At 38.5% G+C, this 220,951-nt stretch overlaps 3 protein-coding genes and 1 non-coding gene across 6 annotated transcripts; 1 reads left to right on the top strand and 3 right to left on the bottom strand.

Annotated features, from left to right (window-relative positions):
* Positions 1-4,999: 4,999 nt before the first annotated feature.
* Positions 5,000-24,906, bottom strand: BPNT1 (3'(2'), 5'-bisphosphate nucleotidase 1). Of its 3 annotated transcripts, none has more exons than XM_059998184.1 (9): positions 24,768-24,906; positions 20,453-20,580; positions 17,197-17,301; positions 16,397-16,504; positions 14,937-14,985; positions 13,615-13,706; positions 9,389-9,586; positions 6,900-7,005; positions 5,000-5,634 (listed from the first exon to the last, which is right to left on the bottom strand). In XM_059998184.1, the coding sequence occupies exons 2-9, from the start codon at positions 20,570-20,572 to the stop codon at positions 5,486-5,488; spliced, it is 927 nt and encodes a 308-aa protein (XP_059854167.1). In that variant the 5' UTR covers positions 20,573-20,580; positions 24,768-24,906; the 3' UTR covers positions 5,000-5,485. The 3 variants fall into 3 exon arrangements, with proteins under 3 accessions (XP_059854167.1, XP_059854178.1, XP_059854188.1); XM_059998195.1 differs by lacking the exon at positions 24,768-24,906 and adding an exon at positions 21,404-21,412; XM_059998205.1 differs by lacking the exons at positions 13,615-13,706; positions 14,937-14,985.
* A 3,438-nt stretch (positions 24,907-28,344) lies between these two features.
* IARS2 (isoleucyl-tRNA synthetase 2, mitochondrial) lies at positions 28,345-97,574 on the top strand. The gene is made up of 23 exons (XM_059998173.1): positions 28,345-28,684; positions 30,072-30,194; positions 55,765-55,924; positions 57,538-57,686; positions 57,770-57,819; positions 57,900-58,009; positions 58,097-58,187; positions 58,793-58,908; positions 61,976-62,145; positions 62,879-62,969; positions 64,269-64,420; positions 66,731-66,891; positions 76,814-76,916; positions 77,545-77,638; positions 86,763-86,871; positions 87,810-87,912; positions 88,971-89,096; positions 89,701-89,832; positions 90,873-90,979; positions 92,214-92,359; positions 93,052-93,242; positions 95,010-95,154; positions 96,360-97,574. Exons 1-23 carry the CDS (start codon positions 28,418-28,420, stop codon positions 96,500-96,502), a joined length of 3,039 nt encoding a protein of 1,012 aa, XP_059854156.1. The 5' UTR covers positions 28,345-28,417; the 3' UTR covers positions 96,503-97,574.
* A 997-nt stretch (positions 97,575-98,571) lies between these two features.
* Positions 98,572-186,954, bottom strand: RAB3GAP2 (RAB3 GTPase activating non-catalytic protein subunit 2). Its single transcript, XM_059998159.1, has 35 exons — positions 186,741-186,954; positions 168,043-168,104; positions 155,047-155,170; positions 154,093-154,174; positions 152,195-152,242; positions 152,043-152,118; positions 151,629-151,730; positions 147,445-147,544; positions 145,053-145,151; positions 137,116-137,264; positions 135,851-135,930; positions 135,638-135,727; positions 133,705-133,844; positions 131,376-131,592; positions 130,660-130,803; positions 130,340-130,422; positions 129,921-129,985; positions 126,567-126,657; positions 124,437-124,564; positions 121,854-122,067; positions 121,371-121,468; positions 119,065-119,170; positions 118,274-118,434; positions 116,954-117,182; positions 114,532-114,705; positions 114,325-114,431; positions 111,868-111,934; positions 109,435-109,505; positions 106,926-106,961; positions 105,602-105,676; positions 105,064-105,282; positions 101,766-101,855; positions 101,343-101,564; positions 100,355-100,513; positions 98,572-100,149 (listed from the first exon to the last, which is right to left on the bottom strand). Exons 1-35 carry the CDS (start codon positions 186,853-186,855, stop codon positions 99,994-99,996), a joined length of 4,179 nt encoding a protein of 1,392 aa, XP_059854142.1. The 5' UTR covers positions 186,856-186,954; the 3' UTR covers positions 98,572-99,993.
* Positions 142,443-142,574, bottom strand: LOC132416508 (small nucleolar RNA SNORA36 family). Its single transcript, XR_009517619.1, has one exon. It is a non-coding gene; the product is annotated as a small nucleolar RNA SNORA36 family (small nucleolar RNA).
* Positions 186,955-220,951: the final 33,997 nt, after the last annotated feature.

Here is a 220,951-nt window from a genome sequence, read left to right as displayed (position 1 = left end):
ATCTGGGGCCCTTAAATGCCTATTTTTTATTTTATAAAGTAAATTATCAGTGAAACAATGACTGACTCAAATCAAAACAAAAAAGAGAAAATACTAGCACAACTTATACCTTTTATTATCATTGCATTGTTAACATTTTATATTTATCACTGTTTCAGACATCATTTTACAGTGTAATTGCCTATTTTGTCTTCTGTATTATAAGCTTCCTGCAGACTGTACCCTCATTTCACACCTTTTATCTGTTCGCACATTCCCTTTGCCTGAAATAATTTTCACCCAGGTTTTCATGACCAACTTCTTATTCAAATCTGAGATCTGAATATACCTTCACCTTCTTCTGATGTCTTTAGCTTTTTTTTTTTTTTTTTTTGCTAATCTTGGATTTTCTTATCTATCATCTTTCAAACATCATCTTTACAGATTGTCTTTTAAACATATATACAAACACAAAAAGCCTTGTAAAGTTGGTCCCATAACCTGTTCAGCCCCATATTCTCTATTGATGTTATATCTCAGTCAGTAAATTAGACAAAATGTTCTACTTGAAATCAGGGTAGTCTTAAATCATCTTTTGCTAGATACTTCTGTTTATTTGCTGAGAACTCCTTGGATCTCTTTTCAAGTTTCTTTTCATACTGATTGGTCATGCTGACCATTATATGGTCTTCTACCATATAATGCACTAGGGATAAAGAGGATCCTGGTATCATTTATTCAACAAATGAATAACCAAATAATCTGGTTTTGAACACCTTCAGTGATGAGGAACTTAATACTGCCCAAGACAGCTCCCTCTGTTTCTAAACACCTACTACTATTAGATGCACCTAAACCTGCTTTTTTGTACCTCTATCCACTCTCCTCTGAGGCTTACAGGCTTAGAATCCTCCACATGACAATCTCTCATATATTGAAGGCTGTCATTATGTCTCCCATTCCTTTGCTCTCCAGGATAGATGTCTCCTTCAAGTGATAGTTTTAAACTATCCCGGCTGTCCTCCTCCAAACATACTCCTGCTACTCAGTATGCCTTTTAAAGTGGGATACTCAGGGCTTCCCTGGTGCCGCAGTGGTTAAGAATCCGCCTGCCAATGCAGGGGACACAGGTTCGAGCTCTGGTCTGGGAAGATTCCACATGCCGCCGAGCAACTAAGCCCGTGCACCACAGCTACTGAGCCTGCGCTCTAGAGCCCGTGCTCCACAACCACAACAAGAGAAGCCACAGCAATGAGAAGCCTGTGCACCGCAATGAAGAGTGGCCCCTGCTCGCCGCAACTAGAGAAAGCCCACGTGCAGCAACGAAGACACAATGCAGCCAAAAATAAATAAATAAAATAAATAAATTTATTAAAACAAAGATAAAATAAAATGAAATAGTCAGAACTGAACAAAACATTCTGGGTGTGGTGTGATCAGGGCAGAGCAAAGGCAGAAGCATTGCCTCTCTTAGTTTGCCCATTACAGTGGTATTAACATACACCATACTAGCTTTTTACAGCCACATTAAATTGTTGACTCATAGTAAGATTATAAACAATGAAAATCCCCAGAGTTCTCCATCCTCCAGTTATCTAATATAAGACCTTGCATGTATCAGTTTACCCTTATATTGACGCACAGGGGATTCGACGGAGCCAATATTCTCTTTTAAAATATTGCTAAATTTTAACTTTTGAGATCATTTTAGTCCCATCTCTGTCATTCAGTACATCTACTACTGTCAAACGGAACAGAAGGTTCTAAAAAGACTGCAATACAAAGCAGAACATTCCAGGGGCCCAATGACTGGTTGAGTCCAGAGATGCTTTAAGAGTTCAGAAGAGGGCTTCCCTGGTGGTGCAGTGGTTGAGAATCTGCCTGCTAATGCAGGGGACACGGGTTCGAGCCCTGGTCTGGGAGGATCCCACATGCCGCGGAGCAACTGGGCCCGTGAGCCACAACTACTGAGCCTGCACGTCTGGAGCCCGTGCTCTGCAACAAGAGAGGCCGTGATAGTGAGAGGCCTGCGCACCGTGAATGAAGAGTGGCCCCCGCTTGCCACAACTAGAGAAAGCCCTCGCACAGAAACGAAGACCCAACACAGCAAAAATAAATTAATTAATTAATAAACTCCGACCCCCAACATCTTAAAAAAAAAAAAAAAGGAAAGAGTTCAGAAGAGAGTGGGACTGTTTACTGGTGAGGTTAGTGCTAGGGAGTAATGATACCTATTCCAGTTGTTTAGAGTTTTCCAGTTTTATTATTCTTCCCATTCCCAGATTATAGTCACCATGCTGAGCATTACATCCCAGATCACTGATTTTGAGAAGCATGGAATCATCAAGAAAGGGATATCATCAATAAAAACAATAAAAACAGTGTAGAGCTGTGGTACACAAAAAGAAACCTGTATTCAGGAAAGCGAGACACAGCAGTAAGTGTCTTAGATCTTAATGTCACTATCTGTTAAATGCTTTTATTTGTTCCAAGAGTTTTTTTTTAGTTATGCTGAGTTTTCTAGATAGATATTTTTTTTCTTTCTATGCAACATTTGTATCTCTGAAGGCTTATCTCTTTCATTGTTTAGGACTTCCAGAACAACACTGAATAGGAGCAGTGGTAATATTGAACAAAAGCATATTGGTCTGGTTGCTGACTTTAGTGAGAATGTCACTATTTCACTATCAAGAATAGTGTTTGCGGGCTTCCCTGGTGGCGCAGTGGTTGAGAGTCTGCCTGCCGATGGAGGGGACACAGGTTCGTGCCCCGGTCTGGGAAGATCCCACATGCCACGGAGCGGCTGGGCCCGTGAGCCATGGCTGCTGAGCCTGCGCGCCTGGAGCCTGTGCTCCGCAATGGGAGAGGCCACAACAGTGAGAGGCCCGCGTACCATGAAAAAAAAAAAAATATATATATATATAAAATTCACATACCATACAATTCACCCATTTACAGAGTACAATTCAATGCCTTTTAGTATATTCAGAATCATCCAATCCTTACCACAATCAATTTTAGAACATTTCATCACCTCCCCCAAAAAAGCTCTGTACCTTTCAATAGGCACTCTCATTTTCCCTCAACCCTTAAAATTAAAAAAAAAAAAATGGTTTTGATGATGCGGCACCTGCCTGCCTCCCCGACCTCACTTTATAACACTCCTCTCTTTGTTCACCTTACTTCCGCCTACTCTGGCTTCCTCTGTGTTTGTTATTTTCCTTTCTCTTCTCAGAGACAACGTGCTTATTATTCCTACTAATAATCCCAGCTCTCGATATGGCTGACCTCTTTACAGCCAGTTTTCAGCTCAGACATCACCTCTTCAGAGAAGACATCCCCACTTTATCTACCGGATATCTTCTTCCCCCCCACCCCTTCCTGCCTCCACCGCTTCCCAGCTCATCTTCCTGCTTGATTTCTTCTACAGCATTTTCCACAATCTAAAATAATTTCATTTACTTATTATCTGTATTGCTTCACAAGAACATGAGCTCAACAATGGAACAGACTTATGTCCACTGTTGAATGTTCAGTACCTAGAGCCATGCCTAATATACAGCAGGTGCTCAATAAATATTTGTTGAGTAAATGAATGATGGAATAAATGGAGGCCAAGGTGAGAGAAAACATGGTATTTTGGGGGAACTTTAAATGGTTGAGCATGGCTGGAGTACAGGTTAGTGAACAGAGGTGATCCTGGAGAAGGAAGAAGCTATAACATCAAGAGGTTCACATGTCATTGTAATGAACTTGCATTTTATCCTAAAGGCAATAGGAAGCCATAAAAGATTTTTGAGGAAGTGAGTGGCATTACTAGATTTGGCTTTTTAAAAAACCTGGAGCCAATGAGAGATGGATTGGAGAGGAGTAACAGTGCAGGAAGGAAGATTAGACAGGAAGACACTGCAGTGATTCAAGGAAGAAATAAAGGGGTGTGAGTGTGTAAATTAATGTAGAAGAAATGGGAGTGGAGAGAGAATGCAGACTTCCAAATATGTCACTTGGATAAAGTTTTTATATAAGAGCCTATAGAAAATAACTTCAAAGTTATTCTCACATTGTACTTAGATTTTTTAAAAAATTAGGTCTAGTCCACTGTTTTCATATAGACAGAGAACTCTTTTCTTAGAAGAAAGTACTTTCCAAACATGGCCAATTATCAGGATCACCTTGGGGATTTGTAAAATAATTTAGGGAGGGGTAGGCAAGAATGAAGAGTTTTTTAGACATAATTCAGAGATACCTGTGAGACATCAAAGTAGGCTTTTGGGTATAGAAATCTAGAGTTTGAGAGTTCTAAGCTAGATACAGATTTTGGAATTCTGGGTAAAAGGCCCTTAAGTGAAGCCATATTTGTGGATTAGATCATCTAGAGAGAACTTAGGACAGAATCATGGTGAACACTGACATTCAAGGAAAGGGAGACAAAGAGAAACCAAGAAAGGAGACTGAGTAGGAGTGGCTATTAGGGGGAAGAAGAAAAACAGGACAGTGAGAAGAGAGTTGCAAGAGGGAGAGGGGCCAATGGTGTCAAAGCCACAAAGACCTCTTCCTGTAGGTGCCTTGTGAAAACAGTACTCCAACACCGTCTCTAGTGAGTGTTACACTTAAATGACTACCGAATCCCTGGAGTAGCTGTCTTAAAATACACGGAATTTTAAGACAAAACCGCTTGGCTGGAGCCTGTGAATTCGTATTTTCTGAAAAGCTTCCCAGGTGATTCTGACATGCAGTGGGTTTGGGAATGATTAATTTAAACCACTTGCTTAATACAATGAGAGAAATTTATTTAAAAGCAGAGGACAGAGTCCTAAACAATAAAAACCTAGGCAGAATGTCAGAATAATTTTGATAGCATACATTATAATCTTCCTTTGGAAGGAATAGGAGCAATTACCTAACTTTCCACAGTTAAACTGCATAACGATGTCATAAGGATAAAGTAATACCCACAGCAGAGAATACATAGTTTCCAACTACTTAAAAACAAAAAAAGCTGGTGAATAACAGAGAGAGCTAGAATTAAATAATTTATTATAAAGAAATGTTTCTTCAAAATCTGTTTCATCAACATATAGAATGATATTTTAATGTATTCAGAATGGGGGTAGGAAAACGTTTTACATTACTGTGAAAGACAAGAATGAGATTTAGGTAATAACTTGTGGTTCTGTGCCCTAAAGAAATCTGGTTTACAAAACAGGAATGCTGATTCAACAGTGCACCAGGATGGCCAGTTGGAACTAAGCTTTACTTTCACTGCTCCAAATAAAAGGAGGAAAAATGAAATGTGAAATATACTGACTTTACAAGTTTTCCAGATGTCAAAATTGGTCTGGTTGATTCATTAATCAAGACGTTTAAAAATTCAATTTTCTACTCCTAAGTAACCAAATGTAAATCGGTGATCAACAATGAATGAAGTAAAGGTAGAGCTCAAATTCCCTCCAATTAGTTTTTGAGGAGCAAGTCCTTCTCCTGGCTGAGTCGACGAGATTTCCCTTCAAGGAACAAGTACATTTTTAACAGATTCGGGAACTCGACTTGCATAGTAGTCATAATTCCTCAGTGTGGCCAGGACGCCAGCTGAGTTCATGTGCTTCACTTCCTTGTTATACTGAAGGGCATTTCCATGGATATCGGTTAACTTGCCTATGGAAAAAACATCAATACAATGTCAATGGCTGATCGGATCATTATGTTTCTAGTTATTTCTAACAGCTTCTTGCTTCCCTATATAATAATATCCATTGAATTCTGGATAAAATAAGGAAGATAATGCATGACCACAAAGGTTAAGTATTAATTCACTTACAATTTAAGACTACAGAGGAACTTGACTAACTAAAGGCTAAATCATTATTTTTTCTGCCTGATTAAAATAATTTCACTTAGTATTTTCAATTTATACTTCTCAGTATCAATTAATTTCTCTTTTCCTGGAGTGATTATGTTTCCTATTGGTTATACTCCATCACCCACGATTCCCGGTTTCAAAAGTGTTTTCTTCATTCTACCATTTATTAGTAACATTTTATTTGGTAAGAGTTTAAGTGAAGTATGTTCATAAAACATAACTGTGTTATATTACAGTCTTATTTAACATTCTAATGAGAATGGATCGTGATGAATTTAACTTCCTTGTCATGTAATATGCTGAGATATCGACACAATAATGTACCAGGAGAAATGATAAAATAAAAGTCAAGTGTTTAAGAGTAAATGTGAGGGCTTCCCTGGTGGCGCAGTGGTTGAGAGTCCGCCTGCCGATGCAGGGGACACGGGTTCGTGCCCCGGTCCAGGAAGATCCCACATGCCGCGGAGTGGCTGGGCCCGTGAGCCAGGGCCATTGAGCCTGCATGTCCGGAGCCTGTGCTCCGCAACGGGAGAGGCCACAACAGTGAGAGGCCCGCATACCGAAAAAAAAAAAAAAAAGAGTAGATGTGATCTGATGTCTATTTGAATTAGAAAAATCATCTTGCTGTGTATATATCTGTAGTATTTTTGCAGGTAGATTAAAAAAATTCCAACTCTATGATCTTTAAGCGCTAGCACTGAGACATTTACCAATACAATATTGGTTCAAAAGAAACTAATGAGGATGATGATGAATATTTTACTTTTCAAGAAGAAAAACCCCTAAAAGCATTAAAGCCATAAATTAATAAGGGTTTAATTAAATGAACTGTGTGTAGATCAAGGTCCAAAAGAGAAACTGTAACTAAAGGAAAATGAATTCACTGAAAATCTACTTTCTCACCTATGAAATGCAAGGCTTAGATTGGATAACCTCTAACTTTCCTTCTATCTTTTATACCCTAAGAGTCTAGGTAAAGTAACATTACTGAAATATCATGTCCTAGCATAGTACGAAAACTGTATAAAAACTGTAATTCCCCCAAATAAAATGGACTAACCTCCCACAGCATGTAAAATGACTTCTGGAGCACAGGTGTCCCACTTCTTACATCCAGGACTTGCAAATACATAAGCAGAGGCTTTGCCTTCAATCAGCTGGATAATCTGTAACGTTAAGAGAATAATTATCCCTCAACCATGAAATAAGTGAGGTACAAATAAAGAGAAACTGCTTGTTTCTATCAGTATATTTCAATTCCTCTGTCAGACTTGGGTTAAAGCCTTTAGCAGGTGTAAATGAGTATTATGAAGAAACATATAGAATACATGCATAATAATGTAGTATGTGATGGGAAAAAAGAAGTCAAATAAGCTACAAGGAGGATATCTGAACGGTCTCTATATTCTAAGTTAGTTAAAATAAGGTTTTCTTTTTTATGCTGTCTTTTCTTCTTACAGTAAAAGCAATATATATTTGTTGTAGAAAAAATAAAGCTTTTTAATCTTGTAAAAATTTGACCATTATTATGTAAAGGATACAGAAATATTGACCAGTACAATAGTGTATAGGTTGTAATAAATCCTAACAGATATGTGATGCTGACTAGTCTAAAAGCAGTTTCGTAAGTCTTTGTTTTGGTATCATATCTGTTGCTATTTCTGCTACCAAAGTATGAATTTTAAAAGAGTCATCTTGGACTTCCCTGGCGGTCCAGTGGTTAAGACTCCGTGCTTCCCCTATAGGGGGTGCGGGTTTGATCCCTGGTTGGGGAACCGAGATCCCGCAAGCTTCACAGTGTGCCAATAAATAAATAAATAAATAAATAAAAATCAAATCAAACAGTCATCTTACTAATGCCCTGTAATATTCATACAAAACTGAGATCACTGAGGGACTTCCCTGGTGGTCCAATGGTTAAGACTCCATGCTTCTACCGCAGGGGATGCGGGTTTGATCACTGGTCAGGGAACTAAGATCCCGCATGCCGCGTGGTGTAGCCAAAAAAAAAAAATCTGAGGTCACCGATAGAAACCGCATGACTCTCAGCAGTAACTTGCTATCAGCCTTTCATTAGTTGCTTGACTTATTTTTTGGTTATACTATAAAGTAATTAGTGCTGTAAAATTCAGACTTCAAATATTGAGATGAAGAGGCCAGCCTGGGAGAATAAGGAGGGCCTCAGTGAACACAAGGTAACCAGCTATTCTTTTTAGGATTACTGTATTCAATGACACGTTCAAACCATTAACCCTTGCTGCAGACTTCTGAGTAAAAGCTTTCTCTTTCTTTTAAGAAATCTGTGTCAAGTCTTATTATGTGCCAAGAACTATGCCAGGTATATTTTTTGAGGGAAGAGGGACTGTGGCTTTCGTCCGATTCTCAAAGAGGTCCTTGATGCAGAAAAGTTAAGAACTGCCGAACAAGGTCTTTGCAAGGAGAAAAGGTGGGAGCTGTGTAGGGTGGGGACTTTGCTCCTATGGGGAATGGTACCTCTTTGGGAATAAAAGAGGTAATGGCATTTTGTAGTTACAAAAGTAGGGGCAAAGAGAAATCATATTTCAGTGACTATCAGGAATATATTTTTACTTTGAAATGTTTTACATTTTTTTCAAAATACTGCTATTTTTAAACTTCCATTTTTCATCCTCTTATAAGTAAATGCTTTTAGAGGGAGATCATTTTGGAAGCTGCTGTAAAGGCTGGTTGAGGGATGATGACAGGTTTCACCTAAGGCACTGGCAGTTGAGATGGATGAGACATTAGGAAAGAATTAAGAAGATCTATAGGTAGGATCAGATTGATAGGATGTGAGGCAGGAAGGAGGCTAGGATGGCTTTCAGATGTCTGGCTAGAGCAGTTAGAAAAATGGCGGTGCCATTAAGCAGATAGGAAGTAGGGAGAGGAACACATCTGGGGGCAGGTAGAAAGAGGATGCGTTCCAACTGGGGATGCCGAATTTGAGATACCTGATGGATGTCATCATGACAACCAAGGGGCAATCAGATGAGAAGAGATCAGGGATGGAGATCAAATTGTGTTCCAATTCACAATGTTCTCAGGAGGATGGGAGCCTAGGTGAATGAATGGGGTAAGTATCCAGAAAGGGGCAGGCAGGCCTATCCTGGAGTCTGTAGAAGAAAGGTCTGGGAAGTAATCCAAGAGGATCCTTGAGAAAATGAGGACTGGCAAGAGGCCCGGGGTCTTATCCAAATGGCTTATCACTGAATTCTCTTAGATAAAAAAGACTTGAACCACAACATTTAAAAAAAATTCAGGGAATTCCCTGGTGGTCCAGTAGTTAGGACTCCGCGCTTCCACTGCAGGGGGCACAGGTTTGATCCCTGGTTGGGGAACTAAGATCCCACATGCCGCGTGGTACGGCCAAAAAAAAAAAAAAATTGAAATGTTGCTGAAATGTGTCTTTAATGGCAAATTACAATCTTTAATCTCTTCTCCCAAACTCTTATTTCACATTTTGTAACAGTGCAGTATTTCTTTTAATAATTCAGTTGCATTTCAGGGTAGATGATGGATGGATTTTGGTACCTTATTTCCTGCTCCTCCCACCCGCAGCACATCATCAGGATTCATAGCTGCAACGCAGTCCGTAACCAACTGGCTGTTATGGGACCGGGTAGTTGTGATAATGTGTTTCCCGGCAGGCACTTCTTTCAGCTGAAACCCGAAGGCACCTAAACCTAAAACTCCCCAGATTGTTCTCCCCAACACAGCAGCTGGTCCTGCCTATGTAAATGGGTGAAACAATGGCAAAGCTTGTCATCATTTGGAGAGAAAGGTTCACCATAAATAGAACATTTAGTTATATTAGCAACATGATTTTTTAAAAATAAAAACATGATAATGTTATAAAGTACAAAAGCAGTATCATCGACAAAGAAATTTTCCTGAGAACATCAACTGATCGTTCTCATTGTTGTTTTGGTTAATAATTGGGTTTCAGGGAGTTCCCGGGTGGCTTAGTGGTTAGGATTCTGGGCTTTCACTGCCGTGGCCTGGGTTCTATCCCTGGTCGTGGAACTGAGATCCCACAAGCCACACAGCACGGCCAAAAAAAATAATAATAATTGGGTTCCAAAGGTACGGAAAGGAACTTCTGGTTATTCCCTGGAGTCTTCAGGAAAGGCAACATCACATACTGATTCCTGTTCCTTTCAGAATTATCCAACAATCTCATTACTGTATTTGAAAATAGCTGTTTGCAAAAGGTACATAAAGCCCCCAGGAAATGAAACACTGTGTATTGATTACTTTTCATTGTCCAAGGAACAATAAGGATCACATTACTATGGGAATAGGTAATGGTGATAATATAATAATGCTGCTATAGAGACAAAGCGAGTGCATATGCCGATACTGAAGAGTGGCCATGTATAATGGGGTCAGGGTTAAAAGATTTTACTGACAATTGGGGTGGTAAGATGACAATGACAGTGCAATCCCAGAATCTGTATTTTCCTTTGCAGCACTCAAAGAACTTTCAGCCACATTGTTATAACTATACACTTCATATAGAAAAACATAACTGGTATTTCATGGAAAGTAAACCTGATGCATAAAAGATTAACACAAAGTCGTCAAAATACCACTATATCAATAGAGTAGACATACAGACATATATTTTTACTTAATACTAAACATGTACCACGCACCATACTAAGTGCTTTACATATATTATCTCATTTAATCCCCAGAACAATCCCATGAAATAGTATTATCATCCTTATTTTACAGATGAGAAAAATGAGTTTTGGAATCATTCCGTAACCTGACCAAGGACTCTAAGAAGATCATAATCAAACTCAGGCTCATCTGTGTTCAAAGCCAGTATTTTTCGGGACCTCCCTGGTGGTCCAGTGGTTGAGACTCTGCACTTTTACTGCAGGGGGCGTGAGTTCGATCCCTGGTTGGGGAACTGAGATCCCATATGCCACAGGACATGGCCAAAAATAAATAAATAAAAATTTTTTAAAAAGCCAATGTTTGTCGTCACTAAACTAGTAGACTACCTCGGTTTACTTCTCAAAATGCTTTCACACACATCATCTTATTTACCCTACAGCAGTACTCTGGGTGCTGTTATAGTGAAATATGCTTGGGCTGCAGGGTTGGATTCCCTGGGAAGCGGAGATCAACACCTGTGGAAGGGAGGGGAGTTGGGCAGAGGGAGAAACCGAGCTGTGATGCAGACATGACCACAGCTTCAGCCAACCCCATGGGAAGCTCTGGAGCCAGAATGGCTCTTCAGAGTTGTACCAAACTGGGGAGAACACATCCCAAACTGGGATGAAATGCCAGGCCTTTACACCCCTCCAATCATCAGTCACTAGAAATGGACTACCTTGGGAATGGGCGTGTCACTGGCAAGGCGGTTCTTCACAGGTGAGGCGATCCCCAAAGAGGCTGAGAGCTGAAGGCTTTGTGCGGACGGCACTCCCAGCAAATGGGCAACAGAGGAACCAAAAAACAAGCACTGGGGGCTCAGTATATGTTCAAGTGCTTCCCCTCTTCCCTCTTGAGTTTACACTATAGGAGAGGCTGGAATCGGAAAAGTACAGAGAGGCTCTGTGTGCTCGTTATGCTTCAGCTCAATTGCTGAGACTAATTTCATGTGCCCAAGAAACCTATTTATTAATTCAGCTCTCCAGTTATTCTGAAAAAGAAAGGAAAGCATACTAAATAGAGGACATGAGCACTCTGGTCCCTAAAAACTCATATGACCTCTGTGAATGAATATGTCAGCAAAGAGGATGGGACTGTGGAATCTGGCGCCCTGATGAGGTAAATGCAATCCCATGAGGCAGCCAACTAGCCTTCCTCTGTGCTCCTGATCTCTCAGCCTCTCTTGCTGACTCTCTCCTTCAGAGTTCCCACACCAACTGTCTGGGGGTAAAAAAGGCTAACATTTTCACCTTACTGATGAGTTCAGTAAGATTCCTAATGGTTAAGGAGCTACCTCCGATATACAGACAGACTGGGTTTCTTTGCACTATTCCATGCTCTTTCCTTTGAGTGCTTCCCAGCTTCAGGATCTGTTAGAAGCAGTAATAAAGTCTGAACTGTAAAAAGTCTTCTATCTGGCTCAAGAGAGCAATGTAGAGCAGTGGCTAAGAGCTTGGACTGCAGTTTAGGTACCAGACCTGCCATTGACCAACTAGGGCAAGGTACTTGTCTCAGTTTCCTCTTCTTTAAAACAGGGATAAAGGCTTCCTTAAAGGACTTTGGTGAGTATCAAAATGAGATAATGCATGTGAATCCCTCGAGTCTGTCAGTACACAGTAAGCTCTTGATAAATGTTAGCTATGATGATAATGACTTTAAATTGGACATTCAGCCTTGAAAACTACCAACAAAGCTAAGCAACTTTTCTCCTTGTTGCAACAAATTTTACGGCATAAGCAAGAGAGAAGGAAGAGAGGAGGGAAAGAAAGTGTACAGAAGGGAACGTGGTGAAGGGACAGGTAACAAAGGAGAGAAGCAGAGCAGGAGAAAATGAGCTGGTACGTGGGACAGACAGTGTCTACCGGGGTACCACAAGTTGCCTACCTCTTTTCTGCCTACCAGTGCAGCCAAAAGCCTAGCTATTTTTCTCACCTTTGCTTCACTCCTGGCTTCCCTTAACTTTTGATTTTCATTGTTCTGTGGAAAATGAATACAATTTTTCTAATCTCAGAAAGAAGTGATGGAAATGGTCAACAATTCCTAAGCGCTTAGATCCTTTTTTGATAGAAGGTGCCACGCACTGCAATATTATCTATGAATTAAATGCCCCTATTTCACTTGCTTTAAAGTTTACACGATAACGGCAAACTTGTGTCTGCGTATCATACTGTATAAACATTAGTCGTATTAAAAGAATGAATGGACTCTTAAGCAGTTCAATGTGAGACTTTCCCGGTAATGAATGCATAAATAGTTTTGCTGAATAATCATAAGATGCACACGATTATAAATAAAAAGTTATAATCACATAAATGATATTAAAAACAACAAACTTATCTTAGAACTAGAGATTAATCCTGCTCTCAACTCAAATTAGAGATTCAGAAGTAATAGTCCCCACTCTGGTTACTTTGTTTCTCCAAAGTTCTATCAAGGTCACACTAACGTAAATACCTTAAGTATTTTATTGCAACAATTTCCTTTAACATTTAAGGTGATCTAACAGTATATTCCTGATTTGGAATTACATTAGCCTCTTACTTCTAAGGAAGACAATTTCTTGGGAGTATAGTAGAAAGTCAAAGCAGATTAGAGAGACAAAATGAGAGAAAAGAGTACAAGAACATGTTTAGTTAATGCTGACTATAATTTAGGCACTATGTAGTATTACCTGCAAAACCACATGGCTAGCCTCTTTTCTTGGTTGAAATGGTTCATTTCTTCAACGTGCTTCAAGCACCACCTGTAAATCAGGTGTCTCAATGACCAAGCTAACCAAGAGCCATATCAGTAATTCCCACACTTTTGCTTATGATTTGAATCATAAGGCATACATAACAAATATGTGCAAATCATACAGTGTGTCTGTGTACAGTCACATACATACATACACATTCCTGGTATCAACACCCCCCAGAGGACCTGATTCCATACATCTGGGGTATAACCTGGGAATCCTTACTTTGGAAAGCTCCCCCAGATGATTGCATGTGCAACCAAGCTAGAAATCATTGGATCAGATAACATTAAGAATCATATAATACCATAATTATTTATCTAATAAAATATTTTGGTATCATTTATAGTAATACCTGGTAGTTGTAATATGGCTGGTTAATAACTCCTGCTATGGCTTTTCCTTCATAAGCAATTCCAATAAGAACTGTTACATTGTCAAGAAGACCTAAAAAGAAGAAATTTGTATCAATTACATAACCTTCTCAGGTTATGACTCATCATCAGCACATCAATGGCTCCAAGTTATTTTTGCAATAAAGATAAGGAATCTGCAATGATTCATCCATGATTAAACCTACTCTGGCAAAATACACAAATTATGAGAGATGGCCAGGGACAGAAGTAGGGACTACAGCCACTTAATTGAATTGATACACATCGTCTCATGGTCCCATTAGTAATCATCTGTAAACCAATCAAGTAAATCAGCCATAACTCTGCAGCCATCATCATCAGATTCCTCTGTGCCCCCCTCTACCACCATCCGACTCACCTCTGCCTGCTAGATCACTCTCGATTGCAGGATTACTCTCTAGATTTGCATTTCAAGCCCCTAAATTAAGATTTCTCACAGTGGGGCCAATGGACTAACAAGCAGCATTAGAATTAACTGGCTCAATTTTTTCAGTACAGATTCTCAGGCTCCTTTGCAGAGCTAGTGAATCAAAACCTCTGGAGGTCGGGGTTGAGAGCTGAATGAGCTGTTTAGGTGTTCTTACACGCACTGAAGCTGCCTAGAGCGTCCCTATTTCTCAATGGATTACAGAGACATTTTCACACGTACTACAGGATTCACTCCTCGTAGATATGTCTCATCCAAGGGCAGAGAGAGTTTTTTCTAGGAATTACGAGACAGTTTTCTTTTTTCAGCTGAGAACCAATATAAGAAAAGCTACGTTGATCTTCCTCTCAAAAATAAGAATCTAAGCTTATGCTACGCTCCTAAAACCTACCACTCTGGCTCTGAGCCTGGCACTTCTCACTTCAGCGTTGCCAACTTTATTTTAATTTGCTGCCTTCTAATTTTGCTCATCTTAGACAATTTCAGGAAGGAGAAATATTGCACTGTGTTTCAAAACCCATCTTTAGAGGTGAGGCTGTGAAGTGAGACAGCAGTTCGCAGAGGAAGCGAGCGAGGGATGGGCATGGGATGGTGGCAGAGCAAGGCGATACAGTGACACTTTTCATCATTTTTCTACCCAATAAAGCTGGGGGTTCAGTATAGTCCCTTCGGTTACATTGGTTTAATGTTAGTTATTTTCATCTAGGGGACATTAGGATTGTGGGACTGGTGGAGTATGGGGGGGATGGTATTTGAAGGAGATTAAATGTTTACAACTAAACATCATATATTAGTCCTACTGCTGTCAAATACAAATATAAAAGAGATACCAACCTTCAGTATATTCCTTGGTACCATCCAGAGGATCAACCCAGACCACAAGCTAAAAAAGAGGAAATGTCCAAATTGAGCATATAAAATTTAAAAAATTGATTTAAATGGATAAACTAAAACTATTTTTTTTTTTTAATTTTTGAAATTATATTATGGGTGGCTTAAGCCAATGTCATCATTGTAATAATTTTTTGTAATAATTTTGTAATAATTTTTTGTAATAATTTTGTAATAATTAAAAAATAATTAAAATAATAATTAAAATAATTAAAAATTAAAAATAATAATTAGAATAAAAATAATTAAAAATAATTAAAAATAAATTAAAAATAATTAAAAAATAATTAAAAATAATTAAAAAATAATAGTAAAAAAGTAAAATATTAAGTAAAATATTAACACAACATTGTAAATCAACTATACTTCAATAAAAAAATTTTGATATAAAATGGTTAACTGGTAAAAGTTTATTGTTACCTGAACACTAAACATGTGGCCATGAACATCCTGGGCTCTAGATGGTGATATAAGGAAAACTTTAAAGTGGCACCAAAAATGTTTTGTGTGGATGCTACTCATTTTTATATATAAATGTTGATTTCAGATAAATAATGACAGTCTGATTATCGTAAGGACACACGTATATGCGGCCAAGAAAAATGAATGGTTTATAAAACTGGCAGTAGCATAAAAAAGAAGTCCCCTCTTCTTAGGACTTTTAATATGATTCAGGATACGCAGCCATTAACCACTAGATGCTTGATGTAAATTTGTGAGGGCATATTTCTGACGGGAGACACCACATCTTTTTTTCTATACTGCGTATCACAGAACAAAGTGCCTTACTCATAGTAAGTGCTCAACGAATGAGTGTTACATAAATTAAAACTCAAAAATTAAAGAAGTGTGATAGTTATCTGAAGGCATAGATTTAATTTAAGCAACAATCAAAAGCAAGGGGGGTAATTTTTATGGCCTTCCAAAAATATAAGGTAGCAATCCATTTCATCTCCTTCCAGCTCCAACTACCAATGAAATGTTTTACTACCAAATTTACTAAATAACAAATTAGATTTTCTCCCTAAAAGTATTTTGTTTTTTGGCCATGCCACGTGGCTTCAGGGATCTTAGTTCCCTGACCAGGGACTGAACCTAGGTCCCAGCAGTGAAAGCACCCAGTCCTAACCACTGGACTGCCAGGGAATTCCCCCAAAAGTATTTTTAATAACAGTTTTAGAGTGAAGAGGAAATCAATAGAATGAGAAAATGAACTCGAAGTGAATAGGTCAGACATCCCATATGGTTGCCAGGCACTTATATGTTGGCTCTGAAAGATTTCAAGTTCCTGGTTTCCCTTGTTTTATAACTACCAAGTTTTCATCATGATGGCAAATTTTATTTCCTTTACTACGACAAAAACTGAAGATAAATAGAAAGTTAAGTAATAACATGGATCATACGTCTTCCTCTTTGATAGCACTGTACTGTGATGGGCATGGTTGCTTCAGTATCTCCTCCCACTGACCATCTTCAATCAACTCTTGATCCACGTCTTCAGGAGGCAGATCCTAAAGCAGAGAACACAGATGATGACCGAAGCGGTTTCCTGTTTACAGAATACCGTCTGTCTCAGCAACAAGAAGAAATGCAGTATCACAGGTTTCACTAGTCCTTCCTGTTTACCATTTCTATTTAGAGCTTTTAAAGCACACTGAATAAAATTGCAAAAACAACCACATATGGCTCATCAAAGTTGATTACAAAGGATCCCAACTTCATTATCCTGAACAAGGATTAAAAAGAAAAGAATTTTTAAGTAGTATACACCTATTTACACAAGTGACTCTGCTATCAGCTATGTCTAACTCTCAAATACATGAGATGTCAATTCCTTCACCTTCACAGTGTTAGTCTTTGAATAAGTATGCAAATAAGCCTTAATTAAAAAAAAAAAACAGGAACCATAAAACCCATTTTATTCCAAAGTTCTAGAACTCCACCCATCTTATACTTTGTATGTTGAATGTCACAACAGTAACCATATCATCTATGGTCAAGAACTGACATATGTGGCCTAGAAATAAACCAAAATATTAAAAGCAGATATTTTCTGAAAGTCCAAGAAAAATGATAGTTATTTTTGTGTTAAAACACAAAAATATAATGCTTGAAATCATAAAAGTAGTGTATAAATCACTAAAGGGGCAATTACAAATCCATACAGTAAACAGGGATTTAAAAAAATATATGATAGTCTTACCTCTTCCCCTATAATTGTTAGTTTGGGGAATTTCCGTGCCAAAGAAGAGCATATGCTCATTTGAACTAATCGGTCCGCCTTGGTCTGCAGGTCTGTTGCACAGGTCTGCAACAAAGAACGCACATTTTAGCAGAACTAAGTATGAAATAAGTTGTTCTTTGATGCCTCATGCGTGATTATCTATATCCATTTAAATTACACTGTCTGTTTTAAGATTGATCAAGCTTAAATTAACATCATATGAGTCAGTTTCTTGGCTGGGTTTTTCTCATGGGATTTATAGTGGCTAAAGTTTGGAAAGGAGCTTTTAAATTACTTAGAATATTTTTTCCCCCAGTTCACAAATTCCTTTTATAAGATCTCTACGTTAATCTTTTGCTTAAGCAGGTTGACAGACAAGAAATTCACAATTTTCAAGGCAGTTAATAATAATAAATAACTCTTTAGTTATTTAAAAGGTATTTCTTATATGGATCTTTCTATAAACTCCACTCAATCCTAATTTTAATAATTCAAGAGGTCCTCAGAATGATTCGTTATTTCTTATTTCAAAATTTTTATTTCTAAACTATAAAAAAATAAAAGTGAATGGCAGTAGTATTTACTACATAACTCACCTATGGCACTCAACTCAATCCATAACTCATATAGTCACACTTGTGAAAGACAGTGACCACTTCCTTGGTTAGCTTGCTTTCAGAGAATTAAGACATGTTGCAATTTATACATGCCTGTTTAGGTGGATTTACACATTATTTTATCTTAAATAGCAGATCTTTCGCAATACTTCGTAGTGAGATAAGGAATGACTATGAAAATCAAATTCTTTTCTGCCACAGGGAAGTTTGCTGGTTATCTCAATGTAAAGAACAATTTTGCTAGAATGTAGTGCCACAAAGGCAGAGACCTTTGTTTTATTTTCTAAAGAACTGTACCTGGCACACAGTAGGTGCTCTGTAAATATCTGTGGAATGAAACTACTTAAAATAATTGTTGAAATTGAAGATTACTTACCTATCAATCAAGTTTAGAGACCACTGCTCCAGAGAAAAAAAGACACATTGATAGCCATTCAACTCTATGAGGAAAGCTCTCCCAACTCTTCTCTAGGATAAGATATTCCCTGCTCTTTCTACCGACATAGTGCCAGATCTCACCATTCTAGATACTTTGTGTGACAAATCTGTTTTTGCCCTGTCTCTTTTAAAATGAGGTGTCAACAAGTGGATATAAAGTACTAGAAGTGTCTGACCAGTAGAGAGGACAGTGAGGTTATTATCTTTCTTTCTAACTTGAACACTATATTTCTATTACTCTTTAGCTATCGGCTACAAAGTGGTCCATCTAATATAATCACAAGAGAAAATCAATTTAAACAAAATAAATAATGCTAAGAGAAAAATATGCAAAGATATGATCCAAAATATTGGCGGTGGTGGCCTAATAGATGATTTTGTACTTTTTGCTGTTTTTCTCCACTTCCAATGTTTCATAATAGAGAAAACAATAAAAAAGGAAAGACAGTAAGATTAGTAGCCTTCTGAAAGTAGCTGTTTTACATTGTTGGCTTGTCATTGAGCATGTATGTGATCAACTAAAACCTCTTTTTCACACAAATTTGAATCAGACTCCCCCCTTATTACTTGAACATTAATATAGGACTTTATTCCTATTGTAATATCTTGTTGAATTTGGCCCACCTTTCTCAGAGTTTGCAACTATTTTGAATACTTATTCTGCAATCCAATACAACTACTAGCCCTTCCAGCTTCATTTTATTGACATATTTGATAAGTATCCTTTCTACATCCTCCTCTTCCACAGCACTTTTGAAAAGATGCATTCAACAAATTTTTTAAACTGTATTTAAGTTAATGGCTAAAGAGAAAAAGACAGTCAGGAGCAGAGTCCTACGATCTGTCAACCAGTGACCATTTTCCAGCTTGAAAGTGAATCATGAATAAAATTATGGGGTAACATTGTTCACCTAGTTATGAGTACACCTAACAGTGGCTCAGGATGGGGGATGAGAGATATCATCTATATATTATAAATAGCTTGAATGCTTTTTAAAAATGGAAAATGAGGGACCATAACAAATTTTTTAAAAAGTTGATTCAAATCAATTTTGATTTCAAAATCAAGATACCCTATATCTATTTCCTATACTATTAAGCCCATAAATCTATCAAAAAAGGAAATGAGATTTATTTCACTAGTTCTTGTGATTTTTATTCTTAATTTTAAAAGTAGTTATGTTGAATATCCTATAATTAGTTCACAGGAACTTACTTCTAAGTTGTTTTTTACTTATATATATAAGGTCCTTATTTTTTTATACAAATAGCCTTAAATAGATGCTTGACTAATCATAAAGGAGCATCTTAACTACATCTCTATTTCAAATCATTAAAATGTTTATCATATCCTAAAATTTTCCCACTTGGGAAAAATTACAATACAATTTTCCTTAAAGATTATGACAGGGCTTCCCTGGTGGCGCAGTGGTTGAGAGTCCGCCTGCTGATGCAGGGGACGTGGGTTTGTGCCCCGGTCCGGGAAGATCCCACAAGCCGCTGAAAGGCTGGGCCCGTGAGCCATGGCCACTGAGCCTGCGCATCCGGAGCCTGTGCTCCGCAATGGGAGAGGCCACAACAGTGAGAGGCCCGCGTACCGCAAAAATAAAACAAAAAAATTTGTAATGTGAAATAATCATAAAATCTTGTGGAAGAAATTATATTTTAAACTAGAACACATGCACGGTGGGATTTCTTTTAAGAATCAACTAACACTATAAACTATCTTTCTGTTAATTTACCTAAGTTTTTAATTATCATACTGGAAAGAAAACCTTTGCTTTAGGTTTCTTTTCCATGCAGAAAAAACATTTTAAAGCTTTGAATATAGGGGATACTTATTTAAATGCCAGATGTTACCAAACATGTCAAGTTCACCAAGGACTGCACGGCTTTGCATGAAGTAGATTACTTCAGGATATGAAGCTTGGTTCCAGTGCTCTGGAGCTAGACAGCGGTTAGAAGGCCCAGTCATATAAGTAAAGGTTTTGGAGGTAGGAAGTCTAGAGTCCTCTGCAGAGCAGAAATGGAGCCCATTTGAACTAAGGGTCTTGCAATCGCCATAAGGGAGCCATTGAGTATTTCAACTATTAAAGTCTGTCCAGATTATTATATCCTTTTAGCTAAACCTCAAGGGACAAAAACAGAGTTGGTATGAAATGAAACGAGACTTTCAGTACCTTCTCCACGATACCCAGGTCTCCTTCAGCAATAACACGCCTGACTATCGTTCCTGCCTTTTGAGCAATAGAATATGCTGAAGCCACCAACCGCATCAACACAGTGTGACTGGAAGCCATGACGTGCCCTAAAGGAAAATCGAGAGAAATGTTATATTACTTTCAAAGCCAACTGCTGGTTTCATTTACTTGAATTCAATTCAACATATTGGTATTGAGTGTTTACTTGAGACTGCTTCAATTAACTGTATAGATTCTCTAATAAACATTTACTAAGAGAGACTTGGAAAAAGACTCCATTTCAGCATTAGCTCTCCCAATAAATTCTATAGTATTCTTTTTCTCTGCAGATGGGACATTTTGAGGCATGGGGGTAACTGGCCCAGGACTATAAACATGTGAATAAGTTTTATGTATGACAAATGTAATGTACAAAAGCTGTGGACGTGCTGCAGGGGCTAAAAAATAAGGTATAATACCTGCCCTTAAGGAGCTAATATTTTGGTGGGCTGAGGGTAAAATACTGTAAGCTAATGTCTATAACATAAAACTGGTAAGTGCTGACAGAGGTATGAAGAGCATAAGGGATGTGTGTGTATGTGGGAAGTAATTAAAAAGGGGAGGGACTGCATGTGATTACATTTAGTTTCTGAAACTCAATGAATATTCCTTTAGAGATTGAATAAAATTTAATCTGCTGGTTATTGGCTACCATCCTCATCAGTAGCAAAATAAAGAGAACAAGCAGGATAACCACTGGACTGAAGACCAAGCATTTGGAAAAGTAATGAGTGTCAAGCAGCCCCTGGCCCAATAAAAACTATGAAAAAAACAGTCTTTAGGATCAAGTACTTTCCTTTTTGAAAATACAGATTCAAATCCTGCAATTTTATTGACTGCTTTGATGCTGGGATACATCACCCAGATTCCCTCTGGGGTTGAAGGACTTACTTCCCCAGCTGTTGAGAGGGCTGCCAACAGATGGTCTTTGGCTGCCACGTCTTTAGGAATTTGTCTGCTGAGAAGAGTCATTTCACCTGAAACTGGTCAACAGGGGGGTGTAAAGGCCATTCCTCACTCCAGCTGGGCTGCCACCCCAATTCTGCTGGGCCTTCCTAGCTTCCAAATTCCCAGTGGGGTGGGCTGAGCCTTAGCTGGGACTGAATCATGGTCCAACTGCCCTCATCCCCCATTCTGAGCCACTGTTAGGTGTACTCATAACTAGGTGAACAATATTACCCCATAATTTTATTCATGATTCACTTTCAAGCTGGAAAAGGGTCACTGGTTGACAGATTGCAGGACTCTGGCCCTGACTGTCTTTTTCTCTTTAGCCATTAACTTAAATACAGTTTAAAAAATTTGTTGAATGCATCTTTTCAAAAGTGCTGTGGAAGAGGAGGATGTATAAAGGATACTTATCAAATATGTCAATAAAATGAAGCTGCAAGTCCTTAACTTCCTTATAGCAGTTCAGATTACATCCAGTTTACAGATTAAATCCAGATTACATCCAGCAGTTCAGATTACATCCACTGTACTTCCTTCTCTACTAGTTTTACACCTTCTGGCTTGTAAAACACTAACTTTTGTAAGCATGTCTCTCTGAAAGCTCATCAAAAACAGGGATTAAAGGCACAGGCACTGAAGCCTACTTCCTGTGTTCAATTCCTAGCTCTGGCACACATTAGTTGTGTGACCTTGGGAAAGCCACTTAAATTCTTTGTGCCTCGATTGGTAAAATGGAGCTAGCAATAGTATTATAACACAGAGTTATGGTAATTATTAAATCAGTCTCTGGCACAAGGTAAGCACTAAATAATGCTGGCTAACCATTATTATAATGATTATTCTCATTGCTGGCTATCCTGCAGGGACATTAGGGCAGCGTTAATGGCAAAAAAAAAAAAAAAAAAAAAAAAAAATCCTATAGCTTCCGCAACATTATTTTGACTCTGAGGATATAATATTACCAATATGACCCAGAATCACAGCACAGGTTCTTTTTCATAATGTTCTGGGCTTGAGGCTTGGAGTATGAAAAAAGGTTGTACAACATTTAAGGCAATCAACCTAATATCCTATCATTTAAGGAATCTCTACAGCTGTCAACATGGCTAGTTCAGAAGGACAAAAACAATAGGAATCAATGATCCATTTCTTCTCAGAGCCTGGGAGAGGTATCTTGAATTCAATAGAAAGGTGGTGAGCATATGAGGATTAGGTTCTTAAAATAAATGATGAAATCGGAACCCAGGGGGAGTGCAGTAGTATCCAAGTTGAGGAGATGGAGCTGGGTGTCTGCGGAGGCCAACATGATAGGAGTGTGCAGGGCAGAGTACCAGAGAGACCTCTGGAGACCTGCTAATCAGTGCAGGCAGGTGAGGAAACTACCTGAAGGAACAGTAGGTGTGATCTTCAGAGCTCACACGGCTTGAGAGTTCATGCACCCACTAGCCAGTGGGAGACCTCATCATTCACAACACACTGGTTAGAGTAACACACATTGCGGGTGGGAATGTAAGAGGGTGCAATTACTTTGGGAAACAGTTCGGCTGACCCAGCATTCCACTCCTAGCTATTTGCCAAGAGAAAAAGAAGTGTAAGTGCTCACAAAGACTTTTTATGAATTTTGTTTGTTTGTTTGTTTGTTTTTTTGTTTTTAATTTTTTGGCCACACAGCATGGCACGTGGGATCTTGGTTCCCCAGCCAGGGATCGAGCCCATGCCCTCTGCATTGGAGGTGCAGATTCTTGACCACTGGGCCGCCAGGGAAGTCCCAAGACTTCTTCATGAATGTTTATAGCAGATTTATTTGTGACAGACAAATCTGAAAACAACCCAAATGTCCCTCAACAGGTGAGTGGATAAACAAATAATATCAAATTATACACTTTAAATATTTACATTGATTGTGTGATAATTATACCTCAATAAAGCTGCCACAACCATAAAAAAAAAAAAAGAAAAATAAATAAATAAATAAATGGTGAGTTCCCACTCAAAATACAAAGATAATTTATCTTTTGGAACTTGACTATAACAGAGCAAATTCTGAAAAAAAGAGAAATGAGCATATATCAAAATATGATATAAAACTATAGTAATTAAAATTTTAGTCCTGGGCAGAATTTGAGAGACAAATCAATGCAATCAAATAAATTTCAGAGATAGATCCAAATACACTAAAGGTGATAATTCAAATCATGAAGGAAAGTTAATTGTGCAAAAAACGGTGGGGACAATTGCTAATCTTTTAAAAAAGTGTTGGAATCTTTTTGCCTTCTTTATATCAATGTGTATTCCAGATCAATGCATGATTTTAAAAGTAAAGAATGAAACTATAAAAGTATGGGGATAAAACATGAGTGAAATGTTTCATAAATTTGGAAAAGCACTTTTAAACATGACTAAAACCAAGAATCCATTATATATTCATAAATCTGAAGGCATAAAAATTAAAATGTTTATATAGCCAAAATACCATAAACAAAGCAAACAGATGAGTGCCAAAATGATAACAAAAATTTGTATCACATACTAGACAAATGTGCTAATTTTGTTACATAAGGGGCTTACATATATCAATATGTAAAAGATGAATGATTCAACAGAAGAATGTGCAAGTGACGCCAATAGGCAATACTTAGAAAAATAAAAGCAAAGGCCATTAAATCGTGAAATGCTCAATTTCACTAATTATGAAAGAAATGCAATCTAAAACAATGAGAAATGATTGTTCATATGTAAGACTGACATAGATAAGAAAGTTTGCCCAGTGTTGGCTGGAGTGTGAGGGAAGATCCTCCTGAGCATTATTAGCGAGGATGTAAAGTGGTGAAACCGCTTTTTTGAAAATCTTATTAACAGTAAAATGTACACATCTTTTAAACTAGCAATCACATTTTCAGGGAATCTAAATAAATAAAGCAAGTCTACAACCAGAAAAGGCAGTAGGAAGAATGTCTGCTATTTTAACGAAATTTAATTTTAGGCGTAAGACAGCCTCTAAATTTGGATGCACTAAAGAACTCACCGTCTAAGTCTGCCTTGTTATTTCAACAACATATGGCCATAAAAAGACCCCGGGGCACGAAAATAGTAGTACAGGTAAACAATCAAAATGCTGACACTGAAGAACCTAGGTCCGATATCGGAATATCTGGAGAAGTACTCTGATTTGCGTAATTTTTTTTTAGCATAAATCCTTTGAATCTCTTCATATCTGTGCAGAGGGGTGGAGTTAGGGGACCAATAAACTACTCAGATCTGCCTAAGGCCCTTGCGCTGCCCCGCAGGAGAGAAAATTACTTACAGTGACAAGACTGGCACCAAGTCAGACGAAAGAGACTTCAGGGGTAACCAAAAAAGCGTTACCAAGCAAGAGGTCCCCCGCAGCGTCCAGTACAGCGATTACCCTCCGCGGATAGGTCATCAGTGGATGCAGACTAAACCTACCTCAGCTACTGAGCATGCGGGAAGTTCGGCGCAAGCGCAGAACAGCTACTTTGCCACCGCCCGGTCTGATTTCAGACCCGCCGCAAAGTTCCACTTGTCCGTGTTTTCTAGAAGCTTTCCAAGCTTTCCATAGGCTCCAGTCCCCTGAAGTCAAACCGAAAGGTGTATTAAGTAATCATTCTGGTTTCAGGTGTCTTCCAATCCACTTTGTGCGCACAGTTTACTCTTAAGATATTTGTCCGGTTAGTGATACCGCCCCGTGGCGGCAGGCGGCTACTTAACCTCGAAACCCTACGAGTCCGTGGACTGGCTTCAGATGGTCCGCGACGCCCCTACCTCTGTTCCCCCTAAGAAAACTTTATGCAGAAGTGTGTTACTAGCGTTTATTTTTTATTTTATTTTTTTAAGCATTTATCAGATTCCTGAAAGGGTCTGTGACCCTTTCATTCGGCTACTGATTAGTCCTGGGAGATTTTTTCTCTTCCTGGTCGATGTACCATATTAATTATTTTTGTTTTTCTGAAGCACAGAAAAAAAAAAAAAACCTAATTACGACTTTTAGTGCACTGCCAAAAGTAAAAACAAACAAGCAAAACCAAAAATTGCCTGTTTATTCATTTTGGCTTTCACCATACATTTAAGGAGCACACTTCTTGTGTCTGCCTGTATTTCTGTGTCCATGTGGGAGCCGACCTGCGGTGAGAACAGCAGAGCGAAGAGGCAATGATCTTTTTTTTCAGTATTGAAAAGTAGGGCACTGTGATTAAAATATAACAACATAAAATAAGATGACAGAGTTAATCGCAAACATATCAGTTATAACAACAAATGTAAATTGTTTAAACTCATCCATTTAAAGACAGAAATTCTCGATTAATTAGAAAGCCAAACCCACTGTTTCATCAGAGTAGAATTCAGGGTAAGAAAAATTATCAAAGGGAACAGTCTTTTTTTTGGTTAAAGGTATCCTTTATATTAATAAAACTGCTTTATTTTTAAACATTTTAAATTAAATAAATAACCCATCACTGCATTCTCGTTGCTAAAAAAGAAAAACAATCAAAAAACCCCACAACAATCTGTCCAAGCCTTTTTTTTTCTTATTTTCCTAGTTTCATATGCTTTATTTTATTTTCACTTAAAAAAAATAAATTTATTTATTTTTATTTTTGGCTGCATTGGGTCTTCGTTGCTGTGCACAGGCTTTCTCTAGTTGCGGAGAGTGGGCTTCTCATTGTGGTGGCTTCTCTCATTGCCGAGCATGGGCTCTAGGCATGCAAGCTTCAGTAGTTGTGGCTTGTGGGCTCAGTAGTTGTGACACGCAGGCTCAGTAGTTGTGGCACGCAGGCTCAGTAGTTGTGGTGTACGGGTTTAGTTGCTTTGAGGCATGTGGGATCTTCCCGGACCAGGGCTCGAACCCATGTCCCCTGCATTGGCAGGCGAATTCTCAACCACTGTGCCACCAGGGAAGCCCCATTTTTTTTTATTGGGTAAAAGATTCATTAAATTCTATAGTGCTATACAATTTTCAAAAATTTTGCACATGATTTCGTATAATCCCATAATAACCTTTTCCCCCTACTCCTATATTGCCCCTTCCCTTTCCGCTCTCTCTGCTGGTAAGCACTAGTTTGCTGTCTATATCTGTGTCTGCTTCTTTTCTGTTTTATTCACTAGTTCATTGTATATTTTAGATTCCACGTATAAGTGATATCATGACGGTATTTGTCTTTCTCTCTCTGACTTATTTCACTTAGCATAATGGCCTCCAAGTCCATTCATGTTGCTGCAAATGCAAAATTTCATTATTTTTTATGGCCGAGAAGTATTCCATTGTTTATAGACATAACACATTTTATCTATTCATCTGTTGATGGACAGTTACGTTGCTTACATACCTTGACAATTTTGTAAATAATGCAGCTATGAACATTGGGGTGCATGTACCTTTTTCAGTTAGTGTTTTTGTTTTTTTCGGATACATACCCAACTGTGGAATTGCTGGATCATATGGTTGTTTTGTTTTTAATTTTTTGAGAAACCTCCATATTGTTTTCCACAGTGGCTGCACCAATTTACATTCCCATCAACAGTGTAGGAGTGTCCAGACCTTCTTAGAGCTTCTGTCCCCAGATTGGAATTTTGCTTTATCTTTCCTGATAATGCAGAGCCATACTGCACCATCTGGTTTTGTAGGTTAGACAATTAGGAAAATTCTAAGAGCAGAATACTTACAAAATTTTTACAATGTTTTCCCCACTACTTTACAATTGTTTTAGCTTCATCTAATTCAACAGCAGTTTGTTCTTGTTTTTTAGAGACATGCCTTTACTAGATTCTTAAGAACATCAGCTTAGTTTTCATTAAAAAAAAAAAAATTGCTTTGGGAATTCCCTGGTGGCCCAGTGGTTAGGATTTTGTGCTTCCAATGCAGGGGGCATGGGTTTGGTCCCTGGTCAGGGAATTAAGATCCTGCATGTGGCAGGGCCCAAAATTAAAAAAAAAAAATTGGTTTCGGGGAGAGGGTGGTTAGTGAACAATTTACACCTGTGTGCTCTTCTGTAACTCCCAAAGTTTTGTAATTAGAAAGAAACAATAATTTCTATTAAAAAAAAAAAAAACTCACCAGAGAGCAGTATCAACAAATGGCTACCATTACATGGAGTTCTAGTTTGAGAAGACTTTTACTTACACAATCTCATTTGATTTTCATAATAACTGAGTTAAGTCAGACCATTTATTTTATGTTACAAATAAGTATAACAAAATTTACCATCCATTGGTTTTTATAATTAAATTGTATAATTACACAGCGAGCACAACTGGCATGAATAAGTTCAAGGATAAACACAACCGACTGTGAGCCCAACAGGTGGGAAGAGAAGTGTGCGGGTGTCTTAGAGAGTTGCCTTATGCTCTGATAGCTCAGTGTACCCTCAGTGCAGGTTTTAGGAGTAAACAGAGAGCACTGTTGCATTCAACAACATGTTATGTGGAGGTAGGCTGTACTTGCTAAAGCGGTGCTTCCCAGTAAGGTAGCCATTAGCCCCATGTAGTTGTTGAGCACTTGGCAAGCTGCTAGTCCAAATGGAGATGTGCTGTATGTGTAAAATACATAGCACATTTCGAAGACTTAGCATGAAGAGAAAGAATGTGAAATATCATACTTGTAATTTTTGTTAATTACCTGTTGAAGTGATAATATCTGGGTTATACTGGATTAAAGAAAATATACTTTCTAAAAAGGCAGGCCGCTGTGATTGAAATACGAGCCGGCCGCATCTGCCTCATCTCCTTCGGCCCCTGGGTATCAGCCCGGATTCGGGATGGTTGCCGCGAGGACCCGGATGTGGCCCCGCCCCCTGCGTATCCCCGCCCCTTCCCCGCCCCGCGCTTGCGCACTCCTGCTAAGGCTCGCGCAGGTGCTCTGGCCTCCGTCTTCCCCAGAGCCGGGCGGGAAGTTAGGCCCCGGCGCCTCTCCGGAGCCTGGGGTTGGCCTGGCTCGCCATGCGTTGCGGGCTGCGCCCTCGCGGGCCGGGAGCAGCGGCCCTGGCCGTGGCCCGGAATTTGTGGGTGCCGCCCCGCCTTCCTCGTCGGCCTGGCTGGCGAGGGGCGACGAGGAGGCTTTTGGTGCGGTCAGTCACCGGGGCCAGTAACCAGCTGCAGAATTCGAGTAATGGCAGCTATCGGGACACGGTGTTGCTGCCGCAGACCAGCTTCCCCATGAAGCTGCTGGGCCGCCAGCAGCCCGACACGGAGCTGGAGGTCCAACAGGTACGGGCCGGCCTGTGCGCGGCGCGGGCCGGGAGGGGGACCTCGGGAGGGGGGACACGGGCCCTTCCCGGAGCCACGCCTGGGCCACTCACACCCCGGGTGGGGCGGGACCCAGCCGCAGGCTCCAGGCCCTTTTGGGCCGGGGGTATTGCGACCAGGTCAGTGGAAATCATGCGCTTCCCACAGGTTGTATTGGGTGAAAACAAGTGCACAAACCTCTAAGCAAGTACCATAGAGGTGGCCGGTTCCAGAGCGGAATGCTACGGGGGAACCAGCGATGCTCAGCACGGATGGAATAGAAGTCACAGTTTTAGTTTAGACAGAACCAGTCGAATTTGAACGCTTTTCCAGTGGCTTTTAAAAAGTAAATTAACATGTACACATATAAATAAAAACTCGATTATGAGAAGTTGAAGCTCACTCTTGTGGTATCAGTAGGTCCCTAGTTGGAATTACGGCTTGTTTGAAAGGTCAGGTAGCTGTGGTTACTTCCTCAGAGTCCGCTTCCTAAACTGTGCCTCTGTCTCCTGTATTAGACTGAATTTTCTAAAGGCAGAGATTCACTTGTTAGTTTGTGTAATTATAGAGTCTTTAAAATCCCTGATATTTTGGATGTATTGTATAAGTAAATATGCTTAGATTAAATATTCTTATGACAGCTCTCAGAGTTCTAGACTCACAAACCTGTTTTGGCCATCTAATTTTTTAAAGTGTTTTATCCAGTACCTTCTGTATTTCTGGAACTGTGACAGTTGCAGAGATTTTCTCATATAATCTTCACACCAGCTCGGTGAGTTGGATATTATTAACATTTTTTTCAGATGAGGGAATAGGCCTACAAAGGCAAAATGACTTGGTCAAGGTTACACAGCAAGTGGGGGAAGGAGAGTGGGATTACAATCAGTGTTATTCCAAATTAAGAGAGTAGCAAGTGTTGAGGCCAAAGGATAGCAGAAATAAGATGTGAGTACGTGTGTGTGTGTGTGTGTGTGTGAGAGAGAGAGAGAGAGAAAGAGAGAGAGAGAGAGAGAGAGAGAGAGAGAGAGAGGGAGAGAGAGAGATGGGGGATCTTCAGGTCCTTCACCATGGAGTGGAGGGTGGGGAGTGCTGAGAGACTGCCCAAGAACTTAGTGGTACTAAACCTTTGTAGGGTCCTGTATACGTTTATAAAGCACTTAGACTTTAAACTGAAGTCTACGGAGAAGCTATTCAAAAGTATTAAAAGATGAATACTCAGATGTGGATTTTAGAAACCTCACCATTTGTGTTTTAGAGTTGAATACATTAGAATGGGATAGGAAATAAGCAAGTGTTGGTTGTTATTTATGGTAAGATTCAGGAATATGTGTTTACATGATGTTCAGACATTATTGTTCTTTTTAAACAGAAATGTGGATTTTTGGAACTTTATTCATGGCAAAGAGAAAGAAAAGTGAAGACAGAGTTTTGTCTTCACGATGGACCTCCTTATGCAAATGGTGACCCTCATGTTGGACATGCTTTAAATAAGGTAATTATAATTTAGGTTACAAGACTTGAGGGAACACCTTTATTTAAATACACTTTGCAAAAGAGTATATTCTAGTTTTATGACAGTTATGTAAATTTGCATTGGCATACTTAAACTAAAATGTCTTAATAGAAAGTAGCAATAAACAGTTTCAGTACTGTGTGAAAAATAACATCACTCGTATTTGCTTTGAGCTTATTTTATGTTAGTAAGTATCATTTTATTCAGTAAATCATTATTGAGCGCCTATTATGTGCCAGGTATTGTCTAGACTCTGGGAATAGCAGTGAACAAAATAAGGATAAGTCCTGGCTTTATGGAGCTTGTGCTCTAAACAGGAAGGCATAATAAGATAAATAAGTAAAATATTTAATATGTTAGATAATATAGCAACTGCTATAGACTGAATATTTGTCTGTGTGTCGTCCTGGCTCCCGCCCCCTGCAAATAATACGTTGAAACCTAATCCCTAATGTGGTAGTATTTGGAGGTGGGGCCTTTGAGAGGTGATTAGGTCATTCTTGGCTGCTGTGTGAGCAATAGACTGTAGAGGTAGAGGGACTTTGGAAATAGGGAGACTAAGAAGGGGACTAGTGCATGATTCAGGAGAGAGATGATGGCCATTTTGACCAGGGTTGAAGCCATAAAAGTGGTGTGAGAAATAGTCAGGTTCTGGGTATAGTTTGGAGGTAGAGCTGACAGGATTTGCTGGTGGATTAGATGTGTGGGGTGAGAAAATGAGAAGAGTCAAGGATGCCTCCAAGAAGCATCTCGAGCACTTAGAAAGTCAGAAGAGCTCCTACCTGAGATGGAGAAGACTGGGAAGATCAGTTTGGGGGAAGAAGTCAGGAGTTCAGACCTGGGCATGTTTCCCTTGAGACAAGATGAGACGTGCAGGTGGAGATATTAAATAGGCAGTTGGAGGCGAGAGGTCCATACTGGATATGTAAAGTGATAGGTCATCACCCTATACAGTTCAGGGTTGCGTTTTGTTTTGTTTTTGAGGGGTGGCTGCTAGGTGCATTTTAAATAGTAAATGAATTGAGTGAGAAATTTAGGTTTTCCTCTAAGAGAACTCACTTGACTTCCCTGAATGTCACGTAGGCTTTCTCTGCTTTCTACCATGAAGAGTAAGAATGGTTATAGCTTGCTTCATGGTTATGCTGAGGTAATAGTAGTTAGGTGGTCTGCTTTCCAGGAAACAGTTGTTTTTACTACAGGCTATTTATCAGCTGACCTTTCTTTACTGATTCTTATTTCTCACCTACATTAGGTTAAATCATTTTATATTAGTACTCTCCTTGAGTTTTTAAATTCATTTGGCATTCTCTCCCACCCCCTACAGAACCCCAAGAGACTTTTTTGCCAAGTAGAGCAGTAATTACACATGCATGCCTTTTGCAAAGCAATGATTTTGTTGCTTGACATCAGTGTTCCTTTTGAGTCTAGAAGAGTATCTAAATCTTAATTTCTAGCATCCAGTCAGAATTTTTTTTCCCTTTTATTCAACTTACTCAGGTACTTGGATGAGCCTTGTAAGACTCCTTGAAATGCCCCCTTTATTTTTTTTATTTTTTTTTTTGCGGTACACGGGCCTCTCACTGTTGTGGCCTCTCCTGTTGTGGAGCACAGGCTCCAGACGCACAGGCTCAGCGGCCATGGCTCACAGGCCCAGCCAATCCGCGGCATGTGGGATCTTCCCGGACCGGGGCATGAACCCGTGTCCCATGCATCGGCAGGCGGATTCTCAACCACTGCGCCACCAGGGAAGCCCAAAATGCCCCCATTTGTAGACAAAATGGCGTGTAATTTTTTCCTTCTGTTCTTGCATTATGGGTATCATCCAATATTTACAATGGATATGTTTGAGCACTTTTATAAATTAAACCTTGTTTTTCTATTTAAAATAAGAGGCATGGGAATTCCCTAGTGGTCCAGTGGTTAGGACTCGGGGCTCTCACTGCCGGGGTCCTGAGTTCAGTCCCTGGTAGGGGATCTAAGATCCTGCAAGCCGCATCACAAGGCCAGAAATAAATAAATAGAATAGCATAGAATAAAATAAAGAAAACTAAAGAAAAATTAAATTAAAAAATAAAATAAGATAAAATAAAATAAAATAGGCAGGTATGTGATTGATCCATTTAAGGTATTATGATACTCCAGTCTTGGGTGGTATTTTTAAAACTAGGGTAAGTGTGGTATATCTTCCCATAATATCAGTTTTATTTGTAGTTTGGAAGAAAAAAGATATTTAACCAGTTATTCAAAACCATTTTATGTTAAGATACATATTAATCTGCTTGGGCTGCTATAACAAAATACCTTAGACTGAGTGGCTTAACAAACATACATTTATTTCTTACAGTTCTGGAGGCTGGGAAGTCCAAGATTAAGGTGCCAGCTGTTCTTGGCTCTCTTTCTTGCTTACAGAAAGCTACCTTCTCACTGTGTCCTCACATGGGGGTAGGGGGTGGTGGAGGGAAGAAGGGGAGAGGGGAAGAACGCTTTTCTTATAAGGGCACTGTTTCCATCATTAGAGCCCCACTCTTATGACATCATCTAACCCTAATTACCCCCAAAATTTCATTTCCCAACACATTGAGGGTTATGGCTCTAACATATGAAAGGAGGGGTTTTGGGGACACACAGACATTCAAACTGTAACACATGATATGAAATGGAATACAAAATTCCTTTGAATTTGAGAGGAATGGAAGGGATTTTCAAGTTTAAGCTTGCTCTAAGCCCCATTTCTTCTTTCATCCTTCTCCCACAGGCTGCTAGCCCAGCTGAGTGGCTGTTGATATCCAATTGTATGTTACAGGCCTGCCTGTGTTGAAATAGAGAGCTTCAACCAGAATGTAAATCAACTTGGTTACTAAGCACACAGTTTAGTGACTATTTTTGTAGCAAGACTTTCTTGATGAAGGAAGCAGTGAGTTGACTTATATTATGATGTAAAGCTCTTTCTCTTGAAATAGACTGGCACCTTTGCATAGTACTAGACGAATGTATAATTTCATTGTTCTCAAAATTTTTTTTCCAGAATAACCTGTGGTAACATGCACCAATCTTAAATTATTCAGTTTGATGAGTTATGACAGCTGTATACATCTGTTAATCTCCCAGTGCAAGATATAGAAGATATGTATATATGTGTATATATATACATACATTTATTGAAGTATAATTGATTTACAATATTAATTAGTTTTAGGTGTGCAACATAGTGATTCAATATTTTTATACAGTACAAAATGATCACCATAGTAGGTCTGGTTGCTGTCACGATACAATTTATTACAATATTAATATATTCCCTATACTGTACATAACATCCCTGTGACTTATTTATTTTATAAGTGTAAATTGGACTTCTGAATCCCTTTCACCTTTCCTTTCACCTTTTTGAACATCGCCCTACCCCCTTTCCCTCTGGCAACCACCAGTTTGTTCTCTGTATGAGTCTGTTTTTCTTTTTTTTATATTTGTTTGTTTTGTTTTGTTTGATTCCACATATAAGTGAAATCATACGATATTTATCTTTCTCTGTCTACCTTATTTCACTTATTTCTAGGTCCATTCATGTTGTCCCAAGTGGCAAGATTTTATTGTTTTTTTTATGGCTGAGTAATATTCCATTTTATATATATGCCACATACCCTTTATCTATGCATCTATTGATAGACACTTAGGTTGCTTCCATATCTTAGGTTGCTATTGTAAATAATGCTGCTGTGAACATGGAAATGTGTGTATCTTTTCAAATTACTGTCTTTGTCTTCTTCAGATAAATGCCCAGAAGTGGAATTGCTAAATAGTATGGTATTGATAGTTCTGATTTTAATTTTTGAGGAATTTTCATACTGTCTTCCATAATGGTTGTATCAATTTACATTCCTACCAATAGTAGACAAGGGTTCCCTTTTCTCTGTGTCCTTATTATTTGTTGTCTCTTTGGTAATAGACATTCTTACAGGTATGAGGTGATATCTGAGTGTGCTTTTGACTTGCATTTCCCTGATGATTAGTGATATTGAGTATCTTTTCATGTGCCTGTTGGCCATCTGTATATCTTCTTTGGAAAAACCTCTGTTCAGGTCCTCTGCCTATTCTTTAGTTGAGTTTTGTGTGTGTGTGTGTTTTCTTTTCTTTCTTTTTTTGCTGTTGAGTTGTATGAGTTCTTTATAGATTTTGTATATTAACTCCTTATTGGACATATCACTTGAAAATCTTCTCCCATTCCCTAGATTGCCTTTTAGTTTTCTAGATTATTCCCTTCACTGTGCAAAGAACTTTTTAGTTTGATGTAGTCCTATTTATTTTTGCTTTTGTTGCCCTTGCCTGAAGAGAAAGATCCAAAAAAACATTGCTAAGACCCATGTCCGAGAGCTTACTGCCTTTGTTTTTGTCTAGGAGTCTTAAATTCAAGTCTTTAATCCATTTTGAGTTTATCTCTGTATATGGTATATGAAAGTGGTCTAGTGTCATTCTTTTCCATGTAGCTATGCAGTTTTCCCAACATGATTTATTGAAGAGACTGTCTTTTTCCCATTGTACATTTTTGCCTCCTTTGTCATAGATTCATTGGCCATATAAATGTGGGGTTTATTTCTGGGCTTTCTATTCTGTTACATTGATTAATGTGTCTGTTTTTTGTTCCAGTATCATACTGTTTTGATGACTGTGGCTTTGTAGTGTAGTTTGAAATCAGAGCGCATGATACCTCCAGCTTTGTTCTTCCTTATCAAGATTGTTTTGGCTGTTCAGGGTCTTTTGTGTTTCTATATAAATTTTAGAATTATTTGTTCTAGTTCTGTGAAAAATGTTGTTGGTATCTTGATAGGGATTGCATTGAATCTGTAGATTGTCTTGGGTAGTATGGTCATTTTAACAATATTCTTCCAATCAATGAGCAGAATATATCTTTCCATTTGTTTGCATTTGTTTGTGTCATCTTCAGTTTCTTTCATCAGTGCCATAGCTTTTGGAGCACAGATCTTTTACCTTAGATTTATTCCTAGGTATTTTATTCTTTTTAATGCAGTTGTAAATGAGATTGTTTTCTTAATTTCTATTTCTGATAGTTTGTTGTTTGTGTAAAGAAATGCAAAAGATTTCTGTATATTATTTTTGTATCCTGCAACTGTACTGAACTTGATGAATTCTAATAGTTTTTTGTGACATCTTTAGGATTTTCTATATATAATATTATGTCATCTGCAAACAGTGACAGTTTTATTTCTTCCTTTCCGATTTAGATTCCTTTTATTTCTTTTTCTTGTCTGATTGCTGTGGCTAGGACTTCTAATACTATGTTGAAATAAAAGTGGTAAGAGTGGACACCCTTGTCTTGTTCCTGATCTCAGAAGAAAAGCTTTTAGCTTTTCACCACTGAGTATGATGTTAGCTGTGGGTTTGTCAAATATGGCCTTTATTATTTCAGGTTATGTTCCCTCTATACCCAGTTTGTTGAGAGTTTTATCATAAATGGATTTTGGCAAACACTTTTTCTGCACCTTGTGAAATGATCATATGATTTTTATTCTTTGTTCTGTTAATGTGATGTATCACATTGATTGATTTGCAGAAACTGAATCATCCTTGCATCCCTGGAATAAATCCTACTTGATCATGGTGTATGATCCTTTTAATGAATTATTGAATTCACTTTGCTAACATTTTGTTGAGGATTTTTGCTTCTGTGTTCATAAGTAATATTGGCCTGTAATTTTCTTTTTTTAGTAGTGTCCTTGTATGGTTTTGGTATCAGGGTAATGTTGGCCTCATAGAATGAGGAGTTCCTGCCCTCATCACTGTTTTGGTTTCTATTGCTTTAATTTTTTTTCCCATTGTAAAATTTCAGGTGGGTTGAATCATAACATATATTCTTTTGTGTCTGGCTTCTTTAACTCATGTAGTATTTTTTGATACTCGTAGGTGCTGTTATAGATGTCAATAATTGATTCCTTTTTAATTGTCTTTAATTGGTTAGTAGCATTCCACTGAGAGAATGTACCAACATTTATTCACTATTTTTTTCAGTCCTTTATTTTTATGTATACTTTAATGGAAAATTTGGAGAGGGCATGACCTTTGACATCTGTCTGTATTTTCAAAACCAGAAATCTGGTCACTAAACAAGTCAGTATTGCTATTAAAACAGAATTATAATACGTATTGTACAATATATTAGAACAGTTAATTGTATTGAAAACTTCTGAAACATTTGAGATGTGTTACACATATTGCACATTCCTCAGTATTAAGTTTGTTTGCTTCCACAGAGGCCAAATTATGCTGCTTGATAGCTCACTTTCAAATTATTAGACATATTACATCAGATGGTAAAAAGGGCATTTATTTCTTTTCATGGACAAAACTGAAGTGCTTGGTTTTTTTTAATTGTTTTTTAAGTACATGCTATTCGAAAGCAATATCATTCAAATTTTGTCTTAATTAAAGTTTATATTTGAAGTAATTGTAGATTCAAGTGCATTTGTAAGAAAAAATAGAGAGGACTCCTTGTACATTTTACCCAGTTTCCCCCAATGGTAACATCCTGCAAAACTACCATATCACAACCAGGATGTTGACATCGATACAATCAAGATACCAAACATTTCCATCAAGAATGCCTCATGATGCCCTTTTATAGCTATATTCATTTCCCTCTTTTCCCACCACCTCCTTTAGCTGTTCTAACTACTAATCTGTTCTCTACTTCTATATTTTTGTCATTTCAAGAATGCTGTGTAAATGTAATCATACAGTTTTGGGGATTGACTTTTTTCACTCAGCATAATTTCCCTGAGACTCATCCAGGTTACTGAGCATGTCAATAATAGTCTGTTTTATTGCTGAGTGGTATCCCTTGGTGTGATGTACCACAGGTTGTTTCACCATTCACCTGTTAACACCTGGCTTGTTGCCAGTTTTTTATATTATTAGGAATAAAGCTACTATAAACGTTCACGTATAGGTTTTTGTCTGAATGTAAGTTTTCATTTCTGTGGGATAAATGCCCAGGACTGCACTTGCTGGGTCATATGGTAGTTGCATGTTTAGTTTTTTAAGAAAATACCAAACTGGTTTAAGTGGTGGCTTTTAGCATTTTACATTCCTACCAGTAACGTACGAATGATCTTGTTTCTCTGCATGTCAGCAGCATTTGGTGTTGTCACTGTTTCTTATTCTAGCCATTCTGATGGCTGTGTATCCCATTTTGGTTTTAAATTTGCATTTCCTTAATGGCTAATGATGTTAAACACTTCTCTATCTATTTATTTGCCATCTGTTGAGCCTCTTTGGTGAAATGTCTCTTTATGTCTTTTGGCCATTTTCTAATTAGATTGTTTAATTTTTTACTATTTTATTTTGAGAGTTTTTAATATATTCTAGGTACTAAATCTTTGCCAGGATACGTGGTTTGCAACTATTTCTCCCAGTCCGTAGCTTGTGTTTTCATCCTCTTAACAGGGTATGTTGCAAATTGAAAGTTTTAAATTTTGATGAAGTCTAATTTATCAGTTTTTCCTTTCATGAATCATGCCTTTAGTGTCATGTCTAAGAACTCTTTGCCTAACCTGAGGTCCTGAAGATTTTTTTTTTTTCTAAAAGTTTTACACTTTACATTTAAACCCCATGATCTGTCTTGGGTTTATATAAGGTGTGAGGCTTAGATTGAGGTTTATTTTTTCCCATATGGTTGTTTACTTGCTCCAGCACCATTATTATCTTTTCCCTAATGAATTGCTTTTGTACCAATGTCAAAAATCAGTTGGGCAAACTTGTGTGGGCCTATTTCTGGATATTCTGTTTGGTTTTTTTGTTCTGTATGTCTGTCTTTCCACAAATACCACAGTTTTGTCTACTATGGCTGTAGAGTAAGTTTTGAAATTTGGTAGTCTGATTTTTCCCATTTTTTTTTTTTTCAAAATTGCTTTAGCTATTTTGGTTTCTTTGCCTTTACATTAAAATTTAGAATAATTTTTTTGACTTTGAATTTTGGGAGTATTAGCAGGTACCAGGTCAGTTGTGTGGGTAGGTAGTAAACAGCAAGCAGTATGCAAATTTTTTGTGAGAACTAATTTTTTAAAATTACCCCCAGTTTTATTTATATATATTTATTATATATGTATTATATATAATATAATACTATATATATATGTATAGTGAAATGATTACCACAGTAAGTTTAGTTAATATCCATTGTGTCACATAGTTCTAAATTTTTATTTTCTTATGGTGAAAACTTTTAAGATCTACCCTCTTAGCAACTTTAAAATATATAATACAGTGTTGTTACTATAGTCAGCATGCTGTACCTTACATCCCCAGAGCTGGTAAGTATTATAATTTGGAGTTTGTACCTTCTGACCATTGTCACCCATATCTCCAACCCCCCCCAGCCCCCACCTATGGCAACCACCAATCTGTTCTCTGTTTTATTTTTTAAAAAATCCATGATATATGAGGAAAAACGGATAAATTTGATTTCATCAAACTTAGAATCTTTCTAGGAGTTTGATTTTTTTTATATTCCACATATAAGTTAGATCATAGGGTATCTGCTTTTCTTTGTCTGACTTACTTTATTTAGCATAACACTCTCAAGTTCCATCTATGTTGTTGCAAATAGCAGGATTTTCTTCTTTTTTATGGCTGAATAATATTCCATTGTATATATAGACCACATTTTCCATATTCATTCATCCATCAGTGGGTACTTAGGTTGTTTCCCTGCCTTGACTGTTGTAAATAATGGGGCAGTGAACATGGGGGTGCACATATATTTCCAAGTGTTTTCATTTCCTTCAGATAAATACCCAGAAATGGAATTGATGGATCATATCATAGTTCTATTTTAATTTTTTGAGGAAACTCCATGCTATTTTCCATAGTGGCAGCACCAAATTACATTCCCATCTGTAGTCATTTTCTTAGCCCAACGCAGCCTTTCTCATATATACCTCCTTTGTGCTGTTATCTGCAAATATATTATATTTCTGTATGTTTTACACTGGACAACACATTACATACATATTTTTGAACATTTGCCTTTTACATCAGTTAGGAGAAGAGAGTATTCAGTTGGCCAAAAACTTCGTTCAGGGTTTTTCTGTAACATCTTATGGAATGTTTTTTTCCTGTGGATTTGAATTACCATCTGTGGGCACTTGCTTTTAGCCTGAAAAACGTCCTCTCATGTCCTTTCCTATGAGATGGGTCTGCTGGCAACAAATTCATTCCCTCTCTCTCTCTTTCTCTTTTTTTCTTTCTTTCTTTTTTTTTTTTAAATAAAAGAGTGGCTTTATCTTGCTTCCAGTTTTTCAATTTAGCTCTGCTGGATGTAGGATTCTTGGTTGAGAATGTTTTCTTTGAGCACTTTCAATACGTGATCCCACTGCTCTCTGCCCTATGTTGTTTCTGCTGACAACTCAGCTGTTAGTGTTATTGGGGTTCTCTTGTAGATAGTCTTTTTTTCTCTTGCTGCTTTCAAGGTTTTCTCCTTATTTCTCACTTTTAATGTATCTTTGTTTGGATTCGCCTGTGTTTATTCTTCTTGGACATCATTTGCCTTTCTGGTTGAGTAGGTTAGTGTTTTTCAGTAAATTTCAGAAATTGTCAATTATTATTTTTTTGTATATATTTAAAAAAATTTTTTTAACATCGTAATTGGAGTATAATTGCTTTACAATGGTGGGGTAGTTTCTGCTTTATAACAAAGTGAATCAGTTATACATATACATATGTTCCCATATCTCCTCCCTCTTGCGTCTCCCTCCCACCCCCACATCACATCCCTCTAGGTGGTCACAAAGCACTGAGCTGATCTCCCTGTGCTATGTGGCTGCTTCCCACTAGCTATCTGTTTTACATTTGGTAGTGTATATATGTCCATGCCACTCTCTCACTTTGTCCCAGCTTACCCTTCCCCCTCCCCATGTCCTCAGGTCCATTCTCTACATCTGCATCTTTATTCCTGTCCTGCCCCTAGGTTCTTAGAACCATTTTTTTTTCTTTAGATTCCATATATGTGTGTTAGCATTCAGTATTTATTTTTCTCTTTCTGACTTACTTGACTCTGTATGACAGACTCTAGGTCCATCCACCTCACTACAGATAACTCAATTTCGTTTCTTTTTATGGCTGAGTAATATTCCATTGCATATATGTGCCACGTCGTCTTTATCCATTCATCTGTCGATGGACACTTAGGTTGCGGCCATATCCTGGCTATTGTACATAGAGCTGCAATGAACATTGTGGTACATGACTCTTTTTGAATTATGGTTTGCTCAGGGTATATGCCCAGTAGTGGGATTGCTGGGTCATATGGTAGTTCTATTTTTAGTTTTCTAAGGAACCTCCATACTGTTCTCCATAGTGGCTGTATCAATTTACATTCCCACCAACAGTGCAAGAGGGTTCCCTTTTCTCCACACCCTCTCCAGCATTTATTGTTTGTGGATTTTTTGATGATGGCTATTCTGACTGGTGTGAGGTGATACCTCATGGTAGTTTTGATTTGCATTTCTCTAATAATTAGTCATGTTGAGCATCATTTCATGTGTGTGTTGGCAATCTGTATATCTTCTTTGGAGAAATGTCTGGTTAGGTCTTCTGCCCATTTCTGGATTGGGTTATTTGTTTTTTTGATGCTGATATTGAGCTGCATGAGCTGCTTGCATATTTTAGAGATTAATCCTCTGTCAGTTGCTTCTTTTGCAAATATTTTCTCCCATTCTGAGGGTTGTCTTTTCATCTTTTCTATGGTTTCTTTTGCTGTGCAAAAGCTTTTAAGTTTCATTAGGTCCCATTTGTTTATTTTTGTTCTTATTTCCATTTCTCTAGGAGGTGGGTCAAAAAGGATCTTGCTGTGATTTATGTCACAGAGTGTTATGCCTATGTTTTCCTCTAAGAGTTTTATAGTGTCTGGCCTTACATTTAGGTCCCTAATACATTTTGCGTTTTTTTTCTGTATGGTGTTAGAGAGTGTTCTAATTTCATTCTTTCACTTGTAGCTGTCTACTTCTCCCAGCACCACTTATTGAAGAGGCTGTCTTTTCTCTATTGTATACTCTTGCCTCCTTTATCAAAGGTAAGGTGACCATATGTGCGTGGGTTTATCTCTGGGCTTTCTCTCCTGTTCCATTGATCTATATTTCTATTTTTGTGCCAGTACCATACTGTCTTGATTACTGTAGCTTTGCAGTACAGTCTGAATTCAGGGAGCCTGATTCTTCCAGCTCTGTTTTCCTTTCTTAACATTGCTATGGCTGTTTGGAGTCTTGTGTTTCCATACAAATTATGAAATTTTTTGTTCTAGTTCTGTGAAAAATGCCATTGGTAGTTTGATAGGGATTGCATTGAATGTGTAGATTGCTTTGGGTAGTACAGTCATTTTCACAGTCTTCATTCTTCCAATTCAAGAACATGGTATATCTCTCCCATCTGTTTATATCATCTTTAATTTCTTTCATCAGTGTCTTATAGTTTTCTGCATACAGGGCTTTTGTCTCCTTAGGTAGGTTTATTCCTAGGTATTTGATTCTTTTTGTTGCAGTGGTAAATGGGAGTGGTTCCTTAATTTCTCTTTCAGGTTTTTTATCATTAGTGTATAGGAATGCAAGAGATTTCTGTGCATTAATTTTGTATCCTGCTACTCTACCAAATTCATTGATTAGGTCTAGTAGTTTTCTTGTAGCATCTTCAGGATTCTCTGTGTATAGTATCATGTCATCTGGAAACAGTGACAGCTTTACTTCTTTTCCGATTTGAATTCCATTTATTTCTTTTTCTTCTCTAACTGCTGCTGCTAAAACTTCCAAAACTATGTTGAGTACTAGTGGTGAGAGTGGGCAACCTTTTCTTGTTCCTGATCTTAGAGGAAATGGTTTCATTTTTTCACCACTGAGGACGATGTTGGCTTTGGGTTTGTCATATATGGCCTTTATTATGTTGAGGTAAGTTCCCTCTATGCCTACTTTCCGGAGGTTTTTTATAATAAATGGGTGTTGAAGTTTGTCAAAAGCTTTTTCTGCATCTATTGAGATGATCATATGGTTTTTCCCCTTCAATTTGTTAATATGGCTTATCACATTGATTGATTTGTGTATATTGAAGAATCCTTGCATTCCTGGGAGAAACCCCACTTGATCATGGTGTATAATCCTTTTAATGTATTTTTGGATTCTGTTTGCTAGTATTTTGTTGAGGAATTTTGCATCTACGTTCATCAGTGATATTGGCCTGTAGTTTTCTTTTTTTGTGACATCTTTGGTTTTGGTATCAGGGTGATGGTGGCCTCGTAGAATGAGTTTGGGAGTGTTTCTCCCTCTGCTGTAATTTAGAAGAGTTTGAGAAGGATAGGTGTTAGCTCTTCTCTAAATGTTTGATAGAATTTGCCAGTGAAGCCACCTGGTCCTGGGATTTTGTTTGTTGGAAGATTTTTCATCACAGTTTCAATTTCAGTGCTTGTGATTGATCTGTTTATATTTTCTATTTTTCCTGGTTCAGTCTTGGAAGGTTGTCTTTTTGTAAGAATTTATCCATTTCTTCCAGGTTGTCCATTTTATTGGCATATAGTTGCTAGTAGTAATCTCTCATGATCCTTTGGATTTCTGCAGTGTCAGTTGTTACTGCTCTTTTTTCATTTATAATTCTGTTGATTTGAGCCTTCTCTCTTTTTTTCTTGGTGAGTCTGGCTAATGGTTTATCAATTATGTTTATATTCTCAAAGAATCAGCTTTTAGTTTTATTTATATTTGCTATTGTTTCCTTCATTTCTTTTATAATTTATTTCTGATCTGAACTTTATGGTTTCTTTCCTTCTGCTAACTTTGGGGGTTTTTTTGTTCTTCTTTCTCTGCTTGCTTTAGGTGTAAGGTTAGGTGGTTTATTTGAGATTTTTCTTGTTTCTTGAGGTAGGATTGTATTGCTATAAACTTCCCTCTTAGAACTGCTTTTGCTGCATCCCATAGGTTTTGGGTCATCATGTTTTCACTGTCATTTGTTTCTGGGTATTTTTTGATTTTCTCTTTGATTTCTTCAGTGTTCTCCTGGTTATTTAGTAGTGTATTGTTTAACCTCCGTGTGTTTGTTGTGTTTTACAGACTTTTTCCTGTAATTGATATCTAGTCTCATAGCGTTGTGGCTGGAAAAGATACTTGATATGATTTCAATTTTCTTAAATTTACCAAGACTTGATTTGTGACCGAAAATATGATCTATCCTGGAGAATGTTCCATGAGCACTTGAGAAGAAAGTGTATTCTGTTGTTTTTGGATGCAATGTCTTTTAAATACCAATTAAGTCCATCTTGTTTAATGTATCATTTAAAGCTTGTGTTTTTTTATTTTCATTTCGGTTGGTCTGTCCATTGGTGAAAGTGGGGTGTTAAAGTTCCCTACTATTGTTGTGTTACTGTCAATTTCCCCTTTTGTGGCTGTTAGCATTTGCCTTATGTACTGAGGTGCTCCTGTGTTAAGTGAATAAATATTTAAAATTGTTATATCTTCTTGTTGGATTGATCCCTTGATCATTACGTATTGTCCTTCTTTGTCTCTTGTAATAGTCTTTATTTTAAAGTTTGTTTTGTCTGAATTGAGAATTGCTACTCCAGCTTTCTTTTGATTTCCATTTGCATAGAATATCTTTTTCCATCCCCTCACTTTCAGTCTGTAGGTTTGTGTCCCTAGGTTTGAAGTGGCTCTCTTGTAGACAGCAATTATATAGCTCTTGTTTTTGTATCCATTCAGCCAGAGTATGTCTTTGGTTGGAGCATTTAATCCGCTTACCTTTAAGGTAGTTAACGATATGTATTTTCCTATTACCATTTTCTTAATTGTTTTGGGTTTGTTATTGTAGGTCTTTTCCTTCTCTTGTGTTTCCTGCCTAGAGAAGTTCCTTTAGCATTTGTTGTAAAGCTAGGTGGTGCTGAATTCTCTTAGCTTTTGCTTGTCTGTAAAGCTTTTAATTTCTCCATAGAATCTGAATGAGATCCTTGCTGGGTAGAGTAATCTTGCTTGTAGGATGTCTGCTTTCATCACTTTAAATATGTCCTGCCACTCCCTTCTGGCTCGTAGAGTTTCTGCTGAAATATCAGCTGTTAACCTTATTGGGATTCCCTTGTATATTATTTGTTGCTTTTCCCTTGCTGCTTTTAATATTTTTTCTTTGTATTTAATTTTTGATAGTTTGAGTAATATGTGTCCTGGCATGTTTCTCCCTGGATTTATCCTGTATGGGACTCTCTGCACTTCCTGGACTTGATTGACTATTTCCTTTCCCGTGTTAGGGAAGTTTTCAACTATAATCTCTTCAAATATTTTCTCAGTCCCTTTCTTTTTCTCTTCTTCTTCTGGGACCCCTATAATTTGAATGCTGTTGCGTTTAATGTTGTCCCAGAGGTCTCTGAGACTGTCCTCAACTCTTTTCATTCTTTTTTCTTTATTCTGCTCTGTGCTCGTTATTTCCACTATTTTATCTTGCAGGTCACTTATCCTTTCTTCTGCCTGAGTTATTCTGCTATTGATTCGTTCTAGAGAATTTATAATTTCATTTATTGTTTTTCATCAATGTTTCTTTGCTCTTTAGTTCGTCTAGGTCCTTGTTAAACGTTTCTTGTATTTTCTCCATTCTATTTCCGGGATTTTGGATCATCTTTACTGTCATTACTCTGAATTCTTTTTCAGGTAGGCTGCCTATTTCCCCTTCATTTGTTTGGTCTGGTGGGTTTTTATCTTGCTCCTTCATCTGCTGTGTATTTGTCTTCTCATTTTACTTAACTTACTGTGTTTGGGGTCTCCTTTTTGCAGGCTGCAGGTTCATAATTCCTGTTATTTTTGGTGTCTGCCCCCAGTGGGTAAGGTTGGGTCAGTGGGTTAGGTAGGCTTCCTGGTGGAGGGGACTAGTGCCTGTGTTCTGGTGGATGAGGCTGAATCTTGTCTTTCTGGTTGGCAGGACCACTTCCGGTGGTGTGTTTTCAGGTGTCTGTCACCTTATTGTGATTTTAGTCAGCCTCTCTGCTAATGGGTGGGGTTGTGTTTTTGTCTTGCTAGTTGCTTGGCATAGGGTGTCCAGCACTGTAGCTTGCTGGTCGTTGAGTGGAGCTGGGTCTTAGCGTTGAGATGGAGGTCTCTGGGAGAGCTTTCACTGCTTGATATTACGTGGGGCTTGGAGATCTCTGGTGGACCAATGTCCTGAACTCAGCTCTCCCACCTCAGATGTTCAGGCCTGACACCTGGCCGGAGCACCAAGACCTTGTCAGCCACACAGCTCAGAAGAAAAGGGAGTAAAGAAAGAAAGAGAGAGGGAGAGACAGACAGACAGAGGGAGAGAGGGGGAAGAGGGGAAGGAGGGAGCGAGAAAGAAAGAAAAGAAAAAGTTACTAAAATAAAAAGTAAAAAAATATATATTATTAAAAATAAAAATAGGGCTTCCCTGGTGGCGCAGTGGTTGAGAGTCCGCCTGCCGATGCAGGGGACGTGGGTTCGTGCCCCGGTCTGGGAGGATCCCACATGCCGCAGAGTGGCTGGGCGCGTGAGCCATGGCCACTGAGCCTGCGCGTCCGGAGCCTGTGCTCCGCAACGGGAGAGGCCACAGCAATGAGAGGCCCGCGTACCGCCAAAAAAAATAAAATAAAATAAAATAAAAATATATAGGAAAGTAATAATAATAAAACAGAAAGTAAGAAAGAAGAGAGCAACCAAACCAAAAAAAAAAAAAAAAATCCACGAATGATAAGTGCTGAAAACTATACTAAAAAAAACCAAAAAATGATGGACAGGTAGAACCCTGGGACAGATGGTAAAAGCAGAGCTATACAGCAAATCACACAAAGAAGCATACACATACACACTCAGAAAAAGAGAAAAGGGAAAAAAATATGTATGTATATGTGTGTGTGTGTGTGTGTGTGTGTGTAAAAAGGAAGAGAGCAGCCAAATTAGTAAACAAATCTACCAATGTTAATAATCTCTAAATACTAAACTAAGATAAACATAAAACCAGAAACAAATTAAATGCAGAAAGCAAACCCCAGGTCTACAGTTGCTCCCAAAGTCCACCGCCTCAATTTTGGGATGATTCGTTGTCTATTCAGGTATTCCAGAGATGCAGGGTAGGTATATCAAGTTGACTGTGGAGCTTTAATCCGCTGCTCCTGAGGCTGCTGGGAGAGATTTCCCTTTCTCTTCTTTGTTTGCACAGCTCCTGAGGTTCAGCTTTGGACCGGCCCCGCCTCTGCGTGTAGGTCTCCTGAGGGCGTCTGTTCTTCGCTCATACAGGACAGGGTTAAAGGAGCCGCTGATTCGGGGGCTCTGGCTCACTCAGGTCGGGGGGAGGGAGGGGTATGGAATTACGGGCGAGCCTGCGCAGCAGAGGCCGACGTGACGTTGCACCAGCCTGCGGCGCGCTGTGCGTTCTCCCGGGGACGTTGTCCCAGGATCACGGGACCCTGGCAGTGGCGGGCTGCACAGGCTCCCGGGAGGGGCGGTGTGGATAGTGACCTGTGCTTGCAGACAGTCTTCTTGGTGGCGGCGGCAGCAGCCTTAGCGTCTCATGCCCGCCTCTGGGGTCCGCGCTGATAGCCGCGGCTTGCGCCCGTCTCTGGAACTCCTTTAAGCAGGGCTCTTAATCCCCTCTCCTAGCGCACCAGGAAGCAAAGAGGCAAGAAAAAGTCTCTTCGGCAGCTCCAGACTTTTCTCGGACTCCCTCCCGGCTAGCCGTGGTGCACTAACCCCCTGCAGGCTGTGTTCACGCCGCCAACCCCAGTCCTCTCCCTGCGCTCGGACAGAAGCCCGAGCCTCAGCTCCCAGCCCCGCTGGCCCCGGCGGGTGAGCAGACAAGCCTCTCGGGCTGGTGAGTGCTGGTCGGCACCGATCCTCTGTGCGGGAATCTCTCCGCTTTGTCCTCCGCGCCCCTGATGCTGCGCTCTCCTCCGCGGCTCCGAAGCTTCCCCCCTCCCCGCCCCCGTCACCCCCAACCCCAGTCTCCGCCAGTGAAGGGGCTTCCTAGTGTGTGGAAACTTTCGTCCGTCTCAGCTCCCTCCCGGAGGTGCAGGTCCCGTCCCTATTCTTTTGTCTCTGTTTATTCTTTTTTCTTTTTCCCTACCCAGGTACGAGGGGAGTTTCTTGCCTTTTGGGAAGTCTGAGGTCTTCTGCCAGCATTCAGTAGCTGTTCTGTAGGAGTTGTTCCACGTGTAGATGTATTTGTGATGTATTTGTGGGGAAGAAGGTGATCTCCACGTCTTACTCCTCCGCCATCTTGAAGGTCCCCCTTTTTTTTGTATATTTTTAAGCTCCTTTCCTTTCTTCTGAAACTCCCATTCCTTCCATTATGTTCGTATACTGAATATGCATGTTCCACATTTCTGTGAGGCTCTGATCTTTTTTTTCTATTCTTTTTTCTGTTTTTTCTTTGTTTTATGTAATCTCTGTTGCTCTGTATTCACATTCACTAGTTATTTCTTTTGCCAGTTCATATATACTGTTGAGCCCCTCTAGGGAATTCTTTGTTTCAGCTATTATTTTCAACTCCGGAATTCCCCTTTTGGTCTTTTTAACAAAAATAGCAATTTCTGTCTCTTTATTGATATTTTCTATTGATATGACATTATTATCATTATCATTCCTCCCTTTATCTCTTTAATCCTAGTTTCCTTTTAAGTTCTTTACGCATTGTTTTTTTTTTTTTTGGCCATGCCAAGTGGCTTGTGAGATCTTAATTCCCCAACCAGGGATCGAAGCCAGGCCCACAGCAGTGAAAGTGCCGAGTCCTAACCACTGAACTGCCAGGGAATTCCCCTTTATACATGTTTATAATGGCAGTCTTGAATTCTTTTTCTGTTAACCTGACATTTGGTTGCCCTCATAGGTAGTTGACGTTGCCTGCTTTTTTTTTCAGTTTATATGCCATACTTTTGTGTTTCTTTGTATGTCTTGTAATTTTTTTTGTTCTTGGAAATTAGGCATTCTAGTAATATAATAATCTGTATATTGGTCTTTCTGCCACTGCCTGCTTCCTGCCCTGGCTTTTCATTGTAATTTGCTTGTTTATATGTTTGGTGACTGGCAGGGTTATTTTCATGAGATCTGGTCCCACCCCGTCCCGTGTTTCTCTAGTGTTAAGCCTCTGATGTTGTTTCCCAGGGAGGAGCAGCTTTGGGTATGCTCAGTCACCCTCAGAGGATAGTGGTTTGGGCAGAGCTCCCATCCTCTTTCCCTGCCAACACCCATCTGTTTTGTTCTGAAATTTTCCAGCTCTTCGCTCTGTTGTTTTCAACAGTGCCCTTGGGCATAAACTGTTTTGTAGACTAATTCAATCAAATTTGGGGTCCTTTGAAGTATTGGTTCCTGAGGTCAGTCTTTGATTCTTGTTCTGATCTCAGGAGGACTCCTCCCAGCCATCTTCTCTCCTGCAAATGAGCTGGCCTAGAGTATAGCTCTGTCATCTTGAATCTATGAACCTTTTCCCAATTACCTTTCACCACAGCCTCTACTCTTGTTCAGAGCCCTCTTAGGCCTGAACCTCTCCTTGCTCTGTTGCTGGGAGGAGAGTAAGAGCTATTTGTTTTACTGCCCGCTTCTCCTTCCCCCGGGCAGAACCTGCCAGGCAGGGCTCTGGAACTGGGAGTGGGGGAAACTACACTTCTGTGTGAGAGACACCCCGACTTTTGGAGCTGAGCACCCATGGGGAGGGTCAGTAGCCTGAGATCTTCTTGAACTGCCTTTCCGGGTGTGGAACCACCATTTCATGAGCCCAAACAAGGGTGATTAGAGCTCCAGTATTCCCAGCAGACTCTCACACACGGTACAGTTTCTGTTCCATGAGTGGGGTCTTAGAAGTAGAGAATCTCGACCTTGTAGCCTCAGCAACAGGTAGGTGGACAGGATCATAAATGCCGACCCCCTGCTCTCCCCAGGATCCCTGTGTCCTTGGCTGCATGGTCTGGAGTGGAGTCGGCCTCACAGAGCTGGCAGGCTGGAGGGAGGGAGTGGTCTTGGTTCTCATTTTTCTTGCCAAACTTTCATGGCATTTTTCTTGTTTAGATATTTCTTCCTTTGCTATATTCCCTTAGGACCATTTCCAGAAGCTTTATTTATTTTTAAATATAAATTTATTTATTTACTTACTTACTTATGGCTGGGTGTTGGGTCTTGGTTGCAGCGAGTGGGGGCTACTCTTTGTTGGGGTGCACGGACTTCTCGTTGCTGTGGCTTTTCTTGTTGCAGAGCATGGGCTGCAGGTGCGTGGGCTTCAGTAGTTGTGGCTCACGGGCTGTACAGTGCAGGCTCAGTAGTTGTGGTGCATGGACTTAGTTGCTCCGTGACATGTGGGATCTTCCCGGACCAGGGCCTGAACCTGTGTCCCCTGCATTGGCAGGGGGATTCTTAACCACTGCGCCACCAGGGAAGTCCCTCCAGAAGCTTTAAATGATTAGGGTTTTAAATTATTTTCACCAGTTTTCCTGGCAATCCCGTCCATGTAGCTTTTTTACACTGTCATGCCTGAAGTCAAATTCTGTTGCATTGATTTTTCTTTTATTTTTCTGTTCTTAATTTCATCAATTTCTGGTTTTTTTTTATTGTTTCCTTGCTTCTGCCTGCATTGGGCTCATTTGTTTTTCTAGTTTTTGAGATAAGACTTTATATTATTGATCAGACTTTTATTCTTTTCTAATGTATGTATTTTATTGCTATAAATTTTTGTGTCATCACTCCTGTAGCTTGTGTCCCACAAATTTTGTCATGTTGAATTTCCATTTTTATTCATCTCATCGTTTTTTTTTTTTTTTTTGTGATACGCAGGCCTTTCACTGTTGTGGCCTCTCCTGTTGTGGAGCACAGGCTCCAGACGCGCAGGCTCAGCAGCCATGCATGGCTCACGGGCCTAGCTGCTCCGCGTCATGGGGGATCTTCCCGGACTGGGGCATGAACCCATGTCCTCTGCATCGGCAGGCAGACTCTCAACCACTGCACCACCAGAGAAGCCCCATCTTATCGTATTTTTAAAATTTCCTTTCAGAGTTCTTTGATCCATGGATTATTTAGAAGCATGTTGTCCCTTTATATCTTTTTTCCTTCCCTTGCTTTTAGCTTGGTTTACATATTTCCTCTGCATGTATTTTGGTCCATATAAGACAGTGTTTGACAGTTACCTTTTCAACTGTGAAACATAATTTAGATGACTTGAGGAAATGGAACGTTTATTATATTTACCCATAGTTTTGTTTACCATACTTTTTCTTCCTTCTTGATGTTTCAGCATCTCTGCTTTATTGTTTTTTTTTTCTGTTTAGACAGTTTTTTTTAGCCATTCCTTAGGGTAGGTCTGCTGGTCACATATCCTTTTAGTTTTCCTTCATCTGATAGTGTCTTGATTTCTTTCCATTCTTGAAGTATACTTTCAGTGTATATAGCATTCTGGATTGATAGTTTTTTCTTAGCACTTGAAAAATATTGTTCCACTTCTTTCTGGCCTCCATGTTTTTTAATGAAAACTTTGCTGTCTTTTAAATTATTTTTCCCCTAATAACATGTCATTTTTCTCCAGCTGCTTTCAAGACATTTTTATTTTCAAAAATTTAATGATTATGTGTCTTGACATGGATTTCTTTGGATTTTTCCTCTGGATTTTGTTAAGCTTCTTGAATTTATAGGTTTATGTCTCATGGCAGTTTGGGGAGATTTCAGCCATTATTTTTTTGTGTACCTTTTTCAGCTCTGAAAAAGTCTCCTTTCAGGGCAGCAGTGGCACCAAAGTTAAATCTTTGTTATAGTCCCACAGCTCCATGATATTTTTTTTCTGTCCTTTTTCTCTCTTCTTTTTAGATTGGGTCGTTTATTGTTCTGACTTCAAGGTTAGTGGTTCTTCCCTTTTTCCCCTCCATTCCGTAGTTGAGCCCAACTACAGAACTTTTTTTTTCTTTCTTTCTGCGATACGCGGGCCTCTCACTGTTGTGGCCTCTCCTGTTGCGGAGCACAGGCTCCGGACGTGCAGGCTCAGCGGCCATTGCTCACGGCCTCAGCCGCTTCGCGGCATGTGGGATCCCCCCGGACCGGGGCATGAACCCTTGTCCCCTGCATCGGCAGGCGGACTCTCAACCACTGCGCCACCAGGAAAGCCCTACAGAACTTTTTATTTCACTTATTTTCTCTTTTAAAATTTGCATTTGATAGCTCAGTAAAATTGAGCTATCAAATATAAGAAAAAACGTTTTCCATTTACTTTTTCTTGGATATCTACTGACTCTTTGTTGAGGCTTTCTCTTTTTTCATGTTTTTCAAGTATGTTCACAGTTGGTCATTTAAGCATTTTTATCATGGTTACTTTAAAGTCATTTTCAGGTTATTCTTGTCTCAGTCTTGGTTATCTAGTGACTGTCTTTTTTAATTCAGTTTCAGATCTTCCTGGTTTTGGGTATGAGTGAATTTTTGTTGAAACCTTGGCATTTTCTGTATTGTGAGATTTGGCATCTTATTTAGAACTTTCTGTTTTAGCTAGTTTTCACTGATACCTCTCTGGCAAAGGAAGGCCGTCACTTACAGAAAAAATTTTTAAATGTTCTTAATGGATAAAAAGTAAATCTGGAAAGTTAATGAGTTTAAATAGTCAAGAAAATTTAGAGGAAGACTGAGGACTGAATTGCTGTATCCATTAGGAGTATCCTGCAGTATTATCTGGTTGTGGTTCAGATCAATAAGACAAAACAGGTGTCTGGACTAATCTTTAGTCTAATATATTGTTATTTACCCCACAGAAGCTTGAATAGGTATTATCTTTGCTTTAAAGTTGTTGCTTTTAAGTCATTTCTTCTATTTTAAATTATTTAAGGCTGACTTTTCCATTCTTCTTCTGGAACTCTCTGCTGCATATGTTAAGTGAAGACACTTTAAATTAATTTGAGAAAGATAGCCTAGTCTCTTGTTTTTAATACACTCAATGAGACTGTATGTTATAATAAAAGTCCAAAACAAAACTCTACTGTTCCAGATTCTTTTGGTTCCTAGGAATAGAAAAGCCAACTCTATGTGGATTAATCAAAAAAGGGAATTTATTGACTGTTTTAATGGTAGTTTTAGCTCCGTGCATGGCTGCACCCAGGGACTCAGATAATATTAGGGGTTGCTTTCTCTCACTTTCACTCTTAGGCAGCCTTTCCCCCTTTTGATGTCTGTACCCTCACCTGTACCTCCACCCCTCATTTCCCAACATTTTCAGGCTTACATTCATCCATCCTTTCTTTTCTAACAGTTCTTACACAAGTACTTGGCCTGTTTGGGGTCACAAGTCTATCCCCGAAGTAATCAATTTGGACTTGGGGATAAAATATGTTGATGGCTGCAGTGGATCATGTGTTCACCCTTAGAGCTGGAATGGAGGGCAGTAGGCTCCACATGGCTTAAGGATCGAGGAGTAATTCTCTGAAAAACTGAGGCACCCCACAAAACGGTCTCTTCTGTGCCTAGTTGGAGGCTCTGTCCAAGACCATGGGCACTTTGGAACTAGAGGAGGAACAGTTCTTGTTCTTCCTCAGACAGTGCCATGTATAGTTTTGCTTGTTTTTCTCTGCTTGGGATACATCCCGGATGTTCAGATGGCTGCCTTCCTCATTTCCTTCATATCTCTGTTCAGATGTCATCTCTTCAGGCTTACTGATGTCCCTGTAAAATAGTGCCACCACCACCAGCCACATGCCTCTTTCAAACCCTTTGCCATGCTTTTAACTTCATAGTGAGTGAATATGTTTATCTTCTGTCTTCCTCCATCTGAAGAAGGACCTTGTTTCTCCAGTTTACTGCCATACTCTAGTTTCCTAGGACAGTGCTTGGCACATTGCAGGCATTCAAATACTTGTCTGTTAAACAAAGGAATACACGAGTATTGTGATAGGAAAATGAAAAACAAAAGGAGAAATGAGGGCAGAGAGGACTGTCATGACCAAAAGAGACAACTGGCTTTTAAAGTATGGAGGAACTTGTTTGGAGAGGAGGAGGGTAATGTTTGATACTGAGCAATTAGGAACATATTCCTGTTGCATCCCTGCTGTTTCTTTTACTAGAGGCTTCTAATAAAGGCTTCTGTCTTTCCTTATTAAGGACATTGTTAATTACTAGCTCATGATTAAATTAAAATTTTCGTTAATTAAAAGTAGCTTAAATGATGCCTTTCTGTTAACATGATGGATAGCAGCACTGTAAAGTAGAAATGTTGCAAGCTACAAATGTGAGCCACATAGGTAAGTTAAATTTTTTAGTAGCCACATAAAAATATTTCAGAAGAAATAGATGAAATTAATCTTAATATTATGTTTAGCTCAACGTATTTGAGCCATCATTTTAACATATAGCCATTGTAAATTTTGTTGGAAATATTTCACATTCTTTTTTGGGGTATTAAGTATTGGAAATCTGGTATATGTTTTATATTTACAGTACATCTCAATTTAGACTAGTCAGTTTTGATGCTCATTAGCTGCTGGTGGCTAGTGACTACTGTATAAGACATCACAGTCTAGAACATATATGCATGCATTCCTTTATTCAGTAAGCACTTTAGAATAGTTCCACATACCATTCTAAATGCTTGGAGTTTGTGGATGAAGAAGACAGATGGAATCTCTGGTTTCAGGAGTTTATATTTTCTCACAAAGGGACAGATAATTAAATAAATAAAATAACTTTGAATAGGGATAAGTGGGAAGGATGTTATTTATATTGATTGATTTAAGTAATATACATAACATAAAGTGTACAGATCTTAAGTATATATCAGTAGATGAATGTTTATGCAGTATGACTACCACCCAGATCACAAGGCCCCCCTGCCCTTTGGTAAGAAGTTTGAAAGACTTTTACGTGGAAGAAGGGGTGAGTGGGAAGAATGTGTATTATCTTTTCTACTTTTGAGAGACATGGAAAGGAAGAAATATTTTTCTGGACTACTGCACTGTTCAGTTTTGGGAAGAAGGAGTTAAGCTTGGAGCCAAATCTGTCCTTTGTCTTTGAGCCCCCATTTTTTATTTTTATTTTTTTAAGATTTTTATTTTTTGATGTGGACCAATTTTAAAGTCTTTATTGAATTTGTTACAATATTGCTTCTGTTTTATGTTTTGGTTTTTTGGCCAAGAGGCATGTGGAATCTTAGCTCCCAGACCAGGGATCAAACCTGTACACCCTGCAATTGATGGCAAAGTCCTAACCACTGGACCATCAGGGAAGTCCCTGAGCCCCCATTTTTAATTTTTATTTATTTATTTATTTGTTTGTTTGTTTGCTTATTTATTTATTTATTTATTTTTGTGGTATGTGGGCCTCTCACTGCTGTGGCCTCTCCGGTTGCGGAGCACAGGCTCCAGACGCGCAGGCTCAGCGGCCATGGCTCACAGGCCCAGCCACTCTGCGGCACATGGGATCTTCCTGGACCGGGGCACGAACCCATGTCCCCTGCGTCGGCAGGCGGACTCTCAACCACTGCGCCACCGGGGAAGCCCGCCCCCATTTCTTAGTGGTAACATATTTTTTAAAAGACTCTGCTGCCCCCTACTATCTAAAATGAGCTGAGAAACAGTTCTAGAACTATACTAAGTGAAGAGGTCTATTGTTTTATTTAGGGTTTTAGTAATAACAGAGTTAACCATGGACTTCCCTGGTGGTCCAGTGGTTAAGATTCCGTGCATGCTTCCACTGCAGTGGGTTCAGGTTTGATCCCTGATCAGGGAAGTTCCACATGCTGCGTGAAGTGTGGCCAAAAAAAAAAAAAAACAAAAGTTAACCGTGATATTTCATACTCTGAGTGCATTATAAATTCTGCATTGATTCTATGATATTTATTAACTAAATATACATAATATTGGATTATTCACATTAATAATTTTTTTCAAAAGAGTAAAGCAAATTTGTACTCTGATATTTAGAAAGTTCGAATTATTTCTTTTTTAAAATAATTAATTAAGTAATTAATTTATGGCTGTGTTGGGTCTTCGTTGCTGTGCGTGGGCTTTCTCTAGTTGTGGCGAGTGGGGTCTACTCTGCGTTGCAGTGTGCAGGCTTCTCATTGCAGTGGCTTCTCTTGTAGTAGAGCACGGGCTCTAGACGCGTGGGCTTCAGTAGTTGTGGCACACAGGCTTAGTTGCTCCGCGGCATGTGGGATCTTCCCAGACCAGGGCTCGAACCCGTGTCCCCTGCATTGGCAGGTGGATTCTTAACCACTGCGCCACCAGGGAAGCCCTCAAATCATTTCTTAAAAAGGTAGTATGGTTTGCATATTTGCATACTCCAGCTTTACAAACAGATTAGTAAATGTGGATGTAATGTTTTTCACTTTAGAATCTTTTATAATTCAACTTCCTTCTGGGGGAGTTAATGGCATTTTAAAAATCAGGTATTTGTTACTCTTGTGTTTATGTAGAACTTGAGGGAGTTGGTAGGTTTAATAGATAATTCTATATAAATCTTATTAAAATTAGGTTTTCTTAGTGTTTTAAAATGATATTAAGAAGAGAATATAAATTGTAGGCCACATGCTTTATGTGTGAATGATGATTATCATTTTATCTTTGCAGATTTTGAAAGATATAGCCAACCGATACCATATGATGAGAGGTTCCAAAATACATTTTGTGCCAGGCTGGGATTGTCATGGCTTACCCATTGAAATAAAAGTATTATCAGAACTTGGTGGAAAAGCTCAGAATCTTTCAGCTATGGAAATTAGAGAGAAAGGTAAATAATCTCTATTTCTGTTTTAAAATGGTATTTGTAAACACTGCTTCCTTGGAAAAGTCAGGGCTTTATCAAAGACACCTGTTGTGTTTTGGTTTTTGCTATTGTTTTTCGCTTATAATGACATCTGTTGGAAACCACTTTGTGTCAAAGAAAATTAAGATTTTGTGTAATTGACTTTTATGAGAACTTATGTTCAGAAATGAAGGAAAGATTTGTGAACACATCCAAGTACATTTTTCAGTTCTTTAGTCTTCACATTTTGTTGAAATTATGGTTTTGGTCAATGTTTTTATTTACTTTCTTGGCTAGGACTTGACCTATTTTAGGTGCTAAACCAAAAGTAAATTTTAAATTAAAAATTGTTTTGAAAGATCTCTTTTTTTGATCCTTTCCTTCCATAGAATGTGTCAGGGAGGACTCTTCTATCCTTTTTCTTTTTTTTTTAATTAATTAATTTTTTTGGCTGCATTGGGTCTTCGTTGCTACACACAGGCTTTCGCTAGTTGCGACGAGCCAGGCCTTCTCTTCGTTGTGCGCGGTTTTCTCATTGCGGTGGCTTCTCTTGTTGTGGAGCACGGGCTCTAGGTGCACAGGCTTCAGTAGTTGTGACACAGGGGTCAGTAGTTGTGGCTCATGGGCTCTAGAGCGCAGGCTCAGTGGTTGTGGCGCACGGGCTTAGTTGCTCTGCGGCATGTGGGGTCTTCCTGGACCAGGGATCGAACCCGTGTCCCCTGCATTGGCAGACGGATTCTTAACCACTATGCCACGAGGGAAGTCCCCCTTCTGTTCTTATATGTTAAACTGTTTTTGTTTTTTTTTTTAAGGGCTCCTCAGTGTTTATTTATTTATTTACTTTTGGCTGCTTTGGGTCTTTACTGCTGTGTGCGGGCTTTCTCTAGTTGCGATGAGCGGGGGCTACTCTTCGTTGTGGTGCATGGGTTTCTTATTGTGGCAGCTTCTCTTGTTGCAGGCCACGGGCTCTAGGCACATGGGCTTCAGTAGTTGTGGCTCTCGGGCTCAGTAGTTGTGTCTTATGGGCTAGAGCACAGGCTCAGTAGTTGTGGCACACAGGCTTAGTTGCTCCATGGCATGTAGGATCTTCCTGGAACAGGGCTCGAACCTGTGTCCCCTGCATTGGCAGGGGGATTCTTAACCACTGTGCCACCAGGGAAGTCCCTAAACTATTTTATAATTGGATATGATTGTGAAGATTTCATACTTCCTTATGAAAGAGTATTATTGGTTGTACTGGTTAATTTTGTTTGTGTGTATATATAATGAAATAAGAATTGTTCTCTGACCTTTTCTTAAACTGAGAAATATGAAGAATAACTTTTCCAGTTTATTTTTTCTAAAAGTAAGGCCATTTTATGATCTCTCAATAATAGAGGAGATGGTAACAAAATTTTAACTTTTGAAATTTTAGTTAATTTTAGAATTTGTTATAGGTATCTTCTGAACACTTTAACTTTCAGATAATTTTCCTATTAAAAATTTTTATAGTCTAAATTGTGTACAGTACGTGCATTTAGAGAGATACATGCTAAACCACGTTTAAGAATTTGAATTAATTTGTTTTCAAAAGCTTTTTGTTTCTTTATTGTTTTTAGCTAGATCATTCGCTAAGGCAGCAATTGAGAAACAGAAATCGGCATTTATTCGTTGGGGAATAATGGCAGATTGGAATAATTGCTACTATACATTTGATGGAAGATATGAAGCCAGACAGTTGAGAATTTTCTATGAAATGTATGATAAGGTAATAAAAGTTTTTTTTTTCTTTGAGTATGTTAAAATGTGTGTTACAGAATTCCAGCTTTCATTTTTCTTTGTCTTTTATAGGGCTTGATTTATCGATCTTATAAACCTGTGTTTTGGTCTCCCTCATCAAGGTATTTATGTCTTTTTGGTGTTCAAGGGGAGAATTTTGTGAGGGTTCCAAATATTTATGTTTAATATTTTTAAACCTTAGGACTGCATTGGCTGAAGCAGAACTTGAATATAATCCAGAGCATGTCAGTTGCTCAGTATATGTAAAATTTCCTCTCTTGAAACCTTCTCCTAAGTTGGCATCTCTTATAGGTAAGATTTATCTGTTGCTTGAGTTTATTAAAGTTATGGAATTATAACATTTGATTTGCTAGCATATTTGAAATTTTATTTTCACAGATGGTTCATCTCCTGTTAGTTTCTTAGTCTGGACCACCCAGCCTTGGACAATTCCAGCCAATCAGGCTGTTTGTTATATGCCAGAATCAAAGTAGGTATATTATTGCAATTTTTGTTTTATTCACAAATAGGATCAATTCCATTTTTAGCATTATTTTGATCTTATTTAATCCTTTTAAAATTAGTGAATTATAACTTAGTTCATATAGATTTTATTAAGCTTTAGTTCATATAGATTAAAGATTATAGGGCTTCCCTGGTGGCGCAGTGATTGAGAGTCCGCCTGCCGTTGCAGGCGACACGGGTTCGTGCCCTGGTCCAGGAAGATCCCACATGCCGCGGAGTGGCTAGGCCCGTGAGCCATGGCTGCTGAGCCTGTGCGTCCAGAGCCTGTGCTCCGCAATGGGAGAGGCCACAACAATGAGAGGCCGACGTTCCACCAAAAAAAAAAAAAAAAAAAAATATTATAAGTTTCAGTTCATATAGATTTTATTAAGCTTTAGAGGATTCTACTTAAGACCTTATTTCTACCTTTTTTGGAAAAGAAAACAGAAATGTAAGGAATGAAGTCCCTTGAAAATAGTACTTTTTTGATCTTAAAGTTAGTTTTTCTAAAATAATGTAAAACATTTAAAATGTTATCTGTGGTTTTTCTTTTTTCATTATTAGTAATTTACTCCTAAAATTTTATTTTAGGTATGCTGTCGTGAAGTGTTCCAAATCTGGAGACTTCTACGTTTTAGCTGCAGATAAAGTAACATCTGTTGCTTCTACTTTGGAAACAACATTTGAGGTTATTTCAACATTTTCTGGTAAGGATTTACAGGTATTCTGACCATCAAAGTCATCAAAATATTGGGTTGATCTTATTTTATTACCTTGCTGAAGATTTCTTATTGTGAATCAAAATAGATATGGCCTCTACTTTTCTAGAATATATTTTACATTAATTAAACTGAAGGAGAATATGCATTGAACATGATAGGAGTATAGAAAATGTGAACATTGACAAAGGCACAATAGATTGAAAAAACATTTTTGGCAAATATCCAGTGGAAAATTAGACAGATGCCCTTTGTACAACATATAATGTACAAATTTCCCTCTAAAATTTTATTCAAAATTAAATTATTGAAAATTACTTTTATCTGATTTGATGAAAGGAGCAAGGAAGGAAATAAATACATTTATTTTGGGGTATATGATTTTAATAAGGAAATTGAATAAATTCTGAAAGTTATTCCCAAGATAGCATTTCTATCAAAAGGATCCTTAGTAAGCTATAATTTGGGACTTCTGAAATAGTGGCTGATTTTGAAATATAACTATGGATGAAAGAATGCTCAACATCATTAATCATTAGAGAAATGCAAATCAAAACTACAATGAGATATCATCTCATACCAGTCAGAATGGCCATCATCAAAAAAAATCTACAAACAATAAATGTTGGAGAGGGTGTGGAGAAAAGGGAACCCTCTTGCACTGTTGGTGGGGATGTAAATTGATACAGCCACTATGGAGAACAGTATGGAGGTTCCTTAAAAATCTACAAAATAGAACTACCATATGACCCAGCAATCTCACTACTGGGCATATACCCTGAGAAAACCATAATTCAAAAAGAGTCATGTACCAAAATGTTCATTGCAGCTCTATGTACAGTAGCCAGGACATGGAAGCAACCTAAGTGTACATCAGCAGATGAATGGATAAAGAAGATGTGGCACCTATATACAATGGAATATTACTCAGCCATAAAAAGAAACGAAATTGAGCTATTTGTAATGAGATGGATGGACCTAGAGTCTGTCATACAGAGTGAAGCAAGTCAGAGAAAAACAAATACCATATGCTAACACATATATATGGAGTCTCAGGGGAAAAAAAAAGGTCCTGAAGAACCTAGGGGCAAGACGGGAATAAAGACACAGACCTACTAGAGAATGGACTTGAGGATATGGGGAGGGGGAAGGGTAAGCTGTGACAAAGTGAGAGAGTGGCATGGACATATATACACTACCAAACGTAAAATAGATAGCTAGTGGGAAGCAGCCGCATAGCACAGGGAGATCAGCTCGGTGCTTTGTGATCACCTAGAGGGGTGGGGTAGGGAGGGTGGGAGGGAGGGAGACGCAAGAGGGAGGAGATATGGGAACATATGTATATGTATAACTGATTCACTTTGTTATAAAGCAGAAACTAACACACCATTGTAAAGCAATTATACTCCAATAAAGATGTTAAAAAAAAAGAAATATAACTGGAAATCTAGGGAAGTTTAAAATTACCTTTGATCCTTAGGGATGGTATATCTTTGAGTTTCTTACAAAAGAAAAAAAAATCACAAGAATAGATACTCAAAAATGGAAAGATTGTCTAGCAAAGTAAGGAAGGCCTCAAAATGCACTGCTTTAGGTATAAGCCAGTTAGAGGTTTAAACAAACTTAACAAAAATCAAAAGGTTTTTAATGCCAAAGGCATGAAAGAAGCTCCAGAATGTTTAATATTTAATACCCTTTGGACCTTGTTGGTGCATTAGGTAACTTAGAGGCTCCAGTATATTCTTTACTCCATACACCTCTCTCACTTCTTTTTTAAAAAAATTGATATGTAATTGATATATAACATTATATTAGTTTCAGGCATTCAAAATAATGATTCAATATTTGTATATATTGTGAAATGATCACCATAAGTCTAGTTAACATCCATCATCACACATAGTTGCAAATTTTTTTTGTTGTGATGAGCACTTTTAAGATCTAATCCCTTAGTAACTTTCAAATATACAGCACAGTATTATTAACCACAGCCCACCTCTTTTTTAAGTGCAAAAGGTATTAATAGACTTCCTTGACATGTTAGATGTGGTTACAGAAGTTGAGTGGCTTCTCAAAGGGTTTTTGAAAGTATTAAGGTTAAATTTAAAGGTCATTTTTCTAGACTGCATTATTGTTTCAAATTATTACTTTGTGAAAAATTAATTATTGCCATTTTTAGCCACCATGTTTCAGAGGAATATATATACTTCTCATTCGTGGCCTATATTTTCTTGTTTTCTGATTTGTAAATTGGGGATAAGGTTAGCTGCTTTGTAGTATTATGAAGATGAGGTAAGAATTTATGTTGAGTCTAGTACATGTGGGTGCCCAGTAACTGTCGGGTATTATTTATCATCTCTTACCTTTTTAGGGTAACATTATGAAAAGCTACGAGTTCCCGCAGAGATAGTATTAGAACGTACTAGTCATTGACCTGTTGATCTAGAATTTTTTGTCCTCTATTCTAAAAGGTACATAACTGCACATAAATTAGAGAAGTTTTTTTGGATTCATTTGATTATTTTTTATAATAATTGCTAATATTTTAAAGCATTTACAGTGTGGCAAGTATTGTGATAAGTACCCAAAATGCTTAACGTGCATTAACCCAGTTTATGTTCACAGCAGACCTCTGAGGTAGGAACCGTAATTGTTCACATTTTATAGATTCCTGAAGGTCACAGAACAAATAAAAGGGAAAGCCAGAATTTGAGCCCAGTCTTATCCCAGATTCTGCTCTTTTCAGCTGATGTCTATTGCTAATCTTAAAGAGGTAGAAGAATTGCTATAGAAAATAATTCTTTTTTTTTTTTTTTTTTTTTTTTTGCTGTATGGGGGCCTGTCACTGTTGTGGCCTCTCCCGCTGTGGAGCACAGGCTCCGGACGCGCAGGCTTAGCGGCCATGGCTCACGGGCCCAGCCGCTCCGCGGCATGTGGGATCTTCCCGGACCAGGGCACGAATCCGTGTCCCCTGCATCGGCAGGCAGACTCTCAACCACTGCGCCACCAGGGAAGCCCTAAAATAATTCTTAATTGTGGCTTTCTTTCCGCACAGGTGTTGACTTGGAAAATGGTACTTGTGCTCATCCTTTCATTTCTGAGAGGGTGTCTCCTCTTTTACCTGCCAGTCATGTGACCATGACAAAAGGAACAGGGTTGGTTCACACAGCCCCAGCTCATGGTATGGAAGATTACAGTGTAGCTTCTCAACACAACTTGTCCATGGTACTGCTCCTCTTTTTTCCTTTTAAATTATTGCTTTTGAAGAATTAAAGCGATAAACCCTAACTAATGTCTTTACTTTTGATAATAAACAATAATTTTTGTCATCGTAGTTAAGTTGTGAAATGCTTCTGTGCAATAAGCCTCCAAAGCCTCATTAACTCATACTAATTGAAAACGATTTCTCAGAATTAGCACAAAATTGTCCCAGAGTTAGAATTGAAGAATGCATAGGAAATGGAGGCATTTTTTTTTCCAAGTATTAAGTCACATAGACAAATTACTTTCAATCCCTGAAAAATGGCAAGTGGGTTTTACTAAATAGTTGAAAAGAGCCGGTTTTTAAATTTTTTTCAGACTAAACAGTCTTCTCTAAATTTATTTTACACACGTCAGTTACTTAGCAAGTTTTTCCATTTAGCTAAAGGCAAGTCTCAAAGTCGTCACAATGTATGTACACTGTCATAGATCTGTAAATTGAGGTTTTTAGTATATTTTGTTACTTTTTGTAATTAAACTTTAGGTGTATGTTTTAATAATACATTTTGCCTTTGGTGATTTAAATGTGTAAATTCACAAATTCTGATTGACTGAATAAGAAGTATCCAAATTTTCAGTGTAGTGAAAGACTAGACTATAATGAGATGTTTTATATAGTATACTGCTTTGCTAGATATTGTCATAAGATGAAACGTCTTGATACTTTATTTTAATTGTTCAAAATGACTCTTTTTAGGATTGTTTAGTGAATGAAGATGGAGTCTTCACAGATGCTGCGGGTCCTGAACTGCAAAACAAAGCTGTTCTTGAAGAGGGAACAGATGCGGGTGAGTACTGTTTATGTTGGTATCATAAATATGTATTTTCTGAAAAGCAGCCAGAAGTAACCTTTGCTGACAATTCTCTCATTTTGTACTTTCAACAAACAAAAAGCTAAAATTATATTTTATTTATATTTTATTTTGCCACATGGTTTAAAATGGAGTTTGGCACTTTTTCATCTTTTGCTTTGAAGTTGCTCTACTTGTTTAAGGAAATCAAGGCAGTCAACAGAGAGTGATGTTATTTTAGGGCTATAAAGATAGTCATCAGCAGTGTTAGTTTTGTGGAAGGATGAAATCAACCTTGGGACTAGATGCTGACTGTGAATCAGACACTCGCACTCCGTTTGTAACCCTTATATCACTGATACATATAGGATAGTTGATGTATCAACAATTTTAGGGGTCCTCCAGTCTTGAGTTTTCTTTCTGCCTTTCTATAAATATGGATCCAAGGACCAGGTACTATGAAAACCTTTCTTTGCCCACACTAAGACTAAGGCTAATTAGATCTGGTATATTAATTTTCTAGGGCTCCTGTCACAAGTTACCATAAATTTGGTGGCTTAAAACAACAGAAACTTATTCTCTCACAGTTCTGGAGGCAAGAAGTCTGAAATCAAAGGTGTTGGCCAGGCTCTGCTCCCTCTGAAAGCTCTATGGAAAAATTCATGTTTGCCTCTTCCTGGCTTCTGGTGGCTCCTGGTAATCCTTGGCATTCTTTGGTTTATAGCTGTATCACTCCAGTCTGCCTCTATTATAACATGTTCTTCTTTGCTCTGTGTGTCCTTTCTTCTTAGAAGGACACCAGGCATTGGAATTAGGGCCCACTCTAATCCAGTGTGACCTCATCTTAATTGCAGATTACATCTACAAAGACCCTATTTCCAAATAAGGTCACATTCACAAGTACTAGGGGCCAGGACTTGAACCTATCTTTTGGGGGGACAGAATTCAACTCAGTATACCTGGTTTCTTCTGGATTACCTGGAGACCATTTTAAGATTCATAGTATGAAAGATTGTGACTCTGAATTTGAGATGTAGAATTCTAGATGTATTCTGTCATCTTTGAAAAGAAGAGCCATGGGAATGGCATAATTTGGAGTCTGATTAAGGTTTTACAGTTTCTGCTTTTATTGCCCGGAGATTCCCAGATTATGCCTTTGCTACCTGGTAGATGGCTACTCTTACTGTCACCTGTTGGCCCAGATTTAGTACTCCCTGGGAGTTTAGAGAGTTATTAGGATTTTCATAGTGCTTTTTAATTGTGTCTAATGTAAATTGTTATTAATTGTTTTTTAAGTTATAAAGATGCTTCAGGCTGCAAAGAATTTGTTGAAAGAGGAAAAATTGGTACACAGCTATCCCTATGACTGGAGGACTAAGAAACCAGTAGTTATTCGTGCCAGCAAGCAGTGGTTTGTAAATATCACGGATATTAAGACTACAGCCAAGGTATAAAAGGCATCCTACTGTAAGGGCTGGGTTTATCATTCCCTCAGTATGAAAGGTTTACATGTGAGGTTGGGGTAGGGTTTTGGGAGTAGAAGGGATTAATGCTATTATTATTTGGTTTCATAAACTTGTAGAATTTTAGATCTGGAAGGACCTTGGGTTTCCATCCCTTCATTATACATGCTTAAAGAGTTTAACTTGCTCTAATTTCCTGCCCAGTGTAGTGAAAATAGCATAGAATTAGGACTTCAGCAAATTGTTTAACCTCTCAGAACCTCAGCTTCCTCATCTGTATAAAAGTGATAATAATGCCTACCTCACAAGATAAGTGAATAAAAGTTCCCAGAACAGTGTCTGGCACGTAGTGGGCATTCAGCAAAACTCTTTTAAAACTCTTTGCTTCCTTAAAATTGAAATTGCAGTTCATTTGAAAAGCTATTTCTTTTGAGTTAACAAATATTTTATAACTGGCATTTTAAATATTAATATATATTTGAGCTCTTTCATTCAATACGTTTATGTATCTGTGTGTGTGTATATCTCATGAACAACTTGATTCTATTAAATGAAAGAACTCAAATATATATTTGGTAACCAGGCTGAGTATACAGATATTTTGCTTTACAGCTTGCATGTAACATTGCTAATATTAGTTGGTTCATTTGTTGACATGGCAATCTGGGGTCCATGCCAAAGCTATGCAAGCAATTTATGCTTTCTACATTCATGTAGAGTGGATAACTGTGCTATGGACCGTTTGTTTTCTTCTGTTTTTTACATTTCTGTGAAGGCTGTTTTTCTTACCTGTAAATGTTATAATTTGTAACTTTCAGCTCTGCACGGATTTTTGTTGCAGAACATCTGAGTCTGATGCTGATGCAATACGCTGAAGCCATATTTTTTTTTAACTTCTTTATAGAAAATTTTCAGTTGTTCCTCGCAGAAATAGAGAGAATAATGTACTGCCATGTTTCCATCACCCAGCTTCAACAATAATCACCTTTTTGCCAATTTTATTTTTATCTGCATCCCTACCCATTATCTACACTTCCTACCCATTGGATTATTTTAAAGCAACTTTTAGGCATTATGTTTTCCATAAATATTTCATCATGTATATCTGACATTTAAAATTAAAACATAATTTTAATGCCATTTTTACCACTTTAAAAAAATAATAGTTATTCCTTAACAAAATCAAATATCAAGTCAGTATCACGTTTCAATTTTTAATCAAAATAAATTGCGAATGTTGCCATTCTACCAGTAGGTGGTGCTACAAAGGGCTTTGGGGGAGGGGATTTCTGGTGGTTCAGGTAAGCGAGGAAACTGTTTAAACATGCTCTAAAAATGTAAAAATGTTTTTATTGATGGGTAGAGAGACTTTCTTTGAGACTTTTTAAAATGAAGTTATATTTTCACTTACGGATATTTTTAAACATTTTTGCTATACAATTCTTTTCTTGGTAATTAACAAATGAAAGCAAATGCTAGTAGTTTACAACTTTTGGGGGCGGGAGGTGGAGGGAAGGAGAGTTCTTGAGAGACAGCCAGTAAATAGGAAGTAACTTATTTTGAGAAAGTGTTTTCTATGTTGTAAACCATACTATATAAAATTAGGTTAGGGCTTCCCTGGTGGCACAGTGGTTGAGAGTCCGCCTGCCGATGCAGGGGACACAGGTTCGTGCCCCAGTTCGGGAAGATCCCACGTGCCGTGGAGCAACTGGGCCCGTGAGCCATGGCTGCTGGGCCTGTGCGTCCGGAGCCTGTGCTCCGCAACGGGAGAGGCCACAGCAGTGAGAGGCCCGCCTACCGCAAAAAAAAAAAAAAAAAAAAAAAAAAAAAAAAAAAAAAAAAAAAAAAAAAAAAAAATTAGGTTACATTGCAGTCCTTGTTTGTCCACCTAAGATAGTAGCTTATTTCTTAAGCATTTAAAGAAGAATTATTGAAATCAAGTTTGAATTGATTTTAACTGTAGTTTAATAAAGTATAATACTTCTACTAAACCTGTTATTACCAGTTTTGATCTAGGGTGCTTGGAAATTAGTATAAAATTTCTTGTCACATCCTCCAAAGGTGAAGTCTGCTCTGGATGTTATTTATTAGATCATTTGTGGTCCTATTTTAACATTGTCTCATTTGCTCTGAAATCTATGGTGTTTTTAGATTAGTTTCTTTTTGGTGGGGGAAGGGGGCATGTAAATGACTATAAACCTCTAAAATAAAGAACTGTATTAGGATAAATAGTGGTAGTTCTAGAAAATTTGTTCTGCTTTCTCTCACTGGACTTGATTTGTGAATCAATTGCAGGAATTGTTTAAAAAAGTGAAATTTATTCCTGGATCAGCACTGAATGCCATGGTTGAAATGATGGACAGGCGGCCATATTGGTGTATATCAAGGCAAAGAGTTTGGGGTGTTCCAATTCCTGTGTTTCATCATAAGACAAAAGATGAATTCTTGATCAACAGGTAGAACTCTTTCTAAAATTTTCAACATTTTAAAGTGAGTTGTATTTTCTTCAAAAATGGAAAAATAGTGGACTATTGAAAACTCTTGATATATGTTAAATAAAATATTCTAAAATGGCTATCTTTTTTGAGGGGAGTAAAATATAAATTTCAGAAAGATCCTTTCAGATGGATGAAATTTTAACAAACACTGGATTATTTTTTCAGTATTGATACGTAGAAGCAAAGACCGTGAATATTTTCCTATGAGAATTCATTATCCCTGACTGTGCCCTGTGCTGGGATAAGGTGTCAGGAGCCCAGAGATAAGCAGTGTTGAGTGGTGGAGCCCAGTATGTGATTTTTCTTCAGGAATTAGTGTCAGTCTTTCACTCCGAGTCTACGCTCCCTCTCAGTAGAAATGGCATTAGGTAATTGTATAGGTAATTTAAAATTTAAGAAACTATAATATAATTGAATGCACATAATTAACTCTAGTGATGATTACATTCCTAGTTATTTCTTTTTTCCTTAATTTTTTTTTAATTTGGAAAGATAATACATGAACCTAGTGAACAATTCAGAGTAGAAAAGCTTATACAGTAAAAAGAAGATTGTTTTCCCTAATCATATACTAGACCCTTTTTTGAGGCAGTAAACAAGACTGACATGGTCCCTGCTCTTGATGAGGTTGATAATCTAGCTAGTTTATCTTCTAGTAAATTAAGGTGGCTCTCAGTATTGTTGCTGTTATTAACAGATGTGGAAAGGGGAATATTAATCATTTCTTTTGCGAATATATCCTCGGTTATCATTTTTTTTGGAGTAATTTTGTTTTGGACATTTTACTAAGTTATTCTAGAACATGAGCAAAGAGTTTGACTGTGTTTTGGTATTTTCACATTTCATCAGTTGAGGATTTAGTGAAAGTTTTGAAGGCATGGATGCCAGCAAGTAATGGAGAATTTAAGTAATGGAGAGATGACGGAGTTGAATGTCCTACCTTGGGGTTCATCATCATTTTTGTAAAAAGGTTCTGCTTTTCATTGTCAACATTATTAGTATTTCTTTAGGTGGTACTTTTGTGAGTATATGCATTTTAGGTTTTTTTTAAATTGTTGACTACACTGTTGGTTTTTTTTTTTTTTAATTACTTTTAGCCAGTGTTAGTTAGTTCTTAGTATCCTTGGTGTGAAGGTTCCTTTTCACTTTGAAATGTTCCTTGTATCACTGCTTCATGGGTAATCTGACACCTTATGGCAACATGGTTCAGAGGGAAGAACTAAAGGCTCTGCCTTGAACAAATATTGAACCCTAAAACAGCTCATTTGCTTCAGTTATAAAGGATATGGCATTTGAGTAGGGCCTGGAGGATTAGGTGGCAAATGGGGGAAGGTGGTGGGATTAGGAGCTGAGGACCCAGAGTGGGGAAAACATAGCATGTTTACAGGAACCATAATGGGGCTGCAGGTTGTGTGAGGGGAACAGAAAGATAAACACCTAAGAAAGATTGATTGGGGCAAATTGAAGTGAGTCTTAAATACCAGGCTAAGGAATTTAAACTTTTAAGTAGGCATGAAGAGTCACGGTATGTTTTAGGAAAAGAAACTAGAGGTTAGAGACCAGGAAGTGATTTTAAGGCTATTGCAATATTATTACAACTTGGAGCTAAGACTGTTTGGCCTAAATATTGTTGCATATGTTGTTCTTAAAATTTAGAGCTTGATCACATAAAAACTAATATCTTATTTCCCTTACTAAGAATTAAAGTTGAGATAAGTTTACACAAGAATTGCTTAAAATTCCACACTGGAGAGTTTTCTTATAAGGAAACCTTTATAAGACGCTGCCATTGTTCCTCATTCTTTTCCATATTTAGAGAGCAGGATTTTTAGGGTGTTTCCTTGAAGTGATTCAAGTGGACCAATGTACGTATTAGTAAGTAGAGCAAGCTGGTTTATTTGACCATTATTTAATCACTACAATAAAATGGTACATAGATCGATTGGTCAGTGACCTAGGTGAAATAAATGTGAGCTTTGTCAGAGAAACAGAAGCAGATTTTCTTTAGGTATCATTTATGTTTTATTTATAGTCAATACATTTACATGGTATGTAACAGATTCTTTTCTGTGCATCTGCTGTTGTGTTGCTTGCATGGTGTAGTTGATTCTGAAGTCGCAGAGATATACAGAATATTGGCCTACAGAAATGACAGACAAACAACCATACTGTCTGTCAATTCATAGGTCATTTTCCTGTACACCATTTCTGAATAATGACTCTAATCCTCTTCCATTTTTGGTCCTTTAAGTAACATAACAGTTAATTTTTAAAAATGGATGTTAATTCTTTGTCAATTTTTAAAGACGGCATGAAAGGCTGTCTTCTTTTTCCTCCTTAATCAAATGAGACTCAAGTGACCATAATTTTTTTTGTCTTTCTTGAATACGCCTCTACATTGAAGTGAGTTGGTAGCCATCAAAAGTAACAGCATCTCCACTGGAAATTGGTGCACAGTCCACATGGAGTTGCTGTTACAGTTGATGACCCCATTAAGCAGATCAGAAGGTTCCTTTTTTTTTTTTTTTTTTTTTTCACGGTACGCTGGCCTCTCACTGTTGTGGCCTCTCCCGTTGCGGAGCACAGGCTCTGGACGCGCAGGCCCAGCGGCCATGGCTCACGGGCCCAGCCGCTCCGCGGCATGTGGGATCTTCCCGGACCGGGGCACAAACCTGTGTCCCCTGCATCGGCAGGTGGACTCTCAACCACTGCGCCACCAGGGAAGCCCCTTTCTGCTTTTCTTGATGAAAGTCTATAAATTCTCTCTTAAGGATACTAGTTTCACAGAAGAAAATCTTGATTTATTCATGTTCTGAATAAGCTGAGAGATGGATAGATTTGAAACTCTGATGTTTAATTTTTATTTGAATTAATGTTCTCATTTGCACTTTGTATTTTCTCAAGAAATAATTCCATTTTTGACTTTAACATCATTGATCATTTTTCTTAATCTGTAATATAATGCCTTTATAATTTAGGTGGAAATCTATTACTAATTAATGAAACAAATACTTTTTAGCATAAAAAAGATAAAGTATAGAAACATTTGCCACCTAGGAAGGAAAAGAGGTTGTTAGTTAAATTTCTTCCATTTCAGACCATTTAATCAATTTAAGAGTATTAATGCAATAGTTAACATGCATTTAGGAAACTTAGCCCCCAAATTCTGGAAATTGTGAGAAATTCACTAGAAGCAGGCAAGGATTTTCAAGTTTGGGTGTTAGCTTTAGCTACCTCAAATTTTTGCTCATGTTAATAGTAATGACCTTTTGGTGAAAAAGTTTGATAATGTTCATCAAATAAAAATTTCTCCAAAATTGTTTCCTGTCATCTTCAAAACATAAGTATAGAATTAAATTAAAAATAGAGCTCCCCCAAATTTCATTGTGTTCTAGAATTAAACTTAGTAAATAAATATGAAACATTTAGCCTCTTACCTCATTCTTATTCCAGTAACTTCCAGAAGAAAAGAATATTATAGTCCTTAATATTTTTGCTTTTATAAAGACGAAATACAGGAAAATGAAATGACAGCAACAGTTTGTTCATTACCTAGCAATCTTAATGCTGTTTAATTTCTGGTAACACGTTAAATAAGCTTCAGCCCAGTTGATAGCGAAGTTTAGAATGATTGGTTGGTGTTATAGTGGCTGGTACTACCTAGCGGATTTTCATGGATTGAAGCCTAAGAAAGACACATAATGCGTGTGTTTAGATAAGGCCGTTGCGTAAAGTACAAAGTTTTATGATGGACTTACTGCTTTATGAAATACAGCATTAAGATGGAAGCATAGAGATTATGTAGTGATAAGTGGTTTCACCCACTTTTATCAACAGTAATTTATACGATCTTTAGGTTATAAGTTAACTGTGTGTTTGTGTTAAGTATAGGGTATAATTAACAAAGGGGGGAATTCTTACATTTCAAAAGACAAACTTTGACTACTTGGGTTTTTTGGAAGAATAGTTAATATCACTAGAAATGCCCATAAAATTGTCTTAAAACTTTTTAAATCACCATCTCAGTTTTGTAATAAAAAATTACACTTCTAAGTATTTATCTGAAGGAAACAAAAGGACTAACATCTCTTGTACAAAGATATATATATATATCTGTAAGGATGTCTAATACAGTTGTTTATAAAGAAATGTAATCATATGAAAAAGAAGAAATAATTAAAGTCAATTCTGGAAGAATGAATAGGTAGCCATTAAAAATGGTAGCTTAGCTCTTAATGGTTGTGTATGAAAATCAAATAAATGTAGCCCATCCTGACATTTGGCTGTTTCTAAGTTTTTGCTAGTGCTATAATGAGTATCTTTTGAGCACTTGTGCAGCATTTACTTGTATTTTTTATCAAAATTATCCTTTCAGATTTTGTTTGAATGTTAAATTTATCTTTATTTTGCAATCTACTATAGTTACCTCAAGTTTGGAGGTTATATGTGTTTTTTTTATAGCAAATTTTGTTTTTAAAACTCTGCCACAATATTTTTAGGAGCATTCAGACCACCAGAGTACAAGTCAGAAGAAAGTTTTCACTTAGTGATACCAATTCCGTGCACTTAAATTTTGATTTGTTTGGATTGTGAGAATGTTTTTGTCTTTGAAATCTGCATTCTTATTTGTCATAAATTTTATTCAGTTTTTATACTCTAACTCAGAGTTGTCTTTATTTTCCTGTTTTTAAAAACTTAAGTAATATAGTTGTCTAAGATGTCAAAATAGAATTAAGTTACAGAAGATAATGCCCATTAAAGTACATTTAGTACATCATATTTTTATATTTCACAATAAAAAGAAAGGAAGCAAGTCTTGCTCTAAATATTAGTAGGAATTGGTCTATTAATGAAGCAGAGCTGCTTCTCTCCCCTCTTTAAAATGTTTCATATTTCTTTTCGATACACTGGAAAAAACATTTTTTGGGGGTCCAAATTCATCTGTATATGTCAGAAGGGACACAAAAATAATGAGTCATATTTTTAGTAGTATGTAGTTTTATTTATGACAGCCTTTTTGAAACTAGATTTTTAAAAGCTACTACAGGATTATTTTCATTGGTATAGTTAACATTGTATGGTTATGCCATTTTTAGGAAGTATTATTAGGTAAACTAAAAAAAACAAAACCAAACTTTCCTCCTCACTGAAATAAGAGACCTTTATGAGTTAAAAAGTATATTTGCAAATAAGGTTTATATAATACAAGATTAAATTTCTTCTCATAGGAAATATTATATTGTATATCTAAGTGAACAACCTATATCTTTATAAGAAAATGTAGCAATTAAAACTTCAACTTTAGTTAGACTAGAGCTGGTTGACTAAACTTGGTAGGATTTTATAGTTGCCTTAATAACATGCCAGCTGCAAAATTGGAATCTTTCTTTGCTGTTGGGTATTTTTAATTACAGACTCTCTAAGATACTTGAATATAGTTAAGTAATACTTAAAATATAATTCTGAAACTTCATTGAATTTATCTGCTATTTAGCAATATAAAAAAGAACTTAGTTTCATTAGAGTTGAATCAGGCGTTGTGAAACGGTTATGTAAGTATCATCTACAGTTGTTAAGGTTACTGACTACAATGTTAGGACTTTTTTAAGAATAAAATTTTTCACATAGCCTTTCTTCTCCCAGCTTTTCCGAATGTTCATAGAAACTGAAGCTCAGAAAAAAACCATGATGTATTCCTGTCAGTATCTAATAAAGTTGCAGATAGCCTCTGCTCTTTGGACTTGGTGCCTGCTCTGTCAGCACACTAATCTCCCGAGGCTCCCTGCTGCCCTGACTTGGTCTCTGGTTCACGCTTTCATTACACATGGGTAATACGAGTCTTTTTGCCTTTGCTTAGCAAACCCCAGAGAAGGGGAGTGTGAGTTCACAGATACAGTGTTTGTCTTCATAAATGAGTTAGAAAGGCTGAATCGAGAAGTAAAAGCAGAATCGAGCCATGATTTAGGAGAGACAGTTTCGAGGCCTGGCTTTTAGTTGTGTTACTTGCTTATTAGGCTCATGATTTAAGGAATCCCAAGGCACAGAACAGTTTATCTGTCAGTTTAGCTATAAATATGTTTTTTTATGAATCCAATTAGAGAGTGCTTGTAAAGTCCTTTTAAAATTATACACATAAATGTGTGTATATAATTTGTGGTATACACATAAATGCTTTTATTTACTTATTTATTATTTTTTTGTGGTACGCGGGCATCTCACTGTTGTGGCCTCTCCTGTTGTGGAGCACAGGCTCCGAACGCGCAGCCTCAGTGGCCATGGCTCACAGGCCCAGCCGCTCTGCGGCATGTGGGATCTTCCCGGACCGGGGCACGAACCCGTGTCCCCTGCATCGGCAGGCGGACTCTCAACCACTGCGCCACCAGGGAAGCCCAATGCTTTTATTTTGATTAATAATAATATTATTCTTAACGTCTCTACCTTATTTTCTAAATTAATATGAAATTTGAATGATTTTCCTTTATGTTTGTATTTTTTTAATCTGTTTATTTCCAACACATTTAAAGGTGCTTCACTGTTTTTATTTTACTATTTACTGAAAATTACAATCTAATGATAACATTGTAAAGGTAGAAAGGCAGAATGAGGGGACTTCCCTGGCAGTCCAGTGGGTAAGACTCTGAGCTTCCAATGCAGGGGGCATGGGTTTAGTCCCTGGTCAGGGAACTAAGATCCCACATGCTGCATGAAGCGGCCAAAAAAAAAAAAAAAGAAGGGCAAAATAAAAATGACACTCATATTTAGAATCTTTTTTTAATGAAAATTTCATAATTGGTATGATATATGTGTGTAAATGTACTTTGCTAGTATCTGTCTTTTTTTTAGTTCTAAGAGTAATAGCATTAGGTTTATTCAGATTTTCTATTACAGTATATTCATATTTTCTTAACTGATAAAATGTTCTGTGCAAACTGTTAAAATAGTAATATGTAACTAAATATTGTCATATAACTAGGTTGTTATTGCGCAAAGTTTTTATGGTCTCTTGTCACAAAAGTTTATCTTTATTGTTAAAGTCCATCTGAAATGTGTGACTGTATTAGAAATATGGACTTGTGCCCATTTAAACATTCTTATTATTCATAATTTCTTCAGAATAGATGTGGTAGCATTATACTTTTTCATTCTGTCCTTCATAGTGTAATCAACTTAGGTATTTTGGATATCAATTTGTAGAGCACATTTAATTTAAATGCCCATTTGATTTTTGCTTCCCACAACAATTTTTCATAAACACTTCATTTTATCTGAATTATCAGACCCAGAGAGGTTCAGTGATTTGCCATACATAGTCATGATTAATAAGAAGCAGATCCAGATTAAGAACTTAGAACTTTTTCCTATCCACTCCTCCTTCCATTTCCATCGACTCTCATAGACCTACATTTTTAGTTACTTGCATTAATGGAGTGTGGTAGAAAAGAGGATAATTGGAAAGTTCGCTTTAGTATATATACTTTAATCTCTAAATATTAATATGGATATGTGTTTTAGTAACTGGTTAACAAAATTAACTGTCTTAAGTTTCCTGACTTCAAAGAATCAGTTTATGGGACTTCGCTGGCAGTCCAGTGGTTAGGACTCTGTGCTCCCAATGCAGGGCACACAGGTTTGATCTCTGGTCGGGGAACTAAGATCCTACATGCTGCATGGCAAGGCCAAAAAAACCCCAAAAGAATCAGTTTAAATAATAGCTAATGCTTATATAATACCTATTAATATGTGCCAGACACTGTTCTAGGCATTTTACATATAAGCTCAATTCATATCCATAATAGCTCTATTAATGATACTGTTATTATATGCATTTTGCAAACCAAGGTACAGAAACGTTGAGTGCTTTGCCTAGGGTCACATAGCTAGTAAGTTACAGAGCCAGGAATTAAATGAAAGCTGTCTGGCTCTGGAGTCCATGTTCTTTTTTTTTTTTTTTTTTAATTTATTTTATTGAATTATAGTTGATTTACAATGTTGTGTTAATTTCTACTGAACAGCAGAGTGATTCAGTGTATCACACTGAGTTCTTTTTCATATTCTTTTCCATTATGGTTTATCACAGGGTATTGAATATAGTTCCCTGTGCTGTACAGTAGGACCTTGTTGGTTATCCATTCTGTATGTAATAGTTTGCATCTGCTAGTCCCAGAATCCTAATCCATCCCCTCTTTCCCCTTTGGCAACCACAAGTCTGTTCTCTGTGAGTGTGTTTCTGTTTCATAGGTAAATTCATTTGTGTCATATTTGAGGTTCCACATATAAGTGGTATCACGTGGTGTTAGCCTTTCTCTGTCTGACTTACTTCACTTAGTATGATAATCTCTAGGTCCATCCATGTTGCTGCAAATGGCATTATTTTGTTCTTTTTTATGGCTGAGTAATATTCCATTGTGTATGTGTACCACATCTTCTTTATCCATTCATCTGTCACTTTTCGAATTATAGTCTTCTCTGGATATATGCCCATTAGTAGATTACAGGATCATATAGCAACTCTACATTTAGTTTTTTGAGGAACCTTCAAACTGTTTTCCATAGTAGCTACAGCAGTTTACATTCCCATCAGCAATGTAGGAGGGTTCCCTTCTCTCCACACAGGGTCCATGTTCTTGACCAATATATTCTGTGACTCAGTGGAAAGCAACTAGAGGAAGTTGTAATGTCCATAAAGCTGTGATAATAACTTAAAAGTATATTATTCCTGTGAGAAAATTTAGTATAAGATTTTCCCTGAGTTTAATTTTCAGACAATTTATAACTGTGTATTTTATCTTCCCAAAGATAATGATCAGTTTCAGTACTCATTTGATATGCATTTATTGGCTTTCTGTTGTGTGTTAGGCATGTGTTAAATTTTACTGGATCATCTCATTTAGTTTGCAGTCATTCTGACGAGAGTATCTAGGATCATTAAAATGCAAGTTCCACTACAGTGGGAATCTTATCTGCCTTGTTAACTGCTGTATCTCCAGTGCCTAGAACAGCGTCCAAAACATTGGAGATACTCAAATTATTTTTGAACAAAAATTGCACTATTCTTCTTAACAGAGGGGACAACCAAGACTTAGAGAAGTTTTAGTACTTGTGTGTGGTCATATATATAAAAAGTAGCCGAGTCAAGATATAAACCTGGATATCTGTTATCAAATATCAGATCTCAAAATCTGTGCTCTGGTACAGTATTGCCTCTTATGCAGATGTATTTGGACTCAGTCCTATAAGCAGTGAGGGGGCACTGCAAATCTTTGAGAGGGGATTGGTGTGATAAAAGCAGTTTTAGGAGTGCAACTCTTTCAAAGATGTGTCATATAAATTAAATTTCATGTGTCATGTAGAGGAATGAGCATAGGGGAAAAGTCAGACCATTGCATCAATCTAGTATTGACGCAGTGAGGTTGGACTAATATTCTTTTATTTACTCAAAGAATAAATTTGAGTAATATTTCAAGGTAGAAACTGACAGAATGTGGTGGCTTAGTTTGAGCAGAAATTGGAGGAGGTAGATAATTAGCAGGTTTTGAATATAGGTACTTGGATAGAAAATAGATTGATAGAAACAGGGAAATCAGTAACTGAAATAGGGATATCAGGAGAAGTCGTTTTTGTTTTTCTTTTTCTTTTAAGGGCTCCATATGATCAATTTTATTTTATTTTATTGAATTTAAGATGACAGCAGGAACTAAGTAAGCAAGTAACTGAAGATAATACCACTAAATTGGGGGGAAAAGATAGGAAAAAATACCCTGCATATTGGGATAAATATCCTGCAGATAGGGAAAAAATACTACTGTTTCTTAAATTTAAAATATTAGGTATTAATCACAATAATTAAGTGAACAATTCTACTTTGTTCCCCCTAAAATAGCCAAACTATTGAGCATATTATTAAACTAGTGGAGGAACATGGCAGTGATATCTGGTGGACTCTTCCCCCGGAGCAACTTCTTCCAAAAGAAGTCTTATCTCAGGTAAATTTCTGTTCGTATTTAACAGCCTTTGTTATGTATTGCATGATTTAATGACAACACGAGATTCCCTGGGAGTTAAAAAGTAGTTATGTTATCATGTCAAGTTCATGAGTTTATTCATCATAAATGAGGAGCCGGTGCAGTTTGAGAGTAGACATTTTTATTTAGCTAGAGAAGCTGGGTATATAGTGTAGCAGTAGAGTGTGAGGGATATTTGCTGTCTCACTGAGGGCCAAGATTGATTTTAACTGCTTTGTTGGCTGAGCAGAGAGAGGCACTTGTGACTTTGAGGGAACAGTGCCTAACATTGCTATATCAGGACTTCGTAGGACATGAATTCGAGTTAACTGATGGCATCGCATGTTGAAGAATCCAAATTGGAAGATTATCAAGAAATAAAAAGTTTATATTTCCATTAGTAAATGTATAGTTAAGTGGCCACAATCACTTTTACATGCAAATGAAGCAGTTGTACGTAATTGCAAAATACTTTAAAATGTCTGAAATTTCATTTTAAAATGTGAATTTAATGGTTGTAAGTATTTCATTTTCTTAAGACCTTTTTGGGTATTAATTGTAAATGTTGTGATGGCTGTGTAATTAAAATGTTTTTACATTATCTTACTAGGTTGGTGGTCCTGATGCTTTGGAGTATGTGCCAGGTCAGGATATTTTGGACATCTGGTTTGACAGTGGAACTTCATGGTCTTATGTTCTTCCAGGTAATTTAAAATAGTAGATTAAATACCAATCAAGCAGTTTTGAAAATAAATGCTATCAGAAGAAATCTATAATCAAGAACTCTTTTTTTTTATGCTTTATTTGGAAGTACATCGGCTATAATATAATATAATTTTAGATCTGGAAGAGCTATTGGATCTTTTAATCATTTTAAAAAAATGATTAAAAATCATTTAATCCAATGCTTTCTAAACTTTTTTTTTTCCATTTGAAATTTTTATATAGAACCACAATATATAAGATTAATAAAAATGGGAATTTTCTTCCTCCTCTCGGTCAGCTCATTCTCCTTGACCCCAAGGCCCTCAGTTCTGTAAAACAAAGTTTGGAAATCACTGAAATAGCCTGACCCAATCATTTTTCAGAAGAGGAGATGAGATTGGATTAGGGTCCAATTAGGTGATGGTTACATAGCTTAGTGTCAGGCTAGAAGTCGGGTACCCTGCTTTCCGGTTCTCATTCGTCTGTACTCTGTTACCTTCTCACAGCTTTACCCCTGTCTATGCAGACAGCTGACTAATTTCTACTTCCTCACAGTTAGGGGAAGCTTTTGACTCCGTGGATAAAAAGGGAGGCGAGATTGGGCAGGAATTAGAAGGGAGTAGTAGCAGGCACACAGAGGACGTGTTTAGATGTGAGAAGATACCTTCAAGGATACTAAGTGAGAAGCTAGAAGTGAAATGAAATAGAGCTTGTCCCCACTGTGAGGTTAAAGACCGGAATGAGGTGCCAGGGAAGCAACGCTGCACCAGACAGGTCCTCACATTGCTGCTGAGTGCTGGCTTTTACCCAGGAGATCCTGTTTGCTTTCTGGAGCAAAGGAATGTGGGAAAACAGCTTGCCTGTTCAGCTGACCATTGTTAAAGGGATGAAGAGGGATCGTGGTCAAGTTTTACCTGGGGTATATTTCTGGTAGTAGGCCTCATTACTGAGAGAACAGCAATGTGATTCCTAGCAGGTAAATGCTAGGAATGCTCTAATTGGGCCTTTCTTTCAGCATAGGAAATTTGAAAAGCAAAATACACAGAAATTCATGCTTACTCTGTATTATAGCTAAATTGTACATAAAAATTCATAATCTAATATAATTTTTATAATACTGTATGCAGTAATTTTCAGAATTATTATTTCATACGTTTCTCCCACCATACTCAAGAGAAAATATTGCCAGTTTAGGTACTTTGTTTTCCTAAATTATATTGAAAATGTCGGCAGATAACACTACAGAAAGTAGGTAGGTGGGTTAAATAGTGTTATGTTATAAACAGGAAAAAGAGTTACCTCCTACCACATTTGGGGCAGCATCCTGAATTTCAAAATAGAATAAATATGCCGTATGTGAAATAGTGCTTACAAAGTATATTTTAAAGCTCATTAGCTGCTTCAGCCTTGGTGAGAATTGCTGCTACTGGCATTGTTGCTTTTTAATTTCTAAAGTGGTTTTATGTTACCAAGTGCAGCACATGCAAATTATACCTGGAGCCATTGACTGTTAAACTGTGTGAAAATTGTCATTAAAACCTATCTGTGCTGCTGTTGGTGGTACAGATAGAGTTTAGTTGTACTATTTCAAGTTTGTTCTTAACCAAATATTTGACAGTGACAAATAGTTTATCAAATGAAATTAGTGGTAAAAATGCACCTAATCAGTAAATCATTTTTTCCTTCCATGTCATATATAGCTAATTAATTCAAAGAAGGAAAATCATTTTGCCATTTAAACATGTGTGTTGCATGCATAGGAGGATGCCAGAACATAAATAAACTATCTTCACAGATAATACACAAACCCTATTTTATTTTATTTTATTTCATTTTGGCCGTGCTGTGCGGCTCGTGGGTTCTTAGTTCCCCGACGAGGGATTGAACCCGGGCCCCCGGCAGTGGAAGTGCTGAGTCCTAACCACTGGCCCACCAGGGAATTCCCACAAACCCAATTTTAGACTATAGTTTCTACTTTTTCACTGAGATCTTATATTCCTCTTCCTCAAAAAAAAGTAAAGAATAAGTAAAATAAAAATCTTATGAGATTGATCAGTAACAGATTAATTGGTTTATATTTCATTCTGTTTTCCTCCCTTTTCTTCTTTCATGATAAAAAATTTCAAAAGATAGGCAGAAAGAATGAGGTGGGAAGGAGTCCAGATACTAGGTGAATTCATAGTTCAAAAAACCATAAAGCAAAGGTGATTTTCCTTTAAAAAACAAAACAAAATGAGCAGTCATCTACTTTCCTGGGAAGGCTTATTGTACTTTTCATTCTCAGATGGCTTGTATCAAGTCTAATATGAAATGATTCAATGTCTGCATGTTTCCTTGAGAGTGTATTATTGCAAAGTAAAATCAGCTTGATTTTGAGCTTAATTTTAGATACCAGTCTTCATCAGTATCTACTAATGTTTAACGAGTTGAATTTGGTGATTACATAGCATACATATCTAGTTTTACTTTTTGGTGACAGATTTTATGGCAGTGAAAGAGATTTCGCTTCTGTTTTCACACCAGGTCAAGTACCTGGTGAGTTCTTTGTGAGTTTCACTGTGAGTGAGTTCAAAGTCAGTAAAACTTAAGAAATTGAAACTTGAACACTTTCTGAAAGGGAATGGCATTTAAAGTGAATTAAATATAAGTAATAAGTCATATCCATATTTCTAAAACATTCCTTAAATGTTAACCAAAGATATTAATTATTGCATTGATTTAAAACTAATTAATATTTAAACTTTTTAAAAAATAGCTTTATTTTTTTGAAAAAATTTGTATAGACGATCTTATTTACAAAGCAGAAATAGAGACACAGACGACAACTTATGGATACCAAAGGGGAAAGAAAGGGGGTGGTGGGATCAATTGGGAGATTGGGATTGACATATATACACTGTTGATACTATGTATAAAATAGGTAACTAATGAGAACCTACTGTATAGCACAGGGAACTCTACTCATTGCTCTGTGGTGACCTAAATGAGAAGGAAATCCAAAGAGGGGATATATGTACAGCTGATTCACTTTGCTGTACAGTATAAACTAACACAATATTGTAAAGCAACTATACTCCAATAAAAATTCTAAAAAATAAAACGAATTAATGTTTAAAATTTTTAAAAAATAGAAAAGTAGAGAGAATCCATACCCCTTGAACCCCTTCCCCACAGCCTTCCCATTATCAGCATCCCACGCCAGGGTGGTCTATTTGTTACGTTCGATGACCCCACGTTGACAAATCATTATCATCCAGGGTCCATAGTTTACATTAGAGTTCACTGTTGGTGATGTACATTCTGTGGGTTTTGACAAATGTATAATGGCATGTATCACACAGAATAGTTTTATGGCCCCCCAAATCTTCTGCTCCACCTTTTCATCCCTTGTTCCCTACTAACCCCTGGCAGCCACTGATCTTTTTACTGTCTCCATAATTTCGCCCTTTCCAGAATGTGGTATAGTTGGAGTCTTACAGGATGTAGCCTTTTCACTTTGGCTTCTTTTACTTAATAATATGTATTCAAGGTTCCTCCATGTCTTTTCTTGGCTTGATAGCTCATTACTTTTTAGTGCTGAACAGTACTTCATTGTCTGGATATACCACAGTTTATCCATTCACCTGGTGAAGTAAGTAGTGTTTTAAAATATTTATTCTACATCATTTCTGATTCTTTTTAACAGATAAATAACTTGAAGTAGAGAAAAGAGATCATTTTTTGAAACAGAAACTTAGATTTACAAATAAGTTTTTTTTAAAGTTACCCTTTTAAGGACATATACAGTACTAATAGCTTAATTTCAAAAATTAATGATTATTTTTAGCAATTATTTTTTGTTTAAATTATTTTTAAATGTATGTACATTAAACAGTAGTTTTGCCAGATGTTTGTGCTGGTTCTACAACCTGCCTTCTTAGTTCAATATAATAATCTTGCTCAAAATTCATCAATTCAGCAAAATTATACAAATTTAGTAATGAAATTGTAGATTACTCAGTTTTTTGCGAATTCCTCTTGGATAGTAATTTTTTAGCAGTTGGTTTATTCTCTAAATTTTTACCATACCTAAATCACAATCCTAGAGGTATTGAACAGTTGTTTCCTCTAAACGTGAATCTTTACTTTTTTTTTGGCTGCGCATGCAACTTGTGGGATCTCAGTTTCCTGACTAGGGACTGAACCCGGGTCACAGGAGTGAAAGCCTAGAATCCTAACTACTAGGCCACCAGGGAATTCCTACAATTTTCATAAGAGCAAAAGTTATTGTAAAGAAATACTAACTTTTTACCACATGGTTAATCGCTACTTTTCCTGGAATTTTAAGACACCAAACATACTACGCCTCCATAAGAAGGTTCTAAATTTTTCTTTCACTGAAAGATCTATGCAGGGGCTTCCCCGGCGGTCCAGTGGTTAAGACTCCACACTTCCAATGCAAGGGGCACAGATTTGATCCCTGGTTGGGGAACTAAGATCCACATGCTGCCAAGAAAATATTAAAAAATAATGATAATAATAATAAAATTACAAAAAAATCTATGCAGGAAGGAAAAAGGATAAAAAATAGGCAGAAAAAAAACGGTACCGTTTCTCCCTCTGGTACACTGCTAGTGGAAGTGTAAATTGGCACAGACCAGAAGGGGTTTTCACATTATGCGTCAAAAGCTTTGAAGTAGTTTTCTGTCTTTTGACTGAGTGATTCCACTTAGGAATCTGTTCTGTAGTATAGAAGTAATCAGATCTGGATGAAAAATTATGTGTGAAGATATTCATTACAGTATTATTTCAAATAGTAAATGACATTGACCAACAACCCAATGTCCATCTGTAGAAAAATGGCTAAAGTGATATGGCATACATTCATATGATAGAATGATATGCCTCCATTAAGTCATGTTTTTGAACATTTTTTGAACATTAAATGGTCATGGGAAAGTATTATTTAAGGGCGTGTTAAATTTTAAAAGTGCAGAATACAACGATGTAGGATATTTACTCATGTAAATATTGGTATGCATAGACAAAATAGTGGAAGGAAATATGCTGAAATAAAGTGATTATCTCCGGGTATCGGGAATATATGTGATTTTATTTTCTTGAACTTTACTGTTTTACAAGTTTCTTAAAGTGAGAATGTGCTTTTTGTTGTTAGAAAAAAAATTAAGCATTACTAAAAATAAACTTACTAGAACAGAAAATAGTCCCAGTAATTAATTATATGAGGTTGTTAAATGATTCTACAGTATACCAGCACTTGAGTTTGACTGTGGTTCGTATTACTTACCATCCAAGACTAAACTTCTCATCTTCATTTTGAAAGTTCCTATAAACTTTATCTTTTCATTTCTTACTCAGTGCTTTGCTACTCCAAAACTTCCCCACCTCCATCTTTTTCTTCTGGTTTCATACACCATCTTGGCAGGCTCTTGTTTGCAGAAATTTTCTAGGGTTACACTTCCTTTTCCAGAATGATATTTTGCTCCTTACCCAATTCCAGTAATTCAGCATATATGAGAAATGAGAAAGACACCAAGACTTTACCCTTAATATGAATTAGTTGTTTTGTTGTGCTATTATTAATGGCCTGATTTTATTAGGTACAACATGTGTTTCTAGGACAGAATCAGAGACCATGTATTTTAAAAGTAATTTAGTATACCTAATCACATTTTTGCAAGTATTCCTTCATATAAAACTGTTTGAAAAAATATACCATCAGCAACTATCAAGTGCTCTTTATGATGTATCTTAATAATAATTAACATTTACTGAGTATTTACTATGTCCTAAGCATGTTATATTACGTGTTTAATCTCTAGAACAACCTTGTAAGTAGATTTTGGTGTTATCCTCATTTCAGTGAAGAAGAAATGGAAGCATGGAAAGCTTATGCTAAGGCCCCATGGGTAGTAAGCGCCACAACCAGGATTTGGACCCAGGCAGTCTGAATCTAGCCACTGTGCAGTCTTCAAATTGCTTTTATTCGGCATAGTGTAAGTCCTTAGGCAACAGCCAGCTTTCTTAAAACTAAAAATTTTAGAGCTGGCAAAGATTTTAGAGATTATTTAAACCCTTTGTTTTTTTAGGTGTGTTAATCAAGGCTTGGAAGCAATGATTTCTCCAAGATGACAGAACGTTAGTTGGATTTCATGATTATGGACTGTCATTTCATTAGGCCAGAAGTAGGTATTTTCTGAAGAAATGAAAATTTCTTGGGAATACTTCCTGCTATTTCATTTTCCACTTATTTCAGAGAAGGATTTCCCCTAGTATTCTGTTATTAATCTTCTCATTAATTATTGCTACATCCAAAATGTGGTCTCCAGTAGGAAGTTAACATTTTGTGTGGGATGGGGTTTAAGTACTGGTATTGTAAAAGTTTAAATGGTTACAGATCGGTAGAGGAAGAAGGAAAGTAGGATATAGATGTAACATTCTAGATGTTGAGGATAAAATTTTTGTTCTCATTGCATAGGCATTTATCATTTTATATTATCCTAGGCTTTCCTAACTACATAGACTAGGCTAACCTGTGTTTTCATCCTGATAACAACATAGTTATTTCTTGTTTAACAGAAAATCTACCCTATTGGCTATCATCTCCAAGAGGGCAGATAGCACAGTGCCTGCCTAGGTGCTTGATAATGTTAGTTGAATTTAACTAATTTAATGTTTGATTACATTATTTCAGTTTTGTCTCCCACCTTCACCCAGATACTCTTTGTCACATAAGGATTACAACACTGAATCTTCAATGTTAGGACATAAGAGCAAATCACCATCATTTTACAAATAAAAAGGGATTGTGGGGGTTTCTTAGAGTTCTGAGTTTAGGTTTAAAATATGGAAGTAATCTTCCCCAAAGACCTCATGCTCCTTTTTTTGAAAACCATTTTTATTCTGAAAAGTCACAGAATAGTATAAAGAAGTACATACCTTCACCTAGATTTTCCATAGTCAACATCTGGCCACATTTGCTTTATATATATTTTTTCTATATGGATATATAAACAAGCTTTATTCTGTACAATTTAAAGGTAAGTTGCAGACTTGATGCTCTTTTATCCCAAAATATTTCAGTGTGTATTTCCTAAAAACATGGACAGTCTCTTGTATAACCAATATGAACATCAAAATCAGGAAATTAGCACTGATTCCATACTGTTACCTATCTATAGATCTTACTCCAATTTCACCCAGTAATGTCCTATATCGGAAAAGAAAAAAATAAATAAAAAGCGGTCTAGACCCAATCTAGGATCTCATGTGACATTTAGTTATCTCTTTAGTCTCCTCATTTTGTCCTTGTCTTTCATAAAGTTGACATTCATGAAGGTACAGGTGGTTTATTTTGTAGAAGATAGTACCTCAGTTTGGGTTTCTTTGACGTGTTCTCATGATTGGATTTAGATTGTGCATTTTCGGCAGAAATATCACAGAAGTGATACTGTGTCCTTTTCAGTGCATCATGTCAGAAGTCACATGATGTCTTTTGCTGGTGATGTTTAACTTTGATCACTTGGTTAAGGTGGTGCCTGCCCATTTTCTCTTGCAGGGTTACTCCTCCCCCACCCCCATCTCCCCATCGTAATTGTTATTATACGTACAGTTGACCCTTGAACAACGTTGGTAGGGGCACCAACCCTCCATGCAGTCCAAGTCTAACTTCATAGTTGGCCCTTCATATTCGTGGTTCCACATCCATGGATTCAGCCAGCGGCAGGTCATGTAGCACTATAGCACGTATTTAGTTAAAAAATTCCGGCTGTAAGTGGGCACTCACATTTCAAACCAGTGTTGTTCAAGGGTCAACTGTATCTTGTAGAGAGATACTTTAAGACTGTGGAAATATCCTGTTTTCTCACCAGATTTTCACCTAGTATTTAAGCGTCCTTGATGATTTTTGACTGAAATGATCATTACTTATGATGTTTGCCAAATGGTCCCGTATTTCGGATTTTTAACTCTTGAATCAACTGTTATTTGTTGAATGCTGAAGTAGCTCTCAAGCTTGGGTACATATATGTTCTAACGAATTTGAGGCTAAATTATTTGTACGGCATTATTTTTTCTTTTGCCATGTTTTTTCTTAAAGACTTAATTTTTTAAGAGCAGTTTCAGGTTCACAAGACTTAATTTTTTAAGAGCAGTTTCAGGTTCACAGCAAAATGAAGAGGAAGGTGCGGAGATTTCCCTGTACCCTCTGCCCTCACACAGGCAGTCTTCCCTGTTATCAAGGTCCCCCACCAGAGTGGTACATTTGTTACAACGGATGGACCTACCTTGACACATCATCATCATCCAAAGTAGATAGTCTACATTAGGGTTTACTGTTTGGACAAATGTATAATGACATGTATCCATCATGATAGTATCATTTGGAGTATTTTCACTGCCCTAAAAATCCTCTGCACTCTGCCTGCTCATTCCTCATCTGCCCCGCCACCAACCTCGTGCCTCAACCCCTGGCTCATAGGGCTTTTTTATGCTTTGCCCATCTTTTGACTGGGTCGTTGTCAAATTAGAAGTTAATAACTTGCCCTTTATAAGACATTTTTTCCTAATTTGTTTAATATCTTGGTTAAGTGCATATGATCCGTGGCCAGATGGTCTACATTTAGACTCCATGTCTACTGCTTACTGTCTGCATAACCTTGGGCAAGTTATAAAATCTCTTAGTGTCTCACTTTCCTCATCAGTAAAATGGGGATAATAATAATATCTACTTTCTAGAGTTACTATGAGAATTAAATGACAACATATAAAGTTATTGGATACTTAGCAAATAATTGTTGAATTAATAAAAATAGTTTATTTTCATAAAAGATTTAACTGGAAATATTGATATTGGTAGTTAATATGAATCAGTCCCTAATTTAGATAATATTTTAGTTATCTGTGGTTTAGGAGATCATACTCCAAGGTTTATTTTCTTCATCTTGATTAATAAATTGGCAGTGAGGGTAACAGCCCAAGTGAATGCAACCTAGCCATTGGGTATAGCATGACACAAGCAATAAGTAACATGATTACTTTTAATATTTTAATACCTTGATAAATATTCATTTCCATTTTCCTATTTAATTAACTTAAATTTGTTTTTTCATATTTGTTTTTGAGGTACTGACCAAAGAGCAGATTTGTACATGGAAGGAAAAGACCAGCTTGGGGGTTGGTTTCAGTCTTCCTTATTAACAAGTGTGGCAGCAAGGAATAAATCACCTTTTAAGTAAGTATTACACCTGAGCTAAACAAGTCAGCACATGGTTGAGTATTTCTACTGAATACTCGCCAGTGTGTGAAGCACTGTACTGAATAATATGTATGTGATAAAACACTGCCCTTAATTAATTAGCTTATAGTCTGCAGTCTCAGGAGAGAAATAGGTTTGAAGTAAAAAAAAAAAAAAAAAAAAGGAGACAAAAATGGAGACAGCAGTACAAAGAAGCCTTGTCACTTCAATACAGGTCATAATTCCTAGAAGAGGTAAAACCGGCATTGACTGGAGTAGTGGAGAAACCCACACGATGGATGTGGAGAAGGATATTCTAGCTTGACTGAGGACAGCCTCAGTCAGATATCCTTACATTTGTAATTTCCACAAGTGGCTAATGGATGGAAATATTTCTTTAGTGAATTTTATTAAATTAGGGATTCTTATTTAGTTACAGAGAATAGCTTTTCCTTATTCAAATATGTGAATGGAGGTTCTAATCAGAAAGATTCTTTAATAGCTTAAGATTTTTGCTATCTTAAAGTGAAAACCCATCGCACAATTTGCATGTTTTATGTCTCTTGTATAACATGCTTTTAAAAGTCGATAGAACAGCAGATATATATTTCTCTCAAATTGTCCTTTTGAAGATAATTTTTTTTTAAGACATTTTCCTGGTTAGTTTTAATGATCAAAATCAGTACATAATAGATGCTCAGGAGATAATTTTTTAGTGAATGTAAACATAAAAATTTTGTGTATAAGAGAGCTTACTATTTATCAGGATAAACAAGTAGCTGAGAATCAGACTTTGAAGAAAAGTTTTCATACATAATTTGTCAAGAAAAAAGATTTTTATGTCAAACTAAGTTACTCTTTTTAAGCTGTGAGTCATCTTCAAAAAGACCATCATCATTGTGTTCATTATTATAATAGCTAATTTGTCTTCTTAGGACAGTGGTTGTTCATGGATTTACCCTTGGAGAAAAGGGAGAAAAGATGTCCAAGTCTCTCGGGAATGTCATTGATCCTGATGTTGTCATTAATGGAGGACAAGTAGGTGGTTCCCTAAAAATTCATTTTATTTTTAAGGCTAAGTTGGCAGCCAGGACCCTTAATATAGTTACTTAAATGTAAAAAAAAAAAAAAAAAAAAAACCTCACAAAACTATCTTTTATACTAATAGCAAATGCTTTACCATGTTTTAAATCTAGACTCTCAAATGATATGTGATTTTTTTCTTTTGTTTTGAAAAAGGGCAGGGTTGGGATTGTGGCCCTTTTGACTCATTTCAGGTCTGAATCTCCAGTTAGGTCCTGAGCCATGCTATCCCTCTTTTAATTGTCTGAACTTTAAAACTTTATAAACTGTAGTTTTACAGTTAAACAGAAACAGTATAGGAAAAAAATTAGATCACATCTTCTAAATGCATGTTTCAGGGAATTCCCTGGAGGCCCCGTGGTTAGGACTTGGCGCTTTCCCTATGGGGGCCCAGGTTCGATCCCTGGTCAAGGAACTGAGATCCCGCAAGCCATGCAGCCATGAATAAATGAATGAATGAATGAATGTTTTATTATTATATTCTTGGAAATGATACACTTTAAAGCAAGTCATTAATGAACATCAGTCTGGGGTTGCTGATGCTTTGGTTTATTTTGGAGTTGCTTTCAGAAAAGAAATCCCTTCTCTGTTATTTTACTCCCTTGGCTTTTTACTGCCCTCCTAGTGTCCAGTAATCAACTCTCTTTGTCGGAGTAGCTTGGGAATATTGCGAGGGAAAAGCAATCCTTTTCCTCCCCCGGCCCGCTCCCCCATCACAGACGCATCTGGGGCAGTACTCTGTCCACCTGCTGTAGTGGCTGTTTACAGACATGACAGGAAGCCACTGAACAAGATTGCAGGCCGAACTCTCCCTTTTTCCAGTTTTGTTGTTGTTTTAGATTCAGCCTGATCTCTGAGATCATTAGCCCTTATTTTGTTACAGTACGGTTATATTTTATGCTTACATTTTGCTCAAACATTTCTAAATAGGAGTCTTACCTAAAGCCTCTGTTCACCAAATTGTAATCGAAAGCCATTTATATGTTTATATGTTTTTTTCCCTCAATGAAAAGGATCAAAGCAAAGAGCCTCCCTATGGTGCTGATGTCCTTCGCTGGTGGGTCGCTGAGTCCAATGTCTTCACTGAAGTGATAATTAGTCCATCTGTACTGAATGCTGCCAGAGATGATATTAGCAAGGTCAGAGTCACTACTCTTTCTATTATGTACTATTCCCGAATGAAAAGTTTACTGAGTCGTTAAAAAAAAATGAGGCACATTTTTGTTGGCACTTCACAACTGAATGAAAATGAGTTCTCCACGTTATGAGCTTTTAAAAATACCCTGTGCTAATTTATTTGTTTAAAAATATTAGTAGTAATGCTGATAATTTTATACACTGTCTTTTTATATTTTAATATAATATGAAATTATACTAATTTTGTATACTTTTTATGTGCTCAATGACTGTGCACATTTATTCCATTTATTTTTACCTACACAACATTCTTAGCGACACAGATGAACAAACGGGCCACTGAAAGGCGATTTGCCCTTAGATTTTAAAGAAATATAATGAAAATTCAGTTTTTATGTATAAAGTACAGTGGTTGTTTCTGCAACTGAGCTTTTGAAATGAGAGTTTTTCTGCATTTGTAGTCTTATTATAGGAATGATATAACGAAGTATCCCATTAAGAAAGTAACATGAGTTGGATAAAAATTATAAAGAAAATAATTTTTCAGTAATAATTGAAGGACTCATATATTGTTTGACTGTATATTTTTTTCCTCAATATTTATAGCTTAGGAATACACTCCGCTTTCTTTTGGGAAACGTGGCTGGTTTCAACCCAGAAACAGATTCTATCCCTGTTAACAATATGTATTTCATAGACCAGTATATGCTACACTTACTGCAGGATTTAGCAAACAAGGTAAGTGTGCATTAATAAGCTTTTGGAAATAGCACAGTTGTATGTTGAAATTTGGGTTGTACACGAGTGGAGCATTCCTTATTAGAAATAGTATCTAAAAACACTAAAAAAAGTTATACTTGGGCTTCCCTGGTGGCGCAGTGGTTGAGAGTCTGCCTGCCGATGCAGCGGACACGGGTTCGTGCCCCGGTCCAGGAAGATCCCACATGCCGTGGAGCGACTGGGCCCATGAGCCATGGCCACTGAGCCTGCGCGTCCGGAGCCTGTGCTCTGCAACGGGAGAGGCCACAACAGTGAGGGGCCTGCGTACCGCAAATTTAAAAAAAAAAAAAAAAATTTGATAAATTCCACATGGTCCTAGGTTGATTAGGTATGAAGTCTTATGATTTCTTTCCTGGTCTCTCAAAAGACTACAGGAGTACCTGGTGGCAGCAGTAGGCCCAGGCCTCCCCTCAGACCACATTTTTCTCTTGAAATCAGTTCCATGTATTTCTTTAATAGGAAGGAATAAAATAGAGTTGTACTTTATTTAACTGCAGAAGTATAGAAATATACATCTCAAAAGTATAGAAATAACTGAAATGATGATTCCTATGTTGTCTTATAAGATATCCTGTCATATATAAACACAAATATTTTGTGTTTTCTCAAAAATTAAAATTGCTTCCACATACCCTTAAGAGTCGTACATGCAGATTTTCGCCCAATTTGACTTTTCAGGCATAAATGAAGGAACATTGGTAACTTAAACTCTTTGCGGTTTTAAAATAGTGTGGCTTCATCATTTAAAACCTGATCTTTTCATTTGGCGTGTGTTCTTTTGTAGTTTTCAGGGTAGACTATTCAGTGTTTTCTGAGGATGGTGACTTTCATATCCAGAAATGACGTTTTAAAGATCCTTAAGTGCTCTCGCGTTTTGCTGGTTTTGTATTTGTCTGCCTTTGAAACATATTTTGAAAAGGAACATATTTTGCTCATGATGACTTGCATTTTTATTTGCTTATCCCAGCTTCCGAATTTATTTTGGCTTTGTTCCCTAGATTACCGATGCATATAAGCAGTATGACTTTGGAAAAGTTGTTCGGCTATTACGAGCATTTTATACCAGAGAACTCTCCAACTTTTATTTCAGCATAATCAAAGATAGGTATGTATGACTGAATATTGAAATACTCAGCAAACACTGCTTGAACGTCTGCGCTGCCTGGCAGATGTTGGAAAGCAGAGGCGAGCAAGAGGGGCTGCCCTGTACCGTTATTAAGAAGTTGGGTTCTTGAGTCAAGTCTGATTAGGAAGTTTCATCCTGTCACTAGCTTTATGAGCTGAGGCAACTTATCCTATAATCTCAGTTTTTTAATCTGTAAAATGGTGACGATAATACCTGTCTCAGAATGTGGAAATGAAAAGATACAATGTAAGTCATGTGCTGAATGCTGTGTTTGACAGAGTAAGTGCTCAGTAAGTACTAGCTGTGAATATGAGGTAGCGAACATACTGCTTGTCCTCAGGAGTTTGCTGACTTTGAGGGGGATATTTCTCAGAGAGAAGTATTCAGCCAGTTATTAATATAATGACATTGTATAACATCAGCGATACCCTTTTAGAGGCAGGCTTGGTGCTGTCTTCATGTTTTGCTCCAGAATGCAGGCGACACGGTGTGACTCTTATGTGTGACAGTAACTGAGCCAGTGTGAGGTGTCAGCCGCAGTCTATCAGCACCTCAGGGACCTTCCACTGGGACTGTAACTCCCAGTCCTTCCCTTGACACACTGAGAGGGTCACAGGGGTGGGGAGTCACATTTTTAAATACCTTCAACTAACATTAATTTTCCTTTAACACAGTTGTCTAGATTCTAGCTGTTACTGATCGGAAAAACAGAATTGGACATAGCGTAGGTATGAGAGTTTTTGAGGAGGTGGGCACACTTGGAAGGCATAGAGGATGTTATCAAAAAGGTTGTATGGGGCTTCCCTGGTGTCGCAGTGGTTAAGAATCCGCCTGCCAGTGCAGGGGACACGGGTTCGTGCCCCGGTTCGGGAAGGTCCCACATGCCGCGGAGCGGCTGGGCCCGTGAGCCACAACTACTGAGCCTGCGCGTCTGGAGCCTGTGCTCCGCAACGGGAGAGGCCGTGACAGTGAGTGGCCCCCGCTCGCCGCAACTGGAGAAACCCCTCGCACAGAAACAAAGACCCAGCACACACAAAAGTAAATAAATTAAAAAAAAAAAGTTGTATGATGGAATATTTTATCCTTTAATTAGAAGACGTTGGAGCCATAGGCTTAGGCACTGTCAGAATGAACTCAGCCTGAGGCAGATCCCATCTTGGCAGTCATCGTGTACAAAGTGTTGTCAACCGCTCAATAAGTTGTTCTTCAACAGGCTTTATTGTGAAAATGCAGATGATCCCAAACGACGCTCTTGTCAGACTGCATTAGCCGAAATTTTGGATGTAATGGTTCGTTCTTTTGCTCCCATTCTTCCTCACTTGGCTGAAGAGGTATTCCAGTACGTACCTTACATTAAAGGTAAGAAATACTTGATTTGTTCTCTGAATGAGAAAGACCCTGGCTGAGGGTGCAGCTTCTCATTTTATCTACTTCACAAAAGAGGCACTTATTCATCTACAGTGACTGTTTTGTGGCCTTTTGCATCTCGATCATTTAGTAGTTTCTGCACCTGTGTGTGGAGTAGGATGAATTTCAGCGTGGTCTTCATGCCACCTTAAAGTGCTTTCTGAAATGTATTAGCAGCTTGACTATATTGAGAAATCACTTTTTCTTAAATACCTTTATAAATGTCAGAAATATATTTTAGGCTTTTACTAAAACAAACGTATAGTGTCTGTGAATATTTTTATAATAGTTTTTTCTGTCTGGTTGTATTAATAAGCTTACAGAAAATTAGAAACTGTAGAATTCTAGAAAGAGGACAAAAGTCACTCATGATCTTACTTATAACCCAGAGACAACTACTGTAATATTGGGATATTTCTATTTTATTTTCTTCTAGGCATCCTTTGAGATCTCACTGTATATCTTTATCCTTTGTTTACATTTCCAAATGTTGATATAAATGTTTGGTAAGCATTTAGGATGGCTCCGTGCTAATTGTCATAAATAACAATTCTTATTTTCCATGCATAGTAAATATTTGATGGTTTGAGCTTTATATACAGTTTAAAATATATGTAAATTGGTTAACTTTTTTTTTTTATAAGAACCCAAGAGTGTTTTTCGTACTGGATGGATTAGAACCAGTTCTATCTGGAAGAAGCCTGGACTGGAAGAAGCAATAGAGAGTGCATGTGCGATGAGAGATTCATTTCTTGGAAGCATCCCTGGCAGAAATGCAGCTGAGTATGAGGTTATCATTGTGATTGAGCCTGGACTGCTTTTTGAGATAATAGAAGTAAGTAGCAATTTGTTCCTTTTGAAATGGTGTTCATATCATACAGCTTCATGTGAAATTTAGTTTTAAAAAATCTCAGTGTAAATAATATATTTTAAAAAAATTATAAATTAGGATTTCTGTTTTCTAATCCTAATACTAATCACTGATTCTTTGTTTCCGACTTCTCTGTGCTTCCTTTTTCTTCTCTTATGAAACATGTACTGTTGCTACTTATTTTTTAGGTTGGGATGGGAAGGTGTAATAAAGTTCTGTTTGAAATGTAAGCCCTCAGGGCTAATTAGACAATAAGGCAGTCGTATCAGAATACACAAAAAATTGGGAGCTTTTGAGAATTTTGTCCATCTGGACCAGATTCAAAACAAATCCCAAAAAATATTTTTATCTTTTTCTCATGAGATCTGAAGAAAATTCATTTGCTCCAGCAAATTATCATGGGATCTCAAAGCATTCATCCTATTTTTTAATTTTCAAAAGGGCCATCAGAAGTTTCTTCTTGGGATTCTTAGGGGTTGATTGGGCAGACTGACTTGTAGCTTAACATAGACTTAAGATCTTTCTCTAGTTTTAACGTTTGAGAAGAAAATTGGTAGTGAATATGTTTTTTAAAAAAGTTTTACTGGTATCATAGTTTACTAAAAAATGACCGTCTCATTTGGTTGGAACTTCAATTTAAACTTTTAATAATATAATTAAATTGATTAAGATTTGAGGCTTGAAATAGCCAGTAGGTATACGATTGTTGATCAGATAACAGAATTTTGGTAAGATGTTCACATTTTAAAATTTACAAGTTGGGAAGCTGATGACTCCATTTTATGAGCCAGGAAACTGAGCCCCATTGAAGCTGTGACCTGGCTGGGGCCACACAGCCTAGTACTGGGCTTTTCCCCTACATGTCATGTTTCCTTTGACTTCATTAGGTCTGAGTAATAAGCTGAAAACAATACAGCTTGTTTGGATCATTTATATTGGAAAAAAAATACTTTGGGATTTTCAAAAATGTGAATGTATTTTTCTTAGGAATTACACTAACTAGCTAATGGAGTCCTGGATCTGTCAGTTACTATGAATTTGTTAAAACCAAATTAATCTCTGAATCTCCTGTTTTGTCATGAGCTGATTTTTTTTTCCTTAAGGAATTTTGTATTACTTAGCTCACACACTCGTTTTGAAGATGGAAATTACAACAAAAATGTAAGAGTGCTTATCAGATATCCAGATTGTGTGCTTCAGAAGAGCTCTGTGCCTTACTCAAGATTGTCACCATTGGTCTACACTGCTAAAAGCAGACCCTTGTTTAGATAGTATCTTAACCCCTCTCCTACTGTAGGAAGCATGATACAGGGAAGAAGTATGGGCTCTGAGGTGGACAGACCTGGGCTGGAACTGCAGCTGTACTATTTACTGGTCGGGAACGCCTGGCAAGTTAACCTCTCTGAGCAAGCTTCCTCACTTGTAAAATGGGGATAAAAAACACTGTAGCTGTTTTGTGATCATTACAAATACTGGTTGGACACTTAGCCATCTAGCAAAGTGAAGTGCCTGGCTTACAGTGTATTCTCAATCAATATAATTAATTAGAAGTTTTTAGTTATTACCTTTTATACTAGTAAGAATTGATTTATTTAATAGTATTAGCTCAGGAGGTAATGGTCCCAAAGGGTTCCTCACCAAACGCAAGAACTTGCAGCATCTCTTTTTATAACCTGTTTATGGTAACAGCTTAATTTAGATAGATAGTAACTTGCAAATGCTCGTGCCCAGATGCTACAGGCTGAGGAGACTTCCAGCACCTCTCAGCTGAATGAATTAATGATGGCGTCCCAGACAACTTTGCTCTCTCAGGAACCACGAGCAGTAACTGCAGATGTCACTGAGCTTAAAGGGACATTTCTAATCAACCTAGAAGGTAAGAAGGAGGTGAGGGTAACAGCGGTATCTGGGGAACTGAATGATAATTATAGGTCATCTCCAGCTTTGCAGTGGACTACTTGTATTCTAAAGGCACATATACACTTGGAATACGGTTTTCTATGGAAGCAGTGTCAACAATGGCCAGGTTTCAAAACTAGCTCTCAAAGTGCCGTACCTGCCGATCTTAAGAACACAGGGGTAGGGGGAGGAGAGGGAATAAGTCATTGTCACTGCATGTGAAGTCAGTCTACCTTACTTTGGTTGGCTTTTGTGCCCCCTGTCCTTTGATACTTAGTCCTGCCCAGCCCTGCTACCCTTCCCCACTGTTGAATCTAAAATTTCTTATTATGCTCACCCCAAATTAAAGTGTCATGTAGCCACTGTTAATGAAGAATCAAGGAAGTTTTATTGAACTCATTCCCACATTGATATAAGCATTTTGTAGTTATTTGTTTGATAGGGGATTTTGTCATCTTAATTCATTCTCGTTGATGGAAAGGAGGCCGAGTAATGTTAAGAGAGAAAAACATGCAGATATTTTGGGAAAAGTGATGCTGTCTGTGCTTTTCATAATAGCTTTTAGGTACCAGCAGGAGGTGGGAGGCATCGGTTGAAATCTGAGGCCTGGCCGCATTGACCATGTAGTAGATTCTGGCTTAATTTGCTTTTCAAAATGTTAATCTACATTCTCTGTGCAATGACTAGAAAATAATTTACTTCCTTTACTGTACATTACCAGTCTGAGGTCTATTCATTGTGGAGAAGTTTTTGTTTCCTTTTGTCCAAACCAAGAAGTTTAATGTGGGGACACTGCCATTGTCAGTCTAATTTGGCTCTTTTTAAAATTCTTAAACCAGTATGTAGCTGGAGAGGCAGTGTAATTTATCAGAACTGTACCCAGATGAAGAGCTAGAAGGCCTGCTCTGCCTGAGTAGATACAGAACTCAGTGACCTGTGGAAAAATCAGTCAGTCTCTCAGGGTCTCAGATTCCTCATCTCTCCCCAGTCAGTCAGGTTGTATGAGTGAGTGAGTCCACTGTCTTGGCTGTTTATGTACAAATGTGCAAATGAAGCGGTATTTTCCAAGGCAGGAAGGAGGAAGCTTTGAAAAAGGAGCACCTGCCAACCAATTAAAAAGTAAAGAGTTGTACAAGTTCAGTGGCCTATCAGAAATACTCTTCACGTGTTTTTCTTTCATAGGTGGTGATATTCGTGAAGAGTCTTCATATAAAGTAATTGTCATGCCAACTACCAAGGAAAAATGCCCTCGCTGTTGGAAGTACACTGCTGAGTCATCAGACACACTCTGTCCGCGATGCACAGGAGTTGTGAGAGGGAAGTAATACCTCGCTGTGTTGAGGGCTTTCTGAGCAAGAACTTCCTGACGGGACTGCCTGGGGGTTTAGGTGGATTGTTCACAGCACTGCAAAGAAATCCAAGATTTAGGTAATGAGTGGAAGAGTAAGTGGTAGAGGATGAGAGTCAGAGTTAGAGCTACAAGCTTTTTCTGCAACTAAATAAAAAATGACGTGTATATATACACATGGAAAAATATACCTATGCAGATGGATCCATAATGGACTTCCTCAGAACACAGACACTGAAAATGCTTGCCTACAAACGTGGCTCAGCAGAAAATGTTTTATATTTTATCAGTCTTCTTGACTCAGTATTTAAGTTCTATAATGTCTAAAAATAAAGGCACCTGGGAAATTACTGACTGATGGTGGTGCAAAAGTTGTGAATATCCAGTAAAAAACCTGTGGTTTTGAAGGGGAATGGGAGAGGGGTGTCTCGCTTAAGAGATGACAAGAGTAATTTCATTCCGCCTTAACAGCACGCACCGACCTTTTCAGAACAGCTAGTTTTTGGGTTGCCTCGGAAGCGAAGACATCACCAAGTTTGTTATTCTCCTGTAAGAGCGGAAAGTATCTTAATACTTATATTTATAAATGTTAAGGAAACAACATGAAAGCTGAAAATTTATTTCACTAATACACATAAAAGTTCACTACAATGAACAGACACAGAAAATAGCAGTATATACAGAATGTGACTACTTACAATACATTACAGTAGATAATAGGGCATTTTATAAACAATTCAGTACTGGATTAAAATCTTTCCAAGGATGGTTAATTCTGTTTAGCAGAAATACAGCAAATCCATTCCTGTCAGGGTGAGAGAGGGCTTTCACTGTTGCTGTTGAGTACTTTAAAAATATTTGTCTCTTGTAAGTGAAATGAACCACAGCAACTGCTAAGAGAACTTATTATTCCATGTATGCTTAGTGTTATTAAATCTGAGTTTTCTGTGATTTTAAACTGTAATCAATTTCTTTTTTAAAGAAAGCAATTTAAATTGGACAGTGTTTACTTCAACCTTAGTTTAATTTTTATAACAAAGGTGAAACACTTTTCTCCATACCTCATTTTTCTTTTTGCAAAAGCATGAACCATTTAGAAGCTTGGTGTGCTATATTCCTCTTCATTTGCATTTATCCTGTCTCTTCTAGTTCTACATCTAAATACAACCTGTAATGTAGAATTTAGGATTATTTGAACGCTTTTGTTTTCCTTTGCATTATACAACAGAATTTAACAAGGTATAAAATGCCTATTTAATGTTCATGAGGAAAGGTGTATTGGGGGGGTTGGCCGTGGGAGTAGATCTAAGAAAACACTACTCGCTGGTTATTGGTTTCCCACCAATAACTGCAGTATGTGCAACATACCTGTTTCAGAAACTGTCCATTCTGTATCGTTATTTGTGGCTCTTCATGGTTACACAATGCATACACAGGTATTTATTTTCCTTTCCTCTATCAGATTTATTTTAAAAGCCCTTAATGAAGTAGTAAAATATTTAACTGCTTGTTTTAATCATACAACTGAGAATTCAATTTTAAAATTCTTTGAATGGCAAAGTTTAGGATTATAAATCTTAACTAGAGACTCAATGCTTTGTTATGGTTCTAGGAGCCATATTTCAGCTGATTAATATTCTCAACAATCCCCAAATTTGATTACATGTCCTACTAGAATAAGTTCAGCCAGTTTTATTATCTAAAATGCTTATTAGATACCCTCTCTCCCAAAAGTGATAATGGAATCAAAGTGACTGATTTATTAATCTTTAAAAACGCCTGTAATTCCAAGTTTCTTTGACCAGCCCCCAAGGTTCATAACTACTTTCAGAGTATTTAGAAAAGTCACAGAAAGAACTAATCTTTCAGAATGCACGCAAGTGACTATATAGAGCTAGACATGTTTACGAGAAATCATATAAATGTGTCTGGATGGGGCAGCAGAGATCCCAGCAGAGGCTGAGAGGCTAGACCAGCCCGAGGTCGTTTTCAGTGTTTCTATTGCAGCGTGTGCCTCAATCAGACATACAAGGCCCTCACCCCACGTCCTCAAGACATCTGAAAAATTAATCTTTCAAGATTTTATCGACAAATGAAACAGTAATTATTAAGTTTTAGACACTTCTTATTTGGATGTGATCTCTTAGTTAAAAAGAATTTACACTGGGATATCCTCAAACATCAGACTTTTCCTTTATGTTCCTGATTAACGCCTCAAATTTGTACAATTGCGAGAGTTGGCTTCTTCCTAAGGAAGTGAAGAACAAACTTCTGTATCACAACGAGTTGCTACGAATAACAACTGTGATCCAGGACATGTCAGTACTCACACTGTATGGCTACATTCCAAAGATTTACCATAATAAATACTTGGTGTTATTTGTACAGCTCTTTACAGAGTTTTGGTTTACAGTTTTTTGGTTAATTTGGTTTTAATCAACAAATGATTATTCAGCACTTGGACTGCTCTAGGCACTGTAGGGTACAAAATTAGTTGTATTTATCCTCTCAAGCCAGCTGTGAGGTAGGTTCGCTAAAGCTGTAGTATCATCACTAAGCATCTTCTGTATTGTTCTTAAGAACAGGTAACATTACCAAGTCCCAGAAGCAGACACCTCAAAACACTCGTAGGAAAAATAACGTTGGACCTTAGATTTTTAGCATCTTTGCCCCTTTTTTTTAAACGTAAGTTTTACAAGATAATACATTTTTACAATTACCTGATGTGGATACAGCTTTGAATCTTGGCAAAAAGCAAATCTTAACTTGGATTTTAATTAATTTTGCTGTGTTGCTTGCATCTTAGATTCTGTTTTGGCAAGTACAGCAGGTTAAGGGTTCCATTTAGTGTCCATTCTGATGAATATATGATCTTGAACCCATTATTCCGCCACAGGCAGGGTCATCCTCCTCTGATGGCAACAGCATAACCTCTGGGAAAGAAACCTGTCAGCATCCAGAGCTCCAGGGGGCAGTGCCCCAGTACGGGACCAAGCATGGTAACAAAAGCGTTTTCCCAACATTTACTAAAGAGGAAGTGGTGTACTTCTCTCATGTAACTGGTGGGGACTATACATGAACACGTTTAAATTTAATTACAATAACGTTTTGAGTACGAAATATAGAATGTTATAATAAGAACATAATCTGTAAATTATAACCAGTTTTAAATAGCAAAGTTTAACAATAAAGCTACTTAAGTGCTTGAATTAAAAATAAACAAACATCTGCAAGAAGAGTTAATAGTATAGTTGATACTTGTTCATATTTTATCATCAGTATTAACCAAAGGAGGGGAATTTAGCCAAGACTGCACTTTTTAAAAGTAATAATGTATTTTTATTTATTTTACAAAAGGAAAAAAACCATATTCCCTCCATAAAATTCCAGATCTTACTGTGTAAAATAACCATGCACTAATTCATATTATAGTCACACAATTTTAGACTGTTTACAGTAGATAAAGTGTCATAAAGGAGGAATAGCTATGGCTTCCACAGCTTCAGTGAGGTGCAAGGCTAAACTATACTGCCCGTGGTTTTCTGGTAAAAGCTCAATTACTTTATTTACTAGTTTAGCTGTTGTTGCAATTGGCACTTCTGTGTTTTGAAGATCCTGGGGGCTCTGCAAATGGGACACAAAAATAACCCGTCAGTTACATACAACTGAATCATCTTACTTGAACTTAAGCATTAGCCAGAGAGTAATTTCCCAATAAAAATGCTTTTCTTCAGAACTAAGTAGATTAAACTTAAATTTTTCCTCTACTGAAAATGCACATGAAAAAACATCCAGTGACCTGCTGACTCCTCTCACTGCCGGCACTTACCATGGCCTTCAGCCAGGTGCACAGCGTCGGGGGCAGCCTGGCAAGTAGCTCCAGCCCCTCCCTCGTCTGCGTGCGCAGCACCGCGTGCGCCAGCCGCTGCCCTATCAGCACCAGCAGCTGCGAGGCCAGGACCTCTTTGTCCTGAACCTGGAGGATGGCCTGTGGAGATGAACGTGAACAAACAGATGCAAAAGCTAACAGCTGGGCTTCCTTTAGGAAAGGCACCCCCCGTGCCTAGTTCGGTGCCTAGGAGAGGCTACTTCATTTCTGAGGTATGGCCATTTATACAACCAAAAGAAAGCCCAATTCAAACAGCATTTAAACCCCAAATTTCTTCTCATCACCTGACTTTGGCCGCCTCTTATCTCCTAATTTTTCAGTTCAGCATGACTACAGGAGTCATTTTCAAGCTTTAGGCAAAAGAAGGGATTATATTAAATCATGTCGTGACTAACCGTGGGCTATGAGACCTCCTGTGACCTGGTCCCTGACCTCAGACCTCGTGTTCTTTCTGCCTCTAGCAGTAAGAGGCAGAAAACCTCCCCCTGGTTTTCTGAGTGGCTGGGCTGCTTCTTATCCTTGGGGGCTCGGCTCTCATGTCACCTCTGACCACCCTGTTATACTTCTGTTTATTCACATGGTCTTGTGAATTTTCTTCGCAGCATTTACCACTCAGTACAGAATTGAGCATGCTTCTCTGCTCCTACGAGTAGACTGTGGATTCTGAGGAAGGCACCCTGTCTGTTTTGTTTATGGCTCTGTCCCTCTGCATAAAACAGGCCCGGCATACGGCAGGAGTTACACTAAACATTGACCAGAAACAGGAATCTGATTAGTTTTTTATTTTAATTCTCTTCACGTTTTGTGCCTAGAAGTTCTAACAAAAGAAGGAAAAGCAAAAAGCTTTATTGGCAACTTTACTGATTCTTTACTCGAGCTATCAATTTTAAAACTTGAGCCCAAATGACATTCACCGGGTGATTATTACCTCTTCTCCTAAGTGGTCAGCTCCATAGCTGTAGAGTTCCCCCACATAATGCCTCCTAACAACATCTTCACTAACTTGAAGGTGATGGGCCAGATCCAGGGCCAGCACTGGCCAATCTTGGTCTTTCCCCAAAAGAGTGGTCATTGCCTCTTCTGAGGAGCCTTTGTCCTTCGTGACTGCATGTCGGGCCTGGACAGCTGCACTGACGACTTTCAATAAGAACTTGAAGATGGGCAAAGAAGGAGAGCAACATCTTGTTAGTATGTTTCATTAAAAAATATGCAAATCCAAGTAATCGTTGACTTTCCTGTCAATTACTGTGGCTTTTCCATTAAAATAGTTATCAAAAAAAGACACATAATTTAAAGGGAAGTTAACTCTCAAGAACACCTTAGAGGTGGTCATCCCAATAACTGTAATTACCTGCTGTCGTACAGAAATAAAATTTGCATCCATTTCTCCACTAGGTAATAACTGAATTGAAGTTAGGTCTTTGAAAAATGCGTTTTTCCCCTAAAGAGAAAGAAGAGACCAAGAAAACTGATGAGTATGAACTGTTACTAAGGTGAAAAAAAGATTTAAAAACGAAGTCATTTAATCAAGAATAACTTTGATTTTTTTTGTCTTTGAACAATAACAATTCTATTCATTTAATTTTTATAACTATTATCTAGCGTGCGGTAGGCAGCCTTTAGGGTGGGCCGCGGTGGTCCCCTCCTCCTGGTACCCGTGCCTTGTGTAATCCCATTCCCCCAAGGGGGTGCTGGTGACTCACTGCTAGTGAGCAGAATTAGGCAGAGATGAGGCAGGTCACTTGCAGGATCAGGTAACAAAAGCACTGTGCCTTCTGCTCTAGGAGCTCATAATCACTCTCACTTACTCAGAGGGCTGCTGTGCCGTGAGCTGCCCTACGGAGTCACGCGTGTGGCAAGGAGCTGAATCCCGCTGGTAGTCGTGTAAGCCTGGAAGTGGATCCCCAATCCCGCCCCTGGTGGAGCCCAGAGGTGAGACCGCAACCCTGGCTGACACCCCAGCTGCAGACCTGCGAGAGACCTGGGGCCAGAGCCACCTGAACAAGACTCACACATGCTACTCATTTGCTGTTTTCAGCCACTAAGGTTGGGGATCATTCGTTGTGCAATAATTGATAACTAGCACATAGTATATACTCTGCATCCTCTTAAAAACACTTGCTGAACTGTTTAAAAACATTTGTTTCAGAGAACAGATCTGTTTCCGAAGAGCCAAAAAGGAATATCAGGAAATAGGATTTCAGAAGTCCCCAGGAAGGAAATGTAATACAGAGCAAAGAGCTGGAAGACCCAGGCTCTAGTCCCAGGCCCACCCCTTCCAAACAGGTCACCTTGGACAAATGACCCCACCATCCTGGGCTGCAGTTTTTTCAGGTCATGCCAGATATCACCTAAGGTACTTTCTAGACCTAATCTATGATTGCAGGTCAGCTGGTGTGACTGCCAAGTAGGGTGAAGCCACTCATCCTTTAGTGGTGAGAGACACCAGACTTCCAACGGCAACCCACCACATGTGGACATCACCGTTTGAAAGTTTTCCCACACACTCACCCACAGTCTGTTACTCTCTAGTTTCTACCCGGAGGTCTTAGATATAAGGGTCTGTTCTACACCAGAGCCTTTGGATTGGGAATATGTGTGCACGTTTATTATTTACTACGTTCCAGACACAAAGTACTTCACGTTGAGTATGTCATTTAACCCTCATGACAACCATGAGGTAGGCACTAGAATAATCACGCTCAGGCTAGGAGAACTGAAATAACTCTAGCCGGTAAATGGCAGAGGTGGGATTCCGTTTCACCTGCCAAAACACACTGCTTTGGTATTTGCACGTGAGAGTCACACAGCTGTCTCAGGCCATCCCAGCATGATCCGGGTTGAGACTAACATCACCACTGTGCTTGTCCAATTCTGGACATGTTCTGGTTTCTAAAAGTACCTTTTTGAGGGGAGTACTGAGCTAGGTACTTTATTTTGGTTGCTTTAAAACAAAACAAAAAAAACTTTTAAGTACTTATTGAAATAAATTTCTTAAAACATACTATTTCTGCTTATATATACTCTCAGATTCAACACTTCCAAACCACTGTAAATGGGCTTCCTTGTAAATGGCATGCCCAGTCTCCCAAACTTGAAACTGGATTTAATTTTAATCCCCTCTGCTTCAGCACTGAACCTAGTGTGTCCTCAGGTTACTGACTCCTGGAAATCCCTTCATGATCTGTATTATTCTCCCCAGTCCACATCCTCACCAACTCCTGATTCCCCCAGTGGTTTCCCAGACTCTACTCACCACGCTCTCCCGTCCCTTCTGCAGACCTCTGTCATGTACCTTCTCTTTATCACCTCCTTACTTATGAATGCATTAAACATTTATTGGGCTCCTGTTATGTGGCCAGCATGGCACATAGACACGGGGATATGGCAAAGAGGTGGTCAGTTCAGGAAATGTAGACAAAGACTTTGAAGCGAAGGTGACACTTAAGTAATAAATGAATAACGAATAGGAGCTGACCATACAGAATAGTTGCCTGTGAAAACGGAACGATACAAACACGACAAGAGATGATAAGAATGTCTGCCTTCTCTGAGGGGTGGGGGGTAGTGAACAGTGGCTAGAGCACAAGGTAAGAGAGGAATGGACGGCAGAAAAGGTAAATTATGGGGTGGGGAAGCCTTCCTCGGGCTCCATGTTTCCCCGTGGCAGGAAATATTAATACTATGCCAGGTCTCCCGCTCTCACTCGCTGCTGCCCAAATGGACGGTGCCTTTGGGAGAAGGAACTGAGCTCTCAGCAGTGCCCTGTTCCCCCTTCTTCCAGGACGCAGTCTTCCTGGGGGAGCTCCCGGCACCAGGAGCCCGACGGGAAGCCTGCAGGTGTCCGGGGGTGCCGTGGCTGCGCAAGAGCGGGATCATCGTTTACTGACACAAGCTGGGGTGGAGAAGCCAGTTGAGGCTGTGTTTTACGTACTGGCATGAAACTAATACAACTGAATCTGTGTTTTGGGAAGAAAGCTCTGGCAGCATGGGACTGGGTGGAGGGAAACTGGAGGCTGCTGTACCACCCTAGGGGAGACGATGAGGCCTGAGCTCAGGCTACAGTGATGGAGAGGGACGGACGGAAAGGATTTAAGGAAGAACTGATAAGAATGAACTTACAGTGACTGTGGGACTTGAAGAAGGGAACTGAGCTAGCTGTCTCCAAGGTTGCTAGTTTACGCCAGGGCACAGACAGCGACATCACTCATCAACTGACCAAGCCAGCGAACTCGGGGGGAACAGCAAGTGTAGGTAAGGGGAGGTGCAGGTGAGGGCAGAGAGAGATTGTAGGAAGGAGGTATCTGCAGTCCACAGCACATGCCAAGAGAGGCGTTCAGTAGAAATACATGCCCCAAACTCTGGGGACAGGTCAGGCCTGGAGACACACAAGACACACAAGAGGGAGAAAAGGAGTGTATCCAAGAAGCATGTGCAGAATGAGAAGGGCAGATGGCTGAGAGGGCAGAACCCTGGGACACCAATATTTAAGGTAGACCAGAACAAGGAAGCCTGGCAAGGAATAGGGGACAGAGACCCCCGTGACGAATAATCCTATACAAGACACACACAAAGGGCTGAATGACTTCGATAAGACAGTCCTACTAGACCCTCAGCTCCGAGAGGCTCTCAAGTCCTCTGAGGATTACCTTACTATCAAAGAGAGAGAGTGGCTTCACGGCCTTCAGAGAGAACCTCATGACAGCGTACAGGAGGGAGCACAGGACGGAATGGTGCTCCACCAGCGGGTAGTGGATGTGCTTCTGCTCCAGCGCCAGCTCCACTATGGAGACCGGTCCTTCCACGGCCAGCCAGGCATCCTCCGTGTCCAAGACGGGCACTTGCATTTCATCCCGGCTGACGTCTGCCTGGGTGTTTTGAGAAGGGAGAACTGTGTTCAGAATTGGAGAAATAATAGTTTGCAAACATCTTAATGAGCTTACTACCAGCAGCAAAGTACAAACCCGTATTTCTCCCCACCCCTCAAGTTATAATAGTAAAAAAAAAAAAAAAGAAAAACCCATAAAATCTAATTCTAATAAGAAACATCACTATTTTTTAGGCTTAAGTCAAAACTTAGACGTGAATCAATGAAAAATAATCTCTTTTAATAGTTCTTAAGTCCAATGACTTTCAAAATATTTGACACTTTAGAGACAGTTCAGAATGAAAATACAGCTCTTTTACCTCCATTAAAGTCTGAAGAAGATCCCAGCAACACCCAAGGAAAGATGTCATTGCTGTGTCGCTCATCCCCACGTCCTGTTTTTAAGAAGGGACATAATTAGCTCCGGCAGCAAAACTGCTAGTTTTTCATCAGAAAAATAAACAGAACACACACAAAAAACGCACCTATTCGACTGACTTTCTGCACTGAATAGACAGGTAAGAATTGAAAGTCAAGGCACTTGACTTTAATTCCTTTCTTTAGATTCAACTAATTTTAAAATTAGGCTTTAAAAAAGATGGTTTTACCCTCAACTTTTAAAAAATGTCTCTCTGTATTGGAAAGACGCAGTGTCATCGGTTAACCACAGATAGCGGGGTGGCAATCCTGCTCCCATCTGGCTCGCTGAGGCATTTGCTAGCCAAACCATCACGGTGTGCGGTAAGATTCCTCTCGTGTGTGAATCTTAAAAGTTCCAAGAAAACAGCTTGGTGTGGTTCCAGAGCATCTCTGAGGGACTGAATTGAACCCTCTGAACAAAACTAGGATCCCCAAGCCAGTGAACTAAACACCAGACTGATGCTGTGGGCAACGGATCCTTCCTGAAGGGGCCTGTCCAAGGGGCCACTGTGCTCACATGCAGTCTTTTTTTAAACCAAGAGCCAACAAATCCCTTACATCCCTAAGTAATTCGTCCTTAAGGAATACAGCACGTGTGTGTGTATGTACACACATATACGAACGGTAGTCATACAGCCACTCTCAAGAGCATACAGATGATTTCTTCAACAATGGAGATGTTTCAGGACCTAAGGGCCTATAATGGCTGGGTTCTTGTGTCCAAGTATTTATTAAGATATTTGTAATAAGAATATTTCAAAGTTTTGAGCAAACGCTAGCACTGTGAATCACTGACCTCAAATATAAGCCCCAGTATCCATGGACTGGAACGTTACTGAAGACTATTTGTACAATAGCTATTAGATAAAGGTAGATCAAACTCACTACTCATATGAATCCACTTCCATTATAAATTTCTAATTGGAAGGACAGCAAAAATACGCAGCAGTGGCCGCATGTTATCCTCCTGTCCACAGTCCAAAGTTGCAGACATCTTGGCAAACTTAGTTTCAACATACTATCTGATAATCTGGAAAGGTAAATTAAAATTGGCCATAGTTCATGACCAGTTTCCTTATTGATATACTATTCTCTTTGCATTTTTCTTATCTCCCGATGCGTCATCAAAATGGTTAAAGGCAGAGTTCATCGCCACAGTTAATAAGGTACTACATAAAGTGCAAAATTAACAACTACACGTCTAGTTAAGGGAGATTCACTTACCCTGCGGCATAACCTATCCTTTGGTGCTTTTCCAACCTGAGACAAGAGGACATAAGATGCTGCATTTAATTAATAATTTAAATCAAAAGGCATTACCATGGTACAGGAAGTAGAAAGTAACCAAATTTAAAAAATGTAAACGCAGCTATGAATAAAGGCAGTACTAATTTCATCAATTAAACATTGGTTCTACTCATTTATAACACAACGCAACTAATTTTGTGGTGGAACTTAAAAATATATTACGAAAAATACACTGGGCTCACAAATAACCCTTTTCAAAAATACTTATTTTTGAACTATTAAATAAGAAAAACTCCAAAAATCTGGTTCCCACTTTGCATAATCAGATTACTGCACTACCTTAAAACCTAGAACCAAACTCAAGGCTACGAATAAGCAGCAGCTAAGAATTCTGCTAGTTGATGAAGACACACAATACGAACCTTTAAATGGTCAGAAAGAAGGAAGAAACGTCTAAAGCAGACAGAAGTTATATTCCTGGCTCAGAAAATCAGCTGGTGTCCTTATTCAGTAAGTAATTAGTGAGATTCAACTGTATACTTTATACAGGGTAATAAGTGGGAGATAAAGGTTCTGCCCTTCAGGAACATTACCTGATAAGACAATTCACAGGAAACAGTGAAAATGAAAAGGACAACAGACTCTTCGCCTCATTACCTCTCACTGCGATTACTGCAGTGGCCTTCAACCCCAATTTCAACATACTTCACTCTGTTGCCAGAATCGTTTTTTAAAGATGCAAATCTGAACATATCATTCCGCTGCTTAAAACTGCCCCAATGTCTTCAAGACAAAAATGACAGCTACCATTTACTGCGCCCTCACCAGCTGTGCCAGGCGCGATGCTAAGTAGTTTACACATGTTAGAAAACCCCAGATCCAGAGCCCACACAGAAGTTCTCCACGGTTGGCTTCCTGCTCCTTTCTATAGCCTGTACTTCAACCAATCAAAGCTACTTGCAGCTCTCTGAATCCAACATGCTGTCTCCCATCTCCAGGACTTTTTGCTGGAAACATTTGCTCCTCACCCACTTTTTACTGATTCATATATACTCATCTTCCAAAATTCAGCCCAGAAGCCTTCCCTTGTCATTTACTTCCTCTTCCGAGTTCCAAGAGCACCCTGTTGTCTGTTTACCATCTTTCTGATTGTGGGTTCTTTGAGGGCAGGGGCTGTGACTTTTATCTCTGCAACCACAGAACCTAGCACAGTCCTTGGCACATAAGAGACACTTATAATAAATATTTGTTGAATGAATGATCCTAAACTCTCTGCTTCCTTGTTCAGGACTGCTTAAACCCCGAGTTTTGAGGGTCAGATGGGACAGTGGGTATAGAATGCTGAACATCTGTACACGGTAACACAAACATAGAAAAGGCTTTGTATTATTAGTCTCTCAAGACGGTGGTCAGAGGTGAAATAGAACAATACCATAAAGGCCAAAAGGAGTGTGTTTCAAGAAAGAAGCAGGCAAGTGGGCAAGAAAGATGAGCGCACAGGAAACAGATTTAACTACACAAAAAGGTTACCAATGATTTCAAAGCACTTTCTAGAGGAGCCATGGCCTATAGGGGGTCTGAGCTGGAGTGCTGTTTTCCGTTTAGGAATGTCTGTCATTGTACATTTCAAAGAACATGTTGTCATTATAGCGGTAGTTCTCCTGACATCCACTTAACTGCTGCCAGAGTAACCGACATGCTCAACTGGCCTGCAAAGCACACTGACAAGGACCCTGGCCACACTGCTTGAGGCCCAAAGGCTCCCCTCCAGTACGCCAGCAGCTTCTCCCACCGGTTGAGTTATAGGCTTACCTGTTAGGTTTGTTGCCAAATCTACTTATGCTGGTTGTACATACTGTAATTAAGTCACTGATGAAATATGAACGAGGAAAAAAGGGAGTTCTTTATGTGAATACTGTGTTGACCCCTTTAAAAAGATTTATGGAGGAGAGTAGCTAACTGCTAGGTCTACTGGATTAGATACAGAGGAAACAACTACAAAACTAGGGGGTAAATTATAAAAATCTAAAGATTTTGCACTCAGATTGCATCGTAGCTTTAAAGAAACAGGATCTAGAAATCACAGGCAATGCTTTATGGGTGAGGTTAATGTAGGAAAACCTAAGTAAAATTGCAATCGACCCTATTCAGAGAAAATATCTTGGCCCTACATCCAAAGATTGGCGAGGAATTGTGCATTTGTATGCTTTAATTTAAAATAAAGTGCAAATCCTTGCTTGAATCGACCTCTGGTCCTCATCACTTGGGTTAAGAGGCTTTTACAGGACATTACTCTCTTTCAAGGATTTGGGCTCTTCAAGTCATCATCATCAAAAGGCCAGCACAGCTGAGCACAAATAAAATGTAATGTCAAATAAAAAACAGTCTAACAAGGCTTAATGTAAATAATCTTTCTTATATCAGTCAATTATTAAGGGAGCCAAATAAACAAGAAGTCGGTACAGGAAATTTACAATTACCTTACCTTATCCATCAAGTATGTAGCAGCAGAAAACCTTTTAACTAAAAATGTGTTCCACATCATCAGTGCGATGCCTGGACAACAAGTAAAGTAAAGCAGTGACCAGAATGCTTCTATATTTTCTCTTTCATCATATATAACAAATTGCTGTCTTCCTTAAGCTTATAAAACTATCTGGGCTATTTATTTAGATATTATTTCTTATATCTTATGTAATAAAATTAATAAAAACCTTTATCTTTAATAAAAATCAGAACTGGGCCGCGTGAGAGGATATCCAAATGGCCAATAAGCATAAGAAAAGACTATGTCATTAGTCATGAGAGAAACAGAGATTAAAACTACACAGAGATAGCTTTACACAACCAACAGAAAGGCTAAAATTTTTTTATATGACAACACCAAGTGTTGACGAGGATGTGGAAACAATGAGAATGCTCATACACTGCTGGGGGGATAATAAATTGGTAAAACCACTTGGAAAAGTACTTGGCAGTATCTACCTAAGCTAAGTATGTCTACCGTGTGACCCAGCAATTCCACTGCAGAAACGGTCACAAAAATGTGTAGAAGAGAGGCAAGGACAGCTTTATGCATAACAGCCAAACACTGGAAACAACCTCAATGGAGTTTTCTAATATGTGACCACTAAATAAAGTGATATACAAAAAAAGTATTAAAAAGCAAAACAAAATACAAAAAAACTATTTTTAAAAAACTCAAGCAAACAAAAAAACTGGGCTTTACATGTCCATATACAATAAACTGTGGCACTGATATTAAATTTCTGTAACAGCCGACAGGCAGTGTAAACATGACATTTCACATGCTGTATTATTACCCACACAGCTGGTTCTGTATCTAGGAGTGAGGTCCTGCAGAGGAAGCCAGGAAGCTTACTCAATGTGCAAATTGGGTAAAGTTTTTTTTTTTAATTGAAGTATAGTTGATTTACAATGTTGTGTTAGTTTCAGGTGTACAGCAAAGTGATTCAGATGATTCAGATATATTCCTTTTCAGATTCTTTTTCCTTATAGGTTATTACAAAATATTGAGTATAGTTCCCTGTGCTATATAGTAGGTCCTTGTTGGTTATCTATTTTATATAGTAGTGTGTATATGTTAATCCCCAACTCCTAATTTATCCCTCCCCTAACAAATTAGGTAAAGTTCTAACTTGAAGAAACACCATTCTTTCAGTAAGGACAGAATATTCTAGAGACAATATTTTCCAAATGAGCCACTTTAAATCGTTTGTTTTCGCCTTTGGAAGAAAGTAAGAGCTAAGATATGAACATATAAAATAAATTTTAAGTTCTTATCATGTAAAATGAGACATTTTAGAATTTCTGCAATTTGACCTCATACCACCTGCAACAAGGTGTTACAGGAGAGGAAATAAGTAGCTTCTCTAGAATGTAACACAGAGACATAAAGGTGATAGATACCTCCCCTTACCTGGACCCAAACCTAGTCTCACCACTTAGTATTTTATTAACTTCCTATCTTAGTATCTGACTAGCCTAGTACTGAGCTCCTCGATTAATTCATAGGGAATCTAATCTATCTATTAAATGGAACCAGCAATCTGGTGACGATTTTTCTACAATAATTTGTAACATTTTTTTCAAGGAGACATCAGCAGTCCCCGTGGTACAGCAGCCAATGGAGAATATTCATGTTTATCAAAAGAAGCACAAGGTGGAAGGGATAAATTAGGAATTTGGGATTAGCAGATACAAACTATACTATATATAAAATAGATAAACAACATGGTCCTACTGTATAGCACAGGGAACTATATTCAATATCCTATAATAAACCATAATGGAAAAGAATATGAAAAAGAACATATATGTGTATAACTGAATCACTTTGCTGTATACCAGAAACTAATACAACATTGTAAATCAACTATATTTCAATAAAAGCGTTTTTTTTAATTGATGCAGATACTGACACAGACAATTCATTTTGTAAACAAATGAAATAAACTTAGATTATTGATAAATACAAAAAAAAAATGGAGAAGAAGAAGCACAAAGTAGTTTGTAGGGTACATTATTATTAGGCTTTGGCTATCTAACTTTTTCATCAGGAATTACAGTCCTGAGCAGACCATTCTTCTTATCTACCTGTGAACTACAGAGGGAATCAATAATTCATGCATAATATTCTCCTTACTTACACCTAGGAATAGTCATCAGTGTGGGAAACTGATTGGTGGGGAGAGAAGGTGATAATTAGTGCCAGCCCCCTCCCCCTTTGGGGACAGCCTTTTTTCAAGCAGTTAAAACAGCCAGTACTTTGCATACAGCAATACACAGTAATGTGTTAGGTGGCAGGACTGTCAAGGAAAATTTTAACAGGATGTGAATTTAAGAGACTTGGCTCTTTGGAATGAAACAGTTACGTTTTTAACACCTGTTTACTTACCATTCTGAACATGTGCATTAAGAATGTGCTCCAAGTGTTCTATTGACCTAACAAAAAAAAGTGCTTCCTTACATAGAGGGAGCAAAAAGAGAGAAAAAAGATATTATTTAATAGGTATTTCAAATACAAACGGAGACTTCTTACGTAAATTTCCACATAAAGTTACCCAAGAATGTTATACTAAGAACACAGAATTATTAGGGAAGAAGTAATTTTGCATAAGATAATGTTAATGGTCGCTCTTAAATTTACATCATCTATATAATGATTGATTCCTAGGACATCTGATTCAAAATTTACTGTGGTTTGTACACCATAGCAGTATTCTCTCCAATAAATACTTGAATTTCACACAGATATGAAAACAATAGGTTTACTTTCTTTGCAAATATCATTCATTCTTCAACAAATGTTTATTGAGCAACTGCAATGCACCCGTCTGCTGGAGGCACCAGAGATACTGTCATGAACAGAACAGAACCAAATCCTTGCCCTCCCTGAGGTTATGCTCTAGTGAGGGCGCTAGATAATAAATATGATAAGTAAATTACATAGGTTGTTAGTAATAAGTGCCAAAGAGAAAACATTAAAGCAGTAAAGGGAAATAGGAAATAGCAGAGGGGATGTTGGAAATTCAACTACTTTTAATCAAGGTAGTTTACGTATGAAAACGCAAATATGGTATGTAAAACTGATGAAATTATCTGAATGTTTGCTAAATAAATTTGTGGCCTGGGGGACTTCCCTGGTGGCGCAGTGGTTGGGAGTCCGCCTGCCAATGCAGGGGTCACGGGTTCGGGCCCTGGTCCGGGAAGATCCCACATGCCGCGGAGCAACTAGGCCCGTGTGCCACAACTACTGAGCCTGCGCTCTAGAGCCCGCAAGCCACAACTGCTGAGCCCTCGTGCCACAACTACTGAAGCCCGTGCACCTGGAGCCCGTGCTCCGCAACAAGAGAAGCCACGACAATGAGAAACCCGTGCACAGCAACGAAGACCTGACACAGCCATAAATAAATTAATTTTTAAAAAATGTGTGGCCTGTACAATATTAAACACATCACCTTTGCTAATACGTGTCAGAAGTTCCCCACAAGTAATTTTGACTGTTTTGAGCCTAATAAAGCTGTGTGTGTAAAATGGTGGAATCGGGATAGGGGCTGCTGAATGGGACAAGGAGATAAATACTTAACAGGAAAAGAACAAACAAGAAAAATGACCACTAAACAAACATTTTAAACTGACCACTTATTTTAAACGTTAGACCTGAATCTGGAATTAATTCATTCAGATTTTAGAAACTACTGTGTCTCTGTTCTGGTCCTAACGTTCTTTTCTCATGCGGGAAAAGTATCCTGTATAGGAGGAGCCTGAATACGTCCACCATTCAGGCCGCAGGGCAGTCAACCGAAGACGGCGACGGGAGGCGTATCAAGAGGCCCCCTACCCTAAAATCATCTTTTGGTCAAAGTTTAACTGATCAAAGACGATTACTTTGTTTCAAGCACTTACTTTTAAAATGTCTTCCTTTAATATGAAAGAGATTACATGTTCAAGACAACATTTTTCTCAGAGGAAGGAAAACTATTGTTATCATTAATGTATTAGTGTGAATTAGTTCATCAATGAGATTCTTCTTCAAAAGTACAACCTGATATAAGGACAATAAAGGAAAGAATTTTGATTTGAGAAGGTTAATTTACCAGAGTACTGACTAAGGAAGCCTATGTGAACGACTGTGCAGCAAAGAGAAATACATGTCATGTGTTTTTACATCTTATCTTATCCTGGTGTCAATCCTGAAGGACTGGCACCATCATTAAAAAAGGGTGCGAGCAAAAAACCAGGTTCAGTGACTGGGCCAAACCCAGACACCTGTCTGGAGTCATCAAGTCCAGGCCTCCAGCCTCCAGGCCTCGGGCCTCTCCCTGCACCGCTTCCAGACTGAGAATGCCTGCGAGCGAGGGCGGCTGCTGGAAGGGGCAGAGAGCGATGCCCAAGCGGAGAGTCAGTGTGGCATCAGTCTTCACTCTGGTTTTTATCATGATGACTACAGTACAATACGAAGAACTGTCTATAGGTAGATGCTATCTCACACAGACAGTCCAAAGGAAATAAAAAATACACTCATCACAGTTTAACCAGGAGTAGGGCAAAACACGCTGGCGGTAGAGAAGCTTAGGCTTGAATCCTGGCCCGACTCAGGCAAGGAACCTGACTCCACTGAGCCAGTTTTCTCTTCTCTAGAGTGGGGATAATGATGACACCCACACTTCACAGGTTTACGGTGAGGATTTTGAGAGAGGGGGTATGAAAAGGGCCTGGCACAGCTCCTGGTATGGAGACATTCCAAAGGGGAAGAAGCCAGTGTTTGTAAGTGACTGATGGAAACAGTCCCACGTACGTACAGCATGAGCACAAAACAGAACCAACATTAAAGTGGTGACGAGAGTCGTACCTCCGGATCTTTATTCCACTGAACAACGTACTCCCAGCAGCAATGGGCGTGCAGCACGTCCAGCTCGAGGCTACACGGAAACTGCTTGTAGGCCAAATGCAGCAGGTCTGAAAGTCAGAGGAGAGCGATGTATTGCTCCTGCCTGAAGGAAAGCTCCGCCCGCCTTCTCTATGCCAGATTTCATGTTTCCCCGTGTTTACGTCTTACCTGGGATGGCTCCCAAGTCCGTCTCCACCTCTGACACCTCAGATAAACCTCTGTTAATACCTTCTTTGGGTTCATCTGAGTTTTCTGCATCTCTTTCTTTATTAGCCAGTTTTAATACTTCAGGGCTGACATCCTGTTTAAATATCCACTTGGCTACACTGTCTGCAATGCCACCTATAGTTTGGAGACATGAAAGGAAATGAAAATTGGCAGCATTTGCCAAAAGGAGCCCGTACAGCACAGGATCTGAATGTCTCCAGGAAGATCTAAGTGCCACGTTGTTTTAAGCCTGAAAGGGACCCCAAAGCTATGAGATTTATAGGTGTCGCCGCCTACCGCTCACTGTATGAGGGCAAGTGGGATATTGGGTCTCTAAGGGCATCTTTATACTCTTGTAAAAGATTGGCTAAATACTAATGCAGATGCATATATAAGTCTGTATACCACATACCTTCAAAGTCCACAAATTCAAAATGCACTTTATCGGACATAGATGGAGACACGAATACATGTTTCAAATGCTTTCATTTAAATGCAAGTGAAAACAGACTGATTAGCATGATACTTGTGTCTAGGATTCTTAGGGCAAAACACTACTGTTAATAGTCAACTAACTTGCCTATATGGAATATCTGGGGGCAAAATTTAGCCATAGTTAATTAACAACATGATGCGATACCATATTTCCGTCATCAATATAGTTTAGGAACTTATAAATTATAAAAAACATTCAAGACGAAGAGTCCCATTACCTAAAAGAAATAGAAACTTCTGTCATAAACCAAAACTTTTCCTCTCAATCTTTCTTTCTATTTTGATTCAAATATAAACCTTTTGACAAAAAGAATGTGAAATCATAATTATCAGTGGAAATATCAATGAATGCTTGGCTTCTAAATCATCTGATAATTCCCGTTCCAGGATCAAGGCCCTGATCCTGTTGCTCGGGTTAATATTAAAATGGCGTTCCTACATTTTCACCAGGTGGCAGCACGGAGTGCAGTGAGTTTACAATTAAAAATGTTCACAAGCCTTCTAATGAATGAAAAAACGAGTTACCTAAATAAAAACTATAAATACCAGTATTTCTAAACCCAGACATGTAGTCACTCCGGTATCAAAAGCCTGACAGAGCGGCTGGTAAGGAGAGGGTACACGCCACAAGAAACTCAAAATTTAAGACGCCCGTGATCCTGCAAGATAGAAGCAAAGGAAGCCAGCGACTCCGGGACAGAAGAGAGTGGTGCATCGGAAAAGCGGTATGAAGTTCTGGGGAAGTTAGGAGGAAGAAGAGAGAACCTGCCGTCAGTGGATCAAGGTTTCGTGGAGGGAGGCAGCATTCGAGGCGGGCCTTGGCAGTTGAGTAAGATTTAGGGCCCACGAGCGGGAGCAGCTCGGCCTCTCAGACCCAGAGATGGGGAATCACAGATGTTCCGTGTGAATTAGAATCTAGCAACAAGCAAGCAGGAGGTGGAAATGAGCTGCATTCCAAGTGAAGGTCCGTGGGGAGCAGGCCTAAGAGTTTACACTTTGTCCCACAGCAATTTCTGAACTTCCTAGTCCCAATCTTAGTCCCTTAAACCAGTAAAATTTTTTTTTTTTTTTTTTTGCGGTATGCGGGCCTCTCACTGTTGTAGCCTCTCCCGTCGCGGAGCACAGGCTCCGGACGCGCAGGCTCAGCGGCCATGGCCCACGGGCCCAGCCGCTCCGCGGCATGTGGGATCTTCCCGGACTGGGGCACGAACCCGCGTCCCCTGCAACGGCAGGCGGACTCTCAACCACTGCGCCACCAGGGAAGCCCCCCAGTAAAAATTTTTGACAAGCCCAAAGGACTTTAGCTTATGGGTTATATTTATTGATAATTACGGTATCAGAAATTAAAACTGAGAAAATGTTTAAAAAATTTTAGTAATTCATTTTAAAATAAAAATAATAAACCCATTACATGCTAGTATTTTATGAAAATAATTGTATCCGCCAAAGCAAAACAAGATATTTAGTGAGCACTACACTTTTGCAAACCTCTTTGATGTCTAGCTTGGATCTGGACTGCCCAAATCAGCTTCGACATGCTATCCACTGTGACCTGATGTTTTGGTTGAGGTGTATGAGGAAGATCTGGCCTCATATAGATATGAAGTTGGAAAAAAAGAGGAGTGCGACCACTCTTTGAGAACCGCGGCTTATTTTCTAAGGCGAGGGGAAGTAGCTGGTGGTTCCTGAGCAAGGAACTGACAGGATCAGACTTAGAGGAGATTAACTGAGAAGAAGTATGTGGTGGGTTATTTATTTTTAAAATCTGGGTGTATTTCTCTTTCCTTATTCTTTCAGTCATTTCTATAAAAAGCAAACCCCCAAATAGCCCATAACCATAAAAAAAAAACGTATATGGATACAGATGCTCAAATAAGCTTCAGGTTACCTTTTCCTCCTTCTAACAGCTTTTTAACAGAAAGCTTCGGGAGCGGCTCAGCCTGCAGCGATGATGCTTTGGAGGTTGAGGCATTCACTTTGCTATGAAGCAGGGTCTGAAGAAGGAGACAGTCCTCCAGCTGTTTCAGCAGAAGTTTCCAGTACTCGGTGTCAAGGGAGAGGGCCTCCCAGGAATCAGTGAGGGCCTCCGAATCAGTACCCGAAACTGTTTGGGAAAACTAACAGAAAATGCACAGGTGATACTCTGGCCAAGATTCTGGATCTACATTAACTTGAATGAGCTTTTAACTTGAAAGCTGATGCGTAGTCAGGATACATCACAAAGCGATACACAGATGCTGTTTCACAAATATTACTACTTGGCTGGATGGAACATGAGGGTCAGGAGTAGCCTGGAGATTTAGGGGCAACGATGATAGAGTCGGGGCATTTACCAAGAGAACAGCAGTGAGGGCCCCAGTTCAGCTAGCACGTACTGCAAAGGTTTCAGGGCCATCCCTACGACAGCCACAGCTTTTTCTGTCAGCACCAGGATACTGACGGTTCCTCAGAATGTACTTGCCAACATAAAAAATGTGTCTTAAATTTCTCTCCCTCCATTAGTATAAACATCGTAAGCCAGTCATATTAAAGTTAGCCCATAAACTACTGAGACTGACAATGTTGAGTGAACCTCTACGGACCTATTGAAGTATCTCATCTAATTTAATGCAACATCCCCCTAGAAAAAATTATTTGATTTACCATGAGATACAAGGGATGTTAATTAAGTCTTTTTCTCTTCTTAAATAAATTTCAGTTTTCAAGAGATGGGGAAAAGCCACAAAGCAGAAGGTCAACAGGAAACTTCCATTTGAGTCATTCAACACTCTATGCCAAAACCACCTTTGTTTATAAAAGGGGAGTATAAATACAATTGTAGGACTTCAGAGCCGCAAGAAATCTGAGAAGTGATGCCGTCTAACCCTGATCCTTTTGGACGAGGAAACTGAACCAGGACCCACCTTTTAAAGGCACTCACCACAGATCACCAGCTGACGGCGGAGACCAGATCTCTGCCCTCCGAATCCAGTGCTTTTCCCCTTACGCCACGTGGAGACTAAGTTCAAGTATGCATGTCATCGGAATAAACAAACTAAGGACAGCACCCTTCACCCCCCAGAGAGACAGAAAAGATCCTGCTGGACACACATGTCAAATCCTAGATGTCGCACAACACTGAAGACGATGCAGCCCAGAAGGGGAAAGCGGCCCGGGAGCCAGCTGGAGAGGTGCCCCCCACCTACAGGGCAGCCCTCTGTCCACTCACGTTCTTCTCGGTCAAGCTGTTGGATATCTGGGCGGCGACAGCGTGCCCGACGTGCGCGGAAAGCAGAGCAGCCCCGTTGTGCTCAGACTGAATACAGGCCGTGCGCATCTGCTGCCACCAAGGGGACACTGACTGAGAGTCCCAGGTCTCTTCGATGGCCACTGCAGGCAAAGGGGGAAAGTTAAAAAAAAGAAACGCTTAGCTGGGAGACTTTTTTTTTTTTTTAATTGGTCCAAACTTTGACATTAAACATAATGTTAAAACTAAATTCCCCACTGATGCATCTATATATTCCTCAATGAATTGGAAAATAAATCTACAATTTATTTTATTCAGAACACTTATAGTCTATTTATTTACGCTGTTAGACATCTTGCTTCTGAATCAACTGTAAAGCTCCGTTTGGAAAATTTTCATCATTGCTGAAAACTACTCTTGAATGTTTAATGTAACAGACTATTGTTCTCATCATGCCAAAACAATAAGAGAAATATTACCTCCACAGAAGACCATTCGATTCACCTCACTGAGTTGAGAAAACGCACTGTTCACATCATTTTTGATGATGATGCAAAATATAATTTTCATAAAGCACACTTTGAACGCATTAAGAGCTTTCTATGACTACACAGAAGAGTCTCTCTAGTGAAATGTTTGGTACCCTCTGGCCTCCTCCTGTTAAGAGAAAGTATCCTCCCTCCCGTTTCTGCAGAATTTCAACACTGCACGCGGTTTCCGAGAGTGGGGCCCACGCTCCCGAAGAGCTGAACCTCGGCGCCCACGACGCTCACCTTTCATCTTGCTCAGGAGGCACAGCGTCGTATGGAGACAGCAGACAGACTGCGGTTTGTCCAAAATATCTTTTTCCTTAGAAAGCCAAACACTCAGGAGCAGAGACTGAAATCAGATTTTAAATCTTTTTCAGTCTAAAAAAATATTTACCATAAGCAAAATCTTGTACTTTTCTAGAGAGCACACATGTACACGTGAGCGATCCGGTCTCTCTGGTTGAGAGGGAAGTGCTTGCTTGTTACATGATGCAGCGTGAGGGGTGGAACAGGCAGCTTGTCTAACTTAAGAGATTATCATTTGTTCGGGATCTACATCCCATTTCCACCACTTCTTTAGGCCTCCTGGGACAGAGGCCATACTGGTTTTATTTTTGCATTTCCCTAATGGCTAATGGTGTTCAACATCTTTCAGGTGATTGATTATTTGCCATTTGTATGTACATGTTTTGGTCATGTGTCTGTTCAAATCCTTTGCTCAGTTTTAAACGGTACTGTTGTCTTATTACTGAGTTGTACAAATTCTTTGTACAATGTGGACACAATTCATTTATCAGATCTGTTTTGAAAAAATCTTGCCATTTCAGTTTCTTAACAGTCTTTTAAAAAACAGAAGTTCTGAATTTTCATGAAGCACAGTTTATCAATATTTTTCTTTTACAGTTCATGCTCTTTGTACCCTAAGAAACCTTTGCCTAAACCAAGCTTTCTCTGGTGTTTTCTTCTATAAGTTTTGTTAGTGTTACCTCACATTTATGTTCCACTTGGACTTAAATTTTATATGTGGCTTGAGGTAAAGGTGTGAGGTTTGTTTTTTCCAGGTGTTTCTCTAACCCCGATTTAATGTAGACAACAAATTTAAATGAAATTGATTAAACACAATGGAAAATAAGTCGTATTCTGTGTTCATCTATTTAAGCATCACAATTTTGAGTGATAGGTAATATTTGTCTCCTTTCTTTTTAACTTTTTATTTTGAAGTAATTATAGATTCACTGGTGGCACAAAGGAATGCACATGGAGGTCCCGTGCGCCCTTCCCACAGTCTCCCCTAATGTTCACATCCTACACAAAGCCAAGAACTGCCATTTGTAAAATCCATAAAGCTGACACACGTTTCACCGGTAATACAGGCACTCGTTTTGCATCATGCAATTTTATCACGTGTAGCACTGCATACGTGACCATCACCACAATCAAGACACTCGACTCTACCATCGGCACCAGACTCCCTCCTATTAACGCTTTATAGCCACACCCGTCTCCTCCCCTACACTCATCCCTAACCCTTGGCAACCACTAATCTGTCCTCTCTCTCTACAACTGTGTTATTTTATAAAGAAAATAAAATCACGTAGTATGTATCTTTTTAAGATTGGCTTTTTTCTATCTGCATATGTTCCTTGTTTATTCAAGCTATTGCTTGTAGCAAGAGTTTATTCCTTTTTGTTGCTGAGGAGTGTTCCACGGTAAGGATGTGTCACCGTTGGTATATCCATTCACCCACTGAAGGGCACTGAGTAGTTTTCAGTGTTTGGCTAGTATGAATAAAGCAGCTTATGGACATCCACGCGCAACCATGTGTATCTTTAACTGCTTTCCTTCCTGACATATACACTGCAGAGTGAGGTAGAACAGAATCCCTTTTTAAAGGGTTTACATGTTCAATTAAAACAATACGTTAACACAGTCAACAAGTTCATGGAGGTGGAATGCCCAAATCCTGGCCAAAATTTAAGACGTGTGTGGGGCTGTGACAGAGTATGTGTATGTGTACATGTGAGAGGTGGTAGAGGGCAGGACGGTGACGGTGGGCTCACTCCCGTGCCCTTTTCAGAAAGGGTGAAAATTTAGCGTTGTAGTTTTTCCATTGGACGATTCTTTTATTTGCATTTGTTATAGCACAGACATTAACTCCTCATATATATTCAGAGTCTGGGAGTGTTTGATAATTCTGTAATGCTTTAAGGGAACTCCATTTTGTTCTCCAGAGAAGATCTTTTTAGTTCTAATATGAACGTTTTTACTGAAGATCACAGTCCACTGTAAATGCGTGCATACGTGACAGATTCTACATTTATTCTAGGCCCACCCGGAATATGCTGGTTATAACTTACAGAGAACGAGAAAAGTAAGGTAATATGATTCCATTAAATACGGTGATTATAAATAGCCTTGATCATTTTTAGAAAGTTTTCATGTATGTTCTATGATATGCTTTAGACAATGGTAAAAAAAAAAAAAAGAGAGAGACTGACACGTCTGGGTGACAGTAGCAAGGAAGAGCATCCAGAAAGAAGAAACCTTACCAACAACAGCTGGGGGCTAAGTCCAGCTGACTCCAGAGCGTGGCACATATCCTCAGTGGAACTTTCTCCACATAAGCACTTCCAAAAAAAGAAACTGCCTGGTAAAACAAAGTCAAGACACGTCAGTCAATGACCACTTACCATCTGGACTCACCATCTTCCTGAATTGCAACCTAGATCCCCAGAGGAGCAAAACAACAGGAGAGAAGAGAAATCAGTGGTGTAACCGGCTTACGTGATTAAAGCAGAAGGCAAATCATTACATGTCTGACACTGTCTCCTGAGCGTACTTACTAATTCAGTACAACTTTTATGACATAGTGCCTACCTGTCCAGAGGATCTTCTGTTGACTGTGAAACACACATTAAATTCTTCGGTTAATTAATTTCAAAACAAACTCAATCTCTGAGATGCTATAAGCTCCTCCCAGGCTTTCATCTAGAATAGGGAGGATTCAAAGAGCAATTTCTCATTCTACCTACCTAAAGCCACACGGTCCTCTTCACTTATCTTCTTTATGTTGATCACATCTTTCTCATATTCTAAATATTCCAGAAATGTTTTGACAGGCAATACACCATCCTTATCATCAGAAAATCGGACAGCAGTCCTGCTGTTCTCTTGTTTATACTTCTCTAATAACGCCTGGAGCTTAAGAAGTTCTTTTTCATCAAGCCTTAGTAACACAGCCAAGTCCTTAAATATAAGGGAAAAAAAAAAAACAGTTCTGAATAGACCATGTCTCTTTCTATGACTCTTCCGTAAGTGTCAACACTATCATCTGAAATGAAATGCAAGACTAAGCAAAAGATGATGACTTCTGAATTAATGTCATAGCTATGATGTGCTCTGCTTAAAACTTTACTCTCAATTCATGAGTAGGAGGTTATTTAAACAAACTAATCTTGAAATACTACATATTACTGAAAGTACCACTTTTAGAAAGTTTCTTGAGATTACACTCTTCTAAAATGTCTACATTTTAATAAACATGTATTATTGCCTAATCAGAAAAAAAATTTAAGCTTTTCCCCCCAAACCATCGGAGAGTTCGGGGGTTTTGAGCATGAGCCCCCTGTTCTCCTGGCTTGGCCCCGCAATGAACCTTTCTCTGCTGAAAAAAAAAATATTAAAAGGGTGTCAACTGCCAACTCTTGTGATTCCGAGGAAACTAAAGAACTATTTGAACCTTAATGCTTGTTTATTAAGCAGCATAAACATTATAAAATAAAAGCAGTGGAAAACAGTCTTCACCGTTTCTACATATAAATCCTCTATGTGGCTCTTGGGGCTGCAGAGATACAACCTGCCAGCCTTTCAAACTGTTTTTACACACCTTATGTGCAGAAACATCTCCTGATCTATTATTCTTCTAAACTAGGGACAAGTGTACACATACACATACACACACACACGCACACATTCGCCATAGCAAGCAAAACTTTCTTCCCCTCATGCTACATGATTAAAGCTGCATTCTTAAACAAGAGCAGTTTTGTTATTTATTTACTTATGGATGTTGTTTTAAGAACAAGTGGTAAACTGCAAAATGCTACGGAATACACACAGGTGGTTCAATGCTATACCAAACTTATATGAACTATGTCCTACAGACAGCAAAAATGAATTAGTTTAGATTTGAATTTTAGTTTTGTATGTACAAAATTAGCCATTCAGCCTAGAAGTTGACTGCATGTTTTTTTAAGGATCCAAATAAGTCTACAGCAAAATAAAATAATAAAAAAGAACAATCTGTCAACTGATTTTTAAACATTTATAATTCTTTTGCACACTATATTGGGGCTATCCAGTGGAAATGAATTCTACAAGGGATTGTTAGTGCCATATATTTAAGTTTCTTTTGCAGGGTTCAAGAGAGATAGTTTTGATTTTATAAAAAAAAATTTAGGCATTGAAGAATCTATGAAATGTCCAGGCAATCCTATAGACATAACTTAATCAACGTGAACTTTTCTGTTGCTTGAAATGATTTTTCTCTATTGGTGAAATAGATAGCAAAAACAAAAGCTCCTGAAAAATGGCTTTGTCATTTATAATGGCACTCACAGAATATTATTGTGAAGACTGTTAAAATGCTTTATAAAATCCATCTAGAACCCCAAAGATAAAAAAAGATGTTAGGACTTGTAGGTTATTTCCAATACAAAGGGAAAACCTTCTCTCATTTTTCTGTCTAAAAATTTGTATTCGTGTATGTGTATTTACAATAAAAGGCATCCACTTTAAAACTCAATTAACTTTCAGATACACCAGATGAGTTTTATAAAAGCATTACCAGTGACTTGAAAAATCACTAAAATCACCTTAATAATTTTCCTTTAGACAAATAAAAGACATGAGGCCCTGATGCCAGGCAACCTGCCCAAGGTCACATAGTAGTCGAGGGAAGAGAGGACAGTATTTCTCTCTATTCTCTATCAGGAGAAATGCGATTTCTCTAGATGGAAAGTAAGAATTTTGTATACTCTCCTCAGAAATGAGCAACACTGCACTGTAATAGAGATTACAAGGTGCTATCAGTTTTTTACGTTTTATAGAATAAAAACACAGAACATTTTCTACAATTACTTTAAACACTCTGATGTACGATAAAATATATTTTTTTAATGTATTTCATTACATAGGAAACAACAGAGCTTGCTAACAACACAGAAAAGCTGGTCTCTTCTGTTTGGCAGAATCTTTTTTTTTCTTTAAAAGAAATTAAAATTTTGCTACTTCAGTAAACTGCATATATTTTAATTGGCAAACCCTGTCCAGAAGAAGTTGTATTGTAAGAAGTAACCTTAAAAAATAAGGAAAACCAAATGCTTCTAGGTATTAAAAATGGATTAACAATAAGTTCAATATTCTAGCCTAAATAATATAAATTTAGCAGCAAGGCACGGAAAGCCAGCAGAAGGTCTTGTAAAGAAAATACTGTTTTTTTACACCTAAAAAAAAAAACACCTTAATATTCTACTTCTTTACTACCAATTAAAAAAATAAAAAATATTCAAAGAGATTATTTTGTATAATGAATAATGGGATTTGGGATTACTCACATTATCAGAGAATGGCGTGTCTGAATGAAAATCAATGGAATTTAATTGACTGACAGACTCATAAAGATGGAGTAATTTCAATTTATTGGCACAAAACTGTAGCAATCCTTCATCAACACACTCAAGCTCTATAAGGTAGAAGGAAAAAATAAAGAGATATGTTTAACAGACTGATAAAAAAAGCCTTTCTTTCATTAAATCTCTTAATATTACATAATTCTTTGATGTTCTATTTTATTAAATATTGGGATGCTTAAGCTATAATGGATTAAGAAGGCAAAAATAATTTTTCCCATCATGGCAAAATGTCTAAATTTTTTAAGGAAATAAGGTGCTCTAACAGAAGGGGACGTTAAAAAGAAAAAAAGAAAGACAGAAGAAATATTTTAGTCTAGTACTCAAATTTAAATAAATGATTTGGAAACAGGTTTGAAAATGTTCTCCCTCACCCCGTCAATCATATGTTGTCTATTATGCTCACACCCTGAGGAAGGACAAATAGAAAGTTGCCTGCCTCTTCTTATTATCATGGTCAAAGATATTATAATTCGACCAGAAAATGTGGATTGTGACAGAGGTACCCTCAAGAAAGGCTGGCAAAAAGTAGAATTCCACTTAATATCCTCCATCAATCAGGTTTTTTTTCAAGGTTAGTGATGGAAAAATACTCTCTGTATAATACATATGATAATTTAAATATTTATTTCTAATACAAATGAATACTTCTTCTCTAAAAAGGCAGACACTGAAAACTCCCAAGAACTCTGATATGGGATATAGCAACATGGAAGACTGTCCAAGTTCTTACAGCCATAATAAAACTTAGCATAATAAATACTTGACATTTTTAGGAGTCTCATTTATGGGTAGAACTTGGAACTAGTGATGTTACAGAACTCTGACAATGGTGTCTGGTTTACTCCCAGCCTAGTGCAAGATAATTTTTAACTTAATAAATCTTGATATTTTTTAAGGCCTTAGGATGGGATGGGGGACTTTATCAGTGCACTATACTTTTTGAAAGAGGTATTTCTAACAAGCTGTATGCATTACAGGAGTTTACTATTTACCAAGAGTCAGCTTTACACATGTGTTGGGAAAAAAAATTCTCAAAATTAGGATGCTTGAAGTCCTGAAACAGCATATTACGACTTATCTATTAAGTTACTCTAAGTTGGCTTAAATGTAATTAAATACAGAGCTGGTTTCATATTTACACAACAAGCAAAAAGTCATGACTAGATGAAGTCACTGCATCACACACTACATTTTTAAATGATGTTAGAATTCAGAATAAGTTAAATTTTTCTAGCTCGGCTGGACAGAATGTGGAGTTACAAACCCACAGTTACAGATGTAATTCTTTTCCAGACAAATAAATTCTGAACAGTAAAAAACAACCAGAAAACTCAGAACTGGTCATGTAATCATAGTCTGTGATCTTGGAAGCCCTAGCACCGTTCATGAGGGACATGGATGAAAAACTGTAGATTCCATACACTAACAAAACATAAATCAAAGCCTAGAATTTTTTTTAATCATTATCATAGTCAAAACAACATTACTTAAAGTTAAATAAGACATAATGGCAGCAAGAGAACCTGGCTGTTTTTTGCTTACCACCAGTCATCTCGTCCCCTCCTGCCAATGGCTTTCACAACGCTCTACAGCTATTACCACAATAATCACTTCCCATCATTCTATACTGATATCTTTCCTCCCAGTAGATGGAGTCAAACGAAAACTATTTACAGTAAGAAACAGAGGCAACATATTCAGAGAAAGCTCAACAACATACAGGGAATTAAAACAGCAACAGGGAATTAAAAAGTCCCCAATACTAAAGGTATGAAATAAGTTTCCTTCTTTCTTATATATTATTTCCACATTAAAGTAACATGATGGGGAATTCCCTGGCAGTCCAGTGGTTAGGACTCTGCGTTTTCACTGCTGAGGGCTGGTCAGGGAACTAAGATCCCACAAGCCGTTTGGCCTGGCTGAAAATTTAAAAATTAATTAATTAAAAAATACAGTAACATGATGGCATCATAAGCAGTTAATACTTTCTATCGTCAGAGTTATAAAATTTGAGACGAGACCATAACCTCCAGTCAGTACAAATCCTATTACCTTGATTTTGTAAAGTGTCCATTAACGTCTGAGTGATGTTTCTAAGGCAGGAAAATGGTAAACGTATGCTTGCCAAAATGCTTTCCAATGCCTAGAAGAAAGATATGGAGCAATTCTCATAATTAGAAGGCAATGATTTTGTTCTTTAAATTTTACATTTATGCCTATACTTTCACTACCCCAAGTTTCAAAGGGAAGCTCCATTTTTAAGATGTTTTATTATACTTACCTGAGAGTTAAAGTTGCATCATAAGTACTATGTAATCAATTTCATGTCATGCCAAACATGGTACAATGACAGAAAGTCCAGACTGAGAACGAAACAACTTACAAGGCTATTGATGTTCAACAGAATGGCCAAGACAAAACAGAAACAGAGATAAAGGTATTCACCAATAAGAGTCTGAATAAGTCTATACTCTATAGGTATAAATGAAAAGCAGACACTGTCATTGTCATGTCAATAATAAAAGCAGACAATAACTTAATTACTGCTATATTACTGCACTTGAGCATGGCTGGCTGAATCCACAGGCCATGCTAGATATGTATGTGTATGTGTATATATATATATATACACACACACACACACACTCCCCACCTACCCCCTTCCTACCCACTAGTAGATATTTAAGAGTGGTTATCATCAGTTCCAAAATCCCTCTTCATGCCTAAAGAAGCAACAATCAGAATCACAAATGGGTCAGACACAGCACCTGAAGTTCCTACTTATCTGTTCATATCAGCACATTAAATTGGATTTTGACTGATGAGATTAAGTAGTCTAAAAGGTAGGCTAAGAATGTGGCATGAGACAAGTATCAGATTGTAACACAACAACTCTGTGTGTCTGTGGAGGAGAAATGGGCGTAGAGGGCGGCTCAAGAGGTTGGTCCGGCCTATGATGAGGCAACTGGGTGGAGGATATAAAGAAAGTGACCAAAGAGGCACAGACCCTGGAAAATGTAATCTGCCTCTGTTCTGTCTACTATCACACAAGCTAGCAGCTGGCTCACTGTCCTATTATTCAGGCTTCCAAAGTCTAAACTGGTTTCTTTTCCCCCTTAACTGTTGTAAAACAATACACAACTTTCACTATTAGGTTGTCTAGTATTTTTAATAAAATTCATAGCTTCATACAAAATTCAGTAGTAGAGTAAAACAAAAGAAATCAAGAAGACAGTCTGCACTATGCTGAAGTTTCCCAATTTCGTTGTTCCACGATGTAAGATAAGAAAGATGGTATCAAAATGAGAAGAACTGTGTGGGTTATGAGCTTCCTTTCCACGACCGATGCCCTAAACTGCCTCTCCACATGCCCACCTTCTCACAAGAGTCCCTTTAATAACGGAGGCTGCCCTGAGGAAGATGAGAGCCCATGAGTGCTGTCAGTGGAATGGAAAACTCAATTAAAAGTCAGAGACTTGCCTGTTGTACAATAAGACGATAAACAGCGTTTTTAAAAAATGACTGCCGAAGTGAGAGAGTGGCATGGACATATATACACTACCAAATGTAAAATAGATAGCTAGTGGGAAGCAGCCGCATAGCTCGGGGAGATCAGCTCGTTGCTTTGTGACCAACTAGAGGGGTGGGATAGGGAGGGTGGGAGGGAGACGCAAGAGGGAGGGGATATGGGGATATATGTATATGTATAGCTGTTATAAAGCAGAAACTAACACACCATTGTAAAGCAATTATACTCCAATAAAGATGTTAAAAAAAAAAAGACTGTCACAGTAGAATAAGAGGGATAGAAAGAAATTAGTATTCACTAACATCCCACTACTTTAGATGCTGTGCATTATGAAAATGACATATTTGGTAAGGTCCCTGTTTGAAGGAGCTTAAAAGAGGTAAAGAGGAAAAAGTTGGGGAGCTTGACTAATATACACGAAATAATTAGAAAACAAGCATAGTCGGCCCTCTGTATCCATGGGTTCTGCATCTGCAGATTCAACCAACCATGGATTGAAACTATTTGGAAAGAAAAAATTCCACAAAGCTCCAAAAAGCAAAACTTGAATTTGCCACACACTTGCAACTATTTACATTGCACTTACATTGTATTTACAACTGTTTACATAGCACTTACATTGTGTTAGGTATTACAAGTAATCTAGAGAGGATTTAAAGTATACAAGAGAATGTGCCTAGGTTATATGCAAATATTACACCATTTTATATAAGGGACTTAAGCATCCTGAGATTTAGGTATCACAGGGGGTCCTGAAATCAATGCCCCCGAGGATACTGAGGGACGATTATAGTCATTAGCTCTCTGGTTCTGATTAAAAGTAGAGCTCAGAGGCATCCATGAGGATTGATGTGTCAGGTAAGAATTTATAGTTAGAACCTGAGCAGCATTATGAGGGACTTGGATAGGAGGAGAGTAGGAGTAATATAATGAGTTACCGTATTATACGCAGGAGCCTGGAAAAGGTAACCAGTCTGACTATATCATGAGAGGCGGAGGCTGTGGAGCTACAAGGCCTCTTCCACAGTATAAATGCGAATGTCAATTAGTACTTTGAGAAGCAATTTATCATCAACTAGTACAGCCAAAGCTCATACCTAGCAATTCCACTCTTACACATGTGCACCAGCAAAAATGTACAAGTATCAGCACACTATCATTGTTGTTAATAGCAAAAAACTAGAAACAAGCTAAATGTCCACTGACAGGAGAGTGAACAAATAAATGGCAGTCACAGAGTGGAATTCAGATAGCACAGTACATGAGTCAACTGCAGCTGCAGGCAGCAACGTGGATGAGTCCCAGAAACACAATGCTGAAGGAATGAAGTAAGTCACAGAGGAAGACAGAGCGTGACCCCATTCATATAAAGTTCCCAAAAAGCAGAAAATGCATCAATATGTTTTAAAGGAGCCATACAGAAATGCTGTATCTGTAAAGAAAAGCAAAAGAGAAAGGAACACAAAATTCTGAAGACTGGTTACCTTAGGGATGGGAGAAGGGGACGGGATGGAGGAGGGACGTGCAGGGCTCTTCAGACTTCCTGGTAACATTCTGTTTCCTAAGGTGGGTGGTCACACACGTCGTTGTCTTATTATTATTTAATTTGAATATACGTTATGTATGGGTTTGTTTATGTGTATAAAACACATGTGCTTCCGCATATGGTAATATTACTTAATTAAAGAAAGAAGAGAGGAAAAAAAGAAACAATAGAAGCTTCCACATGGGAATATAAAAAAGGATGAACAGGAATGAAAACACAAAGGAAGATTTTAGCCTGTCATGTTTGGAGGGAAATAGGAAGAAAAAGATTTTGTTAAGAAGGATATGTACTAGCTACTCAGCAAGAAAGTTCATTTATTATATACACTTACTTGTTTTTTGGTTGCAGGGTACTTAATATCGAGAATTAATTCCTTTATTTCTGTTTCAATCAAATCTAGAAAGAAAATTAACCAAAGTAAGATTTTCACTTTTATGACAGTTAAACTTTATTCTGAAAGAAAAAATCATGTATTTGCAATATCAGTCATTCTAAAGGATTTCTGGGTTCTCGCGGAAATCATTGTTTTATTGTTACCAATTTTAATACTCCCTCGATGGCACATTTCATCCTCCAGAGTAATTCCAGTAAAAACTACACATGATTACTTGTACCTCACCTCATTCCAAAAAAGGAGCTGAAATAGCTCATAAATGCACTGAAGTGTTTTGATTGTTCCATTTAGAATATTCTATTAATTTAAAAAAAATGACATAACAGTTTGCTTCATTTTTACTGAAGGACACCTACCAAGATTGGGAGATTTTGCTTTCAGTAACGCTCCCAGTTTCTTCACTAAGTGCATGTCCTTGGCTCGTTCACTCTTCTTATCACTAAAACAATAAATACAACAAATTCTTACAGAATGTGAAACTGTTTTCCTTCTAATTTTGACACGCTCCAGATTTCTTTTTCCTTGCTATTCTTCCTATTTAACTTTAAAGGTTATCAGTCTAATCCGAAAAGAGAACAAAATGATAACTATGAAACAAAGTAAAACTAGTAGCAAATAAAGGACCAGGAAAAGTTAGCAGAGGGACACGAGTAAGCTGGCACGTGATACAACTTACCTCAATGCTAAATGGAAAGGGACATTTACTGTTTTCACACTTCCAGACACTGGATCAACCAGACAGATCTGGTAAGTCTGCGGCTGCCAATTCTGACTGGTAACGTTATTTAAGCCCATTATTTTATAGCCAGGATACAGAAGCCTGAGGAAATCACATACCAACAGGGTAAAAATCTTAGAGAAAGGAAAAATGTTACAAGGTGCTATTATTACAGCTTGGGACCCCTACATTATTATCAACTCAGAAGCATTCGTAAGGCAAATAAATACTGAGACCAAAAACATAAGTAAAGCAGGACCCAACTAGCAGGGTTCTTATACCTTGTTAAAATGTGCTAGAAAATTAAATGAACACAATCAGGCCTAAGCTGCAGTGGTAAACAAAGCATTCACCTCACTCAACATCATCACCAGGGGAACCGGAAAGAATCTTTCCTTTCGAGCCTCCGCAGTGTAAGTAAGGGCTGGGGACAAATGACAGCACCAAAGCTGACTTTAATTCAGTAGCATATCACGGCCTCTTCAATCAGATTCCTTTGCTCTTAAATACTTAATCCTTAATTATATACCAGGCACTCGCAGGAAAAAAACGTAATAAAGGACATTTCAATTCTCAAACAACTTGTAATCTAATAAGTAGCTTTAATAAAAGCTTTACTCTAACAAAAGCATTCCTTTCTGTAACCAGGAAAAGGCCCAGCGTTTGCAGCTTACCTGCAGTGCTTTCCCACGTTGAAAGCGCCTACTCTAGGGCCCTGCTGTGTGCTCCACACTTCTAAAATGCCCCTCCGCGGTGCATAGATCACAAGGAACTGAGCTACTCGACTTGGACCCTGAGGACTTCCAAAGGGGGAAAAGTCCACCTTTTCTGGCACTCTTTCGTGGAGGTCCTCTACAATTTGGATCCAACCAGTCTGTGCATCTCGATACCCTTGGAGACAGAGGAAAGGAAAGCTACTTAGTTAGTTATGTCATCTAGGTTTAGCAGTAGCCTTCTGAAGCACTCTGGGATGTTTCTGGCGGCGAGGCGGGGAGGCTTAAGAAAAGCTGTAAAAGTACATTATCGGGGGCTTCCCTGGTGGCGCAGTGGTTGAGAGTCCACCTGCCGATGCAGGGGACACGGGTTTGTGCCCCGGTCCCGGAAGATCCCACATGCCGCGGAGTGGCTGGGCCCGTGAGCCAGGGCCATTGAGCCTGCATGTCCGGAGCCTGTGCTCCGCAACGGGAGAGGCCACAACAGTGAGAGGCCCGCGTATCGCAAAAAAAAAAAAAAAAAAAAAGTACATTATCGGGTGGGACGGAGGGAGACAAGAGGGAAGAGATATGGGGACATATGTATATGTATAACTTATTCACTTTGTTGTAAAGCAGAAACTAACACACTATTGTGAAGCAATTATACTCCAATAAAGATGTTAAAAAAAAGTACATTATCTTTTTATTATGAAATACATTAAACAGAAAAGAAGATAATAATTATGATAATACTAAATCACCAAGTATTAAAACTTCAGATTTTGCTATATTTGCTTCTGATCACTTTTATTTCTTTAAGAAAAAAACAGTTATCCCGGAGGCTTCGTGAGCACCCTTCCCTCATCTCATTCCCCTCCCTCCCTCTTTTTAAAAAATTCTGGGGAGGTTATCAGGTTCAGACTTAAAAATACAATTAAAATATAAGAAAAAGATCAAATTGGTTCCCTGCTATTCAAGTCCCTTGGTGATGTGCAGAGGGAAAACACGGACTGCAGAGAGATGGGAAACAGCTCCGGCTTGTGAGAAGAAAGATGCAGCTGACACGCCTTCCACTTGAGGGCGGCCCCTCTCACAGGCAACTGATCCCTCTCTTTCCAGTACAGGGAGGAAAACGACAGACTGCACCAGCTGCAGAAGGACAGGCAACAATGGCAGCGATAAGATCGCCATAGGGGATTTGGACCAGCTGGTACATATTCTGGAAAAGTCTTGCTGAGAACATACCCTTGATGTTGTTTCAGAAGACAAACATCATTTCAGGGAGAAATGATGTATCTGCAGCATTAAAACCTATTTCTAAAGACACTTAACCATGTGGCAGGTAAACACTGCAGGAATTCTCTGGCAAGAAGGTTAATAGTGGCCTCCTGGTCCACAGTAATTTAATGCCCTCAAATCCATTATTCCTCACAATGCTAAAAACAGACCAGATTGCACCAAAATTGTGATTTCTAACCAGTAGTCTGAGCTGACATGTTGCTATTCCAGGTAACTTCAAACAATGCATTCTTCCCTCCTCCCTGGTCAAGGAGCTTTTATTTTACTCAGGTTGACAATGTGCCTAGATATTTTCAAGTCTCCCTTATAGTTAAGTTTGTCCACGTGACTAAGTCCTGGCTAATGTATTGTGGAAAAAGCTCGGCAAGACTTCAGAAAGTATCTTCAAAGTGGACTAAATTGGCAGTCTTCCTTTCCCCTTCTTCCTTCCTGGGATGCAGATTAAAAGGCTACACCTTCAGCAGCCATTTGAACCATGAGGTACCTTTGCATGGGGAAGCTACATGGAAGGAGACTGAGTTCCTGAGGACATCACAGTGACACCATATCAACCCTGTACTTGGCTCTATTGTTTGCCACTAAATGCAACTTCTAACTGACAAAGTTCCTGAGACACTTAAGTGAACTGACCCAAGCACGTAGATATGGAAGTCAAATGAGAAAAAAATGAATTTTGCTAGGTTTTGCCATCTTAAATCTGAAACACTTGCCGTGGCATTCGAGGGGGGCAAGAAACTGAATTCAGGAATTGACAATGACAGTGAAAACTGAAAAGAGGTATGTAAGGAAGAGGTTAAAAGTGCCTGAGTTGGTCAAACTTAAAGGATATATCAGTTAGACTACTGGATCAAGTGTTGCTGATCTGAGTTTATGGTTTAAACAAACAAAAAGCATAAACGTAAAGAATTAAACACTGTTATCAACCAGAAGCTGAAGAAGGATAACACTGTCCAACTGCTGGGGTAGAAAGCAAATTAACATTTTTTTCTGGATTTTTGTAAGAAAGTACCTTTCCACATGCGTATTGCAATTCCTCTAGCTACGTCCAACAAAATAATTCTGCCAAAATCATCTGTTACTGCTGCCAGCGTGTTACATGGAGACAGACATATACTTTCACCATGGCGTCTAGAATCTGGAAGTCCAAACCTGACATTTGAAAGAAAACAGAAAGCTCAAATCAAAGTGCAATCTAGAAATACATAAAAGAATAATGAAATGCATTAACAAAATAGGCTGAATCTGTTTTTATATAAAGAAATATGAACTTTCTATGGATTAATACCTAATTTATTAACTGATTACACCACATTTTGCAATACAAAATGCATAAGGAAATTTCTTCTATTACAAAATAAAAACACCTAGGTTTTATTTCAGAGATTTTCTATATAGATATCCACAACCTATTTTCAGAGAGTCTCAAGTACAACTAGATTTCCTTGATTAAGTGATACATCATAGGAAACAATATCCTCACAACCAACTAAATTTTAGAATACTCTGCTCCTACACAGCAGGAGCATCTGTGTAGTTCTGATTTCTGATCTATTCTCTCTTTTTTTTTCTAGCTATCATATCTTGCTGATACCAATGCAGGTACAAGAACGTTCCTTCTTCTAAATAGTTATCTGTAAACTGCTCTTGGTCTATTATTAATCTTATTAGAACTGTGAGTAAAATAAAAGTAAAGAGGTACTGAGAAAGGACCAGAAGAGCTCATTTTGAAAAAAGTCCCTGCGACAAAGTACTCAAACTTTGTTACATCTCTTTGGATGCATAAGGGCCATTGGGCTTATTTCTTGATTCTTGGTTGACCTTAGAAAATGTGATGTGTTATAACATACTTTAAGATGGAAAAAACCCTGGAAGATGATCTTTAATCAATTTTAATAACAGATAATTAGTTATATCTCTTTAGTTGAAGAACATCTAAAAAAAGGAGGGGAGGTTTCTAGTTCCCTTTCTATTGGGTAATAAAAAATGATTTAAAAACAGAATCAGGCAAAAATCATACTGACTCCCCACAAAACCTGACAAATCCACTCAGTATCCTACAGCACTGCTGAAGCAAGCAAGGAAGCAAAGCCGGCATGTTGAAGAGTGCTTGGATGCATGGGACCCCCCATTTTTATTTATTTATTTTTTAAAGAAATCACTAAGTCCTTTTTGAGTTTCTACAGCTTAATGACAAACTAAACTTTTTACAGAAAGAAATCCAACAGCTATCAAAAAACCAATTCTCCTGCAACTTAAGCTAAGTGTACAGGTGTTTGTAGAAGAGCACACTCAACACATACATACTGAGCCCCCACTACATGACAGGGAGACAGCTGTGATAAAACAGGCAAGATAGCTTAGTCCTCGTGGACTTTACATTCAGGTGGAAAAAACTAGCCCCACATTGGGCTTCCCAGGTGGCGCAGTGGTTAAGAATCCGCCTGCCAATGCAGGGGACATGGGTTCAAGCCCCGGTCCAGGAAGATCCCACATGCCGCAGAGCAACTAGGCCTGTGCACGACAACTACTGAGCCTGTGCTCTAGAGCCTGTGAGCCACAACTACTGAGCCCACGTGCCACCACTACTGAAGCCTGTGCACCCAGAGCCCGTGCTCCGCAACAAGAGAAGCCACTGCAACGAGAAGCCCGTGCACCAGGACAAAGAGTAGCCCCGGCTCACCGCAACTAGAGAAAGCCTGCGCACAGCAACAAAGACCCAATGCAGCCAAAAATAAATAAATAAAATAAATAAATAAATAAATAAATAAATATATATATATATATATATATATATATATAAAAAAATTAGTCCCACATTAATGACTTTTAGAAGCTCCAAAGACTCAGGAAATCAACAAATCAGCTAAGCACACAGAAAGACCATTAATTCAAGAGCGCATTCCTAAGAATACTAAAATGTGAGAAGAGCACGACAGACTTGCCTTACAGCTAATGGGGTAGCTGGTTCAACCTTGGGTTTTTGCTTCTGCACAGCTTCTTCTTCATGCTTGCTTTTCCAACCAAGCCAACCACTGGAAAGAAAGCAAATTCAGACTAAAACCAGGGCTTCCAGAGTTTTAAACTGCAGACTATCAAAATATAAGTTAAAACCTAGTGAGATGCAAATTAGATCATTTAAATTGTGATGTAATTACCTGGCAGCATTAAATAAAGCAGAAGTGAGTTTACTTGCCACTGCTAGTGCAACGTGAGATAATAATGGTTGCGTGCTTCCCTGAAAAACAGAACATTTGAAAGAGAAAACAACAGCTGACAGATAAACAAAATATACTTTCTAAACGAGATGTACCTTAAAAAGGTAGGAGGTAGCAATATAATCAAAAGTTTTAACTCTACAGTTTAAAAGGGAATCCCCTGGTGGTCCAGTGGTTAGAACTCCGTGCTTCCACTGCAGGGGGCTCGGGTTTGATCCCTGTTCGGGGAACTAAGATATCGCAAGCCATGTGGCATGGCCAATTAAAACAAGAAAAAGAAAAGTAAAATCACTAGTAGTTTAGTTATCTTTAGGATTTCCCTCTTTAAATTGTAATTAATGAAAAAAAATTAAACTAGAACAGTAAAATGGCATTTTTCTACCAGGGCTATTGATTTCTTATCCATACACAACCGGCCCTTTTCCCTCTTATTTTTTTTTCCCATTTTTTAACCAGTTTTTATTTAGAAATGTTTCATATTATACAAAAAAATTTTTAAGTATAGTTGATTTACAATGTTGTGTTAGTTTCAGGTGTATAGCAAAGTGATTCAGCTATATATATATATATATGTTTTTCTTTTGCAGATTCTTTTCCACTATACATTATTATAAGATATTGAATATAGTGCCCTGTGCTATACAGTAGGACCTTGTTATTTATCTATTTTATATATAGGAGTGTGTATATATTTACCCCAAACTCCTAATTTATCCCTCCCCCTCTTTTTTTAAAAAATGTATTTATTAAAGCAAAAAGATGGTTTGAACCATTTTGAGAAGGGTGCTGTTTAAGCGAACAACAGTATATACCAAATCTAACACCTAATTTTTCCCAATTTTAGGAAGCAATTTTCACCACTTTATCAACTATAGTTGGCGGCTTGCTCTGTCTTTACAATTCCTCATTTACTCAAATCCCTGGTGGGCTGACATCACTAACGACACTAAGCCTCTGATTACTGCACCAATATTTAAAGACAACTCAACTAAGAATTCGGGGCATCAGAAACAAAGAAGGCTGCTTGTATTACACTGACTTTAGTACCTTCTCAGTTAATCTAAAGAATTTAGAAGAAAGTGAGTTGAGACTAATTTTAGCTTACACTGATACTCAGAAATGTACTGCTTAATCTTTCTAAGGCTATGTAACCATCCCAATTTGTAGATATGTTGAAAAATCAAGATCAGTGATGAAACACTTACCTCTAAAGCATAGAAGAAGCCCGTGAATGGATTGGACCCTACAGTGATATACTGAGACATAGCCGGTGGGCTGTTTTTAATTGCTGCATTATATCCACCTATATTGGAGGCAGTCTTCATTTGATCAAAAGGGGACAGAGTCATAATACCTAATGATAAAACAGCAATAACAACACATGATTTTAATGAACTGAAATGACACTGTCATTTTAGGTTATCAGATTTTTATTTCAACTCCATTCTAAGATGCTAACTGCTGAGTTTCATTTAACAGACAGAAGTCATTTTCAAAAGCTACAAGATCAATATCATAAAACATAAAGATATTAAAGTTGCCACCTATAATTACTCTAAGCTATAAAATACTACAAAATTTAAATATTAATTTTTTAAACATACAAATTCAAATGGTACAGATATATAGAGTCCACCAATATCTCTAGGTATTAGTTCACTTCTTCAAGGTAACAACTGAAACAGTTTCTTATGCTGCTTTCCAGAAATGTTGTATGCACATAAATGACAGCACACCAAATAAACCGATGTGTGCCTTGTTTTTTTTAATTTAATAAAATATCAAGGAGACATGCCTCATTCTTGGCAATCACTCAGAGTATTCCACTGTGTGGCCATGCCATAACTGATCTGACCTTCTGATGGACATTTATGTTGTTTCCCACTTTTTGCCACTACAAATAATGCTGCAACATATATCCTTGATAGATCTGTGCATATCTATATATAAGTTCATTTGTATGGTAAATCCTCATAAACAGAAGTGCAGGCTCAAAGGGGATCTACCTTTCAAAAAAAATTTTATTAAGTACTGTGACGTTGCATGCTGTAGAGTGCTGCCGATGTACACCCCGACCAAAAAGGTAGGAGAGCATCTGTACGCCCATATCCTTCCCAACACAGTGAAAATAAACCCTTTCAAACATCTACTGATACCCTGCAGTCCAGAAATCCCCAGGCTTTTACAATGCAGAGGTACTGGTCATTTCCCCAAGGCTCTAAGAACAGAAGTAGACAGACTGAATATTGACGCCCACATGCTGTGTGGGGCAGCAGAGAAGCCAGCGTCATTTAAACGCACCAGGTGGCAGGGAGAGAAGTAGGGGGGCAGTGACCTTAGAGATCTAGAAAGTAAAGATCCTGCTAGATTCCAACACATGTGGCCTTGGGCAGCGTCTTCCAACTCGGGTACTCTTGGTACATGAAGATACCCGGTTGACAGCTTCCGAACACAAACACACTGCAAAATGGAACATGAGTTATTCTAATTTTCATATGTGTGTACTGCCTCGACTTTGAATGCAAATGGTGCAAAAAATGCATTGCTCCTGAAGAAGAATCCTGGTAAAGGAAATGCTTTTAGGGAGTTCATAAGCAAACAACTTACTGGATTTAGGGATTCAAGTCATCAAATAATCCTTACAAAAGCTGAACTGTTCTGAAAGATTACAATGCCTGTCTCATATTTATGAATGAATTCATGATTCAACATACAGAATGTCTTTACTACATGATTAAAATTGGCATAAGTTCTGCCTTATTCTACCAGCACAACATCAAAGGCTGAATGGTGTCACATAGAAACTGAAATTTAAGTTTCAATACTCTCTCTTCATATTCCCGCACACTATAGGTGTGAGTATAAACGGCTACAAGCTATCCAGCAAAATGGATCCAAAATTTTAAGTGGATTTATTCTCACCCATTCTAAAGAGATGGTTGACCAGTTCTTTCCATCCTTGCCACGAATGATCTCTTCCTTCCCACAATTTAAGTCACCCACTTTTTGTTTTCATTATATAGGAAATTCAATAACACTTTGTCATTTCTTACAACTACAGAACTTTCAAGTTATCAGCCAGGTATACCGCAATATCATTTTGAAACATAATAAGTACAATTGACAATCTTTATTAATAATTTCAAATGCAATTTTTAAAAATTTTTATTAGACTACAGTTGATTTATAATGTTGTGTCAGTTTCTGCTGTACAGCAAGGTGAATCAGTTATACATATACATATATCCACTCTTTTTCAGATTCTTTTCCCATATAGGTCATTACAGAGTATGGAATAGAGTTCCCTGTGCTATACAGTAGGTCCTGATTAGTTATCGATTTTATATATGGTTGTGTGTATATGTCAGTCCCAATCTCCCCATTTATCCCTCCCCCTCCTCCCTACCACGCTCCGGTAACCACAAGTTTGTTTTTCACAACTGTGACTTTTTTTTGTAAATAAGTTCATTTGTACCATTTTTTTAGATTCTACATATAAGCGATATCATATATTTGTCTTTGTCTGACTTACTTCACCCAGTAGGGTCATCCACTTTCAATGCCATCCCTTGCATCCTGTCATTATCAACTATATATTTTTTGAAACTTTGATTTTAAGCGTACCACCTTTTGACCACCACCTCTTAGCTTTCCATCTTAACTACTCTAGTAATCCCCTGTAATAATTCTGCATTTCATTAAGACTTTCAGTACATTACTCCTACCATTTTCACACTATTTATCCAGTAACTCATGTGATCACTTCGCTTCTTACCTGGTTCTGATTTGTGTTCCATCACAATCACTCTCTTGCACGACTCCCCTGTCCCCCTCTTCCTCCACATACTCACCTGGCTCAATCTCACCCTTGGTTGACCTAAACTTTCTGCATTCTCTGCTATCTGCACCGAAAGAGCTGATCATTGTCAGAGAAAAACAATACACCTGAGTTTTAGCATAAGGACCACAAACAAATGGGCATACAACACCAGCCCAAAATCCTACTGTCTTTCTCTGCCCCACTACCCTCCCATGCCCAAATCTCTTGAAATATATTCATTGAAGAAACCAGGCTGTTGGACACTAATTTCCTACAGTCTAGATTTTGCTGACTGCATCCCTGTGGTATTATTTAACATTCTGTCCTGCTCTCCACATTGTGGCAAATTGGTGGGCTCTAGAGGACTGTTGTCTTTTGAGTCACCAATTTTAGCACCATTTTTCATTGATTTAAGGTAAATGAAGACGTAGCATATATACAGCCCCTCTTTTTCCCCCCATATTCTTCCAATATAACCATATCTCAATTTTTAAATTAAATTCACACTCTCTGTTCTCATTATAAAGAACTCACTGCTGAGACAAGCTGCCTACTGTAATTACACTGCCTTAGATGTGAATTTTTCTTTTCTGGATTTATTACTACCTTGTTATTTAGGGTTTTCCCTGAACAACTGAGGCCTTTCCACACTTTCAAACATCTTACAGTTCTTCTTAATATAAATTTCCATAAAGTCAAACTCACTGGATAATTTTCTAGGTCTATTATACTGGCTAAAGAAGGCCTCTTTGACAAAATGATATTTGAACAGACACCTGAACGAAGTGAGGGAGAGAGCCATGTGACTAGCTGGGTAAAACCTTCCAAGCAGAAAGGGCAACAATTACAAAGACTGCAAAGTGGGAGAATGCTTGTTGTATTTGAGGGTCAGTAAGGAGATCAGCGTGGTGGAACAGGGCAGTGAGGAGGGGAGAGTTCTACAGGAGGTGAAGTCAAAAGGTACCATAAACCAGACAATGTCGGGCCTTGGATGCCACCGTAAGGCCGTTGGGTTTTATCAGGAATAAGATGGGAAGCCACTATAAGGTTGTGAGCAGAGAAGTGACAAAAATATGACTTATATTTCAAAATTAGCTGCTAATTGGCGAACGGATTTTAGAGATCAGAGAAAGGAAGCAGGGAGACCAGTTAGGATTTCTTTCTCCTCGATAGTTCAGGCAAAAGACAAGGGTGGCATGGACTGCTGTGCTGCCAACGATGGAGATGAGACTCGGTCAGATTCAGGATCTACTGTGGGGGTAGGAGAGACAAAGGTGGACTGGATGAGGAGTGTGACAAAAGGAGAACAGTCAAGGACGACTCAAAAGTTTTTGGTGGTGGCGAAAGCAGACGAAGACGAGAGAGAAGAGCAAAGGAGGACCAAGTGTGAGGAGAGGAAATTAAGAATTCTGTTTGGGATCTGTTAAGTTTGGATACCCAGGGGGAAATGTTCAGTAGTTGGAAAATGAGTAAGGAGTTTAGTGAAGAGGTCAGGACTGGAGTCAAAATGGAGATGCTATGAGTTGATTTCCCGTTCTTATGTTGCTGAGTTTTGAAAGTAGGGGGTGGAAATATTTATTCTTAAATGCACCCCCATCTGGCTTTCACCCTCACCATTCCACTTAAACTTCTCAGATCAGAGTCAATGAAGAGCTAGCTCTATGTTGTCAAATCCAATGGACCTTCTCCTTTCTTGAATTCTATGACGCATTCCACAGTTAACCATTCCCTCCCAAATTTATATGGATAATCGGGACCTCTCTCCTGACCTTATGACTCGTATATCCAACTGTCTACTTGGCATCGCCATTTCAATGTCTGATTGTGCCAGAAGTTAACCTGTAAAAAACACAACTCTCCACTTGTCCACTCAAACCTCTGCCTTCTACGCACATTTCAGCCATGGCCTGACCATCCACTCAGCTGCTCAAACTTAAAAGCTAAGAAGTCTTTGACCCTTTTCCTTCTCTCGTTTCTAACACCCATCCCTTAGCAAGTGCAAATACATCTCCAACCTGGCTACTTCTCTCTAGCACCACTGCTTCCTCCCTAGACAAAGTCCTCATTCTCTCTTATTGTAACAAACTCCTTGCTGGTCTTCTCTTTATTCTGTAAGCCTCTCTCTAAAGAGCAGTCAGAGGGATATTTTTAAATATCTCCTACTTAGACTCCATCAATGACGTCCACTGCATTTAGAATAAAACCCGAACTTCTCACCCCTATGAGATCTGACCCCAGTCTACATCTCCAACCTTACCTGGTCCCATTTCCCCCTCACTGTACAATCAAGTCACATCAACCTCCCTTCTGTTTCTTTAAGCCTCCAGTCTTCCATGTCTCCCCACCCCGGGCCTCTATCTCGGCTTCTTCCCATCCTGCATGTCTCAGGAGAGGCCTGTGCTCACCAGTCTACCCAGAGTCCCCTCTTCCTTTACTTCTGTCATAACCCTCTGCTTATTTTCTTCATGATGCTTACTAACATTTCGTTATTACCCTATTTATTCATTCGGTTTAATTGTTTATTTTTTGTCTCCCCATTACCAGGACGTAAGCTTCATCAGGGCAGGGGTACTGTCTGCCTTGTATTTCTAGCACCAATATTAGTGCCTGGGGATGTAACAGGTATTCATTCATTTTTTGTTGAATGAATTAGTCAGACCTCTACATAAAGATGTACACAGAATAAAGCTCATGGCACCTTTTCTTTCTTCATTTTGTAGGCTGGGAGATAAATGAATAGAATAATATTTTCTATCCAATCATTTCTCCTAGCCTGTCTCAATGTTCCAAAGTTTAATTAACAGAACAAGGAAGTCATCCTGAACTGAACTCAACACTTTGGAATTTCGCACATTTTTATGTTAGCAGAAAGTAAAGACAAACGAATGTCTACCAACAAGGTGCTTATTACAGATTATAGGCAGACCTCGGAAATACTGCAGGTTCAATTCCAGACCACCGAAATAAAGGAAATATCACAGCAAAGTGAGTCAATGAATATTCTGGTTTCCCAGTGCAAGTAAAAATTATGGTTACACTATATTGTAGTCTGTTAAGTGTGCAACAGTATGATGTCTAAAAAAACAACATACTGGGCTTCCCTGGTGGCGCAGTGGTTGAGAGTCTGCCTGCCGATGCAGGGGACATGGGTTCGTGCCCCGATCCGGGAGGATCCCACATGCCGCGGAGCGGCTGGGCCTGTAAGCCATGGCTGCTGAGCCTGCGTGTCAACGGGAGAGGCCACAACAGTGAGAGGCCCGCATACCGCAAAAAAAACAAAACAAAACAAAACATACTTACCTTAATTTAAAAATACTTTATTGCTAAAAATTGCTAACCATCATCTGAGCCTTCAGCGACTCATGATCTTTTTGCTGGTAGAGGGGTTGAAATATTTCAAGAATTACCAAATGACACAGAGACACGAAGTGAGCAAATCCTTTTGGAAAAACGGCACCAACAGACCTGCTCAACACAGGGTTTGTAAAAAAGCAGTACCTGTGACACGCAATAAAGCAAAGCAAAATAAAACAAGGTCTACCTGTATTCTGTACCAGAAATGCAACAATACACAAAGATAATCTGCATGTCAGGTATCTTCTGTTCCCCCCCTCTGCATTCACACTCCTTCCTTCTCTCCCTGCTGGCCCCAGGAGCCAGTATGTGCATATTATTAGCCCAGACTTCAAGTTGGGTTCAGACAATGGGAAGTCTCACCAGGACATCAAAGACAGAAAGGAGAACGAAGACAGGATATCTATTTCCTTGTGACCACTGGCCAAAAGCCATCCTGCTCTTAAGGCGCTGATTCTACTCATTATCTCCAATGAGCAGAATTTAGGCCTAGGAGTGGTTAACAGCTGCACTGCTAATCAGCCCGCAAGACGCTGCACTATCCTTTGTGGTTCTCCTATACAACATCTGTATAAGTAGTTTCTCTGCAAATAAAACCTCTTTCAATTATCCTATTTCAAGGATGCCATCTGTCTTCTACTAGGACTCTGAGAAAATGTATATTTAGCAAAACTGTGGTGAAAGCCTCTTTGTAATATGTTGATTGGAAAAGGGCTACAATGTAGTTGTCATGATAGAATCCTTTTATGAAGACATATCTCTGCATAACCATACACATATTACACTTGCACTTACACACGTCTGTAAGGATGTTTACCACAAAGCCAATGGTGAGTATCTCTAGACGGTAGGATTTAGAGGGATTTTGTTTTCCTTTTTTCTTTATATTTTTATGTACTATGTGAAAATTTTAACAAGCATATACTATACTATTAAACAGAAAAAAATAGGTATGTATTTTAAAATAGCATTTCCTTCTTCTCCACACCCATTTCTACTCTTAATTTAGATGCCCATTACTTCTCACCAAGATTATTATAGCTTCCTTACTGCACCTAGTTTCTAGTCTTGACCCCTACATTGCAACCTCTAAACTTCCACCGAAGTGATTTTTCCAACAGGCTAAGCGATAATACCATTCTCTTGTTCAGAATTCTTCAATGACTCTCAACGTGGTGAGGAGAAAGATATTAAGTTCCTCCGCATAGTACACTAGTCCTTCAGAATCTGACTCCTAGTTACAGACTGGCCTCGCTTGGGCCAGTCTTCATTGTTTTTCCCTGCACACAGGGCACTTCCACCCCAGGCCTAGTACCTGTTGGCTAGAGTGCCTCACCCACGCTTGTTCTCTTGGTCAAGTCCTACTCATTCTTTCCATCTCAGATTGAAGTCAACCTCCTGTTCCCTGATTCCCTTGGTGCTGGGGGCTTCTCCTCTGCTCCCACTACAGCCGGTCCACTTGTCTACTGTGACAACCATCATGCTGTGTGGCACCGTCTTGTTTTCACATGTTTCTCCCAACTAGCCTCATGCTTCCTGACAGCAGAGACCCACGTCTTTCCACCTCCACATTCCCAATACCTAAGACAGTATGCCTTCAAATACTAGCTGCAAGAAAAAATCTGCTTTTCTCTATATTTTGCTGGTCTACAAGTTACATGTGTAGAAGACTGATCTATCTGGTAATTATATGAATTAAACACATCTGCATAAAAACAAGTCAAATAGTGGGTGACTTAAAACTGTACAGTACTGCTGCTGAGGGCATAACTGCTAAAACTGCTACCATTTCTTAAAGACATTAAACCTCTGATAATCTCTACGTCTGAACTACCTTCCAGATGTCTCACTAAAGACAATGCATATTCTTTTCACATGAGAATAAATCTACATTTCCAACAAATGAGATAGTTCATTCAAAAAGTATAAGAAGTAAATTCCAAAAGAACTGGAACTAGTCAGGCTTACCAATACTAGCATGATCGATAATTGTGTCAATATCTTGTAGACCCCACTTCTTATAAGCTAACGGTGGTGGCTGTATGTTCTCATTGCCTGATGCTGCAGCTGTCAAAGATAAAAATTAGACAATCCAAACTTAAATATAATGGAGAAAATGAAGTTTTACCAAAAAATCATCAAGAATAACTTGGTTTATTATTCTAAAATTTCAACTAAAAATAATGAGGCAAAGTCATGTAAACTAGGCATACAGTGAGATTTATTCCCACCAATACAAGGCACATAAAATGCAAACATTAAAAGACTAAGTTGGCTGTCATAAGAGATTCTGGAACACTCAAGGAATTAGAGAAGACTATTAAAAATTCTAGACTACCACGAAAAATCAAGGTGAATTCAAACTGCAGTAGAAGCCAAGTAACTAATTTCTCCCCCTTGAGTAAGACAGTGGATAAAATCCTGGAAACAGCAACCAGTGCCTTAGTGAAACCTGATGGTATGCCCAGCAAAGGACACATCATAGAAGGGTCTTGAATGCAAGTAACTGAGGCCAGGCTTGACAGAAAGATATGCTAACAGTGGTAGCACTGCCAGAAAAATGAATGCAATGCTGATCACTGACCTCAGCATTTCCACCTAGGGAGTGAATAATGGAAAGAAAAGCAACAGTTACAGCTCTTGTCACAGGTTCATGCCCAAGGCCCCAGTCATCAGTACATTCTCATGCTACATATTAGCAAATGGCTGGATTCTGGTTGTTTATTCTGGAAGTAGAAGTACTCTGATAAAAGAAAAATGTAATCCTCCTAGCACTCCAGATTTGAGAGTAAGGCCAAGAAGAGAGTTTTCCTATATTGTGAAATAAAAGTCACAACAGTCTGCAGCTAAGTAATCAGAATTATTTTTAGAGCAACTTAAAATAAATAAGAAGGCACAAAGTGGCTTACTTACTTACCTCCTAGGAGATAAAATGGCTTTATGGACTCATACATAACAAAATAAACGGAAATTCAAAAATAGTAAAAATGAAACGGCTGACGATAGATACCAATTAAAACACAATTGTCTATTTCTAGTTTATTTTATGGACAGAATTTTTATCTACAGAAAATGGCCAGTCTCTTTGGGCACATACATTAACGGTAACTATTATGTCTCCAAGATAACAAAGATATTGAAACTTATGGTGGGCTAAATTTAAATAATTTAAAAGATTATGAAAATAGGTATAAAAATTCAAACAAATTTTGACTTTACAGAAAAGCATGTACTATTAAAGAGCAATATAACCAAGAACGTTACAATCTGCTAAAAGGACAGTGAAAATTTTTCTATTGCAATGTAAGATGCTGCATTCTTTCCTTAGAAGAAATTGTTTATTTTGTGTCTTATAGTTTAGTTCTGGATTTATGAACAATCTTTATGAATCAGATAACACATCTTAATTAAACTCTTCTTTCAGGGAGCTGTCTAAATCATTTAAGAGTTAAACTTTGTTTGCTCTTTTTAGGACCATTAGGCTCCTTTATCCAAACCCAGTGAGGAAAGTCAGCACCAACACTGGTATTTTCATTGCTTTTAAGGCTTTTTGTTCCCATGACTTTAACATCTCTAAAACTGGAATCTTAAAATCAATGGTGTGACTCTCACTGGCAGCATTTTTACTTCTTAGTGAAACAGAAAATAATAGTGCACCTTATAATCAATGGCATCTTGAATCTGATGAAAACCAATATCCTCTTCTAAAGACATAATAGCATCAGAGTGTAAACTAGGGGTAGTAAATATTAAGAATTGTTGATTATTTGTGCACTTTTCATGCCAAAGTCTGGAAATGATGTAGCTGCCTATGTAGATTATATTTAGGTCTCTAACTTTTCTCTGTTCAGAAGTGTTTCAAGTTGCGGAAAGCAGCTGATGTTAACTTCCTGTTGGGTCCTGCCTCCTGTGAGGAAAACGCCCCCTGCAAACTTTATGCTATCTTTACCCTCAGTGAGAATGGAAACAACGTAGAATCACAAGATTTTAGTATGCTGGCCCAAATAGCTGCCCATCTAGCGAGAAATCTGGTTTCTCAGCTAGATGCAACTAAATTCTCCACCTCAGTGTTGAATCTCTCTCTTAACTGGCCAAGACATATTGCTGAATCAGTAAATAAAGCCTGCAGTTCAACTGACAACATGTAAAGAGAGTTGATGTTCTAGTCCTGGCCTTTATCTTACTAAGCAATCTACCCAACAATGCACTCCCATTTCTACAGTAACCGGTTTTTTTTTTTTCCCTTTAAATCTAGTTCAGAAGGCCTTTTTAATTTAGAAGACATATTTAATTCTCTAAGTAGATTAAGTTAAATAAGACAAACATCACCAGAGGTTAGCTATTTCTTGGCCAAAATTACCTTTGGCCACCTGATTTCGACAAGCACGAAGAGACTGAAAAAGGCTAAATCCGTCAATAGTCACGATGGCAGCTGGATATAAGATACTCAACTCTTCATTCTATTAAAGGAATAAGAAAGAAGAAAATAATAAATTTTCATTATTGCCAAATAAGCATATCTATTTTTCTATTATAGCTGAATGTCATTATTAATGTCAAATTTAAAAATACTATAACTAAACAACTGTCAAACACCCAACACACAAAACAATATCAGGCAGAGGAACAGTAAAAATAGACAATTTCAGAATGCCTTTTGGCCAAGGACTTAACATTCTTCTCAAATATGAGCCTTTGTACATGGTGAATAACGTTTTCAGGATAGATGGTGGGAGTTACCAAAAAAATGTACAAGTTTCATAAAAATGAAATATATTCACTGGATTAAAAACAACACATAAAAGTAAAAAGAAGAGAAAAAGGAAACTCACCTGAAATCCCTGACATACATCAGTATATAGTGTCACATATAATCGCACACTTTTGTATGAGACTATACCATATAACATGTTTTTGGTATTCTAAAACTATTCTATAACATGTTTTTCATTACTCAATAATACGTCCATTATATTCTTCCATTTCAATAAGCGAGCAAATCATTTTTTGTTGTGGAGATGCTGTATTTCATTGTATGAACCAAAATTCAGTTAACCAGTTCTTACTGAGGGACATTTAGTTTGGCCTCCTGCTTCTGCCTTTGCGCTCCACCACCCATGCTCCACAGACTCAGCCGATGGAACCACTCTCCTGATTAAATCTGTCCAATGGCTCCCTTCTGCACTTAGAATAAACCTGAACTCTAACCATGCTACAAGGTGCGGCCCGTCTCTAACCTCATCTCACCTCTCTGCCCTGGCTCCTTGAACACGAAGGCCATTATCACCTCAGTACTTTCCGCGTGCCTGGACCTTCACCTCCCAGGTCTTTGCCTGCCTAAGTCTTCTGCTCGTTCAGGTCTCGGCTCAAATGTACTTGCTCTGAGAGGCTACCCCTGAGCCTCTGTCTCGAACATCATCTCCATTCCCTCATCTCAGTACACTCTCATCCACATGATTACTTCCCTCACGGCACCTATCAGAGGCTGGAATCGTCTTGGAATCCCTAGTTATTCATCGTTGGTTTCCCTCCACCATCCCCAAACTGCAGGCCCCACGAAAGCAGAAACTTTGCATGTCTGGTTCACCAATGGATTCTCAGTGGTTAGAACTGGGCTGGGCACATAATAGGCAGTAAATAAATATTTGTGAATGAATTAAATATTTTCATTATTATAAACATCACTGCAATAAACATTCTTCTGTATATATCTTTTCACATCACTTTGGTGTAAATTCCTTCAAGGGGGTCTGTTGGGTGTTCACGATTTTCATTTGTGTTATTAAACTGTCTCAACAAAGGACCTATCAATTTTTACTTCTATCAACAATACATGACAGTGTCTGTTTTTCCATATTGTCACCAACTTTTGTTAATCTTCGCCAATCTGAAAGGCGAAAAATTATCCAAATGTAGTTGCTTATAGTCCCTAGATTATTAATAAGGTTCAAAATTTTATCATATGCTTTAGACCAATTATATTTCTTCTTTTGAGAATTGCCTTGTCCCTTTTTCTACTGGACTGTTGGGGTGTTTCCATTTTTAAAAGACATTTGTGGGCCACAAGGGGTGGGAAGCAGGGGACGAGGGAGCTGGGGTGTGGGCTCACATAACAAGTTCACAAAGCTACGCTTACACAGTCCACTGAGCGTAGCAGCGGGGAGAGAGCCCCCGACTCGGAGGAACTAATCACCAGCTCGTCAGTTATCTCCAAAACAAGACCGCCTTCCTGAAGAAGACACTCATACAAACACCAGTGGTCCAACAGCAGCAGAAATTATGCTAAATGACAGAGATCTTTATGCAGAAACCGCGGAAGAAGTTTCTTTGACATTCCAGAAAAACATTAGGAATCTTCTCCTGCAATGATCAGCCATCACACCTACTACACTCACTGCCCCCAGAACTGAATTACAGGAAATCTGCTCCTGTGATCTTTAATAGATCTAGGAGTATACTGAAGAAGCAGCAAATAGATATTTTTGATATACAAACTGATGTATTAGATCCAGAGATACTGTGTAGAATGCAGGGTAATGACAAAGGCTTCTCTCCGCATGTTTAATAAGAGTTATTTTTCAACTAAAGGATTTTCTTGACTCACAAAAGCAAAGAGCAAACAAATATTTAAATGTGAGTTATATTTTCCCGCCAGCTCTAAAAAAAGATTATTATAGACATAACCAAGTTTAAAGTGTTTAAAGAACCTTCATCTTCCAGAGAATTTGTAAAAAAAAAAAAAAAAAAAAAATTATCTTCTTGGATTTCCAACAGCTTCTTCCTTGTTTCCTTCAATACTTCCATTTTCTCCTTACGATGAATATTATAAGACTTAAGTCTTCAGGCTTCAGTTTTATTTTCCTATAACCTTTATGCGGAAGAATTCATTCATTACCTATGACTTCAACCATCGTCTTCAATCTAGTCTTTGTGTCTATATGGTAGTTCTGTATCACTACAGGCATGATGGTATTTTCATTTTATTTCCTACCATCACCTCAAACTCAACACGTCCAAAACCCAATTTAATAACCTTTGTTTACTGCCAAAGCAGTCCCCTCTTCCAACTTTGTCAACGGCACACCTCAGGATGGAGACCTTGGAGCCAACCCATTTTTCTTTTTAAAATTCAACATCTCAATACGATAACCAGTCCTGTCAAATGTTCCTCCAAAATGATTTTTGTACTAGTCCTTTCTCTTTCCACAGCCATTGCAGTCCTGGCTCCCAGCACTGTACATCTATTACAGATCACTTAAAAAACCAGATAACTAGCCTCCCTGATTCCAGGCTCTCACAAGTCCAATTCATCCTGAAGAAAGAGTCCTTCAAGATCCCTTTGATTACATACTTCCTTCTCATAAATCTTCAGTAGCTTCTAAATCTCCTGAATCGACTGCGATTCTCACTTGGCTTTCAAATTTATGAAAAATTTGGCCACTCAGCCTATTCAACAATGTCTCATTAGTTTCTAACATAGGTTTCTTTGTTGTCTCATACACAGTCCTGTGTTCGAATCTTCCTTCATTTTTCTCCTGACTACCAAAAATGCTTTCCCTTCTTTTCTCACTAATTAAGTTTGATACCCATTTTCAAGGCTTAATTCAAAGTTCACCCCCTCAATGAAATTTTCCTGTTTTGTCCTAGTCCTAGTTGAGCTCCCTCTTCTCTAAACGTGCACAGAAGTTATTCTGTTCATAAAAACTAGCAAATAATAAGGTATTGTTTAATATTACTGATTAACTCACTAATAGGTATTAATAGGTATTAGTCTAGTCTCTCTTACTAGTTAAGTTTCTTCTAGAGCTCCAGTCCATCTATCGCACAATTTAAGTCCACATAGTCAAATTTGAAGATTTGTTTACTTCAAATCTTCTGGAAGCAGGATAGCACAAAGAAAGAAGGCATATTATATAGTTTTGACAGGGTACCAAACAAGATGTGCCAAGAGTGTATCAGTTTATGTGGCTCTACAATTCCTTTTTGACTGTGAGACAATGAAAATCTCACACAGCACCAGGAAGAAGCGAAAACTGTGGACAGCCTTAGACACTCAACGGTATTATTTTCTCTATCAAAATCTTCAATGAATATAAAATATTTTCCACAATAAATAAAAATTTAATAACCCCGTTTCTGAGAAATAGGTTAGTGCAATGTGGTAGCACTATGAATAATACAGCTAGAACTTTTTTCTTTTACTCTCTATATAATTTTGACACCTAAGTTCAAATAAAAAAGATATAAAGTTACAAAATACCATTTTGTACCTTAAGTCGCTATTAAATTCTAAAACTGAGAAAACTTTTTATCTTCTGACTTAAGTGTTTTATTTCATTATAGAGCAAAGCATACAATATTTCATTAAGTAAGTAAAAGCAAGACTGGTATTCTTTACTTGAGTAGCTTATATTTCTATTTAGAATATGATAGCACAGCTAACTGTGCCACAAGCAGATACTTAAAGTTTCCACCCAATGAAAGAGGGAAGAAACGACTTCAAAGTAAAGCCACTACTACTCTGGATACAATCTCTTATGCTACCTGCTCCGTCACGCCGGGATGTCGTGGGATTTCATAGGTCCTGCACTTGAGCTGTAGCACTGGGTCCTCATTCAGGAGCTGTGAGAGCAAGAGCACGCCACTCTAGGAGGAAGCACAGAGATAAGCCCTGCTTGTTTTCTTACCAATATACCGGAACAGGTACGGCCAGAGAGCATCATTCCCCCAACAGGCCTTCCGTGGATGCCTGGTAGTCTGTTTGCAGAATATGGCTTCTCTTCTCTATAGCTCCTATCAGAACTTTCTACCACCACTGCTCCCCCTGTTCCAGCCTCCACCTCATAAAGTATCAAATACACAGTCCCAAGGGGCAGGTGGTCATGAGTCACAAGTGAGTGTGATGGGGATGGGTTACCAGTCAGCTGTCATCTCGGAACCGCACAGCACTCAACTCACCTCTGTGTAGAAGCGTACGTAACCCGAAGTAAAGCCCACCACAATGCAGGTCCAGTCTGGTCGTCCAGTGGAACTCCTGTTACGAACAAAAGTGACGATCTGAAGCGCTCATAAATCAAAGCAAAGAAAACAAATGACTCATTCATCCTTACCTCTTCTGGCTTGCTAGTGGGATACACAGAGCACTGGTTACACATTCCCTAGAAACAAAAACAAAAGCATATGCTTATCTAATGAACTGATCAATTACTTTGAAAGCTCTATAATGGGATGTTAAAGGGTAATAAGCGGAAGATGAGCTCTTTGGATCAGTTGTATCCAATGCCTACATAAAAAAACAGTAAAGCTCCCCCCACGAGTAGGGTCATAAAATCCATTCACATAAAAGGTAATGTCATATTCACTTGTAGTTAATAAAAAACAGTGTTTTTCACTCTGTATTGTCGTGAAAAGCACAAAACTGAGAAAACATCAAATGATCACCAAGCAGTCATTTCCTACTGTTCCCCTCTCCTCTGCATCAGCTAAGAACTTGGGCAGAGGGTGGGAGGAACTGGCAATCACATTACAGGCAAGCTGCATTTCTGCTGAGTACGTTAATCTAGAGACTTACTGTATTTCAATTGGCTGGCTGCTTCTTTTTTGCAGAAATTGCTCCTGATAACCTATTTCTACGCACCTGCTAGGCTGGATGGTCCCTAAAAGGTTTTTTTTTTTCTGACACATAGACTTGAAAAATTTGTCTCGCACTCAGAGACAAGCCTCAAAATTAAAATAACTCCTACTGACTTTCATTTAACCTGTAAAACCTCAGGACCATCACCAGCTTATTCAACAAAATATAAACCCTCTTCCACATACATCAAACCAGATAATCACCAAACAAAATTAACCTTTTTGTTTGTTTGTCGTCTCTAAAGTAATTGAACCATTATGTTTGCTTTGCATTTCGGACAGAAATTAAATGTCTTCAAAATGCTTAGACTAATAAATGACTTAAGGAGAAATACTATTTATTTTGATAAAAGTAGAAAACAATTCATTGAGTATCTACAGAGTGTCAGGCATGTACTACGGATTTCTACTTGGTTGTCTTTATCTGAATTCAAAGTCTGAAGAATCTTATTCATTCCAACCAGGTACCTTTCAGTCATAAAAATTTAACTGAAAACAGGTTTTGGCTGCAGGTTCCAGGCTAGCAGCTCCATCATGGAACCATGCTAGAGATCTGGTTTTAAAACTCTTACTGGGACTTCCCTGGTGTCACAGTGGTTAAGAATCTGCCTGCCAATGCAGGGGACACAGGTTCGAGCCCTGGTCTGGGAAGATCCCACATGCCACGGAGCAGCTAAGCCCGTGTGCCACAACTAAACAGCCTACGTTCTAGAGCCCGCGAGCCACGATTACTGAGCCCACGTGCCACAACTACTGAAGCCCGCACACCCAGAGCCCATGCTCCACAACAAGAGAAGCCATCGCAATGAGTAGCCCCCGCTCACCACAACTAGAGAAAGCCCACAGGCAGCAATGAAGACCCAACGCACCCAAAAATAAATAAATAAAAGTAAATAAAATTAAAAAAAAAAAAAAACCTCTTACTGGATCAGTAGGAAACTTGAATTTACCAGCTTGCATTTCTGAAGTATTTATGAGTTTTAAGAATTAATGTAGCACTGTCCCCTTTAAGTACAAGCCCAATGCTGGCAAAGCAGAGAAGACAAGGGCTGCCCTTGACTTTTTAGCTGAATAAAATTAATGAAGAGCTGAGGAAAAGACAAAATGTAGGCAGGATGTTATGGGATTCTCTCTGAATTCTCCTTTAAATTCTCTCCAAACAGGTCTTTTTTTTTTTTTTTTTAAGTAATCACATGGTTAATAAAATTAAAATTTACTGGCCAAATCATGCTCCACAACTTCTAAAGCTGCAAAGAATATACCTTTACTAAACATTCCAAACAATGAAACTTCTTAATAGATTCACATACAAGTCAAACCATTTCACATATACATTTAACACACAGAGAGACAAAAAAAATGAACTGGTACCTACCCTTCTTCGACACTTAAAGAGCCACTCCAACCAACAGCAAACTGCATTTCTTCCTTCCCTTTATCACTATGTTTCCATTTTGCTGAGAAAAAATTAAGTTATCACACAAAATAACTTCTTTAACTATAGTATACTAAAACAGAATTTATAAATTTCACTCTTTCCCTTTACAATGATGAGTACAGAATTGAATAGTTCTATATTAATTGATTTGGGTCTTTTTCTAGGTAAATATAAAATAATGTTTAAAAATTTTTATAAGATTTATATAAAACTCTCTCTTTAGTCTCTTTCCTCCAATTCAATCCATATAATAAAGTTATTAATTCTTATGTACCACCCCACCTTTCTTATTTATAAAACTACTTTTTATCTTTAGTTGGCAGAGAAAATTTTTCTATTAGATTTATGCTACTGGAGGGCACATCTGCTTTATAAGACCATTCCATATCCATTTAATATAAGATCTTATTTTGATCAGTGAGGTTTTCCACATTCTATATATACCCAAACTTTAAATTTAATCTTCAACAAAAATTATAAGCTGAAAACTTATGCCCCAAACAGGAAACTACAGCACTGTGAGTTTTCAAATTAGAGTTGAAAGTCACTTGACTCACATTATTACTAAGAAGCAGTCAGTGCCCTTTTGAGCTCTGACTGCCCCTTGCAAGAACTGGGCAATGCCCAGTACTGCCTCTGAAATGCCATAGAGAGACAGCTACAGTATCTGCAGCCAAGAAAGAAAAAGAGAGGAAAGAAACAGAAAAGAAAGGAAAAAGAAAGGGGAAGAGAGAGAGAAATAAAAAGAAAGAGAACAAAAAGTGTTATATAACGTATCAAACTATGGAATGCCACCATATAATGCATACGAGAGAAGTAAAACTTTTTCTTTCTGCCTAATCCATTTTCTATTCTATGCATTAAAATAAATGAAAATAACAGAGTACTTACGCACTAGAAATACAGCTTTTTGCTCCCGAGTTATAACCATAAGATCATTGGTTGGAGATAAGGATAAAACACAATCTTGAAGCCAGGAAGTTTTTTGTGTTTTGCACGTATTTCCTTCTTCTTCCTGTGAATAAAACTACAATTATTTCCATGGAAAAATATCGAGAAAAGTTCAACTCAGCATGTCCACCTTGAGAAGCAAGGGAGAAGAAAAAAGGGATAAGAAACCTTCCCAATTCTTTTATAGTCTCAGTAATATTCCTTATCAAAACATGTCAAAGATGACCAATAAACAAAATTTCCACTACAAGCAGATCTCAGTTTTGAATATTAATTGAAATTAAAAAAAATAAAACAGATAGCAAGACATTAAAAGAACCTCCCATAGGGATTCTTCTAGGAATAATTCAGTACTAGGAAATTTAGTAAATAACCCTATTTGAGACAGATAGCTAGGGTATCTGCAGCTAGACAGCAAAGAAAACATTATCTGACAATTACGACCTGTAAAGTATGATAATTTGGACACATCTTTTTATGTAACCTGAAAGGTGTTCTCTCTTTTTAATTGAAAATGCATTCACTATGTAGGTAAATTCCCATGGTTAAAAATTCACAGATCTAAAAAGGTCTTCTTTGCAAAGTCTCTCTGATATTCCTGTATTCCGGCCCTCCTTTTGTTCACTCCAGAGACAGCGGTGTGACCGGTTCTCGTACATCATTTCCAGAGACACAACTCACATGGGCAAATACATTTAACTACCCCTTTTCCCCTTTTTCTGACACAAATGGTAGCATACTATATGCATACTTCTCTATTTTACTTTCTTCTCTTAGCATATACCTCAGACTTCATTCTACATGAAGTTTCTTAATTTTTTAAATGGCTGCATAGCATTCCATTGTATAGACACACCATAATTTAGTCAACCAGCGCCCTACTGATGGACATTTGTGTTGTTTACACTCTTTTGCTGCTACAAACTATGCTACAATGAATAACTTTATACGTTTGTCAGTTTATGTGGGAGTGTGTCAGCAAGCTAAGTTTCTAGAAGTGAAACTGTTGGGTCAAAGGGAATGTGTATTAGTAAATTTGCCAGATATCCCCAGAGTGTGCTCCACAGAAGTTGTGTTAATTTATAATCTGACCCAGCAAGTTTTGAAAGTGCTTGCTTCCTCAGGGGCTCTTCAAATGATGCTTCAACTCTGACTGATCTTCGTCCAACTAACAGGTAAAAAGTAATATCTCAGTCTATTGCGTTCCTCTTATGAGTGAGAAGAGGCATTTTTTCATATGCTTAAGAGCCTTTTCTATGAACAGCGTGTTCTTTCCTTTGCAGATCTCCTGCTGGATTGCTGTTCTTTTTCTAGTTGATTTGTATATACTCTTTACATACAAGGAAAATTGGTCCTTTGAACCTAAGAGTTGTAAATAGTTTTTCCAGTTCATGTCGTAGGTTATTTTTCTTCATGCAGAAGTTTTTTTATGTAGCTAAATTATCAACCTACTTATTCTCTTACGGCTTCTAGGTTTTATGTCATGCGGACTCCTACCTCACGCAACCCTACCCGATAGCTTTTGGATTGAATTAATCAAGATGGGGGCGGGTAAGAGGGGGGAAGAGATGCAGCCTGCTTTCATTAAAAAAAAATAATAATACATATTTATGTTTTTTAAACTTTCAGTAAGCATGTATTACTAGCATAATGAAATTTTAAATATTTTAAAAACAGAAAATCATCCTAATCAGAAATATTACAGTAGTATTTCTAGGAAAGATAAATTATTTCTTGCTGTGATACTATCAAAGAAATGTTTAAAATATAAATAAAATATGGGTTATAGGACATCTTCAGGAAAATCTCCAAGTAGGTCTGAAGCCTCTGGGATAGGCATGTGATTATTTTTCCTTCTCAATGGAACACTGAGGAATAGATTTGGAACTTCTTTCTTCTGCAAGGTATGCTGAAGAGGCTGCACCCACTCCCAAAAGATAACGAGAAGAGTAATACTGGCAAAATCCCAGTTTTGTTTTAGTAAAGCTCCATTTTTTAGGAATTTTGCTATCCAGTTTGCTGTTTTGTTTTGATTTGTTTTTTCAGTTTGCTGTTTTGAATGTGTATTTTTCTACATATAAACTAGGGAGAAAACGATCCCCTAAAGATGAAAGTTATAAGGTAAAAGTAAGTTGTAATTCAGTTCTCCCTGGACCCACAATTTCTGTCAGAGCATACAGTCTCTGTTTAGCCAGCACTCACCCAGGACTCCTCAGGGTGCCTGGGATGTAAGCTGAGGGCATCACAACCCTATGGTTCCCTCCCCAGGAACTGAGACCCAATTATACCAACTCTGAGGTTCAGGATTTTTCAAATGATTGGAGTCTCCCCTTCAGTAAGAAGGCTAGAAGCAGGGCAAGTCATACACAGGGATATAATTTAGGTATTGTGTTTGATAAGAAATTAGGAGCGTCTAAAACTCTTTGATTGGTCTCTTATCCTAAAATTTCCATCTCATTGCAATAAAAAAGAAATCCAAACAATGCTCCAGAAAAGGGATAATGCAGCTCTCATTTTGGCAAGTTCCACAAAAAATAACTGAAAAGAATAACTGAACATCTATACAAATGGGTTCTTCCTTTTATCATACTTCCAAAATTATGTACAAACAGTAAACTCTAAAAAGTCTGTAAAAGTTACTTTTCAACAAAGAACACGATTTCTGTGTTTCTATCCTGTTTTCAAAATAATGCCACTAATAAGGATGAGATCTGTATTTTTATGTTTGCTCAAAAGACAAAGAGTTTAAGAAATTCAAAGATGGAAGGCATTGAAAGACTAACTGGCCCAAACCTCATTTCATAATAAAGATAGCAGAGTCTTAGGGCAGTTGAGAGATGTGCTCCAGGCCACACAATCAGTGTCAGAGCCCAAAGGAGGGCCCTGCTCATCTTGGCGGGTACCTGCGACAGCTCTTTGAGAAGCCTGGCTCCCCTTGGGACTTGACTCTAGTCTCAGTCAATGAAAAGTCCTTCTCAAAAAGAACTTCCCTATTACTTATCACTATATACCAGGCTAGTCTTTCTGTGGTTCTGTGAACCGACTTAGAGCCATGAAGAACCATACTTGAACATGGGAGCCAGCATATCCTTTAAGCATTCCTTTAGAAATACTCTTCCCTCTCTCTTCTGTCTGTCCATCTCAAGTTCCAGTTCCTATCACAATTCCATCCTCCTCTGACTTCTACCGTCTTTCGAACTTATTGCAATGAAAACTCTTACTATCCTCTGTTTATGCTGGGATTGCATTTCTCCCATGCTAGACTAGAAGCCTTCTATGCTTTCTATGACTCAACTCCACATGCAGCACAGCCCTAATGGTAAAAATGAGGAAATAATAGCGTTCCAATTTCTCCTTACTTGTAGTCACAAAGATATTTGAATAACCTAATATTTATTCTTGCACATGAAACTGTACGACAATGAGCAATTGATTCAAAGTTAGTATCCTAAGTAACGTATCCTTAAGTAATAGTATCTTTAGTTATGTTTTTCCTTAAGTAATATTACGATTTAACATTTCAAGATTCTGGCTGACATATCCATGGCAGGTACAAGTTATATATAAAAAGGGACAGAGTACTACTCCCTTAGCTGGGCCTAGAACTCAATGGCAAATTATGATCATGCTCCGTCTGCCACCAACCCAGCAAATGGACTACAAGTGATCCCAGAGCAAACATGAATTTTGCCACATAAGTACTAACCAAGATAAAAGCACAAGAAACCGATATCACTTACACAGAAGCGAATTCAGAGACACTACTCCACAATGACTAGTTACATCCCCAACCCTGCTGAGCCATCTCATAAATGTACATTTTTAGTAGCATGAAACCAGAAAAAGAATCTTCACATGGGTCAGCATTCCGGTTTCATCTCTTGATGATGGGGGGGAAAGGGGGTGAAAACCAATATCTTCTGTCATTCTTCACTGCATTTCCTTTTCTATGTCCTCTCTAACTCTCCATCTTTCCTTGTAGCTGTGGGACTAAAAGCAGACCCCCTAGTCTGTCGTGGCAAAGCTGGATGCGTACAAGCAGGAGTTCCATACACCAATTGTGAAAAAAGGTTAGGAAACGCTCACGTGATTCTGTTATACAGGCAGACCTCAGAGATGTTGCGGGTTTGGCTCCAGACCTCCACAATGAAGCAAATATCACAACAAAGTGAGTCATGTGAATTTTTTGATTCCCCAGTGCCTATAAAAGTTATGTTTACACTATCCTGTGGTCTAATAAGTGTGTAATAATAGCATTACGTCTTAAAAACTGTACATACTGTAATTTTAAAGTACTTTATTGATAAAAAATGCCAACCATCATCTCAGCCTTCAGCAAGTCATAATCTTTTTTGCTGGTGGCGGGTTTGAAATCGTCCAAGAATCGCCAAAATGTGACAAAGAGACATGAAGTGGGCAAACGTTGGAAAATGGCACCGATAATTTGTTTGAGGCAAGGTTACCACGAACCTTCAATTTGCAAAACAAAAAAAAGCTGTATCTGCAAAGTGCAATGAAACGGGGCATGCTTGTAGTATATATGTTATGCTATATTATTATATCATATCATCATTAGGATTTGACGTGTCATAAAATTCTAGAGCTAAAGTTTTAGTCTTGCCACTTGGGAAGGATGCTAGCTTTTGTCACGAAATGCAAGGCTGCGTGCTCTGAAGATGAGCTCAACAGCTCTTCTGATCCACAGCCACAGTGGGGTGGGCATGGGACGACCACCAGCTCCCGGTCACATGTAATTCCAAAGGCACAACATTCAGTGTATCAGGTTCAATAAGATAAAAGGCTGCTAACGACACAACTAAAAACAAGTGATATCCTTAAAATTATACACAGTGGTAGGTTTTTGTTATTTCTCCGTGGGTTTAGCTATTTTTCCCCAAGCAGTGTAAATGTTATCAGAAAAGCATAAAGCAAATTTACAAATTGACAACAACTGGCAGTGGAGGTGGGAGAAGAAGTCTTACATAAATCAAATTTCTTTCAATAAGTCCTCAAAAAAGAAAAAAAAAATCCCTTGGTACATCTGGGTGATGTACATCAACAATCAACATGCTATATACAAAGGCAAACAAAGAATAAAAGGATGGGAAAGTACATGTCCTAAATGGTTCTATAATGTCTGCTACGCTGTAACCAAGCAATTTGGTAGAAATCAGGCCACAGTCACTTGAAATCTCCTCTCACCATAAGGAAATCCTTTGGTATCATCCTAAGCAGAGGACAGTGGGTCCGTCAAGAAGTGTTTGCCCCAGATGTGTGCTTGCGTTTGGCCACCTAACTCGACAGGAATGAGACAGGAAGGACGGCAGTGATTTGGATGATGTACACAGCAACATCTGCCAAACACTTACTAAGCCAGACACTGTGTTCAATGCTTTACACATAAGTCTTACTTAATTCTCACTGTCACTCTATAAGGAAGGTTCTATTACTACCCTCATTTTGAGATGGAGAAACAGAGACTGATCAAGGTAACTTCTCCACATGACACAGACCGAGCAGGGATTTGGACACAGGCATCTGGACACAGGCCCTGGGGTTCAATTGCCTGGGCAACCTCTGTGCTGCTTCCACACTGCACTGCCCTGGGAAGCTGGGCCCTATAAGGAAAACTGCCACAGCACCTTTAACTCTGCCCTGCTGCTGGGCATTCAGAATGAAGGGGGTGACGAGAAGCTCTACCCCGCTTCTAGACTAAAAGACGAGTGCGCCTCAATGATTAAAAAAGTAAACGGAGGAAAGAGGGCTGTAAAGGCCTAGTAAGGATGTGCCAGGAAGTCTCAGCACACACTCGTTGGCCAATAAGATGTAAGCTCATCACTGTTTTCTACCATAAGGGCATCTGCCTACCAATCAGATTTTTCTGAAAACCTCCCACACAATAATGGGGCCCACAGCCATGAACAAAACTCCCTTGAAGATAAAGATCCTAAAATAATGCCATCCTCTGACAAGGCAGTTAATTTCCCCAGCGAGGCATGATATTAAAAAAAACAAAAACAGCATCACCAGGGGCTACCACGGCTTTTCACAAAAGCCAGCATGTACCCAGTTACTAAAGGTAACATTAAATACATCCATTAGACTTAAAACACAGCCCCTGTTTCGGGGTGGGAAGAGAGAAAGTATAATTTCATTTTAGTATGGCCTAAACTTCAAGGATTTTTCTTTGCCTTGAGACTAGTAAAATTTTTTCTCAATCTGCACATATAACGGAAACCACTGGTGTGGGTTATGAAAAGGAATCTTTTCTAAACGCTAGGGCTGTGACAAATATATATTTTAAAAATTTACTTCTTTCGATTTTAAGCCCACAAATTTGTCAAACGATTAGTCTTTCACAACGCAGCAGATGGTAAAACTGCAGTAATTTAACTGCCTTTCAATTATAGCTGGCCACCATGGGGGCTGGTAAATTATCACTCTGTAAACATAGTGGCAAATGTTTTCTGGTGTATCATCTACTGTGATGACTAGAGAACCACTGAAGTAGCCCACAGTAATTTTTCAAAGCTTTCAATTTTAGTTAATAAGTCTGTCGTTTGCAATTTTTACTGTCACTGTCATCGTGCTAACTTTCACAGGCATGTGCACGTAACAGTGGCGCCAGCAAAATCCAGTATAAATAAGGGTCTGTCAGCATATTCACTGTAATTCTCAGTAGTTTACTACCTAAAGCAAAGAAATAAACTAGTCAGCTACACTTTGTAAACAAAGAGACATAAGTGCTTCAGCAATTTTGAAACACAAAAAAGTAAATAATGCCATGTAAGTTTTCCTTTTTTCTAGTCTACTATTAGCATATATAATACCCAATGCTTCTCAAACATTTTTTTAGGTAGCAAGACATTTTATTCCCGAACAAAATTTTATACAATATGTTAACACATGATATAGATAAAAGCAGAAATGAGGAAGCTACCTAGCACCTTTGCAGAGCCCTAGAGCTTTCTCTAACATGGCATGAAAAGTACTGGTCCCGGCCATTTTCCAGATCAGGGACTAAAATTCTCAAGTGAAAGATCTTAAGGTCTTGTCAAAATTAAAATGAGGCAAGGCAAGAGCTCTAAATCTGGTTACAAATTTGATTACAGATAACCCAAAGAAAAAAAAATTACAAACACAATTAGTCACAAAACCCTCCGACTTCAATCTCAATTTTTAAAATTATTTTTCTTCCTAACCTTAGAGGAAGTTAATGATAATTCAGTAACTCTTACAGTTTTATTTCAATTGTCAATTCAAGTAGGATTAATTCTGCTATTATTTATTTTTTAATTGTATATATAATGTGACTCCATTTTTAGAGAATTTTCTGTGTGGCCCATTCATCCAACCACTCAACCAAATATGCCTACATTTATAACCTCTTAAAGTTAATAATGATGATTATCCTTAGGTGTTAGAAAGTTGATTATCTTACTCTTTTTACTTTTCTATAATACCTGAATTTTCGGTAATAAACGTGTCATTTTTACAAAACAAATTCATTACTCACAAAAAAATTCATTTCACAAATAATTACAATAAAACACCAAAACTAAAAAGCATACTTCTTTATTTTTAAAACAACTGTTTACAGAGAAATATTTCACTTTTTACAAAATAAATAGAGCACAATGGTGAAAAGCAATTACCTCGGAGATGTTTTCATTTCTGTGACACAGAGAGTAGAAGGAGGCACTCTCATGTACTGTGTTTGAAATGCACACTGGGGCAGGCTTTTGGCAGCACCCTTCAACAATTTTTATTAAAATTTGAAATATGTACACTTTTTAACCTTAGCAATTCCATGTTTAGTTATTTATTCTAAAGGAAAAATAAGAATGGCTAACATTTATTGAGCACATACTATGTATGTTCCAGGTACTATTCTAAGCACGACTCATTTCATCCTCTTAATAATCCTGTGATTTTAATCCTATAATAATCCTATTAGTCCCACTTTAGGAATGACGTAACTGGACTGAGAGAAGTTAGGTAACTTGCCCAAGGTTTAACAGTCACTGAGTGGCAGGGTTAGGATAGAAATTCAGGCAGTCTGACTTTCATTCATGACACTACACGCATGTGTAACCAAAGATGCATAGTAGATATAAAGATGATTACAGCATCTCCTGTGATAGAAAACAGAAAAGACAAAGAACAAACAAAAACAAAATGTCCCTCAACAGGGGTGTGGCTAAATAAATCATAGTATATCTATACAATGAAACAGTTAGTATTCCTTTATAAGAACTAGATGATTTATATATGCAGACACAGAAAAACCTCCATATTACATTAAATGTAAAAGGCAAGAGGTAGAACAATATGTAAAAATGAAGTCTACATGGACTTTCAGGTAAAGAGAGAATTAAACAGATCAATTTTACTCTCACTTTCCCCAGCACTCTCAACCCCACTAAAAACAACAGTAGAAGAGTTTGTTTCAAGTACAGACAAAAAGAAGGACAGGAGAAAAGCCACTAAAATTTGAGAGCTAGAAAGCAGACGGACAGGTGGTAACTGATTTTACAGTCCCTGGAAAACTAACTCCCACTAAAGTGGTGGTGAGGAAAGATGAGAAGCAACCCCAGCTGCACTGCAAGATTGCCAATAGGCTTAGGAGTTGGTGCCAGCTCCCCCTGGGAGTGAGGGCAGAGATGCGGCTGAAGTCAGGAGGCTTGGTTGAAAGCCGGTCCCAGATCCCTTCCCCCACCCCACACAGTCAGCCACTGTCCCTCCCTCCCTGGCAGAAGACCAGAGGCCCATTACCAAGCCCAAACCAACTGACAGAGCTACCCTGCAGGAATGCCTGAGGAGTCCAGACTTGAACTAAAATGAACAACTATCAACAAGAGCGAGGAAAAGTGGTGGCTGACCACATAGTGAGACTAGAAATAGGTCACTTTTCAATATTTAGGCATAAATAGTGCCACCAAGACTGAGCCCGGATACTGGTTGGTCTGTGGCCAAAGACCGGGGAACAGCTCACACTCACCTTTGCTGGCTGGCAAACAACCCTTTAACTGCACTTTTCACACTAGCAAATCACTCCACCGGTATCTACGAAAACCCAACTCATGGCCATAAAGATCAAAGGGTTTTTTTTACCCCCTCTGCTATTTTTTTTCATGTATTAAATAACTTTTTTCTAATTGAGGTAGGGCTGATTTACAAGATCAAAAGTTTTGAGGCCCCCAAAAGAGGCCAAGAAATTTTAGAGAACAAAAAGGTAAAGGCAGCAAGAAAAGCTGGGAGAGTTATACTGAAAGCCATGGGCGAGCCCAAGACTTCTGAACTCCAGCATGACTAACATTTTGGGTGGACAATCCTTTGTTTGAAGGGCTGTCCCGTGCATTGTAAAACGCTTCACAGCATCCCTTCCTGGCCTCTACCCACTTAGATGTGCCTTCCCCCAAGTTGTGACAAACAAAAATGTCTCCAGACATTGCCAAATGCCCCCTAAGGGGCAAAATCACCCCCAGTTGAGAAGCACTAGGCTAAACCCAGCTTGTGTTAACATGGAAGTCACTGGCAAAATGAGTGTTTCTAATAGTCCAAGGTCCAAAGTCCTGATGAGAGCCCACCTGAGGAAAGAGACCCTCTGCGGCCACCATCCCCTCATAGGAGGAGGGCCTCGGGTGCATCCTTAGCGTAATGTGGGTGCTCTCCTTCTGCCTCTGGCCAATCCAGTGCTTACGTCTCTTGAGTGGTAGATAGCACCACAGTCTAAGGACACTAAAATAAGGCAAAATATTTTCCAGCATTACCCCAGATTATTAATGCTCTAATGCTCTAATCAGGTCATGCTGTCTCCTATTGCTCAGCCTGTAAACAAACATTTCTCTGGGGCCTCTATCTGACCAGCATGCTTTTTGCATTCCCTGTTAATCTGCTAAATCATTAGTGCCTCCGTAAACTGCATTATGTCACCTTCTGTAAAACAGATGGGACACATTCCTAAGGTGTCTCTTAAGTGGAAAATTTCCATGTTGCGTACCTTAACTGAGGACCTTAACCCAGGACCTTCTGTGCTTCCTGTTCCAGAAATCGCCGTCAAACAAATCCTTGATTCTATACTTCCAACCCTTTGGTCTTAATACACCAACGAAGGAAAGCTCATTAAATCTGCCTTGCCAGTTAAAATTAAATTAAACCCTACCAAGCTTCTTCCCGAACCGGCTAGATTCCCATCATAGCACGAGGCTGAGCAACACACCACTTCTTTCCCAAAGCAAAAAAATTATAACCCCAACTAAAAGCCCTTACAACACTGTAAAAAATTCTATTTACTATTTGTTATAGGATCATTAATAGGTAGATGTTGTAGTACAAATACCTTCTTTTCCCATTTCCCCCAGCCAGGTCCCCTTTGTCATGATGTCAGCTTAAAATACAGTACAGGGGAAGATCTTTGTTTTGCCTTTTCTTCCATCTTGAAAGCCTATTCTGTTTGCCTTTCAATCCTTTCGTGTATTTACTCACGGGCAAGGAGGAATTCCTTAACCTTATTCATTGCACTTGTACACATAAAAGTTACGCCTGACATGGATCCATTATTTGGGGCATTGTTATGGACTGAATTGTATCCTGCAGCCAAACTTCACATGTTGAAACCCTAGCCCCCCAATGTGACTGTATCTGAAGATGGGGCCTTTAAGGAGGTTAATTAGGGTTAAAAGAGGTCATAAGGGCACAGCCCTCTGATAGACTGGTATCCTTCTAAGAAGAGGAAGGGACACCAGAAACAGCTCTCTGTCTTCGTGCACAGGGGAAAGGCCAGGTGAGGACACGGCAAGAATGCAGCCATCTGCAAGCCAGGAAGAGGAGTCTCACCAGAAACCAACCCTGATGGCACCTTGATCTTGCGCTTCCAGCTTCCAGGACGGTGAGAAAATAAATTTCTGTTGTTCAAGCCACCCAGTCTGTGGTATTCTGTTATGGCAGCCAAGCAGACTAACACAGGTACGAAATATCTATAGGAGAAGGACATTTGTCCTTTTCTATAAGAGAAGCCATCCTTAAAGTTCCAAAGCCTACCAGTGTCACAGACGCTTGCTTTCTTGGACGTGGCTGGCTACTGCTGATAACAGATACTAGAATATGCTTTCTTCCCTAAGCCCTCATTACAGCTGACACCCCAGAATCGAAATTAAAGAGGCTTTCTCCTTCCTTAGAAAAGCCTTATCCAGACCCCTGGTACTAAATCTCTATGATTACAAAAGCCCTTTACTCTCTTCTGCCATAAAAATAAGAAACTACTCTCAAAGAGCTGACAGACTTCTGGAGATAAAAAGCACCCTAAAGTTTTTATAGTTGTCTGCTGGACTCAGTAGCAGCGAGTTGGCCTTCGGGTCGGCATTCGGTGGCAGTGGCTACTGCACTTTCCTCTTAGGTACCCTTCTCTGTGGTTCACCGACACACCACTGCAGCCCGCCTAAACGGACCAGAACACAACATGTCTCTAATGCCAGACTAATGAAGAATGAAAGCCTACTTTCTTCTGCTGGTCACAGTAACCACCACCCAATGGCAATTGATAGAGAAGCCTATCATTGTTTTGACAGTTACAGCACCCTGACACAACCATAAACTGACTTTATGACAGTCTGCTTTTTCCAGTCCTGGTCTCTCTCATCTTTAATGTGGCCAAGGCCCGCCAGGTGAACTCTGAAGGAAGGCAGGTTTTGAGTTTGCTGTCTGTCCATGACAAGAGAGAGTCGAAGTTCCCTCTCCATGCCGACTAGATGGCTACACCTATTAACCTTGACTAGGGCGTGTACTTCTGCGTTTCACACATCTGCCAAAAGTTAACTCTGATTCTTGCCATGCCTCTGGAGCTGGCTGTGCCTTTGGACTTCTTCATCACCATAGCTGGTAGCAGAAATAACAGAAATCTTTTGCCTCAGCTCAGTAAACTTTCTAATAGTCCTGGTATAAAACATGTTTCTCAGCCAAACTTCATAATGATCCTATACATGGAAAGTTCTGGATGATGCTGCAGTGTAAGGCAGAGGTCATACCCTTTTCCCTGGCCACAGTGCCATTTATGTTCTCACCCACCAAACAGGCTCCCTTGGCAAAGATGTTGTCTTGTTTTGAGGACAGGATCCAAATTCAAAGAAGCTCTCTTAAACACTGCAGGGTGACTTTAACATCTGAATAACCTCTGAACCCCACTGTCCTGGCCCACTTTTGTTGTCTTCCAAATACCCTCACCATGTACAAAAGACTGTGACAGGGTAAAGGGTTCAAACAGTTAGGAATGATTGCTACACCCAGAATTGTTGTCAACGAGGCCTAACAATACTGTTTCACTCGCCACATTTGCCAAATCCACAGTGTGGGCAAATCTGTCAAGACAAAGAGAACAACAAGCCTCCCTCATCCCTGAGGGCCACTTGTAAATATTCAAATTTTATCCGAATGAAAAAATATTCCACATGTAAGTAATTTCATGTGTTTTCAGAATGAGCAGAAGCATACTTCAGCTTTCAACTGAAACAGTTAAGATGCGTCATCCCCAGATTTAGGATCTCCTTGCCAATAAAGAGAAGACAACATACTTTACAGGTCAGATTTAAAGGAGGCCTGATAACACTTACACATTCTAACTAGGCTGTCATTGTCTACGTCACCCAGAAGCAGCTGAAACAGTGGAACATCAAAATGAAATACTGTAAAATAAACCAACACATGACCTTTATGAGTAGGAGAGGCAACCTATTCCATAAAGCAGCCAAGGTGAGCTTTAAAAACCAGAAATCAGATAGTGCAGTTTCTGATCACATGCAGACTAAACTTCAAATTCACAAAGCTCTACACCAGGCCTGCCTGATTTTAAAATGTTAACCTAACACTGAAATATGTCACCATCATTACAAAAGGAAAATGCTGCTATCAAAAAGCATGCACATGTTTACAAAGACTTACAGGTTCTTGGGGCTCTGTTTCTTCCCATGCTCCCCAACCATCATCTTCCCAGTTTGATTTACCTATTTTGAAAAAGATGAAAAGTGCTTACATGAAATATAGAGCTTAAAATATTTTAAAAACATTTCCTGTAAACATAATAGAATCAACCCCTGATATATAATAAGTATTATATAAATATAATGTTCATATTAAGGAAGAAAACAATGGTAAACTATACTAGATCAGGATTTTGCTCTATGTAATAACAACCGGGAAACATTTGACCTGAATTTCCAAATGTATGTAAAAGTGTGCAGGTTATTTGGACCTTAAGATACTGGACATCGAGTTTATTTACATTTAGATCAAACTGCAAACGTGACTTTAAAAGAATCTTAAAATGACAAATATTTGTTACTTAAGACATCAGACAAGTTAAATATACACAATGACCAAAAACATACCTAAAATTCCACACAGATATCTTTAAAAGTGTTTTAATAAGACAAGGTATCAAAGATAAAGAAAACTGAATTTTGAAACCAGATAGGTCTACTATTCACCACCTTTTCCTGATACTCTGTGATTTCTTTTATGTGAGAACACTCTCTTGGATTAAAATAAGATGTTCAACCAACACTGCAACAGGGAATTAAAAATCCCAAAATTGATTTGGACAGTATGATCCCTTACAATGCTCGTGTTACTCGTTTTTATATAATTATCTTTGAATTTAGCTCACATCGTATCAGAAGAGAAGGAATAAAACTACAATTTTTAAAGGAACTACTCTGAAACAAACAGTATACTTTATATGTATTACCTCAAAGTAAATTAAAAAAAAAAAGTTCCCCCAAAATGTGAAAAGAGCAGGCAGTTGCCTAATTATAAGTTTAGGCCCCAGAATCAGATTACCTAGGTTCACATCCTGGATCCAGCACTTACCAGCTCTGCGACCTGGAGCAAGTTACCCTGTACCTATAAGTTTTAGTTCTCTTACCATAACATCATGGAAAACAACAGTACCTAGTGGGGTTGCTGTGAGAGTTTAAACCAGACAGCACACGAAAGTCCTCAGTGCCTGACACATAATAAGTTCTCAATGCTAGTCATCAGGATTTAGCTATCAAAATACTACAAAATATAAATAAAATACTGTATTTAAACCAATCAGCTTCAAAATTCTGGGGGAAGAATCAACTTAAAAGATGGGACTGAACCTGTTATCTAGGATGCTGACAGTAGGAAAGAAGGCCCGCGTACCGCAAAAAACAAAACAAAACAAAACAATTTAACAAATGTTCTGTTAAATACCATGTGCCAAACCCTGTAGGAGAAACACAGAAAAACACAAACATATGAACTCCTTTTCTTGAAAGAATTTGTGATCTAGTGTAGGAGAGAAACAGACATGTAACAGCCATGGTGAGTGCTGTAATCGAATACTATGGGAACTCAGATGAGGTAGTGACAGAGATGAAAAAATATAGTGAGGAGTCATCTTCAACTAAGTCTTTAAAAAGTGGCTAGGAACTTTTCAAAGGCAGAGGCAAAAAAATGCCATTTTCAGATAGGGGTTATCACATAGCAACTAACATTATTCAGCATTTCTATATGCTTCAATGCTTTATAGACATTAATTCACATAAGCATGACAAGGATCTTTTATCACCCCCTTTTTGCAATGAGAAATACAGATTACCTCGTCTACGTAACTCTACCAAGATGACAGAGGATTAAGTGGCAGAATGGGGTTTGAACTCAGGTCTGCCTGAATTCCAAAGCCCAAGCCAGCAAGTATTCTGCTATACTTACTCCTACGGCTTATAAAGAAGGATAAGATTAGGAAACAGTGGCGCTTGCAAATAAGGTCAAAAGCAAGATATTTATTATTTTAAAAGGGAAGAATTCCCTTGATATTCAGACGTGTAAATTTTTTTTGTAACTTGGAAAGTTACAGTTTGCTCTTCGGCAATCTAATTCCGTTAGGCAATCTCTTTATTCTGCTAATTTTTCCACTGCACCAAAAACAACTGTCTTATTGTGGGCTGATGGCAACTAGGCTATCCCATTTATACGCGTCTAGAAAATGCTCTCTCTCGTGAGAAGCAAAGACCTAGTAAAGCTTATCACTCTAAGGTCCACAATTCAATGTTAAAATTGCTATAAAAATATTTATCAAATTACCACAAATCTTTGGGAGACCATGCAGCATTTAAAGTACTTCATAAAGGTCAGCTACTCATTTATTTATTCATTCATTCACTCATTCATTCATTCAACAAACACAGCACAGCACCTCTTCTGTGTTGGGCCCTGTGCTAATTAAGTGCTGGAGATACAAAAGCAAATAAGCCTTCAAAGAGCTTAGTTTGTGCACATAACCTTGTTGAATGCCGTACAAAAGAAAACTATGAAAAATGTGTTATTTCTCTTCCATATTGGTATAAAAAGTACCTGACTCAATTCACAAATGACTCATAGGATCCACAGAAGACAGCAGGAATTTGGATTTCCTGCCCCTGCAGAGACCCAGTTATCTCCTTACAGCGCAATTCAAAACAATCCAATGGGATTTAAGAAAAAAAATGTCATGAAGAACCTAGGGGTAAAGCAGGAATAAAGACGCAGACCTCTTAGAGAACGGACTTGAGGTTATGGGGAGGGGGAAGGGTGAGCTGTGACAGGGCGAGAGAGAGTCATGGGCATATACACAGTAACAAACGCAGTAAGGTAGATAGCTAGTGGGAAGCAGCCGCATGGCACAGGGATATTGGCTCGGTGCTTTGTGACAGCCTGGAGGGGTGGGATGGGGAGGGTGGGAGGGAGGGAGACGCAACAGGGAAGACATATGGGAACATATGTTTATGTATGACTGATTCACTTTGTTATAAAGCAGAAACTAACACACCATTGTAAAGCAATTATACCCCAATAAAGATGTTAAAAAAAAAAAAAAAAACAATCCAATTGGGATGAGAAAGACCTTGAGAAATACCTACTTTTTACAAAATACTTGCGTTCATGACAGTTTACCCATACCTCAATGCCTCTGACTGGGGAATTTCTATTAACAAGACAAAGAAAATTTAATCAGGCATCTCCCACTATCACAGGAATACATTTCCCAAAGAGGTCACAGTACAAACAGAGGTCAAAGGAAGGTGAAACAGAACTGACTCAGATAGGTTAAAGATGTTTCTGAAGGCTGGTCTAGAATTCTATTTATAATCCTGTAAGAAAATGCATTCCAAATTCTAGTCAACCTAAAAATGGGAAACATTAAAAAAAACAAAAACGGAAATAGCTGCAGATTTGGTACTACCCTTGTGGCTATTTCTACTCAGTGCCAGTGCTAAAAATTTTGCAGCCTCCTGACTTATGTTGAAAATCATTTGATACTGTTTTGCAGGCTGCTATTTGACAGCTATTATTGTCGACTGGTAAAAAGTGTCAAAATCTCAGCACTTTACCAAGGTTATTTCTTATGTCCTCAAAATATGCAAGCAGATCAAGCACATTCTTCAAAAAAAAAAAAGTTTATACTGAAAAAATAGCCGCTGAATGTCTGATAAAGTTGCCGTTCATGTACAGAATTTTATTCAGTTCTATGAGGGATGGTATTCTTCAATCCACATCATCATCAGTGTATTTTAACTGATCACTGATCAAGGTTCTGGATGATCACAGCAACGTGTCTATCATTTGAGAACTATGCACTGTTTAATGTCAATACGGAACATCTACTGTAAAACCTTAAGATCTATAAATTTCTATGTACTCATGAAGAAATAAAACTAATTTACTTTTTGTTATCCAATTATGATTGTCTCTTAGAATAAATAGATCAAAATCTCCTATCGGCCAGGGTAATTTGAAAGTGCCAAGCTCTGGTATGACTTAAGAGGTAAGTCAGCTTAACAAAATGTACTATAGCGTATGGACACCAGGACATACAACTTCTTTAGGGTGGTCAGGGTCCAATGTAAACATTCCAAAGACCCCACAAATCGCCAAATCACATTGGTATTGGCATTTACCTAATTCACCTAATGAGCCAAGTGGCAATCACTTCAGTCAAAGGCTAAGCTATAAGTTACGGGGTAATTTTAAGCGTTTTTTCCCCCTCCATATATTAAATAAATAAGTAGCAACCATCCAATCTCCAGAAAGCAATTCTTTAAATGACACTGTCATCAACTGCCTGTATCCTTTATTTTGCTGAAGTCCAATTCAGCAACATTGATCAGAATATTAAGAAAATGGCATCCATGTTCATTGTCTTTGTAAAACCAGGGTTACAGTCTCTTCTGCAGATTCCCCTCTCTAGGTAGCCTTAAAATGTCTGCAAGGAAGAGACTAAAATAATGAATTAGGGATGACTGAAGTTTCAGGGTTGACCCCATTCTGAAAACGTGAGGCAGATCGTGCACGGATCACGCTCTGAGGAACTCTAGCTTCAAGGATAAATTTCAATGCCAATCTAATCTCCTTTTTCCTTTGCCTGCCCTCACCCTTGTTTCTGTTCTTTCACTTCAGTTAGACTCTTCACTCACTGGTGGGCAGTCCTTAGCAGCAGTACAATAAATATAAAATGCAAGCCACACATGCCATTTTAAACTGACCAGTAGCCATAGTTTAAAAGCAGAAACAGGTGAAATTAATTTTAATAATACATTTTATTTAATATGATATAGCCAAAACATTATTTCAATATGTAATCAATATTAAGTTATTCATGAGATATTTTACATTGTTTTCTTTGATCCTAAGACTTCAAGATCTGACATGTATTTTACACTTAGAGCACATCTCAGTTTGGACCAGACGTGTTTCAAGTGCTCCACTGCACATGTGGCTCTCGGCTACAGTCTGAGACAGCACAAGTCTAGAACAACTCTTAGGTCTCTGATATCATGTTGCATGGTTTGATACCCAGCTTTACCCCTGAAGAGTCATATGTCCTTGGGCGATTTAATCTCTTCCCTCTCAGCTTCCTCTTTAGCAAAATGGAGTTAATAACTGTGCTTGGGACATATACACCCTTAATGGCTGTTAAAATGATTACTCTCCAAATACAGCACCCTCATTCCTCATTCTTACTCTCTGCCTTTGCCTATCCCATATTTGTCAACTAAAATGCATTCCCATTTGTCTCCACCTCTCCAAATCCAACTTCTCCTTCAGGACTTGGATTAATTCCTCATGACGTTTTCTTGAACCCACCAATGATCTTGTGAAACCATAGCATTTGATTATATTTTTCTTTCAGAACTTAATTATAAACTGCGTTGGGTCATTTATTGCATTGTTAACTTGTTTATCATAAATGTACATCTTGTCGATACAATTAACCATTAAGCCTTGGAGGACAGAGAATATGTATATTGTGTGTGCGTGCAAACTCTTACACACACACATATATAAGTATCTTCAAGGACACTATAAGTATGTAGTAAATATTTATATCCATTTAGAATATAAATAAAATGACCTTCTCACCCAAATGTTTCCCCATATATCCCTTTATAGGGATCAAAGCATCAAGATTTAAATTAATATATTTAAATATAGTAACCAAATCAGATGCTGATTCTAAACTTTTACATTTCCAAAGAAATACAAAAACACTTTATTTTTTATAAATTTTATATACTCAGACTTTATATCCCAGATCAAAACCATCTTCCAAATAAGCTTTCTATATAAAATTATAAATATATTTATTTTGATAATTCTCTGTTCCATTCAATTTTAGTTAGTAAGAAAAAAATGAAAAAACAATTCTTAGCTTTAGTTTTGATTAAGAATAGGAAAAATAGAGTATTTTTGTTCTAATTATAGTCTAAGTGGCAGAATTTGACTATGTAAAAAAAGATCCTCTAGAAATACAGTTCAAAATAGTTGGCCTGATATGGATTAATGGATCTTTATATTTCATAAACACACACACATACACAATGTATATTTCAACATTTCAAAACAACAGTGCATCATTACTTAAAAAAGATCCTGCATCGGGGCTTCCCTGGTGGCGCAGTGGTTGAGAATCTGCCTGCTAATGCAGGGGACACGGGTTCAAGCCCTGGTCTGGGAGGATCCCACATGCCGCAGAGCAACTAAGCCCGTGAGCCACAACTACTGAGCCTGCACGTCTGGAGCCTGTGCTCCGCAGCAAGAGAGGCCGTGATAGTGAGAGGCCCGTGCACCGTGATGAAGAGTGGCCCCCACTTGCCACAACTAGAGAAAGCCCTCGCACAGAAACGAAGACCCAGCATAGCCAAAATAAATTTAAAAAATAATAATAATAATTAAATAAAATAAAATAATTAAAAAAAAGATCCTGCATCAATAAAGGAAAACCAACACATTCATTAAGTATGACTCTCAACCTAATTTTTTAGTAGGCTAGAAAAAAATAATTACAAAGAACACTGAGTCCCCAAATAAATTACCATACCATTTTAAAGGCAAAGAAAAAAAGAGAGAGAGAAAAGAACACCCACATCATTCTTGAATTCTGTCTGTATTCTATTATGCAAATATTCTTTTTGCCAATAGTGAATAAAACAGGTTATACTAAAAACAGCTAAAATTGCCTATTGGAGACATCTAAAAATAGATCATGAAAATGCTTCCCTAGTCTTGTTACTTTAGTGCTATGACTCATGTGCCAGATGTTTGCTCCTAAAGCAGTCATTTTACGACTATATTACATCAGGACAGCATCAGCTATAAGCAAAATATTTCAAAGGTCCATGTTTTAACTGGGCTTTCCCACCTCATTTCCTGTACAACTTACTGGAAAAAAAATGGCATTTCCAAGTCCAAGAGACATTTCTGCTTAGTTTTGAATCTGTAACTTTTTTGGGGGGGAGGGGGGAGCAAACCATTCTTGAGGGGTGAGTTTCCTTTAAACTCTATTCTTTTCACATTCTTAATCATTTTTCCTTAAAATTCACAGATAATCAAGGATTGCACTGAGGATTCAATTTAAGTCTTTCAAGAAGTTTGCCAGTTTAGATTATTTTGTTAGTCGACCTCATCTGCTGAAATTACCTTTCACTTTTATTTCATACCACACCTTGAATCATACTTGCTCTCTATATAAATAAAATTCCTAAGCTGATCTCCAACCAACTGACATGATATATAGAGAAATAAAAACAAGCAAGATGAAGTTACAAGTAACAGTAACAAAAAGCAACTACCTCTTCATTGATTAGTAACTTGACTTTTCAATCCTTAACATTTTTTTATACCTATCACTGAAGAGGACTATTTTGAACTGTCTAGAATAATTGGTAACATAAACATAAACTCTTGTTCTTACCCTTATCAAGTTAAATGTTTTGCCTGAATGAATAAAACCAATGACTTTAAAATATATTAGTAAAATGTAACTACAACTCCCTCTGGAGAGAATTTTTTCCCTGAGGAGAAGTGTAGATTATACTAGTATTAAAAAACTGTTCAGTTTCTCACTTGACAAATTATAGTCACTGAAACCTTCAAACTATAGAGAAAACACTGTAATTCAATCATCAAAAAATTATAGATGTCTTTTTTAGGGACATTTCCAACGAATGAATTATTCTACCAACAAAAGCTTAAATGAGAAATTCAACTGCTGCTTTCCGTAGGTCTATTTAATTTAAAATATACATTATTCTGATTTGCTTCTGAACAGTCTGTCCTCATAAACTGAGTATTGGTTTTTCATTTAACAAGAACTTGAAGCTAGAAAGGAAACTGAATTCTAGAAGTGGGCAATTAATTTGACAGTATTTGCTTTTTCCAATATGAGTATGTCAAGATCAAAAAGTAAATGAGAAACTGAAATCCTTCGACGTTAGGAAAAGGAAAACTTAATCTCCCTGGTCTAAGAAAAGATCTTATTAGCGCTGAAGCAAATCCATTTCCATTCTTCTAAGACAAGAAAAAAACAGAGATAATGTACTTGTTTCTATAAAGAGCACGAACCTCTAGAACCTATGACTTGTAAATAATTCAGGGGATGTAACAATTTTAGTTGGCTCTTCTTGGCCAAGGCACAGGAAGCATCACATAGCAATACAAAGCCAAAAAAAGGACTAAAGAACAGAGAAGCTGCTTAATTTCCTATGCCTCAGAATTATTAATCTTTTTCTATTTCTAAGGAAATGGAAATGGGAATATAAATTTCAAATTAGCATATTCCTTTCAGCACATAACAATATGCAGCAATCTAAAATGACGAGGCCACCCCATTTTCAATAAGAAGGAGTTTCTTTCAAAACACCATGATTAAATCGGACTAGGTCTCTAAGGTCCCTTCCAGTTCTGGAATTCTAATGACTCCTGTTGTCAAATAAGTGGCCTCCTATATCACAGAAGAAGAATGTTCTGATAATCAAATCACAAAAGGACAGAACTGAAAATATTTTTAAGCAGAAATAGAGTGTATCCTCCACCTCTAAAGTTTAAAAACTAAACATGCTTCCTTTGCTCAAAAACCTAAGAAATCTTTAGACCTATCTTGACAAAAGCAACAACAAAACAAAACAAAACAAATCTGTAGACTTGGAGAAATTTAATATGCCCTATTTTATTTTTCATTTTATTTTTCAAAGGAAGTCACTAAAGGCAATAATATATTACGTATATTAGATAGAACTTATATAATTCTTTCCTACCACTTCATAATTATGTGTTGATTTATTATATCCAAAGCAGCAGAAAATAATGTGAGGGAATGTAAATGAGGATGGAGGTACATAAACACTGCTCACCAAAGCTAATTTCTGCATATTCTAAAACCAATTCAGTATCTTCCTTCCTTCCTTCCTCTATTAGAACAGTCTAATATTCAATTATTGTCCCTGTGAGAAAACTTTCCTTATATTTAAGCTAAATTCTTGCAATACCAGCTTAATTTTGCTATTACTTGCTGCTTAAAAAAAAAATACAGATAAAGTCTGATAATTATCTTAGTATCACACAAGAACCACATTTCATTTATCAGAAGAGCAAAAATCAAAAAAACTGATAACACAGAAAGATGACAAGTAAGTGTGTAAATGGGCACTTCTGTTTACCATGGATAGGAATGAACCTGACCAATTTTGAGAGTAACTGGGCAACTATGATCAACAATTAAAATGTGAATTTCTATTATTCAGCAATTCCAATCCCAGAAATTTACATACAGAAATATTAGCATCATGGGTAAAAGCATATATAAGGATGCTTACTGGAGCATTTTCTTATAGCAAAAATATTGGAAATAATCTAAATGTTCACTGATAGGGGAATGGTTAACTAAAACCTGGTAGAGTCTTCATTGGAATACTGTACAGACATTAGGAAAAAATGCTATAGAGTTATATATACAGCTTGAAAAGTGGTTGACATTAAGTAAACCAAAAAAGTTCCAGCATATACATTTTACAAGAATGAGTCCATGATATAAAATTTAAAATAGATAAATAAAATACCCAAGCAGTATATGTGTGTTTATTGTCTCAGCAGAAAGTCTGGAAGATTCTCACTAAGGTAGCACTTTATAATAGAACCTCCTGTAATGCTGGAGGTGTTCTTTATCTGTGCTGTCCAATTAGTTAGCCACTAGGTAGGTATATGTGGCCACTGAAATGTTAACTAGTATGACTGAGGAACTGAATTTTTATTTAATTTCTATTAATTTACACTTAAATTTAAATAGCCACATGTGGCTAGTGGCTACTATACTGGACAGCATAATACTAAAGTTTTAACATTTGGAATGTGGGATGTGAGTAGCCAGAAGGTTGTTTATACGTCTGATTTTATATACTTAAAAAAAATAAAAAGAGGCAATGTGATCATGGGTAATTATCTCTCTCCTGACCTGAGATTCTCTCTTCTGAGGAATTTATATGTGAGACTTATGCTCACATGATACAAAGAAAAGTGATCTGTGTTCAAGGGACTGTTTCTGGTCTTCTTTTCAAAGAAGGAATATGGCATGGCAGACACTGTAGAGTTGCAAGGATTCCCTCTCATGAGGAAAGTTCATTTAGGGTCTCAAAAGTCCCAAATGATATTAGCATAGTAGTCACTCAAAAATACTTGCTACCTTATAGTTCCAGGATTGTCACTGTGTAGACCATTAAGTAACATCTGAAGAATACCAAGCTAAGGAAAAGATTATCTCCCCTTTTGGGAGATACTGCAAAGGCCACCCAACTGGTCATTCTATTTCCACTTTCACCCACCATTCCCATTCATTCTCTTCTTTGCCGACAAAGGAATGTGTTTAAAATATTAACCTGGTTATCCTGTTTCTCGGCTCAAATTCTTTGCATAGGTTGCCACTGCTATAGCTAGCAAGTTTCAAACTCTATCACCACTGCTACTACCTTAGTCCTGTCTTTACTTCTGAAGGCCCTGATCTGGACTTGTATGAACATCTCCCAAATGGTCACCTACCTCTAGCTTTGAACTACCCAACCTTTTTCAGAGCCCCCAAATCCATTTCTCTGCAACTCAAATCTTGAAATGCTATACTTTTGCTTAAAACCACCAATGGTTACCCTCTGTCTATAGCAGAGATTCCCAGTAAACTGCAAATGGGTTACAGGTGAGCCAAGATATTGATCCTCTCAGCTCTCAGGACAGCCAAGTAGGGCCTGGGACTACTGGAACCTCTAGCAGGTCACCTCCCACCATGAACAGCTTTGTTTTACATTTTATGACCCATTTCTTTACTACCATACTAATTTATATATTTTTATTATGTTAAAAACACATAACATAAAAATTATCATTGTAACAATTTTTAAGTGTACAGTTCAGTAATGTTAAGTATATTCACACTGTTATAAAACAGATCTCTAGAACTTTTCCATCTTGCAAATCTGAGACTGTAAAACCCATTAAACAAGACCCCTTTTCACCATCTCCCTACGTCCTAGTAACCACCATTCTACTTCCTGTTTCCGTGAATTTAACTACTTTAGATAACTCATATAAATGGAACCATGCATTTATGGTTTTTGACTGGCGAATATTTCACATATCATAACGTCCTCAAGGTCATTCGTGCTGTAGCATGTGATATGATTTCCTTCTTCTTAATGGCTGAATACTTTTCCATTGTACGTAAATACCCCATTCCATTCATCCATCGATGGGCATTTGGGTTGCTTCTACTCTTTGTCTTTTATGAACGTCCCTCTATGATCATGGGTATGCAAATATCTCTTCTAGACACTATTTTCAATTCTTTTGGATATATACCCATAAAGTGATTCTATTTTTTTTATTTTTGGAGGAAACTCCATACTGTTTTCCATAGCAGTTGTACCATTTAACAATCCTACCAACAGTGTACAGAGTTCCAATTTCTCCATATCCTTGCCAACACTTGTTATTTTCTGTTGTTTTTGTTTGTTTGTTTTGTTTTTGTTTAATAGTAGCCAAGCTGGTGATTCTCATGATTAGTGATATTGAGTATCTTTTCATATGCTTACTGGCCATTTCTATAACATCTTTGGAAAAATGTCTATTCCAGTCTTTTGCTCAGTTTTCACTTGAGTTATTTATTGTTGGGCTGTAGGAGTTCTTTGTATTGATATACTGTGGATACTAATCCTTTATCAGATATGATTTGCAAATATTTTCTCCCATTCTGTAGGCTGTCTTTTCACTTCGTTGATTGCAGTCTTTGATTCACAAAAGTCTTAAAGTTTGATATAGTCTCATTTGTCTGTTTTTGCTTTTGTTGCCTGTGCTCTTGGTGTTATATCCAAAAACTCACTGCCAAGTCCAATGTCATGAAGTTTTCCCCCTATGTTTTCTTCTAACAGTTTTATAGTTTTAGGTCTTAAATCCATTTTTTGGTAATTTTTGAATGTGGTATAAGATAATGGTCCAAATTCATTCTTTTGTATTTGGATATGCAGTTTTCCCAACACGATTTGTTCAAGAGACTGCCCTTTCCCCATTGAGTGGTCCTGACACTTTGTCAAAAATCATCTGATCATATACACAAGGGCTTATTTCTGAGCTCTCTATTCCATTATCCTAGTTGTCTGTCTTTATGCCAGTACCACACACTTTTGATTACTGTAGCTTTGCAATATGTTTTGAAATTAGGAAGTAGAAGTACTCCAACTTTTTCCTCCTTCTTCAAAATTGTTTTCACTATTCAGGGCCTAGGTCTCACTTTTTATGCATGCTATGATGAAAAAAAAGAAAAAAGATTGGGAAGGACAGGCCTATAGAAGAATGTCTTCAAACTTTTTGATTATATACACCCCAAAAGAGTTTTTCAATAATATGGATCCCTTGCACAAAAAATGTAATTTCTGATACATTAAACATGGATGTTTCAATATAGATTTATATCATCCTTTTAAATTTATTCAGTGGATTCTAAATACTACTGGGAAATACTACCCACAAACACCCATTTAAAAAATATGATTATCTTCTCTAAGAGTAATTTTATAAGTCCTTTTTTCTCCTTGAATTCTTATTTCCATTCACTTCCTCCACAGAATGCTATTCTAATATAATACAGATATGTATCATCAGTCCAAAAATTTCTCTGCAAAAACAGATAAGAACTGAGAAAAAGCAGTTTTCTTGGGATCAAAGGCTCTAAGTATTAAGTTTTTTTTTACTTGACTTATTGCAATTATTATTAGAAGCAGATAACTGAGAAAAACAACATACATTATCACAAATGTTGACAAATAATTATTAAACATAAATAGCAAAAATTATTTGGAAGTCTCTTGTTGATGGATGGGGGAGTTTATGGTGCCTTAAAGGGGAGGTTTTTTAAAATGCCTTGGAAGCAACTTACTATAATAATATTTGAAATGTGTGAGAGGTGAGCCTTTGTTTAGTAAACAGGAGAAGGTACGGTGGGAAAGTTGGCACTTATATAGGTGCATCTGGAAGCTGACCTACTTAAAACTATCTGTTCCCAAGTAAACTTTAGCAAATTTCCCTGTAATCCCCAAGGTAGTCTTACTTCCTTGCTACTGCGTAAAATCTAAACTTCTCTGCCAATCTCTCCAGCTTTATCCCACCATATCCCACTCTTCCACCAGAATTTACTATCTGCATCTTTCTGAACCCCGTGCTGTTTCACATCCCTTGCCTGACCATTTTCTCTCCACCTGATGGACAACTATTAAGACATGGTGAAAATATCAGTTCCTCTGTGAAGACTTTCCTAAGTCCCCTAAACAGCGTGAACCAACACTCCTTCATTCTCCAACTATCATGTGTCAAATTATAGCATAACACCTCTAACACTCATTTACTGGCTGAACGCTCCTTGAGGAGAGGGACCTATTTTATTTACCTTTAAGACTACTTTGTACATAGTACGTGCTCAATAAATATTAGCTGAATAAAGGAATTAGACTGTTCATGTGTCACTTTTGTCATGGACAAAAATTTATCTCTAAGATCCTCTTCCAATTTTAAATAGCTAATGAAATCCAATACCTCTATAAATTTTCTGAAATTCCTATAAATATTCTACTTTCAGATTACTTTTCTCTCCCCACTATGGTCACAAACAAAAGAAAGCATTTTCACTCAGTATAAAAAAGTAGGTACTTTACACCATTTATAATACCCCAAAGTGATTCCATGATTTTAGGTTATCCTAAAAAGCATACTTTTCTCAGTGATTGGACAAAAACGTGACTTTAATTGATGACTCCAAGGTAATCCTCTGTATGCTTTACCTTCTTCTATCTTTCTGATAAAAGAGGCAAGAGGGAAACCTGCTCTACCTCATTAGTATGGCGACAGAAAATTATTTTACTATTAGGTAAATTAATAGATCCACAATATTATACTTAAATTACCTCCAAATATTTTGATTCTCCCTCTCTGTACATGTCTTTCTTTCTTTCCTTCCTTCCTTCTCTCCTTTCTTTCACCTAACTCAATTATAAATATCAGACGGCTCTGGTATAGAAATCCAATCTCCCTGGAAATTATGTCACTGTAGGCCAGGTGGGGACACATACTATTGCCCATCTCCAAAACTTCAAAGTATGAGACCAAATTTTATGTCTAAATAGATAGCACTAGATTGAGTAGAACCAATTATAAATATTTATCACTAATGTAAACACTGAGAAATAGTAGGGTTCAAGACCTCTTTTAAAGCAATAGAAGACAGTCTCATTTTATAATTGATGATATAAAGTAACGTAAAGTCATACTGTTATTCTCTGAGAATTCAAATATAGAAGAGTAGTATTGAGATCTGGGTGCCCAGGTACTAGGTATCACTATGTCGATGGCAGCTATCCATATTAAAATTAAAAAATTATTAAACTAATAGATAAGTCTTCAAAATTATCAGTTGCCTTATATGTCCTCTAGAGATGAGCTAGTATAAGAAATTAAAACTACATAAGCTAAATAAAATGATCTCATGATTTCTACTGCCCAATAAAGTAATCATTTACAACACTAATAAAAAAAGTGAAGAAAAGCAAAGCAAAACACCACCATAACTTCATTTTTACTCTAAATTTTCACCCTCACAAAAGTTTAGGTTCAGGTTTTCTTAATGATGAGCTTTCCAAAGCCTGATGTTTTGTAAAGGATGGCCTGGAGTGAGTACTGAAATCTGTAGTCCCAGTCATTTCAAGAATTCCAAGTAAACCATCTACAATAGGACAAGCTATTTTTCTGATTTTGATTTCTGAATTAAAGCACCATTCTAACTGTAAAATACAGATTTGGCAAAGGGGCTCACCGGTAAAGAGGTTCTTTCTCCACTTTTTTTCTACTTGAATCGCTGGTAGCCACAATAATACCAACACACATATGCCTAAGAATTTTATTTAAAAGGATAATAAATTAAATCATATTTGCAAACCCATAGGCATATTATAAATTAATCTAGATGTTTGGGGTATGATTATATTCCCAAATGCCTGGATCAAGTTCATAGCCTAAGGCTACCCTTCATTGTGTGAACTTGGACAAGTATTCAATCTGTTGGTACCTAAATTTTAGCATTTATGAATGTGCCATGCAATGTGGTAGCCACTAGCCATATCTGACTATTTAAATTTAAATTAATTAAAACTAACTAAAATTAAAAATTCAGTTCCTCAGTAGCGCTTGCCACATTTCAACAGCTAGTTCTGGCTAGAGACTACCATACTGGACAGTATAGGCTTGGTGATGAACAATAAACAAGATGAAATGATTTCGAGTAACAAATGAGAACAAGGGAGTAGGGGTGACTGTTTGAGATTGGATGGTCAGAAAAGGCCTCCCTGAGATGTTGAGACTTGAACAAGGTGCACCGAGGACGCAAGGACCTGCACAGAATATCCAACGCAGGGACAAGAGCAAGGACAAAGGCCTCAGGCACGAATGGGCTTGACTGGTTTAACAACCAGAAAGTGTGCATGAAGCGTAAGAAATGAGGAGAGAAGAGTATGAGGTGCAAGAAGTGGCAGGAAGCAGGGCCTCAAGGGCCTTGTAAGCCATTTGAGAACTCTGGATTTTATATTAAGTGCAACTGAAAGACACAGAGGGTTACAGAGAGAGGACTGTTATCATTATGTTGTCTTTAAAAGTTCACCCTGACTGCTTTTGGGAACTAACCATAAGAAACCATTAAAATGGCTACAAATTACAAGAAACCATTAAAAAGTCTACAAATAATAAATGCTGGAGAGGGTGTGGAGAAAAAGAAACCCTCCTACACTGTTGGTGGGGATGTAAATTGGGGCAGCCACTATGGAAAACAGTATGGAGGTTCCTCAAAAAACTAAACATAGAGTTGCAATATGATCCAGCAGTCCCACTCCTGGGCATTTACCCAGACCAAACTATAATTTGAAAAGATACATGCACCCCTATGTTCATAGCAGCACTGCCTACAATAGCCAAGACATGGAAACAACCTAATTGTCCACTGACAGATGAATGGATAAAGAAGATGTGGTATGTATTTATATATACAATGGAATATTACTCAGCCATTAAAAAGAATGAAATAATGCCATTTGCAGCAACATGGATGGACCTAGAAATTATCATACTAAGTGAAGTAAGTCAGAAAGAGAAGGACAAATACCACATGATATCACTTATATGTGGAATCTAAAATATGACACAAATGAACATATCTACAAAACAAAAACAGACTTACAGATATAGAGAATAGACTTGTGGTTGTCATGGGGGGCAGCGGGGAAGGAAAGGACTGGGAGTTAGGGATTAGTAGATGCAAACTATTATATATAGAAAAGAAAGAAAGAAAAGAAACCAAGAGTAGAAGCAGGAAGATCTGTTAAAAGAAGACCAGTGCCCTTGCCCAGGTGAGAGAAGATGGTGGCCTGGACCAGGGGAGTGGGAATGGGATAGAGAAAATGTGTCCATGCTCTACGTCCCCTGTCTACAGTCCTGTGTTCACCATCCTTCACAACCTGGCTCCTTGAAATAGGCAACTTCACTTTTTAACTCCTCAATATCTGGTAAATATGCTTTCTGTCCCTAACCCTTCCACTGAAGCTGTCCTAAGGTCCCAGTCACCTCCACCTTCCCAAAGCCAATGAGCCCTTTTCCATTCTTATCCTAGCTGACCTCTGCTGCATTTGCAACTGCTGACCACTCTTCCCTTCATCAAATCCTCTCTCAATTCTGGGGCATTACTCTCACCTGGGTTTCTTCTCTTTCTGTTACTCTTTCTCAGTCTTCTTCCCATTAATCTCTATTTGACTCTTAGAACTTCAGTGCTCCTCTACGGTTACATCTTCAGTCCTGCATTCGTTTCACTATATTCATAACCCTTGAGACTGACTGACACGTTTTGCTGGTAACTCCCAAATTAATGCCTCTGGCCCAGGGAAACTTACTAAGTTTTAGACCTGTTCTACTGGACTCACTGCATATATTTAAAACTGGACAAACTGCAAATATTTAAGATGAAAAAGGTCCAAAACCTATTTCCTTCATTCCCCTTCATGAGAAACCCTTGCCCGAGCCAAAAGCCCAAGGCATCCTGCACCCCCTCTCCCTCACCAGCTACAACCCCTAGCACCAGATCTTCATTAGGTCCTGTAGACTCTATCTCCTTAATATCTTTCTAATCTAGCTCCTGCTCTCAAGTCCTGCTGAAGCTACTTTAGTTCCAGCTCGCGTCACTTCTGCATGGATCATTGGAATAGCCTCCCAACCAATTTCCCTGCTTCCTATCTCTCCTCCACACTGCTGTCGAAGCACAAAACAGGTACTCAAAACTTTGTTGATTACATTAGTACAATCTGACCACGTCATTCCTCTGCTTAATGTCTTTCAGATGCATCCCACTCCTTTCAGAAGGCTTGGGAACAAGCTCCTTATTACCTTTACAGCTCACCCCCGCAACCGTTTCCCTCATATTCTCCTCTTCAGCCATTCAGCCTTTCTTAGCTCTCTAAATAGCATGTTATTTCAGGCCTCCCTTCCTCTGCATATGCTATTACCTCTCCCTTATTCATCTAACTACTACTTCAAAGGTAGGCCTAAGTACCTCCAATTCAAGGACGTATCCCCTAGTGCCATATATATATATAATCACGCTATACTGAGATATATATATATAAAAATTAACAAGGGGTTAATTTACTTGTCCCAGCAAATTATAAGCTCTTAGATGGCAGAGACCACCAACCGTATTGGATGTGCAGCACTACTGACTGGCACAGAGTAAATATTCATAAGTAGGTTTGATTTGATATCTTCTAAATTTTAAAAAAGGGGAGGAGCTTAGTTAGTGGGCCTTTCATCACCATTCCAGTAGAGCACAAAGTAAAAGCACTATACTGCAAAGCCAAATGTGCTTTGGACATATGGCTTTGTAGTAGAGCGGAAATACGAAGAAACCAAACACAAAAAACACACCGTTTCAATAGGAGAAATGTAGGAAATTCTGAGGAACTATGCAGTAGCCAATAAACCAGACTTGGGATCTTATACTACGTGGACAAGTCACACTGTTTGATGATAATAACAGGCGGACGGTTTCTCATCTCAATAAAACAAATTAACTTTTCACGGCCATGCTACTGTAACTTTAGTTCCTGATGCGGATTCTCGCTCCCCGACAGGTTATTTTCCTTTGTTGAGAGCCGCCTACTCGCCACCTTAGGAGTCTCTCACTTGTCAATCACTTATTCTCTAAATCTGAATGGGAGGAAAGGGGAGGGAAGAAGGGAGAGTGTAGGCGATGATAAACCCTTTCGGGAGGGGAGGTAGCAGAAGGCCACAGTCCCAGGCATAGAAGAGCGTAGGGGTTGAGGAAAAACGAGGCTAGAGCGCTGACAGCTGGCAAGGAATGGGGAGGAGGATGCGATCGCGGAGCAGGCAGTGTTAACAGGGGACCCCGGGCTGGAGGGAGGGAAGATGGAGGAGAGACAAGTAGGAGTTGGGCGTGGGGAAGTGGGATAGGTAGAGACGAGATGAAGCAAGACGCAGTGTATGGCCAGAGGGCGGAGTGGCTTAGGCGAGAGGAAGACAGCAACGACGCAGCCAGGGCGGGCGGAGGCGGCTTCAGGACGAGGAGGGCAAGGGATCCGCGCAGAGAGAACAAGGGAGGCGCGGGGGCAACTAGGAGCCGCGGGGTAGAAGGGGCGGAGCGGGTGGGAGGCCCGACGCAGCCGAGCAGGTCCTGCGGGCGGAGGCGGGGAAGGGAGCGGCGAGGCGGGGGCACTTACTGGGGTCCCTCCTCACGGTGCAGCTGGGGTTCTCCTCCCGCAGACGAGGGAAGAGGAAGTCCCGGGCGGCCTGGAGGTCCTGGAAGGTGCAGAACTGGACAATGGAGCAGGCCATGGCTCCGGGGAACCCTGTTCGGGCATTCACCTTACCTCACCACGCCCTGCCCCCAGCCCCCCCGCCGCCGCTACAGCCGCCACCCCGGAGCCTGAAGAGCTTTCGCCACGCAGGGACGGGAAAACAAAACCGGAAGCTGTCAGCACCCTCGGGTCCGCCGCCCGGGCACTGCGCATGCGCGGGACGGCCCAGGTGCCCAGGCTGCAGCGGCCCGGGTCACGTGACCAGCGGCGGCCAGCGGGGTGTCTAACGTTGAAGCGGAGGCTGGGAGTCGGCTTTAGTCACAGTTCTGCGCTTGCACCCGGGATTGATCCCTTTTATTCATTCTGGCTGTTAGCCAGAGATGATCTAATTGGACGTTGTCCGCGCCGGCCTTTGATTCATTCAACCGAGCTTCTTGACGTCCTACTATTGGCATGATCTTGATATTTCAGAGAATAATCCCTGTTAAGCTACTGGCAGGCCAGTGGGGGACAGTATCACGCTAGTATCTGAATCTGAAAAGATTAATTTCCCTTCTGGAAATCAGCCCCCTCAAGCCTAGCTTTAAATGCTCCTCCTGTAAATCCTCTTGTCATCCTGTGCACGCCTAATATAGAACGTGTTATACGGTATTGTAGTCATGTTTTCGACATGCATTTTCCCTTTCATTCATTCGTTCACCCATCCATTCAACAAATACATTGCTCCTCTTTTCTACGTCAGCCACGCAAGGCGTTGAGTATAAAGCAAAGAACAAAAGAGATGAAATACTTGTTCCATGGAGCTCAAAATTCTAGTGGCTGACACGGGTAGTAAGCGATTATTTACTCACCTATTTAACTCAAATTGTGATAATGCCAGGAACGAAAGAAGTAAGTTCGAAGTGCTGTGACAACATAACAGGGAACCTCACCTAGTTGTGTTTTTTTTGCTTTGTTTTGCTGGGGTGGAGGTGGAGGGTTGCCAAGATCAGGAACAGACTTCATTATAAGCTCCTGAAGGCTGGGATGTCATTTCGTGCCCTTTATATCCTGTGTATAGCACAAGACGTGGCACATAGCTCAATAAATATTTGCTGGAGGAATAAATGGAATGTGTACATAAAGTAAATAGAACAACCCGCTTCTTTTACAAAGCACTATATATTTTTTAGAGTATTTTTCCACACATTGTCCAATTAGGTAGTCACAATGCCATCCTGAAAAAGTGTGTCTTATCTCATTTTTTTAACGAAGAAATTTATCTGTGTGTCTCTGAGAAGACTCTTTAAGTCCATTTAAATGATTTTTCTAAAAAGTAAAAACCAAAAAAGATAACATTCCTTCTTGATCTTGTAAGGGGTCACATGAAACTTAGATCTGGATTATGTAAACTGTCAATAATACGTCATTTGATGTACAGTCTTCTGTCTCAAAAAACACTTATATAACTGTGCCTGGACTTCTAACTGGCGGAACAGTTCTCAGAGCTTTCTGAGATGCTCTTCCCGGGTTATAATCCTGAAATGTGGCTCAAATAAAAATTTCCATTTCTTTCTTAGATCAATGGATTAATTTTTGTTGCCCAAAGGAATTATTTTAATGTTAGCAAAAAGAAATGTAGACACGAACTTTCCAAAGGAAACCTAAAGTGGTCGTCTACTTTGTACAACAGAAAAATGGGATGGAAATAAATTGAAGGCAAATAGATGATGTCCAGAGCAATTCATTTCTGTCAGATCTGTGTGCCCACTCAGTCCTAGTAATATAACAACTGTGATTTAGTGCCCAGATTCCTACTTCATTAATTTGTTTCTAAAGTAGAATGATTTTCATAAAATAGGATAATTTCTATGTTATCAGATGAACAGGGACCAGTTCTTTACCTCTAAAATATATGGTTGGTTTAGATGTGCTACAAAGTTCCTTCAGCATCAGAGAGCTATAATTCTAAAATCAAAACCTGTAGAAAAGGCAAGCTTTCACTGCTTCCTTTTTCCATCTGAAAAAATGCAGTGCTTCCTCACATCATCCAGCCCTGATGATTAAACCGTAAAATGTGGCGCCAAGACCAAACTAGAATAAAATTTTAATTTAGATTCTTAGTTTTACATGATGACTAAAGAACACATGATACTTTTGGAAACGACACAGTGTCATTCCTTGAAAACCCTTCAAGTTCCTATTCAGGTAAATGCATTTTGTGGAAGTAACTGCCCTTCGCTGATTCAGCTGGTCTTTGTTCTGCCCTGAGGCATTCATATCTCTTGCGTGGGGGACATTGAATTTCATTACTGCTCGGTTTCAATGGTGACATCCCTGACTTCCTTCCAAGTAGTACTGAAAAGACTCATTCATGAATGTTTTTAAGGACTTTAAATACCCTTCACAGAAATTACCTCATATTCATGAACTGAACTCTTCCCCCCGGGGAAGTTCTAAAGCGGCAGGGGGATGCCTCTGGAGTTCTGCCGCCATGGTTTCTGTGGGGCGTGGGAGGATTGTGTTACACACTGAATATCACTAACCACACAGCCGTAAGAAAGCACATTGCAGAAAATGGGCAGGCTTTCCATATCCCAGCCTAGACAGTGTCTCTCTAAGGTTTGACTTCAGAAGCTAGGAAGAGACTGTGACCAAACGATCGCAAGAGGGGACTAATGTGAACTCTCTCCGATATTTGTTATTGTGAGTTAGAGCATGGATAACTGTCTTTAAAAGAGAGATACTCGCTGAGCATTAAAGGCTTGGCCTTGCCAGTCTTTTAACGGCAGCCAGAGGCTGAAGGTGTTGAGAGACAGGGTGGGCAGCAACGTGTGAAAAAAAGAGCAACGGACTTGGAGTCAAGAGACCTGATTCTGTCTCAGCTAGGCCTCCTCATAGGTCACATGAACTTGGGCAATTCATATCACCTTGCTGGGCCTTAGTCCCTTGAGCTATGAAATGAGAAGAATGGAGTCTGAAGCCCATCTCAGGGATGTGTAGGTTTTGGTAAGAAAATGGGAAGGAAAAGTTCTCGGCATTGGAGTTGCTCAAAAGGACGGGTCTATGTAGACACCCTACTAAGGGGCCTGGGTGGGCAGGAGTGAACAAGAAGGCACTGAGCATCTGTAAGTGAAATAAAGGAGAGTGGAAAAAGGGAATATCTTGAAGCACTGAAGCCTTATGTCAGAGCTGTGCTGAGGGTCATCCTTGAACTGAACTCTGAATTCTGTGAGCGGAAGGAAAGGCTGTACACAACTCGTTTTTCTTCAGCAAACATCCACGGAGGATAACATCTATCTTACTACACTAAAGATACTGTTGTGAGCACAGTGAGGTGATAAGAATGAGTCCTCCAGAGACTCAGTGCCTAACCAGGGAAACAGACAAGCCCAAATAGCTCTAAAAAGCAGAGTGTGATGAGTACCATGGGTGACTTTCGGTGCTCATAAAGTGCTGTGGGAGAAATAAGGGGGAGATTCATTTTGATTCCTAGGCTTGTCCTGTGGAAAGGGAGTAGTGGGGAAAGAGGTATGAAAGGCAATAAACAGATTGGTTCCACATTAGCGAGAACTTCAAAGTCCAAATACTAGAATCTGAACTTTATTCTCTGTGCAAGGTGTAGCCAATTGAAGATCTTTTTTAGAAGAGGTAGGACATGATGGGTAGCAGTACGTGGCATGACCGACAGCAGAGAGACACCTCAAGATAACATAACATTATTCTAGATGAAAAGTAATGGCAATGAAAATGATTCTGGAGCCGGAATCAATGGATTTTTGGTATATGATTAGATATGGATGGTGGGGTGGGAAGACGAGACTCAAGATGGTGTTGAGGTGTTCTGTCTGAAGAACTGGAGAGATGGCAGTGTCATGTCAGCAACCAAGAGGGAGAAGGCAAAAGGGGGAATGGATTAGGGTGCAGATAGGAATAGGCTGAATTCAGTATCGGAGTTGTTGAATTCGAAGTGTCTATGGAAGATCTAGGTTAAAACAAACAAAGAAACAAACATGGTTTTTATAAACAGAAGTTAGAAATGTGGGATTAGAGAGGCCATCCACAGGAGTTATATTGAAGAGGGGATGAAAGTGTCACTGAACTCTACATGGAGTAAGAGAAGGACTGGGTCCTGGAAACAAGATGGGAGGATTACGTTTTTAGGGGTGCATGGAGGAAGAAGCTCTAGAAAAGGAGATTGAAAAGAAGCAGTCAAAGAAATAAACTGTACATAGTAGCACCATGTCACAGAGGCCAAGGGAAGGAAAAGAAAATTTCATGAACAGGTGAATCTACTGTGTTGAATTCAATAAAGAATTTAAGGTCAGTGAAGGCTGAGAAGAGGTGATTGCATTTAGTAAGGGGGAAGTCACAAGTGATTATCCAACTTACAGATGAGCCAAACTTTGTTTCCTTGGCAGAAAATTTGTAACCTCACTTCAGTAGTAGATTCTTTTTCTAACAGCCACAGAGGCTAGCTATGGCAATCTTTGTCTTTAACTCTGGCTTAAGGAGAAATATTTTAGAAAGAAAAAGAAGAGTTTGTTTTGCTGGCATTTACCAATCACGAAAAAACTAACTTCACTTAACAAAAGCAACATTTATTGCTTTTTTGAATACAAGAAAATATATTTATATTTTCAATATTTTCCAATATTTATAGTGGGCCAAAATGTACTTTACAATAGCATAAGAAAGGAAGATATTAACATACTCAGCTAAAAAATCTAAGTGCTATAGTGCTTTTAAGTCTCCATCTTCTTTTGTGTGTGTGTGCTATTGATTACTTTTTTTGAGACATAATTGACATATAACATTATATTAGTTTCCAGTGTACAACATAATGATTCAATATGTATATATTGTGAAATGATCATCTCAATAAGTCCAGTTAACCTCCACCACCATACATAGTTACATTTTTTTTCTTGTGATGAGAACTTTTAAGATCTACTCTCTTAGCAACTTACAAATATTAAGTTACAGTGTTATTACACTGTTATTAACTATAGTCACCATGCTGTACATTACATCCCCTGTGATTTATTCACTTTATGGCTGGAAGTTTTACCCTTTAACTCCCTTCATCCTTTTTCCCCATCCCCTCCACCCCTCCCTCTGGCAACCACCACTATGTTGTCTAACAGCTCTTTTTTTGTTTTTTTTAATTCCACATATAAGTCTCCATATTCTTGAACTTAATGTATTTAGGACTTCAGGTAAATAGGCCACCATATTTAAAACAATGAGACGACATGTGGAAGAGATTACTTGTGGCCCACTAGCCCCCCTTCTCATTTTTACAAAATAACCCCTATATTACTGGGGCAGCTATGTGTCCAGATTTAAAAGCAAACTACATTTCTCAACCACTATTTTTTTTAGCTTTAATTGGCCGTTTTATATATATATATATATATATATATATATATATTTTAACATCTTTATTGGAGTATAATTGCTTTACAGTGGTGTGTTACTTTCTGCTTTATAACAAGATGAATCAGCTATACATATACATATATCCCCATATCTCCTCTCTCTTGCCTCTCCCTCCCACCCTCCCATCCCACCCCTCTAGGTGATCACAAAGCACTGAGCTGATCTCCCTGTGCTATGCGGCTGCTTCCCACTAGACATCTATTTTACATTTGGTAGTATATATATGTCCATGCCACTCTCTCACTTCGTCCCAGCTTACCCTTCCCCCACCCGTGTCCCCAAATCCATTCTCTGTGTCTGCATCTTTATTCCTGTCCAGCCATTAGGTTCTTCATAACCTTTTTTTTTTTTTTTTTTTAGATTCCATATATATGTGTTAGCATACAGTATTTGTTTTTCTCTTTCTGACTCACTCTGTATGACAGACTCTATATCCATCCAGCTCACTACAATTAACTCAATTTCATTTCTTTTTATGGGTGAGTAATATTCCATTGTATATATGTGCCACATCTTTATCCATTCATCTGTCAATGGACACTTAGGTTGATTCCATGTTCTGGCTATTGGGAATGGAGCTGCAATGAACATTGTGGTACATGACTCTTTTTGAATTACGGGTTTTCTTTCCTCAGGGTATATGCCCATTAGTGGGATTCCTGGGTCATATGGTAGTTCTATTTTTAGTTTTGTAAGGAACCTTCACACTGTTCTCCATAGTGGCTGTATCAATTTACATTCCCACCAACAGTGCAAGAGGGTTCCCTTTTCTCCACACCCTCTCCAGCATTTATGGTTTGTAGATTTTTTGATGATGGCCATTCTGACCAGTGTGAGGTGATACCTCATTGTAGTTTTGATTTGCATTTCTCTAATCATTAGTGATGTTGAGCATTCTTTCATCTGTTTGTTGGCAATCTGTATATCTTCTTTGGAGAAATGTCTATTTAGGTCTTCTGCCCATTTTTGGATTGGGTTGTTTGTCTTTTTGATATTGAGCTGCATGAGCTGCTTGTAAATTTTGGAGATTAATCCTTTGTCAGTTGCTTCATTTGCAAAAATTTTCTCCCATTCTGAAGGTGGTCTTTTCATCTTGTTTATGGTTCCTTTGCTGTGCAAAAGTTTTAGGTTTCATTAGGTCCCATTTGTTTATTTTTGTTTTTATTTCCATTTCTCTAGGAGGTGGGTCAAAAAGGCTCTTGCTGTGATTTATGTCATAGAGTGTTGTGCCTATGTTTTCCTCTAAGAGTTTGATAGTCTCTGGCCTTACATTTAGGTCTTTAATCAATTTTGAATTTATTTTTGTGTATGGTGTTAGGGAGTGTTCTAATTTCATTCTTTTAAATGTAGTTGTCCAGTTTTCCCAGCACCACTTGTTGAAGAGGCTGTCTTTTCTCTATTGTATACTCTTGCCTCCTTTATCAAAGATAAGGTGACCATATGTGCGTGGGTTTATCTCTGGGCTTTCTATCCTGTTCCATTGATCTATATTTCTGTTTTTGTGCCAGTACCATGCTGTTTTGATTACTGTAGCTTTGTTTTATACTCTGAAGTCAGGGAGCCTAATTCCTCCAGCTCTGTTTTTCTTTCTCAATATTGTTTTGATTATTCGGGATCTTTTGTGTTTCCATACAAATTGTGAAGTTTTTTGTTCTAGATCTGTGAAGCATGCCAGTGGTAGTTTGATAGGGATTGCATTGAATCTGTAGATTGCTTTGGGTAGTATAGTCATTTTCATGATGTTGATTCTTCCAGTCCAAGAACGTGGTATATTTCTCCATCTCTTTGTATCATCTTTAATTTCTTTCATCAGTGTCTTATAGTTTTCTGCATACAGGGTTTTTGTCTCCTTAAGTAGGTTTATTCCAAGGTGTTTTATTCTTTTTGTTGCAATGGTAAATGGAGTGTTTCCTTAATTTCTCTTTCAGATTTTTCATCATTAGTGTAGAGGAATGCAAGAGAGTTCTGTGCATTAATTTTGTATCCTGCTACTTTACCAACTTCATTGATTAGCTCTAGTATATTTCTGGTAGCATCTTTAGGATTCTCTATGTATAGTATCATGTCATCTGCAAACAGTGACAGCTTTACTTCTTCTTTTCCAATTTGGATTCTTTTTATTTCCTTTTCTTCTCTGATTGCTGTGGCTAAAACTTCCAAAACTATGTTGAATAATAGTAGTGAGAGTGGGCAACCTTGTCTTGTTCCTGATCTTAGTGGAAATGGTTTCATTATTTCACCATTGAGAATGATGTTGGTTGTGGGTTTGTCATATATGGCCTTTATTATGTTGAGGTAAGTTCCCTCTATGCCTACTTTCTGGATGGTTTTTATCATAAATGGGTGTTAAACTTTGTCAAAGCTTTTTCTGCATCTATTGAGATGATCGTATGGTTTTTCTCCTTCAATTTGTTAATATGGTGTATCACATTGATTGATTTGCATATATTGAAGAATCATTGCATTCCTGGGATAAATCTCATTTGATCATGCTGTATGATCCTTTTAATGTGCTGTTGGCTTCTTTTTGCTAGTATTTTGTTGAGGAGTTTTGCATCTATGTTCATCAGTGATATTAGCCTGTAGTTTTCTTTGTGACATATTTGTCTGGTTTTGGTATCAGGGTGATGGTGGCCTCATGGAATGAGTTTGGAAGTGTTCCTCCCTCTACTATATTTTGGAAGAGTTTGGGAAGGATAGGTGTTAGCTCTTCTCTAAATGTTTGATAGAATTCGCCTGTGAAGCCATCCGGTCCTGGGGTTCTGTTTGTTGGAAGCTTTTTTTTTTTTTGCGGTACGCGGGCCTCTCACTGCAGGGGCCCCTCCCACTGCGGAGCACACGCTCCGGACGCGCAGGCCCAGTGGCCATGGCTCACAGGGCCAGCCCCTCCAGGGCATGTGGGATCCTCCCAGACCGGGGCATGAATCCGTGTCCCCTACATCGGCAGGCAGACCCCCAACCACTGCGCCACCAGGGAATCCCTGTTGGAAGATTTTTAATCACAGTTTCAATTTCAGTGCTTGTGATTAGTCTGTTTATATTTTCTATTTTTCCTGGTTCAGGCTTGGAATGTTATGCTTTTCTAAGAATTTGTCCATTTCTTCCAGATTGTCCATTTTCTTGGCATAGAGTTGCTTGTAGTAATCTCTCATGATTCTTTGTATTTCTGCAGTGTCAGTTGTTACTTCTCCTTTTTCATTTCTAATTCTATCGATTTGAATCTTCTCTCTTTTTTTCTTGATGAGTCTGGCTAATGGTTTATCAATTTTGTTTATCTTCTCAAAGAACCAGCTTTTACTTTTATTGATCTTTGCTATTGTTTCTTTCATTTCTTTTCCATTTATTTCTGATTTGATCTTTATGACTTCTTTCCTTCTGCTAACATTGGGGTTTTTCTGTTCTTCTTTCTCTAATGGCTTTAGGTGTAAGGTTAGGTTGTTTATTTGAGATGTTTCTTGAGGTAGGATTGTATTCTTATAAACTTCCCTCTTCAAACTGCTTTTGCTGCATCCCATAGGATTTGGGTCGTCGTGTTTTCATTGTCATTTGTTTCTAGTTATTTTTTGATTTCCTCCTTGATTTTTTCAGTGATCTCTTGGTTATTAAGTAGTGTATTGTTTAGCCTCCATGTGTTTTTATTTTTTACAGATTTTTTCCTGTAATTGATATCTAGTCTCATAGCATTGTGGTCAGAAATGATACTTGATACGATTTCAATTTTCTTAAATTTACTGAGCTTGCTTTGTGACCCAAGATATGATCTATCCTGGAGAATGTTTCATGAGCACTTGACAAGAAAGTGTATTCTGTTGTTTTTGGAGGGAATGTCTTATAAATGTCAATTAAGTCCATCTTGTTTAATGTATCATTTAAAGCTTGTGTTTCCTTATTTATTTTCATTTTGGATGTTCTGTCTGTTGGTGAAAGTGGGGTGTTAAAGTCCCCTACTATGGTTGTGTTACTGTCGGTTTCCCCTTTTATGGCTGTTAGCATTTGCCTTATATGTCAAGGTGCTCCTTTGTTAGGTGCATAAATATTAACAATTGTTATTATCTTCTTCTTGGATTGATCCCTTGATTATTATATTGTGTCCTTCTTTGTCTCTTGTAATAGTCTTTATTTTAAAGTCTATTTTGTCTGATATGAGAATTGTTACTCCAGCTTTCTTTTGACTTCCATTTGCATGGAATATCTTTTTCCAACCCCCCACACTTTCAGTCTGTATGTGTCCCTAGGTCTGAAATGGGTCTCTTGTGGACAGCATATATATGAGTGCTGTTTTTGTACACATTCAACCAGTCTATGTCTTTTGGTTGGAGCATTTAATCCATTTACTTTTAAGGTAATTATTGATATGTATGTTCCTATTACCATTTTTTAAATTGTTATGCATTTGTTATTGTAGGTCTTTTCCTTCTCTTGTGTTTCCTGCCCAGAGAAGTTCCTTTAGCATTTGTTGTAGAGCTGGTTTGGTGGTGTTCAATTCTCTTAGCTTTTGCTTGTCTGTAAAGGTTTTCATTTCTCTGTCAAATCTGAATGAGATCCTTGCTGGGTAGAGTAATTTTGGTTGTAAGTTCTTCCCTTTCAGCACTTTAAATATGTCCTGCCACTCCCCTGTGGCTTGTAGAGTTTCTGCTGAAAGATCAGCTGTTAACGTTATGGGGATTCCCTTGTAGTTATTTGTTGTTTTTCCCTTGCTGCTTTTAATAGTTTTTCTTTGTATTTAATTTTTGATAGTTTGATTAACATGTGTCTTGGAGTGTTTCTCCTTGGATTTTTCCTGTATGGAACTCTCTGTGCTTCCTGGACTTGATTGACTATTTCCTTTACCGTATTAAGGAAGTTCCTCGACTTCTCTTGACTGTGTGGGTCCAAATGATTATGTGCTGGCCATTGAGATGGAGCACAAATTGTTGGAATTATTGGGAGGGATTTCCAGCAAGTTTACTTAAAAGAGGAACAGACAGCTAAGGAAAACTGTTCTAATCTTTCATTCCTCTTTTTTGTTTTTTTCATGGAATTTGATATTATGGCTGTAGCTCCTGTAACCATTTTAGACCAGGAAGTGACTTCACCTATGGCAGATCATGGAGATAGGAGCTTGAGTGTCCTTTGCTTCCTGTAGCTGCCATCTAAGGTTGGACTACCACAACTGAACTTCTTTTATATAAGAAAATAAATGTTTACATGTTTTAGCTACTGTTATTTTAGGTTTTCTTTTATTGTAGCTAAACCTAATCCCGACACAAGAGGAACTTTTAGCAGAGGAAGCTTGGTCTGTTGCATATGTCTTGTTTAAATAAAAGCCTTTTTATTTCCCTGATCGTTTTTCTCAGCATAGCTCAGAAGAGATTAAACCAATTACCTGGATATGTTTAATTGTTTAAATAATTTGGTTTCATTTGGACATAAAAATATGCTCCAAATGACCAAATATTTCTTGTTTTCCTATTTTTTGGCACAACTGAAATAGCTCCTTAAAAGGTTCTATGAAATAAAGGAATATCCCCAAGGTTGTGTACTGACTGAGTGATAAGTTTCAACCAAGAATTTTCATAATGGAAAATCAAGGGCAGGTTAGGAAGAGGGGAAGCTGTTGGAAGGAGCTGTATTTAAACCTGGCACCCTAAATCCCAAAAGCCGTTGCCTTGGGATTTGTGAGCTAAGATAACTGAGGCTTACTTTTTTTTTTTTTCCCCACACCGCACAGCTTGCGGCATCTTAATTCTGAGACCAGGGATTGAACTCATGCCCCCTGAAGTGGAAGCATGGAGTCCTAACCACTAGACAGCCAGGGAATTCCCTGACATCTTTCTTGACTTCACTGCAGCTTTCTCCCTCTGGACCACACTTTCCTTAAAGCTGTCCCAAACCTTAGCTTCAATGAATCTGCATCCTCCTGGCCCCTTTCTTCCCCTTTGATCACTTTATGTCTGGATATTTTATTAGCTTCTTGCTGTCTTTCTTCCCTTCTCCAGTCCTTTCTTCAAAGTCACTCTTATTCCAGACTCCTTTCTTTTCATTAATGGCATTATTCTTCTGCTGATTGGTTACTGAATAACAGAAAGACTAAAAATATTATTTGTCCCCCTTGTTCACCAGCCAGCCACCAAGCTCCATTGATTTAACTTCCAAAATGTATATCAGATTGACCCTTTCCTTATGGTCCTCACTGCCGTCTCCTTAATCCAGACCCTCATGGCCACTTGCCTGAACTCTTTTAATAGCCCCCAGTTCTTCTTGCTTCTGATTCTGATGTCTTTCCACTCTAACCACCCTGCACTTTGCTGCCAGATTTGTCTTCCTGAGGCATAGATCTAATCAAAGTACTTAGTAAATCCTCCAATAGCACTTTAATATATTCTTCAATTTGTTCATTCATTTAAGAACTATTTTCTGGGTGCCCGGTAGGTCCTAGGAATAGCTAGAGACCCTATGAACATAAATATAAATAAGACCCTGTACTGGCAGAATTGATAGGTTACCAAGACACAAACAGGGAAAAATATTACAAGGGCACAGAGCAGCGGTGAATACCACAGTCTTGGGATTCAGAAAAGACTTTTTAGAGGTAATATCTGAGCTTTGTCTTGAAAGTAGAATAGATTTTAGCTGGTTAATGATGGTAGAAGCGAGATGGGAGAAAGTAACTCAGGCAAAGGAAATAACATTCCAAAAGGCTTTGGAGCAACAATTTGTGTGTGCAGAGAAACACAAGGGGCTGTTTCTGGAATGTGAATTGTGACGTCATGGTCAGGGGTGAGTCCAGAGAGGTAGCCATAGTGATTTTAAACTTACTCTAATTTTATTTTATTTTTTTTTAAAAAAAGGAAAATTAAAAATTTATTTGGCTGCATTGGGTCTTCATTGCTGCACGAGGGCTTTCTCTAGTTGTGGCGAGCGGGGGCTACTCCTCAATGCAGTGCGTGGGCTTCTCATTGTGGTGGCCTCTCTTGTTGCGGAGCATGGGCTCTAGGTGCCCGGGCTTCAGTAGTTGCAGCACGCGGGCTCAGTAGCACCAGGGCTCGAACCTGTGTCCCCTGCATTGGCAGGCAGATTCTTAACCACTGCACCACCAGGGAAGTCCCAAAATTTTATTTTTTATTATTTTAACTTAAATTTTAATTCCTCCAGAAATTAAGGGCTAATCAATATTTCTATGCTTGCTTAAAAGGTGAGAAAAGTCACCCTTTGTTCATTTTCTTTATTACTACCACTTTTCACATCTTGCTTGCAGTCTAAAGGGCTGCGGAGGGAAGGTTTTATAGGTGAGAGTCATACATGTTAGTTTGGCCCAACTCCACGTGACATGTTTGACTATTTCCACTAGAGTCTAGATTTGTGTTGAATGTTGGCTTTCTGTTCCTCTTTGGTGAAATTTTCACAGACTAAAAGGTTCCAGAGCTGTAGAACTTCCCTTATGTGTTCAGTGAAGAATTCCCCTCTCTCAGGCCTTTTAATTTCTTCTCCTTACATTGACCGGCATAGGCAATCTAGTGTTTCACTCTTCTTGATACAGTTTCTTTCCAGTAGATGTAGTCAGTGATAATAGTCTTCCCAGCAGCCACTGGTGTGATTTATATTTGACATTGTTGAACCTTTTTCCAAATACAATCTTCCCACTGTCCTGCTTAGTTGAATCCTTCATTTATGGCCATACTCTATTCTTTTCTTTCTTACACTGAAAGGCACCTGGAAGGTTTGAACCATTTAAGACCATATAGACTTGTACAGAGCTATGCTGGAACATTCGAAAGGAGTTAATCACTGAGCATCTGCTATGTGCCTCTTCTCTACCCAGTACATCTTTGAAAGCCTTCAAAACTCAGCTCAAATATCACCTCCTTGGTGAAGGACTTGTCTTCGCAGGCAAAATTAGTCACTGTGGACCCCCATGTATCTATTGTAAAATATAGAACCTTGTATTATGTTTATCTGTATGCATTTCTGTCTCCCCCACTAGATGGTGATGTCCTCAAGGGCAGGGATTGTGACCTGTTTACCTTTGTGACATTTATTCATTCATTCATTCATTACATTTTTAAAAATACCTGCTAGGTACCAAGAGCTAACCATGCCCATGACTCACCCAGTGCACACCAGAAACACATATCTGTACTAATAGATAATAGATTTCAATGACACACACAGATAAATAAACAGGCAATTATAACTCCATTTTGGAAGTGCAATGCCAGGAACGGTACAAGAGAGCACATAAAAAGGGAACCCCACTTTGGGGATAAGGGAAGGCTCCTGGAGAAATTATCATCTAGGCTGAGACCAGAAGGATTGAGTAGGTGTTGGTTGGTCAGATAAAAATTGGATGGAGGACCGAACAAGAGTAGAAAGGGCAAAGCATTCTTAGACACAGGAAACAGCTGAAAACCCCAGAGGTGAGAGGAAGTAGTGTATTTAGAGAATTGAACATCTTTTAGTCTGTCTAGAGCTAAAAGAAAAGTGTTAAGGTGAGGCTGGAGAGGGAAGGAGGGGTACAACCTTCAAAGGACTCATGGTTTATTCAAATTTGTTTCTGACTCATAGACTCAGAGACAATGGTTTATTCAAATTTGTTTCTTTCTCCAGTGCCTAGCAAACAAGTACCTGAAAAACAAGGAGCTTGCTAATAAATATTTGTGGAAGGGAGGAAAGAAGAAAAGAAGGAAGTTTCCAGTAACCAGAGGGTGGAGATAAATGACATGAAACAGATCCTGCCTGCCAGCAGGGCCATTGAACAGATAAGACATAGCTGTCAAAATAGGTAAATCAAAAGAGGTCCCATGTGATTATATACTGAAAGAGAGTGGTTCAGGCAAACATGGTGAGGTCTGGAGAGATTGCTGTACCATGGGGTTGTCAGAGGACCTATATCAAGAAGATGGGACTTGACCTGCATCTGTAGGATGAGTGTGGTTTAACTAGGAAGAAAGAAAAGGATGTTCTGAGTTTTACTGCATGTGGGTGAAGGCACAGAGGGACAAGGTGAAGGAGGAAGAGAAACCCTTCTAAACCCGTATGGGTTCTGTTTAATTAAGAGCTGTTTTCAGGGCACCAAGGTGTTTGCTGAAAGGCTCCAGAGGCCAGAAGACACTGTCTAGGAAAGCCTATTCATCGGGTCAAAGCTCAGGAGACTCAAGTTACTACAGTTGGCTTGAATTGAATATACTATTATTGTGGATATGTGTTCTAAAAAAAAAAAAAAGATGCGGGATGGAACTGTGAATTCCATTATCCTCAGTGCTATAAATCATAATCAGTGCCTAGGACATAGTAGATGCTCAATAAACATTTTGGAATAAATGAGTTTCGATCAACAGCATTTGTGAGACTAACCTCTCTCTCCCTCTCACCCTCTACTGTCTGCAGAGCTGTTTACACTCTTCTACAAGGTTTCTGACTCTATGGTCAGTTTCTAATTTTCACTACCTAGGTTAGACACATGGCGACTTTGTGAATCCTGACGTCAAGGGTGGCTGCTGCATTTCTGTGCAGGAGTAGGGTCTCTCTAGGCACTTCTCCAGGGCTTCCATTGACAAAGCAATGGTGTCCTTCTGCCCCCAGAACTTTGCCTTTTAACTTTGTTCTGTGGGAACGCTCTTGTCAGGCTCTGTAGAGAAAGCTGTTCCTCTCTTCATTTCAAATTTGAAATACTCTTGCACGCTTTTCCTACTTTAAATTAACCACTAGAGGGGGCAGTGACACACACGCTCTGTTGCTGCACCTGCATTGCACCTGTAGGACATTAGGGTTTGACGGAGCTTAGTGATCTCATGGGCCAACTTCTCCCATTTCATAAACACATGGAGAGATGAAAGAATTTGCCTAAGGTCACAGGGCTGGTTAGTAACAAACCCCACACCTCTTCTTTTCTCTCCTAGCACTCTTCATTTCTGTACACCCTCTCCTGCCCTCCAGTCCTTGGAGGATTCTTGCAGGGTCCACGGATACGGATCGATGTAGGCAAGGCTGCTTAACTTGCTAAGAAATCCTTGGGCCACCAATGTCATCATCCAAGTGTATTGATTAATAGTCCATATCTCTACGTGTGGGCTGGAGCGAGGAGTAGCATGAGGTAATGGCAGTTGTGCTGAATGCCAACACTTATAGAAGACAAGATGCAGTGGAAGGAGCTGGTGTAGCTATGGTTTTTCTGTTATACAAACAAGCTTTCCTTTATCACTTATTCTTGTAAATATCCTCCCTCTCCCCTCCTCTCCTCTCAGAGGTGTGGGCCAGTAGCACAGTTCTGGCTAATCATTACTTCCTGTTCCTCCCGACACAGTGATGGTTCAGGGGAAGATATGATATCCAGCTGGGCCTATGCAAGTCCTTCCCTGGAATTTCTGAGTTTGAAATTGGAGGAACAACTGTCTTGTCTCAGGGGTTATGGTACCAAAAGGATATGAAGTTAGATGACTGTGGTCCTCTTTTGAACTAAATGGAGAAGACTTGCTACTGGAGGATACATGAGAGCTAATCACAGACCCAGAGATAAAGCCAGATGGAGGATTGAATCCCAGTTCCTGTCCTCAGCCCTGGCTCCTCAGGTTCTTGTGTTCTTTGAGTTTCCCTAGTTGTTATGCTTAGCTATGTGAGCTAAGATCAATTCCTTTTTTGTTGTTTTCTTTTAATTTTTTAAAAAAATTTTAAAATATTTAAAATTTAATTTTTATTATTATTATTTTTAAAATTTATTTATTAATTTTGGCTGCATTGGGTCTTTGTTGCTGCATGCGGGCTTTCTCTAGTTGCAGAGAGCAGGGGTTACTCTTCGTTGTGGTGCGCATGCTTCTCATTGCGGTGGCTTCTCTTGTTGCGGAGCACGGGCTCTAGGCACGTGGGCTTCAGCAGTTGTGGCACGTGGGCTCAGTAGTTGTGGCTCATGGGCTCTAAAGCACAGGCTCAGTAGTTGTGATGCACAGGCTTAGTTGCTTCACGGCATGTGGGATCTTCCAGGACCAGGGATCAAACCCATGTCCCCTGCATTAGCAGGCTGATTCTTAACCACTGCGCCACTAGGGACGTCCTTGTTGTTTAAAGATAGTTTGAGTTAGATTTTTTTTAATTAATTTATTTTATTTATATATTTTTGGCTGCATTGGGTTTTTGTTGCTGTGTGTGGCTTTCTCTAGTTGCGGTGAGCAGGGGCTGGTCTTTGTTGCAGTGCACAGGCTTCTCATTGCGGTGGCTTCTCTTGTTGCGGAGCATGGGCTCTAGGTATGCGGGCTCCAGTAGTTGTAGCATGTGGGCTCAGTAGTTGTGGCTCAAGGGCTCTAGAGCGCAGGCTTAGTAGTTTTGGCACATGGGCTTAGTTGCTCCGCTGTATGTGGGATCTTCCTGGACCAGGGCTCGAGCCCATGTCCCCTGCATTGGCAGGTGGAATCTTAACCACTGAGCCACCAGGGAAGCCCTGAGTTAGATTTTTGTCACAAAAAAGAATTTTGACGAGTACAGAGACAGTTCTATAGGGTGAACTATAGGTCTATGGTCTTCTGACCATAAACAAAGGGTCAAGCCAAGAGTCCATCTTTCAAATACCAGACTCATGGGTGAGTAGTGATTAGTTGTTGTTTTTGCTATTTCCTCACTGTCTGTCCTGGTTAGCTCAACCAAGAAGAACATGCTGCTAGTGAAGCCAAGGGCACAGTTCATGTGTTTCAGTTACTTCTGCTCTATCTACAACACAGGGCTTACCCCTAAAAACAGCCAGTTGTTTTGCAACCCATGACCTTGACCATGATGTATACCAGCATGGGTCAGTGCATGTCTACAATGACTCTGGAGCATGGCGTAATAGAAGGAGGATAAGATTGAGCCTTAAGTGGTTGTGTTCTAGTTCCAACTTCACCTTTCCCTTATTGGGAGACTCCAAGAGTCATTTAACTTCCTGGGCCCTCAGTTTACCAGGTTACCAGATAGGATACTTGAGTGACATGATCCTAAGATATCATCGGACTCTAAAATGACATTATTCTCAAAGAACAACTGAAGCACACGCTTTGTGAATGGCAAGTCAGTCTAACTGTTCTTGTACCAAAAAGATAAACATTTAACTTAACCGTCTCTTCATCAGTCCTTAGGGCAAGCTAGATAAGGAATCATTAAGCATCTTTCAAACAGAACTCTCTGCTTCTGGCACCAAAGTACAGCCCTGCCCTCATTGGCACATTATTTCCTACCCTAAGGCTGAGTCCTAAATATGCCAGGGAAAGCAAATCCCTTCTTCTGTAATATTAATGATTGTGAAGCAGCAATTCTTTACTTCAGGACCTGAGAGCAAAGAGCTTTCCCCGTGTTCTCATCTCTGCCACCCAGGCTCCCTTTGACACCTCTACTTCCCAAACTGTGAAGAGCTGAGTGTTGCTAGGAGACTGGGGCTGAAGCAGCAGGCAGTGATCAAGGGGGTCTCAGCTCACTGGGAGAGCAAGGAGGGTGAACACAACTGTTGAGTAAGTGGGGAAGCAAATGCTTCCTGGACTCCAGATCTAGTTTTTAAAAAGAGAGTTAACTGAAAGGGAAGAGGTAAAACTATCACTATTTACAGTTGACATGGTACTCTATATAAGAGAACACTAAAGTCTCCACACAAAAACTATTAGAACTAATAAATGAATTCAACAAGGTAGCAGGGTACAAGATTTATATTCAGAAATCTGTTGCATTTCTTTACACTAATAATAAAATATCAGAAAGAGAAAGTAAAATAAAAAAATCCTGTTTAAAATCATGTCAAAAAATAAAATAAAATACCTAGGAACAAGCTTAACCAGGGAGGTGAAAGACCTGTACACTGAAAACAATAAAACATTGATAAAGGAAATTGAAGATGATTCAAAGGAATGGGAAGATATCCCATGGTCTCAGATTGGAAGAATTAATATTGTTAAAATGACCATACTATCCAAAGCAATCTACAGATTTAATGCAATTCCTATCAAAATATCCATGACATTTTTCACAGAACTAGAACAAATAATCTAAATGTTTATATGGAACCACAAAAGGCTCAGAATTGCCAAAGCAATCCTGAGGAAAAAGAACAAAGCAGGAGACAAAGACTCCAGACTTCAGACTATACTACAAAGCTACAGTAACCAAAACAGCATGGTATTGGCACAAAAGCAGACATATAGTTCAGTGGAACAGAGTAGGGATCACAGAAGTAAACTCACACACCTACAGTCAATTATTCTATGACAAAGGAGGCAAGAATATACAATGGAGAAAAGACAGTTTCTTCAGCAAGTGGTGTTGGGAAAGCTGGACAGCTACATGTAAAGCAATGAAATTAGAACACTCCCTCAAACCATATACAAAAATAGGCTCAAGATGGTTTACAGACCTAAATATAAGACACAACACCATAAAACTCTTAGAACATAGCAAAACATTCTCTGACATAAATTATAGTAATATTTTCTTAGATCAGTCTCCCAAGGTCAAAGAAGTGAAAGCAAAAATAAACAAATGTGACCTAATCAAACTTAAAAGCTTTTTCACAGCAAAGGAAACCAACAAAAAAGAAAGACAACCTACAGACTGGGAGAAAATATTTGCAAACTATGCAACCGAAAAGGGCTTAATATTCAAAATATATGAACAACTCATACAGCTCAACATCAGATGAACAACCCAATAAAAAAAATGGGCAGAAGGCCTTGTTCCAAAAAAGACATACAGATGACTAACAGACACATAAAAAGATGCTCAACATCATTAATTTTTAGAGAAATGCAAATCAAAACCATAATTAGCTACAACCTCACACCAGTCAGAAAGACTATCATCAAAATGTCTACGAATAATAAGCACTGGAGAGGGTGCGGAGAAAAGGGAACCTTCCTACACTGTTGGTGGGAATGTAAATTGGTGCAGCCACTGTGGAAAACAGTATGGAGGTTCTTTAAAAAACAAAAAGTAGCTATCACATGATCCAGCAATCCCACTCCTGTGTCTATAACCAGAAAAAATGAAAACTCTAATTTGAAACGATACATGCACCCCAGTGTTTATATATATATATATATATATACACTACTCAACCATAAAAAAGAATGAAATATTGCCATTTGTAGCAATATGGATGGACCTAGAGAATATTATACTTAGTGAAGTAAGTCAGACAGAGAAAGACAAATACTATATGGTGTCACTTATATGTGGAATCTGAAAAATAAGACAAATGAATCTATATACAAAACATAAACAAACTCACAGACATAGGAAACAAATTTATGGTTACCTAAGGGGAGATGGAGGGAGGGAGGGACAAATTCGGAGTATAGCATTAACAGATACAAACTACTATACATAAAATAGATAAACAACAGGAATTCACTGTATAGCATAGCAAACTATGTTCAATATCTTGTAATAACTTATAATGGAATATAATCAGAAAAAAATATTACTGAACCACTTTGCTGTACACCCGAAACTAACACAATATTGTAAATCAACTATACTTCAATTTATCAAAAAGCCGTTGAAATTCGAACAAACAAACTAAGAACAGAGTTATAGTACAAATGGGAGTAGGCTGGGGAAGGGAAAGGAGGACGTTTTGGGGAAGAGCTTATAGATAAGAGACAGGGATCGATCCAAGACAAGGCTCTACATGAGGTGGGTGTTACCTGAGGCTGTGTAGACAGCAAGGAAACCAAAGGCTTAGTGCTCAGAGGAGATAAATAGAGATGAAGTCATCTTGATTGAAGCTCCTGATGAATTGAAGCTCCTGATGAATTGGAGTGGGACCCTGCTCTCCTCAGGCCTGACAAGGTGGCTGAATGCCTGCAGGACTGCTTAGATGCACATGACTGAGGCCATCCTTCCTGGGCCTGAGCTTGTCTCTGGGAATCACTCAAGGTGATCCAAAAGCAGATGTGTCTGAATTGCTCCAGATGGCAAGGGGCTGATGCACTGGAGCTCAGTGTCACTAGGTGGGAGCAATGGTCGATTGGACCATGATGGGAACCCCTTGGGACACAAGGTTAAGACTATATTCTAAGGCAAAGGGTGGCCTGCTTGTTATTGACCTGGGTTCTTGGACTCTTTAATCAATAGAAATTGATAACAGGCCAGACGAGGAAGTCAGGCAAGGCTTTACTGGGACCCATGCCGCAGCCCAAGGGAGCAAAAACAAGCAACAGGTGCGCTTGCTCGCTCCCTGAAGTGGGGAGAGCTGGTGCCTTAAGTGGAGTGAGAGTGAGGGCAGATCAGTGAGTCGGACCCGAGGCGTGGCTTGGGTGGTCTGCCCACCCCCTTGGTGTTGCTGTGTGCAGGGATCATGTGCGGTCCCCTGCTTTTGCTCCTGGCATCTCAGAAGCGGCAGTTGGGTTTTGGCCTTTTTGTCTCTTGTTTATAATTTGCCCCAACTGCGCATGCATGCAGTTGTTTTTAGTCCCTTACCGTTTCTCTATTCTGTTGCTCCAGGAGATATTTTTCCAGGTGGAAGCACTGCAGCAAAGGGTCCCAGGTCCCAGGTCCCTGGCCCCACCCAGCCTGTCTCCTACTTACCTGGTCATGCTGTTAACAAGGCCACAAGTTTGCGTGGCACAGCACCTGGCACGTGGTAAGAGCTCAATAAACAGTTGTTATTATTTCTAGTGCTTTATTTATAGCTATCCTAGAGACGGGTATTGACTATTCATCTTCTCCCTCCACCCCCAGGCTTTGCATCTATAATTATTTTGAGGTGATTATGAATTACACGTGTCTTTAAAGTATGCCTTTTCTTCTTTTAATGCCCCTCTAAAGGTTTCTTGTCCCGTTTCTGTTCATATGTGAGTTTTATACTCAGTCTCTTTCCACCAAGGAACAGTGATGATTCACCCCAACATTTACCCACATAACCCCATCCTGACAGACCAAAACGCCTGACTTAACAAAGCATAAACCACATGCTACCACATCTTGGCAGGAAAAAAGCACCTTTCTTTCATTTCTGATCTGCGGTCGGAGAATGCTTTATGTGTGTTTAATGTGTTGCGTGGCCTGCCCCCAAAGTCCCTGCCTTTTGGTGGGGGCGATGTGACCTTCAGGTGAGTCTCTTGTCTACTTAGCCTTGACTGCTGACCTGTGCAAAGCTGACTCTGCCTGAGGTTATGGCTTGCTGTTCCTAGCAGTGGCAGCAGCAACAGTAGCACATTGACAGCAAGCTCTGCATTAGAAGGAATCACATCCTGGAATGATGTCACGCATCCCAACGAGTGGTGGTTGGGTCACGTGAGGTCTGACATCATCTGGAGGTGGGAGCTTCCGGGAATATGCTGCCATTGGCAACTTTGCCAGGCAGACACTGGATCTTAGCTCTTTCAGGAGATGGAAAAGCAAACAGAGCAAAGCAAAAGTGTTTGCTAGCTTCAAAATCTGAGTAGTCAGACCACAGGGGAAAATAAACAGTTGTGATACTTCCTCCAGAGAGTCTAAACCCTTACCTCTCAGCAGTCAGACACGTTTGCAATCCAAAGGACCTTGGGAGACTTATCCAGTTCAACCATCTGTCTCTGAGGAAGATTACATCTAAAACTTCAAAGCATGTAAATCTCTCCAGGAGAATGATGGTACATAACCTGCTTTGGTACTCGGCTCCAATGTCCCAACCCCTAGAGCGGTGGCTCTTAGTTGGACTAGCTTGATGTCTGGGAGGAGTGGGAAGAGGGGAGGGTTTGGGCATGTCCCACAGCAGAGATTCTTAGGTATTCTAAGTGTGTAGAAAGATAGAGTCTTGGGGAGAGGAATGCAGGGGATTGTTAAATGAAGCTTCTACAAACTCCCTGGAGAGACACATATAATATTTTAAAAATACAGAGCTTCACCTTTATTAATCATGATGATATTTTTAATTGAAAAATTTCAAATATACAGAAAAATTACAGATTACTAAAAGAAATACCCATATATATCCTTCACTTAAATTTGCCAATTAACATTTTTCCATATCTGTTTTATTTTTCTCTCTCTTTTCACGCACACACACACACCCTAAAGAGAAAAATAAAGCAATATTTCTATCGTCTATCATCTATCGTATGCATCTAATATTTTGAACAATGGTGATAAATTGTTCAAAATTTTCAAACCAAATGTTACTGCTTCGTCCCCTTCTTGATCCTATGAGAATCTCTTCTTTAGAATCAAGAAGTTTTTTGTTTTTGTGTTTTGTTGTCTCATACTCAAACTATATACTTTTACTCCCTCAGTATAAAAAGAAGATAGCCATCACTGCCATAAACACCCTGTCTGCCTCTTGATTTTCACCAGAGAAGAAAGGGAAGTACTGAGTATGTAAAATGACTTCTCTGGTCCTGGCCAAATTGGACAATGACCAGGATTCAAATACTTTCAGTTTCTACCTTGTTGTTACCAACCAGGTGAACTGAGGTTCCTCTATATGTATCCATTCTGGCAGAATCTTCTCTCCATTCTTAAGCTGGGAATCATTTTTCTAAAGCTAGTATTTGAAGACTCCGGGGAGCCTGTCAAAATAGAAATCCAAATCTGCACTGAATTAATCCAGAGCAAAAACATCTTCTTTGACTCATGCCTTACTTTATAGTGAGAAATCAATCTTACCAGCAGTTATGCTGTTAAGTTTTTACGTATATTACACACTCTCAGTTAAAACTCCCCGCTTTTTCCTATACTGATCACTAAATACAGGGGGTGAGGATGGGCAGAATCAGTAACACCATAAAAATTGTCCCTTTTAAAGTGTTGAGTTAAACTGTTGTATAGGCACTGGAAATATAAAGTTAAAAGTAAAAAATTCAGGGAATTGCCTGATGGTCCAGTGGTTAACCCTGGTCGTGGGACTAAAATCCCACAAGCCGCACAGTGCGGCCAATAAAATAAAATAAAAAATTAATTAATTAATTCAGTCAATCTGACTTTTAGTTCCAGCTTTAATGAAGTAGCTGGTATAGACTCACCCTCCTACAGCAAACAACTGTAAAACTGGGCAAGGTATATGAAGTAACTTTTCAGTTATTAAACATTGAACACTGCAGGGCTAAGCTTCTTAAGAGAAGGGAAACATATAAAGTAACTACCACCTTCACCTTTGTTTTCTACCTGAAGGCTCTCTATAAAGGTGACACATGGAAATGAAGCCAGAGCGGGGAGAAACAGAAATTGGGACTCACGGACAATAAGACAGCTGAAATCTGTGGGTCAGGTACTAGGGAGAGGGAAGGGGCACAGAGTAGGAGACTCAGATATCAGCAAAGGAGTCCTCCTGAATCTTTGGCCAAATACTAAACTGCACACATGGATGGAGAGACTCCATGAAGCTGGCTGAAGATTCCGGGGATTTCACAGTGCTGGGGAGACATCTGAATGCTAATTCGCCAGGGTGGAGAGACCTCACTACATATTCTGGTTATTTAGGTGAGATAATATGACTACACCTTAGGGAAGTCCGAGAGTCAAGGCTGCTCTTCATCTTGTCTCATACAGAGTAAAACTAGGATTCAACAGGATTAAGCTGAACCACCAGTTAACTGTCTGCTAGAACACAACTTAACACTCTTAGAAGACAGCAAAACCCATTGGAGTATCTACAGTGTTCATCTTACAATAAAAAATATTACTCACTGGGCTTCCCTGGTGGCGCAGTGGTTGGGAGTCCGCCTGCCAATGCAGGGGACATGGGTTCGTGCCCCGGTCCGGGAAGATCCCACATGCCGCGGAGCGGCTGGGCCCGTGAGCCATGGCCGCTGAGCCTGTGCGTCCGGAGCCTGTGCTCTGCAATGGGAGAGGCCACAACAATGAGAGGCCCGCGTACTGCAAAAAAAAAAAAAAAAAATTACTCACATATGAAGAACAGGAAAACATGAATCATAACCAGGAGAAATAACATTTAATACAAACAAGCCCAGATATGACACAGTTCTGGAATTAGCACCCAAAACTGTAAAATAACTATGACAATTATGTTTAAGTATCTAAAGGAAAATATCCACAATCAATAATTAGATGGGAAATGTCACCAGAGAAATGAAACTCTTTAAAAGAACTAAAAGGGGGGTGCCAAGAATACATGATGAGGAAAGGATACTCTCTCAACGAATCGTATTGGGAAAACTGGATAATCACATGTGAAAAGATGAGAGTGGACCCATATCTTACACTCTACAGAAAAATCAACTCAAAATGGATTAAAAAATTAAATATAAGAGCTGAAACTGTTAAACTCCTAGAGAAAGCAGGGGAGAAGCTTCATGACATTCATCTTGGTAGTAATTTCATGGATATGACACCAAAAGCACAGGCAACAAAAGCAAAAATAAACAAGTGGGGCTACATCAAACTAAAAAGCTTCTGCACGGCAAAGGAATCAATCAGCAGAGTGAAAAGGCAACCCAGAGAATTGGAAAAAATATTTGCAAACCGTGTATCTGATAAGAGATTAATTTCCCAAATATATAAGGATCTCATACAGCTCAATGGCAAAAAATACAAATAACCAAATTTAAAATGGGCAAAGGACTTGAATACACATTCCTCCAAAGAAAACATACAAATGGCTAACAGGTATATGAAAAGGTGCTCATCATCACTAATCCTCAGGGAAATGCAAATCAGAACCACAACGAGATATCACCTCACACCTGTTAGAATGGCTATTATCAAAACGACAAGAAATAACAAATGTTGTCAAGGATGTAGAGAAAAGGGAATCCTTATGCATGCTTGGTGGGACAGTAAAATGGTGCAACCACTATGGAAAACAGTATGGAGTTTCCTCAAAAAAATAGAACTACAATATGATCCAGCAATCCCACTCCTGGGTATATATCTGAAAGAACTGAAATCAGGATCTTGAAGCAATATCTACACTCTCATGTTCATTGCAGCATTGTTCACAGTAGCCAAGATATGGTAACAATCTAAATGTCCATTGATGGATGAATGGATAAAGAAGATGCAGTATACACGGACAATGGAATATTATTCAGCCTTAAGAAAGGAGGAAATGTTATCATTTGTCACAACACGGTTGGACCTGGAAGACATTTTGCTAAGTAAAATAAGTAAGTCACAGAAGGACAAATTCTGCATAGCTCCATTTATATGAAGTATTTAAACGCTCAATCTTTCAGAAGCAGAAAGTGGAATAGTGGTTGCCAGCGGATGAGGGAGAGGGAATTGGGGAGTTGTTCAAAGGTATAAAGTTACAATTATACAAGATGAATAGGTCCTAGCTATCTGCTGTACACCCAAGTGTCCACAGTTAACCATATGGTGCTGTGCACTTAAAAATTTGTTGAAAGAGTAGATCTCATGTTAACTGTTCTTACCACAAAAACAAAACAAACAAAATAAAATAAGCAGAAAACTAAAAGGAAACACTTGGAGGTAATGGATATGTTTATGTTATTGCCTTGATTGTAGTGATGGTATCATGGGTATATGCACATGTCCAAACTTATCAAATTATATGCACTAAATATATGCAGTTCTTTTGGTATCTCAATCATACATCAATAAAGCTGGGAAAGAACATATGCAATGTCAAAATAAATGAATACAAGAACCAAGTGGAAATTCTAGAACTGAAAAATAAAATATATGAAATGAAAAATTTACTGACTGAACTTCACAGTAATTTGACCAATGGTGAAGGAAAAAAAAAGTCAATAAACTTTAAAACAAATCAATAGGAACCATCCATACTGAAGCACAGAGTGGAAGAATGATTGAGAAGAAGAAAGAACCCAACTCAGTGAGCTGTGGGAAAATATCAAGTGGTGTAACATATATGTAACTGGAATCCTAGGCAGTGGAGGAAAAAAACTGAAGACACATTGGCTAAAAAATATTCACATTTGATGGAAAATATTAACCTGGAGATCTATGAGTCTCAACTAAACCTCAGCAGTATAAACATGAAGAAAACCACACCTATGCTCATCATAATAAAATTAATAAAATCAAAGATAACTGTGAAAGCAGCCAGAGGGGAAGAAAAGATGAATTATATCCAGGAGAACCATGATAAAAATGATTGTTGAACTTCTCATCAGAACTAATGAAAGCCAGAGGACAGTTGACCGACATCGCTAAAATACTGAGAGAAAAAAATAAACTATCAGCCCCAAAATATGATTGTTGATCTAGGATTCTACTCAACCAAGCTATCATTCAAGTGTGACACAAGATAAAACATATTTTCAGATGTTAGGTCTCAAAAATTTTCTTGTCCTTTTCAAAAAGCTACTGAAGGATGTACACCACCAAAATAAGGGAGTAAGCCAAGAACTAAGCATCCGAGAAACAGAGGATCTAACACAGGAGCAAGAGGAAGAAAAATTCCTAGCATGATGAAAATTGAGGTGTCCTGGGTTTCTGGCTGAGTGATTAGAGCACATTGAGCTCAGATTGGAGGAGGGCAATAGGCACCAGGAAGATGTCTCTGGGGGTGAAAATGGATCTGATAGAATATCTGATACATTTGCAGAGGAAAAATGTTTTGTGAGGATGACTTCTCAGGCTTTCTTTGCAGTTAGGAATGAATATGTAACATAATTCTGACCAGTGATATGCAAGCTGCATTCTACTGGGGTGAAAATTCTAGGAAAACTATTGTTTCCTGGTGAAAATCAAAGAGTAGCTGGTAGACCCACTCTGTTGTCCTTACCCCTTCCTCCTACCTGGAATGATGATGTAGTATCTAGAGGACGTAGAGGTACAAGCTTGAGTCCCTGAGAACAAAAGCTACACCGTAAGAATTGTAATGTAAGGATCAAGGATTCTGGAATGTGAATGATATGATAATGACAAAACAATATTTCCCAAAGGTGGTGGGGAATGGAATCAGTTTAAGTGGAACTGTACACAGCCTTAGATTAAATAACATTGAATCATACACATCAAATCATTATTACTATCCAGTTTTCTTCTCTGTTGAAATGACTAGTTTGCTTAATGCAAAAATAGCACAAGCTAATTATTGCCACCACCTTCAAAGTAGGGGCAATGTAAAGGTTGAATTGTTCATGGATCAAATGAAAGAATATAGAAATGTTCTGAATATTCTCTTGAAAGAATAATATCTTTCTCAGTAGATGACTAAGAAAAAAATATTTTGAAAATTACTGCTTAACCAACTAGTCACAGCACAAGGAGAAATTGGATTGGGTGAAAAATAAATTTTCACATGGCCCTATTACATTCACTGTAATGTTCCTGTATTGTAAGGGAAAAACACAAAAGAAATAGTAGCTGTTCTAGTTCCAAGGTAACTATTTCATCAAAGATAATTCTGCTTCTTAGTATTAAATTATGAAAATGACTTCCTTTCGCCTCATAAAGCTGGTTACTCTTTCAAAGTTCCTCCCATCCACCTCTTCTCCTGCCTCAAAAGCCTTTTGAAAATAAGTGACCTGAGACAAAGTATTCATCTCTCCTGATATCTGTGTGACTTTTATGTATAATGCTTAACCCCAGGCCCTGGGGAAACTAGTGTCCCACCCCTCTCAGATTTGATGAAACAACAAAAGGTTCTCAGGAAAATACTGAAAAATTTAATTGCTGGCAGCAAGAACAAAGATTCACCCTCTAATTTTCTAGATGTGGGTGGATTCTTCCACGTAAGTATCATTTAAAATTTAACGTTAAATCCTTTGAGTTCTTCAAAAGAAGATAGTAATGAACAGAGGATGCTGATGACAATTTTAATTATTCATAACATTTGTTTCTTGGTGAAAAGATGCATGTCTCAAAAGGGGGAAACGAAAACACCGACAAGTTGCCAGGCACTGTACCTCCTTTAATTCTTATAACTACCTTTAGGAGTGGTATTATTATTGGTGATCAAGCTGGGGCTCACAGAAGCAGGTAACTGAGCCAAACTTACTTAGCTATTAAATGATGAAGTTAGGGTTAGAACTCAGATATGCTTGACTCGAATTTTTTTGGTATTCCTCTACACTGGGAATTTTGGCATCTTCACAGCTGTAGAATTTCACCTGGTTAGTGGCCATTCATTTTGTTGACAGATTGACCATGGAGCCTTTTTAGAAGTGATCATTGAGCTGATCACATTAGCTGTTTCTCCTTAGACTTAGTGGTTGACTGCCTCCTTGTGCAAAAAACCCTGTACTATAAGGGAGAAAACAAAATACATAGCAGACAGGGTCTTTACTCTCAAGGTACTCAAATCTAAATGGAGGAAAGAACTTATAAAAACTGGGGATATAGGTATATGAATAGCTGATTCACTTTGTTATAAAGCAGAAACTAACACACCATTGTAAAGCAATTATACTCCAATAAAGATGTTAAAAAAACTATTTATTTGTCACCAGGTATTGATTAATACGCTGGAGACAGCCTGATTGCTTTCCTAATTTTTTTCTCATTCAAAAGATAACAGCTACACATTGTAGGGAAATCTCTAGTGCCATCACTCAGTATATTTTCTTTAACTCTTGTTTTTCAACTGCACATATACATATATTTAGACATTTAAAATTAAACTATACCTGTACATATGTGTATGTTCTTTTTTAAATTCAGTATTGTATCATAAGCATTTTACCATGACATTAAAATTATTTCAAAATATAATTTAATGGAGGTATAGTATTCATTGTACTATAATTTATTTATTACCCATCTATAACTAGACATTTATAGTCTTCAATATTTTTATTTTTATAAATAATATTGCACTGAACACCCTAGACCACAAATCTTTACCTATGTCTCTACTTATTGATTTAGTATACATCCATTCGGGAGGAATTGAGAATAAATTTTTGGAAACTCTCGACACATGTTGGGAAGACTTTGCATCACTTCAGGCACACAGCTCTAGGGGCTAAAGTACCACATCATGTCTCCAATCCACGCACTAATTTGGTTTACATTCATTGTTTCTTTGATTTCCCTGAATAGAGCTTTCTACCCATTTCTGGTAGTGCTGTTTTGCGTTACATTTTATTTATAAAGTTTTATAGTTGACTTTTGTGCCTGGAGTGTGGTTTGATAGAATTGGAATTCTTTGCTGTCTCCACGTTTTCTACTTAGGATATATCTATATAATCTCATTGCAAATGAGATAGCAGAGTGCCTTGAGTCTAGAAAGTGTCCCTCAAGCTCTGATTGGCTGAGGTCTTGTATCTAGCATCTGAGCACCTGCCAGAGGAAGAAACTAGCCCTGGATGAGACTCTTGAGCACAAAAGTCTCCAAACTGGGAGGGAATGTCTATCATCAGACCTGATATTCTGATATAATAAATTGTGAATTGTTATCATGATGAAAGACAAATGGGTCTGGAGGGAATTACGGATGATGTAATTTGAAGATGGGTTCAGTACACTTAAACTTTTGTGAAAAATTATTCTGATAACCTGGTCTTAAGGCATCACCTTCCTTATACCTGTGATGCTTGTAGGAGTGTCTCTTGGCATCAAGAAGGCAGTAGAGACTCCAAAGATTCTCCACGCCAGACTGGTCTCTGTCTCACTATGTTATTACAGGGACCCAAGAGTGTTCTAAAGGAGTGTTTTAATATTGTTAACAATACATATCACCAAATTGCTGCCCAGAAATGTATACATTTATACTCCCATCATAAGAGCATGTGATAGGGGCTCTCACGTTGTATCCTCACCAGCACTGAACATTATCTTAAAAACCTTTGCAGGGAATTCCCTGGTGGTCCAATGGTTAGGACTCGGTACTTTTACTGCCAGGGCCCGTGTTCAATCCCTGGTCAGGGAACAAAGATCCTGCAAGCCGAGTGCCACAGCCAAAAAAAAAAAAAAAACTTTGATATGTTATCAGTTGTTTTCATGGAGTTCTGTGTCTCAGGCTGTTTGAGGTAGCCTAGGGTCAACGGAAACATAACCCTGGTTTAAGCTGACCAGCAAAGATGAGTAACACTAGCAATGACCAGCCTTGGCTGAAGCTGGGCGAAAAAAGGTTTAGCAATGGAGAAGAAAAGAACAAGCTCCGTTTAAGATAAAATAACTTTGGATTGCCCGTGGGGCATCCAAATGGTGACATCTAGCAGGCCATTGAGTAGCTGTGTGCGGAGCTCAACAGAGAGGTGTGAGATGTAATTAGAACCTCCAGAGCATTAATACATGGCAAGTGGGCAAAACCATAAAAAGAGGTGTGATTGTGTAGGACTGTTCAGAATGGGAAAAGAGTTCTGTGTGGACTCTTGGGAAAGATCAACATTTAAGAAGTTGAAAAAGAAGAACAAATTAAAGGCATTTTTTAAATGAAAAGTCAAACAGGTGGAAAGAAAACTCAGAGAATCCTGTCGTTGAAACGAAGGAGACTTTCGGAAAGAAGGGAATGGGCAGTGTGTCCCCAAGAAAGAAAATGGACAAAGTGTTGGTGATTGGGAGATGGGGTTTTAATGATAGTTAATGTTTAGCATCCCAGGGTCACCTCCATCCTTCCCTGCCTGTTAGTCTCTTTCTCTCAGGTTCCACAAAGAACAGTATATACAGGAATATCAAATAAAAATCACATTGCAGTTTTTATTAAGGACCAAGCCAATGGCAATAACTCTCAATGCAGCTCTGGTGGGGATACGATGGATCTCTTTAGGCTTGAGGCATAAATGAGATTTGTGACCCTGAATTTCCTGGCCCTTCCCCACTCTGGGTCAAACCTAAGTCTTAGGATCTTACCTACCTCTGGCTGGTTGCGTCACAGAAGGATGTTGAGGTGAGCAACTTGATGGGGCCTCCTGAGGGAAGGCCCTGAGTCCACTTGTCCATCAGGCCACCTGGAGTGGAAGAGAGAGCTCAGAGGAAGACTGTGTGCCTACTGGACCATAAAAGACCTCACCCTTTGGCCACTGAAGCAACTCTGCCTCCTAGGCAAGTGAGCGGGTTCTTTTTTTTTTCTTCTTTAAGATTTAATTTTATTTATTTTTGGCTGCATTAGGTGTTCGTTACTGCGCGCGGGCTTTCTCTAGTTGTGGCGAACAGGGGCTACTCTTCCTTGTGGTGCGCGGACTTCTCATTGCAGTGGCTTCTCTTGTTGCGGAGCACGGGCTCTAGGCACATGGGCTTCAGTGGTTGTGGCTCACGGGCTCTAGAGCACAGGCTCCGTAGTTGTGGCACATGGGTTTAGTTGCTCCGTGGCATGTGGGTTCCTCCCGGACCAGGGCTTGAACCCGTGTCCCTTGCATTGGCAGGAGGAGTCTTAACCACTGTGCCAGCAGGGAAGTCTCGTGAAAGACTGTCTGCTGCCTCTTGTCCCTTCAGTGGGAGAAAGCAGATTCCTTCTGTTCTCTAGGAGCTCAGTGTAAGTATTGCTCAGACAATAGCATTTAAAAAACCATCATCTTCTAAGAATAGACCCCATCATTCATGAGGATACATTCTAGAGCCATGTTGTTTAATAGACTTTTCTGTGATTATGGAAACGCTATATAAATCTGTGCTATCCAATAAGGTAGCCACTAGCCATGTGTGGCCATTAAACACTGAAATGTGCTTCATGTGACCGAGGAATTAATTAAAATTTAAATAGCCACATGCGAGTCACAGTGATCAGATTAGACAGTGATATTCTAGGGATTTCAGGGAATTGTGAAATCTCCTGATACTCTCCTGACTCATGATAGACTTGTTTTCTCTTTTTAGCCTTTTGATTTTTATTTGATCTCTTATTCCCAGTTATTTTAGGTCTGACATTAAAGTGGTAGATTAATATTCAATGCAGACCTAATATAGCTCAAGGAGCCTCTGTTTCCTGATCTACAAAATGAGAGCACCAATAACCAGCAGTCTACTATTGTGGAGGTTAAATGACACAGTTGAACCATACATTTCAAATATGCGAATAGCTTTCTCAGTTGATTTGCAACTTGTCAGTTTTAGACATTGATTTTTGTGATTCAGGGTTCAAGCTCTCTCAAGGCACCCACAAACAAATGTTCTCAAGTTCAAGCAAATCCCCACGAGTGGTGGGAATGTGCAGGTGGTGGTGGTGAGGTCAACCGTGATCCTGTTGAAGTCCAGGGCAGGCCACCCAAAAATGTGCCTCCAAGGCATATCATTTTCAATTAAAGTTACTTAAGGCGGCTTCCCTGGTGACACAGTGGTTAAGAATCCACCTGCCAATGCAGGGCACACGGGTTCAAGCCCTGGTCCGGGAGGAACCCACATGCTGCGGAGCAACTAAGCCCGTGCGCCACAACTACTGAGCCTGTGCTCTAGAGCCCGCGAGCCACAACTACTGAAGGCCGTGCGCCTAAAGCCTGTGCTCCACAGCAAGAGAAGCCGCTGCAATGAGAAGCCCATGCACCACAAGGAAGAGTAGCCCCCGCTCACCGCAGCTAGAGAAAGCCGGTGTGCAGCAACTAAGACCCAAAGCAGCCACAAATAAATAAATTAATTAGTTAAAAATAATAAAGTTACTTAAGAAATGACCAGTGCAAGAGGGACACTCTGACCCTCCTCTCCGTCTCCCTGAAAACAGGAAATAAATCTCTCATGTGAAAGGTGAACTCCCTACATTTGGAGGTAGGACACCCTTACAGCCAGAGATGGGGAATTGGGGCCAAGAAGCCTATATAGACAAACCTTGTTAGTTCTTTAATTTACTACCCCAAGCCCAAACTCCATTTAGATTCTTCACTAACTGAGCACCCAAAACCTAAGTTTCTTTGTCCTGTCGATTGTTCACAAATTTGTTGTTTCTTTATCTAAAAAGCATAAACACTGTCTGCTTTGGCCACTTCGGTGCCCTTTCTATGAGACCTTTGTGCACACAAATTAAAATGTGTTTCCTTTTCTCCCGTCAATCTGTGTCATGTTGATTTTATTATTGGTTCAGCTGTAAGAACTCAAGCCGGGTAGAGGGGGCAATTTCTCCCTTGCTGACCATCCAGAGACAGGGAGAGGTGGAGAGGGAGCCTCACTATTCTTCTCATATGATAAAGCCCCTATAGAAACTCTGATTTTGGTTCTACCAACAAGGCCTCCCGTGTCTGGCTCTCTGATAAACAGGAAGCCGTTTCTGACAGCGGAGACCCCGAAATGTTATTTGTCTCTCAGAACATGGGGAAGTCCTCTAGTGTCTTGGAGTGGGGGATTGATGCCATTCACTCATTAGACCTCCCCCAAATATGAGTAGGAGTAGAGACTTTTTGGGGGGCAGAACGTGCATGAATTTTCAGAAATGGAGAAAGTATTAATCAATAATCATCTCACTCAAGGGGAACTGCTTGGTAACACTATCGTCCTACTCATTTCTAATGCTGAAGTTAAAAGAAATGTATTTTGAGACTCTACTTTTGACAACATTTTAGCAAATCACTGATAAAAGAAATTCTTCCAGCTCAAGGAGTCCTCCAGTGTTTTACTTCCTGTGTGTGTGTGTGTGTGTGTGTGTGTGTGTGTGTGTGTTTTCACCGTCCCCATGGCAGGATTGCACTGAGGTCTAAGGGCTGAGTCCTTTTAGCATGGCTAACTGGTAGGTCAGTGGCTGAATCCGATAACCTTGCTCAAGGCTGGTTTCTTTGTTTTATTGCCTATGATGAAGTTTTGTCCCTGAGGTTTGTTTTGCCTTAAAAAAAAAATCAACGTATTCACATGTTCCATTAGCTGATGGCTGGAATAGAGTTTAGAAATGATTTAAAGCCTTCCCTCTCATAGGGAGATGAAGGCTACAGAAATCATGAGTGAAAGGTCCAGGACCAGACCCCAGGGTACTCAACCGCTCCAGGCTCTTTCTT

This window comes from Delphinus delphis, chromosome 1 (genome assembly GCF_949987515.2).
Source record: "Delphinus delphis chromosome 1, mDelDel1.2, whole genome shotgun sequence".
In the NCBI taxonomy this organism is placed as follows: Eukaryota; Metazoa; Chordata; class Mammalia; order Artiodactyla; family Delphinidae; genus Delphinus; species Delphinus delphis.
The sequence above is the reverse complement of the archived record's forward strand: the minus strand, read 5'-3'. Positions and strand labels throughout refer to the sequence as shown.

Coding starts and splice junctions, on each gene's coding strand:
- BPNT1 (XM_059998184.1), bottom strand. CDS start 20,572: ATGGCTTCCAGTCACACTGTGTTGATGCGGTTGGTGGCTTCAGCATAT. Junction 7,006..9,388: donor TGGGAGGAGCAGGAAATAAG/GTACCAAAATCC, acceptor TTAACGTTACAG/ATTATCCAGCTGATTGAAGG. Junction 5,635..6,899: donor CATTTTACATGCTGTGGGAG/GTTAGTCCATTT, acceptor TTTTTTCCATAG/GCAAGTTAACCGATATCCAT.
- IARS2 (XM_059998173.1), top strand. CDS start 28,418: ATGCGTTGCGGGCTGCGCCCTCGCGGGCCGGGAGCAGCGGCCCTGGCC. Junction 66,892..76,813: donor GATGAATTCTTGATCAACAG/GTAGAACTCTTT, acceptor CCCCTAAAATAG/CCAAACTATTGAGCATATTA. Junction 76,917..77,544: donor CAAAAGAAGTCTTATCTCAG/GTAAATTTCTGT, acceptor TTATCTTACTAG/GTTGGTGGTCCTGATGCTTT.
- RAB3GAP2 (XM_059998159.1), bottom strand. CDS start 186,855: ATGGCCTGCTCCATTGTCCAGTTCTGCACCTTCCAGGACCTCCAGGCC. Junction 145,152..147,444: donor TCGAAATCAGGTGGCCAAAG/GTAATTTTGGCC, acceptor TATCTTTGACAG/CTGCAGCATCAGGCAATGAG. Junction 100,514..101,342: donor CTGACCACTTAGGAGAAGAG/GTAATAATCACC, acceptor TCATCTCCACAG/GCCATCCTCCAGGTTCAGGA.